Source organism: Rattus norvegicus, chromosome 10, assembly GCF_021556685.1.
Source record: "Rattus norvegicus strain SHRSP/BbbUtx chromosome 10, alternate assembly SHRSP_T2T, whole genome shotgun sequence".
Lineage (NCBI taxonomy): Eukaryota > Metazoa > Chordata > Mammalia > Rodentia > Muridae > Rattus > Rattus norvegicus.
In genome coordinates, this window is record NC_141543.1 from 49,632,471 (window position 1) to 49,894,147 (window position 261,677).

The 261,677-nt window shown below is 50.2% G+C and overlaps 10 protein-coding genes and 3 long non-coding RNA genes across 30 annotated transcripts; 8 read left to right on the forward strand and 5 right to left on the reverse strand.

The window, feature by feature from the left end:
- The first annotated feature begins 1,408 nt into the window (after window positions 1–1,408).
- Btnl10 (butyrophilin like 10) lies at window positions 1,409–10,678 on the forward strand. 2 transcript variants are annotated; one of them, NM_001430252.1, is given in 7 exon segments: window positions 1,409–1,712; window positions 2,142–2,228; window positions 2,394–2,747; window positions 3,493–3,771; window positions 5,641–5,823; window positions 6,763–6,917; window positions 8,413–10,678. In NM_001430252.1, coding segments are annotated over 6 exon segments (1,164 nt in total). In that variant the 5' UTR covers window positions 1,409–1,712; window positions 2,142–2,143; the 3' UTR covers window positions 8,521–10,678.
- A 6,251-nt stretch (window positions 10,679–16,929) lies between these two features.
- Rnf187 (ring finger protein 187) lies at window positions 16,930–22,863 on the reverse strand. Its single transcript, NM_001164264.2, is given in 4 exon segments — window positions 16,930–18,035; window positions 18,602–18,826; window positions 21,109–21,201; window positions 22,361–22,863. Coding segments are annotated over 4 exon segments (711 nt in total). The 5' UTR covers window positions 22,751–22,863; the 3' UTR covers window positions 16,930–18,032.
- A 10,419-nt stretch (window positions 22,864–33,282) lies between these two features.
- On the forward strand, window positions 33,283–33,912 carry Hist3h2ba (histone cluster 3, H2ba). The gene has a single exon (NM_001111127.1). It carries the CDS (start codon window positions 33,313–33,315, stop codon window positions 33,691–33,693), a length of 381 nt encoding a protein of 126 aa, NP_001104597.1. The 5' UTR covers window positions 33,283–33,312; the 3' UTR covers window positions 33,694–33,912.
- A 6,241-nt stretch (window positions 33,913–40,153) lies between these two features.
- Window positions 40,154–40,901, reverse strand: H2bc27 (H2B clustered histone 27). Its single transcript, NM_001109641.1, is given in 1 exon segment — window positions 40,154–40,901. A coding segment is annotated over 1 exon segment (381 nt). The 5' UTR covers window positions 40,818–40,901; the 3' UTR covers window positions 40,154–40,436.
- A 217-nt stretch (window positions 40,902–41,118) lies between these two features.
- Window positions 41,119–42,672, forward strand: H2ac25 (H2A clustered histone 25). Its single transcript, NM_021840.2, is given in 1 exon segment — window positions 41,119–42,672. A coding segment is annotated over 1 exon segment (393 nt). The 5' UTR covers window positions 41,119–41,123; the 3' UTR covers window positions 41,517–42,672.
- A 5,462-nt stretch (window positions 42,673–48,134) lies between these two features.
- Window positions 48,135–48,695, forward strand: H3f4 (H3.4 histone, cluster member). The gene is given in 1 exon segment (NM_001109642.2): window positions 48,135–48,695. A coding segment is annotated over 1 exon segment (411 nt). The 5' UTR covers window positions 48,135–48,229; the 3' UTR covers window positions 48,641–48,695.
- Window positions 48,696–50,533: 1,838 nt separating this feature from the next.
- Window positions 50,534–58,415, forward strand: Trim17 (tripartite motif-containing 17). Its single transcript, NM_022798.2, has 7 exons — window positions 50,534–50,585; window positions 51,913–52,346; window positions 53,587–53,682; window positions 55,266–55,496; window positions 57,078–57,100; window positions 57,201–57,304; window positions 57,681–58,415. Exons 2-7 carry the CDS (start codon window positions 51,918–51,920, stop codon window positions 58,229–58,231), a joined length of 1,434 nt encoding a protein of 477 aa, NP_073635.1. The 5' UTR covers window positions 50,534–50,585; window positions 51,913–51,917; the 3' UTR covers window positions 58,232–58,415.
- On the reverse strand, window positions 54,313–65,722 carry LOC102555997 (uncharacterized). Of its 3 annotated transcripts, XR_015631651.1 has the most exons (4): window positions 65,377–65,476; window positions 60,001–60,076; window positions 59,807–59,881; window positions 54,313–55,358 (listed from the first exon to the last, which is right to left on the reverse strand). It is a non-coding gene; the product is annotated as an uncharacterized LOC102555997 (long non-coding RNA). The 3 variants fall into 3 exon arrangements; XR_015631649.1 differs by lacking the exon at window positions 60,001–60,076 and having other exon boundaries at window positions 65,377–65,722; XR_015631650.1 differs by lacking the exon at window positions 60,001–60,076 and having other exon boundaries at window positions 65,021–65,476.
- Window positions 65,723–65,785: 63 nt separating this feature from the next.
- Trim11 (tripartite motif-containing 11) lies at window positions 65,786–78,624 on the forward strand. 3 transcript variants are annotated; one of them, NM_001399546.1, is made up of 6 exons: window positions 65,786–66,332; window positions 69,200–69,295; window positions 69,955–70,185; window positions 75,806–75,828; window positions 75,910–76,010; window positions 77,245–78,624. In NM_001399546.1, exons 1-6 carry the CDS (start codon window positions 65,928–65,930, stop codon window positions 77,790–77,792), a joined length of 1,404 nt encoding a protein of 467 aa, NP_001386475.1. In that variant the 5' UTR covers window positions 65,786–65,927; the 3' UTR covers window positions 77,793–78,624. The 3 variants fall into 3 exon arrangements, 2 of the variants coding, with proteins under 2 accessions (NP_001386475.1, XP_087429008.1); XR_015630775.1 differs by lacking the exon at window positions 75,806–75,828 and having other exon boundaries at window positions 65,802–66,332; window positions 69,955–70,189; window positions 75,892–76,010; XM_087572882.1 differs by lacking the exons at window positions 75,806–75,828; window positions 75,910–76,010; window positions 77,245–78,624 and adding an exon at window positions 70,274–72,152 and having other exon boundaries at window positions 65,802–66,332.
- Window positions 78,625–81,600: 2,976 nt separating this feature from the next.
- Obscn (obscurin, cytoskeletal calmodulin and titin-interacting RhoGEF) lies at window positions 81,601–232,147 on the reverse strand. Of its 11 annotated transcripts, XM_087574957.1 has the most exons (118): window positions 231,990–232,147; window positions 228,611–229,613; window positions 227,738–228,007; window positions 226,818–227,078; window positions 226,148–226,456; window positions 225,574–225,840; window positions 224,709–224,990; window positions 223,113–223,388; window positions 221,918–222,193; window positions 220,350–220,625; window positions 214,753–215,028; window positions 212,599–212,874; window positions 205,385–205,660; window positions 202,143–202,418; window positions 191,210–191,485; window positions 189,781–190,056; window positions 186,665–186,940; window positions 182,941–183,216; window positions 177,805–178,080; window positions 173,449–173,724; window positions 170,217–170,492; window positions 168,653–168,928; window positions 166,614–166,898; window positions 166,172–166,438; window positions 165,779–166,048; window positions 164,683–164,949; window positions 164,090–164,356; window positions 163,801–163,910; window positions 163,548–163,701; window positions 162,813–162,974; window positions 162,617–162,721; window positions 161,990–162,256; window positions 161,494–161,763; window positions 160,653–160,919; window positions 160,295–160,561; window positions 159,944–160,210; window positions 158,722–158,994; window positions 157,413–157,679; window positions 157,002–157,268; window positions 153,685–153,957; window positions 152,980–153,246; window positions 151,906–152,172; window positions 151,546–151,809; window positions 151,025–151,288; window positions 147,877–148,140; window positions 147,331–147,594; window positions 146,551–146,814; window positions 145,931–146,194; window positions 145,322–145,591; window positions 144,716–144,979; window positions 144,113–144,376; window positions 143,493–143,756; window positions 138,906–139,169; window positions 138,311–138,574; window positions 137,183–137,449; window positions 136,320–136,586; window positions 135,923–136,195; window positions 135,114–135,389; window positions 134,466–134,662; window positions 134,216–134,291; window positions 130,820–131,092; window positions 129,570–129,836; window positions 128,634–128,906; window positions 127,562–127,837; window positions 126,722–127,009; window positions 126,174–126,599; window positions 124,812–125,185; window positions 122,910–123,786; window positions 122,036–122,314; window positions 121,196–121,274; window positions 120,798–120,916; window positions 120,411–120,608; window positions 119,840–119,872; window positions 119,549–119,647; window positions 119,210–119,428; window positions 118,632–118,692; window positions 118,214–118,284; window positions 117,314–117,436; window positions 117,022–117,161; window positions 116,219–116,419; window positions 115,986–116,068; window positions 115,353–115,526; window positions 114,342–114,498; window positions 113,766–113,882; window positions 113,496–113,660; window positions 113,165–113,323; window positions 112,818–112,995; window positions 111,744–111,857; window positions 107,203–107,370; window positions 106,836–106,938; window positions 106,029–106,158; window positions 105,111–105,222; window positions 95,264–95,458; window positions 94,468–94,564; window positions 93,994–94,118; window positions 93,387–93,499; window positions 92,926–93,094; window positions 92,747–92,825; window positions 92,448–92,648; window positions 91,647–91,707; window positions 91,114–91,191; window positions 90,673–90,845; window positions 90,449–90,475; window positions 89,442–89,594; window positions 89,202–89,247; window positions 88,764–88,841; window positions 86,529–88,512; window positions 85,860–85,940; window positions 85,610–85,720; window positions 85,322–85,489; window positions 84,508–84,630; window positions 84,196–84,366; window positions 83,558–83,642; window positions 83,119–83,358; window positions 82,680–82,903; window positions 82,360–82,435; window positions 82,009–82,158; window positions 81,601–81,832 (listed from the first exon to the last, which is right to left on the reverse strand). In XM_087574957.1, the coding sequence occupies exons 2-118, from the start codon at window positions 229,590–229,592 to the stop codon at window positions 81,655–81,657; spliced, it is 27,402 nt and encodes a 9,133-aa protein (XP_087431083.1). In that variant the 5' UTR covers window positions 229,593–229,613; window positions 231,990–232,147; the 3' UTR covers window positions 81,601–81,654. The 11 variants fall into 11 exon arrangements, with proteins under 11 accessions (XP_087431083.1, XP_087431084.1, XP_087431085.1 ...); XM_087574958.1 differs by lacking the exon at window positions 143,493–143,756; XM_087574959.1 differs by lacking the exons at window positions 129,570–129,836; window positions 130,820–131,092; window positions 143,493–143,756.
- Window positions 90,389–99,590, forward strand: LOC100911111 (uncharacterized). 3 transcript variants are annotated; one of them, XR_015631647.1, is made up of 4 exons: window positions 90,389–90,733; window positions 92,988–93,227; window positions 96,984–97,084; window positions 97,378–99,590. It is a non-coding gene; the product is annotated as an uncharacterized LOC100911111 (long non-coding RNA). The 3 variants fall into 3 exon arrangements; XR_015631645.1 differs by lacking the exon at window positions 97,378–99,590 and having other exon boundaries at window positions 96,984–97,303; XR_015631646.1 differs by lacking the exons at window positions 92,988–93,227; window positions 97,378–99,590 and having other exon boundaries at window positions 96,984–97,303.
- On the forward strand, window positions 193,072–194,818 carry LOC148002888 (uncharacterized). The gene is made up of 2 exons (XR_015631653.1): window positions 193,072–193,268; window positions 193,895–194,818. It is a non-coding gene; the product is annotated as an uncharacterized LOC148002888 (long non-coding RNA).
- A 15,720-nt stretch (window positions 232,148–247,867) lies between the features above and the next one.
- Iba57 (iron-sulfur cluster assembly factor IBA57) lies at window positions 247,868–256,674 on the reverse strand. The gene is given in 3 exon segments (NM_001108827.1): window positions 247,868–249,487; window positions 249,690–250,030; window positions 256,286–256,674. Coding segments are annotated over 3 exon segments (1,077 nt in total). The 5' UTR covers window positions 256,627–256,674; the 3' UTR covers window positions 247,868–249,092.
- Between the last annotated feature and the right edge of the window lie 5,003 nt (window positions 256,675–261,677).

Below are 261,677 nucleotides of genomic sequence, written 5' to 3' on the forward strand. Positions count from 1 at the left end.
GCAGTGTTGGCACACACCTTTAATCCCAGCATTTGGGAGGCAGAGACAGGTGGATCTCTGTGAGTTCAAGACCAGCCTGATCTACAGAGTGAGTACCAGGACAGGTAGGACTGTTAGATAGAGAGACACTGTCTGAGGGTGGGGGGAATGAGGCTGCAGTGAATGTGGGAGGCACCCGCCTTTTTTACATACTGGTGACGGGAAGTTTCATAGGGCAGTGTTATTTCTAATTTTTTTTTTTGAGGAATCTCAGTGGTTATTTCTCTGTGGTCGAGATGAGTCAATTCAAAGCAGATTAGAGTATATTAAAGGCAGGTTTATTGGGAAGCTGGTCTCAGGTGGGCGAGTTCACTGGCCCCAAGGACTAAGGCCAGGGAAAGTCACCATGAGGAACAGGTGGAGAGAAGAGAGAGAAAGAGACCAAAATGTCTGGATTATATAGGGAAAAGCCTCTGGGGAACGGTCACTACGGCCTCTAGGCAGGAAAGTTGAAGGTGGGGGCAGGGTATGCCAGGTCGGGACTGGGGGATGCTGGGAGAACCTGGAGGCCAGATCTGCTTTGATGTGTAAAATATGCATCTCAGTCCCTTGTCCCCGGGTTCGAAACCAAGCACTTAGTACTCTATCATGGCTACTCGGGGCTTGCTCTAGATACAGTCTAAGTCCTCCGGTCTGACTCACAGGGACCAGGGAGATGAGTTGCAGCCGTACTGTTGCCTAGCTACCACAATTCATATTTCCATGAGCGCCCCCTGGTGTTTGTACATAAAATAACTTGTTCACCAGAAGGTGCACCCCAAGGAGGCAAGGAGAAAAGAACTTGGGGCTGAACTTTCATATTAGCTCCTGGCCTAGAGCCCCTAAGAGTCCTACACCATCTGCTGTGTTAAAGTGAGCACTCCACCCTGCCGAGCCGAATGGCTCCCCTGGGAGCTCCTTTCTTATCCAAAGCCCCCAGGAACACAAGTCCACAAGAAGGAAGATTAGGTCAAATATAGCCTGGCCAGTACCTCACTCAAGTGACAAGTGTAAGACTGGCTCAGGTGACGCTTCCAGGACCTTACAGTGATGGGGCAGAGGGAAGAGATGAGGAAGGGTTTGCCCTGGATTTCTGGACAGGAGTCCCTACAAGCCGATGCCAAAATCGGGCCACTTTTGATACCAGGTCACAACGTTCCCAAAGGGAGCGGCACCAACGTGGCTGCTCTGAAGGTCTCACTAACGAGAGTTTATCTGAACTCCCCAACTCCTACGGCTGGCAGGGATCCCAGCACGGATAATGTCTGTCCATCTTCTTTGGGCTCCTGATGTCCTCAAGTTGGCCCAGCTGCCACCCTCCTACAGGCCACCTCCTTCATGGCCATGCCATCCCTTATCCCTCTTACCAGCATCTTTATCTTCTATGCTCAGTACAACTGGCCACGCCCCTTGGGGGGGTTGAGAGGTTGGGTTGTTTTTTTTTTTTTTTCCTTTTTTCTTTTTTCTGTTGCCACTGCCCTAAAGGTAAGAGTTGGTTATTTTCTGATGGCAGTAGCTGGACTCAACAGAAGCTGGTGAGCTTGTCTGTTCTTCCATTTCTAAGCTACCCTCACCTATTGCCAGAAGACAGGCTTGATCATTTGGATCGTGCCCTGTCTATCTGAAGTTTTCAGGGAACCAAACCAATTCCCTCAAAGTCATCAGAACCTGGAAAGCAGGCAGCAAACTCAGAGGTAAGTGAGTGGGGTGTTTTTGTTTTGTTTTGTTTTTTCTCATCCCTGCCAAGGAGGGAGTTGTATCCTCTAACCCTAGCTGGAGAGTTCTTTCAGGGTAATTGAACAGTGAGAGGTGTTATAGGGTCTTGATGACCCAAGAATTGCTATTGGAGCTAGATTTTCTCCATGTAACTGCAAAGGGCAAGAGCTTGGCTAAAAAGTCACACAAGGGTGGGTGGCGAAGTGTGGTTCACTCACACACAGGGTCAGCCTCAAGACTCTGCAGGTGGAATCTGTGGGAAACGACCCTGTTTCTAGAACCAAGAATTCATGTGGTGGGTGAGTGAACAGCCATCTCTCCTAAGCGGTTTCTCCATTCTCCTATTAGATTCCTAGCTTCTCTCTCACCATAACTAACATGTATCTAATTCTGTGTGTCCCCCATAGATATGGCCAGGGCACACCATGGAGATGCTACTCTGCCAAGCATCTTGGTCAACTTCATCTTCCTGCAACTCCTGACTTCTGGATATGGTAGGACACCCCTCCCTTTCTGACCCTAGGGGTGCCCAGAGTCAGGCTGAGGCTTACAACGAAGCCCAGGACTAAGGGTAACTCACAAAGAGGAAAATGGGGCCCACGGGGAGCCCCTGCCTCCTGCATGTGCCCTAACCTAACCCTTCCGTTTGCTTCTCTAAGGAAAATCAGATTTCCGTGTCCTTGGACCTCCTGACCCACTTCTGGCCACAGTTGGGCAAGACAAAGAGTTGCCTTGCAAACTGTCACCCAACATCAGCGCTGAGGGCATGGAGCTGAGGTGGTACAGGGACAAGCCCTCGTCAGCTGTGCACGTGTACAAGAACGGGAAGGATGTGTACGACGAACAGATGACGGAATATAAGGGAAGGACCACGTTCAACGGCAACCGTGTGGCCAGGGGAGAGGCCGCCGTGAAGATACACAATGTCACCATGTTTGATAATGGGACGTATCACTGCGTCTTCAAGGAGCACACATCCTACGACCAGGCCACACTGTGGCTGAAGGTGGCAGGTGAGGGTTGGGGGGGGGGGGTCTTCTACTCCACTGAAGAGCTTCTCTCAGCATCAGCCAGGACCCCAGACATTGATCTCCAGAGTCCTGAGTCCTAAAGCTGGAGAGGCCTTGGTGACACCTGCTTCCAAGCAAAGCTATTTTTCCCACAGGCTCTGTGCATCTGTAGTTCCAAAGAGAAAGTGGTTTCCCATCTGCTATCTCTTCTTCTAGTATCAAAAAGAGAGCACAGATGTGGGGGGAGGGAGTCAAAGTGTGGAAACAGCTGGGAAGTGGAAAGAGAGAGACCACCTTGAGGAAGAGTCAGAAACAGAAGAGCAGTGAACAGGAGACAGAAACAAAGGGAGGAGGAGAACAGTGGGAAAGGCAGGGACACGGAGATAACAGCGAAACAGGGAGAAAGACAGAGAGCCTGAAACCACTAGGGATGGGGAAAGTGAGCGGGAGACAGGAGGGAGACTGGGGTTGTTTGTAGCTATGGAGAAGTTTTTCTAGATGACAGACCCTAGCTCTTTCCTCGTCTCATATTAGTAGGAAGCTTCGGGGTGTTTCCTTAACTCCCCACCCCCGTTTCTCTCAACTGTTTTATTTGGGATTGAAGGTGCTGCATTAGTGATGTCATCACACAGACAGGTGGTCCGTGAAAATTGTAGAACTTACTAAACCCCTGAAAAACCTCCCTCCCCGCCCCCACCCCCAGCATCAACTGTAGCTGCAGGATCTGAGCTGATGTCTCTTCCTTCAGGGCGGGGCTCATCCCCCAGAATCCGTGTGACTAACACCCAGGACAAAGGCATCCAGGCAGAGTGCACCTCAGCGGGCTGGTACCCAGAGCCCAAGGTGGAGTGGCTGGACCTCAAAGGACGACCAGTGCCTGCTGAAACTCACTTCTCAGTTTCAACCAGCACTGGCCTCCTGGCTGTGCTATCCATTGCGACTCCCCAGGACAGGGCTGTGGGGGGGCTGACTTGCTCCATCTCCAATCCCCTGCTCCCGGGGAAGGTGACTGAGACTTACCTGCTTGGTGAGTATCTGTTCAGTTCTACCATCAAAGACATCAGAACCAGGCCCTGGGTGCCAGGGATGTTAGAAGAAGGCTATGCAGGCAGAACCAGAGAAGTTCCTCCCTTCAGCCTGGCAAAGAGGGTCACAAGGATGTTGGTTTCCAAGACATTGTAGAGATAGGGATGCAGGGATATCCACTAGGGAAGCAAGAAAGATACACCCCGATACTGGGAAAGATACACCCCGATACTGGCTTTTTCGTTGCTCCTGTTGTTTTAATAGATCTTGGGGTTTTTTTAGAGAAGTTTTAATTGATGGCAAATTTAATCAGAAAGTGCATAGACTTTCTTACTTTAAAAAAATGTTTCTTTTTATTTTATGTGTGTGGATGTTTTACTGAGTGTGTGTACGTACAGTGTGTGTCTGCAGTGCCCCTGGAACTGGAGTTACAGATGGCTGCAGTGAGACGCCATGTGGGTGCTGGAAATGGGACCAGGGTCCTCAGGGAGGGCAGCAGAGCTCCTAACCACTGAAATGTCTCTCCAGCCCCTGGATTTTCTATATACCTCACCTCACGGTCATAACTCTCCCAGTTATGAACATCCAGAAAGGGAACATCACAGGAACGAACAGGCAAGACCCAGCAGGCTCACTCAGCAGGGTGAGGGCTCGCCAGTGCTGGGCGCTCTGGGGTGTGGACACAGGAGGGTATCTACTCACCGGTACTGCACACTGCCTGCAACTCCCCTACACTCCCTCCTCCTACTTAATTCCTGGAGAACCTGGACCTTCTTTTCTTTCTTCACATTTTCCTTTCCATGATTCACCTTTGCCTGGTGTCTTAGTTACTGTTCTGTTGCTGCGAGGAGACACCATGACCAAGGCAACTTAGATTGGGGGTAAGCATTTAATTGGGGGTTTGCTTACAGTTTCAGAGGGTTAGTCCTTTATCATCATGGCAGGAACCATGGTGGCAGGCAAGCAGGCAGAAATGGTGCTGGAGTAGTAGTTGAGAGACCAAGTTGCAGGCTGACAGACAGACACTGAACCTGGCATGGGATTTTGAAACCTCCGAGCCCAACCCCAGTGACACACCTCCTTCAACAAGGCCACACCTCCTAATCCTTCCCAAACAGTCCCACTAACTGGGACCAAGCACTCAAACATATAATCTTTTTTTTTAATATTTATTTATTATGTATACATCATACAGCTTTCTGCCTGCATGTATGCCTGCAGGCCAGAAGAGGGCATCAGCTCTCAATACGAATGGTTGTAAGCCACCATGTGGTTGCTGGGAATTGAACTTAGGACCTCTGAAAGAGCAGACAGTACTCTTAACCTCTGAGCCATCTCTCCAACCCCAAACATATAATCTTATAGAGGCCATTCTCATTCAAACCACCACACTTAATAAATCATTTCTGTGGGACTGAATAACTGTTCCACCACCGGGATAGATGACAGTTTACCTGTTTAGCTACTTAAGGATATATTTAGCTTGTCATTTAAAGTTTTATTTCTTTAAAATCCTTGTTTTGTTCTTTGACTTTTTGAAAAAGGTTATCACTTGTGTAACCCTGACTGGCCTGGAACTCACGATGACCATCCTAGTCACGGGGCTCTACCCTCAGGACTGTCCCATCTCCTGCCTGCATCACCATCCAAGAGGCTGGGGTTTCAATGTTTTGGGGTATACAAACATTCAGGCTGTAGCACTGTGTATTGGAAGACAATTCACTTTTTTCTGAACCCTTTTTAGAAAGGTCTATAAATATTGTGTTCCTTGACTTTGGAATGGTGTGTGTGTGTGTGTGTGTGTGTGTGTGTGTGTGTGTGTGTGTGTTTTCACGACCTGTTATTCCTGATGCCTTTGGAATCCCCTTAGCCCCCCTATCCAGAAGACTTCTGTCCACGGAAATCGGACCAGCTCTGCCTTTGATCCTCACGGCACTAGGGCTGGTCTCGGCAGCAATCGCCTGTGCCTTTGGGAAATGCCACACAGAAGAGCAAAAAACAAGTGAGGAGGAAGAAGAACCGGGAGCTGGGGATGAGGATGAGCTCTTTCATGGTGAGTGAGCCCTGACTCTCGCACCACAGACCTGCATGCCAAGCTCTGCTCTGGGGCTGTGTCTTTGTGGCACCCAAACCGGCAAGGACAGAATGAATGGCTAGTAGGGCTATCCCAGCTACAGCCCTCCCAGTGAAAACCCTTCACCACCAAGACAGTCCTTGGTCAGTTATTCTTCACACATAATTCTGGGCAGACTACAGGGCCTCCTTCTGGGAAATGGGTAGACAAGAGCTTAAAGCTTGGGTTTGCCCTTTTTCCACTACTGAAACAAAACACCCGAAGCTGGGTAGAGGAATGTTTATTTAGCTCACATTTTGGGACCTAAATTTCCAAGATCAGGTGGTTCGTGTGTCGAGGGCTCCCTGACTATGTCGTATCACGCTGGACAGCAAGACAGAAGAAACAAGGATTTGGGGGACATATGGGAACTAACCAGGGTCCTCAGAGAACTAAACGATCTTCCCATGAATTCATTACCTTGGATGAAGCTCTGAGTCTTAAAACTTCCCCACCCACTACTACTCACACTGAAGACCAGGCTTCTAACACACAAAGCCTGAAGACACATGCCAGTCACATGCAATCCACGGAAAAGCCCACATGTGGAGTGCTGGCTGTGGGGTGTGAGTGTGAATTCCAAGTGTTCTCTCTGCTGGAGATGGTCTCTGTGTCGATTCCTCTCTCTGTGTCTCTGTCTCTCCCACACAGAGCCTGGCCTCTGACCTGGCTTTAGTGCACACTGGGAGCTCTTCAAGTATCCCACATCCCTGCCTCCCTCACTGCTTGGGACATGGGGAGCAATTTAAATGGGGACAGTAAATGATTTCTAGAGAGGGATGGGGAAGCTTTCATGTAGGAGACAGAGCTTGGATCCACTCATCCACACAGGGCCAAGAGGGCAAAAGCCCCATGTCTAAGACTTTCTTTTCTCTACAGTGAGTCTGTCCCTGGACCCTGAAACCGCCAGTCCCAAACTCATGGTGTCCGAAGATCAGAAAAGCGTGAAGCGGCTGCTCTTTGACCTGGATGTGTCCCCCAATTCCAGGAGATTTGACCAGGACCCCTGCATCCTGGCTCAAGAGAGATTTGAGGCAGGGAGACATTACTGGGAAGTGGAGGTTGGGAATAGGAGGGCCTGGATTCTAGGTGTGTGTCTGGAGAGTTTGGTTCGGGAAGGAAGGATCCCCAAGTCACCCCAGCATGGCCTCTGGGCACTAGAGTTTTACAAGGAGAAACTCCAAGCCCTCTCTTACCCCAGGACTTGCCTGTCTCCTGCAGAGCCCCTCCGGCGGGTGGGCATCCTCTTAGACTTTGAAGCAGGGGAAATCTCCTTCCGTAATTCAACCAATGGCTCCCTGATCTATGTGTTCTCTGGGTTGTCCTTTTCTGGTCCTCTACAGCCATTCTTCTGTCTCTGGACCCATGACCCCAGACCCCTAACCATCTGCTCAGTGGTCAGGGAGACCAAAGAAGACACAGGAGTCTCTGGAGGTCCTGACCTCCCTGGGGACTCCTGAGATGTCCTTAAGAGAGAAAAGTGTCTGCCCTCTTGCGGCCCCTAGCTCCTGGTATTATTTATCCCATTCCTATATAAAGATATGATAAGACACCAGGGGCTGGATATGCTCCCTCTGCCAAACCCTGTGCCAGATGCTGACACCGCCTGCCAGGGTCAGAGATTTCTGAAGGTGTTGCAATTTGGAGATGAGGCACTGAAAAATATTGTGGTTACGGGGATTCATTGATGTACCTTAACCCCAGAGATCTGGTATTCTTATAAGAGGGGAGAGTAGGACTTGGAGAGATGTCAGTCACTAGTCAAGGAGACCAGCAATGCCCTGGTCCCATATTTGTAGCCCCTGGGACTTAGAAAGTGGTTCCTGCCAAGTGATAATCGTGTGAATCTCCTGTGTTGAGTTTGTTATGGCTGCCCTCTCTCAGTGAGGCAAACTATACAGTCAGCACACCAGGGGGCATTTTCGCCATGCTCTTAGAGTCATGTGTGCAGGTGTGTATGTATGTATGTATGTATGTATGTATGTATGTATGTATGTATGCATGCATGCATGCATGCATGTATGCACGTATGTATACATGTATGCATGAATGTATGTATGTATGCATGCATGCATGTATGCATGTATGTATGTATGCATGTATGTAGAACGGCCAGCCCGGTGGTGGCTGTGTTGTGGTTGCATAGCAAATGGTAGTCTTACCCTTCCTTCTCACTCTCCCTCCACCTTGTCCATCTCTCACGCACCCACTTCTTTTCTTTCCTCTCTCTCCTTCCCACCTTCTCTTTCCTTCTGTTCAATGACTTTCTTATTTTGAATTGCGTAGATGTGTGTATCTGTGCAAATGTGTGCAGTGCCCAGGAGGCCAGAGGGCAGCATCCGATCCCCTGGAACTGGAGTTAGAGAGGCTATGAGCTGACAGTGGGTGCTGGGCACCAAACTCAGGTCTGACTGCAGAAGCAGTCAGAACCCTTAATCCTAGAACCATCTCCCCAGCCCCTCCCCTTCTCTCTTTTCTCTCTCCTCCAATCTATTTCTACCTAAATCTCTCTCTCTTTCCCCATGGCAGACTAGTTCAAGCCACACAAAGGCAAAGGTGTCAAGATCCCTAAAGCTTTGGTCAGAGTCCACTGAGGACAGAAACCACATCCACATATTGACAGAGAAAACAAACTAGAAGTGGGCTTTAATGGGCACCTGAGAACACAGGAGCACAGACAGACACTGGAACCTCGGCTGCCTGAGAACCTTCCACTCCAAGACTGCAGCCGTAAGGAGAAAAGAACCCAGGCAGCGGGGTGCTGTTTCACAGTGCTCGTTCCATAGGGACTGAGAAAATGCTGTCTGGCTGTCTGGCTGTCTGTCTGTCTGTCTAGTGCTGTAAAGCTGGTGGCCCCAAGAGAAAGAGTCACACTATCCACCCAGACCCAACATTTCCTCTTGCTGCTTGTTGCAAGTTCAAGCAGGGTGATGGATCTGTGTGGTGGTCAGGACCGCACTCCAGGGGGCCTGGGCTTTAGGTTAGGAGCTCTGGACTAAAAGCCACTAATGACTCCTCCCTTAACATTCTGGAGACCAGAAGTCTGAACTGAAGTGTTGTCAGGGTTGCCTTCTCCTGAAAGCATGGGAAAAATCTAAACCAGGCCTCCCCCTTAGTGTCTGGTGGAGTCCAGGCCTCCTTAGCTAGCAGGCACGCCACTGCAAATGCTGCCCCTATCTGTCATGGGGCCAGCTCTTCCCTGTTTCTCCTCAACATTTTTCTCTTAGCAATCCAACTCACAGCCCATGTTAGCACAGGCTGGCTCCACCCAGAGGTTTGGAACTTGATTGCATCTGCAAGGACCTTTTTCTCCAAAGGATCCTGGTGTGAGAGGTCCTGACTCCCAGCTATCTGGGGGGGAGGGGGGGTGAGGGAGAACACTCAACCTACTCCATAGTGGGTTGGGGTTGACAGGCACTGGCCGAGTGGTGGGCACCCCATTTTGCATTGGAATGCCTCCTCATAATGAGGAGATCATGGTCCCTAAGGACTGTAGTAGTCTGTACATGTGTAAGAGAGACAAGGTCTTCAGACCTTGATCACCTAGTGTTTCAGGTTCACAGTCAAGAGCAGTTGTGGTGAGTCAGTGGATTAGCAAGGAAATGTCACAAGCACAGGTGGCCCCTGAGCTGGGCTTTGGAGAGAGGCTGGCATATATGGAAAGGGAGAAGAGATGGACTCAGTAAAAGACCCCTAGCCTCATCACCTGCATGTTACAGTTTTTCAACCTCGGGGTAATAATGTTTTAACTTTTCCCCTTATCAGTGAGATACTTATATGTAACAAATTTGCTAGATTTAAAAAATGTGTACATCAGAGAGTCACCTGCCTCTGCCTCCTGAGCTCTGGAACTAAAGGCATGGGCCACCACTGACTGGCTAGGGGATGTTTTGGTCTTTTTTTTTTTTTTTAAGATTTTTGTATTTTATTTATGTGGGTGTTTTGTCTGTGTGCATGTCTGTACACCAGGAGGCGACACATGCCTTTAATCTCAAAAGGCAGACAGATTTCTGAGTTTGATGCCAGCCTCGTTTGTAGAGTGAGTTCCAAGACAGGCAGGGCTACACAGGGAAACAAACAAAACCCAAAACTTTACGTGTCTGTCTCTCTCATGTGTGTGTGCATGTGTGTGCGCGTGTGTGTGCGTGTGCATGTGTGTGTGCATGTGCCTGTGGAAGCCAGCACACTGAAGCTTGCAGCTACAGGTAAGGCATTTATGAACGGCCCGCCATGGCTGCTGGAGTCAGCACTCCTGTGCTTACGATGGAGCAGTAGGTGCTCCTAATTGCTGAACCATCTCTCCAGCTCCAGGCGCTCTTGTTTGAAGGGTGTAGCATGGGGAACAGAATGTACAGTCACATGGTAGCACGATCAAGAGTTCGGAGTCTTTCTCCCTAAAAGTTCCCTTGGACCTGCTGGAACTTGATCCCCACGTACGACTCCACCCTAGCCTAGGCACTGACCCTGTAGATTGTGTGTTTGTTTTGATTTTTCCCTTTCTCCTCGTTGGACTTCATTTGAAGTCAGTCCTTTTAAGCTGTGGAGTATTACTGATACCACTGAGTTGAGAACGTTCATTTTCTCTTGTTCTACGTGATGCGGCTCCGAAATGATCCCTTTTCGCCTGTTCTGGAATTTAAAATAAGTGTAATCATACTATCATTAAAAAAATAAAAAAGTCGGGGCTGGGGATTTAGCTCAGTGGTAGAGCGCTTACCTAGGAAGCGCAAGGCCCTGGGTTCGGTCCCCAGCTCCGAAAAAAAAGAACCAAAAAAAATAAAAAAATAAAAAAGTCTGTGTTCATTTCCTGTTTTCATAACAAAATACCTGTAGCTGGGAGACATGAACGTTTCTTAGCTCACGTTTATGGGAAGCTCATAGGAAGACAACCGGAAGAACCCAAAGTGGCTGGCTGCCCCCTTTGCACCATCCAATCATCAAACAGCTTTTCTCGCTGCTCCCGCCCTAGTTAGGCTTTTGTTCTGTTGTCAACGTGACACAGGGTGGTTATGGGAAGAGACTCAACCGAGAACATGCATCCATCAGACTGCCTGCAGGCGAGACTGGAGAGCATTTTCTTGATGATTGACGTGGGCGGGCCCCGTGGATCCCTCCCACGTGGATGCTGCCACCTCCGAGCAGGTGGTCCTGGGTGCAGAGAAGGCAGGCTGAGCAGTCTAGCGAGCAGCGCTCATTCATGGCTTTTGCTTCAGTTTCTGCCCTACTTTTCTCTTCATGATGAATTATGCCTGTGAGTGTGAAATCCTTCACGTTGCTTTTGGTCGTGGTATTTTATCACTGCAATAGAAAAGCAAAGCATAACTTCTCAGTTCCCTTATGCCGGCTGGACCTGCCTGAGTGAGAAACGCCCCACAGGCTCATGTGTCTGAACACCGGGTCCCGGGTTGGCGATGCTGTTTGGGAAGAGTTAAGAGCTGGGGCCTTATAGAGGACTTCTGTTATTGGGGGCAGGTTTTGAGGGTTTATAGCTTTAATCCACATCCGGTTTGTCCTCTTTGTTTCCTATGTGTGGCCGAAAAGGGATCCTTTAGCTTCCTGATCCAGCTGCCTACTGCCATGTCTCTCCTGCCAATACGGACCCTCCCTCTGAAACTGTTAGCCTAAGGAAAACTTTCTTCAATTTCTTCTGGTCCTGACATTTTATCACAGGAACTGAAAAGTAGCTAACGCAGCAGCTGAACAGGGAGGCAGAGTCCAGCTTTCTCTTGTTTTCTTGTGAGTTGAGATAACTAAGCTAGACTGGACCTTGGGTTCTCCCGCTTCTACCTCTGGAGTGCCAGTACTGGTTTAGGACGGAGCTTTGCATCCAGGCTTTTCTGTTTGCCGACCCTAGCTCCAGCGAGGCTCCGACCACACTGGGTAATGGCCGACCACACTAGTGGGGTGGGCTCTTCACCTGCTTATCACTTCTTCAGTGCACTGTCATGGAGACACAGCGCAACAGTATGTCACCAAGTGACTGGGCATCACTGCTCAATTCTGCTGGCACCACCATGGCTGGCTCACCCAGACTTCATGGAAAGGTAGAAGGGTGGCATCTCTGTCTGTGAGCACACCCAGTGGATCCCATGGGACCTTTAGCCTTTTACAACGTTGCTCTATCCCGTTGCTATAAAGCCATTCCCCCCCATCCTATTCCCTGTCTTCCCTTAATTCCACTTTCTCTCTCTCTCTCTCTCTCTCTCTCTCTCTCTCTCTCTCTCTCTCTCTCTGGTGTGTGTGATGTGTGTGTGTGTGTGTGTGTGTGTGTGTGTGTGTGTGTGTGTGTGTGTTCTGCCTGCATGGCGTTTGTGTACCAGTGTACCATGTGCATGCAGTGCTCACAGAGCCTGGATCTCCCGGAGCTGAATACAGAATACATAAAGAACATTGTGATCATCTCATGTGAGTGCCACAAACCAAACCGTGGGCCTCGGAAGAGCAGCCGGAGTTCCTGACCACTGAGCCATCTCCTCTTGCCTAACTATGATCCACATTTATCAGTAAAATAGTCGGCCACAAATATTCTCAAAAATGATGACCACTTTAGGGGAGGGTGAAAAGCAGCGGGCTCTAAACACAGGGAGTGCTCGCTTCCACCTCTCACAATCTTAAAATTTACAAATTGATGGGAATGGGCTAAAAACTCAAATACTTTAATCAAGAGTAAGTATTAGTATGCACTAGTATGCATGTTTTATTTTTTATCCTAATGTGGATGTAATGAAATAGCAATGGGAGATACTGCAGTGTAAATTTTCTCCAAGGAGAGCACCAGATCAAAAGGGTGATGTTTAGATAAACACTTGAGGGGCCTAATTCCTTTGCTCTTTGGCAGAAGCTGGAATTAAATCAAGGAACTGGCACCTGCTGGTTTTGTTTTGGTTTTATTTTGTTTTTTTTAATTAATTTGAGATAGGATCTCACTTTTGTAGAGTTGGCTGACCTATCCTAAATTCTGAGGTCAAAGCTGGGAACAGTGCCTCCCGCCTGAATCAAGACAACTGAACCTGTTTAAGAGTCCAAGAACTGTTTGAAGGAACCAGAGTCCTTTATTTTGGACAAACCCGGCTGTCTAGCTTGCTGCACGGTACTATCTCGGCCAGGCCACCAGGGGGAGACTCCCCACTCGGTCTCAGCTATAGGAGTCCTTTAAGGCTGGTCCATTAAGCTACCCAGAGCCTCCGGTTCTCTGAACAGCCTTTGGTATTCACTGAAGGGCCCCGAGGGTGGACAAAAACTCAGTAGCTTGTCGCCTTGTGGCCATCTTTGCACTGCTGAGCACTGGATTAGACAGTCTTGTGCTGTGATCAGCTACGCAGTTCACAAACCTCCATGAAGGAGGCGACAGCTGCAACACCTAAGTCACCAGAGCCCTCAACCTGATGAGGGACCGAAGGGGAGAGGTGGGAGATCCAGGAAGGAAGCTGCCCACCAGGGATGAATAAACAGGTTACAGCACAACTGACTCTTTTAAACGGCCAGACCCTTGTGCACGAAAAGTGGCCCACAAAGGTTTTCATTGGCTGCTCTGTGGAGACTTGCCCAATCAGAAGAGCCCAGGAAATCACTTCATTTGCATACTAACGGGGAACCTACAAACTGTTCTCTGTATTTTTATTTCAAGGCACTGATCCCTCAGAAATCCTTGCTTCTCCAGGTTAAAGACAGGTGGTTTTCCTTCTTTGCCAGAACACAGAGCTATCCATAAGGATAGGGTGCCTCAGTCTCTTGACACCTACTAATGAGATCTAGGAGTGCATATATACTAGCTTCATAGGGCAGAGTGGGTAGACCAGTGTGTTTAGGAAAGAGCAGGCCTTTGCAAAGAATGGGAGGCATGACCCTTTATGATTGACCCAGCACAGTGTTGATCTCAAGTCTGTAATCAGAGGTCACCACTGGGGTCACCAGGCACCCATGGAACATCTTCCTCTGGGAGAAAGTATCTTCTGTTCTCATTCCTGTTCTCTCCCCCCCCTCCCCCTCCCTCCCTAACCTCTCCCTGCTTCTCGATTTCCAGGGATTACAAATTCAAGGTGAAACCAATCCAGGCCAGCATATCCTGAGGTTTGTTCATGTACCAAGACAAGCTGGCCTCTTAACTTACTCAAAGGAAACCATCCTTTTTACTGACTCACTTGACCAAGCAGTGAGCTGAGCACAGGTCATCAGACACCTGGTAGTAAGGCAGTGTGCTCAGTAGGTCTGGTGTAAGGGCAAGCAAAAGGCTTGACAGAGGGCTACATTGAGACCGTCTTACAGACCTGTTCAGTCTGAGGCCAAGGGATTGGATTCAGGAAACCCTGGCCATCAGAATACCACCTTCACACTTATAAAAGGAATCACAGGGACTCAGAAGCTGCCTGTCAAAAGAAACAAAAATTCCTCCTGTCCTGCCCCAAAATACAGTCTTGCTAAAAACCAGACTGTATGCGTCTTGTGAGAATTCAGTCCTGGCTGGCTTGTTTGCTCTATCAATGGTAGGGCTGCTTCTCTTCTAAAGTTGTATCAGAACTTAGCCTTGTTTGTTTCCTAAAAATTCCTTAACGGCACATTCCTCTTCATGAATGACAGTTTAACAGTGAATCTTTGTTTCAACTCAGCTATCAGTCTCCAAATTAAAATCCTTTTGGAAATAAGCCACTTCATGTGGGCAGCAAGTGGCACAAAACTTGTGGGAGCCAGCCTCTCTTTCCCAGGATTTTTAGCAGTCTTCCCATTGGCTGGGAGCCTTTACTTGAGACTAATAGGTGGGTGTGAGAAGGGCCTTTGAACTGACCTGCCTGGGCACAGCTGCCGCCAGTCCTCACTTAACCAGGAGGTCACTGGGGTGGAAGGAGACATTAGAGCCAAAGCCAGTTTTCACTGAGTCTCACAGTAAATCCCAAAAGGGAGTTAAGAACTTCATCTGCAGTCTTCAAGGGAGGTGCTGCCAGAGAGAGCCCTTGGATCCTCAAAGCCCAACTAAATTACTTTCATGTTGGAATTCAGTCTACAGTCAGCCTGCTCATAGGTTGGGTTCCACATCTATGGATTCAGTTAGAGATTAAAAAAATAATAATAATAATAATAATAATCAGGAAGGGGGACAACCAACCAAAACAACCCTCATCTAGAATGCATTTTATACTTTTGACATAATTTTCCCCCAAACCATATAAAACTAGTCTATAGTACTAGTTATATTAGACATTAGAAGTAACCTAGAGGATGTATAGAGTATGTTTGTCTGTGGGTTACAGACAAGGACTTATACACTTAAAGTTTTTGGTACCAGCCCCCAATGGGCAGGAACTGAATACATAGAATTCTTTATGAATCAGCTGTATTGACCTGTTACCTAGCATGCACAAGTCTCTCACAAACTTTGCCCAACATGACAGTACTGTTGCAGGAAACCCAAGCAAGGTCAGACTGAAATATGCCTTAAAACCAAGCTGGCTTCCATACAGGGAAGCCCACAGCAAAAAACAACAACAACAACAACAAAAAAAACCCTACTTGCTTTTCTCCCCATATCCCTTAAACATATGACCATACCCCTGCCTCAGCATCCTGGGTGTGGCCATGCCGAGCTCTTCCAACCTTTCCTAACCTTACTGTCCAGTGATTGTTTTTTAGCTTTTTTTATTTTATTTTATTTTATTTTTTGATATAGGGTTTCACTCTTGAGATCTGCCTGCCTGTGGACTAAAGGCATGCACCACCATGCTCAACTGTCTTTTCAAAGTTTGGAAGGCATCCCAATTGTCTCCATTCCCCACCCCACAAGCACCACCAGTGGCTGACATGTTCTCTCTCTTAGAAAATCCATCCGGCACCTTGTTAATCATGTGCAGGCAGAAGGTACTTATCAAATCAACACGGCCCACAGCCAAACTGTACGTCTTCTGTATACAGTGTCAAAAGGACAGACACATGTACAGGCCTATTTTTGACTTAACCATGGTACCCTGAAGTTCCACTCATGAAAACAAGTCCGGCGTATCTGTCTCATGGGCTCCGTTCTCCCTCCACCTTCCTTCCACCTCCCTAGCAAAGAAGCCCTGCTGGCCTGTCTTGTGATGGTGTGGTGAGGACCTGGGAATGACATCTTGGGTCACTGCGCCTCAAAACTCGTTAGGCTGAGCTGCCACTCACCGGCAAGAAGGGTGAGGAGCAGAGCACGCCATCTTGGGGAGTACGCCTTTAGGTTTCTGCTGTGTCCCTGTGAAATCTCTCACACAGGGTTAGTGTTCTCTATGTACCCTGGAGAGTCCATTCTTCCTTCCCCATGGGGCATGAGCAAGTGTCCTGTGCGGCAGCCACTTAGGTTGCTGTTGGTAGCATGTGTGAACCACAGGCTACTAACTGGTGAGCAGAGCTGTGGTGCAAACCTGAGGTTTTAACATAAGACTGAACTTTACACATCCAGTCTGCTGAGTCTTGGGGCCATGTCCATGGGGGTGGAGGTGTTTACTCAGACAAGGTCTGGACCAATCTAAGATCTGAGGGACACACCTACCACTTGTTTCTGAGCTACCACCAGGTGGCCAGTTCTCCACACCCACTAGCCTATTACTTAACTATCCATTTTGGTCCCCAACAGAGATCACATTCTGTCACTAAGGGCCACACTACTCAGGGCTGCTCTTGCTGCTACCTGCATCTGTTTCTGCTTTCCCCTTCTTCCTTGGCACCCACAGGGATGCCCCACCCTGGGCATCCAGTCACCCCGGATATGAATGTGACCAGTCTGTCACCTTCCACCCTGGGTGCATCTGCCCAGCTGGCCAGCCTTCTGCAGGGCCCTTCCAGTGGACTAAGCCAGAGTCCCCTCACCATGAAGTCTCCTCTTATCCTTCTAGCTATCCATGGATCTTGCTTCCCAGATACAATTCCCACAGCTAACGTTGGATTTGGGGTGACACCCACCCTCTAATCCTGATTGTCTTAGTGACAGTTTGCTTATCTTGCTTTCAAAAGTATCAAAGACCCTGGAACCTGGTCAGGAAAGGGGGAAGCAGCTGTGTGGACAAAGACTAGGACGTATGGACACAGAGAGGCTGGAGCAAACCACTTTATTCAGCACTGAAAACCCAGCCCACCTGGGAGTCAAGCTGGAGCCGGTCACCACATCCAAGGCTGGGGCCTTCTGAGGACAGAACACTGTTCCCCAAACCTAAATCCATCTATGTGTTTGGCCCTGGCCTGTGTCTGTCCACTCTGCTGGGTTTTGTCTCTTGGACTAGTTATCTACACACAAGATGCTGCAGGCAACCACGCTACCGCTACGTCACAAGTTCTGTGAGATTCACCTACTGGAGAAAATGAGGTGAGCAAAAGCCAAAAATACAGCGAAGTGAAGCACCCGGTGGCCTGGAGATGCCACCCTGCTGCTCTTCTGCAGGGAAGAAGGTCCTGTCCATGAGAGGTGGGGAGAAGTAGGGAGCACTCTGGGGACGCCAGTGACACCCAAGGGGCACAAGCTGGGAGGAAAAGAGGCTGGGGAAGCAAGGCAGAAGATGGCTCCCAGGACCTGGCACAGTGAGACCCAAAGAGAGAGAAGAGGTCCTCTGGAGGGTGGAGAATACTTTGTTAATACTCGGTTCCCAGCCATACCCCAGGGCCTCCTACATCCCTATTCCCTGGCACTGACACAGACTGACTGTAACTGCTATGCCTCAGAGCCTTGCTGAGGAATGTCTAGTGAGCCAACCCGGCACAGGCACCAATAGGGAAGGCGCAAGGTTTGGTTCCTAGATACTAGAGTGAACGCCACATAAGCCAAGCCATGGCAAAACAAGAAGCAGGGGCTTCAGAGCTGCCAAGTGGTCTCAGGCAGGGTTGGCACACACTGGGAAAGGAATCCCAGGACAGGTCGGTCTCTATGTGGAACAGGAACAGGCCCGAGCACATTCATGCCCCAAAGAAAACAAAAAACACTGCTGAACAATGGAACTATGTGCATGGCCAAAGCAGGGCACCTCTGAGGCTTCATCCCAGGCCAGCGCGCTGTCGGTGTTGATGGAGATAGGGGTCTGTCCAGGATGAAGAGATGCCAGGCAGAGGCCTAAGGGATGTAGGTAGGGGTGCTGCAGGCCAGCTGTGGAAGGTGGTTCCTTTTGCCTCGAGCTCCAGGGGGCCAGCCTGCTGCGCCAGCGTCATCACTGCAGGGAAGGGAGAAACAGACAGAGGGGAAAGACGGGGAGACAGAGAAAGTGAAGGGAGATACACAAGTAAAGACAGTGAGACAGACTGCTGCTCTCCCGAGTACAACGCACTCGGAGCCAAGGTGACTTGACAGCCCATCTAAGCTGTGTCTCTGAGGCCGTATAGCCCCAAACAGCTGATTGGTCTGTGGAAAGGGGATGATACCTCCGTTACAGGTGGCTGCTGATGCCACGTTACAAACCCAGGTTCTGACTGCAGCCTGGTTCCTGTGTTGGCCCAACCCTTGGGGCATGAGGTGAAGATGGGAGAAGACAGAGGGATGCCCTGGCTACTCTGCCCAGAGCCTTCCCTCGGGCATCTCCTATCTTCGTCAGTCCTAAGTTCCTTCCTACCACTTTTCCCAACCACCTACTCATTCTCTGATACTCAGACCTGAGCCACAACAGGGGAAAGGTGGGCGGTGGCTCCGAGCTTGCTCACCTCGGAGTGTCTCTCCCACTGAGGCTCTGAGCTGACCAGAGAGGTGCTGAGGAGAGAGGTGCTCACCCTACCCCAGTGGTACCTGCAGAAGCATGCTAAGGCCCAGGTTACGGTGCTTCTTCTCCAGCTCTGACACCGCCTGCAGCAGCGACCGGAAGCGATCTGCCGGGTCAGCCAGCTCATCGTCATCAGAAGCACCCTCATCCTTCTCAGCCTCTTGCAGAAAGTGTTCCTCCTCCTCCACGAAGAAGGCCCGAAGCTTCTTATAGTCAGTCAGGGCCTTCTTTCTTCGGTCCATAACATGCCCCTGCAGGGTGAGTGGGGGAAGGGACAGCAGTTCACATTGCCCATCCCCAGTGCTAACGAAGGTGTCTAAAGAACACTGCTCTAAACACCCACCAACTCTCAAAATAAGTTGGCTGGGTCTTTTGAATTAAATTCACTTAAAAAAAAAATCACAGGTAAGAGAGAGATGCTGTCACCCTCACGGCGTCTCAGCTTGGTTCTACTGTGGTGATGTGTAGCTGACAGGGCTTTGAAGAGGTGGGGATGAAGGGACAGTGGTTCCATCACTCGTGTGTGGGTACACCCTCTGAAAGGATTGATGCTGGTCTCACAGGATACCAATTGGTTGCCAAGACAACAACAGCTAGCTGTTACAGAGAGCAGTCTTGGGTCCACTCACTTCCACAAGGGACACACTAGACACCAGTAGAAAGAGCCTTCTGATCTTTGATGTTTAGCCTCTAGAACTCATGACTTCCCTTCTTTATACAATGCTCCAGTCTTGGCTGTCTTGTTAGAGAAGCAGAACAAAGGCTAACTCCTACAAAGCAATTCCATCAAGGACAAACGTGAGGGGGAGAAGACGCCACACAGACCTTGTTAAAATGCTTCCTTTATGCTTCCCGAATCACTTTTTTACAACCTGCTAATTTCTGTCCAATATTCTCAGTGTATTTGTAAGATGTGACATTCTTTGGGTCATTTCCTTGTGAGGCCTCCTGTAACATTAGAACTTCTATTAAGATAACATTTGTCTCCCCTGCACTGTCCTTCATGACTGATTCCAGGAAAGGCATCCCCAAGATACTAAAGTGTACAGATGCTCAAAACCCTTCTACAAAACAGCACAGCACTAATACATAAGCTATCTGAATCCTTCCGGTGCCTCAGATCATCTCCAGTGACACAATTTACCTCACACGACATACATTACTTTGTGAAGAGCTGACTAGAAAGGAGTCTACGCATGAAGTACAACACACGACAACCACAGGCCTGCTGTCTATCTGTGGTGCTTGCTTTGCACATTCAGAGCCTCTCACAAGCTGGGCAAGCATCCCACCAACCGTTACATTCTCACTTCTGACTGAAGTCTGGTAAGTCCTCAGACATACAACCCACATATACAATGCTCAGCTAATGAGAAGACCCCACTCACAGCTTCCCAAAGCTGGTCTCTGGGACTAAAGTCCTGTCAGAACACCTCGCTACCTTAAACCAGCCATTCTTCCTACTATAACCTGTGGTAAACCTGAGAGCAAAACTCCATTCTGCCTCCCTCAGCTACAATTCCAGCAGCCTAACCTAGATAGCAGGACTAGAAAAGGACACTCCTAACCGCACTCAGATCTTCCTCTGATCCTGGACCTCACAACATGTTCCTGAGGGAAGAATGCTTTTGCTGAAAGGATATAAATGCCAGCCAGATGACTGCTGTCTGGCCAAGCTCCTCCCTCTGACTACAGGATCCCCGTCTTCGTATTAAAAACCTCTATCTGCTAGAATCTGTCCTTGGAATTACTGTGGGCTCCTACAAAACTAGGTGTCCTCGATGCCTTCCTATTTTTTAAGGGGTAGGGCAGGTGCCTTTAGCCTTAAGGTGAGGGCCATCTGAGAGCTTTGGGGTTTTTGTAGTCCACAAAAACACTTTGGTTTTATGTTAAAAAAAAGAATGGGGGGAGGGGAACTATAATCAACTTTAATATATAAAAGGAAAAGTTGCCAGAGTTTAAACTGTGTGTTTTTATCGACAAGTAACCTTAAAAAACCAACTGTAACATGTCGTCCTCGTGTTCAATGCCATGGATGGCAGCCGATGTAGGCCAGCTGCTGAGCATCAGCCTTGTTTGTTCCCTAACGCTCTGTGCTAAAACCTCTAGGCCATGGTGCTAATGTGTGAAGTGGTCGGCCTTTGGGACGTGGTTAGTCCCACCAAAGTAGACGTGGATCAGTGCCCTAGTAAAGGGGACCCTCAAAGAGCTCCTGCCCCACTCTCCATGTGCTAATACACCGAGAAAGGCCACGGGAAACTAGCCCTGACTTGGACTTTCGATGGCTTGCCTGTGGTTTTGTGTGACAGCCAGAAAACTGCATGTTCTGCTGGTAACAGCTGGGGCTGGTCAGAATCTAGAGTTCGAGAACACGTCCTGTGTAGAACAGGAAGCTGACCCTTACAAATCATCCTTATGAAAAGCACACAGAAAAGAGGCTCCCTACTGTCACTCTGTCCAGCCAGCCAGGCAAACCCCAGCAGCTCAGTTTGGTTGCCCTGCTAGTTCCCAATACCCAGGAGAGCCCACTTACCTTCCACACAGCAGCAGCGGATTCTGCCTGACCATGCAGGTCCCGGGCATCATTTAAGTCCTTCCTCATGATTTCCACAGAGCCCTTGTTCTCCTGGGAGAGAGAAGCTGGTTGGAGGCTGGGAAGGATTTGGACACCCAGAACAGCAGTCTGGCCACCGGAACTACTCGCCCGCTCTCTGCTGGAAAATGGCTGCTTTCTAAAAAGGTCTCCTGTGCTTCCCGCCTCATCAGAACTAGGTGTGCAGCAGACAATTCAGGATTGCCTATATGCTTCCAGGTTTTCAGGTAGGTCCCCTTTGGGGTCGGCTTGATTTAAGACAGTGGCTTTCCTGACTTCTCTGTGTCCTTCTTGGACTCTGTGGAGATTGCTGTCTTAGTAAGGAGACAACAAACTGTTCTCCAGAGGACCTACCCCAGTCTGGGGCCGAGATTAACACTGGCCTCCATCTCAAAAGTGTTCTTCACAACCTATTCCATAGACTCATGGTGCATCATTCCAGAACATAGGGCTAACAGCACCCTCAGACACACTAAGCTACTAGTTCCTCCTGTCCGACAGGGACCACTGCTTTTCTACCTCGCTACTCAGAAAGGCTTTGGGTTTTTTTTGAGTTATCATCCCTCTCTGGATCAGTGATGATACTCCAGATCCCTGCGACCCAGCTTCAAACACATTCTAATGGCTGGTTTCTGCCCAGTGGCAGGTACCACATGCAATGACCAAGAGAGCACAGCAGAGAAGGTTCCAGAATGAGGTGGACCGACAGCCCCTCAAAGGGCTGCAAATAGTAACTAGCAGATAGAAGCCCACTCTCAGGTCTCCACAAGCAAGTGGATGGGCGGGGCTTGCCCCGATGAGGTCACACCCAGGTTGGATGAAGAGGCCTTGAGGAATGGGATTGGGACTTGAGAGGAATCGAAAGATCAAAGTCTAATGGTTGTATAGAGATAAGGCACAGCTAGCCCACAGACCTGGGATGAAAAGGGGATAGAAAAGCATGCTCTAGAGATAATAGATCGAGGAAAACAGCAGGGTCCGGGAGACCGATAATAGAGATGGAGGAAGGGAGAATTCACGGACTCCAGGATTCAAGAGTCCTAGGCATGGCAGCGTCCCCGGGGAACGGAGGGTGCTGAGCACCCGAGGGATGCGGGAGAGGAGAAAGGGAAGAGGAGGTCAGCACACTGATCAAGAGACTGACTCCAGGTAGGGCACAAAGATTGACAGTGTGCGGGGCCGCCTCGCGCACCTTGCCACGCAGCGCCTTCCTCCAACGCGGTTCCCACTCAGGCGGCTCCGGACCGGCGGCCATGCGGCAAGCAGAGCACAGCGGATCTCCGTCGGCACGGCATAGCAGCTGCAACGCGGCCTCGCTAGCAGGGCCATCGCGCGCCGGCGCCGCGGCCGCCTCCTCGAGCGCCAAGAGGCGGCGGCTCAGTGGTGGGCGGCTGGGCTCTACCGCGCGCTGCCAGCAGTCATCGGCACACTCGGGGCATGGGAAGGGCCCGTCCTCCTCGGCCCAGAAGCGCACCACGCACGCCCGGCAGAAACGATGGCCGCAGTCAGCGCGCACCGGTTCGCGGGGCGCGCGCTGACACAAGGCGCAGATGGCCTCAGCGGGGCCCGCGGGGAGCGCCAGGGCTGCGGGCGGCGGCGCCGACGAAGACGCGGGCAGAGAGGGCGCAGAAGGGCCGAGGACCGGCCAGAGAGCAAGGCCGACGAGCCTCAGCCGACGACTCAGCCCCAGACTGCGCCAACGCCGGGCACGCGCGCGCGGCGGGGCGGGGTCCTGGCTGCCGTGCGCTCTGACGTCCAGGTCCTGGCAGTTGCGCGTTCTTCCATCCAGGTCCTGGCAGCTGTGCTCTCTCCATTCAGATCCTGGTAGTCGCTCGTGGCCCTGCCCAAGTCTGAGCTGCTGCGCTGTCTTCCACCCTGGTTCTGGTAGCTGCTCACCTCTTTGTCCTGATGGTGTCAGTCGTGGACTCCAAACCCAGATCCTCACAAGCATACTCTCTTGTGTTCTGTGAGATTACTCATACTGCAGAGTACTGTCCCAACATCATAGATAATTGCCCATCTCCCACAGATAATTTGGGAGGTGGTCTGTTAGGAAAGGCTTTTCTAGGGTGATTGACTTATTCTATACCTTTAGCCCTGAAGCTAGATAAAACAGAAGTAGACCGATGCCTATGTAGTTTAAGCAAGAGTATGACCAAATTAAAGAACATAGCGAGCGACACAGAATGAAGGAAGGAATGCTCAATGTGCACACAGAATAGCAGCACATTTTGCAGGAAAGCACGCTAAAGCATATTGTATTAATGTAGGTGTAGTCAGCTATGCACAATTTATGACTCTTCAAATTGAGATGGAAAATATACTGTGAATGTGATTGCAATGGTTTGAATATGCTTGGCCCAGGGATTGGTACTATTAGGAGGTGTGGTCTTGTTGGAGGAAGTGTGGCACTGTGGGGATGGGGCTTTGAGACCTTCCTCCCAACTGCCTCGGAAACAGTCTTATGGCTGCCTTGGATCAAAGATGTAGAACTCTCAGCTCCTTCTCCAGCACCATGTCTGTCTAGATGCTGTCATGCTTCCTGCCTTGATGATAATGGACTGAACCTCTGAACATGTAAGCCAGCCCCGATATAATATCTTTTATAAGAGCTACATTGCCCATAGTGTCTCTTCACAGTAATGAAACCCTAAGCCAGTGACGTTGCCACTTATATGTTCCAAACACTGTGACAGCGGCCACATCTACACTGAAGCTATGCAGCACTTTTCTGGTCATTATTTCCTAAACAACAGGACGAAGATTTGCAGAGTATTCACATCCTGGTAAGCATCATAAGTCATCTAGAAAAATTAAATAAAAGGATGCATGTAAATATTATGTTTTAGCTGGGTATAATGGTACATGTTTTTAATCACAGCATTCAGGAAATAGAGCTGGCAAATCTCTGTGAGTTCCAGGCCAGCCAGAGCTATATAGCAAGACCCTGTCTCCAAAGAATGTGTGGGTTTGTGTGTCTCTGTGTGTGTGTGTGAAAGAGAGAATGTGTGTGTGTGTGTGTGTGCGTGTGTGTGTGTGTGTATGAGAATGTGTATGTGTGTATGTGTGAGAGAGAGAATGTTTATGTGTCTGTGTGATGTGGTGTGTGTATGAGAAACATTTTATCTGAGGGATTTGAGTGTTCTTAAATTGTAGTATCCTTGGGGGTTTAGAGCCAACCTCTTCAACAGATATGACATGTGTGCATATATTAATTAACTTAAATTAATTAAATTAAAAATCAGTTGTAATTAGTCACTTTCACACTCATCTAACTGACCGTGGCCATATCCAACATGGTTCTGAAATTGTTACTGAGGTCTAGTGCTCAAACCCAGGGCTTTATACACCCTCGACAATGACCGTACTTACAATCCCAGCAATTGGGAGGTGGAGGCAGGGAAACTGAGTCCTAGGCCAGTTTGAACTACATGGCCTACCTTGATGTAAAAAAAAAAAAAAAAAAAAAAAACCAAACCAAACAAAAATAACAGCAAAAGCATAGTGGGGATGGGAAGCAGACATACGTTGTGTCCCGGAAGCTGGCTCAGCACATGGGCATCCCAAACACTGCCTAAGTATCATGACCAAGGTGTACCTGAAAGTGCACTCTTCTAATGCCATGTTACATGGGAAGAAATACACGAACGGCTAAGCTTTAGGATTAATTGCCCTTACCAGAATTCCACTCTGGGGATCAAATGAAGGGCCTCGTATATACTGGGGAAAACCTTCCACCTCTGGGATACATCCGAGCCTATGAACTGCCTCTAATATTTGATTCTAAAGATAAACATTTTAAAAAAAAACATTTTATCTGTTTGACTTAAAAAATTCAGCAATTCCCTTGAGAATTCCACACCCACTTGACGGTGTGTGCTCTAACTGAGCCTCTCTCTTCTTTTTAAATTGTTTAAATTTTAAAACGTTTCTTTTTATGTTATGCGTATGAGCATTTGCCTGCAGGCATGCATACATACCGTATGAGTGCACAGTACCCAGGGGCCACTCGAAGGTGTCAGAATTGGACTTATAGACAGTTGTGGGTCACCATATGACAGCTGGGAACTGACCTAGGTCCTCTGTGGCAAAGTCAGGTGCTCTTACCACTGAGCCATCTGTTCAGCATCCTCTCTCCTCTTTACAGCCTGTGCTTAAATGTATACTACAGCCTTTTCTTTAAAAAAATATTTCATTTATGTTTATGTGTATGTGTGGTACCTGTGGAGACCAGAAGAGGGACATCAGATACCATGGAGCCTGAGTTATTGGATGTTGTGAACCACTCAACATGGGCACTGGAAATCCAGCACTAGTCTTCTGAAAGAGCAACTTAGGTACTGAGCCATCCCTACAGCCCCCAAACTGTGTAATAAAATATAGAGTCTGCTTCAAAGAAAATTGCATCAAGCCAGTTACCTAATAACTATTACCTTTTAAATATTTAAGATGTGGAAATAAATATTCAGATGTTCAAAATTCATGAAATTATTTAAGATCCTAAAAATCAAAAAGCCAGGCTGTAATGATGCTCCTCACCTTTGACCCTAGCACTTGGGAGGCAGAGCCAGGAGCTCTCTGAGAGTTTCAGGCCAGCCTGGTCTACAGGGTGAGTTCCAGGTCAGTCAGGGCTACAGAGAAACTCTGTCCTGAAAACCAAACCAATCCAAACAAATGAACAAAAATCCAAAAGTTCAACTATACCTATGGTGTTTACAAATATAAATCGCCAGCAGCAACAGTAACAATGTGAAGCGTTTGCATTGTTCTGTATCTCTCTGAAACAGTTCCCTCAAGCTGACCAAAGCACTCTGGGGTTTTGTTTGTAAGGGCCTGCACAGACGAACAACAGGAGACTAGAAATGAGTCAGTTATAGGACTCTGAAATAAATGAGCAGTTGACCATCAAGTGGATAGATAGAGAGCCCTCATTTTAATGATGAACGGGACAATGAAGTGCAGGGAGAAAGTCTCGCCTGGGTGAGAGACGGGATCCAAGTGTGTAGACAATACAGAAGCAGATGGATGACAGGGACCTATCCATGTACCTTACAATTAGAACAAAAGTATCTGGTCTGATACAATGTTCTATATTTGTGATGGCAAAAACCCAAGTAACAACCAAAAGGGAGATTTCCTGAAGAATAGTATTTGGAAAGGGCAGCTCATCAGGAAGGGAACACAAGCCGTTGTAAACAGGGGGGCTGAGGCAAGCACGTTTGAAAGGCAGGAGAGGAGCATCACATGAAATACCCCCAAACAGGACTCTGTGGCCACGAGAGAGTTGTGGGCAATCCCCCTGTAGTACTCTCTGTATGTGGTGGCAGCACCCTTTGAGCCTTTTGAGCTACTCTTCATTGGGCGCACTGCTTTAGAATTACATGGTTTGGGTTAGAGCTGGACAAAACATTGTGTGGCTTCCTGGGAAGATGTGAGGGCATGTCTGTTTGTCCAGATAGGGCACTGCTATGTCAAAGAAATAATTCCACCAAGCGCAATATGTTTATTGGAATTACTGACAGGACACGGGAAAAGGTAACTTATCGACCGTAAGTGAATTAAGAGTTATATTCTTAAAAAGTCCCACGTCACCAGGGTGATAACTCAGGGAGGCTTCATCCCCACGGTTCCCACCTCCAGCCAGCCTTCTACTCTATATACTCCAGTTGGAACCCCCAAGACCATTGCAGCACAGATGCAGATGCCCCCTCGTACTATGAGTGACTATTAGCATCCCTACTACCTTTATTATAAACCCAGATGTCATTTAGTCTTCAGGTCTCTGCTCCGTAATGGCCGATGATCTTGTCAGGCCCAGAGGAAGTCACTTCGCTACAACGAAGAGAGGCTCCATTTTTGTTTCTGACAGCTTTCACAGTGTCATTGATTGGTCTCCTGCTCTGTTGCTATCACCATACCTGAATTTAAATGTGTGTGTGTGTGTGTGTGTGTGTGTGTGTGTGTGTGTGTGTGTGTATGTATGTATGTGTATATATATAATTATGATTAGGAAATACATGTGTATACATATATATGTATGTGTATATATGTAATTATGATTAAGGTGTGTGTGTATGTGTATATATAATTATGATTAGGAAATACGTGTGTATACATATATATGTATGTGTATATATGTAATTATGATTAAGGTGTGTGTGTGTGTGTGTGTGTGTGTGTGTGTGTGTTCTTTAAGAAAAGGAACAAGGGTTGGGGATTTAGCTCAGTGGTAGAGTGCTTGCCTAGCAAGCGCAAGGACCTGGGTTCGGTCCCCAGCTCCGAAAAAAAGAAAAAAGAAGAAGAAAAAAAAGAAAAGGAACAAAGCCCAAGTGAGAAGCAGCAAAGTCTCTTGTCTGCAGGATTAGGACAAAGAACACTTGGTGCCCTGTGCACAGCAGGGCCCTACCAGGTGGAGAGAAGCCGGTCGAGCAGCTGTACCTGGGGCTGCAAGGAGACTACCAGAAAGATGGAGACTCCAGGGCAGGCAGGGCCTTATCAGGTGTTTTCTGCAGCTGTGACCGAATACCACAGACTGCAGTTTACACATATGGAGAAGCTCCTAATGCTACTAAATTCAAAGCTGAGGGCTGCATCTGGCTGTGGGGATTCTGCAGAGCACTCCGAGCATCCTGCAGCGAGACTGACCCAGCAGTAGCTGGTTATAGCAAAAAAGACTCCAGTGGTAACCCATAAATCCATGCTTCCAAAAGTGGCTTAATCCAGGTCTGAGATGATTCCAGTGTGTCGCTCTCAGCCTCAGAGCTGCTCCGGCACTTCCCAGGGCTGTCTCTCATCCCACCGCCTGGCAGAGGCCTTCAGTTTTGTTCCCTGGTGAGGAATTAGTTGTATTTCCTGAGCATTCGTACCTTCGTATTCTCTCTTGTTCATAGACACCACAGTGATTTCCTCAGATATGTGTGCTCTGTGGAGTGGGGAAAGAAGACCCGGGGCAGGGCAGGCTCTGGTAAGGCCTGAGATGTGATCTCATCGTGCTTAAGGCTGCAGTCATTCCTGACTGTCTCCCTTCCCACCATCCCCAGCCTTCCTCCCTCTAGAGCCACTGGGACCCCTCTGCTCCTCCTCCCATCCCCCCATCCCCACCCCACCCCCACAAACACTATGTCTCTTGAAAAGGTACATGCTCTCACAAGTTCTGAGACTGCTCAAAAGCCACTGGATCACTTTCAGCAGTTCCTAAGACATTTTATTACTGTTCTTAGGGGGAGAAGCATGAATTACCTAAGGGCTAGAGGAGGAAGTGATCACTTGCACGGAAGAAAATGTCACCAGAGTCTGTGGGGCTGGAGAAGCGAGGCTGGTGCACAGAGACACCAAACTGGCTGCATGCGGTTTGCAGGGCTAGGGATGTAGCCGTGCTTTCCCGGGCTGCTGCATCCATTGTGACAATTGACCTTAACTGCTCATTGCCTTTTATAACATTTGCTGATGTAAAAGAGAAATGGTCACACAGTCCAGAGGAAGAGGCCAGCTCCCCTCCTCACATCCCTATTCCTCGCTGCTGTCAGCTAAAGCCCTTGGATGCACAGTCAGAGAAAACAGCATTCTTAACTGAGGGACTTTCCAGCAGCCCAGAATCACACCACACCATAGATGTCCCCGGAAGAAAGGCTTCAGTGTAGTGGTGAGCAGGCCTTTGTCCAAAGGATGCCAGCTGGGAACTGCAGAGGACGGAGGACCAGGAAATCTTGTTCCTACTTTTAGGAGAGGAGAGGACTCAAGCTCACCACCAATGCCTGCCTCTCACTCCTGCAGCTCCAAAGTCAAAGGCTCAGCCATGCAGCGAAGCCGGTAACATGCCCTCTGCATCCTGCAACCCCTTTCTCCCCCAGGGTGCCAAGTGTTACTGCTCCTCCAACTATCAGCCTCTTTCAGGGACCCCCCTCCCAAATGTACATCTCATCTATTGACCATGACAGTGTGTGACCTATAATTAATTGTGGAAATTTATAAAGAGTCCAGCCTCGTGGTTGGGTGAGATCTTGCTCATAGTAGAAAAAAATGTATGCAGAGCAGAACCAAAGAAATCCAGGATGTCAAGGTGCTTATTGATGCCAAAGAAAGTCATTCTGCATGGGACCGCCAGCCGCCAGTGCCAGACACTAGGCTTTAGAACCAGTAAAGAAAAAAAAAAGAGGTGCAAACAAAACAAAGGGTTTCAGCATCCCCTTCTAAAGCTACCACCAAACCCAAATGTATCTGCCTTTAGTGGCTGAAACAGAAGTCATTGCTTCCCAGACTTTCCTTTTTCATTTTCTTCTCTTAATTTTTCAGAGCTACATTTTGATTCACATTGTGTGCCTTTATGGGTGGTCAGAGGACAACCTGTAGGAAACCCTTCTCTCCTTCTGCCCTGTGGACACTAGCTCTGGACTCTAGCCTTTAGGACTTGACACTTGATGTCTTTACACCCATTGAGCCACCTCTGGTGGCCTTCCGTTCTCACTTTCTTGTCTTCCTTTCTCCTGGGTTCTCCTTCCTTTCCTTTCCTCTCCTTTCCTTTCCTCTCCTTTCCTTTCCTTTACCAACCCTTTCTCCTCTCCTCTCTTCTTTCTCACAAACAAAACCCTCCAGTTTGCCAATGTTTTGCCTATAACCCAACAGGTTGGTCGAGTAACAGCAGGAGTTCTCCAGACCAACAATATTGCTTTATGAAGAATGGGATCCTCCATGGGAGAGCCAAGTGCTGAAGTGGGAACCCATGTCCTAAAGTGAGCAATGAATAGAACATTCAAAGAAGCTGGAGCAAGGGAACAGTTTGTTGTTACTCTTGTTTGTTTGCTTGCTTGCTTGCTTTTAAAGACATAAATGAGGAGGAATGTGCAGGATTATTAAGTTTTGGTTAAACAATAATCTTTGGCCAAAATTGCCAACAGCAAAAGAGAGAGAGAGAGAGAGAGAGAGAGAGAGAGAGAGAGAGAGAGAGAGAGAGAGATATGCATATTAATATTAGGCTCAAACTGTAACTAACTGACCTGTGGCACTTAGTCCCTTAGATGCATTCTTTAAGGTTTCTGTGGGTTCTGTGGAAACTCATGGTTCTAGAGTCTTTTTGACTGAATTTTATTTGGTGTGTGAGTAAGTTAACTCTTCCTTCACAACCTGTCTGCTCCACACCTCCACACCTCCACACCTCCCTCCACACCTCCCTCCACACCTCCACACCTGTTAAGAATGACAGGAAGTTACTGTTACTTTGACAACTTTTATACTTTATACAATTCCAGATCCATTAGGTATGGATTTGGGGCTTTTTGGGTTTTTTTTTTTTTTTTTTTTGTCTTTTTAAGATTTACTGCCTTCAGACACACCAGAAGAGGGCATCGGATCCCATTACAGATGGTTGTGAGCCACCATGTGGCTGGTGGGAATTGAACTCAGGATCTCTGGAAGAACAGTCAGTGCTCCTAACCACTGAGCCATCTCTCCAGCCCTGTTTTTTGTTTTTTTTTTTTTTTTTGTCGTTTGTTTTTTTTTTTTTTTTAACCACATTAAATGAACAGTAAAATAGAACATTTTTATTCAGGATCAACCCCTCCCCCATAGAGGAGTGGCCACTGCAATGTGGCCTTGGAGTGAGGGAGAGAGGTTTTTGTCCACTCTGAACACAGTGTAGACACACAACAACACACTGCCAAGATGGATAGAAAGTGACTTAGATGTTGACATCAATGCAAGGGATACTTCATGCAGTCGTGCTTATTATTAAGTTTTGATGAATATTATTCTCCCTTGTTAAATAGCCTCTAAAACAACATTTAATGAGCCAGGTTTAGCTGTCAACTCAGCCCACTGGAGAAGGAAGCAAGACCATCAGAAATGCAAGGCTAGACGAGCTACAAGAGCTAAGATGTCCTTTTTTGTTCTTTTGTTTGTTTTGATTTGGTTTTTTTGTTTTTTGGTTTTTTGGGGTTTTTTTTTTGTTTTGGGGTTTTTTGTTTTTGGGGTTTTTTTGTTTTTGTTTATATTTTGGTTTTTTTGTTTGTTTGTTTTTGTTTTTGTTTTTTTTGAGGCAGGGTTTCTCAGTGTAGCGCCAGCTGTCCTGGAACTGGCTCTGTAGACCAGGCTGGCCTCAAACTCTGATCTGCCTGCCTCTGCCTCCCGAGTGCTGGAATTAAAAGCATGTACCACCACCGCCCAGATGAGACTTTAACAGTAAGAATAGCAAGCTCCAGGGTAAAAGTGAGCAGTAATTGATTCTACTTTGTATCTTCATACGCATGGTTGAGCCTCATCTCTTTTATATATTTTTTTACACACACTGTTTATGAAACTGTCCCCTTTTGCTTGCAAACACAGTCGTTACTTTGGGAGACTACAATTGACAGTGGGGTTTCTGGCTTAGTGTAGAGAATCTTGATATTTACTAATTTCCTCAGTTTGTTTGTTTGGTTTTTTTTTTTTTTTTTCAGTGTAGGGCAGTAATTTCGCATGCACTAGGCAGCTCCGGCCACTACCACTTTAGTAGGTGAAACATCTACCGTTGTTTGAAGGAGCATCTCTTTTATGTTAGTTTGATAGTAGTGTTATTTTTCAAATTTCTCTTTCCTATTCATATTCTTAAACAATTGGTAATTTTTTCTCTGATGTATAGAGGTCTGTAACATTAACCTTCCCACTCTCAGTACTTGCAAATTTAACCCAAGATCTGTTTACGTTAAGTGTTATAGGAGGGTTGACACCCAAAATGTTTTTTTTTTCCTTAAGTGATTTTTCTCTGTTTGGTTGTTTGCTTGCTTTTATTTTTCAAGACAGGGTTTTTTTGTGTAGCCCTGGCTGTCCTGGAACTCCGTCTACAGACCAGGCTGGCCTCAAACTCTGACATCTGCCTGCATCTGCTCCCCCTCCCCACCCCGCCCCACGCCGCACCACCCCTCCCCGCTTCCTCCCCGTGCTGGGATTAAAGGAGTGTGCCACCATTGCCTGGCTCTAATTTTTTTTTCTTACAATATTGCTTTGAAAGCAATATTTCTCTTCTTGATAACCAAGAATATGTTGTTGACAAACGACAGCATCAAGATAGCCAAGGCACCAGCAGCCAGCTGAATAGGCTCCCAGGTTTGTTCTTTTACCAAGCATTGGCTGGGCATCTGCCAAGTGCAAAATTATCTTTCACCCCGCAGACACCGGAACGACAGCCGCCTCTCTGTGTGGGAGATTATAATTCTCTCTGTATTTCGGTGGGATATTAAAAAAAAAAAAAAGACTGTGTGTTGACGTGAAAGGAGCTCATAGAAATTATGCACAAGTGTGTGCAGGGCACCTTGCCTGCTTCTTCATCCACATGAACTGACAGCATCTAACAGGCATTAAGTCATCACATGAAGAAATAGAGACGCAAAGGAAGTAGATTGTCTGCCCCAGGTATGGAAGCTAACTGGCCTCCAGACCAGGATTTGTCAGTTTATAAAAGCCAGCTCTCCAAGTGATGCTGAAATGTGAGCCATGAGAATATTCAGCCTTTTTATTTTCTCTCAGTACCATGCAGAGGGGGGGCGGGGCGGGGGATGGTACGCGAGAGCGCGCGCTGGGTAGAGTGTGTCAACCTGCTGTGTCCTGTAATTAATACCCTTCTCCAAATGAAAGTCTACCCAGCCACACACACTTCCAGTGAAACATCCTTTGTTTGTTTTCAGATTTCCCAATGAACTGTTGGAATTTGGTCATAGAAATGTCTTTGCTTTTGTTTCCCCTGGATGGAGAGTGACTAGAAACAAATGGAAGTCAGAAGCTGTCACCTCCTCTATCTAAGCAGGCAACAAGCTTCTCCTTCATTAGCTGAGGGTGAGAACGAAATGGCTAGCGATTTAGCTTAACAAGGATCAGACCCGGGCTGCCTAGTTCCCTCACAGCCAGGTCCACAGTCAGGGGAGACGCTAAACCATCTATGTTAAAACAAAGGGTTCAGACAAAGATAAGATACCTGAGCTTGCTCAGTCAATGCACTTTCGGATTGGTTGGGATAGAAAACCAATAGAAAAGAAGAAGCGTGGTCACCTAGTTACAACATTTTATGCTTGTCCAATCAGACGCGAGTACTTTGGAGCCTTCATTTAAATATAAAGATGACAAATATCCCTGCCTTCCCCGTATCCCTGTTCGTCTGGGTGCAGCCAGTGCAGCAGGATGCCGGAACCTTCCCGCTCCACTCCCGCGCCGAAGAAGGGTTCCAAGAAAGCCATCACCAAGGCACAGAAAAAGGATGGCAAGAAACGCAAACGGGGCCGCAAGGAGAGCTACTCCATCTACGTGTACAAGGTGCTGAAGCAGGTGCACCCGGACACCGGCATCTCGTCCAAGGCCATGGGCATCATGAACTCGTTCGTCAACGACATCTTCGAGCGCATCGCCAGCGAGGCCTCCCGCCTGGCTCATTACAACAAGCGCTCGACCATCACGTCCCGCGAGGTGCAGACGGCCGTGCGCCTGCTGCTGCCTGGGGAGCTGGCCAAGCATGCCGTGTCGGAAGGCACCAAGGCAGTCACCAAGTACACCAGTTCCAAGTGAGGCGCGGCGAGAGCGCCCCCAACCCAAAGGCTCTTTTCAGAGCCACCTTCCAGGCTCAAAAAAGGAGCGTTCTGCCTAAGATTGTCATTCACCTGATGAACATTGGGATGGGGTGGAAGAGAGGGAGGGAGGGGTTGTACTGGACCGCGGGACCCTGAGATATAATACCTCTTGTTCATAATGGTACATTAATAAATTTGTCTGGTTCAATTTTGGCCAAATCGAATGTAGTTTAATAGATGGCTCCTGGAGAAATTTGACATGGGTTGCGCGGTTGGGGGGGGGGGGGCTGTGTCAGCAACAAGATTTCTCTCCATTCCCCTCCCCCTGCAGAGTACTGTGTGAGGCTCAGGGTGCTGCGCTGTCAGAGCTGATGCTCTCGGAGCCATCTTGCTCCATCACCTTGCCAGGATTAAAACATTCTGGCCAAAAACAGTTTAAGCAGGTCTTCTATTGTATTCTACTAGAAATGCCTAACAGTGGGATGTACAGCCCCTGCTCTCCAACCTTACCTAATTAGGCAACAATCTTTCCGGTGAAGACTGGTATATTATCCATAGACGTATTTAAACAATGAAAGGTCCTTTTGTTTCATCTCAATGTATGCGTATGTGTGAGAGTATATATTATATAAATGTGTATTTACATTGACAGAACTCTAGTAAATGGTGAAGCATCCTTTAGAATAGAACCTTTAAAATAACAAAAAGCTACGCACGTTGTATTCAGTGTAGGTTGCATAAATGAGTAAGGCTTGCAAGAATAGTCCAGGGGCTGGGGATTTAGCTCAGTGGTAGAGTGCTTACCTAGGAAGCGCAAGGCCCTGGGTTCAGTCCCCAGCTCCGAAAAAAAGAACCAAAAAAAAAAAAAAAAAAAAAAAAAAGAATAGTCCAAACTATCCTTCCTCTAAAATTCAAATATCGGTGGTTCTTCACTATATGTCAGAGAAGCCCATCTTTCTTGAACTCCTAGTTGCCCCGGGTTCCGATTTCATGTTGGTTTCACTGGTGAACAATGGCAGTCTTCCTCCTCACATTGCCTCCACTCGTTTGTCAACATTTAACCTCTTCCTGTCTCATACAAGAAAGACCAGAGTCTTTCTATTGGCAATTTCTTCTTAAAGAGACAGGTTTTTTTTTTTCACTCGCTCAAAATTCTTGGTTGGTTCCCTACTAATTAGTAAATTGGTTTTGAACATCCAGTAAAGAGCAGGGAACAGCCATCTTATTGTTTCAGACTACGTGCCTGCAAATCCTCACCCCCACTCCCAACCTCACTAAAATTAAGTTTTTCAGGTCCAGAGAACTAGCCATTTGCATTGTCCTAATTCTTACGATTGCAGATTCTCATATATGTGTTGTACACTCCTAGCATTCTCCAATTTTCAATTTCACCTCTTAAAACATGAAACTAGAGACATTAATTTTGTATACAGTCGCTCTCAGTTTTCTATATTATAAAATCTCAACAGCAGAGACAAATTTCTTCATTAATTTCTCTACTCCTTAATGTTCACATTCTACGAAAGGACAGATCTTCCCCCATTCTGAGCTGTGGCTGCCGATATAATATACCTGGGCAGCTTATTCTGAACTTCCAGCTTTTGTTAAACACACACACACACACACACACACACACACACACACAATCCATTGCATTAACGACAACTATAAATGTGCTGTTAGAGAATTAATTATACTTGGAAATTGTGTGCTAGATTTGCTCATTGCTTTTCCCCCCTCCCCTTGGTAGTAAACAATGTTTAGGTTCATCTTTCTTCTAGAGGGAAAGGTTTCATTTTATTAAAATCGTGTGTTGTACTGTACTGGATCTAGAAGAACAACTGTAAATACTCCTCTAAAATTGGATACTTGGGTCTGGAGAAATGGCTCCGGGGTCAAGAATATATATTGCTATTGCAAAGGACCTTGGTTCAGTTCCTGGTATCCATATGATGGCTTTACAACCATCAGTGACACTAGTTTCAAGGGATCTGGCTCCTTCCTGTGACCTCCTCTTCTAACTTCTGCACAAATCCTGTGCATATAAATGCAGGAAAAAAAAACACTCATAGTTAAAATTTAAAAATGAATAGTTGGCACCAGAGGCCAGCCATGCAGCTCTGTAGTAGCTTGACTGTCATTTGGCATCAGCTCACAGAAGATCACATTCTATCTTTTTTTGAATCCCATTTGCATTTTATTTGGTGACAGGGTCTCTCTATGTAGCTCTGGATAGCCTGGCCTTGAGCACACAAAGATCCACCTGCCTCTGTTCCTCCCAGCTGCTGTGGTTACAGGTCTATGCCACCATGTCTGGCTTTCAAATCCTCTATTTTTTTGAGACCATTAAGAATACTGACAGAGGGGTTGGGGATTTAGCTCAGTGGTAAAGCACTTGCCTAGCAAGCACAAGGCCCTGGGTTTGGTCCTCAGCTCCGAAAAAAAAAAAAAAAAGAATACTGACAGAGTGGTGGTGCATGCCTTTAATAACAGCACTCAGGAGGCAGAGAAAGGAGGTCTCTGAATTCCACACCGGTCTGGTCTACACAGTGCAGTCTAGACCAGCAAATCTTACAGGAGTAATTGACAACTCCTCTCTCTCTCCCTCTCTCTCTCTCTCTCTCTCTCTCTCTCTCTCTCTCTCTCTCTGTGTGTGTGTGTGTGTGTGTGTGTGTGTGTGTCAGAGAGAGACAGAGACACAGAAAGAGATGGAGACAATGTTTCTGAAGATGGATCACGGCTTGTGTTTTCCACCATAACAGAGGAGGAAACGGATTGGCTGAGTCAGTTATGACAAGGCTTCCTTTACTATGTGCTTATTTCTATCTTTCCTAAAGATGTCAAGTGAAAGTAATGCTGTATACCACACACTGACTGCTTGTACCCAGGAGTGAACTTGAAATAATAATCTGGGCAGGCAGACAGAAGAGGACTGAGCTGCATCTCAATGGAGAACTTTGACTAATGCTTGAGGTCTAGGGTTCAAATCTTCAGCCAACCCCTCCTCCCATCAAACCTCCGTGAAAGACTAGCTTCACAAATTACCGAAACTTAATGATTTATGTCTTAAATGATTCTGTGCTGCTCCTGTGTCCTTTTTTCCAAAATACTGAGATAACTAGGTTGGCATGTTAAAATTTCAATAGACAATCTGGAAGCAGCAGTGAATTAAATGCAATATACATACAACTGCTGTTGGCAGAATTTGAAGCAGAAGGAATATAAGAGAGACATTCTCAGTGACAATAACCTGAAATACCTTTTTAAGAACCGGGAAGGGGAATAACAATCGAAATGTAAAAAAGAAATACTCAAGTTAATACAGATTAAGAAAATAAAAATAGGGGTTGGGGATTTAGCTCAGTGGTAGAGCGCTTGCCTAGGAAGCGCAAGGCCCTGGGTTCGGTCCCCAGCTCCGAAAAAAAGAACCAAAAAAATAAATACATAAATACATAAAAATAATAAAGAATTATTTTGACCTGACTCTGGTGTTAAATTGATAAAGCAATGGGTGTTTTAAAGACTGATTTTAAAAAATGATTAAAAAAAAAAAAGAAAACCTCTTGCTTTGTCATTTGCATCTTTGCAGTTACTTGAACTTAGGATAAAAAATACTTCAGATGCTAACTTTTAAAACACAGGACGGTATCAAAACCCCTTTTATGTGAACCAAGCTGGAAAGCAGAAGGTGGCACAGCTACTGTAGAAATTCCAGCAGAGATATCCTTCCCCCAAATGCCTATTGACATGAGCCCAGATGAGAGGGGCTCCCTTTGACAACTTGGTTAAAAAAAAAAATCAAATTTACATAGTATTCCCTGTTGGAGACGAAAGGATTTTTCGACATGTCTCATAACAGCTCAAATAATTACCATGAGTCCTCTTTTCATAAACAGAAGCCAAACCAAACATCCCCGATAAAAAATGACATTCCCATCTGGAACACATGGGCACTGCAAAAAATTTCCTGAACAAAACACCAATGGCTTACGCTCTAAGATCAAGAATTGACAAATGGGATCTCATAAAACTGCAAAGCTTCTGTAAGGCAAAGGACACTGTGGTTAGGACAAAACGGCAACCAACAGATTGGGAAAAGATCTTTACCAATCCTACAACAGATAGAGGCCTTATATCCAAAATATACAAAGAACTCAAGACGTTAGACCACAGGGAAACAAATAACCCTATTAAAAAATGGGGCTCAGAGCTAAACAAAGAATTCACAGCTGAGGAATGCCGAATGGCTGAGAAACACCTAAAGAAATGTTCAACATCTTTAGTCATAAGGGAAATGCAAATCAAAACAACCCTGAGATTTCACCTCACACCAGTGAGAATGGCTAAGATCAAAAACTCAGGGGACAACAGATGTTGGCGAGGATGTGGAGAAAGAGGAACACTCCTCCATTGTTGGTGGGATTGCAAACTGGTACAACCATTCTGGAAATCAGTCTGGAGGATCCTCAGAAAATTGGACATTGAACTGCCTGAGGATCCAGCTATACCTCTCTTGGGCATATACCCAAAAGATGCCCCAACATATAAAAAAGACACGTGCTCCACTATGTTCATTGCAGCCTTATTTATAATAGCCAGAAGCTGGAAAGAACCCAGATGCCCTTCAACAGAGGAATGGATACAGAAAATGTGGTACATCTACACAATGGAATATTACTCAGCTATCAAAAACAACGACTTTATGAAATTCGTAGGCAAATGGTTGGAACTGGAAAATATCATCCTGAGTGAGCTAACCCAAACACAGAAAGACATACATGGTATGCACTCACTGATAAGTGGCTATTAGCCCAAATGCTTGAATTACCCTAAATGCCTAGAACAAATGAAACTCAAGACAGATGATCAAAATGTGAATGGTTCACTCCTTCTTTAAAAGGGGAACAAGAATACCCTTGGCAGGGAAGATAGAGGCAAAGATTAAAACAGAGACTGAAGGAACACCCATTCAGAGTCTGCCCCACCTGTGGCCCATGCATATACAGCCATCCAATTAGACAAGATGGATGAAGCAAAGAAGTGCAGACCGACAGGAGCCGGATGTAGATCGCTCCTGAGAGACACAGCCAGAATACAGCAAATACAGAGGCGAATACCAGCAGCAAACCACTGAACTGAGAATAGGACCCCCGTTGAAGGAATCAGAGAAAGAACTGGAAGAGCTTGAAGGGGCTCGAGACCCCATATGTACAACAATGCCAAGCAACCAGAGCTTCCAGGGACTAAGCCACTACCTAAAGACTATACATGGACTGACCCTGGACTCTGACCTCATAGGTAGCAATGAATATCCTAGTAAGAGCACCAGTGGAAGGGGAAGCCCTGGGTCCTGCTAAGACTGAACCCCCAGTGAACTAGACTGTTGGGGGGAGGGGGACAATGGGGGGAGGGTGGGGAGGGGAACACCGATAAGAAAGGGGAGGGGGGAGGGGGATGTTTGCCCGGAAACTGGGAAAGGGAATAACACTCGAAATGTATATAAGAAATACTCAAGTTAATAATAAAAAATAAATAAATAAATAAATAAAATAAATAAATAAATAAATAAAAAAAATAAAAAAAAAAGAAAGGACCTATCATGCTTCCCTCCAAAAGACCCAACAAGGAGCTGAAAGAGTCAGATGCAGATATGTGCACCCAACCAATGGGCAGAAGCTGCTGACCCCTCTGGTTGAATTAGGGAGAAGCTGGAGGAAGCTGAGGAGGAGGGAAACCCTGTAGGAGGACCAGCAGTGTTAATTAACCTGGACCCCCGAGATCTCTCAGACACTGGATCAGGCAGCATACACCAGCTGAGATGAGGCCTCCAACACAGATACAGCAGAGGACTCCTGGGTCTGGGTTCAGTCAGAGAAGGATGCACCAAACCCCTCAAGAGACTGGAGGCCCCAGGAAGTTTAGAGGTCTGGTGGGGTGGGTGGGGTGGGAACATCCTTGTGGAGCCTGGGGTGGGGGCAGGTATGGGATGTGGAACAGTTAGGGGTGGACCTGGAGGGGAATAAAATCTGGAGTGTAAAAATAAATAAATATTTTTTAAAAGAAAAAAAATGGCATTCCCCAAATAAATGCTGAGTGTGGACTATTCTTCTACTAATGCTTCACACAAAACAACGCAGCTTTAGGGGAGCAACTCTTGCTCAAAACAAACAAACAAACAAACAAAAAACCCACAGAATTCTTTCCCATCACCCATCCCCTAATCACTGAAACTGCTGCTGGCAGTTCAGGCAGAATACATCATAGCTCCTGCACACAGGCATTGTGGTGTGCCGCACCTTCCCCCGCCCCCTTTCCAACATACAGCCAGTGCAGATTTGTTGACATGATATGTCAGAATGGTCGTTTTCAGGGAATCAAGACGCTCTCTATACCAGAAGAGGATGGGAAACGTACTAAAGGGATTGCAGGTTCGGGGACCACGAAGGGGTCGCACGCCCAGAATACCACTGCACTGTGACCTCGCCCACCGAAGCTCCAGGCGTGGGGAGGGGACTTACGCCCCTTGCTACTCGCGCGGCTATCGTTCACTACGCTTAGGAAGAGCAAAGCAGCCACATCATATTCCCTCGCTCAAAAATCTGACTTGGCCACACCCAGTGTCAGGGAACGTCTCAGGCGAGGGACCATTATCAGTGACCCACACTGTGTTCAAGACCCTTTTAACGACTGTATGGGTGGCTCTGAAAAGAGCCTTTGAATTGAGGGCACCCTCGCCGCGCCTCACTTGGAACTGGTGTACTTGGTGACTGCCTTGGTGCCTTCCGACACGGCATGCTTGGCCAGCTCCCCAGGCAGCAGCAGGCGCACGGCCGTCTGCACCTCGCGGGACGTGATGGTCGAGCGCTTGTTGTAATGAGCCAGGCGGGAGGCCTCGCTGGCGATGCGCTCGAAGATGTCGTTGACGAACGAGTTCATGATGCCCATGGCCTTGGACGAGATGCCGGTGTCCGGGTGCACCTGCTTCAGCACCTTGTACACGTAGATGGAGTAGCTCTCCTTGCGGCCCCGTTTGCGTTTCTTGCCATCCTTTTTTTGCGCCTTGGTGACCGCCTTTTTGGACCCTTTTTTGGGGGCTGGAGCCGATTTGGATGGATCGGGCATAATGTCTAGTTGCACTGGAGAAACCGGCGCAGCCCTCTACTAAGTGTATTTGTATGTCTTGTATTCAAATGAAGGATCAGGCATCACTCCTTTTGATTGAATACAATTTCACATTACGTCATCTCGGGGTAAGGCATATGCAAATTAGGAGGGCTCGGGCGTCCCTTCTGATTGGCTTATATTGGCATCCAATAGGAAGGCTCAGTCTAGCCTCCCTCCTGATCATATATAAGAGCTTGCTGGCGCTTACAGATTCGTTTTTTGCCAGCTTTCTTCTGTTTCTGTACTTTTGGTCGTTAGGGGAAGATGTCTGGTCGTGGCAAGCAGGGCGGCAAAGCTCGTGCAAAAGCGAAGTCTCGCTCATCCCGCGCTGGCCTGCAGTTTCCAGTGGGCCGTGTGCACCGCCTTCTCCGTAAGGGCAACTACTCGGAGCGGGTGGGCGCCGGCGCTCCGGTGTACCTAGCGGCTGTGCTGGAATACCTGACTGCTGAGATCCTGGAGCTGGCTGGGAATGCGGCCCGCGATAATAAGAAGACGCGGATTATCCCGCGCCACCTGCAGTTGGCCATCCGCAACGACGAGGAGCTCAACAAGCTGCTGGGCCGCGTGACCATCGCGCAGGGCGGCGTCCTGCCCAACATCCAGGCGGTGTTGCTGCCCAAGAAGACGGAGAGCCACCACAAGGCCAAGGGCAAGTGAGGCCCTGCTGGTCGTTAGAGCAACTTTTACGGACACCAAAGGCTCTTTTCAGAGCCACCCCCAACCTCATTAGGAAGTGCTGTACACTGAGCCTGTCGCCAGTTACTGGCCGGCCAGGATCTCCCGACTCCTTTCCATGCGTTCCGGCATCCCAGTGCGACGCCTGGGGAGCTCATGGGAGGCTAACGGCTTCGCCTGCGGTCAGTTGGAGACGTTCGAGTTTCAACCCCGCCACTTCAGTGTCAGACACAAGGTTTCAGTTAACGTTCGTGTTTGGACTTTATTCTGTAGGAATTCGCATAAGGTTCTGGTTGGTAGACACTATAGTGTTTGCTTCTACTGAAACAGTAAATTGAGATGCTCAAATCAAACATGAAGTCCACTTGAATTAGGATCAGTTTAACGCCTTGGGGCTTCCAAAGGTTTCTGAGGAGAGGCTTGGGTATTTCAAAGCTACTTGTTTATATAAACGTTTTGTTATAAGGCGATTTACAACTTTGGAGTTTGCTGGTTTCTTTTGTGGGGGTGGGGAGCAGGTACTTAGAAGTAGGATTACAGGTGAGCATGGTGGTCCAGCAGGCATTTGGAATTAGTTAATTGGATCACTTAAGTAGCTTAATCTTGGGAAACAATAATTTGTATGATTTTGGTAAAACTAGGTTTGAGAGTACAGCAGTGTCCTTTGTTATATATAAGGAGAACGGCATCACACTAAATGTTTAGAGAGGACTGTGACTTCTACAGCATGAAGAATGGTTGGAGTTCCAGGTAAATCAACAGGAGCATGTAAGTGAGAAAGGGAGAAGAGGGTTAAATGAGTTGCCTTTAAATCCTTTAAAATGTCACAGAATCGGGCCTCTTTTCCCTGTTAACTGCTGCACGCTATTTAAATTTTAGCAATACAGGTCATCAAGACAATTATATAATATTATATAATTTATATTCTACCAAAACTGGATCTGTTCAAGCCTGGCTCCTCAGACACCATCTATAACTACAAGTCTGCTTATAAACTACCAACGTCTCAACCCATTTGCCTAAGGATAGGCAATTTCCTTAACAGTGAGTCTCAACACAACAGTGAAAACTGCACATAGATTATACATTTGCAAATCCTGGTCTCAGTAAAATAAAGCCAGAGGGTTCGACCCCCAGAGATCTTTTCCTTATGTTTTTTTGTTAGAATCTCTGGTTCTGGTTTTAGTTTGTGTTCATAGGTCATTGTGGTTGCTTAAACGCTTGAGTGGTGGTTAAACTTCTTAGGAATTGGGTAATGTTACCATTTCATGAGGATAGAGACATTGTGGAGGGAGGTGTACTCGGGCAGTTTCTCATCTAGTCTAAGGCTGCTGTCAGATGCACAACCACCTCCCAAAAGGAGTATTTAATTTCCCATTAGGTAAAATGTAATGCAAAGATGCAGCTCATAAATTGCCCAGGCATACGTGGCTACTAAATAATTAACACAGATTGTGAATGTGTCCAAAATTATAGAAAGTTGCAATTGAAGCAGCTGTGATCTAAGATCTGATCATCTGGATAACCATTTCCAGAGATGTAATGTACCAACAGCAGCTACCTTGAAAAGAGAATGTTCACTGGATTCAGGCACCCTGTGATCCATTCCTAGGTATATGCCCAATAAAATAAGAGTATGCATATAACATAAGCTATACAGATGGGAGAAACAGTATCATTCCTAAAACCTAAAAGGTAGAGGAAACCCAAATACTCATCAGCCAATGAATAGATTAACACACTGCTCTCATAAGGGACTGGACAAGATGAATGTCCGGAATCAGACAATAGATACAGGAGCTGAAGGAGGGAAAGAGTCCATACAGACCTTCCTGGTGTGGTCATGGAAGAAGGCATAAGAAATGTGCTAAATGTCCCTCAGCTGTTCACATGAAAAGGGTCACCGTATCTTGTGAATTTCACCCAAGTTTGTAAGAAACTCAGTGACTAAAGACAGGGGCTGCAGAGGTGACACAGTGCCTAAAGAGCTTGCTGTGCAAGCATGAAGACCTGAGCAAGTCCAGGACCCATGTAACGCAGGGCCAGGTTAGCACTTGACTAGTTCTAGTGCTTCCAGGGAAGAGAGGAGAATCCCCGGAAACTCACAGGCCAGCTGCTGTGGTCTAGACAGCAGCTAACAAGAGACTCTGGCTCAAGGTGGAGGTTGAGATTGTCCTCATGAGGACCTTCATACATGAAGACACGCATGCATGCCTGCACTCACACATTCATACATTCATACATGCACACACGTGGGGGTGGGGGCATGGGAGGACTAAGGAAACCTGGAAGAGCTAAGGACAGAAAGAAGACTGAGATGTAGTGCAGCGCTTCCTTTATAGAATAAAACCGGCCTGCCTCAGGTAAAAGGTGAAACTCATGTACCACAGCTGCCTTCATCGGAGACCATGCGGAAGGCCGGTGTGGACCCGATCCTCACACGGCTGTAGGTCTGAGCAAGCCTTAGCAGATAAGCTTGCCAGGTTCATCCTGTGTGAATGTCGTGTGGAGGTCTTTCCTTGGCCCACTGTGTCTCTGAATACAGGCCTGTATTAGAATTATTTCAGCCACTCTCCATATGTCCCTATGCACTGCTGTTTATTGAAGGCAAGAAAGAAGGTTCCAGAAGAATGTAGCTTGGAACAACCTCGGAAATAACTCTGGACATTTGTTGCAGCGTGTGGGAGCTCTCTCCGTAGCATCCTGTGTTCCTCTTCTGGGTGTGTGGGTGTGGGTCTTTCCTCCAGCCCTCGCTTCCCACATTTAGTCTCTACTTGTGGGGCCATTTCTTGCAGGTTCACCCACATATCCAATAATCTCCCACCTCAACAAAATTAAAAATAGACCTAATAATATGTCCCAGCTCCCCTGCTCCTGGGCATCTATCCAGACAAAATGAAATCCGTATGTGGGAGAGACATATGTACGGACATCTCATTGTGGCACTGCCGACAGCTAAGATAGCTAAACATGGTACTAACCTGAATGTCTATGAAGGAGCAGATAGAGATCTCCAAAATGTGGTATATACACAGATAAATACGACATAGGCTTTAAAAAAAACCAAAATTTCATTTGTTGTCACATGGAAAAGCCTAGAGGATGTTTCAGTGTCTTTTGGCATCACAGGATTGGTTCCAGGATCATCTTCCTGCCCAACCCCCAGCCGGGCAGGCACCGAAATCTATAGGTACCCAGTATCCTTATATACAAAGTCATAATATCTGCTTATAGCCTACACATGTCCTGAGTGTCTTAAAGTATGCCACCATGACTCCTTGTAAATAATGCAATGTAACTATAGGGTAAATAGTTGTACTAGGTTGATCAAAAATCATTTTCATAAAGCTCTGTGCATATTCAGATAACTCAGGAGAAGAAAGCTGAAGAGCCAGGAAAGGTCACTGGAGACTCCGCAGGGATCAGCTGGAAAATGACAAAAGCTTCTCTGGTAGGTTAATGAGGTAGTTCAAGGACCACCGAGGCTGCACTTTGCCATATTGTCCCTCAAACTAAGCTCTGGGGCTCATAACAAGCTCCAGGCCAGTTGGACTCAGGCTGTGTAGACAGCTCCTTTCCTAATATGGTGAGTGGCAAAGCTGGATGGGTGTCTAGGAGGCAGGGGCCTCAGGCCTCCTTGCTGCACATCACAGGTCTGGCTGCTGACCTTGAGGGACCCTCCCCAAACTGCATGTTTATAGTACCTACTGGATATTCCCACCTGCTAAGGGCAGCCTGTCGTCCTCACTGGCATCATGATGGCACAAAGTTTTCTTCCTCCTCTAAACAGTTCCAACACATACACATGATTCAATTCAAAAACGGACAAAATATACCTGTCTTAAGTATTATTGAGTTGCTACAACAAAAATTTACATACAGAAGTAAGATAGGAACATTAAAATGCAACCCACAGAATAGGGAACAGCATTTTGAAGCCATACATTTGATCAGACAATATCCAAAACAGCAAAGCCCTATAATTTAATAGCAAACAGCTCGAATTTTAAAGAGGCAAAAAGGACCCACATAGGAATTTCCGTAAAGACTCACATGATCTCTGAAATCGCTACAGTTGCTGACCAATCAGACCATCCTGATTAGGATGACTGTCAAAAACAAAACAAGAAACAAAAGGCATGCCTCCTCTCTTTTCCAGTACCCTGCGTTTCTGCTTTGTCCCCATTCCTGCCTTGGGATAAACTACAATTTTGTGGCCAGCTCACAACTAGCTGACATCGACGTCGAAGAGTGCAGAGGCACATTTATGTCTACTGTCACTCTCACGTGTTAGTACGCCTTGCACATAGTGCTAAATATGTATTTGCTAAGTTAATTTTAAAAAGGATTTCTTCCCTGTCTAGCCAGTGATGAAAAGAAATTGACCCCCCCCCCACCAGCAAGCAACACGGAGCTAAGAGGGCAACGCTGTTCTACTGCTGAGCTCCCCGCCCCCATCTTCCACCCCAACACTAAACCTTCATCTGATCCCTTCCCATAAGGCATAGATATGGATCGGATAATGAAATAGGGAAAAGAAACTACAGGCTCCAGAAAGAAAAGCTCCTTCCCAGATTCTGAGACGCTGCTCTGCAGTTGCATGCAGTCTTGTATGGCGCGACTTTTCTCTGAGAAGCTCAGCGCAGTCTAATTGGAATGAAACAAAAATCAAAACTCAAACCAAACCAAAATAAAAACAGATTTAAGATTATAGCACTGGCGCCCGTGGGTGCAGCGCACAGCTCGGGAACCACCGCGGTGACGGCTGCAATTTGGCCTTCCGGAGGTTTGGGGTGCGGGAGTGTGGGAGCGTGCTCGCCGCGGGGTAGGGAAGGTTTTTCCCGCATCCTCTGGTGGGCGCCTCGGCCTTGGGAGAAGCAACGTGCTTTGCCCTCTCGAGCTTCGGAACCTGGGCTTGCTCAAGGGCGTTTTCCGATTGGTCGGTGTGAAAGCTCTGGCTGATCCCATTGGCTGCGTGAGATGCGGGGAGCGGGGGGGGGGGGGCGGGGAGGATGAAGGACTCCTTTCTCCCTGGCTCCGTCAGGATATCAAACACTGTGTGTCGCTGAAGTCTCACAGGGTCGTGCATTCCGGTTAGTTCTTTCTGAAAGTGAAGCCATTTTCCCTGTCACTGTGTCCATAGCTGGCACTAGTGCCAGGATGCCCCGGTTCCCGGGCACCACCAATGGACTACCCATGTCCTCCGGTTGATGTAGCGCCTCCCCGCGACCGCACCCCTGGGCTCTGTTTAAACTACACGTATATGTTTAGAAGCAAAACACCATGATTGTCAGTGCATTCTGTTTTGTTTTGTTTTTTAAACCAAGTCCGTAAGGATGCACCGCAGTTTGATTTCTTTCCTTTACTGGACTCACGTTTTTGAAATTATGTGGATGACCTCTGAATTATGTGGATGACCTCTGACGTGGTCTAAGTAACTAACCATTATTACTATTGTTTGATGTCCAGATTGTGACCTTTGGGAGATCCTTGAATACAACCCATGCCATCCTTAAAATCTTTGCTTCAGAAATCTTTTATGATTTTTTTCAGATCTAAAGGTGCTTTATTTTGTTTGATAAAGTGTACACTAAGCCTCAAAATTGTTGTCTTTCTGTTCAGCCACCGAGTGCTGAGGTTATACGCATGGGCCACTGTCCTTTGAGTCATTTCTTTCTTTCAGATTTTTTTTATTAATGCATGTTAACTGTGCTTAGTAATGGCTTTCATTTTGATAACTTTACACACACAATCTTTGTTCATATCTGCACACACATCAGCTCTCCCCTTTTCCCTCTTCCCTCTGGTCACCTTTCTCTCCATAAGTACCCATCCCCATTTTTATGATTAAAAAAAAAAAAATCTAGCTTCCACATGCTAGAGAACCCATGCCATGCATTTCTTCCTGGATCCGGCTTACTTAACTCTGTGATCTTGAGTTCTTCCCATTTTTCCGGCAAATAACATTTTATTTTTTCATTTTTCTTTTATTGAACTTTTCTAATTCTACCCCCCCATTTAAAAAAAAAGTGCTTTAATATGTAACCCCAGTTAGCCTCAAACACACAGATATACACCGTTCTCTGCCTCCCAAGTCCTAGAATTAAGCTTAACTTCCGAGCTACCTCCCTCCAGCCCTCACCCATGTCCACGCCACCCCAGGGGTGTCCTTAAACCAGGTGGGGTTTTTTTGTTTGGTTGGTTGGTTGTTTGTTTGGTTGTTTGTTTGGTTGGTTGATTGGGGGTTTTGGGGGGGGTGTTCTTGTTTTAGTATTCCAGAACTCAGGAAAACTATGCCTTGCTGCAGAAAGGTTCTAGAATGTTCTTTGTGTCTTGGGGTCGAGGCAATGTTGGGTTTTTTTTGTTTGTTTGTTTGGTTTTTTGTTTTTTTGTCTGTTTGGGTTTTATTTCTTTAAACAACAACAACAACAAAAGGCTCTGAGAAAACAACTTGAGTTTTTCTACAGTCCCCACTGCATTCCTACCGAGCCTCAACTAACGGCTCTGGAAGCCACACCGCTCAGAGAGAATGTAAGAGGCAGGGTGTAAAGTAGAGACCCCAGTAGACCAATCAGAGTGCAGCATCCCATAATGCCACCTGGCGGGCAACCAATAGGAATGCAGCTGGGTCTATAAAAGCTGCGGTGCTCGCCATCCTCTGCACCTGAGGAGAGGAGGGAATACGGCCCAGGAAGATGGCACGCACCAAGCAGACAGCACGGAAGTCGACGGGAGGCAAGGCTCCACGCAAGCAGCTAGCCACGAAGGTGGCACGCAAGAGCGCTCCAGCCACCGGCGGCGTGAAGAAGCCGCACCGCTACCACCCTGGTACTGTGGCATTGCGAGAGATCCGGCGCTACCAGAAATCCACCGAGCTGTTGATCCGCAAGCTACCGTTCCAGCGCTTGGTCCGTGAAATCGCCCAGGACTTCAAGACCGACTTGCGCTTCCAGAGCTCGGCTGTAATGGCGCTGCAGGAGGCCTGCGAGTCGTACCTCGTGGGGCTCTTCGAGGACACGAACCTGTGCGCTATCCATGCCAAGCGGGTTACCATCATGCCCAAAGACATCCAGTTGGCTCGGCGCATACGCGGAGAACGGGCTTAGACCTCCACAGGCACTGCTCATCAACCAACCCAACGGCTCTTTTCAGAGCCACCCACAGATTCGGAAAACAGTGTTGTAACCAAGATTTCTTTGATCTCCTTCACCTCTGGAGATCAAGACACAGTGGCTGGGGATCCAAGTGGCTTCCCAGGGATAGGGTTAGCGAGGTCAGCAGCTGATCCTTGCCCTGTGGGCTGTTCAGCTTAAAGTACATCCCATTCTAACCTGCCTTCTCTTAACAGGTATCGTGGCCTGAGCCTTTGTAGTGCAACGTTAATAGCTGTATTGGTGACTGTCCTTGTCCAATGAAGGCAGGAGCCCAGCTCCTACGGGTAGTAAACATACTGTCACAACTATAGTGTTCGCATGGTGGATAGTACCCAAATGCGTCCACAACAGTTATCAATCAAGTAAGTTTTGTTAATTGCCTAGTGTTTTGAGTCAGATTTGGCCTGAAGTTAAAAAGGCTAGCTGTTCCTGTGCCTTAAAAGTTAACTTTGCCCGTCTGTTACAGCGGTGGCAGAAGTCAGGGAAATGCTAACTTACATAATTCCAGGGGACACATCCAGAAAATTCTGTATTAGAGGATTCCTGTAGGGTAGGAAAGCCCAGCTATTGTATTGACTCAACCTGATTGGTAAGCAATAGGAACCTCTTATCAAGAGGATGTTTTGCCCTGGAGTTTAATTCTCTGGGTGTTAGTATATTGTCCCTACAAAGAGCTGGTGGTGTTCTGAGATGACAGGCATGGAGACTAACCTGCTTGCTTACTCAGAAATCAAACTGAGAGGAGCCTGGTTAGCTGAACTGTATAGTAGAGGGCTGAGGGGGAATAGCCTGAATGTGGCTGTGAAGTTAATACAGAAAACTTTACTTCTGCTACATAGTGGAATCACTTATTAATGGCTTTGTTAAATACATAGCCAAGTACTGCCTAACGTTGAGAATACTAAGTTGTCCCATGCTTGATTTGAAGGTGCTCAATGTTAACTGTGGCATGCTTTGGTATCAGTGGTATAAATTACTCCCAGGGTGTGCAGATAATGTAAATATGCAACTGGAAAGTTCTGAAGCCCATTGTGTCTCCAACACCCCCCCCCCAGGCTCCAGCCCCAACTTCTTTTCTTTCTCTCTCTTTCTCTTTTTCCCTTTCTCTTTCTCCCTCTCCCTCTCTCCCCCTCTCCCTCTCTTCCTCCTCCCCCCTCCCCCTCTCTCCCTCTCCACCTCTCCCTCTCCCCCTTTCTCTCTCTCCCTCTCCCTCTTCCCGGTGTGTGTGTGTGTGTGTGTGTGTGTGTGTGTGCGCACACGCGCGTGTGTACCGGCACGTGCGCTGGAGGTTGGGGTGGGGGGAGTCTAAAGGCAGTTTCTTTGTAGACCTAGCTGATCTAGCTATCCTGAAACTCCCTCTGGCCTCAAACTCAGAGATGAGCCTACCTCTGCCCCTCTGCCTGTCAAGTGCTGGAATTAAAAGCATGGATCACCACTTCCCAACTTTCAATCCCTAATTTCTAAATTTCCCCCTTTCCTTTCCTGGTCTCAATCCATGCAAATCCGACCACACTTTCCCTGCAGTCCCCACCTGAATCACCAAGTCCCCACCTAATCTCTTTCCCCTGTCGATCTATTGGTCCCACAACTCTAGGGAAGCCATATTTCTGTCACTTCCCCTGACCCCACCCTAACCAGCGAGGTCCCGCCTCCATCACCGCCCCCCACCTCCCTTACCCCACTCTAACCAGTGAGGCCCCGCCTCCACCCTTCGGTGTACCAGCCTCAACCCCGCCCCTGCGGCACCTCCACCAAGCAACCAGCCTGCGTGCGTTGACGCCACAATGCCGGTTTGCCCCAGCTCCTGGTCTCTCTCAGTGCTGTAACACAAACCCAGCCTTTCCCCCACGCTGCGCACTTGGCCCTGGCACCCAGCGCAGTGCAAGGCTCCTTCCTTGTGAGTACTCGCCAGACGCTAGGGGCCCCTTCTCTCCTAGGTCGCCTAGCCTTCTTGTCTTAGCCAGCCATCCTTTCCCCAAAAGAAGTCACATTTCATAAGCTTCAAACCGTGGACCACTCTGACTACATGGGTCTCCTAGATGAGCCCTCATTGACAAAAGACCTTAGGTGACCAAAGCCCTGATGTCTCTCTCTGCCCTAGGGGAAGCCAGGTGACCTCGCCCTTTTGGCCCTGGTGGGCAGTGGTGAGGCTCTTGAGCTTCGTTCGGGAGGAGCTGATGCCCTGTACTCTGCTCATAGAAAGTTCAGATGAAATTAACATGGCAGCCACTCCGGAATATCCAAAGATGCCTTGGCTTTCAGGATTCAGAACAGAGAACAAAAGGGGGGACACTGAGAGTGGACCTCATTCCCAAACTCTCAAAAACAACCTTGGGAAGCAGGATAGGGACAGTTCAGGGTCTCCAACGCCTGGTTTAGCAGGACTCAGACTTGAAGGGTACATGTATATGTGTACCTGTGCACATGTGTGTTGTATTTGCCTTCAGAGTGCATCCGTGTTCATATGCCTGTGCTTGTATGGTGTGTAAGTGTGCTTACACATGTTTTCTGTGTGGTCGTGTTCATGTGTAGTTACAAACATTTACCCGTGTGCAAGCTTGTATATGTACATGTGCCTGCATATCTACATGTAGGCCCTGTATTTGTGTGTGCATGTGCTGGTGTGTCCATGTGTAACCCCTGCATCTGTGGGTTGTGCTGTGTCTTTTCTGCACGGCACCTTAACTGGAAGAGTCTGTATTCCTTTCTAAGTTTCTTCGTTTTACCAGGGGTGAGTTAAAGACATTATTCTGACACTTGACTATTGTACTCTTTTGGGGTGGGGATGTGGCTCCAGGGCATTCAAAGGGCTGGACTAAAACACCGAACAGGAGGTTGGGGGATTTAGCTCAGTGGTAGAGCGCTTGCCTAGGAAGCGCAAGGTCCTGGGTTCGGTCCCCAGCTCCGAAAAAAAAGAACCAAAAAAAAAAAAAAAAAAAACCACCGAACAGCTGGGCACAAAGGCACTGGAGGGAGCGTGTAGCTAAGCTGACCTAGACACCAACTCCAAGCTCGACAGCTGAGGTTCAGCGGTCTGTCTGTCTATCACTTGGTCAGTGTATTTGCTCCCACATTTGGACACCAGCTTTTGTCCCCATCTGTGAAGGATCAACAGAGCAGACACGCATGCTATACAGGAGCCCAGGAGAGTTGAGCAGGCTGCCATTCTGTGATCCTGCTTGCTGTGGGGTTACAGTGAAAACTTTCCCCCTGTTTCTCCCCAGGAGCCATGGATGCTGTGGAACTTGCCAGACGGTTGCAAGAAGAGGCCACATGTTCCATCTGCCTCGACTACTTTACTGACCCTGTGATGACTGCCTGTGGCCACAACTTCTGCAGAGAGTGCATCCAGATGAGCTGGGAGAAGGGGAAGGGCAAGAAAGGGAAGAAGAAGCAGAAGGGCTCCTTCCCCTGCCCTGAGTGCAGGGAGATGTCCCCTCAGAGGAACCTGAGGCCCAACCGCCTACTGACGAAGGTGGCTGAGATGGCCCGCCAGCACCCTGGGCTGCATAAGCGAGACCTGTGCCAAATACACCAAGAACCCCTTAAGCTGTTCTGTCAGGATGACCAGACCCCCATTTGTGTGGTCTGCAGGGAGGCCCAGGAGCACCGTATGCACAGGGTGTTGCCTCTAGATGAGGCTGCAAGAGAGTATAAGGTGAGTGCAGCACCAGGGGTTGCAAGTCCAAGATAGGGAGTGTGAGTTCAGTCAAGTTGGCCTCAATGGGAACCTTCGCTTCATAATAAGATTCCTGGCACTAACAGAGTGGGTGGGGGAGGGGGAGCCTCGTGGGAAGAAAACTGTCTAGGGACAGCCACAACAGGAGGAAGTATCCTTTGCCTCCAGAACAAAATAGGTGTGTGACTCATCCACATGTTCCCAAGACGGTCTATAGTACCATGTTTTTACCATGTTTATTAATGAGCGGCAAGCAAGAGTGAGAACACACAGTGAGTAGCAGCTACAAGCAGTAGATAGATGGTCATCCAATGAGTTTACAACGTCCAGCAGAAGCAATTGAGGGAGGAGCCTGATTGAGAAAGAAAAGGTAACATTGTCAAATGGGGGGTCTTACACACAGGGGTCAGCAGAATTGACAAGGGAAGTTGAGGCTGCAAAGGTAACCACTGGTTAACTGAGCTCTCCATGGATGTGCTTCTGCTGACTGAAATTCGGGCTTCTTTTTTTTTCCTACTGGATGCATTTTTACATCACAGGATAAAAGATAGTAACCTCTGTTGGGAGTGGCTTGTCTTATAGTTTTTAAGCACATAGCATTTTTAATCTTGGGCTATTTTGCTGTTTGTTTTTTTACTCCTACTTGTAACATCAGAGTTTGCCTGGGTGTAAAATAGATATGTGTGTGTGTGTGTGTGTGTTTGTGTGTGTGTGTGTGTGTGTTGTATGTGTGTTGTTTGTGTGTGTGTGTTGTGTGTGTGTTGTTTGTACTGTGTGTGTGTTGTTTTTGTGTGTGTGTCTGTGTTGTGTGTGTGTTGTTTGTGTGTGTGTTGTGTGTGTGTTGTGTGCGTGTTGTTTTTTTGTGTGTGTGTGGGTGTGGGTGTGGGTGTGGGTGGGTGGGTGGGTGGGTGGGTGGTGGTGGTGGTGGGGTGGTGGGGTGGATGCTGCTTCCAAAGCCAGCTTCTCAGTGAGTTCAGGCAGCATAAACAGTTTACCAGTACAGTGTATATTACTGTGAGCTAACCTCCAAAACCCAGGTCAAGAAAGGTCATCTCAAGGGCTCCAGCTTGGGGCCCTTGGCATGGCATAGCCACTGGAATGGGAAGCTGGACCATCCTGTCTAGGAGGATCTCTGGGGTCTGTACACCCTCAGACACTACAATCCAGACGTAGGCAGAGATGGGATCTGCTGATTGGAGGCCTGTGTTTGTGTGTCCAGCTCAGATTGGAGGAGGACATAAAATATCTTCGGGAAGAGATGATGAAGACAGAGACACTGCAAGCCAAGGAGGAGCAGACCTTAACGGAGTGGCAGGTGGGTGCCCAATGGCTGCTGTCCCGCCCTGTGTGCCCATACCCATCCTCATCCATGACAGGAAGTGCCACACAGGGCTTCCAGTGTCTCCTGGCGGGGGTGGGGTGGGGTGGGGGGCTTCAAAGAGAAATAGGTTTGGTTTCCGACCTGCAAACTGAGCCTACACAAGATGACAGGTAAGCAGAATTTTAAAAGTGAGTCTCAGGTGAAGCCTGGTGGGACACTTGAAGCTTGTCAGAACAAAATAACATATCTAAAAAAATTTTTGACAGGTTATTCATAAATTCAGGTTAGTCTTGAACTCATAGGCTTAAGAAATTCTCCTGCCTCAGCCTCCCCAATAGCTATGTCTATAGGCAGGCACTGCACCTGGCTAGTTCAAATCTTTCTTAAAAATTATCCTAGTTTTATGTGTATTGGTATTTGCCTGTTTATATTTATGAACTGTGTGTGCAATGCTCAGCAAGGCCATGAGAGGGTGTCAGGTCACCTGGAACTATGGAAGGATGTGAGGCATATGTGGGTGCTGGGAATCAAACCCTGGTCCTCTGGAAGAGCAGGTGCCACCCTCAACTGCTAAGCCATCTCTCCAGCCCCCTTTTAAAAGAATCTTTTTATTCAGATCTTAAATAGCTCTATTTCTTTATTCTAAAATCCAGACAATGCTTTCATAAAATAAATGTGGGCTGTACATTTGACTTTAAAGACTGAGAAAGGCTACAGATTGGTCCTTTCATTTCAAAGTTATCTTCCTTGTAAAGTGGGATCACGGAGACATTAGTTAGTTGGTTGACTGCAGATCATCTTGTGGTACTGCTGGGCAAGGATTGACTTCCTCCTGTTCACTGGAAATGGGCTGTTTGGGTCAAGGGGTGGCTTGTTGGTGCTTTTTTGTGATCCCAGAACTCAGAGGCAAAAGCAAGATCTGTGTTAGTTTGAGGTAAGCCTGGACTACATAACCAGTTCCAAGCTACCCAGAGCTATATGGGAAAAGCCTATCTCAGAAGAAAAGGAAGACAGACAAGTACATCACACACACACACACACACACACACACACACACACACACACACACACACACGGGAGGAAACACGAGGGAGGGGGGAGGGAGGGAGGGGGAGAAGGAGGGAGGGAGGGAGAGAGGGAGGGAGGGAGGGAGGGAGGGAAAGCAGGGATGGAGGGGCCTATTTGGGAAGTTTGTTGTCTCTGAAACTCTGATTTCTTACTAATTTTGATCAACAGCTTTAGGGACATGGGTAACTCCAATCTCATGTTTAGCCTGGTTATTAGGAGGCCCCTGTCCTTTTTACGAATCATGCCTGTGTCTTCCTTTGAGTTTGCATGTTCTAAAGCCACTGACAGCAGGACACATGGACATTAGAATGCATGGGTGATATTACCCAGGGCCTGTTTGTGTAACAGGGCTGGTGTGGGGAATCTCTGTCAAAAGTCCTGATTCCCAACTTTGCCCAAGAGTTGTAGGTCACCAGGCGTCCAGAATTGCTGTGTGTCAACACTGAAGGATTCCATCCTTCCTGGGCACATCTCATAGCCAGTTTGGGGTCCCCATCCCATGTCCACAGGAGAGAGTGAAAGAGCGGAGAGAACGCATCCTGGAGGAGTTCCAGAAGGTGGTCTTGTTTCTGGTGGAAGAAGAACGGAGGCTCCTCCAGATCCTGAAGAAAGAGGAGGACGACACCTTAGGGAAGCTGCAGGATAGCAAGGCCTCCCTGGACCACCAAAGTCGCTCCCTGGACCTGATCCTGTTGCAGCTGGAGGAGCAGACCCAGCAGGAGCCCCTCCAGATGCTGCAGGTAAGGCCAGAGCATGCTGAGGCATTCACATCCTTGGGATTTTCCATGTTGCCACCAACCCAAGGGTGCACCATGAGGTGAGGTGTGGCCTGAAGGTGTGCACTCAGCTCGGAGCTTGCTGAATACAGCCAGACAGACAGCGTGAGGCCGGGCTGACGTTTGAAAGTCACTGACCCATCCTGTCCCAGCACCTTCACAGCAAATGGCTCACACCGTACACAGTACGCACACTCTGAGAGAGAGACAACAAATACATTCTCAAAAGGGGTTTTAGCCCAAAGTTCTGGAAGTCTGAGATGAGAGCATGCTTCTGCCAACTGTTGATTCTGCTGAAGGCCTCACATGACAGACAGCCCCTGCCGGAGTGGGTGAGGGCAGGCTGACTTCAATATCCTTTCTCATCTCCCGTCACCATGGTGGACCTGTGACTAATCACCTCTTAAGCACCCTCCCACATTCTGACTGCTCCATACCGTGACACCAGGAATTAAATTCCAACCTGGTGTTGCTGGGAATGTAACATAGCTAGCCAAGGCAGGTGGACCCTTGAAGTGTTCTAGGCCACGATGTTAATGGTGCTTGAGAAGTCTGCAGATTCTGGGCTTCTAGAAAATCTCCAGGGGCCCTAGGCTGTCATACACACATACACCCCAACCCTTCTCCCTCCTCAAACCATGTCCACTGTACTCTTTTCTTTGCCCCTTTGTTCTGTGCACCCTAACTGGATCTGCAAGCTGCCAGAGTTCAGAGGAAACTGCTCTCTCCTTATCCAAACAGCTTAACTCCCCGGATGGCTTCATTTATGCTCAACCTGAAAATACCAAAGGGGAAAATCCAGAAGTAAACAATCCTTAAGTATTAAGCTACTCTGAGGGATACGATAAAATCCACCTCGGGTGTGAATCGCCCTTTGTTGGATATATCTATGTGTTATCACCAGTAACTGTCCTGGCTATCAAAGCTCCTGTGAGGTGACCTGTGGGTGTGCACAAGTAACACTCCTAGGAGCACTGGCAATTTATATTGCCTCAGAGAAGCCTGAGCAGCCTCAGGTGAAGCTCTGTGAAACTCAAGTGCTGGGGCTGCTTAGGTGGATGGAAGCACAGGCTCACTGTAGTCCACTGTTAGGGATGGCTGTGCTATGTTAGCATTCTCTGTGCCAGCCTCGTAGACAGCATCATACACACATACACAAAAGCGTGATATGTGAAGGACTTCCAATTCGGGGTTTACTGTTGCAAGAGAAGAGGCACTGGGTAAGGAGCAGGGAGGTGTGGCTCGCTCGCTGGTAGAGTGCTTGCTCAGCAAGGGGCCCTGCTGTCTGTCCCCACTACTGTAAGTGCTGATCAGGTTTCTCAGGACTCCTCTCTGCTGACCAGACCTCAGGCTTGTGACCATGGACTGAGCAAATGCTTAAGGTCTGCCGAGTAGGAGTGGAAGATTCCAGGGTGAGCACGACTTTGCTATCTGGGAAGGGACTGCTCTCCAGCTGAGGACATGTCCCAGAGTAGTGGACAACAGAGGTAGCTTTGACACCAACAAGCAGGACCAGCTCTGAGTGCTCCTCCCTGTTGCTTGCAGGATGTGAAGGACACCTTGACCAGGTACTGTCTCTCACTCTCAATAGAGATAGTGGTGGAGGTGGGTGAGGGCAGAGCACATGGAGAGAGAGCCAGAGGGGACATGAGCCCGTGTTCCCTGGAGGAAGGAGAGCCTCAGCATGCAGTATCCAGAGGTGGTCCTCCCCGTGGCTATCAAGACTGTGTGCAGAGTTCCAGGACAGATAGAGGTGCTCAAAAGTTTCCAAGGTAAGTGGAGACCCAGGTTTCCAATGACCCCAGTTCCCTGGGCACTGCTCTGCCTTACCCAGATGCCACCCGGGACCAGGGCTACCAACTAGAAATTAGTGTCTTAACCTGGGTTTACCATCTTTCCAAACCTGATTGCTGAATTAAGTTTGCCCCATTCAGCCCTGGTGACTCACCATCATCAGTATCCACAGGGATTTGTCGAGTAGAACCCTTCGATAACCCCAACCAGCTGGGACTGGTGGAGGGGAGGCTTTTGGGTGGATACGGAAAAGAGCCATTTGGCCACCGTGCCCCACCCTGCCCATCTTGAGGGTTCTGACCCCTCCACCTTGAATGACCCCTACTTTTCTCTGTCCACCTGGACCCTCTGCAGAGGATGTGGTGCCGGACCCCAGCACAGCATATCCCTATCTCCTCCTGTACGAGAGCCGCCAGAGGCGGTACCTGAGCCCGCCGCCAGAGGGCAGCGCCCCCTACAGCAAGGACCGGTTCTTGGCCTACCCCTGCGCTGTGGGGCAGAAGAGCTTTTCCTCTGGAAGGCACTACTGGGAAGTGGGCATGAATCTCACCGGGGATGCACTCTGGGCCTTGGGGGTGTGCAGGGACAATGTGAGCCGAAAGGACAGGGTGCTTAAGTCCCCAGAAAATGGCTTCTGGGTAGTGCAGCTGTCCAAGGGGAAGAAACATCTGCCCCTGCTACCCAATTCCATTCCAGTCACACTCACGGAGCCTCCCAGCCACATGGGTATCTTCCTGGACTTCCAGGCCGGAGAGGTGTCCTTCTACAGTGTGAACGACGGGTCCCATTTGCACAGCTTCTCCCAGGTTGCCTTCCCTGGGCCGCTGCTGCCGTTCTTCTGCTTGGGGTCTCCAAAGTCGGGCCAAATGGTCATCTCCACAGTGACCATGTGGGTGAAGGGATAGAGGCTTGGAGAAGGGCACAGACACTGGGTGTGCTATGGTTCCCCAGAAGGCAGGGCGCTTCACCACCGTGGCCACCTACCTAGGATTCTCTGGATTCTCTGGGGTGCTAAGAGTTAATACCTGTGCTGGCAGGGCAACTAAGCAAAATACAATCAAGATTAAAATGCTCAAGTGAGAAAGACGACTACAGATAAAATGCTAAATGGGGGGGGCTTTGGAAAGAGTCTTGATGATCAACTCATTTCTAAATATATACGTGCTCACCAGGCAAGTCAGTCTTCTGTTTTGCTAGCCTTCACCTCCCCCAAAGCTTAATATCTTGGTTCCTGGTGCCCTTCTCTGGCTACCGGTCCTTTACAGAGAAAGTGGGGTCCTACCCACTCCAGCCCTCTTAAGATAATTGAGGGTTCCTCTCCCCTTCTAACACATATCCTTTCCTAACATGCACCCCCAAGACCCCCTCACTTCCCATTCCTGTTAGAAGTTACCAGCACCCCAGGACTCAGGCAAGGTGGTATACTGGCGTAGCACACATTTCCACTGTGACCCTCATGGGTCCACGGTGTGACACGTATCTTGTTCCCCACTGGGGTCACTCAGGTCTACCACAGACATGAGGGTGGTGCTGCAGGCTCTGAGCTGTCCAGGGGTGCTGTGGGCTATAGACACAGGGTAAACATGCAAAGAGAAACCACCAACTCCTTTGGCTACCACTCTCAGGGGTTTCTATGTCCTTGAGGTCGTCTTGTGCATCAGTACTACTCCGCATCCCTTTCTCGTGTTTTTCCTCATGGCCCCTGCTCCCAGGATAACTCTGAGAGTCAAATATATTTACAGATACCTAGGCCATAAACTTTGGCTACTCCCTAACTAGCTCATAAGTTAATCATCCCACTATTTCAAGTTCTGCCCCGGGGCCAATTACCTGGTCCTCAGTTTTTGCTGCTGTATAACATCAGTGTTCAGGGGTCAATCTTCTACTGTCTCTATCCCAGCATCCACCACCTCCTGCTGTCTGATGTCCCACCTAATTTTCCGCCTCAGCTCATTAACCGATCAGCCTTTTATTGACAGGCAAATGCTTTTACACAGTGATTCTCTCTACGTTTCCCCTTTTAGTCCAATAAAAGCCTCCTTTTCTTACAGAATAAACTATATACAATAACAATTATGAAAACTACTGGGTAAGATTTACATTCATAATGTTCAGTCCATATGTTTTGGCAACCTTGGACAAAGTATTCTATTATCTATCCTATGTTGGTGAGTTCAGAGTTCTGTACCTAAATCAATTTCTATTACAACTTGCATTACCAACTTAAAATCCTAAACAATTTAGGCTTAATTGTGAAGACTGTAACTATCTAGTCTTCAACCCCAGAGAACTGAGAAGGAATACATATTACCCGAATGTATAGGGAGCGCAGCCAGGCAGCTTCCAAAACCAGAAATGACAGGCTGACTGCTTGGAGTCCCCCCATTCCTGTATGAGGTGTGAGCATCAATCTTCAGATTTCTGCTCAGTATATCTGACAGACTTGTCTGTGAATCAGGAATTACGAAGGACTTGCCTACCTTGTTCTTGCAAAGCTCAGCAGCTGAGTTCCCTGCATCCCAGTTTATCCATTTTAGACAGCATTCTGTCAGCAGCTGAAGCATGGACAGGAAAATAAAAAGGGCTGGAGAGATGGCTCGGTGGTTAAGAGCACTCACTGACTCCTCTTCCAGAGGTCCTGAGTTCAAATCCCAGCAACCACATGGTGACTCACAAACATCAGTAATGAGATCTGATGCCCTCTTCTGGTGTGTCTGAAGACAGCTACAGTGAACTCATATATAATAAATCTTAAAAAAAAAAACAAAAAAACAAAAAAAAACAGTTTGTTGCCCAGTGGCAGCTGGCCACATTTGAAGCAAACTCCATAGGGAGGCTCTTTGATGCTCATATTTCTTTGAAGTAGAAAAACGACTCCTGTCAGGAGCAGATCTACTTCACTGCCAAAAAGCCTTTTAATAATAAAACATCTTTAAATGTCATATTCTGTATATGACATTTATATCTCTGATGTTTCTGAAAACCATTTATAACTGAATTGTCTGTTTCTAGCTATTCACTATCTGATAAACCTTGAAAACACCTACAGGGGACTAAATAAAACTTATTTTGAAAATAACTAAGCTAGTACCTATAAGACCATATGTTTGATTACTATTAACTTGTATTAATTATACTAATAGCAGCTTTTAAAAACAGGAACTTAATATTGCATTTTAAAGATTCACCTAGGTATAATACCACAAATAAGATTTGAAAACATAGTATGTTGTAGCAAAATATTAACCTCAATTTTGCATCAACGTACAAAGATATATACCTTTGTACAACAAAATGTAACCTCAATTTTTGTTATGGTTTGTATATGCTTAGCCCAAGGAGTAGCACTATTTGGAGGTGTGGCCTTGTTGGAGTAGGTGTGTCACAATGGGCTTGGGCTTTAAGACCCTTGTCCTAGCTGCCTGGGAGTATTCTGCTTGCAGCCTTCAGATGAAGATGTAGAACTCTCAGTTCCTCCTGCACCATGCCTGCCTGGATGCTGCCATGCTCCCACCTTGATGATAATGAACTGAACCTCTGAACCTGTAAGCCAGCCCCAATAAAATGTTGTCCTTATAAGAGTTACCTTGGTTATGGTATCTGTTCATAGCAGTAAAACCCTAAGACAATTTTGTATCAATATACAAAGATCTATACCAATGTAAGATTTTTGGCTTGTTAATATTCTTTGGTCTAAAAGTAGATTTAATAATATACCATTATTCCTATACCCTCCACCCCACTTTCCCCTCAACACTAGATTAGAAAGATAGAGGAAAGAAAAAGAGAAATCCCTGAGTCTAACTGTTGTTTCCTCCCTGATCTAAGACCATAGCAACTTGTAACCACTCCCCTTAAATGACAAACATCCATAAGCCATCCAACTACCAAAACAATCACCCACCCCTGCCTTTGGGGAATGGGGCACACTCTCTTAAAATTGTCTGCTGATTTGGGGTATAGTTTCCTTTTAGGGGGCCCAAGAAAACTGGGAAAATGGTTAAATCCTAAGAGAGCTAGCTGTAGCAGTTGTCCTTTTCTATGTATAGAGGAAGTTCAGGGCTTAGCTGAAGTCCTGACTACAACAGAACAGTTTGATGTGACCAACTGCGGTCAAGTAGCTTTCTTTGATGCTATCCTGGATGCAGAATTTTGAAGAAACATCGTTGAGGCAGTCTGAGGTAGGATCAGGCGAGGTGCTGGAATAGATACTGTAAGGGTCCATGACTCGCCAAAGAATGACACCCCGAACTCAGAGTACACAAAAGCACGAGCTTTATTCTGCACAAGCACGTTAGGGCCCACTGCTTGCCAAGATGGAGATGCCCGGGTGAGCTCACAGCACTAAAAGCACATTAGGGGGAATTCCAGGGAGGGGTGGGTAACCTTATCTTAATTAGTTGCCTCTATCTCTAGGGACATTCCAGAACCATTGTGGAGGTTGGGAGAGCTGGAAACTGTTGCTGGGGAAGCCTAGAAACTGTTTCTGACCATTGCCCTTGCCTCAGGCTAGGTGATGGACAGCTACTGATGTTGGGTTAGTTTCTGATTGGCTGCCCCAGGCCTGGAGCTTTTCCAGTAACTGGCTTGCCTGGATGTGCCCAGTTCTTGGAAATAGAGATCTAGACCTAGTCTCCTGAACTCCCAATTTGAAGCCTGTCGTGGAGTCAGTCTGTCTCAGTCCTCTCACTACACCTCACCATCTCAGCATCCTCAAGGTGAATCTTGTCAGGGCTGCTTTTCTGGTGGTTTCTGTGAGCACACAAACTGTCAAAGGTGTGAAAGGAAAATTATACAGATTTAAGGTTTAAAAATATGAAGTTAAAAGAGTATGTTTCAACTCAGGACTAAACACTGTGAAAAGCAAGTCCAGGCAGCCCCGCCCTGCCGCTAGAACTAACAGACCATAAAAGGAAAGGAATGCAGAACAGACCAGGAGTACCTGATCTGACTCACAGGCCACCTGGCAGGAAGAGATAAGCCCCCAGCCCCCGACATCCAGGACGCCCCAAACCTGCCAATGTGTGTAGCTATACCTTATTACCTCATCATGTGAAATAGCCAATCATATGTGAACATGTCTATGTGCCTCGTTTGAATCCACCAATCCCCGTAACTATACATCTGCTTCTGTACGCCCGCTTCTGCTTCCCCACTCCCTATAAAAGCCCCATGCTGGAGCTGCTGGGCGTGCAAGTCTTCCGAAGAGACTGTGTGCCCGCAGGTACCTGTGTTTTCCAATAAACCCTCTTGCTGATTGCATCCGAGTGGACTCGGCTCGGTCATTGGGCGCTTGAGACTCCTCCTGAGGGAAAGGTCCTCTCCGGGGGTCTTTCAGGTGTTATACATTTCCACATTAACATAATGAGTATTCCCCAACAATGTTACCCTGTCTCTGCTGATCTACGGTCACTAGTCCTGTGTCAGCCTTTGCCACTTTTTTTTTGGCATGTTTTAGAAGGCTGGGGCTTCTTTTTTGATTATCTCTAGGAAAACATTGTTTCTGGGAACACCTTGCCTATAATCCCTTTTGAAATGACCTTATTTACCATAATTAAAAATATCCGACATTTTGATTTTTCTTAAAACCTTTCAAGATTTTTTTTTTCTATTTTAAAGTGACATCTGTTTTTGTGTCCATTAATCCTTTGATCTCAAGTCCATCCGACTGTAATTTTAACTTTGGTCTCTCACCATTTATCATAGTTTGCCGCAATATCTGGCTTTTGGTATCTTCAGAATCCCTCTGATCCGTAAGAGCAGCTCTATCTATTAAATGGCTTGCTTGAGTTTTGGGCAGTCTGTTGTATCAGGCTTAGAGTTTTATTCTAAATGTTTTTCGGAAGGAAAACAAATGGCTCAGGTTTTTGGTTGAGCCCAGAGCAGAGCCTGTTTTCAGGTGTTAAGGAGTTGCTCTGCATTTCTTTGGATGACCTGCATTCCCAACCCTTACATCCAGTCGGTTCCTGCCAAGCCTTCCACATTTCAAGGGAAAGTTCCTCCCAGAATCGTGATGACTGAAGAAGGTATCCTTTAGGAACCGTTTGCTTCCAGTCCTTAGGGAACGACAGGCTGGTTCACAGGCTTTTTGTGCTGTGTCTGTGCCAGCATAACTGGACTGTCAGTATTAAACTCTATATCCACAGCAGCTCTTATCCATGTATAAAGTACAGATCTGGACCTTAAATGCCTTTTTGCATTCAGCATTCGCATTTTTAAAAGAGTTAACAATTCAATTAAAATCCCTCTAGTAGTTGGATCTGACCTTGCTTTACTTAGAGCCACAGTTAATCTTTGTAAAAAGCCAGTGGAAGGCATTTGAACCCTGGGTTATCTTTATAAGTGACTGAACTCTACCCTGTTGTTCAACCTCATCCCATGCATGTAAGGTTATTATAAGGCACTGTTTTGGGACAGCATCATCAAGGGAAATCTGTACTCTCAATTCCCAATACGGGGACCTCCCCTTAGTAACTGATCCTTGACAATATCAATGCCTCTTGTCCTATTTTGTGGATTCATGATTGAAGCCTCATCTTTCCATCATGTCAGCCATTGTCACTGAAGGCCAGGCCCTAAGATGGCTGGCATCAAATCTCCAGTGGTTTGGATTACATGATGTTGTGTGGCCCAGTTATTACATAAGGTGAATGTAAGCCACAGATCATTACTGCTTCCTTAAACTTTAAAATCCTGTGCCTCTGTAAGTTCCGACTCAAATTCTTGATAACCCTGTGGATTTCAGGTTTTTTTGTTTTTTTGTTTTTAACAGATAGAGACTGCCCTTTTCAGTCTTGTTACATGCTGGTGCTTGTTACATTCTGGCCTTCCTCTGTCTATCTCACTACCTCTCTCAATTCTAATTTTTTCTAATTTTTTTCCTAAGGCCCATCTCCATTTTTTTTTTTATATTTTTCTACTTGTAGCTCTGCTATCTTAGTATTTTCTTCATTTTATTTATAAATCTTTCCAATTTCTCTTCTATGGCTTGTCTCCATTTCTCATATCTCCTCTTGTATCTCTACTACTATAAAAATTTCCTCATTTTCATTTATATTTTTTCTAATTTTCTAAGGCCTATAACCTACCTACAATTCTATCTTCCAGTCTTATCTAAGTCTGTTTTCTTTTGATCTCTTTTTAAAAGGATATATAAAATTTTAACCGTTATTAAAAAAAATAATTTCTATGCTGATGTGTATTGTGAAATTATACGCACTCCAGATGCCCTGTGCCATTTTGTCTCTTTCCACTTTTAACATGGAAAATATTTTTCCCTTTAATCTCTAACTCCGTAAGGACTTCGACTTCCCAATTTTAAATAATCTATCATGTTTTATATTTAGTCTCTTTCCTCTTTTATTTTCAAACTTAATTCCTTACCAGTTCAGAAGTTTGGGGCTTTTTAGTTCCACAGCAGCTGTGGGAAAAAAATGTCTCTTTTGCCCTTTAGTTTGCAGGCTCCACAGACCAGCAAGTGTCTATGGCATTTAACTTCACCCACTCAGCTCAGTTCAGGAGGCTGCCCATTGGTTCCACCTTCTGCTGGCCCTACCCAGGTCTTCCCCAACTGCAGCCTACGGTCTAAAGGCTTTAGGTCTTTATTTGCAGCCACCGGCCGGAAGCCAAGCCTACTTCCCCAGCTCTGGGTCGCAAACTGCGTTTGGCTAGTGCAGCTCTGAGAAGTTGCTCACCTGCGGGACACACCAGAGGCTCGTAGCAAGCCGCTGCCTGACTCTGCAGCCGCGGTAGGACCGCCCGGGCCGCCGCACTACACAGGCTGGGGTGCGTTCCGGCTTGCTACCCGCAGTTGCTCAAGTGCTCAGCCAGCCGCTGCGGGAAATCTTAAAGGAGCCCTGCCTGGCTTTCTAGTTCCCTGCCGCTGTCCAGAACTTTTCTAAATTGCTGACCCCCGCAATGTCGGATGCACTCGCGGCAGAAGTTGTGGCCGGAGTCGGTCATCACCATAAACTTTGGCTGTTTCCTGACTATGGCATAAATTAATCATTCTGTTATTCTATTCTAAGTTCTGTCACATGTAACTGATTACCTGGTCGTCAGTTTTTGCTGCTATCTCCATCGGCTCTTCTGGGGCCTGTGTGGATCCCAGCATCCACCCCGCACCCTCTTTTCCAGCTATCCCACCTTCTAATTGCCTGCCTAAGCTCATTGGCCAATCAGCTTTTTATTGCCAGGCAAATGTTTTTTACACAATGCCCAAGATCACCTACAGAACCCACGGCCAAATTTGGCAGGACCCGGGTCTGGGGGAGCGGGGACACCACCTGCGGAAAACTGTCACCATGAAAATGCGATCTCTTGCACTATAATTCGATCCCATTCCCGAGCCGTGTGGTAAACAGCGACTAATCCAAGACAAAAGCGGGTTCTAAAAGAATAATAAAAGCCAGTTTTCTGCTTCCGCCGCGGTTCCTATTCCGGCGGAAGTCTGCGAGCCCAGTGCCGGAAGTACCCACTACCCAGGAGGCTAAGAGTGCCGCTATCTGCTCCGGGCCCGCTCCTCCTGCGCTCTCTCTGCGGAATAGCTTGATTGCCCCCCGGCACCACGAAGAGCCTGATCCAGGCGCAGCCGCTAGCACCATGGCCGCTCCAGACTTGTCCACCAACCTCCAAGAGGAGGCCACCTGCGCCATCTGCCTTGATTACTTCACCGACCCAGTGATGACTGACTGCGGCCACAACTTCTGCCGGGAGTGCATCCGACGTTGCTGGGGCCAGCCGGAGGGCCCGTACGCGTGCCCCGAGTGCCGCGAGGTGTCGGCGCAGAGGAACCTACGGCCCAACCGCCCGCTCGCCAAAATGGCAGAAATGGCACGGCGCTTGCACCCGCCTTCGCCCGTCCCCCAGGGCGTCTGCGCGGCGCACCGGGAGCCGCTAACCACCTTCTGCGGCGACGACCTCAGCCTGCTGTGCCCCACCTGCGAGCGCTCGGAGCACTGGGCTCACCGGGTGCGACCGCTGCAGGAGGCGGCGGACGACCTCAAGGTGCGTTCCATCGGGTGCAACCGGCCCATGCCTGGTGCGAAGGGATGTCCGGTTATTGCCCTGCCCAGAGTTGAGGGAGTGTGAGTTACAGTTAACTTGATCCTGTAAGGGGGTCAGGATTTAGCCTGTCTTCCAGGATGAGATGCACCGGCATTCTGGGAAAACCAGGTGTTGGTAGTCAGTCCTGACTGAGCTGGGAAAACTTGTGAAGGGGCCTACTGGCAGATCAACAGTTTGGCCTATGTCAGAGTTGATACTTGACCAGTGTGTTACCATCACAGCATGAACTCGGGTAACCAGAATAAACCAGGCACCAAGTCAACTTTGCTTTGGGTTTTAGCACAAAGGTTTGGAGCTTCTAGAGATCGTCCCTGTAATTTTTCCTGTTGTTTGGTCCATACCCGTTTAACAATTGTTGTAGCAGGTTTACCTTCCTGCCACCACAGGCCCCTTGATGGTGCCACAAGTGACATGATAAGCCCCGAAGGGACAACACTAAAGCTACTCTGTTGCCAAAGAAGGAAACCTTTGTCCTCTACCCTGTCAGGTTCACTGAACTTAACAAACTGACTAGACAGATCAGCAGGAAAAGCCACAGCTTAAGTAACACATTAAATTTCTCTTGCATAGGTCTTCACACAAGAAAAGAGAAAGAAAACCAAAGAGGAACAGTTACCCTAGGCCTTTTATCCCAAAAGGTGTGGATCCCAGAAAGAGACCTTGTGAACTGACTAGGAGATAGGCCAAGGGCAGAGAGAATCTCCCTCCTGTAGAGTTGATCTCTGTCTTCTGCATGTTAGGCATCGGTGGCTGTTCAGTGGCCTCACCTCCATAGCCTCACAGGAGCAGATGTGGGTGTGGCGACACCACCTGCTTTCTGGTGACACCCGGAAATCAGCAGATAGCTTTTACCTGTGACCAGTGAGGTCTACAGTGAGCCATTCCTCCACCCACTAGAGCTTGGGATGGGAGTTCTTTAGGCCAGGCTGGCCTACATGGTTTTGGTGACAGGTTCATTCTTGGCCTCTGGCCCCAGGGCCATGAGTGAGTATCCAGAGGGGAACCTTCCATCCTCCAGCAGAACCAAAGAGATGGGAGGAAGGTTCACATAGGCAGGAACTGGCAGCTGAGGGGAGAGCCCAGGCCTATCCCAGGGCCTCCTGGAAGGAAGTCTGCACCCTACCCTAACCAATGGTAGGGTTGCATGCAACTAGTGCTTGAGGCCTTTGCGGACACGTACGCATGCTGCTTCTGCTGCCCAGCCATTTAAACTACCGTTCCTGACTTCAGCATTGAGATAGGGGCTGGCAAGATGGCTCAGGCAGTTAAAAGCTCTTACTGCTTTTCCGGATTGCCTGAGTTCAGTTCCCAGCACTTGTGCTGAGCAGTTCCCAGCTGCCTGTGACTTCAGCTCTAAGGGGATCTGACCTGTCTGGCCTCTGCAGGCATGCACACTTAAGTGCACATGCCACTTGCTGACATACATGAGCAAAATAATGAAAATATTAAAAAAAAAAAAAAGAGAAAATGGCTGGATGTGGTTGCTTCTGTCTGATATCCCAGCTACTATAGAGGCTGAAGCAGGAAAATCAAAGTTCAGGGCCTATATAAATTCAAAGCCAGTGTAAGACCCTATTGCAAACTTAAAAAGGGCTAGATGAAACTCCGCGATAAGGCACTTCTTCGAGTACACAAGGTCCAGGGCTCCAGGAGCAAACACTGGAAAGACTCAGGCAGAGCTTGGGGCACAACCAGTAGGTGTACGTGATGATGGGGGTGGATGGATGGGATAGGCCTGAATTTTCAAAAGTAAGGCAGCCTCTGGGATAGGCCTGTGGCTTCTACCACAGCCCCGATGAGGGCTGAGCCCCCATAGCAGCTAGATTTCACCCCTTCTTCCTGAGCTGACTTCAGGATCTCCCCAGCACCTCGCCCAGGCCTGGAGGTGATGAGGATTGGATTGATATCACAGACCCTAGAGGAGACAAGCATGTATAGAGGTGTTTACTATTCCGAGATGCACAAACCTGCAGGAGAGTGGAAAAGGAAACAGGACTGGGTCCTGCCTGGGAAGATACAGCCCGACCCTGAGGGGCTCTGAGGAAAGGCACTGTGGGAAGCCATATCTAGTTTGAACTCCCATGGTACATTCCCCACTCCCATCTTACAGACAGCTATGAACACACGCTCCTGCATGCTGTCCAGGGTCAAGACGTGTCTCCTAAGGGCCGTTTCCTGGCTCACAGGCGACTGCCTTCTTGGTGTGTTCTCTTGTTTCCAGAAGAAGGAGCAGGAACGCTCTAATCCCATCCAGAGGACCTTACTCTCATGTCCCAGTCAGTCACCTTCTAAAAGTCTAGCCCACCACCTGGTGGTGGAATTGGGGGTGGGGGGAACACTCAAGCCTTAGCCTTGGGTGACCCTTGTGACCACAGATGGAAAGAGGAGGGGACAGTGTCTTGAAGGGAGAAAAGCTGGGTCTTCAGTGCCAGCTTGGTAGTTGTGTCCTATTGAGAGAGCCTGGACACTCCTACCGAGCACAGAACAAGCTATCTGCAGAGGTGAGCAGGGCTGGCTCAGGGTCATGGGGCTGAGAACTAATAATAAGGAGAAACCTCAACTGTGACGTTCAATGAATTTGGGAAAGGGGAGGGGTCCTAGAGGGGATCCCGCCAAATCAGGAGGATGCCTGCTAGTTAGAGGGCATTGTATCTACCATTGTCAGGGCAGATTTCATTGGGTCCAATGGGGAAGAGGGTGGGATAGGAGGTTGGGAGGGGAAAGACAGACTTCTATGTCTGGGCCCTACCTATAGGCCTGATGCCTCTTGGGATTCTCATGGCACCGCCTGGTCTCCATCCCACCAGGGGAGGCTGGAGAAGTCACTGGAGCACCTGCGGAAACAAATGGAGGATGCGATGCTGTTCCAAGCCCAGGCTGAGGAAACCTGTGCCTTGTGGCAGGCAGGTGCTGGGTCTGGGTTGAGGGAGGGATCATTGAATCAGTAGCCAGTTGCCAGACTAGCCTCACTGAGACACGCCAGCTGGAATGTGTGCGTACATGTAAGTAATATAGGATACCTGCATTGAGTACCTCTCTGGGGCCCTGGCGTGCTTGAGTTCGGGGTTACAGAGGGAACAGACAGGAGGATTCCCAAGGGTAGATTTGGTTGGTGTCAGGGACAGGCTAGGTACAGGGAGGTCTCCAGCAGTAGATTTAGGAGTCAGGGAGATATTTGGCATTGGGGTAGATTTAGTCTGTTTGGCTGTGGGATAGCATCTTTGGCTGGCTGACACCTGGAGCTAGGCTTGGAGCCTATGTAACTGATGCTGAGTGTGGTTGGTCCCAGAAGTGGATCTTGGTCTGGGTAGCCAAGGGTGGTAGATTGAGGTCTGAGGGCTTGAGGGGTGGTGGGTTCGGGTTGTAAATGGCCCCAAGTGGTGTCTGGGCAACTCTAGTTGACAGATGGGATGTGCTGTCAGATACTGGGGTCTAGGCAGCTTCTGGTGGTATATTCTGTAATCAGCCTAGAGTGGTGGATTTGGGGTGTGAGCATTCGAAGGGATCAGTCCCTGGTCTAGCATCAGGTGTCTCCCTCAGCTGTCCCTCTTGTGCCCTGCAGAAGATGGTGGAGAGCCAGCGGCAGAATGTGCTGGGCGAGTTTGAGAGGCTGCGCCGCCTACTGGCAGAGGAGGAGCAGCAGCTGCTGCAGAAGCTGGAGGAGGAGGAGCTGGAGGTTCTGCCCCGCCTGCGGGAAGGAGCTGCACGGCTAGGCCAGCAAAGCACGCAGCTCGCGGCCCTCGTCTCAGAGCTTGAGAGCCGCTGCCAGCTGCCAGCACTGGGTTTATTGCAGGTGAGTGGGCTGGATGGAGTGTCCCGGAAGTCCCTAAGGGGAACATCAAGTGTACACCCGACCTCCAACCCCACTGCTTCCTATCCAGGCACGCAGCAGGCCCTGTACCTGCCTGCCACTGGGCTGCCACTCGACTTGCAGTACGTCCCCAAGTCCCAGCCACTTGCAAACCTTCTGCCTCTCCCACTGACCATGACCATGCTGCCGCCTAATGAGCCACACTGTGCTCTATGGAGGGAGGGTGGCGAACAGACAGACATACGGAGAGACAGAGAGACAGAAGGTTCAGAATGAGAAAGCATTTGTTCACAACAGACTCAAGTCTGCAGAGAGCATGCCCTCCCCATCTCTCCTGTACACTCCACAGCAGCTAAGGCAGGCACCCCAGAAAAGTGCTCTTGGGTCTCCATGGAGATGGGCACAGCGGGGATGCTCCAGTTCCTTGAATAAAAGGGTGTAGTGTTGGGTATCAGCCATGCACGCCTTCCTTCATGACTGCTGACCTGAAATTCTGAATGTTCTGATCGTGCTGCTGAGTAGCTGCTGTGAGGTTGGGATAAGGAGAAGGGCAAGCGCCACGTGTTCCGCCCCCGTGGGCTTTTACTTTCAGTCTACAGTTGGTTGAGTCTGCAGGTGTGAAGCCAGGGCATTCACTGAGGTGGGCCACGTAAGAAGTCCCCCTCACTCAGCTTCTCCTTTTCTTAAGCTGACCACAGTTGCAGGCCCCAGTGTACACAGCCACGTGGACGTGGCTCAGCCTGTGTGCTTTCAAGGGAGGGGCAAGATAGAACTTGTTTCACTGGAGGAGTCTTGACATCTTCATCCTTGTTCTCGACCCCTGAGAGCTCTCAGTAGGGACTTCTGGCCTACCCCTTTCAGCTTGAGACCTACACTCTTAGACTCTCCACTCACCCCTGGATGTTCAAGTATCTTTGTAGGGTGCTGCCTCCCTTTCTGTTACAACGATGTGAGACAGGGGAGTCGAGGTCAAACAACAGCCTCTGAGAGGGGCTCTCAGAACCCTCAGGACAAATCACCTCAGGAAAATGCTCCTCATAATCCCGCATGGTAGGGAGTACGTTGTGATGTGCATCTGGAGAGAGATATTCAAACTGTAGCTGGTCCCTTAGCCCTCAGCATATCTCTCGCTCTCGCTCTCGCTCTCCCTCTCGCTCCCCCTCCCTCCCTCCCTCCCTCCCTCTTCTGCTCCCTCCCAACCCTTGACCCATTAGAATTATTCCCAAGATGTGAGCTCCAACCCTGCTCTTCTCTAGATCTTGGCTTCTCTTCATGTTCCCTAAACCAGACCACTTGGTCCCCCTACACTGTCTCAGAGTACTCTAGATGACCATGAAACATGACTCTTAGTTCTAGGGCCTTTTAGCAGACTCAGGGCTTCAGTCTCCCCGTTTGTCCAGTAAACATTGATGAGATTCAGGGGATGACTGCTGAGAGGTCACTCAGAGGCTGTGGGGTTCACCGTCCCTTCCTTAGGGGCTCAGCTTTGCTTTGTCCTCCCCCACGCCCCAGTGCCATCTACCTGGTGTATGGATCCAGGCATCTGAGACTGACTCTTGGCCTTCCATGCAGGACAGAGGCAGTGTGTTCCCTCTAGGGCCCAGATGTCCAGGTACACAGCAGGGACTTCCTCATTGGGAAGAGACACCTAGGGACTTCAACCTTTACCAAGCTGTCATGGTTAGAGCCTGACAGACAAAAGGCTCTGCGCTCCTGGAGGGAGAACTAGGGAAGCGGAGAGGACTGAAGACAGAGGCCTGTGTCCGTAAAGCTCAGTCTCTGACAGCCAGAAGTGAGGAGAAGCCCTGGGGTGGAGTGCTGAGTGCCGAGAGAGTTTTGTGTGTGTAACTGACTGCTAATGTGCACAGGTATTTTATTTCTGGGGTACAGTGTGATGTTTCCCCATGTGTGTACAGACTCTGCACTGATTAAATCAGGGGTGCCTCTCACCTGGTCTTTTTGTCTTTTTTTGAGTGCTGAACTCATTCAAATCTTAGTTCTGGGAGAAGGTCTCACAAGGCCCTACCCCTCCTTGAAGATGTCTATACTTTGCTGTATGTTGGGTTTTTGAGTGACATACCCACTGATAAGGTGCCCATACTCTTGTACGCAGCCAGGAAGGCTCACTGGTACAGACAGTCAATAGGAAAGACCAAACTTGTTCTGTGGTGCATCGGATGTGATAGGTGCATATAATGTTAACCACAGTCAGCCTCCTGGGCTCTCTTAGGAAGACGGGGAGGCTTGGAAATGGGGGTCTATGTGAGCACCAGGTTTAGACTTGTTGCTGTGTATGTGGTTTCAGCCATCCACTCATGTCTCACTACCAGGCTAGCTGCCACCTGTGTCCCCATACGTAAAGTACTTTACACACGGAACTTTATTTCCTTATGATTCTAGGCGCCAGAAGTAGAAGACCAGGGTGTCAGTGGGGTTAGTGTGTTAACTTATTTTGTTGCTGTGAAACGCCCAAGGCTGGAGACTGAAAGTCCAAACAGCATGCTGGCAGCTTGGCAGGGTGGCACCTTGGTGTGTCATGTTATGGCAATGACATCATACTTTAAGGACATGAACGAGGGAGATTGCTTAGTGAGACAGGAGGCTAGAGGAGAAGAAAAGGCCAATGTGCTCTTAACTCTTATAAGAGCTAACCAGGCTCCTTGTGAACTGTATTATATTAATTCCTTCCAACGGTAAGCCCCCACACCTTCTTTTAAATTGTATCTCTTAAACGCCACACCACTTCTTAACATCTTCACAGGGACCAAATGCCTATGCATATCTAGGACAGTTACCACAAACGACTCATAGAGGTTGGTGTCTCTCAAGGCCTCCGTCTTCTCCCATGTTCTCACCTGTCACTCCTCTGCATGTCTGTCCTTGTGCAAGTCACCAATCACAGTTGTCAGTCACAGATACTGCTCTAGAGAGACAGATTCTGGGGTGGCAGGAGCTTTTATGTCCCTTCGTGTTTGGCAGGGGCGAGCAGTAGCGGCAGGCAGGAGGAGGCAGCAGCACATGGCCCTCTGGTGTCCTTGATGGATAGGTCCTGGACCTACGAGCGTTCTGGTGGGCCTAGGGAGTGGAGACCCCTCTGCTGTCCTTGTTGCAGGCAGTGCTGCGGCTGCTGGGCAGGCCTGGGTATCAGGATTCCGTGACCCTCAACACCAGCCAGTGTTGAGCTCTTGTCCCAACGCCACTTGGCCCAAGGGTCACTCAGACCCTTGACCGTAAGGATTTGACATCTCCCTGGATCTCTTGGCCAGGACCTGAGGTTTCTGGTATCTTTTTTTTTTTTTTTTTTTTTTTTTTTTTTTTTTTTTTTTTCGGAGCTGGGGACCGAACCCAGGGCCTTGCGCTTCCTAGGCAAGCGCTCTACCACTGAGCTAAATCCCCAACCCCTGGTTCTTTTTTTTTTTTTTTTTTGGTTCTTTTTTTTTTTTTTTTTTTTCGGAGCTGGATGGTATCTTAAACCCATTTGTTTTTTAGCTGAGTCTCATTGCCCTCTCTCTGTCCCTCTGCGTATTGTATTGCCACCCATCCTCCTCCTCAGCCACCTGACTGGGCAGCATCTGCTGTCTCTGTTGCTGCCTTTCAAATATCACCAGCTCAGCCGGTGTCGCTGAATGAGGTGAGAAGAGACCACTAGAAGAGAGTCTTGTTGGCCTGTTGGAGTCCTGGAGAAGCAGACAGGAGGGTGCCTCTGAAGCTGGCACGCCACGGGAGCAATACAGCCTATTTCTGAAGTAGAGACAGGATTTCTCTATCACTAACAGCTTTGCCTCCAAGCACCAGTCGCAGCGTCCTGTGAGGCCACCAGGGGGCGTGCTACCCCAGGTTCCTGAAGGAGAGTCTCAGAGGCTGTTCTTGCCTCAGGAGCAGGAGGGTCTGTTGCAGTGTTTGCATAGCTGGGGACTATGGAGGGCTGAGATGACATGGGTGGTTAGGGCAGCAAGGGGGAGTCCAACAGCTGCAGTTAGGGAGTAAACGGCCCATCCTTCAGCATCTTTTCGAGTCTTCAGGAAAATGAATGTTAGAAGTGCTTAACAGTAAGACTTGGAACGATTAATGCTAATAGTGATTTTTTTTTTAAAGAGATTTTATTGGTTCAATACACCCATGCAGTAGATCTTGAGCTTGTCCACTCTGACTCCCCTCACACCCCGGCATCCCCTTCCCCTCCCTCCCCCCAGCACATACTCTTGCCACCTTCTTGTCTTCTTCTCTCCCTCACTGTCTTTATTTAACCTACTGAGTCCAGTTCGTGTTGCCCATATATGATGGGCAACCTACCAGCAGCCTAGTGCGCCCCTCCCCCACTGGTGCCGGACTTCCCGACTGGCTTGGTCTCGTGCAGGTCACCCCAGCTGCTGTGAGATCCTAAGTGGCATGTCCAGAAGCAGCATTTCCCAGCCCTCCTCTCCGTCCTCCAGCTCCGGCACCTTCCCCTCCCCATGGCCTGTGACGGGGAGCTGGGTGGGGATGTGCATGCAGACGTGAATGACTCACTTAGGGTTGAACACTCAGTGGTCACTTACTCTCGGCACTCTAACTAGTGTTGAGGCTCTGCATTGACTGCTGCGCACTGGAGAGAGGCTTCTCTAGCCGAGGCGAGAGCAGCAGTTATCTGTGGATATAAATGTAAATATTTGAAGGTAGTCGACAAAGCAACAGTAGTAATTTGTATCCCTCTAGGGCCTGTGGCCTCCCCAGCCTTACCAGGCATGAATCCCTTCCTCCTGTGGAACAGGCCTCACACTCAAGAAAGCAGTTAGCTACCCCGTGGCCTCCATGCTGTCTTGCCTTGGCATTGTACCATGGTCAGCCTCTGAGTGAGGTCGTTGATTTCGGTGCTGTGGAAGCTTGCCCCTAGGAGAGGAATTTCTAGGGCAGCTCAACTTGGTTTTCTGTGACCCACAACCAATGTGTGTTGACTCTCCAGCAGTAGGGGCTTACCTTCTAGTTATGATGGCTAACCAAGAGCAAATGGTGAGCCTGTGTTTGGGGGGCATATGGGGCTTCTCTGTATAGGGATGTATAGAAAAGTAATTTTTGACAGACTGGCTCTGTCTTGAAATGCAAGGTTTGAGGGAGAGAGGGACAGAGCTTGGTCACTGACTGTGAAGTACTGTTGTGGACTAGATAAATAGACACAGAAGGAAGAATATCAAGGAATGGGGCCAAGCTGGGGCACCTGTGGGACATTGGAGAGGGCACTGGGGCAAGGGGCAAAAAGACACAGTAGGGCCACAGGCTGGACTCCTGGTGAAAAGCCTGACCTTACACAGCACACCCCATCTAGGAGGCAAGTACACAGGCCTGTCCTATCCTAAGAGTGACAGGGAATCTGCTTGGGATTCTGTAGACAGAGTAGACAGTGACCCATTGTTTGCTGTAGGTGAGAGGAAGAGGCCGAACTTGATGTAGGCCTGGCCTCTCCTTTCAGGAGATATTGACACAGGTCTCTAGGTCCCCTACAGTGTTCCTATGTCTGAGGCGTTGTTAGACCCACTGTGTGTGTCTGTCCCATGGGGCTGGAGTGACCTGGGGAGGACCAGGTAACAAGCCTTTGTACTGAGTGTACACTTTCTTCCCCCTACAGGACATTAAGGACGCCCTGTGCAGGTATGAGCCTGGGCATCTGGGCAGGATGTGGGTGGGGCCCGGCTGCTGGCCCCAAGCGTGAAGCTGAGCTGTCCCCTGTAGGGTGCAGGATGTGAAGCTGCAGCCTCCAGCAGTGGTGCCCATGGAGCTGAGGACTGTGTGCCGGGTCCCAGGGCTGGTGGAGACCCTGCGGAGGTTCCGAGGTGGGTGTACAGTCCTGGGAGCAGAGCTGCCGAGCCCCAGGACGTAACATGGACCCAGTATCTTAGAACACCAGTCGTAGAAACTTCCCTCTGCTTTAGACACTATACCATGTATGAGTGTGTTCCGACCGAGCATTCTCCACAGGACTGACCGGCTTCAGATTCTACCTGTAAGACCCAGGAAAGGCCCATATTTCCATTTCCCTGCTCTTACTCCAGAGTCCTCACAACCCCTGTCTAATGTTAGGTGATTTGCGAGGTGGCTCACAAAATCCAGGAGACATTTTGCTCAGTGTTAACAGTTTGCTAAAGAATCTGCAGCTAAGGAAGAGGTGGTGGGTGAGGCTGGAGGGCAGCGTGAAGCCTTCCTGCGCTCACTGCACACTACCCTCCTGCACTTTGAGGACTGGCCCCTTGGACCCAACCTTTGAGGAGCTTTAGGGATGTTCTGTTCTGTGGGCATAGTATGCCACACCATGGTGAGCAAGCTTGACCCCTGACTCCTGTCTTCACTCTGAAGTCAATGAATGAGGCTGAACTTTCTTCTGTCGCACAGCTGGCTTGTGGTGGCCAGCACCATCCTGAAGTGATCAACAGACCCCACCTGAGCCACCTTAGCAACCTAAGTTCAAGTGATGATGTAAGGAGACTCTTAGGATTGGCAAAGCAGATTTCAGGTCTTCTCTGGAGCCAGGGGTGGACTCTGCTGTTAAGTCCTGGTTGTCCGGGGGACTGCTGCCTTTGGTTCTAGCCAAAGGTCGACTGTCTGTGGGCCATGCCAGGCCTAGAGGTAGGTAGACCAGAACCAGCTGGGCTGTGGTCTGGGAGGAAACCCTCCTCCTGAGCAGCTCTGTGTTACCCTGGGAGCCACCAGAATGCTGTGGGCGTAGGGTACGGCTGCAACCCAAACCCACAGTCTTCTGATGGAGATTGAAAGAAGGAACAAATGTAGACAGTGTTCAGGACATATGGGGGCAGATCATCCTGGGCTACATGAACCCTCTCTCACATAGGAAATAGGAATGCAGTCAGAATGCCGATACCAGAAGCAGATGCAGGGCTGCTTTCTAGAGTATAGAGCTGGGTCTTTTTCCCAGAGGAGGGAGGCTCTCCATTGGGGCGGAGACCTATGGCTCCAGCAAATGGCCACGTGGGCTGCCAGGAAAACTTTGGCTGATTGCTAGAGCAATGGGGGTTGACTCGGGAGTCTGGTTGACCTCAGGCCTTTACACAGGTGACATAACCTTGGACCCAGACACCGCCAACCCGGAGCTGGTCTTATCTGAGGACCGGAGGAGTGTGCAGCGTGGTGAACAGCGGCAGGCCCTGCCTGACAGCCCAGAGCGGTTCGACCCAGGCCCCTGTGTGCTGGGCCAGGAGCGCATTACCTCTGGCCGCCACTACTGGGAGGTAGAAGTTGGGGACCAAACCAGCTGGGCACTTGGCGTGTGCAAAGAAACTGTCAACAGGAAGGAAAAGGGGGAGCTGTCCGCTGGCAATGGGTTCTGGATCCTGGTGTTCCTGGGGAGCTTCTATAACTCCAATGAGCGGGCCTTCTCCCCACTACGGGACCCTCCCAAGCGTGTGGGGATTTTTCTGGACTATGAAGCTGGTCATCTCTCATTCTACAGTGCCACAGATGGGTCGCTGTTGTTTATCTTCCCTGAGACCCCCTTCTCAGGTACACTGCGGCCTCTCTTCTCACCTCTGTCCAGCAGCCCAACCCCTATGACCATCTGCAGACTGATAGGTGTTTCTGGGGACACCCTTGGTCCCCAGTGACCCAAACCTTCTAGGAGAGTCCCTTCACCTCTCCTGGTCCTTTGTCCTGGCCATGCAGAGACCCAGGAGCCAGCTGGCACCCTGTGAAGATTAGGAGGAGCACACAGTGCCTTTCTGACCACATGTGGGAAACCACAAGTTCTCAGTCTCAGGCAGTCTGATTGAGAGTATATTGGGCTGGGCTCTGCCCTCATGCTGGGGATCATTCCCACCCCTGATGCCTCTTAGTGCCCAAAGCTCTCACCAAAGCACTAAGTCCCATGTGTCACCAGCACCTCAGATTCTAGGTTCCTGTAATGCCATAGACTTTTCCAGAAGTAGTCAAGGCTTGTCCATGCTGCTGTGAGCAGTCTGGTCTGCCTGCCAAGCACACCACACAGTCCCTGAAGTGATACTGGGTAAGGTTAGGTAGAGCCAGCTTCAAGCTCACCAGCATCTCAGGACTTGGTCTAATACATGGAAGACTGCTCAGAGCTGCTGGGTGTGGCTACAAAGAGAAATTAGAAGATAACAGCCTGATCCCAGAGATGAGACAGTCTGGTGGGGGCTAATCCTAAAGGAGTATTCAACGTTTGTATTCAGCACATAAGGGGCCCAGAAGTAGAACTCAGAAGTGACACTTGAACACACCCTTCTATTCTGAGACTTGTCTGGTTTTGCCCTCAAAAGGGCTCCCCTGGTGGCTGTGGTACACTGCCCCTGCTTTGCAGACTGAGCTGCACAGTCCGGAGTGCACAGGAGCCAGTAGTGACTGCTTTTGTATACACTTCCGGGAGTTTTATAGTCTATTTATTGAAAGGGAAACATTTAAATAAACTCATCTGAAATAGTGTCCTCTGCTTGTCCTTGGGTAAATAACTGAGACCTTGGGCGGGTAAAAACACTGTTTATTGCAAAGTTTGAACTGACTGGTTCCAACTTCCACTGAAGGGAATTACAACCCAGCTTCTGAGGGCATCTTCAGTCATGCTGTATAAATCCCTCTCTTCAACACACTACTAAAAATATATTTGAAAGAAAACGTAAAGGAAAAAGCTGACATGCCAGGCAGATAGGTGGTTACTGAAGAAGCAAGAGGGTCATAGGCCACCAGACCTAAGACACAGCTCTTTCACACACAGGCACAATAAATTGGGGGTTCCATCCATGTGTTCTTTATCACGTGTGTTGGATGTGTATGACACACCTAAAGGACTTGGCTCCCAGGAGTTAGTGGGGACTTTGTCATACAGCTCAACTAGCCCTTTTCCTGTTACCAGCTTTATTTTGAGAACACCCTATGATATTTCCATGTGTTTGTCCCAGGCAGGGGAAGCGTCACCGGTGAGTACAACACCTGGGTTATGCAGCCGCACTGGCTGTGACTTGTAGACAGTGCTGCGTTTGTGATGTCTGGGGCAGGAAACCCTGGCAAACAGATGAGACAGCTGTGTGGTTGAGACCAATGTGTGCTCCTAGCCATGGCTTTGGAGAAGAGCAGGACACAGGTCCTGAGGAAAGTTCATGACCAAAGCCAAACCTTGGCTTCTGTACGTCTGCTGAGATGGGCCTTGTCCAGGGAATAGACTTACAGCCAGGATCTCCCATGTCCTGAGCAGGAGCAGATGCCATACAGTGAGTGAGATGAAGGACAGATTAATTGAGTGGGTGAGCTCTGCTGGAGCAGGGTCCAAGTCCTTTCCCAGCAGTGAGGGAACTCTAAAATGAGACACTGCCAGAGAACCAGATGTTGGTTGGGAACAATCACACGAAAGCAGTGAAACCCTCCGAGCACAGAGAGACTCCTTAAGGTTCCTGGGAGCTGCTCTCCAGTCGTACTCATTCTTGGTTCCTCAGACCTAAGTCAAAGTCTTGTCACACAGATTCCCAACCACACAATTTAGCCAACCTAAGTGAATTAAAATATTAGAATTAGGGGTTGGGGATTTAGCTCAGTGGTAGAGCGCTTGCCTAGCAAACGCAGGGCCCTGGGTTCGGTCCCCAGCTCCGGAAAAAAGAAAAATATTAGAATTAAAAGACTTCTGTAAGGACAGCACGTGCTTTTAACCTCTAAGGCATTGGTTCTCAACCTTTCTAATGTCATTTAATTCAGCTCCTCCTGTTGTGGTGACCTCCAACCATAAAATTGTTGCTACTTAATAACTAGCTTTGCTTCTGTTACGAATAGTGATGTAAATATCTGATATGCAACTCAGGCTGAGAACCATAGCTCTAGGCCATCTCCAGCTTGTTTGTTTCCTTAACAAGATAGAACTTCAGTGTAGTTGCTATTTTGAGGCTGAGTTTCACTATGCAGACCAGGTTGGCCTTGAACTCACAGAGCTACAGGACTCTGCCTCCAGAGCCACCACAGCTAGCCCCTCGATGGTTTGCATTTCCTTAGTAGCTAAGGATATTGAATATTTTCATGTGTTTATTGGTTGTTTGCATGTCTTTTGACAGTTGTCTGTTTAATATTTTCATTGATATTTATAGTTCTTCAGTCAGTCTGGCTGCTGACCCTTTGTCAGATGACTAGCTGGCAAAGATGGCTCTCCTGTCCTGTCAGGTCTTTTTTCTGGCCATTACTTCCTTTGCTGGCCAGAGCTATTTGATTTTATGTTGTCCATTTATATTTCAGAAGGTTCCTATCTTGCCATGTACCCAGAGGCAAGGAGAATCTGACAGGAAAGTGAGCTCTGAGAGAAATGCTTGATGTTCCTGGAAAGCTTGTGGCTGACTGTTGAGAGAGCTCATACATCAGAGCAAGTGCGCTTGAAGTCAGGGTTTCCACAGTATTTTTGCTTGTGTTGCTTTAGCTGTAGAGGGACTGATTTCTCTTAGCCCGTTCTCCTCCCACCCTCTAGTTTTCATAATTAACTTAAGGACATTTCAATTTGTCCTCTTATCAGAGCTGTCCACTAAGAAGTGACACAGTCTGGGGTCCTCACCAGAGGCAGTATCAGGGGGCACAGACTTCGACTTAAAGCTCCCACACTAAGAGGGTGCATCATCCTTTTCACATATTCAGCAGCCCCGGGTGCTACATTATAACAACTAAGAACAAACTAGGGGTGTGTCTGTGTGCATGGATCCTGGTGAAATCACAGGACTGCAGGAGGGGCCGTGGGAAGACTGAAGGGTGGCCTAGTTTTTACAATGGCCTTGAACCAGCAGTCCCAAGACAACCTGGGTAAAGACTCCAGGAGGTTCATAGCCATCTTGGCATTTTTTATCCAAGAACTAAAGACCAAGAGATTCGGGCACACACTACACACAAGGGCAGGAGAGAGGCCAGGAGGTTCTGAAGAGCAATAGTGGAGGCCCCAGAGGTCAACAGATGCATGGGCAGCTGGGAGGGGTATGAGAGAGGAGCCAAAGGTCCTGCTGATCTCCAGTTATCAGTCTCTGGCAGCAGGGGCGCTCTAAAGAGACACCGGGGTCTCTTAAATTTATCACTTGACCCCAAAGAAATGGGAGTCCTCCACTATCTAGAGGGGACTCTTGTCTCTCAGATTTCAAACAGTTCTAACACTGTCAGAGCATTTTACAAGATGAACCTGAAACCCAGATGACTGTGGTGGATGAGGCTGCTTCTTGACCAGCGTAGATGTGCATATCCTTAGCCCTCTATTTAAACTTTAATCCTTCAGACTCTGAAGAGTATCTCAATGTCCCTCTTCCCAATGGAGCCACATTTTAATTGGTTTATTGAGGATAGGTGGCTGGACTCGACTTGGTGCACAAGTCGCGATTCCCCAAGTTCCATACATAACGCTGTGAAGATCCCAAACACCAGGGAGGTGACTCAATGAAGCAGAACACTCTCTGGCTGTTTTGCATCTTTTATTGGCGGGCACATCTTGCTCTGTAGGGCTGGGCCTCAGCGCACCTGAGCCAGGTTGTGCTTCTTGTAGAGTAGCGCCCGGCGCTTCTCGCGCTCGCGCACAAAGGCACGCAATCGCGCGGTGGGGAAGGTCACGGGCGTGGGCCGGGAACCGGTGGGGCCCTCCTCCGTCAGCCACCCGCACTGCAAGCAGGTGGAAGCGCACGGGCGACCCCTGAAGCAGAGAGTGGGTCAGCGGGATCTGAGGATTAGGCTGAATGGGGCAGGGGTTGGGGGGTGAGAAAAGCCAAGAGGGGAGGGCTGTACGGGGGCGGGGCTGGTGATGTGGGTTCGACAGGCCAGAGCAGTGAAGGGGGCGGGACGGAGCGGAGCGCTGGTTGAGCTACTTACCAGGGCCGAGCGCACAATGAACTCTGCAGGAAGGCTACCGCACCCCCTGATAATCCTGCATAGCAGCGACTCAATTGAATGAGTCCCTTGCGCAGGCCTTTCTGCAGGTCGCGAGTCCCCTCGCTGCTCACTGGGTACTCGCCACTCAGCCTGAGTGAGTGAGAGGCACAGGAGACTCAGTTACCCTTGGATGGACAGGAGATACTGAGACATCGAGCCCCCATAGAGGATGGTGGAGTATAGGAACTAAATTCACCTCTGGATCTATTTGTGGGGGTGCACAGGGCTTGGTGTTTGTGGCTTGACCCGCCCACCTAGCACAGATTCCCGGGACACTCCGGAAGGACTCACATAATGAAAGCTGTTACACCAATAGCCCAGATGTCTGTCTGTGGAACCGCCCCTTGGCCTTCCAGAAGTTCTGGAGCTGCAGAGAAGCATGAGTGGACACGAGGTTGGGCACAGTTGTGTAGGTCAGGTGGTAGATGTCAGTGGAGGAGCCAGGTGGCATGCAAGGGTATCTGGCCCAAGTGAATAGTCACCAGCATGTGGCTCTAGTGAGAGCCTGGTGGATGGGATGTCAGTGGAGCTGGGCGTGAGAGGGACAAGTAGGGAAGAACTTCCTCTCTGCCCCAACAGATCAGGAGACAGATCAGGAGTCTTATATGTACCCATGGTCTCTAGGTAGTCTTTGAAGTTTTCAGGAGGTGGGACCTTCTCTTGGCTGAGACTCTGGGCGTTACCCAGGTCTATAACCTTAAGCAGGTTGTACTCGGTGACCATCATGTTCTCCGACCTCAGGTCCAGGTGCAGGATGTGTTGGGCATGCAGGTACTGGGTGGCACTGAGCATCTGCCACAGGTAGTCCTTCACATCAGACTCTGAGTACGAGTCCCTAGGGGCACAGATGGCTCAGAACAGGCCCAAGGTAGAACATATCCTAGCAGGGCTTGACACACATGGGAAGGCTGAGAGCACTGCCCTGACAGACCAGAAGGGCCATCAGGCTCTGCTGAGTCTCAGCTAGATGGGGTCAGACAGTTCCCACAGTCCCTCCCAGAGATCTCTGCTTACATGACTGTCTCCCTGGCAGACCATGCTACCCCTCACCTCTCCGCCAGAGAGGGTAGCAGCTCAGGGCCAGAGCACAGCTCTAGGATGAGCACCAGGTGCCGGGGACTGAGGTAGGCAGCATGGAGTTGGGCCAGATGTGGGTGGTGCAGTCTCTTTAGTGCCTCATATTCTCTTAGTACAGTTGTCTTGTCCTCAGGCTGGTAGGGAACGATCTTAGCAGCCAGGGCCCGCCCACTTGCTTTCTCCCTACACTGCCTCACCACACTGAAGCGGCCCCTGCAGGAAGGAAACATGGGGAACTTGTGAGTAGTCCCCACACACTTAGAGCAGTAAGGACCAAGCTCGGGAAGCAGATAAGGTAAGGGGCCAATGACAGACACGCTGGGCAGTTGCACTGGAGTGTGGGTCATAGAAAGCCCCCAGGAAGAGTCGGGGGGCAGTCTCTACCTTCCCACCCTCCACAAACACCCCGCACCTCCGGATCTGTGTCTGGAAGGCAAAAGTCTTTGTGCTGGGAAGAAGCTGGGCTGGTCTCCCCCGGCTGCTTTCCTCCTCAGAAGCTGTGAGAAGTGAGACAGGGGATCTAGTCATAGAGGGACATCCAGGCAGCCCTATCCCTCCCACCATCTCTCAGTCCCTTCCCAAGCTCTACAAAAATGGCCGTTTAGGCTCCCGTGCATTCTGACCTCCCGTTCCTTGAACAACTAACTTTGTGCGTGTTGGAGGAGAAACTTGGATAGGGAGGGGCCATGGCGGAATCTGTTCACTAACCGCAAACGTGGTAATGGCAGAGAGCATTCCAGGATGGGACGGGATAGCAAGCAAACATCACCTACCGTCCGTGAGTCTACACCATCCATTTCTAATCTACCAGAGCAGCACTCTTCCATCAGATGCAAACACAACACCCCGTAAAGTCAAAACTGACCATGGTCAACTGCAGCCAGGGCAACATGAGGAGGGGTGGTGAGGGGAGGACAGGAGGAGGATGGGGTCCCCCAGGGAGTGTAGGTTCTGAATGCTGAATGCAGGCATGTAGATCATTCATGGACAAGAGGGTGTCTGTGCCTGATCTGATGGCCCCTTATCTGCCCCATCCGCCCCAAAGCTCACCCAGGTGGTTGGGTCCTCCAAGGAGGACCTGTTCTGAGGGGCTACTGTAGGGGCCCATCCCTGCTTTGCTGACACATGCTGTCCGGAAGGTATACATGCCACCCCGGGGCAGCTTGCCAGTGAGGTAGCAGCAGTCGGAGATGTCAGAGGCCAGGGTTGTCCAGCTGCCTCCTGACCACATGGGAGAGAGTAAGAAGCCGTTGTGGAGGACCAAGGGAACCCCTCTCCTGAGGGCACCCACAGACAGAGAGCAGACACACCCACTTAGAACCTTTCCATGCCAACCCTTCCCACGCCTCAGGAAACCTATACCTTCTATACAGCACTGCACAATGTAGGTCACTGGGCCATAGGATTCCACAGGCTTCCAGACCAGCAACACTGCATCCGTGTATAGTTCCCCCACCTCCGGGCGTGGAGAAGATGAAGGGCGCTCTGCAAGGGCAACTCTGTGGTCAGCACGGATACTCAAGGAAAACCCTCTGGCCACACCCATCTCACTCGCAGCACCTGCCAGGCCTACCTTCCACTTTCTCTGTCATTTGATAGAGAGGGGCCTCAAGCTAGGATGAATAGAAGAGGCTGGTGCTTCTCCTAGTGGGGGTAGGAGGTTCAGGGATACCTGCCTGGCAATCTCTGTCTAGATCCCTATTGGCTGGCCACCTCACCAGGGCACACTCGAGACCCTATGGAGTGGCCCTGCTTAGTGCCTCATCTCTGCTGAGTGTCCTAGCCCAAGGCTAGCAGGCCAATCAGTGATGGACTGGTCCCACAGCTAGCCCAATAGTCCCTGTCTTCATCACCCTAGATGCATCGTCGGATGCTGTGTGGACCAGAAAGCAATACAGGAAGATAGGTGGTACAGTCAGGAGAGGAAGTTTATATCTCAGGCATGTATGTGTAAGGCTTTCTGTCCAGCAGTGGAGCACAGAAATAGACTCTTCGGCACTAGGTGTGGCATTAGTAGCTTTACTTACTTCTTTGATTTTCTTGACTTCCCTATAAGCCCCAAGTTCCATGGACCCTCAGATAAGAAACCAGTATTGTCCTGCTCACTAAGCAAAATCAGATGCCCTGGAACTCCCAGCCTAGCCCTCGTGGCCTGGTTCCAGTGTGGACCACACACCTGCTTTCCGGAGGACACCTGTGGTGACTGCTGTCCCTAGTGGGTTGCTCACACAGCAGGTATATGTGCCCAGATCCTCCTCCGTCACCACCAGAATGGTCAGCAGCTGGAAGTTCTTCAGGGTGGAAGAGATGAGGAGGTGGCCGCTGCTCTCCAGAAGGGCCCCATCTGTGACAAGACAAAACCAGCCTTGACTTTGCCCCAGGAGAGCCACAGCATGCCACTAGGCCTGCGACTGCTGCTCGGCCACACCAATCCAGCACCCAGACTCTAGGACAGCTCCTTTACCTTTGCTCCAGGTAGCCTGGGCAGTTGGCTGGGCCAACACCTGGCAGGCCAGTGTCACTGATTGGCCCAGGACCACAGCCTCATCAGAGAGTTCTCTTAGGAAGGATGGCGCTGAGAGGGGGCAAAAGAAGAGCTGTGAGAGGAAACTGCCTGACCAGACAGCCAGGTCTGGACCCTGGTCAGATTTCCAAGCTTAGAGCTCTGTACCAGAACCCCACCGTGCTCTCACACTGTTGTGATGCCTGCTTACCTTGGTCCCTGCCCTTCAGGCCTGATAGCCGGAAAGAAGCTAGGCCTGCCTTCTTTCTGGGAGGCCCTTCCTTCTCAGGACCTGTGGAAGAAAGAGGCCCAGGAGCTCAGGGGGAAGCAGGAATATGTAGCGAACCAGAACCACGCTTGCTGAAGTCATCCCCAACATCCTTTGCAGCAGGCCACCAGGACACTGAGGCCTGCAGCATAAGGCAAATACAGATGCCTGAGGGGTGGCTAGGAGGCTGGCCCTGGGCTTAGGAAAGTCAGAGGTCATGGAGGCTCTGAAGATGAAGGAGATCTGGGGTCACCGAGAGCTGTCAGAAGATCTGGGTTTGGGTGGCTCCTGGGCCGGAGATCTGGGTTCTGGTTAATTGACCCATGGACCCTCTCTCTCATCAGAGGCCTGCCCGTGCTGTTAGCCCCAGGCCTCTGTAGCCGTTATGTATCAGTGATGGTCTCAGATACCCAGTAAGGAGGGGTGTCACGGCTGCAGAGGGGAAATCCTAGGATTTGAGCCAAGACATATGGGGTCAGGCTGGGAGGTGTGGGTCATATAGAAGAGGAAGAGGAGGCCAATGGGGAACTCGAGGGGGCACAGGAGACCTTGGTAGCCCCATGGAAGCAGAAGAAGGGACATGTGGACATGCCAAAGGATGGGGGAGGTCACCTTCCGGCTTGCCCTTCAGGATCCTGGAGATGTGAGCCATGGAAGCCTTCACCCTCTGGCGCAGCCCAAGCTCCACGGGCTCCTCCCCTGACAGGCACCTCCCAGGGAATTGGAAGAGGCCACGGGAGGGGGACCACTTGCGCTTCCTGCCCACAGCAGCCTCGCCCAGCAGTGCTTCCAGGTCCCCTGGCTCCTGTGGCTCCTCTGTAATCTCCAGACCAGCACGCAGTCCCAGCTCGCCTGGCCAGGGCCACACAGCCTCCTCCGGGAACTCCGCCAGCCCTTGCCCCTCTTCAGTTTCAGAGCCAGGTGACTCTGGCTGCTCTACAGGTTTGGGGACCCTCCTGAAGATCATGAACTCAAACGGGAGATACTTGATGTCATATAGATCGGAGAGGTTGAGGTAGGCAGGATCTACCTCTGAAATGTCCAAGGAGATGGTGTCGGCTGCTTCTGCATCACCAGACAGATCCCGGATCTGTACCAGGGAAACCTGCTCAACTTCCTCCCAGGGGGTGAGGCTTGGCGAGGTCCTTAGGGGAACCCCACTGGCCTCAGCAATGGGCCCTGAGCTGTCCAGAGGTTGAGGGCTCTCAGTCGCTGCTTCATCTTGCTCTTCTGAGGACTGGGACACAGCCCAGGCCATCCTGGCCCAAAGGGGACCCTGCCCTAACATCCCCCCTGCATCCCCACCAAAGGCGAAGGTGCCATATCCTGCCACCCCTGCATAGCCCCCACGGGATTCCAGAGAGAACTTCCGGGTGGTGGCCTGCTCCTGAGGCCGCTGGAGAGGAGGCGTGAAGTCACATGTGTCCCCAGCTTCCGACAAGCCTTCGGTATCCAGGGATGCATCTACTTGGGAGGCTGACCCTGGAGAACTGGAGGGAACTGGACATGGCTTTTCAGGTAGATAGCTATCCTGAGGTTCCTTCTGAGAACCCAGAAGGGGGCTTGCTTGCGCTGGGAATGGGGCTGCCTGAGGCTGTTCTGAAAAGAGTGGGCCACAGGGTTTTGAGAGCTCTTTCTTCGATGACTGTGGAGGTAAGGAGCCACACAATTGTGATGATGGAGAGCCACAGCCCTCCTGCGGACCAGAACCCAGTTCAGAGTGACAGGAAGAGGCTGGTTTCCCTCTACAGCTATCCTGGGATGACCCCTCTTGCTTAACAGGCCTCAGGTCACCACTGGTAGGTGAAAAGGGGACAGACTCCTGCAAGAACCCTTCTTTGTGTCCCATGCCCTTGGCGGTGGTTTCATGAGTCAACCCCGAGGAGGGTGGGGACAGGTATTGTTCCTTGTATGCCCCAGGAGAGGGGCTGGCTGTGCCTGGTGGGTTGTCCAGGGAGCGGCTTCGGCCTGGGACCTCTCTGACATTGGAACTAGGTAGTCGCAGAGCGGTCTCAAAGGAGGGTGTCTTGGTCATCAGAGAGGCCTGCTCCTCATTAGCAGCCTCTTCCTCCAACACACTAAACTCCATCAGCGGCTCTCGTAGCCCGGGCAGGGCCCTTGCAATGTACCCGCCCTTTAGCAGGTGGCGTCTCCGAGCTGGGTGCCTCTTGGCGCCCAACGCTTTGCTCCCACGCTCTGCACCCTCACCAGCTTGCTGGTAGAACAAGCTGCTGATGACGCTGTGCCGGGGCACACAACCTGGGCTTGCTGGAGGCCCAGCACTCTGGGGGGGTGCCGGCATGGCTGCATCAGCAGTGGACATGCTGGCCTCTGTCTCCTCCGGGAGGCTGGCTGAAGGCCGCAGAAAGCCCCGAGGGTGCAGCAGTGGCGAGTGAGTGACAGGGGAAGGTGGCAGTGACTTAGCCCTGGCAAATGGGGCAAGCTCATTGTCCGAGGAAGACGATGAGCTAGAGGATCCGCTGGCTTCCCCTCGTAGGTGCCGGGCCACTCCTAGAGATGGACTGTCTGGAGGACCCTGGAGCAGCTCAGGGATGGAGCGCATCACCAGGATAGACTTGTAGCTCATCAAGGAACGCTGGAAATGGGGACAGGGGGACATCCATTGGGCATGTCTAGGCATGGCAGGATGCTCATTGCCTCTTTGATCCCGTAGGGCCCAGAGGGGACATCCGGGTCTTCTGCACCTACTATTGCTCTGCCCCACCACCTGATGTACTTAAGGAAACCCAGAATCATAGAGCAGGCCAGCCCTACGTGGGGCACACAGCTAGGTTCAGGTTCCCTTCCCTGGCCTCAGCACCTCTTTCCTGGGAAAGGGGGACTCACCTGCCAGCGACTGCGAGCAAGAAGGAACTTGAGCTGTTTGGTGTTGATGAAGTGGGCCTCCTCAGCAGGCATGGACTTCTGCAGGGGGAGGGGAGAGGCTGTGGTAACAGGAAACGAAATGGACCCTGGTGCCCTGGTGGGTGCCTTCCAGGCATGCAGGCCCAGCAGGGTGGAGGCAAAAACTCAGAGTCTCTCCTCTCAGACACTTTGGGGTCGGGACACTGCAAACCCCTCTCTCAGATGCCCAGCAAGGCAGAAGGAACCCCTTGTTGTTAACTGTGTAGCGACTTTGTCCTGACCCCCTTGCCAATATGAAGGCACGAGTGTGCCTTCTGAATTGGGGGGGCCACAGGCCAGAATAATCCAAACTGATGAGAACTCTTGGCCTGTTTCCCTCTCTGCAGAGCAGCGAATTGAGCTCTAGTTGGGCCTACTTACCAGGAACCAGGGGTGAGCAAGGCACTGGGAAGCACTAGGCCGGGCCCTGGAGGAAGAAAAAAGCCAGGTGGGCTAGTCAGTCTCTAGTCAGTCACTAGTCAGTCACTAGTCAGTCACTAGTCAGTTGCTAGTCAGTCGCTAGTCAGTTGCTAGTCAGTCACTAGTCAGTCGCTAGTCAGTCAGGACCCTGGGACAGGGCTGACTGGAGCTTGGGCAGGTGAAGGACAGTTGTGCACTCACCTGGGGGTCTTTTGCAGTGTGGCCTTGATGAAGTCCTTGGCATCCTCACTCAGATGGGCAGCCATGGGACTGCTCCAAGAGACCCGCCCCTCCAAAACATTGAGCAGGGTGGCACGGTCACTCTCTCCAGCGAATGGGGATGAACAGGTGAGGCTGAAAGCAGAGAAGTACAGAAGCTGACTCTTGGAGAAGATTCCCTGACCGAAAAGGCACCACGCTCATCCAGACCCGAGGGTTCTAGGAAATGTCCCAGGCTGGACCAGAACAATCCAGGAATAGCTTGGAGCAGGGATCCAGGCTTGGTTATGAGGGCTCAGACTGCGATGAGAATCCAGGGTTCAGGCTGAGGTGGGGATTAGAACTTGTCCAATAGCAGAGACGGAGGCTCAGCTTGAGAGGGAGACGTGAGGTAAGCCTGAGGTGGTTATCTTGGCTCTGGTTTAGGTAAAAATGAAGGCTCATCCTGAGGTGGTCACTTGCCCTTGTCCTGACATGGAGACTCATATCCAAAACAGGACAGAGATATAGATTCAGCTTGCAAGATGGACATAGCCTTAATTTGAGGTAGGAGTTTGGGTTCAAGCAAGGTATCCAAGGTCAGTTTGAGGTGACGCCTAGCCATAAGCTGTGGCAGAGCCTCAGGTTCAGGATGGGAAGAAACTCAAGGTCTGCTTAGGGTAGGAACCAGCATTTGCCAAGGAAGAAATCAAGAGTTCAGCCTGCACAGGAGATCCAAACTTGAGCTATACAGCCCTTCAGGAGATCAGTGGTCACCGAGTGCCCCACAGTCAAGCCCCGAGACCTGCAGGGAAGTGGCTAAGCTCTGCCTCGTGACAGTGAGGTGTTAGTAAGAAGTATTAAGCAACACCTTTTTTATCAGGGTTGGCCTACTGCCTGTTCTCAAAATAGCCGCCTGCTATGTTTCGGGGCTGATCTGGGGAGCAGCCAGCCGTGTACTTACACTGAAGGGTCAGCTAGGAAGAGGTGATGGGGCAGGGTCTGCTTACCTGAGGTAGGAGATGACGCCCATGGCCCTGCAAGAATGAAAACACCACGTTTGTGAGTCACACCAGGCCTGTCCCACAGGCAAGGGGTACGCATGTGGGGGTTGGAGAAGCCTGGGGCTGGAAGAGGAGGCAGAGGCTCAGAGGCTCCTCAGCTGCCAGGCAGACACACATGGAGGACAGAGAGGTTCCAGATCAACAGCCCTCCTGGTGGGCCATCCACTCACCAGATGTCTGAGCCCTCACTCACAGGACTCTGCTCGATGATCTCTGGGGACACGAATTCAGGTGAGCCATACTTGCTGTACTGTGGCTCTGACGGGGTGATCTTTTGGGCAAAGCCAAAGTCACAGATCTTAATGTCTTCCCGAGCTGGGTGGACCATCAGGATGTTGGGGGGCTGTCAGGAAGAGTTGGGAAGTTGCTGAGGGCTACTTCATGAGAGAGGTAACTCTTAGCCTCTGGGCCTAGGAGAGCACTGGAGTCCTTGCAGCTAGTAAAGGGCAGTGGGGAGTCCCCGGGTCTGACAAGGCATCACATCTACTCCATCAGAGCCAAACCCTTCCGGCAGGCTGGGAAGCAGTGAGTTCCCTATCCTTAGAACCCAAGCACAGGCTGGCTCCCACCTGTCCCCACCCTCAGTTCTGGAGGTACCATGAGGTCAATACCTTTATGTCCAGATGGAGGATATCATGGCTGTGCAGGTAGTGTAGGCCTTCCACCAGCTGCTGGATATAGACCTTGACCTGTGGTAAAGGCCTGGTTCAGTTTGGAACCAGCCCCCAAGAGGCCGGCTCAGGTACCTCCTGAAGGCCTGGCCCAGTAAGGGGCCAGCCTTTGCCCCCTTCTCTATTCCATTCCAGCTTGCTCCCATAGTCAAGCCTTCTTCCTCTTAATTCAGGCCTCCCAGGTCAGGTGACCATCAAAGTCACAGGTCAGAAACCCGTGAGCCCCAGGGTTGGGGGTTTCCCAAAGGCGAGCTGAGCCTGAACAGTCAGGAAGCAGTGGTCTGTTCCGATCAGAGAGGGGCAGACGTCACTAGCACAGCTGGGCACGTATGTTCAGGAGGGGTAAGAGAGGCTGGTTATACCTGGGTAGCTTGGAAGCTACAAGGTACTCAAGTCAAAAGAGTGTGTCCAGGGATTGGGATGTGGGCTCTGACTCTAGGGGGTCACTCAGGCCAGGAGAAGGTAGCGATTACCTCAGCTTCGGTCACTACAGCCTTCTTGAAGAGGCGATCCAGCAGCTCCTCGGATGAGCACCTGGGTTTAGTCAAGGAAAAGCTGCACCTGGTTGGAACCCACCTGACTTGAGGGCCTGAGCTCACAGAGAGATACCCGGGACCCGAGGTTCCTGTGACCCAGATCTAGAGGTGCTGGTATTCCGATGAAGGAGAGTGGAATGGAGACCCCTGGGGTCCCAGATGGTTCCCGTGCCTGAGAAAGGGGCCTTCAGAAAGATCCTCTGCTGACTGAGGCTGTTAAGCAGCGGCCTAATGAACTGGGGCACCCATTCACCTCTGCACAGAGCCCACTCCAAGCACCCCTTCCTCAGGATCCTAAGACACAGCTTCAGGAGCACTAGAGCAGCCGGGCTGTGAAATACATAACAGCCCCCAAACACATCCCCATGGGTGTGCCAGAGACCGAGAAGAGCTGGAATGGGAGCCCCCTCTCCACTATCCAAGAGGTCACCTCTGAGAGGGATCCCAGGCTGTTTTTGCTGAGAACCTGCAAGATCAGCGCACAGCTGTGGTGGCTCCCATCTGTGACCCACAGAAAGGAAAGATCTCATGTCCAAAACCCCAACCGTGCCACTTCAGGTTGTAGGCTCAGGAGCTACCGTCACACACAGTCACAGCATCAGGAATGGGGTGCTCAAATGTGAGGCTAGTACTTGCCACTATAGAGCCCAGGTCCAGGGACCCTGCACTCAGCAACCCCAGCCCCAGTCTGGGTCCTGATGCCTTTTGAACTCTCTCAGAGGTTCAGGTGCAGGATACAGTTCCAAGATAAGGATGAGAGTCTTCCGGGTCTCAAATTGATCCAGGAGCCCAGTGACCAGTGGGTGGCTGAGGGTAGCCAAGATGTCTCGTTCCTGGTATGCCTGGGCCCGAGTTTTGCTCCGCAGGGGGATGAACTTGGCAGCACAGGACATCTTGTTTCCTTTATGCTGAACTCTTTTCACAAAACCAAACACACCCCTGGGGGTGAAGAAGGAGAGAGGGGACCCTTGGTAGGTACCATGCTGAGGGTGTCCTGGGAAGGACTGGAGATTGTAGGGCAGGCGAGGAAGAGGTACCTCCCAATCTCTTCTTGAACCTCATAGAAGGAATGCAGTTTCCTCCGATAGGCTTGCTTTTCAGCATCTGACTTGTCCCCTAGTCAAAGCACAGGACATGTACAGTATAGGCAGCCATGAATGGACCCCACTGCTCTCCCAGTGCAATGACAGGGCCAGGGAGGAGTCAGTCAGCTCACCCCCATAGACCAGCAGCTCTGCCTTGCACAGCACCTGTCCACCTGCATTCTGGGCAACACAGGTGTAGACACCGGCATCGTGTGGAGTCACGTCCATCAACACCAAGGAATATGTAGTTCCACCTTGCTGCTGCCTCAGCCGGGTACCGTTCACCAGCTGGTTGTTGTCCTGGACAAACAGGGCTACCATCAGCCTATCCTGGGATGTGCCAGCCCCCGACTCACACACGCTTCCTGGAGCAGCACTTCCAATACCTGCTGTGTGCCCAGCCCCAGGGGCAGGCCAGAAGTGGGATAGGAAGGTACTGAATTGGGCTGCAGGGGGGGCTTTGGAGTGGGGGGTTGCAGGTTGCATGATGGGGTGCATGAGCCCCATTCCACACGTCCACTTAATCTCACCCATGCCCTCCAGCTCCTGAAGCCTGTCCCCTCCCCCTGCTGCCTGGGCCTACTCCTCCTACCTTGTACCAGGTCACTGTTGGCGGTGGGTTGCCTTCAATGACAGCATCAAACTGTGCCATGTCACCCACTTGTACTTGTAGGTCCTCGATAGTGACCTGCATGGATGGGGCCCCTGGGAGAGGTGGGAAGAGAGCCTGTGTGGAGGGACCCTCGGGAATTCATAGCCCTGGGTGCACAGCCCACTTAGGTGTACATCTGTGGTCAGTAAAGCCTTGACTTATGTCCCTTCAGCCAGAAAGTCCACCTCCTTCCCTGGTGACAGTGACCCCAGCCTCACTGTCTAGGCCCCTAGCAGTTGTGAAGTGCTTCCCACAGTACAGCCCCTGTTCTTCCTGCTCTAACTTGAGCTAGCCAAGCAATCACACAGACATCCAGCCAAAGAAGGCAGAGCGCTCATCTCCACTCTCTAGTACAGAGCCTGCAGCTACCACATCTGCTGCTGTTTGACTCTTCCCAGAGGGGTCTAGAACCTCCAAGGGGACACAGGGAGAATAAAGGGGGAGACATGGACTGAGGCATCGTGCCTTGTGACTTAATCAGGTGCTCACAAAGTGCCCCCAGTGCCCGGCATGGGTGTACCCCCGTCAGGCTGGCCCACTTCCATACTTGTGACACCTGTGTCAGGAGCTTGGCACACATAGGTCCTCTGTGTGGTCTCCATGATGACTTGGCTGTGCACATCCAAGAGCAGCTGCCCAGTGCCTCCGCCTGGCCAGGCCGTGCCCTCCACCCTGGAGTCAAGACAGGGTGGTCTCTGCTCACGGAAGCACCTTGGACCTCTCTGGGACCTGAGCCCCAGGATAGGATGAGGACCCTACCATCTCTACTTGTGGGGTTAGATGTGTGCATAGAGGACCCCGGCTTCTCCCCAGAACCTTGTGCTCTAGGGCGAGTCCCTCTTCCCTCCCCTGCCCACCAGCTTGGGCTGGGGCCTGTAAGAAGTGTGCTGAAGAGCTTTTAAGTCTATCCCGCTAATCTTCAAGCCCATGAGGCCAGAGCAAGTGGGTTCTGCACTGCCCGCCCTGGGGGTGTCCCTTGGAGGGCAGTTTTGCACATGACCCATCTGGCTCAGGAGGTTACCGAATGGGTACATTCCGTTCCTGGGATCCAGAAGTTGTTGTCATCCCCTGCTCCAGGCCTTTGTATGTGCCGGGCCGTGAAGCCTCTGGGAGTTTGCCTGATAGAAAATAGGGAACCTAGTGAGTTAAGTCCTGACTGGGGTGGGGAGGACATTCAGACATTCTTTAACAAGCATGGGTTCCCCATATGACCAGTGTGGGGTAGATTGCAAAATCGAGCAGCTCCAGGGCCAGGATGAAAACCCGGAGTGAGAACCAGGCAGTCCTGGGCCACCACAACCTAGTACCATATGCTGGCAGCCTTGCTAAAGCCAGATACGAGACCTCTCCAGTTTCCCTCCACGGCAACAAGCCTGGTACCCCAGCCCACCAGCCAGGCTGTCATTGAGATGTAGAAGTTCTGCCCCCTAGGACCTGTATATCCAGCCAAGCTGAAGTTACGGTGACATGATAGCAGGACACGGGTGGCAGTGTGGGATTTAGCTGAGTGGACAGATGACACATCTGGGGAAACTGAAACTCCGAATGGAAGCGAGCATCTCTGGGTCCTTGTACATGCACAGTGGGCCCAGTTCACAGATTGGGAAACCGAGGTCAAGTTAAAGGCGAGCCACAGCCAGGCAAAGTACATGATGACACATAAAGCCACAAAGACACCAAGGTGCCCCAGAGCTCTGCAAGCTTGTAATCATGGCATGGGCAATCAAGGTGACCCTTTGGATCACATGGCCTGGGATGGGGTGGGGTTAGCAAAGGAGAGGAGGAATCTTTGTGGTCAGCTCCCTACCAGGCCTTACCAGGTGTTCCTGAAGTTGTGCCTGGGATCTGGGGAGCAGCCTCTTCTGATGTGGGTGGCTCACTTTGTCTGGTGTTGGGGAAACCCCCTGGGGAGGGGCTGAGGGCTTCTGAGCCCAGCAGCCTCCAAAGGACAGAAGCGGCTTGTTGGTCAGCTCCCTCCTGAGTGGGGTGGGCAGAGTCCTCCATGGAGGCGTCTGTGGACAGGAGGGTGGGAATACAAAGTAAGTCTGGACGGGGCATCGGAATCCCTGGCACAGGCTCAGAGTGCCCACCCCAGTTCTCAGAGATTGCCTTCTTGCACCTGACTTGCTGCTACCCACTGTTTCTTGCTTGGGAAGCCACCTGGACGGGGAGGTTCAGGAGGATATGAAACGTTGAGGAGCACCTAAATGGTCTAAGTTCAGACAAAGCCAGTGTCCTTACCCAGTTCCTAGTGAGCAGCCCCCAGCACTCCTCTAAACCTCTCCTGGGTGGCTGTGGAGCCTGTACTTCCCCTGTGCCTCTTTTCAGACCTGGATACCTACGTGGGGGCCCAACACACATGCCCCAGCACTGCTGACCACCCCTTTGCCAATAAACCCCCTCCTTGCCCAGATCCTCCCCAATATGTGGGGATGAGGCATTTCTGACATCCCCAGACACAACCTGGACAGCTGTCCTCTACCCTACCAGGCCAGAAGCCCCCTTAGAACAGGCCCCACGGCTAGAGGTTTCCTGGGGCCCCACTCCCTCGCAGACAAGTGCTAGTGTCCTGGGCCGCCACCTCTGCAGATGGTGAGATTGACCCCTATACACCAAGAGCTTAGGAAATGAGGGTCACCCACTCTCACTCCCGACTCCCATTTGTCCTACAATGACCTCAGCTATCCAGGGATTAGGAAGGCCTGCTCGGATCCTAACAGGCCAAAAGTGATTGTCATGGCTGCTCTGGTTACATTGTGAATCCCAAAGACCAGCTCTAAAGACGGTCAAGGACCAATTCAAATCCTGTCCTTCATCTACCTGTTATGGTCTGTATATGCTCAGCCAAGGGAGTGGCACTATTTGAAGGTGTGGCCTTGTTGGAGTAGGTGTGTCACTGTGGGTAGGGGCTTTGAGACCTTCATCCTAACTGCCTGGAAGCCAGTCTTCTGATAGCAGCCTTCAGACGAAGACGTGGAACTCTCAGCTCCTCCTGTACCATGCCTGCCTGGATGCTGCCATGTTCCCACCTTGATGAGAATGGACTGAATCTGAGAACCTGTAAGCCAGGCCCAATGAAATGTTGTCCTTATAAGAGTTGCCTTGGTCATGGTGTCTGTTCACAGCAGTAAAACCCTAACTAAGACACTACCCATGAACCTCAAGGTAGGCTGGGATCTGCATGCACTTCATCAGGGCACACAGGTAATCAACAACCCTAGAAGCCTATGTGACCTGAGATGTAACCTTGAAGAAGTGAGAGTAGGTCTAGCAGGTAGCTACCAGAGGAGGGGACCCTGAGCTTCTGGGTAAACAAGCAAGAAAGAGCAGAGAGGAGGGTATGGGACTTGATTTATTGTTCTCATCAGGGCAATGGCCAGGGATTTCCCCCCACCCTACAGCCGTGTCCACCACAGAGGTGGCCCTGAAGAGCTGCAGAGCTGGTGAGTCAATGCATGTCTTGGGAGTAGCACTAAAGAAGACCCTCAATGGGGCTATGTCTCAGGGCAAACACCCAAGTCCACATCTTGTTTCTAGAGCCCCGCAGGGCCTGAGAGGTGGAGTCCAGAGTCAGAGTCTTGGGACTGCTCCTGGCGGGGGCTCTTCTGAAGTGACATCGGCATATGCCAACTCTGCAGGTACTTCCTCCATCCTCCCGGCAGAGATCAGGTCCAGTGAGGTAGACGGGACCGGGCAGGAAAGCAAGGAAGGCTCAATCCCAGGCTGGAGAAGAAGAGGGGGTGGGAGGTCCCCGAGGTAAGCTGTGGGTTCCAGGGTTGATGCTGGTACCTGCAGGGTCCAAGGCTCTGGGCCACTTGCCTTACCTTGTTGTCCCCATGCTGTGTCCCCAGTGTGTGGCATCAGCCCTGGGAGGGGCCTGGAGCCTCTCCACCATCTGGGTCAATATGCAGAGTGACTGTCTCTCCTACAGCCCCGAAACTGACTGTCTGGGTGGAGACCTCTGTCTTGAAGCTCCCATGGCCACCGTCTACAGAACTCTGGACATGGGTATGGAAGGAGCTTGTCCAAGGGGCGGCACTCGCTGGACCTGTCCAGGCCTCACGTAAAAGGAAGGAGACGCTCTCAGGGCTGTGAACCTGGGAACTTGGCCTGAAGAAGCTGGGAGTGGCACTGGGGCCTGGAGGACGCCCTACATTGAGCAGGACAGGTTGCCCCACGGTGAGCTCGCCAATCTCTCTCTGGAGCACTGAGACTTCACAGGGAGGTTCATCGGGGGCGCTGGGGGTGGGGTCCCCACAGCCAAAAGTCTCTCCTTCCTGGGGTACATAATCTTCCAGGTCAGCCAATGTCAGCACCCGGCCATTGTGTGTGAGGATTTTGGGGTCACGGCCCTGAAGGCTGTCTGTGTCTTGCGGCTCTTCCATCAGGAAGGTATTCTCATCTCCATCACTGCCTCCTTCCTCCTTCTCAACGTTCTCTTCCTCCTGGGAGGCTCTGACCTCCTCAGACTCAGGGCCAGCAGCTGCCCAGTCCACATTGCCCACTGAGTCCACTTGGAAGACGAAAGGCTCACCAACATGGACCACAGCGGGACCCCAGGTCCGAGCTCCCTGGTACACACTTTTGTTGTTGGAGTTATTGGCATTTGGGTCCCTAGCAGGGATCCCACCAGGCAGTGTGAAGAGGATTCCCTCTCCATGGCTGGTCATCTCTCGGACAGGAGATGCACCCCGTGACCCTGTCTTCTTTACCCGGACTTCAATGGTTTCCTCCACCTCTAACCACTTGGGCTGGGGCTGTGAGGCTGGAGTGTGGGCCTCAGCTTCTGTCACATACAATGCAGGCACTGGGGCCTTCCTGCCTTGTTCTACTTCAAGCCTCCGGGATGGGCTGGTCCCTGGTGGGTACAGCATCTCAGGGGCCAACAGCCCTGGCCTCCTCGGACTGGCAGACCGGCGGGAGGGTGAACGGGAGGGAGACTTGCTGGGGGACTGTCGTCGGCCACGAGGACTCTTCACTACGGTGGTGATGGTCTCCTCTCTGGTAGGGGGAGAGGGCCCAAGAAGAGATGGCCAAGAGACCCACAACCTCACCCAGCATAGTGCCATCCACATGTGTCAGAGCCCAAGTTAGTGCATGTGTCAGTGAGCAGAGGATAAGACAGCACAAACTCCTGCCCATGCACTTGAGGTCAACCTGCACTACCCTAGCTAAGAAAATAAACCAGAAAAACCAAAGAAACAAAGCACAAAGTTCCAGTGGCCAACCGCAGGCTTGGGTATATGATCTTAAACAGGAGTTCTAGGTGCTTCCTGACACAAAGCGAGTTTCTCCTTGTGCTGGTCTGCATCCTTTCCACCCCCTGAGCAGGCTTTGTGCTTTGTCCATAGGGATAGTACCAGGCTAGCTCTCAGTGCTGGGAGCCCCTCAGTTAATAGGGACTGATGGCTAGCGGATGCAGGGACCACATGCACAGTATGAAGCTCAGGATGCAGCTGTCTCTGGCCTGCAGTCCATGCTCCTGGTTTCCGGGTTTGAGGGGATGAGAATAGTAACACCTTACCAGGCCAAGGAGTACACCTGAATTGGCTTAGCTGTCACAGGTCTTCTGACTTCTCCCATGCCCTGTCCCCTGTCTGAGTTCTACCCTTCCAAAATGGGAGTCAGAGCAACAGGGGGAGGCAGAACTTGGGCACCAAGGTGAGTGGCAGGCATTGGCTAGGACTTTGCGAGATTTGAGTCTGAGATTTGCTCAGTCGCATCTTGCTCCCAGCAGAGACATGGATAGAAAAATGGAAAGACCAAGAATTTTCCCAGAGCTATGTCACAAACACTGGTTCTCTGGGGTCTCCTCTGGCACCAGGGACCCTGGTCTTGATGCCTCAAAGTGTTTTATAATACTGGTCCCCACGTGGCAGGTATGGATAACCGTCTATGCCAAACTCCAGCATGGGGCCTTTCTAAGACTAGGCTGGTGGCACAGGCTGGGTGGCACCATGGGAGCAGCCCACCTTAGAAGGAGAGAGGTAGATGAGATGGCCTTCCTGCTTCCCAGAGCTGCTGCTTTCCCATTTTCCAAATGCAAGGTCTAGGCTTGGGGACACAAAGCCACAGGGCTATGGCACCCACCACTGTAGCATTATTTAGTTTAGATCCAACGAATAAAAACTGGATCACATTCAAGATTTGCTTCCCGTTGCAGTAAACATATCTAAATACTGCGTCGGGCAGGGCAGGTTATAAACTGGAAATCTATTGCTTCAGGAACCCTATCACCAAAATTCCCTAAATTCCCTGTCACTAAAGGGCAGAAGTCTGTCTCGAGCCCATTAAAGGGAAATGGCTTTCGTTGCCAGCTCTCTCCAACTGCTGGAATGCCACCACCCTGGTGAATCACCATGGGGTGTGTAGAATCTTGCCATCCTGTGCCACCAGTGTTCTCTGGAGCCAAGAAGGGAGCTGTGGTGTGTGGAGGTTCCACAGACAGTGGAACGAGGCTGAGAGTGCCTGTAAGAACTGGCAAAGTGCTGATGACCCATGGGGGGTGTGAGGTTGTATGCACAGGCAAGCAGGCAGGCAGGCAGGCAGGCAGCAAGGGCACCAGGCTGGCAAGGTGAGGGGGGTAGTAGCATGCGTGGGCACGACAGTCAGAGGAAGGTTAGAGTCACATCTGCACTTACATGATGACGGTTTTCTTGGGGACTTTTGTCTCCTGCTCAGTGACTACAAAGAAAACAGTCGGAACAGCAACCGTTACAGACTAGCAGCGCCTGGGGGCCAAGCTAGCTGAGTGGTGTTGGCAACATAGCAACCTGCTTGGTGTAGGTAGGAGCATGGTCTAGTTCTGCCTGTCTGTGTGTTCCTGGGGAGACATTTGCTTATCTGTGAAATGGGAGCAATACCTGTGCTATGGGTGGGGTCACCCTCACAGGTCACATGAAGAAAGTACCTAGTGTCCTTAGGGTACCACATGTCCTTAGGAGCTGGGAGGCAGGTGAAGTCTACCTCTGCCCAGAACTCTCACTCTTTGCTCAGTTCATAGGCCACAACGTCCTGTGAAGGTGTCATACAAATGGTTCCATCTCTCAGATACAGAATCTGGGCCCAGAGAAGGGAAGGGAAGGCCTGGAGCTGCACAGGGAGCCAGCAGCCACACTAAGGCTAGACTAGGATGGCTGATCCTCTTTTTAAAAAAATCACAAAGACTAAGAAGGAGGGTGGACCCTGGATTTCCAAAGATGGCATTCACAGTGGGGGACCCCCACACATATCTTTCTAGGAACAGTCCTAGACAGTGCCACAGCATTGGAAGGGAACCTGTCTCTCCCAACATAGACAACCCCGTATGTCCCTCACAGTCAGTAAATGGGACCTGCAGTTCCCATCTAGTATATGGAGCTCTAGGTTCAGAAACAAGCTGTGTCTGTCTCCATCCAGCCCAGCAAGAGGGCTCTTCCCCTTTGGTACCCTCAGCTGGTGTCTCAAATGCACCCCACCCAAAGGCTTGGCAGCTGGGCAGTAGGCAGACTGTAGGCCACTTGCACCCTCACATCTGAGTAGCCTTCTTTACAATCTTGGGGGCAAGGAACTGCCTATGAGTGTAGCCTGGGACATTGACTCATGACTCCTGGTTTGCTGCAAGGCCACACGGAGGAAGGCAACAGAGAAGCTGAAGAGAACATGAGTTCAAGTACCATCAGTGTTTGTGTGTGGAAGATAATTTGCTATGTTTATATATAGGCGCATACATGCATATGTCTTGCACACAGGCACATATATGCTTATAGATGTATATAGATGTACTTCTACACACATACATACATTGTGCATATGTACATGTATGCATTGTGTGCATGGATACACACATGTCACACATATGTGCATGCACATGTGTGTAGGTGTGTGTGTGTGTGTTTGTGTGTGTGTGTGGGCGCGTGTGTGTGTGTGGGCGCGTGCGCGTGCGTACGCATGTAGATATCCTCTATTGGGGAGGGATTCCACAGAGAGAGTCTGGGACCCAGCCACAGAGCTCGGTGTTCCCCACCAGCTAGAGCACCTTCACCTTCCATAATGGATCCCACTTTACTACTCTTAAGGATAGTGGGCACAACACCTCTGAGAACATTTCTGGTTCTTTTGCTCACAGCCCAGCATTGAGCCTTGGTGTAACTGGCAGTCACAGGCAGGCTGCAACTGTGCAAAGCAGGGCTCCCAGCCTGATGCAGGACAAAGCAAGAGGGCAGCCAACACCCACAGAGTTCTGTCAGGACATTCTGGCTGCAGAGCCGCGGAGTTAACAGGAAGCAGGATGGGAGTTAGGAAGCAGGTTGGCAGGACTCCGGCTCCAGGGTCTTCCGGGACCAGCCTTCTTGTCTCCCCAAGGCATTGATACACATCCAGACCCAGTGAGTCCCGAAGGCCTACTCTTCCATACTGTCACCCCCTCTTCCGTCCCAGAAAAAGATTTATCATGGCAACAAATACATGAGTAGATAGGCTGTTCTTGTGCACAGTAGGAAGCACACAACACAGTAGGTGCACGGGAAGTGGATGTTCCGGTGACAGCAGACGCAAGTACACAAGGTGCTTCGGTTGTGAGGTTGTGGGAAATCACAGAAAAGGGTTCATCCACTTGCTCATTATGGAAGGGACCTCTAAGAGGACAATGGAGGACATCACAGGTCCCAAGGCTGAGCTGCTGAGCTCTGACTAGCTCAGTTCTGAGAGGGACTAAAATAACAGGGCCACAAAATGCCAGGAACTGGTCCCAGTGGCCGAGGGACCATGAGTCAGCGTTCGGTACTTGAAGATACATATTGCACCTCTTCTACTGTGGAAATTGTGACTCACTTGGTGTTGGTCTGGTCTCTGTTTGCATTCCTCCTGGTTGTGAGGTTCTCTAATATCTGGGAGCACCTTCCAGATGGGAGAGTATTAGATGGTCCCTCCCCATCCTGACTGTTCATGCAAGTATCTTAACTCTCCTTTTATAGCCATTTTCTCCAAATCAAAACACTTCCCCTTGGAAGGAGGTTCATTTAAGGCTGAAGAATTCAACAAGATTCCCAAGACACCATTCTGCTCCCAGGTTACCTAAGCAATACCAACTGCTGGGGAGGGGAGACTTTGACTGGCAGACCTGCCATCAGGTTCTTCTGAGAGTTCCTAGGACTTCCTGCTCTTGCTGAAGCAAGCTCCCAGTGACACCTGCATCTGTGTCCTGAGGTTTGACTTCACTAATCTCGCTAAGCTAGACTTGGGTAGAACTGTGTCTGTCATCAGTGCCACTTCTGGGACAAACATGTCTCCTTTCACTAGTTAAAAGCCTCACAACATTAGTGGTGCTTGCACAGGGGCCAGGAGAGCCAAGATACTAAGTGGCCACATGGATCTTGTGATGGGTGAAGACATACGCAACTCAGGCTCCATCCCGGTAAGGTCACCAAAGGCAGGGTGATGCATAGGGGTCCTGTAGTGACAACAGCACCTCAGGATGGAGGGATCAGATGGCTCATGGAAAATGCCTGTGAATTACGTAAGACTAGATACTGTAGCACCAGATGAAGCTATGATGTATCTGTGATGAAGTGGGACATAGAAGTGATGTGGTCTTTTTCTACCATATTGATGACCATTTACTGTGTTCCTCTTTCAGTACACCCCTGGTTGACCAAGACCACTTGGCACTTACTTGGAAGGGATGATGGTCAGCCTTCAGACCCACCCGCCCTCTGTAAAGAAAAGGTTTCATCATATAATGCTGACCCCTGAGGAGAGTCTTACAGATTTGTTAAAGCATCCGGAAGGGCAGTGACAGAGTTCAAACGAAAGCACCTGCGAGCACGGGAAGACACTAGTGGAAGCACACGGTTGTTGGCTAAAAATCCCAGTGTCGGGCGTGGGCTGCCTCTCTACAAGTTGTGATCTCTGGAGGCTCCCCTGGGCCTTACAAACCACAGAGGCTGCTGTGACTGCTGTGTATCAAGGCTAAATAAAGGTCCTGTTCCTGAAACTGTCCCTCTTTGCTGGCTGGTCCCTCTTGGACCACTGGTAAGAAGTGTCAGGGACAGTTCTCCTCAGCTCCGAATGGCTCTGTGTGCTACAATACTAATATGCCCAGTAGATGTGCTTGCTAGTATAAGCATGGCGTGACCGTTATGGGGACAGCCACCTACTTCCTTATTAGATTTAAAGTCTGCTCCAGGGGAGGGATTCACACATGGCGGAGCAAGGAAGAGCAAAAGCCTGTGGTCCCAGAGGGGAGGCAATGCTATTATTTTGCTCTCTGGCTAGATGTTCTTGTCAAATTCCCTTCTAAACGTTTGCATTTATACCCACCAGTTACTGCTGCTGCCAGCTTTGCTCAGTCAAAGAGGAAAACTAAGTTTTTCCAATGAGGGGTGTGCTCTAGAGACCCACATTCCATTAGCTCCTGAAGCCAAGTAACTGTTTCCCTGCTACGCTCAGCCATGGATGGGAGAAAATAATCCTATACCATCCCTTCCAAGACCCAGGGAGCATCCAAAAGGGGGGTCAAAATGGATCTAAGAGCCCGAGGAAAGTGTAGGGATACTATATGGCTGTGTCTTCCAAACTGAAATGTGCCTTTAACGAGGGAAACCCATGGAGTCACAGGAAGTGAGCGAAATTTACAAAGCTCAGAAAATAAGGTCATATAAGTAGTAGTCATTACTAAGTCAACCCACGGAGGTACCTGCCAAGTGTGTGGCACGGGTGACATGTTCCAGGGATGTAGCTTTCAAGATTTGTACACCTTGCTGGGATGAACCGTAGAGTGAAACAGCCGCCTTTGAATTATCCATGCGTCTGTAAGTAACCCCTCACTTACACTTCTCACCCCAACAAACTCGTCAGTTTACCAAGACTTGCGTAGAATTCCTTCTATTACTGACGCCCTATTGTCTACCACTGATGGTCTATCTGAAATGAACAGACATTTGCTCGCACCTTCCGGAATAAGCAACAAAACTCAACGTCTGTCCGTGATCAGGCTTGTTTATTTTGCTTTAAACATTTGTTTTGCTTCTGGGTCTGTACATGTGAGCACTGACGCTCACCGAGACAAGACGGTGTCAGATACCCAGAGCTAGATTTGTAGGCAGCTGTGAGCTGCCTGAATGGGTTCTGGGAACTGAACTCGGGTCCCCTGCTAGAGCTCATAACCACATGCTCCAGCTCCTAGTGAGGTTTATCTTATAGCTTACTCCTACCCCCACACTGGTACCCCAGGAACATCCCTGAGCCAAGACAAGGACTTCACTGTGTATGTGCCTCTCATGGGGATTCCTTCCCCGTCTTCTGCATCGGTGTGGATTCGTCACCCCCTCCTGCTGCCACTTACACAGAGCCTCCATGAGCACTACCAGTCAAGCCATGCTATGTCCTTTCTGCAGACACAGTAGGACGGTGGGATCCCCATTATCCAGGGCAACTTCCAGCTCTCATTCTGGGTTCATGACCTTCCAGCACTTGCAACTGCATACATGACCCTGCAGCCCCCCACCCCCAACCTCATGGACAGCCTCCCCAACTTTCAACCTCCTTCTTTCTCCACCCTGAGATGCTAACCCCCTCCTTCTAGAAACAGAGATGACCGTTTCAATCCACCAGGCTCTTTCCAGACCAGTGGAGGTTCCAGCCTAGGGCTAAGAGTCACTGAGACAGCAGAGACACAGAACCTACCTTCCACAGCAGCCACAAGCTGTTCCCGGTGGTGCTGGTCCCAGGCACGCAGTGCGGGACTCTGCATGTATAATTCTCCGCCACAACGTGTTGAGCCCAACCGGTTCACCAACTGCCAAAGGGACAGCAGAGGCTCACTAGAATGCAGGCTCCTCAAGGAATATGAACCCTCAAAGGAGTCTATACCACTTTGTTGGTCTAACACGGGGTCACTACCTTGCTTTGTAGTACCCAGTCAGGGGTTCCCCTGGCCAGGATGTGGCTGTCCTATCCAGGCTGAAGAGAGGGAGGGTGAGAATACCTGAAGTAGTAGAAGCCTAGAATTGGAGTTTGCTACAACTGATTTAAGTCACTACATGGCCCCTGGCATCTGTGCTATCAAAACCAGAGTTAACTCTGAGTACCCTTGCTTCAAGGACATCTTAGGGAAGTCAAGTGCTCTAAGACCACAGTCAAAGCCACACAGAGGAGACTGACTTCTGGACAAGGGCTCTAGCAGGAGCTGGACACAGGATTCAGACTGCACTCTACCTCAGATCTGAGGACAAGGAGCACAGAAACGGATGTCAGCTTGCATGGGCAAGGCTGAGCTCTGTCCTGTGCAATGCCAGGACACCAGGTAAATAGCACTATGTTTTACATCAGTGACTGACAGCTGAGGTCAGCACCGGGTCCCCTCCAACTGGCCAATGCTCAGCATCATCTTGAAATGGTAAGGACAGCGGCAAGGGGACAAGATAACAGGACCCAGACTAATGTGAAAGGAGAGGCTACAAGGCGGAGGACAGGTGGCTGGTGACGGTGGGTGACAGCAGTCTGATGTCCTCTGGTCAGCCTAGAGCACCCACACCTATACAGTGGAGCCTGGGCTCCATCAGACCCTGGAGGATGGCTATTGTCCTTTCCACAGTGCCTCACCTCACATTCATAGTGTCCCAGGTCCTCCTTGCTGGCTGCCTGGATCACCAGCACCAGCATACCACTGCGGGGCTCATTCACCATCCGGTACCTGTTGCCCAGGGTTAGCAGGGCACCGTCCTTGTACCACCTGGAACCAGCCAGAAAGTCCTGTAAGCCAGTATTCTGCCAGGGCCATCTCCATGGTACCCTCAGGGTGCTCAGAGAAACCCCAGACAAAGCTACCCAAGCTTAGAACCCCTGCCAGGCTGCCCCAGATCCTTAGCAAGTTCCCTTTGTGAAAACCACAGTTGAGCCACATCTTCCGAGCGACAGAAGGCCCTATGTCCAGCAGGCATCACAAACCCATGATACCCACTTTTCAGTAGGATGGCGTCAGACATGGTAGGAGGAGGAGGAAGAAGAGGAAAAGGAGGAGGAGGAGGAAGAGGAGAGGAGGAAGAGGAAGAAGAGGAAGAGGAGGAAGAGGAAGAGGAGGAAGAGGAAGAGAGGAGGAAGAAGAGGAGGAAGAGGAAGAGGAGAGGAAGAGGAAAGGAGGAGGAGGAAGGGGAGGAGGAAGAAGAGGAGGAAGAGGGTTATTAGGGAACTGCTCCTGAAGGATCTAGATTTGGGGGTAGAGGAGATTGAGGGAAGAGGAGTTCACATCAAGTATGCGGGACATTTGTCACCATGTAAGATCCCTGAGGGGTGCAGTCATCCGATTCCACATCTCCCACATCTGACTCCATCACACACAACCTTCCCAGCTCAGGAGACCACGCTGCTCAGCCCTCCCACCAGTGGCAGGAGCTGCAGCCCAGGCCTCACCTGATCTGAGGGTACGGAGCTCCTTCCACTGTGCAGGTGATCTGCGCGTCCTCTCCCTCCACAAAGGGTGTGGCTCGGACCTTGTTCACAAATCGTGGGGGCACTGTGGGCAGAGGCAGGCAAGGGCAGGAAGGACAGCAAGACGTCTGTGATGGAGCTGATGGAGCCCCTTGGGCGGGAACTGGCTGCCCTCACTTCCAGCAGTGACTGTCGTCTGGAGTCTCAGGGAGGCCCTGAGTCACCCCACCCGCTCCACACCCACAGGCTCACCCCATGTACCAGCCCTACTACAGCCTGTACTCTGAGCAGGGTCCATACCACTGACTGTGGACTGTGACCAACACACTAGACAAGCCCCTCTGCTCACCTTGTACTAGAATCTTCCCCAAGGTGCTGGCATTGCCAGCAGCACTGGCCGCAAAACACATGTACTGGCCAGAGTCTATGCCAGTAAGGTTGTCCAAGATGAGGGTACAGGAGCCATCAGGGTCTTCAATGAGGATGTGGTGTGGGTCCACCTCCACGGGTTTCCCATCTGGAGAGCAGGGGAAAGCTTTCATGGAATAAGGTCCCAAAGGCTGATGCCCAGGACTCAAAGGCTGGTTGCAAACTGTCTCCATGTTGGTTCCCCCTCCCCCTCCTGCTCTCTCTCTCCTTCCCCTTCCCTCCCTTCTTCTCCCCCCCCCCGCCCCCATCTCTCAGTGTCTCCCCACAAGGGCCCTGACTCAGATAATCTGTCTCTGGCCAACTTCGACATTCTAGCAACAGAGGCTGGTGGGCGGACCTGAACTGTAGAAAACACTCATAGAGAATCCACTGCCCTTAATATTCAAAACAAGTAAAACTAAACAGATCCACATATCCCGATGGGTCTGGCTGTATCTCTCTGGAGCAAGAGGGTTGGAACCCATCATAGATAGCGTGTGGGGATCTTGAGAAAGAGTGTCGGCTTCCCAGCTCTGCTGGACACAGATTCCACATTCCAGTCCTGCCCAATCTGACACCCAGAGGCTCCCTTGGAGGGCCAAGGCCTTGCCTTCTACCTCTGGATGCTCAGAATGTTTGTGTCTCTCCTCTATGGACAGATACACTACTCAGGGGGACAGACACCATGTAGAAAGGTGGCAGCACAGGAGGTCACTGCTACCCAGCCCAGCCTCCTTGTCCCTTCCAACAGAGACAACACAGAACCTAGGAAGAAAAAGTGTCCAAGGATTCATGGAGGTCATCATGCTCTGTGCCCTTGTACGACATCAGGGAGTCAGCTACAGGAGATGGATTAGCTCAGTTAGGCCAGACTCTGTCTGTGTTACTCCAGTTGATGTGGACTTCCTGGTCGGGACTGGCAGCTGCTGACGGCCATGTTAGGGATGCCAGTTGTGGCTCCTTTTTTGTCTTGGATAATAAAGACCAAAATTCCTTTGAGATCATGGGACAAGGTATGTAACGTACATCCAAGGCACCTCTAAGTCTGGACGTAGTGCTCTGAATTTCACGGTTTTTGATCACCTATTTCTGCTGAATTATCGCTCTTCTGGTTGGTAAGTTAGAAACATCTGTCTCAAATACCCAGACTTGCAGAGGGGTAGGCTGAGAGACCTAAGATTCAGCATTCTGTTCCCATGCCATGGAGTGCCTCAGAACTACACCAGCATTCACAATAACAAATCTTTGTCTTCTGGATCCTCTGACTTCCACAGGAGGACCAACACCTTATAGGATAATAGGAAGATAATGTGTGCCCCACCCATGTCTTCTCTATGATCCCAGCCAGTTTGGAGTTGGCCTGAGGAATTCCCAGAGGCCTGCAGCTTGCAGTAGATTTTCTGAACCCCTTTGGGGAGGGCGCCTTTGAACTCTGCTATGGTTTCAGGGTTGGTTCCTTGAAGGCTCCTGTGGTGGAAGCTTGGTCTCCAGTGTTAATGATCCTGAGGTGGTAAAACCTCTCAGGTGGAGGGCTCAAGGTGAAGTGATTAGGCCACTGGAGAAGGGGGCTTGAGAAGGGATTGATTCTGGTTTCTAGGAGTAACTCGATTTTTCAAGAGTTATTCTGAGAGCAGGCCCAGCCCAAGTCCCTCTTGCTTCCTGTCTGCCATGATGGCTCCCTCCATCAGCCATATATTCCCATCATGATGCCACATTGCACTGCAGCCAGACAACTGGAGCCTCACTAGGTGACACTGTGCTTTTAGGACTCTCACCCTCGAAACCTTCATATCTAAAGAAATCTCTTTCTTCTCTAAATGCAGACTCCAGTAAAGAGTAACAGCAAGTGAAAGCTCTGGTGTTAGCAGGCTTTTGCATGGTCAGGGACAAGCTCTAAGTTTCTGAGTCACCCCTTTGCCAGCTGAAGTCCCCAGCATGGGAACCATAGCTTGGGGCTTGGATCTGACCTCTTTCCAACATGGCCGCTAGGCACATCGCTCTTGAAAATCAACTCTTTGTGTGTGGGGGGCTCTGATGGAAACAGGATGTTCATTCAATTCAGTGATGTCCTAAGGGTTTCTTCTGAGATGAGGCAGTTTGGACTCCAGGACAAGCACGTCAAGCAGTGCATATCCAGCCTTCCTCTTCAAATAAAAGAGATGATTTCCCAACTTTGATTCCCAACTTGAGCAGGTGGCTACCTCCCAGAGTGGGGTGCTCTGTCCCTCTTGTTCTACCCCAATGTCAAAATGCACTGGTCCCCTGAGGGTCGGATCCACGAGTCACTCATCCAGATGAGCAGGAAGTCGGCAGCACACACAGCTCTGCAGCTGGGTGGAGAGAGGTCAGGCTCTCCTTATAGCTTTGCGCCTGTTACTGCCTTAGTGAAGGCCGTTATGTTCTTACTGATCCAGCTGTTGGCTCTGCCACATAGACAACTAGAGTGGCAGGTTACAGGAGTCCCTCTTTGGGGCCACAAAGCATGGATTAAATAAAGATGAACACATGAAAAACTGAGGATACCTCACTAGACCACCAGGACTCTTGTATGGAGTCACCACAACACCACATCACTGGGACCCAACCCCAACTAGATACAACGCTATGCTGCACACTAGAAAGAAAGCTATGGAGAGATACTCTCAAGTCTACAGAGAGTGTGGCTGCCTCATGTGGGATATCCACACCCCTACCATGGCAGATGATCTCAGAAAACCAGTCATTCTTCTTAACATACAGCTTTTGATCGATGAATGTGGCCTTGTGGCCAACAGGAGCCACATGGTACATGTAGTATACATATGCAAACATGTATGTATCTGTGTATGTGTGTACATGCTAGTATGTATCCATGTATGTATGTATATCTAGTGTGTACTTGTGAGCTATATTTATGCATTTGACGTGGTTCAGTATGCACTGGTATAATGTTCATGTTACATGTGTGCTATGCACATTCAAGTATGTGCAGTGTGTGTGTGTGATCTGTGATGGGGTGGTCCACAGCTGTTGGGCATGGAGGCACATTTTCATTCTCAGGACTGGCTCTAGGTGCTCTCAGTCACTGCCAAGCTGGTCATCTGACCTCATCCTTACTGAGGGCCCTTCTCTCTCTTCTTCTCACTGTTCTTAATCTCTCCAGATTCTGGACGTCAGAGGACCCATGGAATCACTGATGCCAGTGATACATGGTACAAGCCATGCTCTAAGCCACAAAGACACCTCACATCAATAGTGTCTGTGGTGGGCACTCAGCCTTTTGATGGTGTCAATGTGACTTCAGACTGAGGTTGGCTGTGTGAGAAGTTGGGCATGGGCACTGATCCAGACCCAGTCAATACCCTGAACTGGAAAGCTCAGCTGATCATCCTTGCTACAACACTGTTCCTCTCTGTATCGTGCACTGATGCTGGGCGACAAGGGAGCTGACCACAGGACTCCACTGGGAAGGATAAATCAAAGCTTACACATGGAGACTCACGGACTCTGCCCAGCTGACTTCAGGCTGGCCCCTTCTGCTGCAGTAAAACACAACCTGAACAGAACCACTCTACTGAATTTCCGTCCATGGAGTGAATGATTAAACTGGAAGAAACTCCTGGGACTTGGAGCCTGCAGCAGGTGTCAGAAAAGAGAGGACTCTGGGGGTTCCCAAACTTGGCACCAGAATCGTGAGTGTTCTTGGGGACCTCTCAACCCACAGCTGATAACAGGAACACAGGTTCTAGGGAACCCAAACTTGCAAGTGGTGTCAGCAGTAAGATTGATTGGAGACTCACACCTTCACCACTCCTGTCACAGCTGAGCATTACAGCTGGGCATCACAGCTGAGCATTACAGCTGGACATCACAGCTGAGCATTACAGCTGGGCATCACAGCTGAGCATTACAGCTGGGCATCACAGCTGAGCATTACAGCTGGGCATCACAGCTGAGCATTACAGTTGGACATCACAGCTGGGCATCACAGCTGATCATCACAGCTGAGCATCACACTGGGCATCATAGCTGGGCTTCATAGCTGGACATCATTGCTGGGCGAGGCGTGTGCACCATGACCCTCAATCCCTGCACTGTCAGCCAACCACCTCCACCCTCATAGCTCTACTTCCCCATGAGACTGCTTGTTGTGCCATGTGACATGTTGACCAGAGCTGCTCCTCAGTTTCATGACTATTGCTTACCCAGACTCTCGTAGTCTACCTCTCAGTCCTGCAGAGACATTCAGACCTCTTATCTCAGAGGGCTATCCCGGTTTTCATCACTGCCCCAAGCCACTAGTCCTCTGGGTGGCCACAGCACTACCTAGCCTTTGGTTTATTTGTCTATCACCCGTGCCCCACCCTACGTCATGCTCTTGATCAGATCCTGTCTCCTGCCCCTCGTGGACCACTGGCTAGATCCCACATCCTTCAAAGATTCACCATGTTGCAGAGCCAGTGCCCCACAGTAAGGCTGGCCGTCCTCATCCCTGGGGTATACCTTTGTACCAGCTGACAATAGGCTTAGGTGTGCCAGTCACTCGGCATGCTAGCTTGACCGTTTCACCCAGCTCGGCTGTGCAGTCAGCTAGTTCTTCTTCAAACTCAGGGGGACCTGAGGATACACAAGGGGGTCCTCAATGTTATGTGTGTAGCAGGCCAGGCTTACAGTCTGAATTGCACATACCCTGGCAGGTTCCCCCTACCCGATGTTAGTACCCCATGTCCAACAGTGTGGCTGCTACCATCTGGGCTCTGAACTTAGAGGTGAGTGGGGCAAGCGGGATGCACAGTAGGAAGGGATGGGAACCATGGTGAAAAAGGAGGAGTTTGGGGGAGATCATTCAGTAGGTAAAAGCATTTGTTATGCAAGCATGACGATCTGAGTTTGAATTGCTATCATCTGCATAGCCTCATGTGCCTATATCCATAACTCTGTAGAGGCAGAGACAGGCAGGTCACCAGAGCTCCCTGGCTGGCCAACATCCTCAAAAAGGTAAGCTTCAGGTTCACTGAGAGACCCCGTCTCAAAGAAATAGGCAGAGTGAGTGATTGAGCAGGTCACCTGATGTCTTCCTCTAGCTTCAGCACATGTGCACAGGCCCACATAACAACACACACAGGAACATACATGTGCACATACATGCATATACCACCAAAAATTAATTAATAAATTAAAATCCGTATGGTTTGGATGATTCTGTTCTGACCGAGGAAGCTGGTCTAGGGTGCAAGCTTCCCTGATACCATCCAGATGGATGCCCTGAGCTCCCGGTTCCTGTGTAGGATCTTCCCACCATGCCCCTAAGTGCCCTCTCCCTGGTCATAGGTAACTGGATACTCTTCCTAGACTTCCCCATGAGGATGTAGTTATTATATCCCACCGAGATCTGACAGAGGAGAGAGTAGAGCCCTTTGTCCCCCCAAAACACCCCCTTCCACGTACAGTAGTCAAGGCCCAAGGCAGTGCTACCCAACTACCAACAAACAGGGTGCAGCCCAGCCGGACGAGTAGGGTAAAAAGGTCATGTCCCCACCCTGTCACGACCACTAGGGCCCACAAAAGGACACTCACGCCACACAGGCTGGGCAAGGCGCTGCTGGATGCCACAGATCTCCTTCACCCATGAGTTTTTGATGATCACTGTCCGCGCCTGCAGCAGGTACTTGCGGACAGAGTCTTCCCGCTCGTGCCACACCTCAAAGGCACGGTCATCCCCCTCTACCTGGTCATTCAGGTCGATGCTATTCAGCTGTGAGGAGAATGTGACCACCCTCAGATGATGTGCGATCCAGGCGAGACACACGTAGGCTACCCCGCAACAGTGGCCAAGAGATTGGCCACCAGTACCCACCCTAAGGCTTGAGAGGCAAATTGGCCTCCACCCACTGCACATCACGGCAGCCCCTGCACCTGCAGACCTTCATCATGTTCCGGAACACGTAGCTGAAGGTGTCCGTTCGAGAGTCTCTCCGGGGCTTGCAGATCACCAGGTGGTTTCGGAAGAGGAAGACATGCCGGTTGTGGCCCTTCCAAGGCATCCGGGCTCCTGGAGCCCCCTCCCACACTATGAAGTGACCCTGGAAGTGTGAATGGGCTCTGGTTAGCCACGCTTCCCCCATGGACGCGGGCTCCACTGACAGCCATGTATCCAGCTCCCTGTCAAAGCCATGTAGTCATCCACATGCTACCACCTCCAAAGGCCTCACACGGTGCCCCTCCCTCGGGTCCCCTCCAACCCAACAGCCCCACCTGGCGGATAGGTTCTCCCAGGGCCTCCAGGGTTCCCGGGTAGTTCTCCATGAGAGAAACGTGCAGCTTGTTCTCAGCACGCTGAGGCAGGGCAGACACCACAGCGTAGGCCTGCTCCAGCAGCGCACAGTTCTGCCGGTTGCGAGCCTTGTTGCGGATTAGCTCCTGAGGTAAGGACCAAGAGTCATGGATCCAGAGAGTGCTCTGAACCCAGGAATCCCCTCTCCCCCAAGCAGGTGCAGCCTGCACTTCGAGGCCGGAGCATGTCACCTTCAGCAAGGCCTGGTATTTCTGCACCCGTTCCACTGGCTGCTCCAAGTAGTGCTGAAGAGGAGGTGGGGGTGGCTGTGTGGGGTCCTTGGCTGACAGCATCTCTTCTGCATATTTCTGTAGGAACCAAAAAATTGGTTTTGTGCATGAATGCATGGTCCCTTGATGGCTGGAGTCACCTCGATCTGGAGGCTAGGCTCCAGGAGCGTCCCTCTCCTCAGTTCCTGCACAGCCCTGAACCCCTCCAAGCATGGCTATGTCCTCTGAGAACTAAAGGATGATACCAAGGGTGCTGATGCACAGCCCTGCACCAAGTGGCACTGGGTCACCATGTCACTGGTGGTGGCATAGGGCTTGGGCAGCTTAAATAGCAGCTGAGGTGTACTGAGCTGTGGGAACTCCTGTTGCATTTCCCACTAAGCCAGGACACAGGAAGGCCGTGGGTATGCAGTGACGTGGGTTGAGGAAGATGAACTTGGACTGACCACATAGACCAGTGGACCTTAGAGAACATCCAGCAAGAACTGGGGCCTGGGAGTGAGCAGGGTGTGTGGGCTTGAGACAGATAGGAAGCACCTTGTAGAACTCCTGGACTGGGGTGCTGACGACCACTGATTCCGCTTGCACCCGGCCCACCAGGAACTCAAGGTACTTCTCAAAGGCCTCCTGGTTCTTGATGAAGCACATGGCTACATCATCGTCGGTGCCACAGCTCTGCAGCTCCTTCAAGAAGCTGCCACAAAGAGGACAGTGTCAGCACCTCCCACTATCAACCAGCTCCAGACCCTCTTCTTGAGAAGAAGACCAGGATCCTAATGAGGGACCGAGTCCCAGGAAGGAGAGTATGTTGAGTCATGTGTGCAAGAAGTGTGTGGTTGTGTGCCCATTTGCCTGTGCATGAGTATGAACATACATTATATGTGCACATGTACAAAAGCAGTCACGTGTGGGTGCATACTTATGCAGGTTTTCTAATAGCATTCTTGCATATACACATAAACATGCACAGATATGGACACATGTATGTGTAGACATTTTGTGTGTGCAACGTAGTGTGCACATTTGTGGTGTGCATGCATCTTGGTATGGGTGTGTACATGTGTATTTTCATGTACACTTGTATGCCTAGGTGACAGTGCACATGTATAGAAACATGTAAATATGTATACATGTTGGCATGTATGCTGTGAGGTATGTACAGGTACAGGTTGTGAAATGTTCTGCATATCTATGAGCAGGCATGTTAGTATGAGTGTGCATATGTGTATACAAGTATTCACATACACGTCAAGAACATGGGCATGCTGTGTGGTAGCTATGCATCTAAACATGTATGCACTTGCATATGTGTGCCTACACATGGAGTCTACATGCATATGGGCTGTGTACACATGACTCAGAGGCAGGAATACTGCCGGATTTACCCTGCATAACCAAGATACCCAGTAAGGGAAGTTCTGCCTTGTGACATATTAGCACAGGCTGTCCTCTCCTCATTTCCTGCCCACCCTCCATGAGACCTGGCTTGCAAAGTAGGGGCTGTGTGCTCATATTCACATGTGCATGCACACGGCCCCACCCTCCCACCTGCTGTGGAAATGGCTGATGTCCTGCACATTACGAAAGATGACCGTCTTCTGGCTGGCCACAGCTGCGGGTACACGGGGAGATCGGTCCAGGTGCTTGATGTGGTGGCTCTCCAAGAACTGTAACTCACCCACAAAAGCCTGCTCTGAACTCAGCAACTCCTGGATGACAGAGCTGGCAGAAGGAGAAGCCATTAGGGGACTCAGTGACCACAGGCTCCTGTCCCTTTCAAGGCCCTGAGAACAGCATTGTCATAGGACGGCTTACTTTCGTATAGCCCCCATCCCCTCAGCAGCTAAATTCGGGTACTTTTTGCCTCCTGAAGCCCACGGTCAACTTAAAGGGGGTGAGAAGGGTCTGGGAGGAACCACTCACTCTCTGCATATCTGCCCCTCCCCCCAACCCCGACCAGGGAAGTGAGCTGGCATAGCCCATGTGAGGACAGCTGTAGGATTCAGTGTCAAACTAGTACCGACTCTGTTCTCTACCCCAACCCATCCCTGACACAGAGTAGGCATTCACAGGCCCCATAAAAGCAGCAGATCAGCACTCCATATGGACCCGGAAAGAGGGCAGGCAAAGGGTCCCTGTGAGCAGTGGGCCAGACAGGAAAAAGCTCTACCAGAAACTCACCTCAGCCTCGTTCTATACTCATCCTCAGACACAGCCTCGCCAGGGAACTCAGGGGCCTCAGTGGGCCCCCACTCAGGAGATAGCTGGAGAGGAATAGGTGTCAGTTAGAGGTCTGAGCTCTGGCTCTGCCCCTGTGGAGGCTGGGGGCTCCTGTCCTCCTAATGAGGACAATGCCAGGGTCCTCTAGGTTGGTGACCTAAAGACCCTCTCCCATGAGTCCCCCAGCCAAGTACCTTGAGCCTCTTGTCCAGGTAGGCAGGTGACACCCAGCCCTGCCTGGAAGGGCTGGATTTGGTGGGCTTGGTGCGTACAAGCCAGCGCAGGGGATGGGCTGAGTCCAGGACCTCCACATACTGGCCTTCTCTCAGGATGATGGCATCCTGCTCAGCTCCCAGGGGCAGATAATCAGCTGTGACCACGTAGATGTCAAAGATCTTATTGGGTAGGGAGAGAAATGAGTTGGGGGTGGGGAGGATAGAGTTGCCAGTTATGCCTCTCAGGAGCTCGCAGCAACCACCAGGGAGGGGAAGGTGGGAAGCCTCCCAGAGCCCTGGGTATCAGCCAACCCTGTCAAGTCCCAGAATACAGGGCAGAAGTCTTGGGGATATTCAGTGCAGGTACTGGCCCCAAACCCACCCAAATGGCAGGAAGCTGAACATTCTCCCTTGGCTTCACACACTCAGGAACTCTAGTTGGGGATACCTGTACTATTCATTGACATCTTATTACCTGGAACCTAAGAGGATGCCTGCTACACCACAGGGAGATGGGGAAAGGAGGAGGAAAGGAAGAAGGGCGGGTGAAAGGAGGAGGGAGGAGGACTCAGAAGAAGCAACCGGGTAGGACGGCCTCCAATGTATCTTCGGAACAGAAAGCAGACCCTGCTTCCCTCAAGCCAGGAGCTCATCTCCTGACGCCCAGTAACACACTCACGTTCCAAGACTTCTCTGGGGTCCTTCCCTGCACCTCTCATCTCTATACCATCTTCCAGGAGCCTCTTTCCCACCATGTTCCCCAAGAGCCCAGGCCCACCTACCTCACCACGGGAGTCTCCATCCTCTGACTCTGAGGAAGACTCTTGAACACTGGAGGAAGGACGTGACCGGCCATGCCGAGGAGAAGCAGATGGTGTCTTAGACTCCTCATCACTGTCACCTCCAGGCACCTGGAGTTTGGCTGGATGGGCACAAGAGTTGTGATGTCCCCCCAATACCCAGACAGTTTCCAGATCTCAGAGGCAAGGGAGCCCATGCCTCTGCTCAAGGGCACTTGACTCCAGCACCCCCTTGAGACACACACTACCGCCTCACCCTGCGAGACCGCCTCACCCTGCGAGATCTTGGCTGATACCATCTCGGTGATCTGTGAGGTGAGTTTCTGCAGGAACTCTTCTGTGCCCACCTCAGAAAGGGACAGGTGACTGTGGGCCTCCTCAGCCACCAGGGACTCACCTGGGGTGATAAAAGTGAGCCTCAACCAACCATCCTCCCCCAGGTATCTACGGAATATTTCCTACACCACAGGTCCAATTCTGGCCCTAAGGGATGGCAGACACACAAGGCCAGGCTTCCTGATGGTGCTGGGGTTGGAAGAGGAGAGCAGCCTCTAGAGTGGGGGTGGTGAGGCTAGCCATATGAAGTCATAGAAGGCTTGCTGTGGTCTGAGCCAGTGTGGCCTAACGACAATAACAGAGCAAGCCTGGGCCGAGGGGACATAGTAGATGCAGCTGAGGAACCGTGTAGGTGGCTAAGGATCAACAGGGCAGACGAGGGACAGCAGCCAACTGGGGAGTAGATGACACAGCTGGGATCTGGGTTATGACTTGGGCACAGTAGGCACAGTTGAACAGCAGGTAGCTTGTGGACAGCGGACACACCACCAGCAGGTGGCCATCATAGTTATGAGGTAGAGGGTGAAAAGAGGACAGCTGCATAGGGGTCAGATCTTGATTATTAGGCTGTGGGGGACCCAGAATATGGTTCATGCGACCTCTATTCTTGATCCAGGCTTGCTGGCCTCCACTGGGAGTGAGCTCTGAGTCTAGTCTAGGATTCCCTTGGGACCCCACGGGTTCCTAGATCCACTGAGGTCACAAATGGCTCTGACTCCAACTGACACTCAGCACAGGAGTATGAGGACCCCTGACCCAGCACTGTTGCCAGGCAACTTCTTTTTGCCCTGGCCTGGCTTGGGGCAAAGGGCTCAAGGTGTGCCCACCCTGCCTGTACCTTTCCTTTGCCCGACAAGATCAGCAAAACTTGCAGATTCTGACATCTGGGCTGAGACAGCTTGGCTCGTCCTGTGGAAACAGGGGCATCGTGAGAGGCCTGAGGTAGGAGCTACCACCTTCCACCTACCACCTTTCACCCTTGGACAGAGGCTCCTGACAGGAAAAGGGTCTGGAGGCAATGGTCTAGGACCCCAGTCATCATCCCCACACCAGAAGGATCCTGAGAAACCCTCATTTTACACTGGAGAAACTGAGGCATGGGAGGGAAGGGATGAGCCCAGGTACATAGCCTGTGCAAGCCACAGCTGGTCTGTACTGCGGGACACGCCGGTCACCAGCAGCATAGTTGTGCTGTTCCCAGTTTCCAGGCCTGGACTGTGATCTTGGCCCTGCAGCCTTCGGAGAGCCTCACTCACCCTTGCAGGAAGGAGGAAATGAGAGCCTCCTTCACTCTCTCCTGCTCCTCTTCTTTGGCCACTGTCAAGAGAGTAAGGAGCAATCAGCATGAATTCCTGGACCCTGAGGCTTCTAATCCCAGGTCCAGATATCCTCAGGACATTTGAGCTGCCCTGGGATTCTGCACTGTATTCTCTGAACCCTGAACGGGGACTGTTCTCAAATGGTCCTGCGCCACTCCTGACCGTGGTAACCAAGAACATGAACCTACCCTCAGAGTGCCAGCCCACAGAGGGTGGGGTGAGCCTCTGAAGCTGAGAGCTCAGCTCACTCTGGAGACCCCCTCTCCAGAGCAGGTGTGAGTGCTGGACCTGAGAGACCCTGAAACCCCACACCAAACTCTCCTGTACCATGAGACCTGACATGCTCTGGGGGTGTCCTGATGGGAGAATGAGAGGGGATAAGAGAAGTCTGGTCCCGGTACAGATGCTTAAGGTCAACGTGCCCACCCCCCAAAGGCCCCTGAGTCTGTACACTGTCCAGCTTTGGCGCCCCTCCCATGGACATGATCCTGCCTACCCCCTGACCCTTCACTCACAGCCAGAGATGTGCAGACTGGCAGAGCAGAGCGCCTGGCCAGCAGCATTGGTGGCAATGCACGTGTAGGTGCCCTGGTGCTGTCGGCCTACGTCCAGCAGGACCAGGCTATGTTGCTTGGAAGAACTGGCCATCGTGTAGCCAGGGGTATCAGGGCCAATCCACAGGACTCCCTTCTCTGCCTCCTCCTTGAGCCAATGCACACTGGGGGCCGGGTGTCCTAAGGGACACAGGGCAGTAAATCCATTCCTGATCGAGACAGAACCCCACCAGGAGCCAGGCCCTCCCCTGGGGACAGAGCATCATGGGTAGCTGTCATCCTGTGTGTGAGTTAACTCACCTTCCACCTTCACTGAAAAGGTGATGCTGGAGCCCCTCTTCACTTTCTTGGGGGTGAACTTCTCCAGGATTCGGGGTGGCACCAGCCTCTCATGAACATCTGGAAAGACATAGCCAACCCATAGGGATCAAAACAAAAGACCTTACCTCTGGTGTTCTAATCCCAGAGGATCCCCTGAAACCTGTGCCCACTGGTTATCCACACTTCTGTGGCAGCCAGCCCCAGGTTCATGCCCTCTGGCTTCCTGTGCATGGTCTACTACCCTCTCATGCCCCTCTGGAGCTATCTCACCTGGTTGTGGCTTCTCTTCTGGTTCACTGGGACCTGAAAACAGAGAGTCAGACTCTCAGCACACATGGGTGCTCTCACCCCTAACCATGCATGGTGCTGCACTGGTCCTGGTAGGCCATTCCCAGGGCAAAGATACCCAAACCTCTTGAAACCTCAGCCGGAGAGCATGAGGATGGCCACAGGCCACAGGGACCTGATGGGTGGCTTACTGTTACCCATTCCTGTTACCCGCAGCCTCCCCAGACCTGTAGCCTTTCTCCTCGCCCAAAAGCATGGACATGTGCACAACCCAGCAGCTTAAGAGCCACATGTTCCCAAGCTCTGGCAAAAGAAACCACAAGAAGAAGCACTGAGTCACTCATAGCAAGATAGATCTGGGGCAACTTTGGAATTCACTTTCCATGTTCAGGAAGAGGTGGGGGCTCAAGGCCACCGTGGTCACCAGTTCCCTGCAGGGCTGAATCCTGCACATCTGAGTCCCTCTGCTCACTGGAGCAATGACTGCAGAACACACGCCCTGAGGCTGATAGGGCTTGCAGCTCACCTCTGCTTAGTCCTTCAGGACACCCACCTCGGACCAGCAGCCGGGCTGACGAATAGGCGGCACCCACAGCATTGCTGATGTAGGCCGCGTACTGGCCGCTGTCCTCTCGGGTGACGGAGACAATCTCCAGGGTGTGCAGGGTCTTTTTGTCAGTCATGCGGATGTGGTCAGATGTGGTCAGGGGCTGGCCATCTTTGAACCAGTACAGTTTGGGGGCTGGATAACCTGAGGAAAACAAAGGCAGATGGTCATCCCAAGGCCATCTCCCAGTGATAACAGAAGACGCAGAACACAGGTCCCTCAGAGACCAAAGAGACGGGACACACATGACCACCCCAACACTGCTGGCTGGGACCCCCTCCCAACTGTGGCCTCTGTTCAGTGGGACAGTGCCAATCCTCACCAACTCCTCACCTTTCACCTTGAGCTGGAACTTGGCCAGGCGTGTGCCAGGGGCCACCTGGAGGTCTTTCAGTTCCTCCAGCACCTGGGGAAGCTGCCCCTCATCTGACTCCGTCCCCTCTTGCTCCCGGCTGGCAGGAAGGACAAACAAAGAGACATTCATAAAGCAGTAAGTAAGAAGGCTCAAGGCAGGAGGGCCACCAGGGTGATGTCAGACATGCAGGGATAGTGATGGTCCCCAAACCGAGAGATGGAGGTTGGAAACAGAGCTGCCATGGCTTACTGGAAGTCACCAAGATTTGGCTTGCCAATTCAAACGCCCTGACTCCCACCCCCGGACAGCAAGATTGCCTCTTCAGAGGCCCTGGGAGAGTCAGCCACTGGACTATTTCATCTCTGAGGGATCCTACCTGGACAGGTATCCCTGGGCGCTGAAGTAGGATGAGGTCTCGGTAGCATCAGCAGCAGTGTCATAGTCTGTGCTGGTCACTGGAGAAGGAAGGGAGACTCTGGTCAAAGTCTATAACACATGTGCACCAGGTCCACCTTGTCCCTATGAGGCTCTGACCATGCTGTCTTGAGGCATGCTACCTGCACTCAACATGGACAAGGGCAACGGCTTCATACAGCTGCCCTGCCCCAGCCTGTGACTGGGCCCACACTTGCAGGCTGTTACTAACTGCAAGCCTCTCCGGCCCAGTGATCTATAGCTGTCAATTTGCAGTCTTCATCGATTACAATGGCACATGTAGAACCTTCTGGTTCCGTGAGATAATGGCCTCAAAACCAACTGCTGGGGACTTTCTACAGGAGATAGTAAGAGGGACAAGCTTTCTCTATGGTTACACTGTTACACACAGAAGGTTCATGCCTCAAGACATTAATCTTGGGCTGGCCAGGTGGATGGTGCAGTGGGTAAAGGTGCTTGCCAGCAAACCTAGTGACCTGAGTTCAATCCCTGGAACCCAGTTGGTTGGAGGAGAGAACCAACTCTCACAAACTGTGCTCTGACAACCATACAAGTGCCATACATTCACACACACACACACACACACACACACACACACACACACACACACACATACACACACACACGTGTGCACACATGCATGCATGTACGCACGTACACCCACACAATGTATAAAAAAAAAACCAATCAGTGTGGTATTGGCATTAGGAGTTGGGTCTTTGGGAGCTGATCAGACAGTGGCCAAGCCACCCTAGAGACACCAGCTGAGTCCAGCACGCACATTCCACACGAAGCTCAGCCTTGGTGGAGGAGACGCCCATGCTGTTCTCCGCCAGGCAGCGGTACACTCCCATGTCTGCCGGCACCACGGCTGTGATGATGAGCTGGTGACCCCCCTGTTGGTCCTCATTGATCATGTAGTGGTCATCCTCTTCTAGCAACTTCCCGTCCTTGAACCAGCGCACACTGGGCACAGGCTGGCCTGTTACCACGCAGTCGAAGCTCATGGGGTATCCGTCCTGCACGTCTTGGTTCTGCAGCTCCGTCAGGAACACTGGGGCTGGCACAGGCAGAGAGAGGGCGCTGAGAATCAGCCATGGGGTGCCCATCATACCCAGATACATGCAGGTTGCCACCAGACGGTGGTGTGAAACAGCAGCCTTTCCTATAAGGGGTTTCCCAAACTCCACAACTAGACACCCCAAGCTTTTCTCCCTTCCTCGCTCTCTAAACATTTGTTCTTGGTTCCCAACTATCATGAGTCTGAGAAGCGGATAACTAGAAAAGGCAGACAGAAGAGGGCTACAGGCTAGAGCTTCAGTGGGGCCTTAAACCCAGAACCCCCAACCTGGGAAGAAGTCCCAAGACCCAGCACTGAGGGTCATTCATTATAAGCTCCACAGTGCACACCGATGTTGTCTTACTTTCAGTAACTGACATGGAAACTACCATAAGGAACGGTACCCCTAGTAAAAGACAGAACTGAGGTTCAAATTCAGCTATTTAACCTCAAAGTCAGAGCTTTGCCACCGCCATAGGCTGGGAGACAACCAGTCAGAGCTCCCTTCTGCCTCAGTCAGCCTCCACCCTCTTCTCTACCCTCCCTCAGGCCAAGCTCCCCACCCCAGGCCGCTGCAGCCCACAGACTCACTCACCAGCATCTGAAGTCTGCAGGCCAGGTGTCTTTGCAAGTGGCACCGCAGGGATGACAGTGGGGGCCACCTTGCCAATGCGCATCTCCACTCCCCGGGGCCCCTGCTCCCCTAGGCTGATCTCCACCCCGATGCCCATGGTGGCAAACATGTCACGGAAGCAGGTGACTGCCCGGTGGGCCTCTGCAAGTGACTCAAAACGGATGCACACAAAGTTTTCATCCTCTCGGTATGTTTGCCAGTCTGCAGGCTCCTCTGGCTCCATGGGGCCTTCGTCAGCACTGAGGAAGAGCTCCTCTTCTGAAAGCTCAGCTGGGCTCTTGGTTCGGAAGAGACGATGCAGGCGTCGTGCTGCCCGGCGGAAGGCATCGTCCAGCTCACCTCCTGAGGAGCTCTCAGCCTCACTTTCTGTCCCACTGACCATTACGCAGGCACTGTGGCTCACGCTTCCAAACTTGGTGCTCACCTGACAGGTGTAGCGACCAGAGTCAGTGGGGCCCAGGCCAGTGACCAGCAGAGAGCAGGTACCGTCCTTGAGCTGGTCTATGTGGTAATGGCGCCCATCTGTTAACTCTACGCCATCCTTCAACCAGCAGGCCCGCACGTCAGCCTTGGTGGACACCACACACTCCAGCCGCAGCACATCCCCAACCTGTGCCTCTGTGTCCCCAAATGTCCGTGAGAACACGGGGCCTCCCTGCTGCTTCATCTCCTTCCTCACTTTGTAGCCCTTAAAGGCAGCCTGGATCTTCACAGCGGCCTTGTCCAGGGATGGATCCTTCAAATCTGCTGCGTTCAAATCTCCCGGCAGTGGGCATGTGGGCACAACCCGCTCCTGCTGCTTTTGTGGCTTCACAGACGTGGCCACCTGGGCCTCATGCTACAGACACAGGATGTGAGGTCAGAGCAAGACAGGGACATGAAGACCAGAACACTCCAGGCCCAGGACCCCTCCAGCACACCATGTCTCCAGCTCAGTGGTCGCCCAGGCGCTTGCTGGAGCCCTGCTACTTCTGCTCTGCAAAGCAAATGCTCTTCCTAGAAATCAAGGGATGGGGTGACCCAGAGGGGGACCAGCAACCTTATGGGGGATATCAGAAAGGCCATTCTCATCTCTTCAGGGAAATGTAACTGTTTAGTAGGTGTGGGGGTGGGTATATGGGAAATGCAAAAAAAAAAAAAAGATAGTCACGCAGCTGGTTGTGTGGGTGGATGGGTGGTGGGAGGGTAGCTGATGGTGGACGGATGGAAGGATAGTTGGGTAGATGGGTGGGTGCACACGTCAGCAGAAACATAAATGAACAGGCGAGCAAATACAGGAATAACTAGCAGGTGAGTGGTGAGTGGAGGACAATGCACAAATGTCTGAATGAAGGGAGGGACAAGCAGATGATGGATGGGGGGATAATGGATAGATGGATGACTGAGCAAACAGACAGCATAAATGGATAAAGGGATGATCCAAAAAATAAGTACAGGAGGTATGGATAGAAGATTGTTGGACAGGCGGGGGGAGTTGGGTTGACAGATAAGTGGCCCAACAGTTCAGCATGTTCAGAAGTGATGGAGAGTGGGCAGATGGGTGGACGAATTGGAAATAATGAACAAATGGGCAGATGGACGGACAGGGCTAGAGAAGGATGTGTGGATTAGTGGACAGACCGATGTACAGATGAAAGGAGAGACGGTGAGCAGATCATGTGGACAGACGGATAGATGCAGATGGAGGAGTGGACGGTAAATGGATGGATGGATGTTAAGATGAGAAGGTTATGAGCTATGGGTAGATGGCATTGAGCCTGATAAATGGATAGGCGAGTCACGGGATTTGAGATGGGCACAGAAAGGGATGGTGAAGATCTGAGACCTCCCGGCCCCCTTCTTGCCGCCAACTAGGAGGCTCACCTTGCTGGCCAAGGGTGAGATCCCAGGACCCCCGGCCTTCTTGAGGTAGGTAATTAGGGAAGGGGTGCCAGCCCGAGACTCGTCATCAGAGCTGGTGTGTGAGAGGTCAGCTTCTCCTGTGCGTGCGAGCTCATCGGCTGTGGAGTAGCCCTCAGAGAGGTCAGGAGCCGCCTCTTCTGCCTCCTGCCGCAGATGCTGCACACGGCTGTCTTCCTCGGGCAGCTCACTGATGGAGTCCAGCGTGGGCTCCCGGCTCATGCGACGCTTCCGAGCAAGGGCCTCCCAAAGCAGATGCAGGTCACCCTCCTGGGCTGCCTCGGGAGGCAGGCTGGGCTGTGCAGGGACCTCATCCTCCGAGCCCGAGGTCACGACCACTGAGGAGGGCAACAGAATAACCACCAGGTGAGGTCAGACAGAGCCACCAGCCCAAGCCTGCCTATGCTGCTGCGTGGGGTCTGACCTGGCTGTGGTCACCCGGGCCCCTGTTCTCCATCACGCACCAGGTACCTTTACCTATTCTGAGGTGCTCCAAGCCTCAGATCCTTACCCCCATTCCTTCTCTGCCTCAGTCTACCTCCTGCAAGGGGCCTACAGTAAACTCAACCAGGACAGGAAATATCTCAGCAAAAATAAATTAGATCTCTTTCCACCTATTCAGTCCTACTGCTGGTACAGGAGCCCAGGTTCACAGGGACATTGGCACTACATAGAGAGGACACTCGTACACCGGAGCAGGCTCAGTGCAGTGGGGAAGGCAAGAGGGGGAGACCCTAATGCAGCATGTGGTTCAGAGTGCAATGGGTGAAGGAGGTACCCAGAACACAGAGGGCTCTGATCAGGAGGGCTGAGCTAAGGAATGGAACAATTGGGAGAGCATGGGGTGAGGGGCAATAGATTCTTGGTGTAGGTAGGACCTCAGGCACAGGGGAGCAGGAGAAGGTTAAGAGAAAGGGAGGGTCATAGTGGGGACGTGCTAGAGTGCAGAGGGAGCTTCTCAGGGTGATGCTCAGAGTTGGGTGGGTGACAGTGCTGACAGTGTGCAGTGTTGGAGCGCCTCAGAATGCAGAGTACACTGAAAGGAAGCCATGATCCAAGTAGAAACAGCTTTAGAAAAGGTCTCCAAACTCTTGTGGGCAGGGGTCCCAGAACTTAAGAAATCCACCACCAACCTTACTCAGGGACATGGGGCTGAATAATTCAGTCCCATGAGACCTGGCTCATCTGGCCAAGCCTTGGTTTCTCCGCATCTCAAGTGGAGTTGTGGAAAGGAATCTCAGCTTTACCTCCAGAACACATCAAAAAGAAAGGCCAAATCAATGCTTCCCCACTCCCAGAGCATCCAGCTCCAGAGCCCAGACGCACCATTGAAAGTAGAAGCTCCTGAGGAGGGCAGGCCCTGGATGGGACCACAGCGGTACTCCCCCTGGTCTTCGGTCCTAAAGCCCTTGATCACCAGCATCTGCCGCTGACCCTGAGAGAGGACCTCAAAGTGCCCACTGGGATGGATGCGCTCTGTTCCCTTGTGCCAGACGACCTCGCCAGCATCAGCTGCCACTTCCAGCTCCAGACACACATCTTCACCAACCACTGCTCGCCGTGTTGCTGGGGCTGGGGCAGGGGCTGGGGCTGGGGCTGGGGTTGGGGTTGGGGCTGGGGTTGGGGCTGGGGCTGGGGCTGGGGCTGGGGCTGGGGCTGGGGCTGGGGCTGGGGCTGGGGTTGGGATTGGAGCTGGGGTTGGGGCTAGGGCAGGGGCTGGGGCTGGGGCTGGTTTAGGTTCCATTGGCTCTGCTAAAGAACGGTGTCCACAGAGAATAGGCCACATCAGCCAGTGTCACCGGCCCACCCTATAAGGCTCCCTCTGTCCACCTTGCAGAGCTGAGCATTCTTGTGGACTGGAAGCCATAACTCACCTATCTTGACCATCTGGGGCAGATGTACAGGCTCCCCAGCTCCTGCCGGACCCACGGCTGCCACTCGGAAGCGGTAGGTCTTCCCAGAGACCAGGCCGTCCACCACACACTCTGGGCCAGGTACCAACTCATGGCACAACTGCCACTGGCCTGTGGATGCCTCCTTCATCTCCACACGATAACCACATAGACCGCCGCCGCCGTCACTCACGGGAGCCACCCAGGATAGGGTCACAGAGTGGTCACTTCGACCCACTACTTCAGCATCTTCAGGGGGATCAGGGAGAGCTGCACGGAAGAGGACAGGTTAGCATACACACTGGGGCCTGCAGCCCTGCCAGCGGTTGCTGGGCTCCAGGACTAGACTTGGCATACACTTTGGGGGAGACTCCTGGATGCGTTCTGTAGGAGCCTGAGCCCAGTGGCACAGACTGATCTGGGAAGCAAAGGCTTCTGAAGCCTCCAAGGGTTGGTGTGTGCAGCGTGGCATCCACCACTAAGGGCAGCCATGGGGACTGGAAGACCTCCTTTTTCTTGACCCTTCCCCCCAAGAGCAGGGCTTGGATCTGCACTAGACAAAGAAGAAGGGGACAGAGTAAGATCTCAAGGGACTCTGGATTCAGGCAGTGCTCAAGGTTGAGCACAAGCACCTCTAGTCAGTCACCCTACTGGCCCTGCAGGAGACACTACCCTCAGGCTCTGAGGGTCTAATGGGACCGCACAGAATCCAGCTCTAGATGGTCACCCATCTGAGGCAAAGAGGTTTGGGGGTTAGGGAGGTGGGGCTTGGGTGTGCCTCAGACACAGACTATAGGGAAGGGATCGCTGCCAACCACTCACCCAACACAGAGAGGCGTGCAGAGGCCACGGCGTCACGTGCTGCAAATGTGACCTCTCCTGCGTGCTGGGGCTGGGCGTTGCTCAGCGTCAGGGCATGGTGGCTGCCATCTGCGGTGACTATCCAGTCAGCGTCATCAGGTTGGATGGCAGCCCCGTTGATGTACCAAGTAGCCTCGCCCACAGGCAAGGCCTCACTTAGTATGCAAGTGAAGCAGACCTGCGTACCAGCTTTCACAGATGCGTCTTGTGGGGGCTCCAGGACCTCCAAGCGCCAGCCTGCGGGGAGCAGGATGGATGAGCACTTGCAGATGTGCATTTGCAGAGGGTGGGGGTGCTCCAGATAAGGAGTGCAAGGCCCCTGGCCCTTACAAAGCCTCCTTCCACCCAACCTCAGGTTGGCGGTGTCTCAGACTGACAATTCACGTAATTCTCCTGGACCAGGAAGGCCTCATGTTGGGAAGTCTAGAAGGTCAACAACCCTCACCCACAGGTCCCACTGTCACTGCTCTGATGGCCCCCAGAGCCTCTGAGGGGGGAAGTCCTGAGAGATCTCAGGTAGGTCCATCAGGAAGGTGTCTTAGAGACTTCCTTTGCCTCTCCATTTCCTTCCCCACTCTCCAGCCCACTGTCTCTAAATCCCTGTAGACTAAGGAGGTCCAGCCACCTATGGGAAGAGTCTGAAGACAGCCACCAACTCTCCCAGCCAGGTAGAGCCTTTGTTGGAAGGGATCCTAGAGACATCGCTCTTCTCACTGGGGTCCCCACCCCTGAAGAGTGGCAGTTCCCAGCTGTCAACTGAAAATCACTCTGGAAAGGACTGCCTCACATGTGGCTCTCATCTCTGACGTCAGTCCTTCCATCCTATTCAGTTCTGCTGGGCTAACAGGACAGTTTGGGAGGCAGGAAGAACGCAAATCCAACACTCTTCCCTTCCTGCACAGATCTGAGGGATCTCAGAGGACAGCTTCCCATCCGACCCCCTTCACTACCGCCTCTGCTCACAGCTCAGCCTCCAGTGGAAGAGTCTCATCCCATCCCATCGACCCAACAGAATCCTCCCTCAGTCTGGCACCTCTCACAGTGAGGAAGGCAGACGTGACCACATCCCCTGCCAGGAAGGTCACTCGGCAGCTGTCCTGTGGCTTCAGGTTTTTGAGCAAAAGCAAGTGGCGCAGTCCGTTCTCAAAGTAGACCACCTCCACGTTTGCTGATGTGTGCACAGGCTCATCGTCTAGTAACCAGGTGTGGGCAGCCACTTCCGGCTGGGACAGCTGACACTCGAACAGAGCTTCGCCGCCCTCCAGTGCATCCACATTCTCCAGGCCACGCACCACTGTGTTCTTGGCTGCAGAGGAAGTCGGGCTTGGAGTTTTGTGCTTCCAGCAATTCTTCACTACTGTCTCTTGCAAGAACTCCCCCCGCCTCCCAAACTATCAAGAGCCAAACAGAACAGGACCCCAGCAGCCACCATGGAGGGTGGCATTCAGGGTCCCCAGGAGGAGGTGTGGTTGTCCAGCCCACCCATCCCATCACCCTCTCCACATTAGCGTTGGGCTCCACATCACTGAGGGCATCCCGTGCCTCACAGATGGGAAACCACATAGGTGTTCACAAGCCAGAACTTCATGAACCCAGACTCAGGCCCTCTGGGGATGCAGGGCTGTGTTCTTTCCCACAATGGGGTCTGCAGCTTCAAGATGGGGGCCACACCCTTTCCTCAGGTCCCTAACAAGCACCGCTAGGCCTGTCCTGATGCCTGGGATGCTTTCCTCAAATTTGTGTCGGCCGGAGACCTCCCAAGTTCATACCCCTCCCCTCTTGCCAGCTTTGTTAGCCACTTTCTCATAGCAGCCGCAAGCTCACGAGACTGTGCCCTAACTTGATATAGCTCCATGTCACCACCCATATAGATGTTCTCAGGGTAGAGCTCATCTGCATCACGAGGCTGTCGGCCATTGCCTGCCTTCCTACCACGATTCTGTCAAGCCTGCCTGCCAGGTGGCCTCACCTTGCACTTGGAGCAGTGCCACAACTCGAGTGCCCGCAGCCTCACAAGAATAGATGCCACTGTCACAGGGCAGGGCCGGCCTGAGGGTCAGCCTGGCTACGGTCCAGTCCTGCTCTATGATGACACGGTGCCCATCCGCGCACACCTCCCGCTCGTTCATCTTCCACATGGCCTGCACGGGCCGCGAGTACTGGCAGAGGAGCTCGGCCGAGCCACCCTCCTCCACCACCAGGTCCTGCATGGCACTCACCACCTCCACTGTGGGATCTGTCGGCCAACATGCCACACGTGCATCAGCCCCTGGGACAGTGCCACCATGGCCCACCCGCCTTCTGCTGCCCGTGTTAGTGGCTTCAGCCGCTGTAAGCATGGCATTTTGGTGGGCAATGGCTTAGCAACAGGTGCCTGGCAGGTGGCCAGGAAGGGGGAATCCATCATGGCTGCCCAAGAGCCCTGTACACCAGACATGCCTCATTCTGCCCATGACAGATGACAGTGCCAGGCTGTCTGTCCAGGCTGGGCCCCTTTTGCCCAAGGTGAACCCATACGTCCCATTTTAAACACACCTGGACCCCAAGTCCTGGCAGTCTGAAGCTACAGACCATCTTGTCCCTCTCCAAGAGTGTAAAGCCACTTGCTGATACCCTTGGGTCCCCTCCCATCCCCACCTGTCGAAATCCTACTCAACCAATGGCTATTCATCCTGGCTCTTTCTACGAGGGCTTACAGGAGGCCTTAGGCTGAGGCACTGGATGAAAGATTTGGATGAGCTGTTTGGAGTCCCTGGCAGCTGGAGTCTTCTGCCTTCCCTGCCCAGCCAACTCCTCCCCAGAAGGGTGCCCACAGGAAGAAAAGCAGTGTGCACAGGGGCAAACCAAAACCAGAAGCAATGGTTTCTCCATCAGGAGCCCAGGAAACACCACCCTGCACACCGCCTTTTCTGGCTGGGATGTCTAGCCGGTACGGTGGTAAACAAGGTCAGTGTGCGCAGGTCCCACATGGGGAGTGTACAGGCCGGTCTCCAACTAAACAATTCATGGAGACTAAACTTCCCACTCGGGAAGTGAATGGAAGCTCCTCTTCTGCCCACATGGAGCTATTCTGGGTAATGGTAGGCACGGAGCAATGCCCAGTCTATGACCCTTGGGGTCAGTACTTGACACTCCTCAATTCCCTGGAACTCTGCAGAAGGCATGCGGGGACAGCAAGAGCAGAAGCACCAGCGTGGGGAGGTCCCCATTGGCCAATACCTTTGACCAATAACTTGGCTGTGGAGACCAGGGGCCCCGTGCGGAAGGTGATGGTGCCTGAGTCAGCCACCCCCAGGCCCGAGAGCGTGAGGGAGTGAACAGTACCCTCTCGTACAGTCATGGCACTCTCAGGGCTGTTCTGAAGCAGGGTGCCATCCAGCCACCAGCGGGCCTCTGGCCCACCTGCTCGAGATACCTCACAGGAGAACGTGGCCACCTCCCCCGCGAAGACATCCACATTCTGCAAGCCTCGTACCAGGCACAGTGCTGCCTCTGTGCAAGAAGGTGAGAAGGAAGTCTGGGCTGGGGCTCCCTGGGGCCTATGGGGTGGGGGACACCCTCAGGGGCACTGGTGTGGGAAAGTGATCCAACAGCCAGATTGTTCTCTGTCCCAGTTCTTAACACAGAACCTTCCGAATGTCGCAAGTGTTCTTATACATAGCCAACACCTACTGATCACATCAGAGGCTATGCTAATGAGGTGCGAGCTTCAGGAAGGGGCTGGTCACCAGAAAGACCCAGTGACAAGAGGCTTCAAATCTCTAACCCTAACCACCAGTCTCGGGGAGAGCAACAAGGCTGGAGGTAAATGTAAGCGAATCTGATGAACTTCAAGATTTGGGGTACCAAAGAATGGAGCATGACCAATGGACAATGGAAGGGTCACCTGTCGACCGCCCCCCACACCAGCTGGTCTTGGTTGCTAGGTGGTGTCCTGTGTGATGAACCAGTAACCATAACCGTTTCATGACTCTCGGCTGTCCTAATTGGCAAACCTAAACTGGGCAAACCCAGGTGGAGAGTGCCCGCCTCACTCACACTCACGTAGTCCGAAAGCTTAGGTTTGCAACTGACTTTGCTGGTGGAGGCGTCCTGGTGGGACTGAGCCTGTAACCAGCGAGTCTGTGCTCACTTAGGGTGGTGCCAGAATTTAATCAAGTTGGTATCTGTTGGAGAATGGCTTGGTGTGTGGGGAACCCACTGTTCTAGTCAGGTGTCCTGCGTTGTACAAACTGTAGAGGGAGAACTGCAGTAAGAACGTCGTTCCCAGCAACTGGGGTCCCAAGTGGCTTTACTAGGACAATCTTGAGATTGACTGATAAGAGCCACCAGGGATCTTCTGGGATCAGGTACTACCCAGACCAGAACAACTTGGACCAGAGCTCCAGAAATCCATCCCAACCAGTTGGCTGGGAGAAAAACAGATGATCCACACCCAGCCCGCCAAAAACCGTGAGGTAATGAACACCCACACACAGTCAGAGCACTCCTGCCTTCATCCTCAGGAGGCCAACCGCACCTATCTGGCATCTTTTCTGAAAGAACAAAGGATAAACGCTACATTTGGGGCTCTTTCTGACAACACGTGTCTCTTCTAACCTAGTATGGGCAAGAAGGGGGTGTCCCAGGACCTGTTGCTCCGTGAGTATGGGGCTGAATCAGTCCCAGGACCTGTTGCTCCCTGAGTATGGGGCTGAATCCCAGGAAGTAGCTTTGCATTCCGGGGGCGGGGGAGGGTAGAGGCAGAGGGGAACGCTATCTGGATGTCCTCCAAGACTCTGCCAACCTTAGGACTCAGGGGCCTTATTTGCTGGGTACACTGCACCCCAGCACACAGCAGGCTCCAAGCTCAGGAGCCTCACTGGGGTAAATGCCCTCCACCTGGTTCCCTTGCATCCCATCCTCTTGAATGGGCATTTGGAGCAATCACAGCAGGTGGATGGCCAAAGCACTCCAGGGCATTAACGATTTCATTGCTGACTTTCCCATGCCCCAGGCCAGACAGGAAAAAACCAGCAGTCTCTTTCAACACTTGCTACCTGGAGGCAGGCAAGGAGGATGCCACCACCTCCCTCTGTTTCTCTCTGAACGTTTACCAGATGCCTTCTCAGTAATTGAAAATTGGCAAAGTCCAGATCCCTCTGTTTCATTTGCTACCATAGCACGAATGAGGCTGAGAAGAGTCATCCAGGATCCATTTAGAAGGGCATCAGTACCCAGGAAGACAGGATAGCCCCCAGGATCACCCCAGAATGCTCCCTTAGAAGTCTCTGCATGCAGTCTCCCAACGACTGTCCTCTAACACCAATTCCCAAGCCCGGCCATCACAAAGCCACCTGTATGCTCACTTCCCCTTAGGCCCCACAAAGCTACAGACGGGGCAGCTCTCTCAGAATGGGAACATCTAGCTTAGAGAAGGGCTGAAGCACATCCTGCAGTTCCATGTCGCCCCCCGAGTAAACACAGGTCCTTTCTGCCCTGCCCCTACACAAGACAACCATGAAATTCTTCACCAGTCAACTTAAAGGCATTGGCACTTGGTAGCCTTTCTCGGCCCCTCAGGCCATGTTGTTGACTGTGTCGGGCAATCTCTAAAGTTCCAGGGGAATGGGATTCAGAATATGCTCTGTTCTCCACCTCCAGCTCCCCTCAGCAGCTGAGGGTTCCATTATAGCAAAGCTACATCCATCCCGAGATCCTAGACATGAAGGGTAGGAGATCAGAGGTTTCATCCAATGGTGAATAGATAGTTTGGATGCAAATAAGGGTTTGAATAGATGTGGAGATGAGTGGATGGATGGTGGGAAGGTAGATGGATGAACGGTTGAGTATTAGGCAAGTTAATGGGTGTATAGATGGTAGATGGGTGAATGGTTGAATGATAAGTAAATTAATGGATTATAGATGGTGGAAGGGTGAATGGTTATATGTGTGAATGATATGAATGGAAGGTAGATGGATGGACAAACATGAGTAGCTAGATAAATAGGTAGCATGATGTGGAAGATGGATAATAGATGAATGGAATATTGACGAAGGGTAGGCTTCGGTGGGAGACAAATGGTGACTGTAAATGGATGGATGCATGGGAGATGGGTAGAGGATAAATCAGTGAGACGTTGATGGAGGCACCGGTGGGATCACACTGAGAACAGGGCTAGGGCAGCATGGGAAGGTTGCTCAAAGCCAAGCTCTACTGGATGGACATATTCTGGGGACAAGGTGTACTTTACACTGAAGGTTCCTGAAGTCCTGCCTGCCAGGCACAGGCCACATTTACAATGGTCACAACCACACGTGTGTCATGAGTGATCTCTAAGCGTTTTGAGAGAGTAAATGGACATCAACATGGACATATATGCATGTAAAAGGACCCGAACCACACAGTTGACCCTTGCCTCCATGTGAGGCCCAAGCCCAGGTTAGCCAAACTCTCTAACACTTCCAGGAGGCAGTGGCAGTTCTGGCCTGAGATAGCATATACTGAAAAATTGCCAGCCCTACTGTAAAACTCACAGCTGGGAGTCTTGGGCTTCTAAGCCCTCTGCAGCAGCTGCAGTGCTAGGAGACAAAGGACGTCCACTGGGAGGGGCTGAGGTAGGATAGGGTGCCCACCTGTGACCTTCAGCTGGGCCTCTGAGGAGCATGAGCCCACTTGGAGAGTGATGGTTCCGGCATCCTCGAGGGTCACCTGAGGAGGCAAGAGGAAGATGCTTGGCTTACACCCAATCCTGACCAAAAGGGGTCAATCCATCTTCCCAGGCCCCAGTGAAAAGGACTTGTCACCTCCCCAACCCTATACCCTGGAAGAAGATCTTCCCTAATGAACTCAGAACTTTCTATGCAGGCAGGAGCAGAACCCCACCTTGTGCAGAGTGAGCGAGTAGAGTGTGCCCTGCTCCACAGTGATGTCATTCATCTCATTGCACTGCAAGGGAACTCCTCCCAAAGCCCAGCGAGCCTCCTGGCCCGAAGCCCTGGACAGCCGGCACTGGAAATGGGCATCCTGGCCCTCGCTGAGCTGCACATCCTTCAGGGGCTCCAGAACGGTCACCTCGGGGACTAGACATGGAAGCATAGTCATCAGTCTTTGCATCCAGAATGTTCCCTCAAATGATAGAGCTCCCACACCCCTGGAGTCACAAGCTACCTCAACCCAATCCCCGAGAATAATCCCATAGGAGCATGCTACCAACCCCCTCTCTAGATCCATGTCAAGAACACACCCCGGGCTCAGGCCCACAGAGAATCTAGATGTAGCCTAGGGCTTGGACAGTCTGAAGAATCTCTGAGGGATAGTAGGTAGGTTCTAAGCACCAAGACTATATGAGCTTCTGGGAAGCCCACTGTACCTGCCTACCGGCCAGATCCGCCTGTGAAATTACCACACAGGTCCTCCTCACAACCAGAGCCTCAGCCTCCAAAGAGTGTTTATCTGTATTTTCCAAATTTGCCTAGGCCTGGACATTCTCCTCCCAGGAGAGGGAAGGCCAGACCCCCCAGAGCCAGGTACCTCGGACTGTGAGCTGAGCAGAAGATGAATGGCTGCCCACGTGGAAGGAGACAGTACCAGCATCATCCAGTGTCACACCCTTCAACTGGAGCACATGGGTACAGCCGTCTCCAAGAACAGCCACCTCTGTCACTTCATTGCTCTGCAGTGGCAGACCTTGGAGATGCCACTGCACATCTGTGGCTCCTGCCTGTGACACCTTGCAAGTGAACTCCACATCCTCATCAGCCTGCACCTCCATGTCCACCAGTCCCTGCACAATGGTCACCTCAGGCTCTAGGGGAGGGGCAAAAGAGGAGAGAGGGTCTTTATCAGTCTGAGCCAAATCCCAGTGGCCTCCTTTCCCAAAAGCCTTCCTTGACATCCAGAGCTCTTCTGCTACCCAGCACAACAGGTCACTTGCTGGGCTTGCAAGCATGGGAGCTGAGATGGGACACTTGTTTTCCCATTGTCCAAGAGGGAAACTGGTTACACAAGGCTGTGGTTGATATTGCTGCCAGCCCTATCTTGGCTAGGTCACCATGAAGCAAAACCTTCCATAGGAATAAATAAGGGCTCAGAAATGCCCCAAAACAATGCTGAATTTCTTGCTGGCTGAGAAGAGGAGGCAGGGCCACTGTTGGGGCCTCAGGTCTGCCCTGGCTGCTAAGGCCCATCAGAGAGTTAGAACTGGATGTAGCATAGGAACGAGGTAGAGAAGGCTATGGTGTGTAGGTCCTGGCCCCAGTGTAAGCTGCACCCAAGAGATCCCCAAGGAGTGGGCATGGTAGGAGGGGCTCAAACTTCCCACCCAAAATCTAGCTACTCACCTTTGACTCTGAGGGAGGCCAAGGTCTTCTGGCCACCCACCACGCAGGCATATTCACCAGTGTCCTTGGCCTCCAGCTTGTGGATCAGCAACTCACACATAGCCCCTTGGCACCGCATCTCGTACTTGGAGCTGACATGCAGCTCCACCCCCTCTTTGAGCCATTGTACTGGAGTCCCCGACTCAGCTTCGCTCAGTTGACAACACAGCCGTGCTGTGCCACCTGCTTCTTGCTCTTTGCTCTGTAGGCCGGTCTTGAACTTGGGCTTGGGGGCTGAGGACCATCAAAGAATACTTAGAGCCATGGGTTCCAACTCACTGACTCTGACTGAATAAGGCCCCCTACTCTTCAAGGAGCGGAAGAGGGCTGGGGCATACACCAACCACAGACAGCTCACCTCGGATGGAGAGCCTGGCAATGCTCTGCATGTGTCCTGCATCGCAGGTGTATTCCCCTGCATCCTCCTGCTCCACCCCATGGACTAGCAGCTCTGCAGTTGTGCCCTCCTGCACCATCTGATACTTAGCACAAGGAAAAAGCTGCAAGGAGCCCTTGCGCCATTCCACACTCGCAGCCTCCCGGCTCAGCTCACAGCGCAGGCGTGCGGTGGTCCCTTCATCTACGTCCTGGGCCTGTAGCTCCTGGAGGAACCTCACAGGAGCAGCTGCAAGGTAAGAGACAGCATGAGAGCAGGTCCCTGAATCAATAAGGCTATTACAATCAGGGAACCACACACAGTAGATCCGTGGTCAGGATTCACAGGGCACCACTGCGGGGAGGAACTGGGGAACTGCATATGACAGTGAAAGGGGTTTCTGCACCTGCTCAAGAAGCTACCAGGGAGAGGAGAACATATGGAGGGATATCCCTGAGGAGCTACAGAGAACAGGAGCAGACAAGGTCACAGGGACCTGAAGTGAAACTATAATATAATCCAATATGTGACAGAAAGAACAATGGGACAGATATGGAGAATGACAGAGGACACAGAAGACTTGGGTCACCTGGAAAGACAGTGGAGAAGCTACCATAGTAAAGCAGGCATGAACAATGTCCCTGAACAATGACAGGATGAAGGACTTGCTCAGGAGACCCTCAGAGGTCCAGCTACTGGTGAGGGAGGCAGACCTCAGGGTCACCCATTTGAGTGAGTTCTGGCTGAGATCCATGAAACAGAACTGCGACTGTGAGGGTCTGCATGAAAACTGTACCCACACAGCCAGCCCCCAAGACTGCAGTCAACCAGCCTCAAACACCCACCTGTGACCATGAGTGTGGCACTTGTGGTCTGGGAACCACAGGTACAGCTGTACTCGCCCGCGTCCTCACGGCGCACGTCCCTAAACAGCAGTTCTGCAACGCAGCCCTGCTGCCGTGTCTCTCGGCATGTGTCAGCCTGCAGCTCCAGGCCGCCCTTGCTCCAGACCACAGCAGTGTTGGGGACTGACAGCTCACACCGCAGGCTGGCTGTGGAGCCTTCTTCTGCTTGCAGATTCTCCAGTAACTTCTGGAACACCACCTGTGGAGCTATGAGAAGATGAGAGGCTAGCAGACTCAACTCAGCCTTGCCTCTGAATAACCTAAAGGTAGCCAGACAGGGTGACACTGAGCTCCTCTACAGTCCCAAGGCAGCCCTGGAGTGGATGCATGATGGGGACATGTGTCTAGATGGGCTTCGGGGTAAGGGAGCTGGTGAGGAGGTTAGAAAGTACTAAAGATCTAACCCTGGGTACTTGCCTCCCCACATAGACAATCCAGTTCCTGCAGGGCTATATACAAAGGACCCAGGAAGACACTAACATCAGACCACCCAGAATAGAATCGAGTCTAGTCAAGTCCCTACAGACCAGAACCCAGAAGACAGCTTTGTTCTCCAAGATCATGGCCTCAGACTGGACCCTGGAGCAGAGCCTTATCCTTCCCAGGCCGCTGAAATAGTCTTGTCCCTCTGATACTAGGGCACAGTGTGTCCCATAGACCCCAGGAAATAGCCAGACTTTGTGAGATCAGGTAGGGTTCTGGAGCAGCCACTGGCCACACAAGGAACATCTCTCCACTCTTCAGAGAATGGGACCCAGGGGTAACCCAACTGTCCTTTCTGCATATCCAACTTACCCCCCAGAAAAGAGAGTATCTGACTAAACATGACACATGGAAACTGGAATATGGATGGCAAGGGTAGAACATCTGAGGACATGGCAGGACTCTGCCCCAGCATGGTGGACTTGTAGTGTGAGGACATAAGGGTTGAGGTACAGGCACTAAGACCATGGAGAGTGCTGTGACCAAAACCAGTCATGAATGAGGCAATCCTAGGGTGACCCTAAGTGGACAAGGTAGATCTAGAGCAAGAATAGAACTCTAAGACCATCATGTGGAGACATTTACCCATAATGCTCAGTGTGGCTGAGGTCCTCTCCTTCCCACATGTGCATGAGTACTCTCCAGCATCTTCCACAGTCAGGTCACGGATCTCCAGCTCACACACAGCACCATCCTGTCTCAGGCTGTACCTGGCCCCATTTTTCAGGGTCTCAGACCCTTTCCTCCACACCACAGGGGCCTTCTTGCTTAGCTCACACCGCATTGTGACTGTTGAACTTTCCGGGACCTCTTGGCTTCTCAAATCTTCTATGAATCTGGCTGGAAGGGCTGGGAAGGACCAAGGAGTCACTGAGAACGTGACACTGGAGGACTTTGTACACAGAACATACACCCACAAAGAACTAGAAACACCACAGAAAAAAACAGATAAAGGAAGGTATAGAGGGTGGATGGAAGGAAACAGTCCACGAAGAATGGAAAGACAGTGAGATGGATTTGAACCTGAGAATATGTCTTCAGCAAGCAAAATGACCCAAGCTACAAGCCAGATGGCCACTGGGTCGCTACAATAGCTGTGTCACATATGAAGTCAAACATAGCAATGAGACAACATGGAGACACCAAGCCCCAGGTTCAGGTGGCCACAGGGGATCTTTACCCTTGACACTCAGTGTGGCTGAGGTCTTCTCCTGCCCACACACACATGAGTACTCCCCAGCATCTTCCAGAGCCAAGCCTCGGATCTGCAGCTCACACACGGCCCCATCCTGCCTCAGGCTGTATCTGTCCCCATCTCTCAGGGTCTCAGACCCCTTCCTCCACTCCACAGGGGCTGCCTTGCTCATCTGGCACCTTAAAGTCACCATGGTGCCTTCCGTGGCTTTTTGGCTTCTCAAGTCTTCTGTGAATCTGGGGGGCAGGGCTGAAAGGGCCAAGCAGACACTGAGAAGGTGAACTCAGAGGACACCACACACAAGACACACAACCCACAAAGAATAACACACTATAAAAGAACACAACATAGCTGGAGAGATGGCTCAGCAGTTAAGAGCACTGACTGCTCTTCCAGAGGTCCTGAGTTCAATTCCCAGCAACCACATGGTGGCTTATGACCATTTTCTAGAGAATACTGGAGTTCACGATATGACAGTTGAGACAAGACACACGGGATCCAACAACAGAAACCCCACAGCAGCACAAGGCCATGGGCAAGCTCCTGCAGACACTGTTGTCTTCTGGGTAACCCAACCCAGGAGGCAGGACAGGATCTTGCACAGTGATGGACAAGATGACCTTCATATTGGGGCACTGTCACACAGGTCTGCTTAGCCAGTTGTGGGCTTTACCCCTGATCGTCAGCATGGCCGTCGTCTTTTCTGCCCCACACACCCATGTGTATTCTCCAGCATCTAACATGGCCAGGCCGTGGATTTTCAGTTCACACGTGACTGCCTTTTGCTGCAGCTTGTATCTGTCTGTGTCTCTAAGGGTCCCTGTTCCCTTCTTCCCCTCCACAGAGGCCTTTCCGCCGAACTGACATTGCAGAGTGGCCGTGCACCCTTCCCTGACCTCCTTGGACTTCAGTTCTTCCATGAATCAAGTGGGCAGGGCTAGAAAGATCCAGATGGATAGAAGCTATGAAACTCCATGGAAGTTTTGACAGTCATTATCTGAGTATCCACGAAGGAAACAGAAGCAGAAGGGCTGAGGATCGTGGGAAGAGACAGATCCAAGTGTGTGAAGTGAGGCTCCTAGGCCGTGCCTGCTAAGACGCGGTTGAGTGGCAGATGGGTATCGCTCCAGACCCGTCTTCTCAATGGCACCTTGTTCTTCCTATGATCTCCCATCACTAGGAGACATGCCAAGCATGAGATCAAGCCATGCATGCAAAGACATCTCCCATCGGACCTTCACGGCAGGCATCTCACAACTGTGATGCCCTCCAGCCACATAGATGGGATGCCCTTTCACACAGAGCCTCCAACCCAGCATTGTCCATGCTTGGACCCACTCTTACGGGTCACCTAAGGCCATAATTCCTCTACATCACACTCTTGTCCTGACACTACTAGAGTCACACTCCAGCCAGTGCTGCCACCTCCCTGGCTCATATCGCCTGGTCCCTGACAGACTGCAGCTGAGACCTCCTAGGCATGCCTTTGAACCTTGGATCTGTCCTGCTGTCCTTCCCACTGATTGATCAGAACTGACCCTGGTTATATTTGAAATCGGCTGTACATCTCCAAATGCATACTAAATCAATACAATGTCAGAAAATGACTGTACTTGGCAATTGGCCTTTAAAGAGGTGGGAAACGTAAAATGAAGTCATGCAGATGAATGATTAATCCAATAATAATGTCCCCATAAAACATCTGGACACAAACAAGATGGTTGCATAAAGACTCAGGGATTCCAGCTGCCTGGGACCCAGTGAGAGGCCTTGGACAGAGCTAACCCTGTTGGCAATCAGATCACAGACCTTCATTAGAGGAAGGTAATTAATTTTTGTTGTCATCTACTGTTCTTTGTGACAATGACCCAAACAACACAAATCTGAGAATGCTATTGTAACAAATACCTAAGAATCCGTGGCTGTCTGGCAACAGGTAAAGGGTAGAGGCTGGATGACTTTTGAAGAAGAATATATTAGAGAAAATCGAGATGGTTGGGAAGAGTCTGTGGAAACATGGACACTAATGCTGCATCTGCCTCAGACAGAAATGGAAATGAAACTAGAAAGAGGAAGGTGATTCTTGTGACAGTGGCAGAGAACTAGTGCCTCGTGGAATGCAGAATTTGGAAACAGTAAAACTGGGGCCCCTGAGGAAGTTTATATGCAACATATTGGAGGTATAATATGGTTTCCTCTTTCTGCTTATAGTAAAAGGGGGAAAATAGAGAGATTAATCAAGGAACTACTAAATAAAATAGAAAAGGAACTGAAGATTAGAGGATTTACAGCCTATCCATGCTGCTGACAGAGCGAGAGCGAGAGCGAGAGCGAGAGCGAGAGAGAGAGAGAGAGAGAGAGAGAGAGAGAGAGAGAGAGTGTTGTGAAGAGAACTTCAGGATGTATCATTTCTGTGAACACCCCAGCTAAAGAGGAAAGGCCCCTTTTGTGACTCCACAGGAAATTGAGGACTTTGAGAGTATTTTACCAGTCGAAATATCACTTAGACTAGAAGTGACAGAGACCAGAGGGAAGAAGGTTGTCAAACTTCTGAGAGCTATAAGATGAATTAAACAATAGAAGCATCCAGCTGCTACATGTGAGATCTTTCAAGAAGATGGCCATGGCTGGGGAGTTGGTGACTCGTGCCTGTAATCTCTACACTTCAGATGCTAAGGCTGGAGATGTCCTACCAGAGTTCCAGCCCAGACCGTTCTACACTAAGACTTTCAGGCTAACCAGGGATGCACAGAAGGCCCTGTCTCAAAAAAGCAAACAAGTTTTTAAAATGGACTGACTGTGAGATGGATCCAAGATCAACAGGGATGTCATTGTCACCAGGCACCCCAAAAACCATAAGCCTGGAGGGTAGGTGCTTTCCTCCTTGACCCTTGGTCATCTCTCCACCCAGAGCAATGAGAACCAGTCTAGAGGACAGGAGATTGAGCCACAGAAAGTTCTTCTGCCTTAAAATCTAGTAGAGTTGCCCTGCCTTCCAGATTCATGAGACTCCTTGTCCCATCCTTTATCCCAATTTCTCCCTTCTTTGGTTAAGAACATCTAAAGAAAGCCCGTCCCACCACTGTCTAAAAACAGTACTTCTCAGTTTTCCTAATGCGGTGACCCTTTAATACAGTCCCTCACTTTGTGGTGACCCCCAACCATAACATTATATTCATTGCTACTCCATAACTGTAGCTTTGCTACTGTAATGGATCGTAATGTAAGTATCTGATATGCAGGATACCTAATCTCCCGTGGAATTATTGTTCCTGTGGAAGGATTGTTTAACCCACCCAGGTTGAGAACCACAGCTCCAGAAGCATCATTCCGCCTGGTTCTGACACTTTCTGGGTAGGAGGTAAATTTGACTCCGAGTGAATGATATCTAAAACTTCACACTTAGAAGAGACATTTAGACATTGGGCCGTGTGGACTGGAAGAATGAATTTTACATGTGAAAAGAACATACATTTGAGGAGGCCAGAGGTAGAGTGTTATAGGCTATGATGGTTTCAATGTCATGGTCCCCATAGCCTCTGACATTTAAAAACTTAGTTCCTAGTTGATGGCAATGTTTGAGTGGGTTTAAGGGATTTGGCCTGGATAGAGTTTGTCACTTAGAGACTGTAAAGACTCACGAGAATCTAGTTCACGTTCTTCCTCATGCTTGCAGTCCAAGATTTTAGTCCCTAGCTTCCAGTTCCAGCCGCCCTGCCTACTGCTTATTGTCCTGTCTCCCTCTCAAAATGGAATCTTATCTCTCTGGATAAGACCAAATGAGCTCCTTAAGTTGCCTTGGTCATGGCGTTCTCGGAGCCACAGTAAAGTAGCTAATTCATGAACTAGATTGCCACCTCCCAACTCACACATGTAAGCTCCAGCTTGCCCAATACCTCAGGAAGTCATTCTACTTCCAAGAAGACTACTTATATAAATAAGCTGAAATGAGGTCAGGCTAGGCTGACATCCAAAATGGGTTTACATAAAAAAAGATTAGGATACAGATATAAGGAATGACCTTGTGAAGACTAGGAGAAGAGAGTCACCTTCAGGAAAAACTACACTGCCTGTGCCTCGGTGAAGAAATCCCAGCCTCCAGACTTCTGAGGAGACTAAGGCAGGAATCCTTCCAAGTCTGGCATTATACCAAAGAAGCACTGAAATACTCTTGCTGAGTTCAGAAGTGTCTACCTGGCCACCTCGTGCCAGGACCACACATCGCTGTGCATGTCTGTCAAGGAACAGACATTGGTTGACTCTACCTGGAGCCAAAAGACCCAAGATCTCCCTGGACCTTAGCAAGATGCTAAGGGCTCCAGCAGATCTCTCATTGGACAGTGATGCAATCTGTTGGTACCTCCCTTAAAACTGAACACAATTCTTTCATGGGGTTCATATCTTAGAAGAGACATTAGACAAGACTTACACAGGATGTTTTGGGGAAACAAATCACACACACGGGTGACTGTGAACATGACATGCTGTCACTGAGGGGCATAGGAATGCTACAGGATACATGGAAGAGATAGGAGAAAGCAGATCAATCAGGGGACTACACAGAGACATTACCATCTACAGTCAGTGTGGCTGATGTCCTCTCCTGCCCACACACGCACGAGTACTCCCCACTGTCTTCTACAGCCAGGCCACAGATCTGCAGCTCACACATGGCCCCATCCTGCCTCAGGCTGTATCTGTCCCCATCTCTCAGGCTCTCAGACCCCTTCCTCCACTCCACAGGGGCCACCTTGCTCATCTGGCACCTCAGAGTCACCATGGTGCCTTCTGTGGCCTTTTGGCTTCTCAAGTCTTCTATGAATCTGGGAGGCAGGGCTGAGAGGGCCAAGTAGACACTGAGAAGGTGAACTCAGAGGACACCACACACAAGACACACAACCCACAAAGAATAACACACTATAAAAGAACATAAAATGAACATGTGAAGGAAGGTGCAGACAGTGACGGGGGCAACCTCATGGGGAACAGAGAGGGCAGTGGCAGGGTTGTGAACACAAGAACATCTCCTGGGCATGCAGAGAGCGTAGATGGAGATGCACAGATGACTGTTGTTGTAGAACAGACGGCCACTGGGTCACTACAGGAGCTTTGTCACATGGAGAACAGGCATAGCAATGAGACAACATGGAGACACCAAGCTTCAGGTTCAGGTGGCCACAGGTGATCTTTACCCTTGACACTCAGTGTGGCTGACGTCTTCTCCTGTCCACACAGGCATGAGTACTCCCCAGCATCATCCAGAGCCAAGCCTCGGATCTGCAGCTCACACACGGCCCCATCCTGCCTCAGGCTGTATCTGCCCCCATCTCTCAGGGTCTCTGACCCCTTCCTCCACTCCACAGGGGTCACCTTGCTCATCTGGCACCTTAGAGTTACCATGGTGCCTTCTGTGGCCTCTTGGCTTTTCAAGTCTTCTGTGAATCTGGGGGGCAGGGCTGAAAGGGCCAAGCAGAAACTGAGAATCGAGGACCCTTTGAAGGACACGCTACATAAGGAATACATAGAGACAACATTCTGAAGAGGAATTTGAGACAGGAACAGTGAACCAGGGAACAGATAGAAAGGAAGCAAGACGCCAGGGATTGGGGTGGACATGAACATGAGAACATTATGAAAGTTGAAAGTAGTGACGGAGATTTCCAGATGCCCCTAGTTACAGGACAGATGACCACAGGGTAACTACAATAACTGTGTCACATATGAAGTCAGACATAGCAATGAGACAACGTGGAGACACCAAGCTTCAGGTTCAGGTGGCCACAGGTGATCTTTACCCTTGACACTCAGTGTGGCTGACGTCTTCTCCTGCCCACACACGCATGAGTACTCCCCAGCATCTTCCAGAGCCAGGCGATGGATCTGCAGCTCACACAAGGCCCCATCCTGCCTCAGGCTGTATCTGCCCCCATCTCTCAGGGTCTCTGACCCCTTCCTCCACTCCACAGGGGCTGTCTTGCTCATCTGGCATCTCAGAGTCACCATGGTGCCTTCCATGGCCTCTTGGCTTCCCAAGTCTTCTATGAATCTGGGAGGCAGGGCTGAAAGGGCCAAGCAGACACTGAGAATGGAGGACCCGTTGAAGGACACGCTACACAAGGAATACACAAGGAGACAGCATTCTGAGGAAGGATTTGAGACAGGAACAGAGAGCCAGGGAATAGATGGAACGGAAGCAAGACACCAGGGATTGGGGTGGACATGAACATGAGAACATTCTGGAAAGTTGAAAGTAGTGGTGGAGATCTCCAGATGCCCCTAGTTACAGGACAGATGACCACAGGGTAACTACAATAACTGTGTCACATATGAAGTCAGACATAGCAATAAGACAACATGGAGACACCAAGCCTCAGGTTCAGGTGGCCACAGGTGATCTTTACCCTTGACACTCAGTGTGGCTGACGTTCTCTCCTGCCCACACACGCATGAGTACTCCCCAGCATCTTCTAGAGTCAGGCCTTGGATCTGCAGCTCACACACAGCCCCATCCTGCCTCAGGCTGTATCTGCCCCCATCTCTCAGACTCTCAGACCCCTTCCTCCACTCTACAGTGGAGGAAGGTGCCTTGTTCATCTGGCACCTCAGAGTCACCATGGTGCCTTCCGTAGCCTCTTGGCTTCTCAAGTCTTCTATGAATCTGGGGGGCAGGGCTGAAAGGGCCAAGTAGAAACTGAGAATCGAGGACCCTTTGAAGGACACGCTACATAAGGAATACATAGAGACAACATTCTGAAGAGGAATTTGAGACAGGAACAGTGAACCAGGGAACAGATAGAAAGGAAGCAAGACGCCAGGGATTGGGGTGGACATGAACATGAGAACATTATGAAAGTTGAAAGTAGTGATGGAGATTTCCAGATGCCCCTAGTTACAGGACAGATGACCACAGGGTAACTACAATAACTGTGTCACATATGAAGTCAGACATAGCAATGAGACAACGTGGAGACACCAAGCTTCAGGTTCAGGTGGCCACAGGTGATCTTTACCCTTGACACTCAGTGCGGCTGACGTCTTCTCCTGCCCACACACGCATGAGTACTCCCCAGCATCTTCCAGAGCCAGGCGATGGATCTGCAGCTCACACCCGGCCCCATCCTGCCTCAGGCTGTATCTGCCCCCATCTCTCAGGGTCTCTGACCCCTTCCTCCACTCCACAGGGGCTGCCTTGTTCATCTGGCACCTCAGAGTCACCATGGTGCCTTCCATGGCCTCTTGGCTTCTCAAGTCTTCTATGAATCTGGGGGGCAGGGCTGAAAGGGCCAAATAGACACTGAGAAGGTGAACTCTGAGAACACCACACACAAGACACACAACTCACAAAGAATAACACACTATAAAAGAACACAATGTGAACATGTGAAGGGAGGTGCAGACGGTGATGGGGGCAACCTCATGGGGAACAGAGAGGGCAGTGGCAGGGTTGTGAACACAAGAACATCTCCTGGGCATGCAGAGAGCGTAGATGGAGATGCACAGATGACTGTTGTTGTAGAACAGACGGCCACTGGGTCACTACAGGAGCTTTGTCACATGGAGAACAGGCATAGCAATGAGACAACATGGAGACACCAAGCCTCAGGTTCAGGTGGCCACAGGTGATCTTTACCCTTGACACTCAGTGTGGCTGACGTCTTCTCCTGCCCACACACGCATGAGTACTCCCCAGCGTCTTCCAGAGCCAGGCGATGGATCTGCAGCTCACACACGGCCCCATCCTGCCTCAGGCTGTATCTGCCCCCATCTCTCAGGGTCTCTGACCCCTTCCTCCACTCCACAGGGGTCACCTTGCTCATCTGGCACCTCAGAGTCACCATGGTGCCTTCCATGGACTCTTCATTCCTCAGACCCTCTGTGAACTTGGCAGGCAGGGCTAAGAGGTCAGAAGGCACAGGAATTATGCTCAGAGCATGCAAAGCAGACAGGGTATGATGCACACAAGACCTGAATAGCACAGAGAAGTCACAAACCTCACTAAGGGTGGATCCTGTGCTGCTATGCTGAGAACAGGCTATGAATCTTAAGTTCTCTTACTACCAAGCTCATGGCCCTTTCCATAGATCTGGTATGATGATTAGAGGTGGTTCTAGAAACACACAGGGGTGTCTCTTTCTCTGTAGAAGTTTAGCAGGCATGATTCAGCCTGGATGACAACAGGACATAGAATCTACCAGAAAAAGCACTTTACTCATGAAGGCCCAAGGTGGAGGGAAGGCAACTATGGGTGTGTTTTCTCCTATCTCCTAAAGCTTCCCAAAAGTCAGGACTCTGTCCAGTCATGAAAGGATGTGACACACAGACAAAGGGGCAGACTATGGGATGAGTGAGATAAACAGCCTGCCTGCCCATAGACACCAAGACACAAACCCAACTGGCCACACATCTTTACCATTAATATTCAGTGTGGCCGAGGTCTTCTCCTGCCCACACACACATGAGTACGTCCCAGTATCCACCACAGCCAGACCACGGATCTGCAGTTCACACACGGCCCCGTCCTGCCTCAGGGTGTATCTGTCCCCATCTTCCAGGATCTCGGACCCCTTCCTCCACTCCACAGGGGCCGCCTTGCTCAGCTCACATCTTAAGATTGCCGTGGCCCCTTCCATGGCCTCTTGGCTTCTCAGATCTTCTATAAACTTGGCAGGCAAGCCTGGGGAGGGCCAAGAAATCACTGAGAACACGGAACCCTCTGATGGTCTCTGCGTGAACATGGAACCCACAGAGGAGCTGCACACATTGATCAGGAGCCACAGTGTGAGTAACTGAACCATATACAGATGGGGAAGGAGGCAGGTAGCTGGGGAGGGACAGCAGCAGGAGGACCTGCTTGAGTAAATGGACAGACGGCCACAGGGTACTGCAGGGGCTGTGCCACACATGGAGGCAGGGGGAAGTGACAGGAGCTACACAAAGACAAACCATCCATCTTTACCCTTGACAGTCAGAGCAGCTGATGTCTTCTCCTGCCCACACACACATGAGTACTCCCCAGCATCGGCTGTGGTCAGGCCACGGATCTGCAGCTCACACACAGCTCCGTCCTGCCTCAGGCCATATTTGTCTCCGTCTCGCAAGGTCTTTGTTCCTCTCTTCCACGTCACCGGAGCCGCCTTGCTCAGTTTGCAGCTCAGCGTGGCTGTGGTTCCTTCTGTGGCCCCTTCATTCTTCAGACTTTCTATGAACTTAGCCGGAAGGGCTGGGGAGGTCAGAAAGACACAGACACAATCACACCCTCTGAGAACATGGACGCCCCTAGTTGAGGATGGTACAGGGAAGACAGGAAGCCCTGCTGCACACAGGCCACATGCTGGGCATGCTAGACACGGCTGACGGTGGGGCTTCCCTTCATCTAGACAATCCATTCCACGGTTTCCACAGGCCTCAGACTGTACATGAGTTTAGCTTGGAGGGCTGAGGACAACGCCAAGATCATCAAGCTCTTGGAGCGTGCTGGAGACAGGACATGACACTCAACAGTGAAATTCACTCTGGAGATCACAAGGAAACGAGTACGGAACAGCACAGGGGGTGCAGCACATAGACTGGTCAGCCTGACCTTGGTGAAGCAGCAAAGACAGAGGACCTCAATCCAGGAGGTCTAGACAGACCGCCCAGGACCTGCACAGCAGAAGCATTTACAATGGAAGCATCCCTGTCCCCAGGTCTTCTGTGCCTGCCAGCCCCTCACACAAACTCCAGGCTCAATGGCTGGCCTGTCTGCTAGGTCACAGTATGGCCCGGTTGTGAGTTCCTTCTGTGGTTCTTGTGCCATCATTTTGATTGCACTGAGAGAGCACATGGGGTGTCTGAGCCCCTCCCCCATACAGTCATAGCAAACCCCGCTTCTCAGAACAGAACGGACCAGGAAAAAGGGACAGCCTGGCTGGGTGGGAAGAAGTCACAAGCCTCTTCCTGGAGCTGTCAGCCTGGAGTAGGTGACCACGGGGCTCTGGCCCCATCTTCACAGTGCAGGCACACACTCCGATGTGTGAGTAGAGGCAGAGATCTACGATTGAACAAATGGGTTGAACACGTGTCCTCAGCTCCTATGTAGGAAGTGGTCACAGAGAAGAGGAGGTAAACTGGATCATGTTTATCAATTGCTGGTTTGCTTCCTCTGGCTACCAGGCCAAGACTGAAAACTCTTGAATACCCATCTCTGTGTGCTTGGAGGTCTTTAAGGACAGTGGCTCAGAGTATCCTCAGGACTTTATGGTCCAGGGTAGTTTTGAAAATGCAGCAGTCTTGAAAGATAAGGCACCCGTGTGCATCGCTCTTGTTGGGTGGGGGAACCTAGTTTTGAAAGCAGCTGGTTGCCAGGACCCTCCATACCTCAGGCATCAACAGCATGTCCCGGGGTTGGGTACAGGAAGTGTGTCTTCCTGTGACCTCTTTCTAACTCCGTAGCCATGGAGCAGGCCTCACTCAGGTCCACCCTTCTGCCATCCTTGGAACGTCTGAATACACGATGGCACCAGGCCCCTGCGTTTTGACCCCAGGCCTCTCCAGAGGGCAGCTGGTTTTCATTCAAGTGTCTCCAGTGTTTGTGCATGTAATAGGGGTCACCTGCCAGGCCTCACCATACCTGCCTCTCCAGTGCCCTCAGTAGTCGGTTCTTCATGAGAGAGCAGAGCCCATCAGGACACGGGCTTCTTGCACTTGCAGGAGATTCATTCCAGCCTCAGTCTCTGGGACGCCCAGGGCCCTCCAACAATGTCTGTACGTTCCCTGCCTCAATCTGTGAGTGCCTCCATCTCTGATCTCCGAAGCCTTCCTCTTCACTTCAAGGAGGCACCTTTCTCTGTTCACTCTCCAGGGAGGCACCTTCCTCAGTTCACACTCCAGGGAGGCACCTTGCTTTGTTCTCACTCCAGAGAGGAACTTCTTCTGTTCACTCTCCAGGGAGGAACCTTCTTCTGTTCACACTCCAGGGAGGCACCTTCCTCAGTTCACACTCCAGGGAGGCACCTTCCTCAGTTCACACTCCAGGGAGGAACCTTCTTCTGTTCACACTCCAGGGAGGCACCTTCCTCAGTTCACACTCCAGGGAGGCGCCTTCCTCAGTTCACACTCCAGGGAGGCACCTTCCTCAGTTCACACTCCAGGGAGGCGCCTTCCTCAGTTCACACTCCAGGGAGGCGCCTTCCTCGGTTCACACTCCAGGGAGGCACCTTCCTCAGTTCACACTCCAGGGAGGCACCTTGCTCTGTTCATACTCCTGGAGGGGCCTAGTTCTGTTCACACTCTAGGGAGGCACCTTGCTCTGTTCACACTCCACAGTATGACCTTACTCCCTGTAATGTCCTCCCCAGGTCATTTGTCCACAACTGGGAGGGATACACAGACACAAAGACCAATAAATTCTGTAGCCATAGACAAAAGTGGGCCACAGACACTACATTACATATATGACACAGGACATGTAGAGTGGTCAGAGTAGGATCAGCAAACCCTTCTCCAATGGAAGGATCTAGAACTGACCAGGGAAAGCCCAGGAAGGATGGGGTCAGGCTCACCCCTGCAGACTTGTCTTCACATCTCCTCACCACCACAAGACAGGCCCTTACCCCCACCCTGACTCCCATGGGTTCACCTTCATCTGATTCCTTTTACCTTTGCCTGACCCTTCATGATGAATCCTCACCTTCACAGTCAGGCACATGACAAGGCCGTCCTTCCTGTATTCCTGTTGTGTGCACCATTCCTCCATTTCCCACCTCCCTCGTTTCCTGGTGTGCCCTCAGGACTTGTAATTAAATCTTGGTAACTGCTCTCTCTTCTCTCTCTCTCTCTCTCTCTCTCTCTCTCTCTCTCTCTCTCTCACACACACACACACACACACACACACACACACACACACAGAGAGACCACTCATTCTAGCCAGGACACTCCTGAGGTTAAGAAACACCCAATTGTCCATTGTTTTCTGGCATCTAAAGTAGGTCCCATACAAGAATGAGAAATATCAGCTACTGGGATAAGATGTGGCAGAAAATCAGGAAAGGTGGGTGGAAAAGGTTCAGGCACAGTGCCACCCATACACAGGGACACCCGCACACAGGAACACACGTGGTCTTTACCCCTGATGGTCAGTGTGGCTGAGGTCTTTTCCTGTCCACACATGCACAAGTACTCTCCAGCATCTGCTACAGCCAGGCTGCGGATCTGCAGCTCACACACGGCCCCATCCTGCTTCAGGCTGTATCTGTCCCCATCTCTCAGGGTCTCTGTTCCCTTCCTCCACTCCACGGGGGCCGCCTTGCTCAGTTCACACTGCAGTGTGACCGTGTCCCCTTCTGTGGCCTCCTTGTTCCTGAGCCTTCTGATAAAGTGGACAGGAACGGCTAGGAGGGTAAGACAAAGGAACATCAGATCTGCTACAGAGCATGGTAAGACAGAATGTGACAAAGGACAGGATAGGGAACGTGACCGAACACAGCATAGCAACAGGAAAGAACCCATCAGCACTCAGGAGTGGGAAGCCAGCTGCAGATGCTGGTATTTTCTGGTTTATATATATAATGACCCAAGGAGTAAGGTAGGATGCATGCACAGTAGGTGCACAGGGATGGGGGTGGGGGAAGCCATGTGTGCTCCTTACCCTTGACAGTCAGCGTGGCTGAAGTCTTCTCCTGCCCGCATACACACAAGTACTCCCCCGCGTCTGCCACAAGCAGGTTACAGATCTGCAGTTCACACACAGCTCCATCCTGCTTCAGACTGTATTTGTCCCCATTTCTCAGGGTCTCTGTTCCCTTCTTCCATTCCACGGGGGCCTCTTTGGTCAGCTCACACCGAAGTGTGGCCATGGTCCCTTCTGTGGCCTCCTTGTTTCTCAGTTTTCCTATGAACTGGGCAGACGAGGCTGCAGCAGGCACAAATACAGAGCCCATCGTTATTCTCCTGCACTGGGCTGAGGTTCCCATGGGGCCCTAGCACAGTATGGACCCGGCACACTTACTTTTCACTGTGAGTGTGGCTGAAGTTGTCTGGTCCCCAAAGGAGCATGAGTACTGCCCGCTGTCCTGGGGCTTCAGGTCTCGGATGACCAGTTCCAGCACAGCACCCTCTTGGCGCAGGCTATACTTGTTGCTGGATTTCAGGACATCATCTCCGTGACGCCACTCCACAGGTGCAGCCACGGATGACAGCACACAGCGTAGTGTGGCAGCCTTGCCCTCTGGCACCTCCATGTCCTTCAGGGACTCCCTGAACCGCACTGGCCGAGCTATGAACAAGCGGAGTCAGTTCAGTCTCCCGGAGGAGGAGACTGGGGTCCAGAGGGAAGCAGCTACCGGGGGTGGGACAACTCCAATATTGGATGCCAGTGGCAAGGACCCAATAACCTCTGGGGAATATAGATCTGATGGTATGTAAATTAAAAATGTGGACCGTGGCCAGATGAACATAAAGGCAAAAGTATTACAGTGGGAACTGTGTCCCCCAAAAGTGCAGACATTGAAGCTCTAGCTTGGGGTCTCAGAATGTGACTGCTTGGCATTGTAGACTATAAGGAGATAAAATAGAATACGGTTGTTGGGATGAGCCCTTGCTTCACCGCTTTGGCATCCTTAACTAGAATACCAACAGAGAGGAATAGCCATCTAGAATCACAGAGATGATGGCATCTGAAAGCCAAGAAGACAGACCCCCGGAGGCCACCCAGTCAAGGACCTTGATCTCCTACTTTCATTCTACACAGCAATGGGGACAACGGGCTCCCATTGTACAAGCTGCCTATCTGTGCTGCTAGCTTAGGGAAGTCCAGACAGGCAAGCCAAAGGCAGGAAGAGGAGCTCCAGAGGGGTCCACCGAAGCCAGTGCAGGAATGGGCCACAAGCAAGGATCAGGAGACCAAGAGAGGGTAGAAGACTACTGGGGCAGTAGAGACCCTGAGACACCAGGAAGCCAAGTGCCCAACACAGCAGATGGGGATGGAGGAAAGGAACCAGGAGCTGCTCTGGGGACCCTGTGCCTCCTGCTGCATGAGTTCATATTTTTACTCTTGCCCCAAACATGGCCACCTGGCACTCACCGTGAACCCTGACAATGGAGCTGCTGGAGGCTCCGCCCACCTCACATTTGTACCGCCCGCCATCCTGTAGGGTAGTGCCAGTGATGACCAGCTGGGCCTGACAGCCTTCGAGGTTCAGCTGGCATCGTGCAGATGGCCTCAGTGTCTTCCCATCTTTGGTCCAGCGCACAGAGCTATCCGGGGTGGTGGTTTCACAGACGAGAGTCAGGTCCTCGCCTTCTGTGACTGTGACATCTGTGAGTGGCCGAGAGAAGATGCTCGGCTTCTCTGGAGGAGAGAGAAAAGGCAGAGGTAATCGGGACTGCGGGGCCTCTAGGAGAGGACTAACACAATGGGCCACGCAAGGCCTTAATCGGTATCTGCATGCTGCCCTCAGGATGGACCCAGACAGAAACTGAGGGCACGAGGCAGGCTCTGTACAGCTTCCATTTATTCTGGACACAATAGCATCCTCCACAATTTCCTAGTTTAGAAAGTAACCAACTCAGTCTCCCGAATCAACTCCCTGAGGTAGGAGACCCGCACCCACATGCCATCGGCTACCTCCCTCTTGCCACTGACTGCCAATCTTCCCTTTCCATGAGCCCCAGGACCACACTGTGTATTCGACAGAGCTCACGAAGGAGCTGTCACCTGCCCCTCTTCAAGGATCCTCTAGGCCACGTAGTGTCCCCATCATGGATGGCCCTTAGACACAAAACCCACCAGTCACCCGCAGGGCAGCTGAGGTCCGCTGGTCACCCGCCTCGAAGTAGACCGTGCCTGAATCCTTGAGCGTCAGCTGCCGCAGGGTGAGCACGTGGTAGCCTCCGGACTGGACAGTGATCTCGTTCAGCTCGTTGCTGTGCAAAGGGGTCTTATCCAGGAACCAGTGCACAGGGCCGTAGTCAGCAGGGGAGATGCGGCAGCAAAACTTGGCAGAGGAGCCCTCCTGGACAGCGGTGTCCTCTAGGTCCTCAATGACTCGTACTTTCTGGCCTGATAGGCAAACGGACAAGTCAGAGTTCCTGTAGCCTAGGGCCAGATTCAGAGAATTCTTGTCAGTGAAACTTAAAAGCAGACCTGAGCCGTGCAGTCAGCCTCTGAGCCGCAGACCTATATCCCTCTCTGAAGACCTTTTGCCAAGCTGGTGGAAGGCCCACAGCCTGCTAAAGCTTGTGCACTCTCTCCTGCCCTTTGTACTAAGCTGGACTTGCTAACAGATAGGTTGCCTGCTCCCAAAACTGCTTACACCGACTGAGCTCGCCACAGTACAGTATAATTCATGCTGCAGTCTACCTCACATTGACAGATCATAGATGGATGCAAAGAGGTCACAGGTACCCTACTGTGCCGCAAAGATTCAACTGACTCCAGCCTTCCTTTTCCTGATCCGTTTGGCCCCTTCCATTCTCCTCTCTGGTTCTGTGGGACAGAGTTTTCAGCATCCACAAACGAGAAGAATCTGTGGTACCTGCATCCCTGTGCCTGGCTTAGCTCATTTGCATTTCAAAGACCCAAGGGACAGCTTAAAGCCTCTCCCTGGACTGAAACGATGACTGCTCACGTATGGAAATGCCTGGTACCCTGATTGGGTCACTATAGGCTGGCTACACATACACAGTTATCATACTGTATCACAGGTAGATCCAAATATTACATATTAATTGAACATATTAAAATAAATGCAGAGTTCTGAATACATTAAAATGTAAATTGAAGGCTGGAGGGGTGTCTCAGTGGTAAAAGCAGGAGCTGCTCTTCCAGAAGACCCAAGTTCAAATTCCTAGCACCTACAGCAGAGGGCTCCCAACCACCTGCCACCCTAGCTACAGAGTATACACGGCCTCTAGCCTCCTCAGGTACCAACACTCACATGAGCATACTCACACCAAGACACACACACACACACACACACACACACACACACACACACACACACACACATCCCTAGGAATACTTTGTTGCTGTTGAATTAAGAATGGTAGATCCATATAGATCCTACAGACACACAATTGCACCCACAAATGTATTGAATGTAGGGCTCCACTTGGAAGACCCCAGTACTGGATGGGACAGATAGAAGGGGCTCGGATCAGTAGGCTGTCACCCAATGAATGACTCTACTCCACCCACAGGCCAGTCGGTCTACACTTAAGGTCTACACTTTACTGATTTTCTTTTTTGAGACAGGGTCTCTTGTATTCTAGGTTAAACCTGAACTCGCTAAGATCTTGAGCTTCTGCTCCTCTTACTTTCACCTTCCATAGTCTTGATGGAGAGTTGGCCTGGAATCCCAGAGATTTCAAACTCATACATTCCCTGGTAGGCTTTAAATAGCGAACACAATGGAGGTGCTCAGTGTAGTGTTACACTGTATCATACAGGAGTAGGAGGAGGAAAAATGGTCTGTATCCATCACAGCCATAGTTTCTTTTTTTTCTGTTTGCAGCAATGTGCCTGGGTGTGCATGCATGCATGTCTACATGGTGAAGGCACATATGTGGGCATGTGCACACACATGTAGAGGCTCGAGGTTGATGTCAGGAACCTTCCTAATAGTTCTTCCATCTAATTCAATGAAGCAGGGTCTCTCAGTCAAGCCCAGAGCTCACTCATATAGCCAGTCCTGAGATCCAGACTGCTGAGCTCTGCCGTCTCCACCTTTCCCAGCAGGAATTACATGTGGGTCCCAAACACCTGCATTTACTTGCATTAACTGCATTAACTTGCATAACTGCATTTACTGCATTAACAACTGGGACATCTCCCCAGCCACACAGTTTCTTTGTCCACACGTTTTTAATTAGCAAGGGGCTGGATTTGAAGATGCGGAACCTATAAATATGGAGTTACCCTCTTGTTACTTCTAATCACTGACACTGAGGCTTCTCACAAACATGAGTAATGTTATTCCCTGAAGACAGATCTCAGGAGAGGTTTCCAGCAAACCCCATCCTGGACTCTGAACTGAAGAGCTGGTTGGAGGCTTCGGTCATCTCTGAGCCACGGTCATCTCTGTTCTGATACTAAGACACATCCCTACAACCTAGACTGACCGCCACTTTCCTTCTCTACAAACCAGAGAGGACAAAAGTTCACCTTGCATTTTGGATGGGAATAGCGTTTCATAAGTGAGAACAAACAGACAGCAAAAAAAAAAAAAAATGAACAAACAGAACAACATCAATAATGAACTGTAAATTTTGCTGAAATCATTCTTATCAAACCTGACAGAGCTTCGCCTGGTTTATGCAAACACTTTCTTGAGGCCCTAGAGAAATCCCCTCCTGTTCCACTCACACCCACGTTCCACATCCTTGTCTCTTGGCACAGATCATACCGAAGTTTACCTTTGACCTTCTCAAACTCTGCAGCAGTTAAGAACAGAGGCCCTGGACAGACACCTGCCCAACAGGGACACCCCCAGCGACCACAGACACTAGGCCCCACCCCATGTCTGCAGAAATGCTGAGCTCCATGAGCTCCACAAGGCTCATGCCCGTCTTCTGTGCCTCCTTGCCCTGGGATGCACCCTGACCTTCTATCTCAGTGCCGTGCATTCCCAATGGAATGACTGTCCTTGAACAACACTGTCTCTAGTCTTTCTAAACTGACACTATCATATATTGACCACACTGACAGACAGACAGTTCTCCACTGGAGCCACCTAAAGCCCCTTAGTTGCCAACAAGCATGGTTGAGTTGTCCCAATAATGCACACAGCGTGTGTCCGAGCACACGTAGAGCACACGCCCTGGGACTCAGGACGGGCCTGGACGCTTTAGAATACACAGCAAGTGCCCACTGTATAAATGAAGACAAGCAATTGGTTGCCTTCCAGAAGGTCACACTGGGAAAGTCTGAGATGCCCAGGTAATCTGCTCTACCATTAGACATACAGAATCTGAGGCTGGGCTGGGCTAGGGCAAGCAGAGTCCTGATGACTAAGCACTTCAGAGCTTCCCTGGTCTACTTCAGACAAGCTGGACGGTACACCCATTAAGGAGCCAAAACCAGCATGCAAGCGAGGGCTGCCTCACCATGGACGAGGAGCCGGGCCTGGGTCCGGGCTTGGCCAATGTCACAGGTGTAAGTGTCACTGTCTGTCCTCTCCAGGGCATTGATAGTAAGCGTCAGGGTCAAACCCTCCTGGCTGGGGACATGCTTCCCTGAGGCGCGCAGCTCCAGGAGGCCTTTGCGCCAGGTCACAATAGATGCCGGTTGCTCTGTCTTGCATGTGAACACAGCTCTGCCCTTCTCTTCTACCTGCAGATCAGCCAGCTCCTCCGTGAACCGGTTTGTCTTTTCTGGGTACGAAAACAAGACAGGTGGGGACAGATGTGTGAAGCTCCTATGGCCATGCAGGTTCTGACACTTCTACTGGGGCTTTGGGGGTGGCCCCAGGCATGCTTCAGGGGAGATTGTGGCAGGGCAGTGTCCGGTGTGCTTACCTTCCACACACAGCCTGGCAGTGCTTCTGGAGGCTTCTGTCTCACAGGTGTATTCTCCAGAATCCTTGAGCGAGGCCTTGCGGACAACCAACACAGCCTGTGTGCCTTCAATGAGCAGGTCATACTTCTGACTCTTCCGGATGGCCTTCCCGTCTTTCAGCCAGCGCACGGAGGAGCCTGCCCTAGAGAGCTCGCAGCTTAGCATCACATCTTCCCCAGGCGTAGTGTGCTGGTCCTCCAGGGGCTTTGTGATGTCCACTGGCTTCTCTGGAATAAGCAGAGATGGTCCCCGTGAGGCACGCTCTTGGCCACAGAACCAGACATTAGCCACATAGTCACTGCAATGTTCTTTAGAAACAGCCCTTGGCATTGAAATGACAGTTGCCAAGCCTGCATGGGTCTGTGCTAGGCCGTCTGTTGTAGATGTTTAGCTTGGGGTTTTTGTGGGACTCCTAAGAGTGGGAATGGGGCTGTCTCTGACTCTTCTCCTGCTCTTGGGACCCTTCCTACCTTTATGTAAGAGTTCGCTCCTAGTCTTATTGCTTCTTGTTGTGCTATATTTGGTTGATATCCCTGGGAGACATGCTCTTTTCTGAAGGGACACAGAGAAACAGTGGGTCTGTAGGAAAGGGGAGGTTGAGGGGAGGCAGGGGACTGGAAAGAGTAGAAGGAAGGGAGGCTGTGGTTGGGATGGATGTGTTGCATGAGAAAAGAATAAATAAAAAGAAGAAGAAAGAAATGGCCTTAACCATGGCTAGGGTGAAGATAGACAGGCATTTGGGAGCATGCGCTCTCTAGAGATCAAAGCCACGTGACCTCTAATCGTTGATTCCACAGACTCCTAGAGGCTCAAGACTTCTGGAGCAAGCCCTCACTGTCATGGTGAGACCTACAACGCATGGGTTCTAAGGACGCCTCATTCAAGGCTCATCCCAGGGTCTGGCCACAGCTTGGCTGGTCCCTGTGCAGATCCACCCATGAGCACCAAGTGTTTGTCAGAAGCACAAGCTTTGAGACATCAGAGGCTACTTCCCAGCCTTCCCGGACTCTGCTTAAGTGTCAGCCTGACTGAGTGAGCTACATGCACTGAGAGTTGGACCATGAATGAGAGGTCAGAACTCTGGCTTGCTCTAGAAACTCAAAGATGCTCAGGCAGGAATATCACTCCCTTCAATAATCTAAATACCCACCCCCAGCACTCCTGATATTCTGAGTCCCCATTGTGATAGGGAAATGGTCCCTAGAAGCACCTCAGCTCAACTGTACCCCAGTTCAGTGTCAGGCTCCTGGCTTCAGCCACAGGACCTACCTCTGATGATGAGCGAGGCCTTGGATGTGAGGCCCAGCACTGAGAAGACCACCTCTCCTGCATCACTGAGGGCAGCATCTTTGACTGTCAGAGTGTATTTGCGGCCCTGCCGTACGGCCTGGAAGTGGTCAGAACTACGCACTATCTTCCCACCAACTGTCCACACTGCTGGGTCACTGGGACTCTCATGGGAGAGGACACACTCAAAGCTGCAGCTCTCTCCCTCCAGCACCTCCACCGTCTTTAACCTCTTGGTGATGCCCACATGAAGGTCTGTGGAACATAAGAAGCAGGTCACCAGTCAGTCCACAGATGTCAACCTGAGGGAACAGCCGTGTCCCACTGTCCCTAGATCCACACCTGATGACAATGCATGCCATCAGTGAACTGGCTCCAAAGGTCTTGCTTGAAGCCGCCCACGCCCTGGTGTTTGCATGATTGACAGCTGTGCAATCAAGGTGGTTGGGAGGAGGATCCTACACATCTCTAACCATCTTCTAACACCAGGAGGGAAGGGATAAGAGCCCCATAAGTAACCCCTTCCAGAGAGAGCAAGCCCAGTCCTATGAGAAGTTAGTTCGCTGTGCTCCCTTCCTGTAAGGCTGTCACGGAGCCTCTGGGAGATCATGAACGAACAGGATGCGAGCCGATCTCCTCCAAGCTAGGATACCAGACCTGAGCCAGAGCAGTGTGTGGCTTCCCAAGCTGAAAGACGCAGGCTCACAGGGACTAAACTCTTGAAAACAATAGTGCTGCGTGGGGCAGCAGCTGTGAGCGTAGGGACATTCTGTAAGGAATGGGAACACAGACTGTTCGCCTGCAGGAAAAGACATCTGCCCTTGGCCTGGGAGCCCTCTTAAGGCTGTCTGCTGGTCACACCTCTTACTGCCCCCACACATGCCTAGCTGATTTCCTTTCAACCCCATCACATGGTATAGAGCAAATGTCAGGGCTCTGAACAAATCCGTACCAGCCCCACACTGTGAGGCTCTGTAGACAATTGTCCCTTGACCCATCTGCCTGTTCCCAGGACCTCACTGTGACAACTGCCCCTTGGCCCTTCTGCCTGATCCCAGGACCTCAAAGGGCCACATTAAGCCCTATGTGCTACAATTTCTTTGGTGCCTGCTTGAAACACTGAACAGCCTTTCAGGCTTAAAAAGCAGCCTGGAGCCTCTAGATGGAAAAAGACCTATCCTGGCCAAAAGCCCTGGCCACTCACCATGCACGCTGACCCTGGACTGGGTCTCCTTACTGCCCACCTGGCAGGTGTACAGTCCAGCATCCTCGTGGCTCATGTCATGGACCGTAAGGCTCCGAACACCTGCCTTGTGTAGGAAGTCATACTTGTCGCTGGGACCCAACTCCACACCATCTTTGCGCCAAACCACACGCGCCTCCGGGTCGGAGACCTCGCACTGCAGGGTCAGCGTGCCCCGCTCTTCTGCAGATACGTCATCCAGTGCTTTTAGGAACACCACTGGCTTTGCTGGAGGAATGGCACAGGCCGGTGAGGGGAGCTGTGCCCACCCAGGGAGAGGGCACCCCACAGATTCCCCACAGCTCTTCTCACCTTTAACCACCAGCCGGGCAGAAACTGACACCTTGGGAGAGGTGGCACACACGGTGCCCGTGTCAGCCTGCCGGACACTCTTCAGCACCAGCGTGTGGAGACAGCCCTCATGGCTGATCTCGTGGAAGCTGTCCGAGTACAGGGGTGTACCATTGAGTGACCATTCGATATCCTCGTCCTTATGAGATAGCTCACAGGAGAAGCAGACCCGGCCTTCCTCCATGGCTTCCACATCCTGCAGTGGCTGGATCACTGTCACCTCCCGAGCTACACGGTACACATCAGCACCTCAGCGCCGTATTACCAGCCACCCCCTGCCCTGCAGTGGGGTCCACTGCCCCCCTTCCCAGCTCTCTACCTTCCACAGTAACCTCGGCACTGCTCTGGGCACTACCCGCCTGGCACCGGTAGACCCCAGCATCAGCTGGAGTAAGCCGGAGTATACGCAGCTCTGCCATCTGGCCCTCCAGCACCATCTTGAACTTTTCTGACGGGGACAGAGGTGTATCCTCCTTGTACCACTGCACAGCCTTGGGGGCTGGCCTGAAGTCACAGGACAGGACGACCGACTGCAGCTCGCGCCCTGCTTTGGGCTCCAGAGGCCTTGTCAATACCACAGGAATGTCTGGAGAGAGGGATGCAAAGGCAGGGCTGGGAGCCACGAGAAACCAGACCACCCTGCCTCTCCTAGGTTCTAAGCCGTTTGCATCCACAGCCCATACAATGTGCCTGACCCTCTCTCTCGGAAATGCTCTCCACATGCCCCTCACTGCCAGCACACAGCTCTGTCCCAGCCAACATATGCTATCCCATGCTTTCCTGGACCACAGTCTTGCTGTGCCTTAAAGCCCAGATCCTGCTTGTCAGGCCTCTGCCACAGCCCTGACCCCCATGCCAGCTCTCACTAAGCCCACCCAGGTGCCGCCCTGTGCCCATGTCCTGCTACACATTCTGTAAAGCCACTGAGTAGTGTCCACCCACAGCCTTGAGCCCAAGTATTGCTGCTTTGGTATGGGCCACCTAAGCCTGGTCACTTTTCCTACGTCCTGCTGTGCGTGCCTTGGTCACTTCTAACCTACAAGCCCCTGAGGCATAGCAAACCACAACCCCAAACCATGTCCACCCATGGCCCTAAACTATGGCCACCCACACCCCTGAGCTGTGCCCGCCCTCAGTTTTGCCCCACACTGTGTTCTAACCTGAGACAACAAGCTGGGCAGTGGAGCGGGACTTGCCGATGGTGAAGTGCACAGGCCCGGTCATGGTAGAGCAGGTCTTGTGAAGTGTCAGTCGGTGCACAGTACCGTCTTGCTCCAGCCCCACGTTCCCCCCTGCCTGTAGCACAGTCTTACCAAGGAGCCACTTGGGTGGCCTCACAGAAGGAATGGAGGTCTCACATTCAAACCAGGCAGGGGCAGGCTCCATAACTGTCATGTCCTTCAGCCCCCGCACAATAGTGATGGATTGCTCTGTGGATAGAGGGCTGGCTGGTCACCAGTAGAACCCTACAGGAGGGATCGGTCTCCCCCTCGTACATGCTGTATATTCCTTCTTATCTCTTCCTCCCACAGCTGCCTGGGTATCCCCAGGCAAACTCCTTTCAGAGGTGGCAGCCTCCAGAACCTCCAGAGCAAGCCACAGAAACCACACACACCCCTCAAACCCAGGAGCACTAGCCACCCCTTTTTTCCATACCTTCCACGAAGAACTGGGCACTGGTCTTCACATCGCCAGCATCACAGGTGTAAGTATCTTCGTCCTCGGGCTGCACATCATTGATGACCAGTTTGCGGTAAAGGCCGTCGCTGACCACCTCATACTTGGGCCCAGGCTGCAGCTCGACTTTGCCCTTGAACCACCGCACCTGGGCACTAGCCCGGGACACCTGGCACTCAAGCACGCCACGGTGTTTTTCCATGGCAATCTTGTCCCGTAGTGGGCGCAGGAGGGTCACAGGCAGTTCTGTGGACACAGTTGGATGGTGTCAGGATGGTGACCTGGAAGATTTGCCTTGGCAAGCTCCTAGGAGCCAAGAGACTGACCCTTACTCTAGACCAGCAGTCCTTGCTTCCAACTGAGCCAGCAGGTGGCCAAGTCAAGTGTCCCACCCAGGGCTCATCTAGAATCCACTGGGTACAACTGACCCCTGGCAAAGTGGAGCCTGCACTCCTTCACCTCCTCTTCCTGAGAAGACCATACTCCCTACCTTCTTGGTGAGTCATTGCTGCCCTGTTTGAGGGGTCCCAAGGTACCCAAGGCCTGTGGCAGGCCAGCTGTCTGTAAGGCAGCTCACCACATCCAGCCCTATCTCCCCTTCCTCACCTTTCACTCGGAGGTGAGCCCTTGATTCTGCATTTTCAGCTACAAACTTGATCTCCCCCGCATCTTCTGCCAGTACCCTCCGGAAGATGAGAGTATATGTCCTCCCTGGGGACAAAGGACACTCAGTACTGCTGAAAGAGAGGGAGGCAGCCTGGGGACCCCACCCACTCTGCTCTGCTGCCCTCGGCCCTATTACCTTCCTGCCGGATGCGCACATTGTCACTGGGCCGTAGCTTAGTGGCTTCTCGGAACCATATGCCAGGAACCTCATCATGGGACACCTCACAGGAGAATGTGGCACCCTCCTTCTCCATCACCTCCACATCCTCTAGGGGCTTCATAATCTGAACACTGCGTCCTAGGGGAGGGGAGAGAGGGCCATTGTGGTGGTGGTTTGAATCAAAAAGGGCCCCCAAAGGCTTATATATTTGAATGCCTAGGGAGTGGCATTAGGAGGTATGGCCTTGTTGGAGGAAGTGTGTCACTCAGGGTGGGCTTTGTGATTTCAAATGCTCATGCTAGGCCCTGTCTGTCTCTCTCTCTCTCTCTCTCTCTCTCTCTCTCTCTCTCTCTCTCTCTCTCTCTCTCTCTCTCTCCTGCCTGTGGATCCTGATATAGAGCTCTCAGTTACTTCTCCATCACCATCTGCCTGGACTCTGCCATGCTTCCCGCCATAATGACAATGGGCGAAACCTCTAAACTGGAAGCCAGCCCCAATTAAATGCTTTCCTTTATAAGAGTTGCTGAGGTCCTGGCATCTCTTCACAGCCATAGAACAGTGACTAAGACAGCTGGCATGCCCAGAAGCATAAAGGACTCCCAGCATATTACCAGCCTGCAGCCAGGCTGGTGGAAGCAAAGGCACAAGAAAGCACTCTCTCGTGCCTGCCAGCTTTCCCTGCCCACCCTCCCCACTCTGTCCAGAACTCACCCTGCACCCTCAGAGAGGCAGAGGTCTGAGCATCCAGAGCATCACATACATAGACGCCCTGGTCCCCAGTCTCACACCGGTAGATAACGAGACTCCTGCAGGTTCCCTGAGCCACTATGCCTATGGCCTTGCCTGCCCGCAGCTCCACACCATCCTGTAGGGCAGAGAGGACTGGTCAAGACTAGCGTGGCTCAGGACAAGGGGTTCACCTCCTGGATGCCCACAGGGGAAAGCAGAGAGGAGGGAGAAATACCTTCAGCCAGCGCACATCGACGGGCCGTGACAACTCACACTCCAGGGTCACCTTCTCCTTCTGAGTGGCCACCACATCCTGTAGCAGTCTGGTGAAGCTCACGGGCAACTCTGAGACAGGAGGTAGGGAAGGAACGCATGGAGTGAGAGGTGCTTTCTGATCAGGTGGGCTGGAGATAATCCCACAAAGGGGTTTCCACTTCCCTCCTGGTCCCATCTGCCTCCCTGGAGCGCTTATGGAAATGAAATGGTGTGCGCTGGAGTGGGGCTGCCAGCCCTCACCTACTCACCAGTGACTATGAGCCGTGCAGACGTGTGCACGCCCTCAGCCCTGAAGGCCACCAACCCGCTGTCCTGTGGCTGCAGCGCTGAGAGTGTGAGGATGTGGACAGGGCCTTGTACGGCCAGGTGGCATTTGGGCCCCGGCTGAAGTCGCAGGCCATCTCGAGTCCAGCTGCCTTCCACGTCAGCATGGGACAATTCCACATCCATCGAGGCTGTGCCCTGTTCCTTAGCCTCCACCTCCTGCAAACCTCGAACCAGCCGGACCTGCCGCACTGTCAGGGAGCGGGGGCTCTAGTGAGCTAGTGAAGTGAGACCCTCCAACCAGACAGGACTCAGATGCTGGTGTGAGTTTAGCCAGAGGAAGGGTCTGGACAGTAGCTTCCAGTGAGCACCTTTACCCGGCTCAACCCAGTCGATCCCCAGGGCCTGACCCTTCCACCCTCCATCTATTCCTTCCTTAGAGTCACCTGACAGAACCAAGGTGACTACCTGCCTCTACAAGAGGAAACCCTGCTCCACCTCACAGCCAACACAAGGCCACATCTTCCACTCCTAAAGGAGCCCCTCTCTCCCTCTTAAGTCCCAAGGGCAGCCTTACTTTCTACGTTGAGCTTGGCCTGAGTCTTGTCATCTGGTGTCTCACAGCCAAAGAAGCCACGGTCAGCGAAGCCCACGCTTCGCAGCACCAGACGGTGCCAGGCACCCTCAGCGTGGATTTCCACGTTCTCGCTGGGTACCAGGACGGCAGCATTCCGCGTCCACTTCACCTCGGGCCAGGGGCGAGTCAGCTCTACTTCCAGGGTCACAGGGGTCCTCTCCTCCACCGTCTGTGGCTCAAGCTTCTTTTTGAAGAGGACTGGTGCCTCTGAGACACAGAAGGGCAGAGGTCATCCCGGACACTTTGGGCCTGCCCAAGCCCCACCCCTGCACCCAGCCTCAATCTAGGCCCAGAGAGCCCCACCACATGACCAGGGCCACTTTAAGCAGAGCCCCAACTGCACTCCTTACATAAGTTTATTTTATGAGGGGAAGAAGCTAAGGCCATTTCTTCTTCAGCCCCCCTCCCAAGTCCTGCTGCCTTGCTCCGGTCATCTGTGCTGAACTCCCAACTGTGGCCAGATACCATCAACAGTCAGTGGGTAGGGCCGCTTCACAACCCCCTCAGCCACTGTCCCATTGTCTGCCCTTTAACAAGGCCCAAGGAAACTCATTAAAATATATGGGGAGGACAAAGGCTCCAGTGTGGGTCTAGCTGTCCCACCCTTCCCCATCCCTGGAGAGGTACACCCAAGCCTCATCACTCCCTCCCTCAAGAGCTAGCCATCCTCAAGCATCCTCAAGCAAAGTCCTGGCTCTCAAGCACTTCCCTACCTCTCGCTTTTGAGAGCACTGACTGCTAGCGCCCCTCCCGCTTTGCCATTGCAGACTCATCCAGAGACAACTTCCTCCAGAAGGAGGTCTCTCTGGGTTGTCCCAATCTTACCCCTGCCCCTGCTAAGTACTCATAAAGAGAAGGTACCTAGTCCTCCCACGAAATCACCTCTGTGGACAGCTGAGAGAGCTCATGTCCCCCTGACGTCAACCAGATCAGCCCGACACAGCATGGGACTCGCTCACCAGCTCATGAGGAGGGAAAGACACCTATTGTAAGGAGCCACTGGACATTCTGGAAGTCTGGGCAGCGCCCAGCTTACCTCGGACCCGGAGGGCAGCAGATGATGAAGCACCCTCAGCCTCCACAGTGACATGGCCAGCATCCTCCAGGGTCAGGCCCAAGATAGTCAAGCTTCGGCTGGCCCCACTCTGCACCATAACAAACTTCTCGCTAGGCTGCAGCTGCGTGCCGTCCTTGTACCACATGACTGCTGCATCGCTGGGGGACACGACACACTGAAAGGTGGCCTCTTGGCCCTCCTCTGCCGCCATGGCACTCAATCCGGATGTAAACTTGACCACTCGGGGAACTACAGAGGAAAGGTGTGCATGAGAGTCCAAAGGAGAGGCTCCACAGAGACCGCCCCCGCCCCCAGACAGACACATGGAAGGATGTCTCCCCCAGGAAACCACCTTAGCTCACCCACGGGTACCTTTGACAGTGAGCCGTGCACTGGTGCGGTCATCCCGGCTCTCACACACATACTCCTCTGCGTCGTCCTCTCGAAGGCCAGACACGGTCAGTGTGCGCCTAGACCCCTCAGCTGTCATCTGGAAGCGCTTGCCCGCCCGCAGCTGTGTGCTCCCACAGCGCCACACAACCTCAGCCTGTTCCGGGCTCAGCTCACAGACCAGCGTCACAGTGCCACCCAATTCCCCTTCCACAGGCTCCAGGGGTTTGGAGAACTTGGTGGCCACCTCTGAGGGGAGAAGAAGGTGTCAGCGAGTGATTGATGCAGATGGCCCTGTGTCCTGAGCCCCACTCTGGGCCTGCTGTGGAACACTGCCTGCTAATCTTTGGAGCAGACTTAGAGATATGGGGCGGGGAGGCGGGGTGGGGAGATCCAGACGCCTGGCCTCCCAGCCTCTGCTTACCTTCTACCTGCACCGGGAAGTCCTGACCTTCCTTGCCGACACGGCAGCTGTAGATGGCACTGTCCAGAACCTGTGCACCTCTCACAGTCAGGGTATGAGTATCACCCACACTGGTGGTCTCATGCCGCTTGCTGCGGCGGATCTCCACGCCGTCTTTGAGCCAGGTCACAGCAGCCACAGAGGGTGCAGCTATCGTGGCACTCAGGACAATGGTCTCATGTTCCTTGATAACCAGAGGCTCCCTGCGGCTAGGCCTCTGTGGAGTTTGGGACTCAGGCTCTGGTTCTGAAGAGAAGTAAGTAGTAGGCATGAATTAAGGACCAGCATGCACCACTCTCCAACAACAGTGAGAGCTAGTTGCTGTCACTCTGTTGAGCCAGCAAGGACATGTCTCTCCTAAAGACCATCCTAACCAAGAGCCCAGCCATCCTAGCCTCCAGGAACTTCAACCCACAGGCCAGCATGGCATAGGAGAGAAGCACTCCAGAGCATGACAGACAGGGCATGGGATGAGATTGGAAGGCCATAGAGGAAGCCCGAGAAGGTAGCCTAGGGACAAAAACACTATTGGCAAAAGGTAGGGTGGGTGTCAGAGGAGACCGAGGTGGTTCAGGAGCGCCTCACCCAGCAGCTGTCCTTAAAAGACCCCGTGCTTCAGCTGTAGGGGGTGTCAAAGGCTGTAGTCAGAGACAAGGACAGCTAGGTGGACGTGGTTGTAACCAATTCCCAGCCATCACCATGGCAGCATGCTGCGCCAATCTCTGTGAGCCTTACAAGGCAGTGCCAGGCCTGCAAACACATCCCCGTGAGCCTTCCTGGAAGTGGGAACATATGGGGCGATAGATCCTGAGATAGTTAATTTCAAACGTCTGCCTGTTTGACTCAAGAAACATCTAGAGCATCACAAAGCAATCCTTTCTGAAAAGATTAATTTTATGCATGCGTTTTGTGTGTTATTGAGAAATATGTATGTAGTGTGTGTGTGGTGTGTGTGTATTTGAGGTGTCTGTGTGATGTGTATGTATGTATATCTGTATGATATGCGGTGTGTGTGTATGTATGGGGTGTAGGTAGTGTGTGTGTCTGTGTGTGTGGTGTGATATGTGGTGTGTGTGCGTCTGTGTGTGGTATGTGTGTATGTCTGGTGTGTATGTACATATATGTGTGCTATGTGTATATGGGGGGGAAGGGAAGGAGAGAAGGAGGGAGAGCGTGTTCCCTGAGAGGTTTAGGTGGAGGGAGACCTACCCTGCATGTGAGCTGGGAGCCCTGAATGTAAACAGAAAAGGGGGAAGAGAGCTAAACACCAGCATCCTCCATCTTTGTCTGCTTCCTGGCTATGGGTGACAAGCTACCTCATGCTTCTGACACCATAGCTCCCCCTCCCATAATAGACTGAATGCCCTCAAAGAAGAACCAAGAGAAACCCTTTCTTCTTCAACTGTTCGTCAGGTAGATGATCACAGTTACCAGGAGACAATAATAGTCCAGGCCCCACATTCAACAGGAAGGAGTGTAGAGGGGAGGGAAGTAGGTGTGTGGTGGACAGTAAGGGCTGGAAGAGCAGGAGAAAAGGGGACAAGGCAGAGGCAGGTCATCCTGGCCCAGCAGCAGGCCAAAACAGGCTTCTAAGCTGGGACCATCACACAAGACCAACCTACACTGAGCTTCCAGGACTCCAGGGCCATGATAGGGCCCATAGAGCTGCCACAGGAAGAGCAGGCCCTGAGCCTCAGGCTAGGACACTCACAGCCACAGGGACTCAGAACTGGGCCTTTCCCCCAGAACTTGAGGGCTAACAGCTCTTGAAGCTGAAGAAGCTGCAACAGAACTGGTGATGAGGAAGGCAGTGGAGGTGGACATGGGAAGGAGCTGTTGGGAGACACCGGAGGGATGTGACAAAGAGGCTCTGTCCTCAGAGTACAGTGGACGGTAGAAAAATAAAAGGGACAGAGCCTGGGCTGTAAAAACCAGACAAGGAAGTCTTTGCACCCCTGAGTGGTCAGCTGCATCTCTGCCCTAAACACAGTGACACCCACCTGCCACGTCCAGGCGGAAGGAGACCTTCTGTCCCCCGGCCTCGCAGCTGTACTCCCCAGCATCCGCCTTGCCCGCCTGCTGCACCACCAGCCTCCTGGAGCAGCCCGAGGCCTCCACGCGCACCTTCGAGCTGGAGCTCAGCTTCTTCCCATCCTTGAACCATGTCACCTCAGTCTGGGCCTGGGCCACCTCACAGCTCAGTGTGGCACTGGCCCCGGCCTCTGCCTTCACCTCGCTGCATGCCTGCTGCTCCTTGGCAAACATAAGTTTGGTGTCTAGAGATAAGTGGGGACACACAAGGATCAGAGAACTGTTTAGGTCAGAAAGGCCACACGGGGGGGGGGGAGGACTGGATGTGGTGGTGGTCGTGGGACAGAGCACCCTCCAGGCTCTGCACTTGATGTGCTTAAGAAGTCCCAGCATCCCTCAGCACACAGCCACAGTTCAGCCACACATCCCACCATGGTAAGATTCTGCTACATTTCTGTAAAAGGCAAGGGACACATCTGCCCTACAGTGACAAGGGTATGTGTCCCCCGGACTGTGCAAGGTCCATCCTCACCAGTGCAACAGTTCCTGACGCTCCATACCCTTGCCTGCTCTAAGAAGACTGAGCCGCGGTGTTAAGGACGTAGCCTCCACTCTCTATGGTTCTACCTGGTGTTCTGCCTCACCCGGTGGAGGACCACTCCTGGCTCTGGCCACTAGTGCTCGATCTTCTGGGGTGTGACGTTTACTCTATGGCTAATAGTGCTTCTCTGCCCCATTCACAGTTTTAGATTTTTTTATATATCCACATACTATGGCTGTGCCTGCGACATTCCAAGTGTCTTCCCCATCCGACATGAGTCAGGTGGAAGGGACGCTAATGCAAAGCTTCATCCACGATGAAAGTGTTGACCTTTCCATTTGTGTTGCGTGGATTTATACCATATTTAATCTTATTGTGAGATTTTTCTTCCTCTCTTTTTTGGTTTTTTGAGACAGGATTTCTCTGTGTATCCTTAGATGTCCTAGAAACCGCTCTGTAGACCAGGCTGTCCACGAACTCATAGAAATCCACCTGCCTCTGCCTCCCAAGGGCTGAGATTAAAGGCATGGGACACCATCACCCAGTTTATTCTGAGACCTTGAAGAATCCATTGTGTGCTCAGAGCTTTGCGCCTGATACGGCCAGGTGAAGTGCCCACTGGTCTTTGGCAAACATCGCTAAGGTGGAGACAGGAGCATTAGGAAGGCGCTGGGCAGAAGCAAACCATGACAAAGATGAAACTCCCCGACCTAGAACATCACTCCAGACACACGGGAAGCAAAGGACCTTCCAGGACACCCTTCCCTTTCAATGTCCAGCTCCACACTGGATTAAACATGGGGTGGGAATGGGGTGATATGACGAGATAATGTGTAATAGAAAGACCACAGGGTCAGCCATGGTCGGTCATGGCTCACCATGGCCCTAAAGTACAGAGGATTAAAGAGACCAAACTTAACAGAGGCACAGACTCAGTCACAGACATGAGCCAGTCATCACGTTCACACAAGACTTAGTATCTTGACACCCACCTGGCACATCCAGACGGAAGGAGACCTTCTGTCCCCCGGCCTCGCAGCTGTACTCCCCAGCATCCGCCTTGCCCACCTGCTGCACCACCAGCCTCCTGGAGCAGCCTGAGGCCTCCACGCGCACCTTCGAGCTGGAGCTCAGCTTCTTCCCATCCTTGAACCATATCACCTCAGTCTGGGCCTGGGCCACCTCGCAGCTCAGTGTGGCACTGGCCCCTGCCTCTGCCTTCACCTCGCTGCATGCCTGCTGCTCCTTGGCAAACACCACCTTGGGCTCTGGGGACAAGAAGATGCACAGAATCAGAGACACTGTCTAGGTCAAGAAGGCCACATGGGGAAGCAATTTGAATGGGTCGGCTGGAGGACAGACATAGGCTTTGCCCAGGAGAAGCCCCAAGGCCTCACAGTATAAAATCAGATCATCCACACAGGACACTGCAGAAGGGCATGTGACAGGTTCCCTTTTCCATTTCTGAAGCTGTTGCCCTCACCTATATTGAGAAGTTCGCCTGTCTCAATGGCAGAACAACCCTGGGCATCTAGCAGATGAAATATCCTTTCATTATGACTCCTATGACTCCACTTGGAATTAACTTATCAATTTTCACACCACCCAAAGATCTTCTCTTTGACAGTCATCAAGACCAAATACCTCTCTTGGTCTGGAGAGATGGCTCAGGCGTTAGGAGCACTGGCTGTTCTTCCTGAGGATCCAGGTTCGATTCCCAGCACCTACGTGGTAGCTCATAACTATCTGTAACTCCATTCCAGAGACTACAATGCCAACTTCGGATTCATCTGACATTGAACACACATAGCGCCCAAAGCATTCATTCAGGCAAAACACTCATGCACATAAAATAAAAATAAACCATTTTAAAAAGAAAAGAATAAATGTAACTAGTTCATCACACCGCTGCTCTGTTCTCACTTCTCCCGAAAAGAAGTTCCCCTCAAAGGGCTAAGCATGCCTCAGTGGACTCGGAATCAGAACCAGAACAGACAGTGCTCCTGCAGTTCTGAGCTGTGCTTTCCACTGTATCGCCCATCGCCTGTGACATCTTCCTTTAAGACAAACGCATTTCTTAATGTGTGCTCTTCCTTGGTGCTCCATGTTGGATATGCATTGTTACAATAAGGCTCTTCTTCACTGGAGAGAAGCCTTACGTGACTGCAGCTCTCGTGGTGTCTGCTACTCTGAGTAGCACCCTTCAGGCAATGTAGGAGTCTCCTTTATCCCTACTTTAACAGGATTTTGCTTCGTTTTATTTTGTTTTGGGGGGGGGGTTGTTTGGTTTGGTTTGGTTTTTGGTTTTTGGTTGGTTTTGTTTGTTTTTGTTTTTGAGGAGCAAAGGTCTGAGGACTGCTAGGCCAGGCTCTATCACAGAGCCGCGCCGCCACCAAAAGAATGTTTTATGTGAATGCACACTAAACTTTGTCTATGATATACGATGTAAAATTTTACCAAACATTTTGTTCTGCATTTATTAAGTGCACAAGATCTTTTTCTTTAAAAAAAAAAAAATAACGTCACATTCATGTTCACATTCTAATGTGAAACCAAACCTTGCTGTCCTGGATTAGAGCCCTTATCCCTGCATACTAGGCTCCTAGCATAACTTCCTGTTCGCCTTGTCAAGGCTGCGTCTGCTTGCTGTCCTCAGTGTGCGTGAGAGAATGCTGGTCTCAGTTTTTAACAATGTTGTTTTACACATGAACGCTCTATTGTCAGCATAAAGTGAGCTGGCCGTGCACGTTGCCTTTGTGTTCTCTAAAGAACCACTGTGACCACGCACTTACTTTCTTTCTAGAATATCTCATACTATTTACTCATAGTTCACTGAACTTGACTATTTTCCTATGCCCTTTTTTTAAAAAAAGGTTTAATTTCTTTAAAAGTTACAGAAGTGGGCTGGAGAGATGGCTCAGCGGTTAAGAGCACTGACTGCTCTTCCAGAGGTCCTGAGTTCAAATCCCAGCAACCACATGGTGGCTCACAACCATCTATAATGGGATCTGATGCCCTCTTCTGGTGTGTCTGAAGACAGCTACAGTGTACTCATACATAATATGAGCTATTTATAAATTTAAAAATAATAAATAATTTTTAGAAGTTAAATAATAAGCATTTTAAAGATTATAGGAGTGCACTGGGTCAGGTGACTCTGTAGATAGACCTCTGTGTTCCTACATCAAGATGGGAGAAAGAGACAGGAGGATCCCAGGGAGCCCGTGGGTCAGCCTTGCCTACACAATAGTGAGCTACAAAAGGATCTGCCTCAAAGACCTGAACCTGAGGTCGCCCTCTGACCTCCACACATGCACTATGGCACACGCACACACACACACTCACGCATGAACATGCACACACAAGCCATACATACATACACACAACCCACAACACACCACATAACATTAAAATCACAATAGATGTAAAGTAAACGGTTACAGAGCTGGTTGGGTTCCCAGGGCCTTTTTCTCTAAGATTTATGGTCATTTTTCAGGAATTGGCCAATTTTGTAGAACTCTTGGAACTTACCTACATAAAATGACATCCTAGTCCTTTCAAATCATTTGTCAAAAAGATTCTCAGTGGGTCTTTCATTTGGCCCTTTTACACAATACAGTTGCAGACTCACCTCAGAGGGTGGGGAACCACACCCCAGCCTGCCATACTTAAAGTCTCTGAACTTTGAATGGGAGAGCAGTGTCGCTCCCGGACCATGCAGCAGCCTGGGCAGGGAATGACACATTCCTGAACTGACAGAAGGGGACTGTGGGTGTAGTTTGCTCTCCCGACAGTGCTGCCTGCCGTAGAGCATGTCCTCTCTCAGTTCACAGATGTGGCATGAGCCTCATAGTTATTCTCGAATCTAAGTGTACTCATTAAAATCTTAAGAGGTGTTAAAAAGGATGCTCTGGCTGACGAAAATAAAAAAGATTTGCTTCAAAGAGAGACCTCCACAGCTCACAGATCTGTGTCACTGGACCGGATCCACTATTAGCCTTACATTCTTGGCTCCTCTACACAGACACTGCTACAAGATACACTTGTGGACAGTTCCACACAGGATAACAGCTCCCAGTCACTGACAGGCTCACCGCAGGGGATGAGAGGGGAAGCATGAAGAGACAATGTATAACAAAGCCAACAAGACGGAACACGAGGTCAGTCGTAGGCATGAGCCAGTCATGAACCACCACAAGGACAACATAGTGCCTTAATACCAACCTGCCACGTCCAGGCGGAAGGAGACCTTCTGTCCCCCGGCCTCGCAGCTGTACTCCCCAGCATCCGCCTTGCCCGCCTGCTGCACCACCAGCCTCCTGGAGCAGCCTGAGGCCTCCACGCGCACCTTCGAGCTGGAGCTCAGCTTCTTCCCGTCCTTGAACCACGACACCTCAGTCTGGGCCTGGGCCACCTCGCAGCTCAGTGTGGCACTGGCCCCTGCCTCTGCCTTCACCTCACTGCGTGCCTGCTGCTCCTTGGCAAACACCACCTTGGGCTCTGGGGACAAATGGGGATTATAGAGTTAGAGACTCCACCTAGCTCAGGAAGATAACATGGGGAGAGAAGCTCTGAATGGGGCAGTTGGAGAGCAAACCACCCTCCAGACAGTGCTCCTCACTGTGCCCAAAGCCTGAGCACCTCTCAGCATAAAAGCACAGCACAGCCCACTATGGTGGGGGGGTGGGGGGCGCCATGACAAGAGTCTCCTGCAAAAGGGGACTGTACGTCAGGTTACAGGGACACTGGCCCTAAGTGACAACGAAGGATCCCCTGGAGCTGTACAGAGCCTCCTTGGAGTATCATCTGCTGCTATGCTAAAGAGGTGGCCTGGGCCATCAATAAAGATAGAATAAAATTAAATCTTAATATCTAGTTGATGAAATGTTTTTAGATTCTTTCTTTAGAAGGTTTTGGCTCCCACATTCAAAAGATTATCTCTTAGACAGTTACCAGCAATGGACCTCTGGATTTCCCATCCCTGGCTCACCACCAACGTACACTGTCACCATTGCTCTCCCCTGTCCCCCTGAAGTAGGTCGCCCGCCCCTCTGAAGCCTAAATATGTTTCCTTAGACACTGAATGAAAAGCTTCACATTTGCGATCTATGACAGTTCTTCTTTTGTTTTTTTTTGTTTTTTTGTTTTTGGTCTTATTGTTTTATTTTGTTTTTTGTTTGGGGGTTTGTTTGGGGGTTTAGGTTTAGAAGTGGTTGTTTTGTTTTGTTTTGTTTTGTTTTGTTTTGTTTTGTTTTGTTTTTGAGACAGCTGGCTGTCCTGAACTCCCTCTGTAGACCAGGCTGGCCTTGAACTCACAGAGATTCACTTGTCTCCGCCTTCTGACTTCTGGGATTAAAGGCGTGTGCTCCCATGCCCAGTTCGGCTGTAACAATTCTTTTATGATATCTTCTTCAACCTTTCCCCTAGTCTATCAATACAGAAATGGTAATCATGCAATCTGTGACATCTACCTTCTGTACACTAAGCTGCTCTGCACTCTTTGTTGAAAGAGAAAGGTCATGGCTTTGTGGTCAGCTCACATCTGCTGCTGTCCATGTGAGATTTAGGGAGCCCTTGAGTTTTTTTCTAGTACCAGGGTTTTAGGGCTGCCGTGTAAAGGGCTGTATCATAGAGCCACATCCCCAACACAAGAATTTGTTTGTAATGTAAGTAGATGTTATATCTTCTAGATATAAATGTTAAAAAAAAAATATTTGAGACGAGGTTTCACTATGTAGACCTGCCTGCCCTAGAACTTGATTTTTAGATCAGGCTAGTTTCAAACTCACAGAGACCCATCTAACTCTGCTCCCTACCCACAAGTGCTAGGATTAATATGTGTGTCCTCTCACACCTAGCTGCTTTTTACACGTTTTTAAACTATATTTATTTTATTTATTTTATTTTTAATTGTGTGTGTGTGTGTGTGTGTGTGTGTGTGTGTGTGTGTGTGTGTGAGGGCCAGTCCTATGGAGCCCACTTAGAGTGGAGTTGCAGGAGGTTGTGAACTGACTGGTGTGGGTGCTGGGAACTGAACTCAGGTCCTCTGCAAGAGCAGGTGGCACTCATTCTCCTAACATCATAGATTTTACAGACTTTTGCATTCTAATATTAAATCAACCTTGTATTCCTGGATTAATAAATCCCAGTACACTCCACCCTTAGCATATTGCTCCAGTTTGTCAAAATTTTGTATGGATTATTCCAGCATCCACAAGGCATTGGCTTGTGCTTTCGGTTTTTAATACTGTATGTCATTTTGGTATCAATATTGTACTATTTACATAACTGAATTAGAACGTATATATGTCCCTTTGAACTCTAGAGGAATAAGAATTACACAAAATTATTTGTTTCCAATGCAGTTTTAACAATTTATCTACAGGCTACTGAACTTAGCTCTTCTTCTATACTATATTTTTTAAATCTATGTGCACATGTACGTGTGTGCATATATGTGAGTGTGCATATTTGTGTGTAAGTGTATTTATGTGTGTACATATGTGAATGTGGGGGGCTGTATTTGTGTGTGCCTGGGGAGAGGGTGGGTATGTATGTATGAGTGTGTTGTGTGGGTGTGTATGTGTGTGCATGTGTATGTGTATGTGATATGTATGAGTGTGTGTAAATGTGTATATGCATGAGTGTGTAAATGTATATGTATGTGTGTGCATGTGTGAGTGTGTATGCATGTGTGTGTGTATGTGTGTACGAGGGGGGTACACACAGGCACATGTCTGTCTGTCTGTCTGTCTGTCTGACTGACTGACTGACTGCAGGTGCTCAGAGTCAGAGAAGTCAGAACTAGAGCTTGAGTTCCGGACAGTTGTGACCTGATGTAGGTGTTGGGAATTGAACTCAGATCCACCACAAGAGTAGTGTGTGCTCCTAACAGATGAACAATATCCCCAGCCCCCCTCCTAGAACATTAAACTCGTGTTATCAATATAAAGGGCTATGTGGCTATTTGGAGTCCCAGTTTTTTCTTGTATCTATTCTGATAACATCTCTAAGGAATTGCCTGGTTTAAAGAAACTCTTCAAAATGTGTCTGCATAGATGGTGTCATACTCCCTCACACCATTGATCAACCAGGACCCTTCACTGGGTCCTCCCAGCAACGAGGCATCTCATGGAGAGCAATGCCAGTCTGCCATGTGCTTGTGCCTCAGAGTTGAGAGGAACTTCAAGCCACCCTCTGCAGGCTAAACTCTTCTTTTGCAACATTATTAATATGGGACATGCTACAGTGTGTGTGTGTGCGTGTGTGTGTGTGTCTGTGTATCTGTGTGTGAGTGTGTGTTTGTATGTGTCTGTGTGTGAGTGTATGTGTCTGTATGTGTCTTTGTGTGAGCGTATGTGTCTGTATGTATCTGTGTGTGAGTGTGTGTGTTTGTATGTGTCTGTGTGTGAGTGTGTGTGTCTGTATGTGTCTGTGTGTGTGTTTGTATGTGTCTGTGTGTGTGAGTGTGTGTCTGTATGTGTCTATGTGTGAGCGTGTGTGTGAGTGTGTGTGTCTGTATGTGTCTGTGTGTGAGTGTGTGTGTGTGTGTGTGTGTGTGTGTGTGTAGGTCAGAGGATGGATTGTAGGAACCCCTTCTTGCCTTCCACTAGGTGGGCTGGGGAATTGAACTACAGTGAACTTGGTGGCAAGGTCCTTAATCTGCTGAGCCACCTCACTAGCTCTCAGGCCTGAATTTTCTCGCAAAGGAAAGCAATGTCAGCTCACATATCTCTCTGTGCCCCAGCAGGGAGAGACAGGTGCCTGAATTTCCAGACAATTTGGGGGATATTGTAGAATATTTTGGAACAAGATTACGTTCCTGATAGGGGCTGTCATATGTGGAATGAGATACATAATCTTTAAATTTTCTGAATGTATAAAACACATGCTTAACAGATACAATCCATGCATAGGGCTCTGGCTGAGGGAAAAGTAAAACAAGGTTAGCTGTGCGGAGAGAGCCAAAGCTCAGAAGTATGTAACACGGGGGCCTTGCGGTTGGTCCTCCGCACAGGCACTGCCATAAAACACAGATGCTGGCACTACCACACTGTCATGCACAGAGGACTCCGTGAGAAAGGTAAAGGAGTGCCCAGACACCAAACTTTGGGTGACTGAAGCCCAAGATGGAGATGACTGAGTATGATTAGAAGGTAAAACTTCCCCTCATCGCGTTCAGAGACACTGAGGGAGCTCTGAAGAGAGAGCTTGCTCTCAGGTGCACGTGGGAGCCCAGCACAGTCCAGAGCAGCCTGGATACAGACAACTAAGGACACCTGGCCTCACCAGGTCAAAGGGATGGACCCAAGGAGCAGTGGGAAGGTTCTGGGGAGGAACAAAACATGACAAAGAAGGAACTCCCCAACACGAGAGTATCTCTCCAGGCACACAGGAAGGAAAGGGCCTTCCTGGAACACTCTTACCATACCTTGTCCTGTTGATGCTGGACTAAAAATGGAGTTAGAAAAAAGGAGAGACTTGAAGAGGTGCTGTGCAACAGAAGGCATGAACAGTCGGCCCTGGGCATGAGCCAGTCACTGAACCCCCACAAGGACAACATAGTGCCTCAACACACACCTGTGACGTCCAGGCGGAAGGAGACCTTCTGTCCCCCGGCCTCACAGCTGTACTCCCCAGCATCCGCCTTGCCCGCCTGCTGCACCACCAGCCTCCTGGAGCAGCCTGAGGCCTCCACGCGCACCTTCGAGCTGGAGCTCAGCTTCTTCCCATCCTTGAACCATGTCACCTCAGTCTGGGCCTGGGCCACCTCGCAGCTCAGTGTGGCACTGGCCCCAGCCTCTGCCTTCACCTCGCTGCGTGCCTGCTGCTCCTTGGCAAATACCAGCTTGGGCTCTGAGGACAGATAGATGCACAAAGTTAGGTATATCATTGATCGGGAAGGCCACGCCAGTGAGAGAGAGCATTGGATGGTGCGGTGGGAGGCAGGACATTGTCTAGGTTTTTCACTGGCTGATCCCAGGAGAAGCCACCATCCCTCTCAGCACAAAACCACAATATGTCTTTGAGTTTTCAAAAACCCCACCATTTCTAGTGAGCCCTCTGCCCTGTGCTTGCAGATCAGATGTAAGATCTCAGCTACTGCTCCAGCACCGTGACTGTCTGTCTGCCGCTGTGCTCCCTCCATGGCGACCACAGACTAATCCTCTGGGATTGTGAGCCCCAAAATTAAATGCTCTCTTTTACCAGTTGCCTTGGTCATGGTGTCTTTTCGCAGCAACAGTAACTAAGACACTCTCCTTCTGAACGCCTATGTACTCTTAGTACCTGCTAACCATTCTTGCATTGAGAAACTGTTGTCTTACTGTATTAAACTGGATTAGATTTGGTCTAGAGTGGTTTTTTTTAATCCACTCTAATGTATCTTGAAGTGATCAGACTATAAATTACTCTTGTGACAAGTCCCCAGGTTCCTTAATAGGGTCAGACAAGAGAAACCCCAGCTAAGCAGACAGACTGTCTCTACCTCACTTCCCTTTTCTGTAGGCCACTGCCTCTTCTCTGGCTGTAAACACAGCCTGCCCATGTTCTGGGGCAGAGACATCCCTGAACTAAATTCTAGAATCACAAATAAGATTCGCAAAACTAGATTGGCTGTGATCCTTCCCCACCACCCTACCACCACCTCCCTTGTTTTTATATGCGTAAGGGTGTTTTGCCTGCGTGTATATCTGGGCACCACATGCATGCAGTGCACACAGAGGCCACAAGAGGGCACCATATACCACTTCCAGATAATTGTGAGCTGCCCTGTGGGTGCTAGGAACTGAACGTGGGTCCTTGGAAGAGCAGCCAGTGCTCCCAACCATCTCTCCCACCCTTGCTATCATGTCTTACTAAAGGCGTACAATACCCCCATGGTGGTCTTGTATAACTGCTTACCACCAGCTCTCCTCCCAGCAGTGCTGGCTGTAGCTGGCCTGAGAAACTCGATGTCATTTTCAACCTGTCCCACAGCAATTGTCCCATCCTGAAGACAACTAGACACCTTAAACCCCATTTCATTTCTATCCATCCCTGTAGAGATTGACATCTCTCAAGAACGTTTAGTGATCTACCACACGGAGTCTCTCCCCGCCTGAGGCTGGCATTATAAACATGGTACTTCTGAAGACACTTTAAAGCTTTTAAACTCACTTTGCAAGATGCTCACTGCCGGCATACAGTGAAGAATGGCCTTTTCATTGGTCTTCATATGTGGGCCTTTCTCTATCCATGTGTCTTTTGAAGAAATCTCATCATCTGTGAATCCGTTGGGGTGGGTTTTCCCCCTAACCTTTGTGTGTTTTTTTTGGATGTCCTTCCTGGTTGCTAAAGGATGTGGGGACAGCTGGTGACAGCTGGTCTCTTTATGCTGTGTCTGACCTTGGAGCAAAGTAAGCCAGTCCTCAATTTGCATACCGTGCTGCTTACCAAGCCATGAACGAATTTATTTAATGACGTTTGTTACACATTTTATGACATGGCTGGTGGTAAATTTTGTCAAATACTTCTTTTTAATTTACATCGCTGACGCTTATCCTTTTTTTTTTTTTTCTTTTGAGATAATTTCAGTTCTCGGTCAATCGGATAAGGTCAGGCTGAATACTCACTATCTACTCTTCAGGATCGCTGGTCCTGAGTGGTGATTTTCCTCACAGGGGATGATCTCGTGCATATGCCCCTGAGTTCATCTCATTAGTATTGTGTTTCACAGACTGTCCTTGATACCCAGAATAGGTTGACCAAAAATATGAATTCTTACATGAGTTCTTTAGTGTGCTATGCTACCTACATACACAGAACTGAAGGCTTGCCTCCTTTTCAGTCTCCAAAGGGATAGTTTTTTGTGTTGTTGTAAGTCTTTTAAAATTTCACCTTCCACCAGTGTTGTCGATACAATAGACAGCTAAAAATGTTCTCTACATGTTGACTTCGGGGTTTGTTTATATATATGTATATATATGTGTGTATATATATGTATATATATATTATCTATGCTTTAACTGAAAGTCGGAGCTGTGTATTATGTTAATGCTGTATTAGAATCCAGCTGCCACTCAGGCCATTGTGCCCACAGCAGCAGCCTTCCCCTCCCAGAGACACTGGCAGGCTCCCGACCGAGATGCTGCCATGAGCCTCTAGCCAAGAGACTCCCAGGCAGGCTTTCCCTGCCTGGGGAAGTGAGTTTACATCACAGTGGCTGTTGGTGGCCATGCCCTCTGCCCCCCAGCCCCTTTCCTGACTCACCCGACTGCAGAGTCCTGCTCTAAAACCTCTTGTCCTCAGAGAACTGAAAGCAGAGACTCCCGGTCAGCCATGTGGACCCTGATTCCTCCTCTGAGCACCCGCCATGCTGTCTCTGGTAGTATAGTCTGAACTCTCTTCAGAGCACCTGCCATGCTGTTTTCTGTTTGTCCATCTGTCCACAGTGTTAAAGTAAGTCCTAATGCCTCAGAGAACAGTTTCTGTCTCGGTGTCCTCTAGTGTACCTGACACCTTCCAGACTCGTGTATAGAGCATGATGTGACATCCTGATGTGTGCTACAGCAAGGAACAATTGAGTTGTTTAACAATTAACATTTTTGTGTAAACGTTTCAGCTGTTTTCAAGCACAAGGCGCATTACTATTGCTAGAGTCACATGACTCGTTTCTCCTGTCCTGTGCTGGGAGGTGGAGTGGTGGCTCATGTGATGAAAGTTTGATCCTTGGTGTGCAGATACTGAGGTCCAAGGGCCTCAAAGAGGTGAGCCTGGCTCACTGGGTCCTGGGGATCAGATTAACACCATCGGACTTGGTGTCGAGAAACTTTGCCCTCTGGTTCATCTCACTGGTTCCTTTTCTTTTCTTTTTTCTTTTTTCTTTCTCTTTTTCTTTTTTTTTTTTTGACCAACAAATAATAATTCATAGGGCACAATGTAATCTTTCAATAACCTGCTTCCACCATAATCAAAACATGTTGATCAATATATCTACTGCACCAACTATTTATCATGTCTTGTGGTGAGAACATTTTAAAGACTCTCAGCTGTTTGGAATTATTAATTATTAATATTATCATATTATTGTCAGGTAGAATCATCTTACTGTGCAATAAAGCACCAGAACTAATAATTACCTTCTAGAATCTTTGGTATGATCTATCCACAGCCCTTGTACTAACGCCCTCTTCTGTAGTAAATTACCTTTGGGGTTTTGTCTGTCTTTAGATCGGTTTATTATGTGCATGTACGCCTGCGTGCCAGAAGAGGGCGCCAGATCTCACTGCAGAAGGTCATGAGCCACCCGTGGTTGCTTGGATTTGAACTCAGGACCTCTGGAAGAGCAGTCAGTGTTCTTAACCACTGAGCCATCTCTCCAGCCCTGATAAACTATTTTTTATAATTATAAGAATATTATAATTATATAATTATCATTATATAATTTTATAATTATTATAAAATATTATAATTATATTTCAAAAAAACGCTATAACCTTTCAAAGTCTCTGCTCCTTTTTGTGTCACTTATGCAACTTCTAGAAAATAGCTGGATATTTTTATTTTTTTTAATTTTTCATATTTTCTGAAAATAAAATTTAAAGCTCATTCTTTCCTTTTTTTTTTTTTTTGTCTTGTTTTGTTTTGTTTTGTGGGCATGTTTATTCAGAAACCATTTCCTGTTGACGAGATACTGGACATGTTATCTAGAAACACCCAGAGGTCACCGTAAGAGGAGACTCCTCAGTGAAGGGAGACAAACGCACATCTCAGATTTCTAATGAGTTGGGGAGGTGCAGACAGGTGAACTCCTAAGGACCCTGTGGACAGAGAACCCCACGGCAGGAACTCACCTTGTCTCTCAAGGGCAGAAAAAAAAAAACCCAAATGCTGCATCTCCCTCTTTTTCCAAATGATGCTCCAAGGAGAACACTCTTACTGACCAGTTTCCTAACCGGCCTTTAGAATATAAGACTCGGGGTTGGGGATTTAGCTCAGTGGTAGAGCGCTTGCCTAGGAAGCGCAAGACCCTGGGTTCGATCCCCAGCTCCGAAAAAATGAACCAAAAAAAAAAAACATAGAATATAAGACTCTGCCCACGGAAAGCTGTCTACAGCAGGACACCCACAAGCCCTCTGCTCTTCCGTTACCCACACAGATGCCGCAATACGATGTGTGTACACTTAAGTACACACAGAGACCTTTACATCTCAGAAATCAGGAAAGAGGAATCAGGTACTGGCACCTGAAACTATATAAGCCAGCTTTTGCTGCAAGAAAGTCCAATTATGATTAGGGGATAAAACTTTCCCTAGTTGTCTTTAAATTGAACAGAAATTTTCCTGTGAACAAGAATATTCATTCTGGATTAGGGCATACAGGACCTGCAGACACTTGGGCATCCACAGAGTTCCAAGAGACGGATCTCGTTTACCCCCATCCTAAACACCAGGAAAAGCCAGAAATATCCCTGAGCACCAGACGGCAAAGCAGAGGGTGCCCTAGATGTTTTTGGATGGTAAATGCTACCACATAAGAACTAGGACTCAGCTCTCCTGACTTATTCATATCGGCTTCTGCTCACTCAGCCCAAGCCATGGATGAGAAAACAGAATATGAAAGATTTAAGGCTCTCAGAGGGCAAGTCCCCTGCAGTAGTGCCAGGGTCCCTCAGATTATTAGTCAGTATAAGCATCTCATCCAGATGAGTAACATTAGTGCCCTCAAACAACTGACCTGTGACGTCCAGACGGAAGGAGACCTTCTGTCCCCCGGCCTCGCAGCTGTACTCCCCAGCATCAGCCTTGCCCGCCTGCTGCACCACCAGCCTCCTGGAGCAGCCCGAGGCCTCCACTCGCACCTTGGAGCTGGAGCTCAGCTTCTTCCCGTCCTTGAACCATGTCACCTCAGTCTGGGCCTGGGCCACCTCGCAGCTCAGTGTGGCACTGGCCCCAGCCTCTGCCTTCACCTCGCTGCGTGCCTGCTGCTCCTTGGCAAACACCACCTTGGGCTCTGGGGACAGACAAGGACACACAGGATCAGGAAGGCCACACAGAGAAAGGATCTGGATTGGTGGCTGGGTGGTAAAATATCCCCCATGCTCTGTAGTGGCTGTGCCCAGGAAAAGCCCCAGTATCTCTTGGGACAAAACCAGTTCATCCACAAATTCAGGGGCAGCCCCAGCATGTTAGTTCCACTGCAGGCGACGACACCCATATGGCTAATGTGCTCATGACCTACTCAGGAAACTGCTATGACCCTGGAGCCATAAGAAAGCTGTAACCATCGCCACAGTCCTGCTTTACCCTCACTTTGACATCTCTAACCACCTGCACTTGGCTCTTCAGGTAGGAAGAGGACAGCCAATATGATTTTATTGTCCTGGGTTCCATGTACCTCACAAGTCACTGGCTCTGGGGAGACTGAGGGCAGATCTGCTTATACACTGTTCTGAGCTCACGCGCTAACTATTTAGATCTCATTGTTGCTTTAGGTCTCACTTTAGATTTTGAAGCATCTTGGTATCTGGTATAGCAAGCGACCCCACATAGACCTTTGACTGACTTGACTCAATATTTTCCCACTTGGACAAAAGCCTCCCTTGCTACATCTGAACCAAGAGTGATCACCTGCAGGTCTTCCCGACGGTGTGCACTTAGTTTGTCTTGTTCACGGTCACTTCAGAATGTTTAATTTTCACAAAGCATGCCGGCCTACCTTGTAGGACTCGGGACTGGTAAGGCGATGCTTTTGATGTAAGTGTAAATCTAAAATCGTCACCTCCTGTGCCAACCTGTGCACTGCCTGTGGTCTAGAAATCGTTCTCAAGTCCTGCACTAGTAATGATTTTGGCATAAAAGGGCAGCACAAAACAGCACCACCAAAGGACCATAACTCCTCAATTACTGAGTTCGAAGACACCAAAACGGCTGAAATGCTAGACAAATAATTTAATCTACCCGTAAAGATAGTCGATGAGTTCAGGGAGGAAACAAACAAGCAAATGGATAAGGCAAGGAAATCGGTTCAGGATACAAATAAATATGCAACACAGAAGAGATGGCCAGCAACGTGCCTGAGGAACTGAGCAAGGGCATCGAGATCTTGAAATACGTACATATATACATTCATACAAGCTTACATGCATACATAATGTGTGTGATAGAAATGAAAAATTCAATTAATAAAATCTGAAGTGCACAGGGAAGCACCACGAGTAGGCTAATCAAGCACACGAACGTCTATCACGGGTGGAGGAAACCAGGGAAGGCCACAACCAGACAGCAGTAAAGAGAAGAAAAGCAGCATGCTCACAACGTCCAAGAGCTCTGTGATGTGGTCAAGAGACCAAGCCTATGAGTCTATGTGGCAGGAAAAGATGAGATACAAACTAACGGTGTAGAAAATGAAGTCAATGAAATTATAGGTTAAAAAAAAAAGCCTCCCCAACTAAAAAGACATGAACATCAGAACATGGGCATTTACAGCCCCAAATGGACGTGACCGGAGAGCCTTCCCTGTGATGTATGATAAGGAACGTGCTAAAACTCAACAAAGGCACCATGGTAAAGGCTGTAAGGGAAGCAGTGAGATGGCTCAGCAGATAAAGGGCTTCCTGCCAAGCTTGGCAGCCTGAGTTCAAGACCCAGAACCTGCTTGGAGGAGAAAACTGACTCTTGCAAGATGACTCTGACCTCCTCGACACGTCTGTACCGTGCGCTTGCACACACAGCTTTAAAATGTAATAACTTCTGGAAAGGCAAAGCCACTCGAATAACCTCAGACATCTCGGGGGAAAGCCCCATCCCTAGGAAAACAGGGGGTTGTATATTCCATGCTCTGGAGGAAAACTGAGCCATAAGAGTTATTACAGCAACGTTATCTCTTAAAATCAACAGAAATAAAGACAGCTCAAGAGAAACCAAGTAAGATAACTCATGACATCCAAGACAACACTCTCTTAAGACTCTCATAGGAGTCCTAAATACTGAGGAAAAGAGTCTTTCAGTAGAGTGAGGAGTAATACATCCCATGAGAAGAGTGGATGAACAAAGGAGACTTAGAAGGGATTCAGTCAGGGTTGGGGATTTAGCTCAGTGGTAGAGCGCTTGCCTAGCAAACACAAGGCCCTGGGTTCAGTCCCCAGCTCAAAAAAAAAAAAAAAAAAAAAAAAAGAAGGAATTCAGACATGACCAATCCTGTAAATGAGTAAACCTCAGTAACAAAAACAGGGAAGGGGGAAGAGAGCCAAGAGTCAGGCGAGAAGACTCAGAAGTTAAGAGCAGAAGACCGGGGCTCAATTTCCAGCACCCCATGTGGCAGCTCACAACTATCTGTCACTCCAGTTCCAGGGGATCTGATGCCCACTTCAGGCCTCTGTGAGCGCTGCATACATGCAATGTGCACACGTGCGTGCAAACACTCGTACACATAATATGAAAATAAATCTTAAGGGCTGGAGAGCTGGCTCAGCGGTTAAGAGCACTGACTGCTCTGCCAGAGGTTCTGAGTTCAATTCCCAGCAACCACATGGTGGCTCACAACCATCTGTAATGGGATCTGACGCCCTCTTCTGGTGTTCATGAAGACAGCTACAGTGTACACATAAAATAAATAAACCTTTAAAAAGACAACTGACTTGCATTTTACAAAAAAAAAAAAAAACTTAAAAAAAATGAATACTAATCCAAATAAAAGAGCCAACCAGGAAAACAATCAATAAAAATGAAAGAAACAGAAAACACCTCTCAATGATAATCCTATGTGTAACTGATCTTCACTCCCTGACAGAGTAGCCTATTGGATTAAAAGATAAGATCCAGGGACTAGAGAGATGGCTCAGTGGTTAGAAGCACCAGATGCTCTTACAGAAGAACCAGGTCCAGCTCCCAGCACATACACGGTGGCGAACAACCATCTATAATTCCAGTAATGGAGAATCTGACACCTTCCTACCTCCACTGGCACCCAGAGCACACCTGGTACACACATTCAATCAAAATGCTCATACGCGTAAAACAAAATAAATTAAATCTAAAATGATTTTAAATATGCTACTAGTTGTTTTAATACTGAGCTCTTGTAGTTTAGTTTAAACACACACACACACACACACCCAAGACACACACACAATCACTGGTAAATTGAGATTTGAGAACAGATGGATCAAAAACAAACAAATGAACAATGGGAGCCCAAAGCACAGGGCTCATTAAGGAGAGATCATGGCAAAATTAGTCAGAAAATACAAAGACGTCCACTATGCATTAATAGGAAAGCAATTCATTACATCAAAAAGATGTGATAGGGGCTGGGGATTTAGCTCAGTGGTAGAGCGCTTGCCTAGAAAGCGCAAGGCCCTGGGTTCGGTCCCCAGCTCCGGAAAAAAAAAAAAGAACAAAAAAAAAAAAAAAGATGTGATAATTATGAATACATACTCGGATTGTTCCAAAGAACTGACCTGGCACATCCAGGCGGAAGGAGACCTTCTGTCCCCCGGCCTCACAGCTGTACTCCCCAGCATCCGCCTTGCCCGCTTGCTGCACCACCAGCCTCCTGGAGCAGCCCGAGGCCTCCATGCGCACCTTGGAGCTGGAGCTCAGCTTCTTCCCATCCTTGAACCACGTCACCTCAGTCTGGGCCTGGGCCACCTCGCAGCTCAGTGTGGCACTGGCCCCGGCCTCTGCCTTCACCTCGCTGCGTGCCTGCTGCTCCTTGGCAAACACCAGCTTGGGCTCTGAGGACAGAAAAAGACACACATAGAGGGTCAGAGACACTGTCTAGATCAGGAAAGCCACTGACGGAAAGATTGGATGGGGCAGCTCCAGGCAGAACATCACCCAGGCTCTACACTGTGTCCAGGAAAAGCCCCTGGTGCCTTTCAACACAAAACATCAGGTGACTATCCTGTCACCACTGCTGGACCACTCAAGGGGAGACATGGTTATTATAGTCCTCCATGGAGAGGCTGCCGGTCATGACACATGGACCAGTCCCACCGTGGAGATGGAGAGTCTCCCTAACACTTGGTAGGACATGCCTCACGGAGCTAAGAATCCTGACCCTCCATACCTTTTCCTTCTCTGAGTAAATGTCATCTGTGGCACCTTTAGGGAGCTCCTGGGCCATCTATGACCCTCTGCTGTGTATCTCACTGATGTCTTCCACCATGAATGTTTGCCTTCCTCTGTACAGCCCGCTTTTGAAGGGGACCTACTGTTGGTAGTACTGTTTACTCTTCATATTTATTTCAGGAGTCTGTTTACATATTACAGCACTTATCCTCTCTTGTATGTATGGCCTGCGGGTCTGATCCGAGTTACAGATGCCTAGATGTGGCTTGTATCCTGACGTTTACGTGTCGCAAGCTTGATCCTCACATCCTGGTGCTGTGGTGAAAAGCGTTTTACAAGGCAGAAAATTAGGGGACCTTCTGGACCACGCAGACTCCACTCTCATCAGTTAACGCTGATCTGGAGAAACCGGAGGAGTCTTACAGCAACAGAGTATCTCTCACAAGGGCTGAGTGTCCTCACGCCTGTGTGTTTGACCCTTTCTGTCCATAACAAAGCTCCCTCTATTTCTCTGATGTGCTGTGGAGCTCCTGCACCGGGACTCCAGAACCTTCTCTCTGAACCTTCCACGCAGCAGAGCCATTCGTCCCTAAGTTGTAAGTTACATGGCCTCTGTTGTTTTGCAATAGCTGTTCACAGCCACTACATGTTCTAACGGGTCTGTGTCCCTGTGTAATGTGGCCAAGTGTATCATTTTCCCTCCACTGTGGTTCACTTTCTGCTTTCCTGAAAACTCTTTCCTTATCCTGAGGACTTTAAGCAACATTCACCATAAACCATGTGACTATGGCTTAACTGGGACCTTCTTTTTGTGTGTTTTAACCTCCCAAAAGCTCTCATGAAAAGTCCTTTCTCCCTTTCTCCAGTGAGAAAGACCAGGGGGAAAGGGAGGATTGGGTTTACACACAAGTGTGTTTCAGAACTCAACGCGCTGACCTTGTCTTCTACGTCTATCTGTGCAGCGAGGGCCCAGGATCTAATCACTATGTTGTGTAACAAAGCTAGAGAAGATGTCCATGCTTTCTTTAAGGGCCTGGGATGCTAGGCTGGCAAGGCGGCTCAGCAGGTCAAGCCCTTGCTCTACGAACCAGACAAACGAATTTACCCCTAGAACCTGCAGAAAGCTAAAGGGAGAGGACAGATGGCCACGGAGTTGACCTCTGACACGCAGCATGGCATGCCCGCCCACACAGGCAGTAGTAATAACTAATTAAAATACTCTCATGTGGAACTTTCCCCCTACACAGCTCTCAATCAGACCATAAAATGCAGGTGATCTGACTAAGCCTGGAAAATCATCTGAACTGACACAGGCCACAGGCCAGACATAATGTATACAGAGTCTTGAGCACCACACCCCATCAGGGGCCCTGGACAGGTATGTGTTCTGACATAAATAGCTAAGCACAGCTATGTAGAGGCAAAGAAACAGAGGTTGTTAAGGTCTCTCAGTTGACTGGCTCTGAGAGACAAGCCAGGAATTCCTGGCTGACAATCGGAATTCTGACGTAACTCAGCATTTGCGCGTGCATGCGTGTGTGTGTGTGTGTGTGTGTGCGCGCGCGCGCGCGCGCGCGCGCGCACGCGCGTGTATGAAACATGGTGAACAAGATCCTGAAAGCATCCAGTGAACTGTGCCTCAAGTCCACCTCCACGTGACCAGTGTGTCCCAAGAAGCCCTTTGTCTGAACAATTGTGTTTGTGTTTAACCAGCATTCCTCCCAGACACAAGCCTGCACAGTACACTGAGGACAGCCTCCTGTGTCAAGAACAAAATTCTATGGGTTTAAAAAAAAGGGTCGGAATACACCAACACCTACTTTGGCTAATTTTTAAACTCACTTGCAGATTAAGTAAATCCAAGGGCCCCAAATCACAGACACAGCCACAGGCAATGTGCTCCTCCACTGGTGCCAGCACGGGACTCTCAAGTGCCTCTTGGCTTACTGTTCCCTCTGCTTCATCAGTAAACTGGCTAATTCTATAAAGGACCTTTTGACATCTCTGCAGGGCCACTCCCCTCTCCCACATCCCCAGGGATCAGACCTCACTGCTCACAGCATGAAGTGCATTTCCTGATGCAGTTGTAGAGACAGCACTAAACTGCTGTCCCTCCTGCTAGATCCCCTGAGCTCAGCCATAAGTAGCAGAACTAGAAGCAAGAAGGGCTAAAGGGTCAAGTGGAAAGAGGGGAGAGCAATGGCCGGGAAGATGCTTGTCAATAGAGTACATCACACTCTTGCAGAGGGCCCAAGTGTGGTTTCCAGCACCCAAATTGAGCTACTACTCCTGGCTGCCTATAACTCAAGCTCCAGGGGATCCAATGCCCTCTTCTGGACTCCTTGAATACCTGCACTCATGTGCACACATCCACACACATATACACATGGTTTAACAGTAATAATAAAGTCACTCTCTAAAGGGAACAGGACCAGGAGCTGTCTAAGCCATAGCCAGCCTCCAATGTCTCCACACAAGGCTAACTTAGTTCTCTAACACCCACCTGCTACGTCCAGACGGAAGGAGACCTTCTGTCCCCCGGCCTCGCAGCTGTACTCCCCAGCATCTGCCTTGCCCGCCTGCTGCACCACCAGCCTCCTGGAGCAGCCCGAGGCCTCCACGCGCACCTTCGAGCTAGAGCTCAGCTTCTTCCCGTCCTTGAACCATGTCACCTCAGTCTGGGCCTGGGCCACCTCGCAGTTCAGTGTGGCACTGGCCCCGGCCTCTGCCTTCACCTCGCTGCGTGCCTGCTGCTCCTTGGCAAACACCACCTTGGGCTCTGGGGGCAGACAGTGATACACAGGGTTAGAGACATTCTCTAGGTCAAGAAGGACACGAGGAAAAGAGGTGGCTTGGGCAGGGAAGGACTACTTTCTCAGTCTTAATGGAACACTAAGACCCTAAGGTTTCCTGCCTCTGCTCAGTTGACCCTGTCAATACTGAGCTGTAGATTTTACCTGTGAGAGACAGCAGATGGCTCTTTGGTTCCTGCATTCATCCCACACTCCTTGTCAGATCTCCATGTCAGTGCTTTGCCAACTGCATGAAACGACCTACAAGCTCACTCCCTTGTGCAGTCTCCACGAAGGTCCCCATGAGCATGGAACAACTGCTCTCAGTACTATTTGATACGTTTTCTCCAGGAAATTATTTGAAGATTTGGTTGCTATTCCATTTATTCAAGACGCATGAGAATTATTTTCACGCAGTTTACCAGTAACCAGCCTGATTTATCACCATAAAATGTCCTGTTGGATTCTTTTAAAAATAGCATTTCCACGGAGACCTGATAGCATGTTTCTCAATATCTAAACACGGACAGCAGTTCTCTGTGTGTGTTGGGGGGAGACGGGAGTTCTGACAGAGCACGGCTGTCTGAGAGCACTACAGGTCAGTCAGGATTGCAGGCCATTCTGTAAGTCCTCAAGGGCAGTGGCTGGCTGGCTGGCTGGCCAAGGCTTCTCCCTCTGAGGACATGGAGCCCGGCACTAACATTGACAGGAATGTGGGCTGACTGTGCAGGAAACAGGGACACTCACTCCTCAATGTTCCTGAGTTCAGAGTAGGAACTCTATGGGGATCTCTGATACACCTACCCAAACTGAAAGCAACGAGTCTGGTATTTGCTGTAAACTCTGTTGTGTGGGAGGGGAAGGAGGACTGAGACCATGCACAAGGTCCAGCCTGAGTCCCAGATCTCACACAACAGCAAGATGGTTCTGGGAATGTGCGACTACAGATTACCTCATAGTAACCCCACTCAAGGCTTACAAAACAGACCCCTCCTCCACCTTACGTATTCATCCCCAGCCTGGTTGCAGGGGAGGAGGAAGGCTGGGAGTGTGAGAGATGAAGGCTGGGAGTTAGGGCAACTCATCTGTCAAAGGAATTAGTCAGGCCCGCTCCACTGTGTCATGAGGACAAATAGGTACCTGTGACGTCCAGGCGGAAGGAGACCTTCTGTCCCCCGGCCTCACAGCTGTACTCCCCAGCATCCGCCTTGCCCGCCTGCTGCACCACCAGCCTCCTGGAGCAGCCCGAGGCCTCCACGCGCACCTTGGAGCTGGAGCTCAGCTTCTTCCCATCCTTGAACCACGTCACCTCAGTCTGGGCCTGGGCCACCCCGCAGCTCAGTGTGGCGCTGGCCCCGGCCTCTGCCTTCACCTCACTGCGTGCCTGCTGCTCCTTGGCAAACACCAGCTTGGGCTCTGGGGACAGACAAGGACACGGCGAGTCAGAGACACTGCCCAGGCCAGGAAGACCAAATTGGGGGGAAATTCTGATGGTACAGGCACCACTGAAGGGCAGAACATCACCCAGACTCCACACCCACTGTGCCCTGAAGCCAGTGCCCCTCAGTACAGAACCAGATTCACACGTCCTGCCTCTGCTGTGGGGCTGGTCTGGAGAGCATCTCTTCAAAGGCTATGTGCGGTGTCTCCGTGGTGGAGCCCTGACGTTCTTGGGCCCCTTCATTTGCCCTTCAGTGGTATTGGTGTCACAGGCTGACCTGGTTTATACTCCCATTGTACATCTTCAGATTTTTGGAGCTTTTTGTGTATTTGAGTCCTGGCGTCCTACCAGGTCTGTGTATTGTAAATATATTGTCCACATTCTCCCGGTCTGTGTGCCTCAGCTTCTCACTTTGTGTGTGTGTGTGTGTGTGTGTGTGTGTGTGTGTGTGTGTGTGTGTGTTCTGGTTGAACCAATTATTTTCACAATGCAGCACATCTACTGGTTCCTCGTAGCCATGTGCTGGCTACGAAATCATTCACATGGTAACGCCCCAGCACCCTCAGCTGTGAACCGTGTTATCTTTCTCTGAGGCCGCCACTCCACACACTGCTGGCTGCAGTCTGTGCTTTGGAGGAGACTTCCAGGGCTAATGCACTTTCCCAGTGTGGAATGCCCTTAGCACCGCATGGGGAAGGTGGGCCTGTCTCTACACCTCACACTTGTACCACAGGAAAGGAGGGACTGTGATGGTGGTCAGCCAAGAGCTGGGAGAGAGGCCACTCTTGCTCTGCTTCTCTCAGTTGTTCACCTGAGAACACACAAGGCTTTTCAATCTGCTTGTCTGTCAGCGTCACGCTCAAACACAGACACATCTTTTTATCTATATTTGGGTTCTGACTAGGAATGCAAGTAAGTCTTCTGTGGTTTCTAGTAGTTTCTTCCGATCTTTGTCACAATCCTTCAGAAACATTTGACCGTTTCTTCACTGGGCTTTAAATATTATTTTGGGAAGGTTATCAGATTAGAAAACAGATGCTTCTGAAGTTTCTGTAAATACTGTAGAAGTTCATTTCCCAAGCCTCCGCTGCAGGGTGCAGATGGAGCAGTGTCCCTCGCAAGCTTGATCTCTGGCAAGGCGATCCTCCCCAAGCTGTCGCTGCACCCTTTACCTCGGGGACTTTCTTAACTGATGACTGTAATACTGAAGGGTTAAAATTTCTAAAAGTTAGTCATGAACAAAGTCCAGACATGCCTGAGAGAATTTGAGATAGGGCTCACTGGCCCGACTATCAACTCCCAAGGACACTGGCCATCTGGAGCCACCCCCTCCCCTTCCTTCACTCCCTGAGGATGGGTCATCCCCCTGCTGCAGTGAGATGAGTTGCCCTGCCCACATTGCTGAGATGCTAGATTACACGTATGCTTTGTTGATGTAACTCCGTGCCAAAAGTAACTGTGCACCCTTTGTATTAGCCAATTATGTGTATTCACACGAAACCCCTGGTTTTCCCTATATAAGCTCCTGCCTAGAGAGGCTCGGGGCTTGACTCAATCTCCTGTGTGAGATACGTGTCAGCCCGAGATCTCGTAAATAAAACTGCCTCTTGTTGATTACATCAAGACCGGCTTCTCGTGTTTCCTGGGGGTACCTCAACCCGTGACTGGAGCGAGAGTCTCCCCAAGTCTGGGGGTCTTTCATTGGGGGCTCGTCCGGGATAGGAGCGTAACCCCCGGAGATCCGAATGCCTCTTGGAGGTACGTTAGTGTGAGTGCTGGAAAGCGGCCGCTGTGTGAGTGTGAGAGTAGTGTGTGTGTGAATTAAGTCCTGTAGTCTGTGTTTTTCAGTACCGGTTTAAGGTCTTGGTGCACTGTCTGGGCAGAAGAAGACTCCCCACTCCGTTGTTTTTGAGTGCACTCGAGTGGATGGGCTTCCCACTCTGTTGTTTTTGAGTGTACTCGGGTGGATGGGCTTCCCACCCCGTTGTTGTTGAGTGCACTCGGGTGGATGGGCTTCCCACCCCGTTGTTTTTGAGTGCACTCGAGTGGATGGGCTTCCCACTCTGTGTTGTTTTTGAGTGCACTCGAGTGGATGGGCTTCCCACTCTGTGTTGTTTTTGAGCGCACTCGGGTGGATGGGCTTCCCACCCCGTTGTTTTTGAGTACACTCGGGTGGATGGGCTTCCCACCCCGTTGTTTTTGAGTTCACTCGGGTGGATGGGCTTCCCACCCCGTTGTTTTTAAGTACACTTGGGTAGATGGGCTTCCTACCCCGTATTTAAGTGTGCTTGGATGGAAGGGCTTCCCATCCCGGACAGACGCCTGTGAGTAGGTACTGGGTTTCTACTTCGAATAGCTGTTTTCTTTTTGTTCTTTTTTTTTAGATAGCGGAAGTGAGGACGCCCCAGCTCTGGGAGACGTCCCACAAGCCGACTTTTGTCGGGAGGACCCGGCAGGTGACAGTCAAAGAGATCTGACTGTGACTTGACTTCGGAGGTCGTGTTCGGCTGCCTATTTAAGTATAGGCATGGACAAGTGTGCTTAGATGTGTTAGTGTCTGTTGTCTGTATTCTGTTTCTGTGTTTGGTATCCCAGAAGCAGCTAAGGTTAAGCTGCAGTTTGGGCCAGGTACTGAAGGTACCAGGCATCTGTGGAAATTGGTTATAGGATGCTTTGTCTTGGGTCTTGTTTGTCTGGTTTGTTTTCTGTGGTATTGTCCAGTGTCTTTTTGGCTTTTGTTTCATTTTTGGACTTGGACTGACAACTGTGTTTGAAATCTTGGACTGACGACTGTGTTTGAAATCATGAAACTGTTTGCTTTGTTTGTCAAGGAGTTTTACTTGGTCCTCTTGGTGCTTAACTTAAAAGTTAAAAATAATTTGCTTGAGAGAAATTGTTTTCTGCCGGGGAGTTTTATCTTTCTCTCTTGAGCCTCCTCCCCAAGGAGAGCTGCCCCTCTCTTTACTCCCATTGTCCAGCCCAGCTGCTGTTAACCGTTGTGTATGAAGGACTCCAGGTTAGCGAGTGATCCGTCTGAAGCAGGCATTAACAAGAACCTGAAAGCTTTACCTTAGATCCTGAAGAAAAATTCTCCCTATTGCTTAAACATTCACAGCTTCTAAGGAAGGGACAACACAGAGTAGGAAAATGTAGGGGCTGAGGGTGGTGAGCATACAGGCCTGCTAGCAAGCTACAGGCTGCGCGTGGGCAACAGCGCAGCTCTGGCCAAGTTAGCGAAAGAGGAGTTTCAAGGTAAGGAGGCTGGCTGGGGTTGGCGCTTTGACAACAAAGATAGCGTAGAGTTAGTGGTTGTATTTTGGCCCTGAAAAAAAAAATTCCAGTTGCTGCCTTCAGTGGCCAGACCTTCAACACTTGCTCACAAAAGGAGAGTGTTCATTAAGAGAAGTTCTTTAAGGGAGCCTGCCTTATCTGCTGGCCCTATTCCAAGAGAGGAGTTGATCTCCAACATTAAGTAACCTTCCCTGTTAGTCATCATTGACATGGAGAGTGCCTTTGATCCTATCCCCACAGCAGCCAGTTCCTGCCCCTGTGGTCAAAATGCCCCAGGTTGGGGGGCAGAGAAGCCCCTAAAATAGTTTCAAAGAATCTGCAACAAACTGTAAAGAACTTTGTTTTGCCAGTCAAAATTTAGAATTCAGTCTTTGGCTGTGGCCAAGGTCAGGATTAATGTTTTCTTTTCCATGGGCCTTTAACCCAGTGAGACAACTTGGTAAAGGACTACTACTACTACAGTCCTGATAGCCCCAGGTGAACTGGTTACAATTCTTTTGTCAGCCACTTGGCATCTAACACCCAGGTCCTAACCCTCTCTCCATCCTTTTGTTATTAGTTCTTACTAGAAGCCTAGTGTCCTTCAGAGGCTGGGTTTATTGAGAGACAGAGCCACTGAGCTGACACTGAAGGGAGGTACTTCTTAAGTAAAATCTAAGTCCAGAGAGATAGTCGATAACAGATCAGCTCCCTCTCTGCTTGCCGTTCTGTTTCATAGGCACAAAGCTTGTGCTTATTTCTACAACGGCCTTTTTGTCCCAAGAAGGCCTCCTGGTTTAGCTGTGTGACTAAATGCTATTTGTCCTCTTCAGTGGACCTCTATTCTCAAGATTCCCTTGTTTTCTCACCATCCCATTTGAGATGCTTGTTAGTAACTGTTACAGGTCTTCTTTACCACTGAGGAAAGACGGAATCCTACTAGAGGACAGAAAGAATGTTCCAGACACGGATGGAAGGCCCTCACTTCTGCCTGTTGACTTCAAAACGCCTAAAGGTAGGGAGTGCCAGGTCTGCCGCCAGGCTCCAAGGGTGGGTCTCAGAGGGGCTAGAAAATGCCCCACCAATTTGGCTAAAGTAAGAAAAAAATATAAAGAAAAAGTTACAGAAACTTGAAGGGTTAAGCTAAGTCACTGAGAGAGTTGTTGTAAGTTGCAGAGAAAATAAGGTTGATATATGGTTCAGGGTCGGTGCACAAAAGTAGACAGCAACTAATAGCTGTAGAAGAAGATACAGACAGAGAGACTGAGGAAGAGAAAGAGACAAGAGAGGAACATATACTGGCCACAGTAGTTAGGGAACCTAGGAAGATAGTACCTGGCAACAGAAGAGAATTCCTGGCTAAAGATCGGTGTGCCTAATACGAAGAAAAAGGACACTGGGTCAGGGACTGCCCAAGAAAGAACAAGAGGGGCCACTGGAGAGCTTCTTGGTCCTAGAGTGCTGGCTATGTACAGAGATAAAAGGGAAGTGTGGATACAGGGACCCAATGCTCTGTGCTCCTATGCCCCCCCCCAGTGGGTCAATATCCAAAGACCTTGAGTGCAAGGGGCTACTGGCAACGAACAATACTTATGGACTGCCCGAAGAACAGTGGACCTTGGCGTGGGCCGGGTAACCCACCCACTAGTTCATGGTCATCCCTGACTGCCCCTATCCCTTGCTCATGAGAAAATTGCTCTCCAAAATGGCTTGTGTGGGCTAACATGGCTGGGTGAGGCCATGTGTATGCATATCTACAGACTGTGTATGTGGAGCTTAAGACCTGTCTCAGTGCACCAGTACCTGATGCTGGGAGATGTGTGTGTGTGGCTTAGTGCCGTTCTGCCTGGAACACATCATTCCTGCTAGCCAGGCTCTGACAATTATCACCCAATCCAGGACTTAAACTGCGGTAGAGTGGCTGATGTTTTGCCTTTAAATGAAATGTCCCAGAGGATGGGATCACTGATCAGCTGACATGGACTAGATTCTCCACCTGTTGGGGGCAATCTGGTCACCTTGCTGCCCAATCCTGACCTGGAGCCACCACACCACAAGTGTCAAGCACTGGCAGAAGCCCATGGGTGGAGGAAAGACCTCTGTGACTGGCTGATTGACCCCTGCTGAAAGCCGAAGACCTTGTCCACAGACGGGAACAGTTCTCTTCGTGAAGGTCAGAGATAAGTGGGTGCTGCCATGGTGGACAACACAATGTCATCTGGGATGGCTGAACTTCTACCCCCCAGCACATCAGCGCTGCAGATGCCTTTACCATCTCTTGGATGCCCTGGTGAAGCCAACAACTGCCTACAAGAGACAGTCACTGGGAACTGGGATTGGACTAAGAGACGGCCTCTATAATCATCAAGAAGATACTGGAAGAAATCTTTCCCCCGATTTGGAATGCCCAAGGTAATCTGGTCAGACAATGGCCCTACTTTCGTTGCCAAGGTAAGCCAGGGTGTGGCCAAGTATTTAGAGGTTGATTGAAAATTACATTATATTTACAGACCTCAAAGTTCAGGACAAGTAGAGTAAATAAATAAAACTCTAAAAGAGACCCTGACCAAATTAAATTGACCATGGAGACTGGCGCAGACTGGGTGACACTCCTTCCCTCTCGCTCTCTTCAGAGCAAGAAATATCCCTTCCAGATTCAGCTTTACCCCCTTTGAGATCTTATATGGGGCCTCAGATCCTCTGACTGTATTAGATGATGTTACTGAACCAACATGTCATAGTAATAATGATTTATGTGTCAGGCTAAAAGACCTACAGGTGATACAGAAAGAAATCTGCTCACAGCTGGCAGCAGCCTATGCCCCAGGGACCTCCGAGACATCTCATCCGTTCCAGGTCGGAGACTGTAGGTACATACAATGACACGGAGCCCAGACACTCGAGCCTCACTGGAAAGGACCGTACCTGATGCTGCTGACCACCCTGACAGCTGTCAATTCTCAGCCCTCACCAGCCGCATACTAGCCGTTGGGGCTGAGAGCTGGGACCTAGAGGGACACTCAGATCTTCAAAAAGCTCCCTAGACTTACACATCAGATAAGTGGATACATCAGAGACGTGACTGGGATGTTGCTATAATGCTCACTTGAGGAGTGTGCTTTAGAAACAAGAATTTAATGTTTGCCCTGGGTTCCATCGAAAAAAATATAGAGATAGGCTTGATTTCTATTACAAATGATGTAACATTACATATGTTAATACTCCTAACACTTCTTGGGACTGTGCCTCAGGGACCATAAGTTTAAAAGTTCTAAGATAGTCATGACCTTGGTGTATAGGTTTAGATAGTGTTCAGATTGGAATCCTAAAGACTTTTTAGCTGACCTCCAAGAATACGTAACCTCCCTCTCAGAGGTAGTCCTTCAAAATAGAAGATTAGACCTGATATTCCTTAAAGAAAGAATGTGCTGCTTTGAGAGAAGAATGTTGTTTTTACCTCGATCACTCCGGGACCATTAAAGATTCTATGGCTAAACTTAGGGAGAGGTTGGACAAGAGATGACGAGAACGAGAAACCACTAATAACTGGTTTCAAAGCTGGTTCGATAGGTCCCCATGGCTTACCACCCTGCTGTCAGCCTTAGCTGGTCCCTTGATTATCCTCCTCCTTTTGCTCACTGTTGGGCCCTACATCATTAACCGCCTTTTTGCTTTTATTAGGGAACGGATTAGTGCTATACAAGTCCTTATGTTGAGACAACAGTATCGGGCTGTACGGAGTGAAGAGCCACTAGACGCTAGATTCATCATGGAGTCCTAAGATTAGGACTATTCACAAGGAGTAGAGGGGAATGAAGGGTTAAAATTTCTAAAAGTTAGTCATGAACAAAGTCCAGACATGCCTGAGAGAATTTGAGATAGGGCTCACTGGCCCGACTATCAACTCCCAAGGACACTGGCCATCTGGAGCCACCCCCTCCCCTTCCTTCACTCCCTGAGGATGGGTCATCCCCCTGCTGCAGTGAGATGAGTTGCCCTGCCCACATTGCTGAGATGCTAGATTACACGTATGCTTTGTTGATGTAACTCCGTGCCAAAAGTAACTGTGCACCCTTTGTATTAGCCAATTATGTGTATTCACACGAAACCCCTGGTTTTCCCTATATAAGCTCCTGCCTAGAGAGGCTCGGGGCTTGACTCAATCTCCTGTGTGAGATACGTGTCAGCCCGAGATCTCGTAAATAAAACTGCCTCTTGTTGATTACATCAAGACCGGCTTCTCGTGTTTCCTGGGGGTACCTCAACCCGTGACTGGAGCGAGAGTCTCCCCAAGTCTGGGGGTCTTTCAATACCCACTCCTGCTCTCCTACACTTGTCCTGTTGCCGTTTCAACAATGAATCTTTCTCCTGAAGTTGCCATGTTAGCTGCTGCTTCCTGTCGTTCTGTTTTTCACCATAAGGGAGACCTATTGGTTGCGAATAGAATTCATGATAAATTGTATTGGATATTTTTCAGGATATAAAATGGTAATTGGTTTTTAGTTTGTGTGTGTGTGTGTGTGGGTGTGTGTGTGTATGTGTGTGTGTGAGTGTGTGTGTGTGTGTGTGTGCATGTGTGTGTGCGTGCGTGCGTGCGTGCATGCGTGCGTGCGTGCGTGCGTGCGTGCGTGCGTGCGTGCGTGCGTGTGTGTGTGTGTGTGTGTGTGTGATCTCTCTGGGTGCCAGGAATCAGATCCTCAGACTTGGCAACAAGTGCCCTGTGCACTCAGCCATCTCACTGGCTCAGAGAGTGAACATCACAAAATGCTTTCATTCTGTGCTGACTGAGACCTCAGTGGTCTCCCTGTCATCCTGCTCTTCTGTGCCTACCACTGAGCCGACTCCTCACGGTCCTTAAATCCTGCACAGCAGCTTTCTACCAGGCATTCCCTACCCTGGCCTCCAAGTGGCTGTGGCCTTTTAGTTTTGCATATTTTCCTGGTAAGGTATGGTTCCCAGTGTTACATTGTTTTCATGAAATGTCACATTGTTTCCGTTACATGGTCCATCCTTCCTCTTCTTGTTGCCAGGAGAACAAAGTAAAGAATGATTTGTTTCTAGAACTTCTGGGATGATGATCTGCTGCCCCCCCACCCCACCCCATTAAACCAGCTCTAAAAATACTGTCTCCATTTGGTTCAAGTCACAGAGTTGTTTGAACTTTTCAATTTCTTCTTTTGTCAAATTTTGACATAATTTTCTAGGAATTAGCAAACTGTCACAACTTGCAAATTTTTTAAACCATAAAGTTAGCTCCCATACTCTCCTCAACTAATATCTCACAAAGAAACAGCAGGCTTTTTTGACAGTTGTCCGTGCTCATAATTGACTGTCTAGCTGGCTGTCTTTGCCATGGATACAACAGCAAGTAGAAAATGCATGGGCAGAGCAGAACTTCGTCTGTGGGAATCACAGGCTTCCTTCCTGTCGTCAGTCCCCGGATAACACAGAAGAGCAGCTGGCAGTGCTAACCCTGTACTGGGTACAGTCTACCAGGAGACAAGTGGAGATGTAGAGAGGGGAAGGGCTGTGGTGACTCCACAGTGAAGAGTGCTGTCTGCTCTTGCAGAAGACTCAGGTGCAGATCGAGAACCCACATGGTGGCTCACAACCACCAGGTCCAGGTGATCAGATTCTCTCTTCTGAACAACATGGGCAGCAGGCAGGTACATGGTACACAGAGATACATGCCGGCAAAATGTTTATAATCATGAAATAAATGAATGTGTGTTGGTTTGGGGTTTGGGGTATTGCTTGGTTTTGTTTTTGAGTGAATAGATAGAAGAGGTGGCTCGACAGTTAAGTGCTTAATACTCTACTGAGTTCGAGCAGCTCAAAACTACCTACACCTCCAGCTCCAGGGGATCTGCACGAGCGCACACACGTGCACACACATACACACACATACACACACACACACACACACTTTTTTAAAATAAAATAAGGGACTGAAGAAATGTCTCAGTGGTTATATCCCTTCCTGCTCTTCCTGAGGACCTGAGCTCCCAGCACCCACACTGGATGATGACAATAGCTGTTATGTCCAGTTCTGGGGGGTCTGAAGACCAGTGACTGTATTCACATGCTTCCACACATAACTAAAAATTAACAATAAAAATAATTTTAAAAACAAATAAAATAGATCTTAAAAGAAGAAATTGTAGGGGTTGGGGATTTAGCTCAGTGGTAGAGCGCTTGCCTAGGAAGCGCAAGGCCCTGGGTTCGGTCCCCAGCTCCGAAAAAAAGAACCAAAAAAAAAAAAAAGAAGAAGAAGAAATTGTAGAGAGCTTGCGTGCTGCTTTCGTGGAAATGTGGCATCATCCCACATATAGGACTGGCACGCCTAAGGATTTCACATCTGCAGTGGCGACCTGGAACTAACTCTCAGAGACACCAAGGACCCAACACAAATCCAGAGGCCAAAAGCAGGAGTGCAGCCTCTAGTGACTTAGCACTAAGTCTCCTAATAAAAGGAAATGCATGTGCTCCTCAGCGATCTCTATGCACCAGCCAGAGGACCGGTGACACCATTCACCGGGGACATACTGAACGTTTGTTCAGCACTCCAGTCGCTAGGAGATGCCACAGCAAAATGGGGGCACATCGCATCAACACTTCCTCACACTAGCTTGGACATCTGCTTCCAAGGGCTAATGATGGGAATTCTCCGGTTAAAAAAATAAAAACCGGGGGCGGGGCCCCAGGGCATGATTGACAGGCTCATTCCACCCTGACGAGTGGAGGTCAAAGCATGTGATTGGTCTCTACTCTGTATGCATCACCATAGCTGTGCGCCCATCTACTAACAGGCATTTTCCTACAGGCAGTGTGTAGGAGGGCATCTTCTAACTCCCCCGAAAAGGAGGGAAAGGGACCACAGAAAGCCAAAGCTGAGAATACAAGGAAGTCCTGAGACAGTAACAGTTGTAACAAGTATCTGGACTGTGGCTTCTCCTCACCCTGAGTCAGTGGGATGCAAACAGCTCAGGCCGTGGAGAACAACATGTGGCTCTGGAAGAGAACCTACAAGTTTCCAGTTCCTCCGATCCAAGCATGATCACTCTCCCAGGTGACGGTTGCATCGTCCCCTTACAACCAAGAACCAACTGACTCAAACAGAACCAATCAAAGGGCTCTGAGCAGGCTCTCGAACAAGCAGTGAAGTACTACTGTGTGGACACCACTCGAGGTGTCCAAGAAAGGCCTGCCCCTGCCTGTTTTGACTCACTGAGCCCACGGAGGTAAGATGGCAGGACACAGGATGGAAATACACAAGGTTTAACAGAAAGAACACAGTGGTCAGCCATGCAAACGATCCACCCATCCCCTCAACACAAGACAAACTGGTATCTCAACTCTAACCTGTGACGTCCAGGCGGAAGGAGACCTTCTGTCCCCCGGCCTCACAGCTGTACTCCCCAGCATCCGCCTTGCCCGCCTGCTGCACCACCAGCCTCCTGGAGCAGCCCGAGGCCTCCACGCGCACCTTAGAGCTGGAGCTCAGCTTCTTCCCGTCCTTGAACCACATCACTTCAGTCTGGGCCTGGGCCACCTCGCAGCTCAGTGTGGCACTGGCCCCTGCCTCTGCCTTCACCTCGCTGCGAGCCTGCTGCTCCTTGGCAAACACCACCTTGGGCTCTGGGGACAAATGGAGACACTCAGAGTTAGAGGCACTGTCTAGATGAGCAAACTTGCAACCAGAAAGACCCTGGAGGGCAGAATGTCAGCAGTCTCTGCACTATGCTCAGGAGAAGCCCTGGGCCTCTCAGCACAGGGAAGGTCATTCTCCCTATCCACCCAGAGAACATCCCAAGTCCTGCAGGGGGTGCCTCAAATGCAGATATCACCAAATACAATGCATATGCTTCTCCTGAAGTGCCCCTGATAACGTCTACTTGATAAACCAGGCAAAGGAAGAAATTCATAAGGCAGCTATGGTGGTGCATGGCTTTAATACCAGCACTCAGGAAGCAGAAAACAGCAGAGGCTAGCCTGGTCTACATAGCTGGTCCAGGCAAGACCAGCCAAGGATACATAGTGAGACACTATCTCAAAAAAGAAAAAGTTGACGTGGCTATGCACACCCTTGAATCCCAGCACTTGGGTGGCAGAGGCAAGTGGACTCTATGAGTTCTTGGCCAGCCTGGTCTACAGAGTGTGTTCCAGGGCAGCCAAGGATATGTAGAAAGACCGTCTCAAAATAAACAAACAAAAAAATCACAACAATTAATGATAAAATAGAAAAATTAAAGCAACACAGTATAACAAAAACCCACACTCTGGGCCACTATTAATTAAAATACAGACCATCTGAACAGAGGTGATGTGAAGCCCTGACAGCCCACCTGATGAATTATATCTGGAATTTTCCCTGTATTGTAGAGCAGTAGAGGGCAGTGGGGAAATAAATCCATGGTGTGTTACTCAGGATAAAAAGAATGACCGTCACAGTCAGACACATGCCACACCGCTCCTTTCTGGTGTCACTAGACAGAATGTTAGCCCAATTTTTAAAAATAATTCTTTATTTTTATTTTATGTGTTTTGCCTGCGTGTATGTTTGTATGTCTGTATGTCTGTATGAGTGTGTCGGGTCCCTGGAACTGGAGTTAGAGAGTTGTGAGCTACCACATGGTTGCTGGGAATCGAACCTGGGTCCTCTGGAAGAGCAGTCAGTGCCTTAACCACTGAGCCATCTCTCCAGCCCCGGTACAACTTTCACCAGTAATGTCTTTTAGGCACGAAGTTTAGGATCTCTGTACATATCTTCACAGTAGAGAACTGACAGCCACAGGCAGGCCAGACGCTTCCCGTGTTTCATTGCTTGTCTTTCTCATCATGTATGGAAGTCTCTGCTGAATCCCTGGGTTTTTAATTTTTATTAAGCTTTATCGTTGTATGTGATATGGGTAGGAGGTATTCCACTGCTCACACGTGGAGGCCAGAGGACAACTTTGTGTCGTTAGTTCTCTCCTTCCGTATTTACATGAACTCCAGGGACTGAACTCAGGTCGTAAGGTTTGTTCAACAAGTGCTTTTCCCCGCTGAACCATCTCACCAGTCCTAAACCACAGTTCTAGATTTCACTGTATTTGGATGTGTTTTATGGTGGTCACTGTGTTTATTCTATGAAAGAACTTGTTCCTGGGTTCTGGGTGGCTCAGCAGTAAGGCTGTGCTTAGAATATGCAGAGCTCTGTAGCTCTGTATTTCATTCTTAGCATGAGAGAGAGAGAGAGAGAGAGAGAGAGAGAGAGAGAGAGAGAGAGAGAGAGAGGCAGAGACAGAGAGAGAGAGAGAGAGAGAGAGAGAGAGAGGCAGAGGCAGAGGCAGAGGCAGAGGCAGAGACAGAGAGAGGTCTGTATTTCATTCTTAGCATGAGAGAGAGAGAGAGAGAGAGAGGCAGAGGCAGAGACAGGTCTGTATTTCATTCTTAGAGAGAGAGAGAGAGAGAGAGAGAGAGAGAGAGAGAGAAACAGAGCTAGAGACAGAGACAGACAGAGAGAGAGAGACAGAGCTAGAGACAGAGACAGACAGAGAGAGAGAGAGACAGAAACAGAGCTAGAGACAGAGACAGAGAGAGACAGAGAGACAGAGACAGAGACAGAGACAGAGAGAGGTCTGTATTTCATTCCCAGCACAGTACAGTGTGTGTGTGTGTGTGTGTGTGTGTGTGTGTGTGTGTGTGTGTGTCTGTTCCATTGGCATTCTATAAGTTCTGGTATTCCCTTAGACCCTAGAGTAACTACTTAAGTACTTCATGATAACTACATGGGAGGATCTTTGAATGTCTCCAAAACATAAACACAAGAGGAAGTGAAAACATTGACAGCCAGAGTGCGATCAGTGCACATCAGTGCACATCACAAACTATCCGATTCCACACTGCACCTCGCCGAGTACCACTCTACATTGGCTAAAGATGATGAATTCAACCCTGAAGTAGAATCATGGAAACATCTGCATGCCACCTTGAGGGTTTGTGTTTCTCCTTTTACTCCGAGTCTGGGACTCAACTAGAGTTGGCTTTGTACGTGCTGATTCCTGCACTGTTTTTTCAAGAGGGTCGAATGGTCCAAAATCTTCCACAAAGCACAATCACACTGTCTGCAGGCCTTCCTTGAGTCCCAGAGGAGAGAGGAGAAGTGTAGTGGGGTGGGGGAATCACTGCCGTGAGGGGACATTTCTGCTCCTTCAGTCTGGCTGCCTGTCCCTGCACTAAGATGTCTGTGTCTTCAGTTATTGATTTTACTATATTCTAACACATGGCACAGCAAAGGCCCCTACCTTTACTTCAGGTGTGCTGTTTGGATCTGAAATCCTCCCCAAAGACCCACATGTTGGAGTCTTGGTCCCCAGAGTGGTGCCCCAGGTAGCTGTACTATTTAGGGGTCTAGTCGAATATTATTGGTCTCTGGGTGCATGCACTCCAGGAAGACTGGGGACCCAGCCCGCTTCCTCTCCCCTGAACATTCCAGCATGAAGAAAGTAGTTTGACAGAGAAGAGGGCAGACGTGTGCATCGACAGGATCACCTAGACTAGACCACCAGCCCATCTCCCACCACATGCCAACAAGCAGCCTTGATACCTGAACACCCACCCACCTGCCACGTCCAGGCGGAAGGAGACCTTCTGTCCCCCGGCCTCACAGCTGTACTCCCCAGCATCCGCCTTGCCCGCCTGCTGCACCACCAGGCTCCTGGAGCAGCCGGAGGCCTCCACGCGCACCTTGGAGCTAGAGCTCAACTTCTTCCCGTCCTTGAACCACGTCACCTCAGTCTGGGCCTGGGCCACCTCGCAGCTCAGTGTGGCACTGGCCCCGGCCTCTGCCTTCACCTCACTGCGTGCCTGCTGCTCCTTGGCAAACACCACCTTGGGTTCTGGGGACAGTTAGGGACACACAATGAGAGATTCAATATAGTACCTATTTCTCAGACACTAATTCTCCTGGGTTCCATGAACTGTGTGCTTGAGGACATCAGGTGTCCAGTGGGATTAGACATGTCTTCACAAACTGTGACTTTTGTCTCCGTGACTCAAGGGAACATTTGGAAGTTAACCTCACTCACGGGCAACTTCAAGGCCAGGGGAAAGGAGCTGGGCTACTTCGGCGCCTTTACCTATGGTTTACCGTCTCTGCCGAGCTCATGGCAGACTGTTGCTCCCAGAGCTGGCCTACTGTGCGCTCTGCAGCCTCCATTCCCTGATGGTTTTATCCACACATAAAGTAAGCACAGGCACTTGTTCATCTCCGTGAACTTCAAATGTGCCTCTCCCCATAGAACCCATACCTAGGAACAAAGCATCCCAGCTCCCCATCCACACAGACTGCCTCTACACTGGCACATACACACACACACACACACACACACATACACACACACACATACACATACACACACACACATACACACACACACATACACATACACACACACATACACACACACACATACACACACACATACACACACATACACACACACACATACACACACATACACATACACACACACATACACACACACACATACACACACACATACACATACACACACATACACACACACATACACACACACACATACACACACACATACACACACACACATACACACACATACACACACATACACACACACATACACACACACATACACACACATACACACACACATACACACACACACACATACACACACACATACACACACACATACACACACACATACACACACACATACACATACACACACACATACACACATACACACACATACACACACACATACACACACACATACACACACACATACACACACACATACACACATACACACACATACACACACACACATACACACACACACACATACACACACACACACACACACGCACACTGTTCACACACAGCCACGACTCTGACTTCTGTCACCGTCAGTTACTCCGACCTGGGCTTTGAGTTCACACCAGTCAGGCCAGTTACGTGCTCTGTGCTGATGCTCCTCCTGCTCAGTGACTGACCCCAAGCTAACCACGATGGTCCCCTAAGGCAGTGTGGCTCAGCAACATGATAGCTGCCTCAGTCTGTGTGACCCACACAGTGGGGGAGTCAGCCGACCACCAAGCCTTCACCACATGTATCATATTATATCTGGGGTGTCTGTGTGCTTCAGTTTGACTCACCAACCAACCACATTACATAGTACTTGTTCATCTAATCCAAGCATTGTAGTGCACTGCTTTAACTTGAGAGGCAGAGACAGGCAGACCTCTGTGAGTTCCAGGCCAGCCAGGGGCACACAGTAAAAAGAAGGAGGAGGAGGAAAAAGAGGGGGAGAGAAAGGGCAGAAGTTTGCTCCTTCGAGCTGCTGCATAAACACCACGACTGAACGACTTTCCCTTCTCATTCTTACAGCTCATTTGGGCTGTTTACCTGGAGATGTAATCGGGAAAGTGTACTTGGGTGGCTGGGGAGATGGCGCCATGGTTAGGAACTCAAAACTGTTCTTCCAGAGGATTAGAGTTCAGTTCCTAGCACCCCTTGTGGTGGTTTAAGAATAACTTCCACAAGATTGAATATTTGGACCCCAGTTGGGGGAGCCGTTTGGGAAGGCTGGGATGTTTGGCCTTGCTGTAGGAAATGTGTCACTAGCAGGCTTTGAGGTTGCAAAACACTCCCACCGTTCCCACTGTGCCTCTCTCACTCGGCCTCCTGATTAAGATCAAGATGTGAGCTCTCAGCTACTCTGGCCAGCATACTTGCTACCACACCACCCTACCCTGATGGACCAATCAAATGCTTTCTTTTACAAGTTGTCTTAGTCATGGTGTTCTGTCATAGCAGTAGAAAAGTAACTAAGACACCCATGCTGAATGGCTAACAACTGCCTGTAACTCCAGCCCCAGGGGATCCAAAACATTCTTCTGGCCTCCTAGCCCATCCACACTATGTGCACAGACCTATATGTAGGCAAATATACATATGCATCATATACATATACACATACACATATATAATACATCATATGCATATGCATCATATGTTAAAAATATCCTTGGATACTATCTTGGGTGATGGGAATGTCAGCACAAAGGGCTTTGTGTGGCTTTAAGAGATTGCTTAAACTGTTAACAAGTTCTCCATAATCATTTCTACATCTGTCGTCATCCATGTCCTTAACTGTGCATGCTTCATCCATCCCTAACTGTGATGGTTTATATATGCTCGGACCACGGAGTGGCACTATTAGAAGGCGTAGCCCTGTTGGAGTAGGTGTGTCAGTGTGGATGTGGGCTCATCCTAGCTGCCTGGAAGCCAGTCTTCTAGCAGCCTTCAGATGAAGATGTAGAACTCTCAGTTCCTCCTGTGTCATGCCTGTCTGGATGCTGCCCTGGTCCCACCCTGATGAGAATGGACTGAACCTGTGAACCTGTAGGCCAGCCCCAATTAAATGTCTGAATATTTGCCTTGGTCATGGTGTCTGTTCACAGCAGTAAAACCCTAAGACACTAATGAATTCCTATGTCATATAACTCCAGCTTCCATGATCCTGTTCATGTCCACATCTGTAAGAGACCTTCATTTAAAATTAAAATGGTTTGTCCTTAATTTGGAAAGGTAATTTAATTACACTAAAATTAAAATGAATATTTTATTAAGACAACTGACTTAGGAAACTAATTATCCCACTAGAATAAAATCTTCAAAGGCCCGTGTGACACGGGAAAGAGCAGGAGAAGGTCGTAGGGCCTCGTGATTCCAGATGAACTCGAGTTCATTCAATGGCCACCACTGCCGAGGTGAGCAGAGACCTCCTGGGGGCGGAGCTGGAAGGTCTGCAGTGAACAACAGAGGCTCACACTCCACCTTCTCATGGGCAGGGCACAAATACAGACCATATGTAGCACATTGGTCCGTGAATTAGAGATGTCATCTGTGTTGGTGTGGTAGAAGAAACAGATGACCTAGACTCTGTGGTGCAGGAAGACCTCAGTGTGCTGTGGTACTTAAGAGACTCACAGCCAGACAAGTAGGACATGGAGGGATAACTACCAGAGATCTGCACTCATGACCGAGAGCGTGGGTACCTGGGCTGTGGCACAGAGAGTGCTGGGGAAGGTGTCTGTCACCTCTGGCTCCCCAACCCCTGCTTTTCCATACTGGATAGAGTGTGACAATGAAACCCAAGCCTGGGACTAGGCTCAGGGCTTCTCCAAGAGAAAAGAGCTGTGAGGGTTCAAAGCCAGCCTGGGATACAATAAGACCCAAAAAGTAAATATGCGAAGAGTAAATAAACAAACAAGAGGAAGGACCAATGAGATGGCGGATATCTCCTTTACATAGACTCCAAATTTATGATGCTAACCTCCAGTGAACCAAGATAGCTGAGGCCCATAAGCTAGCACTTTCCCTTCTGTGACTGAAGGGTTGTGGAAGACCTGTGGTAAATGGCTACACAGCCAGCTGAGTCTGCTGATGTTGCCAGAGCAAAATGCCTGAGGCTGGTACTTCCCTAAAACAAAAAGGTTTGTTCAGCTCACAGTTCCAAAAGTTGAAGGAAACGCCTTGACAGCAGCTAGGTTCTAACGAGGACCCATAGAAGGTGGCACCACAGTGACAGGAGAGGAAGGAGACTTGAGAGGTCCCAGGCTCACTCCGGAGTGCCCATTCTCACAGGAACCTGGCGCACTGCACTGAGCTACTTAGAAGCCCCACAAACCCTATTCCCATTGGGGCCTGCCCTGTAAATGTTTCCCCATCTCAACACAGTAGGAATCAAACACCAGCACATGAGCTTCTGTGAGAACCCACACATCCAGACCAGAGCAGAGACCAGCAGAGACACTCTGAAGGCTGGGGTGGACACTTCAGCTGGAGGGTGGCTGCAGGACTCCTTGGAGGACTGTGGCCAGGGCTTGAATAAATGAGGGTTAGGCAAGGCCGATCAAACTGCAGCAGGCCCGGAATGGCTCTGATACTGAGTGTTCCCCACTGCCCAGCAAATAGAGGGTGCTCCTTGCTCTGGAACTAGGGAATATCATCACAATCAAATCAAGCATAAAGTGTGTAGAAGTTACTAAAAAAGAAATTCTAGGGTGCCGGAGAGATGGCTCAGTGGTCGAGAGCACTGACTGCTGTTCAAAGGTCCTGAGTTCAATTCCCAACAACCACGTGGTGGCTCACAACCATCTGTAATGGGATCTGATGCCCTCTTCTGGTGTGTCTGAAGACAGCTACAGTGTACTTATATATAATAAATAAATAAATCTTAAAGAAAAGAAAAATTCTCTGTCACAACAGGACAGGAATGGATATGAGGAAAGCCCCCAACTGCAAAAATGGCAGGGCCAAGTGGGAGGTGGTGATGTCATGGGGGTCCACCTTCGGGAACAGCCCCACCATTAGAGCTATTGGACAAGGGTGCAGCCATAGGGAGATGAAAAGACACAAGTGTGGGCAGGTTACTAAGGATAGAGCTCGATTGCAGAGGATATAATTAGGATGGGAAAGGCCCTGGATTCAACACCAAAATGTGTGTGTGTCTGTCTGTCTGTCTGTCTGTCTGTGTGTGTGTGCGCGTGTGTGGGTGTGGGTGTCTCTGTGTCTGTGTCTGTGTGTGTGTGTATGTGTGTGTTTGTGTGTGTGTGTATCTGTGTGTGTTTGTATGTGTGTCTGTGTATGTATGGTGTGTCTGTATGTGTGACTGTGTGTAAATGTCTCTGTGACTGTGTATATATGTGTGTTTCTGTATGTGTGTCTGTGTGTCTATGTGACTGTGTGTTTCTTTGTATATTTATGTGTCTGTGTGTTTGTATATCTAGATGTCTGTGTGTATCTGTGTGTGTGTGTTTATCTGTGTGACTCTCTGTGTCTATGTGTGTCTTGTGTGTCTGTGTGTCTTGTGTGTCTGTGTGTTTGTGTATCTGTGTGTCCGTGTGTGTATGTGTGTCTGTCTGTGTGTCTATGTATGACTGTGTGTGTCTATGTATGTCCGTATGTGTGTGTCTGTGTATTTGTGTGACTGTGTTTGTGTCTACATGTGTCTATTTGTGTGTCTGTGTGTTTGTGCATGTTTATGTGTCTCTGTGTCTCTGTGTGTTTGTGTATCTGTGTGTCTGTCTGTGTGTGACTGTGTGTGTCTCTGTGTGTCTGTGTGTGTCTCTACGTGTGTCTGTATGTCCATGTGTCTGTGTGCCTCATTGCATTGTGTTTTCTAGAACAGACGACTAGTGAATGGGAAGATGGGCCAAGAGGAAATATGTACACTAAAGCGAAGAGAGAAACATGTCTTCACAAGGAGAAGACATGTGTCCTCATCACCGTCTGTCATGAAGGAAAGTTGGGCAAAAACTCAGGGCAGGAAGCTGAGGTAGGAGCTGACATGGAGGCCATGGAGAAGTGCTCCTCGTGGCTTGCTCAATCAGTTTGTTTCTTTCTTTCACCTATGTAAAGGGTTTTCATGTCGTTTTTAATGTACAGAACTAACCCGAATTTTTAATTGGGATTTTACATGTGATTCCTTCATTGTCCAAGTTCGAGATTTCTGAAGATAGCCCTTTCTCAAAGAAAGATCTTAAATCCAGTTGTGCTATCGACCCACGATTCCTTTATTCTTTCATCTCTCTTTAAATTGAAGACATGTACTCAGGACAACTTCCAACTTCTCCACCAGAGGCTCTCTGGCAATTTTTTTCAACAATTTACTTCAGGAGTCATTTCAAAGTAAACCTGCCTTTTGCTTGCTGACCCCCACCCTCTACTTCTCTTAAGAATGATTTCAGATCATATTCATTCCTGACACTCTCAGAATACTAATCTGTATGCAGGATATGCCAGTGCCACTTAAATAGGCATCCACTCACAGGTAACTCCAGCTCCAACCTCACGGTCAAGACAAGCCTTGTGGGCTGGAGAGATGGCTCAGTGGTTAAGAGCACTGACTGCTCTTCCAGAGGTCCTGAGTTCAAATCCCAGCAACCACATAGTGGCTCACAACCATCTGTAAAGAGATCTGATGCCTTCTTCTGCTGTGTCTGAAGACAGCTACAGTGTACTTATATATAAAATAAATAAATCTTTAAAAAGAAAAAGAAAAAGATAAGCCTCATTAGTAACAACTAGCATTCTTTGAGCTGTCTTGTGTGTCAAAACTCACACTGAACAGTCAGTCCTGGGTTGCAAAAGATTTATTTATACAACTGTTTTCTATATCTACCTGCTTTTGTAAATACCCCAGGAGCACTACCCGGGGTAGGCACTCCACCTGGTGAGCTGAGGTCTCCACATCAATCACTAATTCAGAAGATGCCCCACAGGCCTGCCTACACCCCAATCCTACAGAGACATTTCACAACTGAGTGTCCTTCTTCCCAAGTGACTCTGGCTTGTGTCAAATTGACATGATATTACCAACACAACTGCCAAAAATCAGTGTTTTCAAACAAAAAGAAATTTCAAAAACTCACACCCCCAGAGACCTGCTACAGCAGACACCAGTGGAGCCAAGGTCTTCAGGGGGAACCTAACATCCACCCAAATCATGGCTCTGACGAAGCAAGTCAGAGCCCATCTGTGCCTTGTCTTAAAATGGCAATGGTCAGGACTCTCCCTCGTAGAGTTGCTGAGAAGTTTGAAGTCTTTTAAAAATAAGAAGCATCTCACAAAATCAAGGCACCTGAATATGTTCGGCAATCTCTAGCAGTGATTATAGGTCAAGCTCAGAGAGCAAACAGGTCACAAGGCAGCAGTGTCTCACATTAATGTCTAATATGCACACTACAGAACATTAAAAATAAAGAAAAAAGAAAGACCCACCTGCCACATCCAGACGGAAGGAGACCTTCTGTTCCCCGGCCTCGCAGCTGTACTCCCCAGCATCTGCCTTGCCCGCCTGCTGCACCACCAGCCTCCTGGAGCAGCCCGAGGCCTCCACGCGCACCTTGGAGCTGGAGCTCAGCTTCTTCCCATCCTTGAACCATGTCACCTCAGTCTGGGCCTGGGCCACCTCGCAGCTCAGTGTGGCACTGGCCCCGGCCTCTGCCTTCACCTCGCTGCGTGCCTGCTGCTCCTTGGCAAACACCACCTTGGGTTCTGGGGACAGATAGTGACACAGAATCAGAAACCATTTGAGTCATGAAAGTCACACAGAGAAAGACCTGGATGTGGCTGCTGTGAGTGGTGAACACCCTCCAGGCTCTGTACTCACTGAATCCAAAAATAGCCCTGGGCCTGTTAGCACAAAACCACAGTTCGTCCACACATCCCACCACTGCCTCAGGGGCAGTTCAGGAAGAGCAGAGACACTGGGGAAAGACTATGAATAAACACTACTTGATAACGGAAAGTCAGGGCTGCCAAGTGAGCTGCAGCCCCTTGGGCTGCTCTGTCCTTTTCACCTGCAACCATAAATCAGACTCAAAGGGGAATTCTCATACAGAAGACTTCAGTTTGGATGTGGTGAAGCAGAGAGGCAAAGCACTTACCTAGCATGCACCAGCAGGAAGTGCAGGCATGCATGCTGTATGCTCTTTCTCTCTCCCTCTCTCTCTCCCTCTCTCTCTTTCTCCCCGCTCTCCCTTTCCCTCTCCCCCTCCTCCTCCCTCCTCTCCACCTCTCCCTTTCTTTCTTCCTTCCTCTTCCCCTCCCCCTCCCTCCTCTCTCTCTCCTTCTCTCTCTCTCCCTCTCTCTCTCTTTCCCTCTCTTCCTCCTTCTCCCCCTTCCCCCCCCTCACACACACAGCACTGCACAGACTAGGGCCTAGATGATGTCATAGACTAGGGCAGCCTGCTTGAACTGCCGAAGCTAACTTATGTGGGTTATAAGGGAGAAGGGTCCTTGGTGACTAGTTAAGTCACTAGTCACTCCTGACCATCCCATAGACTGGGAACTAACTAAGAACAACTTATAGCTACTTCTTGGTAGCTGTGAGTTTAGCATGAATAACATCACTTGAGACACCTGCAAGGTCAGAGGACAACATCACCAACCGGCAGGTGGCAGGCCATCAGGGTCAGTAAGTATGAGCTGCAGTCAGAGGTAGCAGAGGAGGCATTTTGACCTCTAAGCGGGCAGGCAATGCAGGCGATCTCTTTGGTTGGACTAGGAGTTCAGTAATAGGCTATGGGGCTCTAATTGGTTAACTAAAACGTAATTGCCTCAGTCTGTGCCCAGTTTCTGCCATAAGTCCTATAGAAACTTCCAGACAAAGATCAATGCCTTTTCCCCTCTGAGAACCCATCCCACTCTGGGGACTTTTACTTTTGCCTAATGTCTCTTAGCGAAACCTGCTTCTACTTTGTTTTCTCCCACAAGTGTCCAATCTCTTATTTTCATTGGCATGAATCAACAAACCAAGAGCCATTGTCTCACGTTGACTTTTGGTGGTTACTGAGTTTCCGTTGCCTTAAGTCTCAGCTCAGCATGACTGGGCTGAGAAAGGTCTTGATGGTCTCAATTCTGCTTTAGTATCCAGGAGAAGGGCAGAGAGTATTTCAGAACACCTAACTGAACCCCCACAGCCCGTGGCTCAGAGTTGATACAGTTTCAAATATGATTATGTGATTAAAAGTCCTCCTTACCCTGGCTGAACATGAATTAAAATTTCCCTTTAATAGATGCCTCATGTGGGACTGGATGAGACCATAGAGAGCTGTGAGTGAGAGAGACCTCAGACAGAGAGACATTGGTCAGCTGAGCCCTGCACACAGGTAAGACCAGAGCCCATGGCACTAAGGTACAGTGGTAGACCTGAGCAGGCACTGAGAACATGAAATGGGACATTACAGCATGAAGACACATCATGAGGCACACGGAGGCCCTGGCCAAGAGGAACACATCCGCCAAATGGGCCAGGATCAGGCACAGGGATGCGACTGGCAGGGGATATGAGATAGGAAAAGATGGTGCTCAGTGGAGAAACCAGTGGGCTGCCTGGCCATAACCAGGCTCCTAACATTTGTAAACACCCACCTGTGACGTCCAGGCGGAAGGAGACCTTCTGTCCCCCGGCCTCACAGCTGTACTCCCCAGCATCTGCCTTGCCCGCCTGCTGCACCACCAGCCTCCTGGAGCAGCCCGAGGCCTCCACACGCAGCTTGGAGCTGGAGCTCAGCTTCTTCCCGTCCTTGAACCATGACACCTCAGTCTGGGCCTGGGCCACCTCGCAGCTCAGTGTGGCATTGGCCCCGGCCTCTGCCTTCACCTCGCTGCGTGCCTGCTGCTCCTTGGCAAACACCACCTTGGGTTCTACAAATAAACAGAGACATACAGTTGTTATAACTAAATTAGAGTCCACCTTGGATCCCAAAATCTGTTGACTCTAAGACAACATTCTGTTAGTCCTGATTAAGGTTTTCACTCTGAGCAGTATATCTGTTGACAATTCTCTCGGTGAATGTTTTTTGTGAGTACTAAACTCTCTGAAGGTACCTTTTGAAACAGTGTTATTTTGCCTTCACTTCTTAAAGACAGTTTAGCTGGGTATGGAATCTGAAGTTGACCTTTGTTTGCCTCAATACTTTGGATACTGTGTCATCACTGTTCCTCTGTTTCTTGTTGCCCAAGTCTACACTGTACCTCACAGCTCCCTCTTCCTTACTCTCCATGCCCCTTGGTGTTTGTTCCACTCTGCAAGAGCTCCCAAACCCCTGCCTCTTCTCTCTGTCACTGTCTCTCCCCAGACCTCATCATCTCCTATCTGGAGTAAGGAAAAGCCTCACACTTGGTCTCCTCACCTTCGGTCTCCCCTTGTCCAAATCAGTTCTCCATTTAGTCTCCTAAAAGCCAAATGTGTCACCTCCATGTCCCTATCTCCAGGGATCTAAAGGACAAAGGACAACTCCCTTTGGTGGACATGTCTGGCTGTCTCCAAATGCTCCCAGATGTGTAGGATGGCCCGACAGAATGAGCATGAGCTTTTGAATGCACTTCCAATTACAGATTTGTAGCTCCTTTTCCATTTTTATCATAAAAGCAATTGAAGCAGTAGCTCCTCCCCTCCTGCTATAAAAAACTTAAATTTAAAAAGTAGGAGGGACTCTGAAAATGGCAAAGGTTTACAGTGATCTAAGGAACAATAGATGTACGGTCCAGAAAAACAACTGAGTACAGGTCACAACTGCCAGATGTGAGGAACTTAATATCACTGGTCCTCAGCCCCTCCACTTCAAGGGGTCCTTAAACCCAGCAGTGCCTCAGCAGCCCCAGACAGAGCAGGGCAGGCCAGGTCCCCAGACAACTGGAATTGTCTGGCATGTGTGGTGACCCCTGCATGGCATGCACAGACTGTCTCCACTGAGTTTTCAGTGCAGAGCACTGTCCCCAGCAAGGACCATGGAGCAAGAGGAGGTCTTTACTGAGTTCCAGGCTTCCCTGGATGGTGGAAGACAGGTTTTAGCAAACAAGTTAGGGAATGAAATTCTACCACGGGCTTGGAAATGTGTCAGCATCTCTTAGCACAGCCACCATGCAGAGAAAGGCATGCACACCTGGGCTACCTCAGGGCTCTGAGGAAATATTGTATCCATGGTTACTGACTAGCACTACCATCCTGTGATGAGGAATATGTACTGTACAGCCCAGCTCAGAGAGGCCACTAACACTCAAACACTACCAGCAAACAATGTTGGTGACAATTTTAAATAAACTTTCTTTTATAAAGAGAGCGGTGCAGAGATTCAAGGAAATAAAAAGTTGATTCTTTGGAAAAGATCAATAGAGCTGACTAACAATCAGCTAAACTAGGAAAAAAACAAATAAGAAATAACTCAATTTATCAAAATCCAAAATAAAAGCAAAATATCAAAACACTCTCTACAAGTACAAAGGTTTTCAAAAAATCATCATGAATGACTGTGTGTCAGCAAATAAGCCTGGTGCACACCTTTGATCCCAGCCCTCAGAAGGCAGAGGCAGGCAGATCTCTGTGAGTTCAAAGCCAGCCTGATCTTCAGAGTGTATTACAAGGACAGTCGAGGCTACACAGAGAAACCCTGTCTTGAAAACCAGAACGGAGAGATAGATAGATAGATAGATAGATAGATAGATAGATAGATAGATAGATAGATAGATAGATAGATAGATAGATAGCATACATACATACATACACACACATACACAAACACACACACACACACACACACACACACACAAAACAAATAAGATAACCTAGAAAGTTTCCCGGAAAACTCCACATTGAGAGGAGAAAGAGAAGACAGAAATCCTGGAGAGCCCACAGTCAGTAGGACTGAGTCTGTAACCTAAACACAAGAGCATCCAGACCAGAAGTAAGTTGTACAGCCCTCTCTACCATCAGGAACAATGGCCTACCTACTACCTAGAAATCCTCAGGGATTCACAAGAGAATTTAGCACTAAGAAGCAGCTTCGGCCCAGTTGCAAGTACAAGATGAACACGCAGAAATCAGGCTTCTTCCTGTGCATCAGCCGGGTGGCCATGGTATCTGATGGCTATTGAGAGCTTAGGAGTCATTGTTCTTTGAGAGCGTCACCGGTGCTAAGTTACCCCTGCCCCAGCCGACGATGGTGAATGCACATGCACACGAGGACAGCACTAACTGAACTTAATGGGGGGAGAAAAGAAGGAAATGGAAGATCTGTTGGGTGGGGTCAGGAGGAGCTGGGGGAGGGAGTGCAGTGGATATGATCATGATATGTACAGGTAGGAAGTTTTCAAAAGAATAAGGGGCTGGGTGGGGTTGGGGATTTAGCTCAGTGGTAGAGCGCTTGCCTAGCAAGCGCAAGGCCCTGGGTTCGGTCCCCAGCTCCGAAAAAAAGAAAAAAGAAAAAAAAAAAAGAATAAGGGGCTGGAGAGATGCCTCAGTGGTTAAGAGCACTGACTGCTCTTCCAGAGGTCCTGAGTTCAATTCCCAACAACCACATGGTGGCTCATACCCCATTTGTAATGTAATGGGATCCGATGTCTGATGCCCTCTTCTGGTGTGTCTGAAGACAGCTACAATGTACTCATATGTAATAAATAAATAAATAAATAAATAAATAAATAAATAAATAAATAAATAAATAAATCTTTTTTTAAAAAAATAAGGTAGAATTAAGGAAGAATTCCATCATCGTGGTGACACTAATTAGTAATAAGTTCATGAACAACTGAAAGTCTGGAACTATCCAGATAAATAAATGGATGGAGAGAGGCATTACCACAATCACAGATTTAAGTCTTCATCTTAAAATGGCAACATTCCCAAGCCTGACTAGTGCGGTCATATAAACCATATACCCTTACTTTGTACAGTTTGAGAAGTGACATTCGAGTTAACAGGGAAAGTCAGGGTACCTTGGATGGCCTATGCTATCTTTTTAAAAAGAAAGAGAGAGCTGGGTGGCGAAGAGTACTAGCTGCTCTTCCAGACGCCCTGAGTTCTGCTCTCAGCAGCCACATGGTAGCTCACAGGCATCCTTAACTCCCATCCCTGGGGATCTGATGCCCTCTTCTGGTCTTCATGGGCACCGGGTAGGCATGTGCTGCACAGACATATAGTCAGGTACAACACCCATACAGATAAAATAATGTCTAAGAAAATAGACAAATCCATTTTCAAAAGAGAAGGGAATAAAACTGGAGGAATTCCACTCCCCGATTTCCAAATCCACTATAAAATTACAGTTGTCCCGGGCTAGAGGCATGGCTCAGCAGTTGGGAGCGTGTGCTGCTCTTGGTAAGGACTGGAGTTTGGTACCCAGTGCTCATAAGACAGCTCACCACAAGCTGTCCCTCCAGTTCCAGGGGCTTCCTTCCCTGTCTGTACCCCCGCGCTACACATACATGGTAGGCATACATATGTGCAGGCAATATTTAATCACTGTGGTTTTCCAAGCATGGTAACACATGCCTTTAATCCCATCACTTCAGAGACAGAGCTGGGCACATCGCTATAAGTTTGAGGCCAGACTGCCCTACATTAGAAGTTCCAGGGGGCTGGAGAGATGGCTCAGTGGTTTAGAGCACTGACTGCTCTTCCAGAGGTCATGAGTTCAATTCCCAGCAACCACATGGTGGCTCACAACCATCTGTAATGGGATCTGATGCCCTCTTCTGGTATATCTGAGGACATCTATAGTGTACCCTATATATGAAATAAATAATTCTTTAAAAAATCATCTACCAAGGAGTCTTCATCTTAAAGATGCAGCGATGGTTCAACATGTATAAATCTGCAAATGTAATCTGCCATATACACAACTGAAAGACAAAACTGTGTGGTCATCTCACAGATGAAGAAGAAGAAGAAGAGGAAGAGGAAGAGGAAGAAGAAGAAGAAGAAGAAGAAGAAGAAGAAGAAGAAGAAGAAGAAGAAGAAGAAGAAGAAGAAGAAGAAGAAGAAGAGAAGAAGCAGTAGTAGTAGTTGTTGTTGTTGTTGTTGTTTCAGGCCAGCCAAGACTACATAGTGAGAACTTCCCCCCACAAAAAAAAATTTTCTAAAAAGAAAAGAAACAAAAAATTGACAGTGATTGATCAAACAAAAATGTTTCAAAGACCTAAGCAAAAGGTCAGAAGCCATGAGGCAACTGGAAGGAAGCATGGGAGACATTTTAGTCAGTGTATTGATACAGGACCCCGAAAGCAAAGGAAAAAACGACTAATTTTAGCTTATGCATGTGCATGTGCGCACGCGCGCGCACGCACACACACACACACACACACACACACAGAGAGAGAGAGTGAGAGAGAGAGAGAGAGAGTGAGAGAGAGAGAGAGAGTGAGAGAGAGAGAGAGAGAGAGAGAGAGAGAGAGAGAGAGAGAGAGAGAGCTCTAATTCCCAATCCTTCCACTTTTAGATGTTGAATGTGATGTGTGATGGCTGGGGGCACAAAAGCCATGTGTGACCCTCAGGCAGAGATAAGAGGAAGACAGAGAGTAGAAGGAAGCCTTGACTCTGTGATAAAAGGTTAAAAAGACCCTCCATGATTAGACCTACCACCCCATTACCCACAGCAGGGTCTGCTTCTCTATGCTCTTGAGACCAGGCAAGCCTTTTGCTCAGCTCTGAATAAGCCACAAGCAGAGGTAACATTGGGTGCTCCTGTACCCTAAGGAAGAAGATCTGGTTACCTCAACAAGAGGCCCAAGTGACCCTCATGGAGACCACCACCCTGGCTACAAGCTGTTGTGAAGCAAGAGAGACCGCAAAAGGAGACTAAGGTCTCCAAACACAGCTCTGAGGTCAGCCCCATTGCTACAAAAGGGTCTCCTCCTCCCACACGACTACTTCCATCATGGATGTCTCAGTGGCGACATCAGACGCAAGCACAAGTCCAGCGTGGATTCCCAGCCCTGGTGACAGCACGCTGGATAGGTGAGCCATCAGTATACACCATAGTACCTCATGCCCATGGATAGGGGAGACAACAGCATACTGATCCTTTCTGCCTCTGAGTTTGAAGTTACTTGTCACTTAAGGAGAACTAGCTAATACATGCCCTCCAGAATCCTCCAGAATCCTCTACGACACACCCAGCACCTGGCCCGCACTGAAACACTTCCCCCAGGCTTGTCCCATGACATAGTCAAATGTCTAACCAACTGACCTGTGACGTCCAGGCGGAAGGAGACCTTCTGTCCCCCGGCCTCGCAGCTGTACTCCCCAGCATCCGCCTTGCCCACCTGCTGCACCACCAGCCTCCTGGAGCAGCCCGAGGCCTCCACGCGCACCTTCGAGCTAGAGCTCAGCTTCTTCCCGTCCTTGAACCATGTCACCTCAGTCTGGGCCTGGGCCACCTCGCAGCTCAGTGTGGCATTGGTCCCTGCCTCTGCCTTCACCTCACTGCGTGCCTGCTGCTCCTTGGCAAACACCACCTTGGGCTCTGGGGACAAATAGAGACACTCAGAGTTAGAGGAACTGTCTAGATGAGCAAACTTGCAACCAGAAAGACCCTGGATGGGTCGCTGGAGGGCAGAATGTCAGCAGTCTCTGCACTATGCTCAGGAGAAGCCCTGGGCCTCTAAGCACAGGGAAGGTCATTCTCCCTATCCACCCAGAGAACATTCCAAGTCCTGCAGGGGGTGCCTCAAATGCAGATAACACCAAATACAATGCATATGCTTCTCCTGAAGTGTCCCTGATAACGTTTACTTGATAAATCAGGCAAAGTAAGAAATTCATAAGCCACCTGGGCATGGCAGCATATGACTTTAATCCCAGTACTCAGGAGGCAGGGGCAGGCAGATCTCTGTGAGTTTAACGACAGCCTGGTCTACAACATGAGTTCCAAGAGAGCCAGGGCTACACAGAGAAACTCTGTCTCAAAAATACAAAAAAAAAAAGAGGAGGAGGAGGAGGAAGAGAAAGAATAAAAATGAAGAGAGGGGAGGAAGGAAGGAAAGAAAGAAAGAGAAGAAAGAAAAAAGAGAGGGAGAGAGGGAAGGACAGAGGGAGGGGGGAGGCAGGAAGGAAGGGGGCTGGAGAGATGGCTCAAGGGTCAAAAGCACTGACTGTTCTTCAGAGGTCCTGAGTTCATCACTTCTCAGCCTTTTGGCTAAGATCAAGTGCAGAGGTCCTGATTTCAATTCCCAGCAGACACATGGTGGCTCACAACCATCTGATGTGAGCTCTGGTGCTCTCTTCTTGTACTCTGGGCATTCAGGTGTACATGCAAGAAGAATGCTGTGTCCATAACATATAAAATAAATCTTAAAAACCTTTAAGAAAGAAAGGAAGCAAGGAAAGAAGGGAGGAAGAAAGGAAAAAGGAAGGAAGGAAGGAAGGAAGGAGAAGGGAAGGGAAGGGAAGGGAAGGAAGGAAGGAAGGAAAGAAAGAGGAAGGGAGAAAGAAAGAAAGAGAGAAAGAAAGAAAGAAAGGAAAGAAGGAAGGAAGGAAGAAAGAAAGGAAGGAAGGAAGAAAGAAATTCACAAGCCACGTATGCTGGCACATGGCTTTAATCTTACCATTTGAAAGGCAAAGAAAAGCAGATCTCTAAGTTTGAGACCAGCCTGGTCTACATAGCAAGTTCCAGGCAAGGCTGGCCAAGGTTACAGAGTGAGACCCTGTCTCAAAAACAAAAACAAACCCACAAACCATAAAACAAAAACAAAACAAAAAGCTCCAGGAAGATATAAAAATTATAAATACATACGTGGATTGTCCCAAAGGACTGACCTGCCACGTCCAGGCAGAAGGAGACCTTCTGTCCCCCGGCCTCGCAGCTGTACTCCCCAGCATCCGCCTTGCCCGCCTGCTGCACCACCAGCCTCCTGGAGCAGCCCGAGGCCTCCACACACACCTTGGAGCTGGAGCTCAGCTTCTTCCCGTCCTTGAACCATGTCACCTCAGTCTGGGCCTGGGCCACCTCGCAGCTCAGTGTGGCATTGGCCCCTGCCTCTGCCTTCACCTTGCTGTGTGACTGCTGCCCCTTGGCAAACACCACCTTGGGCTCTGGGAACAGATAGAGATACAGTAGGTCAGAGACTCTAGACTAAACATAACCCTTCTCCAGGGCCCAGGGTTCATCAAAGTCTAGCGATTGCCAAGGCAGCACTGCCCATAATTGACATGACAGCATGTGATCATAAACAAGTTCTGTACCACATGTGACCCAAGCCATGTGCTGTCAAGCTTCATCTGTGGAAAACTTGGATACGCAGTTTTGTCACTGCCCTAAGAACCTCCAGACCCGCTCTGATGTTTGCTGGCAGGTGAGCTACTATAGCCTCTGAGGCCATCACAGTCAGTTGCCTTTAAAATATTCCCTGCCTTGGGTTCCCAGAAACTGCAGGCCATCATAGCTTCCCAACTCTCCTACATGCAGAGACCATAGACAGCAGGAGGGAGGGATAGCTACCTCATCCCCAAGCCAGCAACCCACATCTTTCTGGACCACAGCGAAAGCAAGTACAAGAGAATGGAATGCAGTTGAGTCAAGCAAGACAGAGTGGCTACAAAGTCAAAGTCAGAGTGGAAGAGATCAGATGCACATCTATGGTCACATGGGAATTATGACAGAGCCAAGTAAGGACTCCCGAAGCCCTGGGGCCCAGCAAATAGGAGTTGACAGACAGAAGGATCACCCGCCATCTGCAGGACTTGCTCTACAACCAGAGGACTCCGTCCATAGTAAACAGACTAGAGCCACCACATCTGTTTGCTGTGCAAGCTCACCACCCCAGGTTGCTGTCAGCAGGGAAACTCCCAAAGATTGGCTCAGCCATCATTCTGTTTTGATCTTATGGTGGCCAAGTTACTGGACAGAGCTGAAGACTCACCAACACTGAGGTCTAAGGGCAGAACAAATACCAGCCCACGATACCTAGACATGTCCTCCAATAATCCCACTGGGCGCAACCCCAGCACCCACCTGTGACGTCCAGGCGGAAGGAGACCTTCTGTCCCCCGGCCTCACAGCTGTACTCCCCAGCATCTGCCTTGCCCACCTGCTGCACCACCAGCCTCCTGGAGCAGCCCGAGGCCTCCATGCGCACCTTCGAGCTGGAGCTCAGCTTCTTCCCGTCCTTGAACCATGTCACCTCAGTCTGGGCCTGGGCCACCTCGCAGCTCAGTGTGGCACTGGCCCCAACCTCTGCCTTCACCTCGCTGCGTGCCTGCTGCTTCTTGGCAAACATCAAATTGGCCTCTGGGGACAGTTGGACAAGGATAGAGAATCAGATTCAGAGAATCCTAACAAATTCCTCAGTTCCGGATTCTGATTAACAAACTCTGGGCTCTGCACAGCTCCAATTCCTACCACGAAGATCCTCCATGGCCTGTGGCTTGACTACGGTTTTTCTTATACCTGAATGTGTGATGGCCTGCTCTTCACTGGCCAGAACAGATCAGCAGGGAAGGGCCACAAGAAATGACTGGGCCAATCCTTACAGGCAGAGACAGTGTCCTCTCATTCCCTAATCTGCCCAGCTTCAGAAACACTTTCCACAGCGCAGAGGAAAGTCCCATTCATGAACACATCCCCGGTTTTCTCTACTAACCAGAGGCTGACCGTGGCATGACTTTTGCTTCTGGGTACGGCCAAGCTTACAGCCATGCACATTACTAAGAATTCTGATGCACGGAATGTATGCATTTGTAGGTTTTTAGAGCCTGGGTGAGACATGGCCGCACATGCCTCTGGAAGAGAGCAAAGAGTTTTCATCTATGGAGATATGTGTGGACCCCGCCCATGCAGTGATCCAGTTTGAGGAACCCCACTGCCCTGAAGGCTGTCGTTATCTCTGCCAGACCTGGCAGTCTGCAGCATCTTCTTGCAGGGAGCAATAGGAGGTCCCCTTGCCCTGCCTGGTGTCCAAAGCTGCTCCCAGACAGTGCCACAGTCCCATGTCATACTGCAAGAAGCAGTAGCAAGAGGGACCCAAGCATCTTGCTGTCTTTGCCCCAGCACACTTGCGCATGCCCCTGAGGTCCAGCTGGGCACCCAGTCACAGTATCCACATAGCCGTCTGCTATGTCTGTGAAGCCTACATGGTATAGATGTAGGTGACCAGACTTAGACCACACAGGACCCTGACTCTTGCCCAGACCAGGGAGGTTCCAGCCACAGCTAGCAAGTCCTTCTTCCTATAGAACTGAGCTACCCACCATCACTAACACACACACACACACACACACACAGACGCACACACAAACCCAAGCACAAGTACAAACCAACAGAGGCACACACATGCTCACACATATCACGCAGGTGCACATGCATGCACACACAGACAGGCACATCCACACAGATGTGTGCACCCACATATGCACACACACAGACACACACACATGTGCACACATATGCACATGTGTGCACGAGCGCGCACACACACACACACCAGAAAACAGCTACCCCACTGCCCTGAACCCCTCAGAGCATGCCTGGAACTACAGACAGAGAATAAACATCCAGAACCACAGTGCGGCACAAGGACAGATCTCAGCCCTACTGCCCACCTGTGCTCACCTTGCACCAACAGCTGGTAGGTGATGCGGCTCCCACGACTAACACACTCATAGAGCCCAGCGTCATCCTGTGCCACATCCCGCACCAGCAGTGCTTGCTTCCCAGCCGACACCTGCATCTCATACTTGGGTCCTAGGGACAGCTCACGACCATCCTTTAGCCAAGTCACAGCCGCAGCCTGGTCTGACAGCTCAGCCAGCAGCTGTGCCTCCTCATGCAGCTGGGCCAGCACCTCCCGGGCAGCCACGGCAGGAAGCTTGTTGCTGGGCAGCCCCAGAGCCCCTACACATCAGAGATGGTTTAACAAAAGGACAAAGAGACCACAAGAAGGTGGGCAAAAGGAGTCACAGACAGTGGAGGAGAGGAAAGGGGATGTGAGGGTAGAGAAAGAGAGATAAAAGGGAAGAGACCCAGGAAAGGGGGTGGGTTGGAAGCAAAGAAGCAGGTGTGGAAATCAAGTCAGTGGGAGGCAAGAGAAGAGAGGGGGATAAGGAGGAGTGGGGAGAAGGGACCGGTGAGTGCAGGATACCAGTAAAAAGACAGAGAGCATGGGGAAAACCAGTGTGGGGGGAGAGGAGCGGGGAGAGAGAAATAGGCAGAGAGGAGATAGACAGAAGAGAGAATGAGAGAAGAGGCAGTCAGAGATATGGTCCAACCTCAGGGACACGCACACACACACACACACACACACACACACACACACACACACACACCCAGCCTCAACTGCCAGCCTAGGCTGAACAGCCTCAAGCTACCTTGCCCCCTTTATCACATTGCCTCCAGACAAACCTTCTCTAAAGACGATCCCTCCTGCCCACCACCACACTGCAGAAGTAAAAAATGGCACTCTGGGACTCGGGCCTACCTCGGACCACCATTTGGATGCTGGTTTCAATGCCATTAGCCACAAACTTCAGCTGTGCCCCGTGCAAGCTGGCAGGCACCTCTCTGATGGTGAGCATGTGCCGGGTACGGTCACAACGGATCACGTATGTACTGCTCTCTTTCAAGGCCTTCCCGTCCAGGAACCACTCACCCGAAGACGCCACCGTGAGGTCCACGGAGAAAGTGACCTCACCACCCTCCATGGCCTCCACCGCCTTCAGAGGTGTCTTTACAGCCAGCGTGGGGACTGCAGAGCGAGCAGCATTAAGGGAAGAGTTGGGGACTGAAGAGAGCACAGTCTATCTTTCCTCCTCTTCCCTGTCCCCACACAGACAGAGTAGCTAAAGAGTCCCTGAGACTGGTGGGACCTGGGTCCTGTCTTAGGATACCCAACATCTTAGGGGGCTCCAACTTCTCCCAACCCATATCGAGAGTCCCCTTAAGATCATCCAGGCTCTCCTGGAGTCAGAATCATGCTTTGGGGTCAAGTAACTCAAGGGCAGGTGGCAGCCCCACCCCCACCCCCGTGATGTTACTAAATGGTCTTTACTCACCCAAGTGCATGGTCCCTGGAAACTCAAGGTAAGGACTGTGGCCAAAGTGATTGATGGCTGACACTCGGAACTGGAAGTCCCCTTCCTCAGCCACGCCAGCAATAGTAAACTCAGTTGTGGCCAGCCATTCTGCTTCATGACACCTGCTCCAGGCATAGGCACCCAGCTTCCTCTTCTCCACCACATAACCATCAATAGTGACAGGGCGGTCCCCATGGGGTGGTGGGGACCAGCTAAGGGTCACAGAACTCTCTGTCTTGGCCTTCACAACAGGGTCAGCAGGAGGGTACAGGGGTGGCCTCCTGGGTGCTGTGTGGAAAACAGGTTGAGCTCGCCAACTGAGAGCTCCCTCTCCCAGTCTGGGGTCACCAGAAAGCGAATGAATGGTGGAACTTGAGTCTCCCCCTGGGCACTGCTCCAGTGGATGGGATGGTAGCACACCCCATCAGTGGGCTCAGAAGCCTTTCCCCAGACCTGCTGCCACCCAGTTGAAGTGGGAAGTCCCTTCCTCAAGAGAGGAATTAACTTGGAGTGGAGGACACACGACCACCCTTTTCTGCCACCCTTGGACCTCCACTGGTAAAGGACGCCTACAGCATGGAGGGAAGACAGGAGTGTGGGTGTGTCCCTGCAGGCAGGGCCACGCAAAGACCATCCTTCCAGCCCTTACCTGATACACAGAACTGGGTAGTCGTTCTGCAGCCACCAGCCACGAAGGCCACCTCACCCATGTCCTCCAAGGTGCACTGGAAGATGGTCAGTGTGTGGCAAGTGCCTTCTGCAGTGATGGCAATCCTGCCCCCTGCCACCATCTCCTCCTGGTTCCGTAGCCACTGGACAGGGCCTTCGGGGACAGCCAGCTCCACCCAAAAGATGGCTGTGTCTCCAGTCCTCACTGCTGTTTTCCGAGGCAGCTTTCTGGTCAAGTTTCCTAGAGTAGGAAGATTGTCAAGATTGTAAGACAAGCCTCCTGTGGACCCCACTCTCCTTTTGCACACCCCCTACTCTTGGGACCTCCATCCCACCTTCCTATGTATCCAGCCCCATCCTCCCACCTGCTTCTCATGCACACGAGCTCTCTCTCTCTCTCTCTCTCTCTCTCTCTCTCTCTCTCTCTCTCTCTCTCTCTCTCTCTCTCTCTCTCTCATACACACCTGCCCAACCTCCCTCTATGCACTGCCAGGCTCAACTCTCCCCAGCCCCATACCACTACAAACCTCCTCCACGCCCTAGAACCTCCCCACCTACTGACTCACTGCTTGTACCCTCTTACCTCTCTGCCCGCCCCCTACACCCCAACCTTTCTTTGCCCCAATTCTTGTGAACACCCTCTTGTCAATCTCACCCATCACACATTCACTCAACCCCACCCCCAGCCCAGATCCTAGATCCCCTCTGCCCTGCCCGCTGTCTGCCCCTCATCCTGGCTCCTCTGCTCTGTCCCTCTCAACTTAGCCCCAGTCACCTGCCTTCTTGCCCACACTCAACTGGCCCCATCAGTACCCCTTGGTTGAGAGTCCTGCCACCTCTACTCCCAGGTTTGTTTGCATTCCTGGCCCCGCCCAGCCCAGCCCAGCCCCACCCGCCTGCCTTTAACTGAGAGCTCTGCCACCGTGCGGCTGCCCTCTGTGGTCTCGCAGATGTACACCGCGTCGTCGTCTGCCGAGACGTTGCGCACAGTCAGCCGGCGCTCGGTGCCCTCCTCCTCGATGTCGTACTTGGCGCTGGCCCATAGCCGGGTCTCCTCCTTGAACCACGCCGCCTCGGTGGCTGGCTGAGCCACCTCACACTGGAATGTGGCAGACTCTTTCTCTCGCACCTCCAGGTCCTGCAGCCGCTTCTTGAAGGGCACCGCAGGCTCTGCGGGAGGGGGACAGTGTGAGAAAGAGGGGCCAATGGCGGGGCTCCGACAGGAGTAGGACAGGGCAAGCGAGCAGAACGGGTGAGGAGGAATAAGAGTAGGGAACCTGAAGCTAACGGATAGAAGGAGGCAAGGGAGGAGTCCAGCACATAAGCGTGGACCATCGGAGTTGGCGGGCGGGGTGAAGGGGAGGAAATGTCCTCAACGGACCAAGGGACCAAAAGTGAAGAAGGGGCATGGTCGAGTAAGTGAGCTGACGGGACAGAGTGGAGAGTAAGAGGAGAAAGTGGAACACGGAAGAAACAAGCAATAGCTATGTGAGGTAGGGGTGTGCAGGGAGGGATGTAGGGATAGTGACTGGGACTACGAAGGTTCAGGCCAGAGGCCATCTTCGCCCGTGTGTTTTGGGGAGAGTCACCCAGACCTCCACCTCAGGATGTAGACACCCGACCTTAGCAGATCTTTGCACCAGGTTATCTCCTGGAAACGAAGCTGGTGCTCAAGTGAAAGGATGAGGTGCCGGGAGATAGGGGGAGTGGTGGTGGGGGAGATCGGGAAAGAGCTTCAGCCTTGCGCATGTGCAGGGCTACAAGTTTGCTCACCTCTCACGACCACCAGCACCGAGCTGTAGGTCTGGCCCACGAGGTTGGATGCTGTGCAAGTGTAGAGGCCGCGATCAGACTGCTTGCAAAAAAGAATCTTAAGGACGAAGTTCTCTTGCTCATCCTCATATACTACGTGTCTCCGGCCCTCGTTCACCAGCTGCCCGTCCTTCTTCCACACTGTCTCGGGCTTGGGCTCGCCGGTCACAAAGCAGCTGAGGCGCGCGTGTTTGCCTTCGGTCACCGTGCAGGTGCGCGTGCCAGCACCAGGTGGAGAAGGAGGGACGCCCTCTGCGCGCATGGCCTCGCGCCGCTGCTGCAGGTGCGCCAGGAGCGTGGCAACGGAGGTTCCGGGTGGTCCGGCAGCCTCGGCATCCGAGTCCACCACGAGAGCGGCGGCAGCGCTGGCGGAGCCCAGTGGGTTCTCTGCTCGAACTTCGTAGGTGCCACCATCGCGAGGCCTTGCCGACCGGATGCGAAGCGCGCTCGCCTCTCCGCGATCTTCCACGCGCACGTGGGGGGCATCTGGTGCACCTAGGCGCCGCCCATCTTTGGACCAGCTCACAGCAGGTTGCGGTGAGCCGCCGACGCGACATCGGAAGGTGGCGTCTGCGCCCTCGCGCACACGAATGGAGGTGGGCCGCAGCAGAAAGTGGGGCGCCTGCTCGGCACACGTGCCCTCCGAGTCCACTCGCAAACCTACAGCGGCGAAGGCCTCCCCTATGGCGTTCCTCGCTCGACACACGTACTGCCCGCTGTCACCTAGAGCCAGATCGAGGATGGTGAGGCGGTACACATCCCCGTCCTGGGCCAGGCGGAAGCGTGCTCCTGCCTCCACTGGCTGCCGGTCCTTCTCCCAGCTCACGTGTGGCGTGGGGTTGCCCACGATCTGGCAGCTCAGCGTGGCATCCTTGCCAACAGATACCACAAAAGCCTTTGGCCGCGTCAGGAAGCGGGGTGCTCCGCTGAAGGAGTGGTCCATGATGTTAGCAGGGTTGGGGGACTGCAAAAGGCAGAGATGAAGGTCGTGATGGAGTTGAGATGAGCCAGTTGCCTGCACCTCTTCCTCATCCAGTGTTACCAGGAGAGGACAATTTAACCGAATGGACACCTCCACATGGGCTACCTCTCCATTCCTCCTCCACTCCCAACCCACTCTAACAGCTCCAAAGTCCAGCAGTTCAGATTGGCCTTTTTCTGTGACTTGAAAAATCTAGTGTCTTCAATTACTTTGGTGTGCCTCTACTCTATGCCCAACTCCAGTCTCACAACCCAAAGTGATGTCCCTTAAGTTCCAAACCAGGAAGTCCTCTTGACTCCCAAGGGGACATGTTCTTCAACCAATAGGAAAGGAGAGAAGCCATCACCCTCACCGGAAGTGGTGCTCATGCCAAGAGAGGTGTCCTCGCTAACTGGGCGGAGATAACCCACTGGCACCTGTCTGTCCTCAAACTGCCAATCCTGCGGAAAACCTGGCCCCAGGTAAGAGCAGGATGTAGGAGCAGTGTAGCCAATGGCTGCAAAGGGCAACAGGAGGGTCCCTATAGTCTAGGACCAGTACAACCGGCTTCTCTCTACAAGAGCTGGGGACCAGCTGGACCTAGCTAGCCCAGGGCCTGATGATGGCCTTGTCACTATTCAGTCCTTAGCATGGTTCTGTCAAATTGGACCCCCCCCCCTGCAAGAACACGATTGCGTGCCTCAGTCCTCCTAGGAATCATCAGCACCCAAATAAGGCTGGCCTCTGCCCACTCAAGGCTTAGCCCCAGCCAAGCTGCCACTGGTCCAGTGAGTGGGTGAAATTACCTGCTTGCACCAGGCCTTATATAGGAACAATGGGCACTGCAGCTGGTTCAACAAGCTACCCTCCTCCACCCCTGGCAGACATGGGTACTCTAGAACAGAGACCTCAGCCTCTGCATCTGCTGTGCTTGGACACAGCCTCCAGTCTCTCAGCCTGGTCTGCCTGATACGGGACTGGCCAGTTGATGGCTTTGTGCTCCCTGACCCTCCAGCTCCCAGTCCTGTGAATCAGGTAGCTAATCCCCTAATCCTCTTCCAGGAGACTGATCCTGAACCAGGCTGGGCAGCACTGGCCGGTTTGCTGACTCACTGTCCAGTCAGCACATCTGTCCCCCACCCACAAACAGGTTAGGATAGTGCTGTCAGGCAGCACCAACTGGGGCCAGCCCCTGGAGCTGCCCTTTAGCATCCGTTCCACAGGTCTGCCCCCCAGCTCAGTCTGTAGGTCCCCAGAAGAAGGCAGGGCACCTTATGCCTCTACCCACCATCCTATGCATAGCCTGGAGTGGCCCAGCCAGAGACGCATGAACAAGAGCGTGCAAACAGCCTGTCACACACATATTTAAAGGGAGCTGGGTCCAGCCTCAGCAGGTCCACAGACCCTGGATTGGAGATTCCAGAGTCTTCCTAGGCCTCAAAGGGGCTGGAGGTTGCATCTCCTAAGCAGAGGGGTCCAGGTGGTCATCCCCAACCTCTCAGAGGAGCTTCTTCTTCCTAGGAAGTCAGCTCTTCCTCACCCCTTCCTCACCCCAGCCAGTGACTTGGACTCCTCTACTGCCTAAGGTGGTTTTCAGGAGCCCCTGCCACTCGCTCTTGCAACTGGGCCAGGCCATAACCCACACCCTCCACAGCTTTAACAGAACTTGGCTATTCTGCTTCTTGCAGGGTGGGCCAGTTTTCTGAATGAACCAAGTGGGAGGTGACACACAGACTGGGCCTAGCAAGCCTGGGGCCTGATGGCCTTCTCACCATTCAGTCCTTAGCAGAGGACTACCTCCCTCCCTGGAACTCCATCTTGCTGGCCTCCCTCTCCTCCACACCACTCCAAGAGAGCAAGCCTGTGGCCCCCATGCCCTTCTAGAAAGAATTTCCAAGGGCAACCCCTGAGCTACCTCAGCCTCACCTTAGACCCCGGCCTGTGACTTCCCCCACTCCCCGGGAAATTCTTTCCTGGAGTCAAGTGTCAGTGCCCCTCTGGCTGTCCCCTCCACTGAGCCAACAGGCCCAAAATAGCCCCAGCTGTCAGCAGGCATCCATCTCGGAAGAGCTGGGGGCAGGGACACCAGACCCCCAGGCAGTAGGGAGACTAAGGGGTAACCCAGCCAGGCAGTGGTTTGCATAGTGCCAGACGCAGCCCTCCCAGACCCCTCAGGGCAAACTACCCCTTCCCTTCCTGAGATCTCAACTCAGAGTCACAGAAGGGCCCAGATCTGGCATCCAGCCCACTCTCTTCTCAGGGAGGGGCCCAGGATGACTGGACCCCTAAAGTCCCCAAGTTCCACGGGACACCATGACCTTCAGCCCATCTGACCTCCAGGAACGAAAGATGGCCCTCCCGGCAGCTCTGCTTCCTCACCTGTGTCTACCAGGGGTTGGGGCAGCACCCAGGCAAGGGGCACAGATGGTGAGTTGGGGGGCTGCTGGGTCTGCCTCCTTCCTGGGGCCCAGGACGACGTGGTTCCCACCCAGCAGCCCACACTCCAGCCGGTCCTCAGACTGGACAGGGACGAAAGGACAGGCAAACGCTGTCAGCTGAAGAAGGCTGGGCCCGCCCCTGCCCCACCCCCATTTCTGGTCAGCCCAGCCCAGCCTAGCTCCAAAATAGCCCTGGTGTCACTGTCCAGGATTCAGTTTCACCCTCACCCCCAAGGAGGCAAAGGGCAGGTGGTCAGGAGCAGGAAGACGCCTGTGTCCTCCCGGTGTGATGAGGGTAGCGGGCAGAAGGGTAGCTTGTCCAGCCTTCCGTGGGGAAAGAGCTTTGGGTCCCAGAATGGTGCCAAGAGGGTCCAATCAGCAGTCATAAAGACTTGGCACTGACTAGAGAGGGGACCCAGGACTACATCTAAAGGATCACGGGACCACGTGGAAATCTAGAATCAGCCTAGCACAACCAACCAAAAGACTCAGGAGCACTTTAAAGGAATTCATGGACACACAAGAAAACCATACAAAGACTAGGATGAACTCTGGGACCCAAGTCTGCCCTAAGAAGGATTGAAAATCGAGTTTACTCCGAGGGACTAGGGCAACCCGCTCTGCTCCCCACCTGGCCCTCCCAGGTCCCAGCAGTATAAGGGGACAGTCAGAGGCTCTATACACTGATCCCTGACTCATACCTACTTTGCCCTGTCCACACCTATGACCCAGGCAACCTTGGTCCTTGTGCCATGTTCAGGTTATCTGGATCTGTGGGGGCTTTAAATGAGACTGGAACCCTAATGAGACCCAACCTAGTGAGGACCAAGGGGGCTAACACCTGGGTAGAGCTCAGGACTGACACTGCCAGCTGCTTCGTGCCCTGGGCAGGCTTCTTCATCCTTCCTTTGTGGACTTTGGCAGTGCCTGCTACTTTGTGTCCAAAGCAGGACTAACTGCACATTCCCTCAAACCCGGGAACAGATGCGGACATTGTGTAGACCCTGCCTAGGGAGAAGATGAGCTGGCATCAGGGAAGCCTGGGGTCAGGGGTGGGGATAGCTGGTGAGATCCTTGGTCTTTCCTAACCGTCTGGGAGCCAGGAGTGAGGGAGGTGTACAGCTCTCTCCTCAGGCATCTAAAGACACGGGGAATCAGGGCAGGAGGAATGTCAAAGCTCGTCCCTTGTGGCCCACATTCTCTCAACTAGTTGCCAGTGCCGTGGGATCCAGAGGAAGAATCAGCTGGAAGCAGTTGGCTGCTTCTTACCTCCTGCCCTCCCCCTACTCTGGGGACAAGGCCAGGGTTCCGGGTCCCTGCCAGCACTCTGAGCCTGAGCTAAGGACCCTCTTCTAACTTCCCTAAAAGTCCCATCCCCTAATATCAGTACTACAGGGGAGGGGGCAAGCATGTGCATTTAAAGGAGATAGTGCCTGATCTCAAAAAGGAAAGAAAGAAATGGAAGATACCAGGCCCAGGAACAAGATCCTGAAGAGGCATAGTTGTTGCACAAATATGAGCTCTTCTGGGTATGGGTGTGTGGTGTGTGCACGTCAGTGTCTGCACCGGTGTTAGTCCACATGTGTGTGCATGGGTATGGAGACACCAGCTTATGTGGAGGCAGGCATGCCTCACGCCCTCCCAGGGCATGCATGGCAAGACAGGGGAAACAGCCAGGCTCCCTGGCTGCCTCCAGGGCCTCTTGGGAAAAACAGGATCCTCTTTTGTTTGGCGCCTTGTTTTGTAGCCTGGACTGGTCTTAAACTCACTCATAATCCCCCTGCCTCAGTCTCCTGAGGGATGGGATTTCAAACACATGCTATCAGGCCCCGGTCCTCTTACGTCCAGAGCAGCCCTGGTCTCTTGGTGGTCCTCACTATTATTGCACTGGCTCATTCATGAAGTACCACCGTGGCTGGGTTTTCTGTCCCGCAGCCTGAGTCTGAGTCTGATTCCTAACACTACCATGGCCCACGCAGCCGTGTGTACCGTCCATTTATCCGAGGCCAGGGGAGTCAGTGCTCAGCCCAGGACCTGTTCCCATTCCTTGCTTGAGTCTTTTGACAAAAGGGCTGTTCCCCGAGTCTCTCTAGTTGTATGCAATAGAAAAGCAAGATTCTGACTCCAAACCCACGCCGACCGATTCCCATACACTTCCAGGGATTCTCACCACTGGGATGGTTCTCAGGAGAGAGGCTCATTGATGGAACTGAAGGGAACATGGCCACCAGGAAGCTGGAGCACTACTTCTATGCCACAGATGGCAGGCGTGGGAAAGGCCACGAGAGTGAGACTCTTCGCTTGGTGGGCATACCCAGACTGAGAGGCAGCATTCGGACCCTGAAGGAGGAGTTACAAACACAGGGCTATAGGATACTCATCCTATGGGACAAAAGCAGAGAGGCTACAGACACGCAGGACCGTGCTGTCACAGCCCCAACGGGAACCAACCATTTCCACAAGGCCTAGAATCTCCTGTCCTTCACAGCTTTCTCCCTCAACTCTGTCTTCCCACTCAATGCACCCCTCTCTGTGTAACGCCTCCCCTTCTGCAGCCCTGGCCCCCTCTCTTACGTCCTCTCCTCCAAACTGGATGAGCTTCCAGACAGTCTTTCCCTTCTCCTGCCTGGAAGCTAGCACTTGTAGTGGCTTGTACCACTCCTGTGTCCTCAGGATTGGGGTCACCTCTCTTGCTGTGTATATCTGTGTTTCTGTCTGTCTGCTCAGGAGCCTGGCCGCTTCTCTACCCCAGCAAGGACACAGTCACACACACTGCAAAACCACAAGCAAAACATGAACCCATGCCCCCTTGCCAGCTCTCACCAGCCCCCTTTGCTGGCCCCAGCACCTAGGCTGCCTCTTTGGATTTTTTTTTATTTCACATTTGAGGGATAAATCAGCACCTGTCACTCTGTATCCTCCATACACTTGATAATAACCGGGAATTTTGTCTTAGGTTGAATAGGATTCCACCCTGTGAATGTGTTTAACCCCAATTTAACATTTGGACTCCTCATCCTCAGATTTGATTTGATACACTCAGATTTAAAATATTAAAAAGAGCTAGCTATGACCACACACATCTTTAACCCCAGCACACACATGGCAGAGGTGGTTGAACTTCTATGTGTTTGTGGTCACCCTGGTCTACACAGCGAGTTCCAGGTCTGCCAAGGCTGCATAGTAAAACTCTGTCTCAAAGACAAATAAGAAAAGCATTGTCTGTCTTGGGCATGTATGAACTGTTCTTGTTATTAATTCCTCTGGCGGGGAGCAGACAGCTATGTAAATGTCTCTTACATTGCATTAGGTATTACCAGCCAACTAGAGATGAGTTAAAGTATTAAAGAATTAGAGAAGAAGTATTAAAGCTGGATACGGTGACACAGAACTATTATCCCAGCACTGGGAGGCTGAAGCAGGAGGACTGTGCATGTGAGGCTCTATGGACATTCTCTGCAATCCCTAAGCCGTTTTGAATCCGGGACTTGAACGTTTGTGGACTTTGGCATCAGCAGGCCGGGGGCAGGGGATCCTGAAGCAAAGAGCCTGAGGATATCAGATGACAACAGGACAGCCTACAGTTTTTACCCGCTGGTCAGTGGATGAGCACTTGGGCTGTTTCTGTTCCTTGGCTACTAAGTGCTGCAGCCCACACAGTTGTGCAGAAGCCTCTCAGACTAATCTGTTTGGCTATGTCCTCAGGAAAGCCACTGCTGGCCTAAAAATGGATCTATTTCTAACGTTTAAAGAAAATGAGGAGATACAGACCAAAGGGTACAAAAGATAGAAGGATAAGTTAATTCTGTGCTCACCTCTACAGGCCAGTGTCCACGTTAGTGAGACTGTACCGCGTGCCTGCTTCAGCTCCCAGAGAACCTGCCTGAAGTCACACAGAGTGGGGAAGGTGGTGGGTGCACTCACTAGCCTGACCAGGAATTCTTCCCTGGTGTATATATACACTGACTAGCCCCATGCCACCCCTAAAAGGCATGTGATCTTTATGAGTTACACGTCAGCAAAGTAAAAGTGGGGTTACAGAAAATAAATTTAGAAGAAACAAACCAAATTGACCTCCAGGGTTTCTGGGACTCGTTCATTATATGTCTTTTCTCTTGATCTGGTCTGGTTTGGTCTGGTCTGATCTGGTCTGGTCCGGTTTGGTTTTTTTTAAGATTTATTTATTATATATAAGTACACATTCACTGTCTTCAGACACACCAGAAGAGGGGATCAGATCCCATTACAGATGGTTGTGAGCCACCATGATGTGGTTGCTAGGATTTGAACTCAGGACCTCTGGAAGAGCAGTCAGTGCTCTTAACTGCTGAGCCATCTCTCCAGCCCCTGGTTTGGTTTTGAGACAAGGTTTCTCTTGTGTCCCAGCCTTGGCTGTACTGGTACTTGATTTGTCAGTCAAGCTGACCTCGAACTCACAGAGATCCTCCTGCCTCTGCCTCCTGAGTGCTGGGATGAAAGGCATGTGCCCCCACACATGGCTCTATATGAACACCTAGAGAGGGTCGACGTCTGTGAAGAAGTTGCATGCTCTGGAGGGGCTCGTGTTTAATTCCATTCTGGATGCTTTATTTGGGAACTTTCCAGTGCCACGCTGCCTCATGGATGTCAGGCACCTGACAAACGTAGATGATCCCAACACAAAGCAAATTCCCACAATCACATATTCACTTCCAGTGCCCTTTCAGATCAGACTCTTACCATACATTCCCAAGGAACGGTATATATATGCATGCTTGCTAGACAAGTCTCAATACCACCAATCTACATTCCCAGCTGATGGGTATATAAAATGTTGTTTTGAGAATAGTGACCAGAGTCAATCAAATGACCTTGTCTGCCCTTCACAGACATGCACGTGGTGGAAACATCTTGTTTGTTTCTTTCTTTTTTTTTTTTTCAGAGCTGGGGACCAAACCCAGAGCCTTGGGCTTGCTAGGCAAGCGCTCTACCACTGAGCTAAATCCCCAACCCCGGAAACATCTTGTATCTGTACTCTTATCCAACTTTAAGGAAAAACACACCATAGTCACACTGTGCTGCAAGACCACATGCACCTAACTAAAGCCACATGCACCGCTGCAGAAACAGCAATGCAGAGTGCAAAGGTTTCACACCACGCATCTCCTCAGTGGCTAAGGACTTCCAGTCAATAGTGATAAGGTAAGGCCTTCCAATAGCACTGCTGTTCACGTAAGCAACTGGACCTTGCATATCCTCACCACACACAAAAGTAACTGTGAGGTATGGATGGCCTTAGCCAGTAATTAATTCACAATATCTCCCACATCGTTACACACCTTAAACATGTACGGGTTGTTTTTTTCTTTTGATTGATTGGTTAGATGGTAGGTCTGCCAGTCGGTTGGTTGGTTGGTTGGATGGTTGGTTAGTTGGTGGGTTGGTGGGTTGGTTGGTTGGATGGTTGCTTAGTTGGTGGGTTGGTTAGTTGGTGGGTTGGTGGGTTGGTTGGTTGGATGGTTGGTTAGTTGGTGGGTTGGTTAGTTGGTGGGTTGGTTAGTTGGTGGGTTGGTGGGTTGGTTGGTTGGATGGTTGGTTAGTTGGTGGGTTGGTTAGTTGGTGGGTTGGTGGGTTGGTGGGTTGGTGGTTTGATGGGTTGGTTGGTTGGATGGTTGTATGGTTGGTTAGTTGGATGGTTGGTTAGTTGGTGGGTTTGTTAGTTGGTGGGTTGGTGGGTTGGTTGGTTGATTGGTTGGTTGGTTTTTCAAGGCAGGGACTCTCAGTGTAGCCCTGGCTGTCCTGGAACTCACTCTGTAGACCAGGCTGGCCTTGAACTCACAGAGATTCACCTGCCTCTGCCTCCTTAGTGCTTCCATTAAAGGCATGGGCCACCACCACCTTGCAAACATGTATGGTTTTTAAATGGACAGGGACCTGAATGGCTGTAGGTACCAGGAAGCATGTTCAACATTACTCATCATCATGGAAATGTGATCAGAATCTTAAGGAGCTAACATATGCACTAGCACACAGAGACATGATTAAAAATAATAAAAGCAAGTCAGGAGGGGCAGTGCAGGTTCCTAATCCCAGCACCTAGGAGACAAAGGCAGACACCTCTCTACATTTGAAGCCAGCTTGGTCTACATCTCAAGTGTCAGACCATCCAAGATTACATGGTGAAACCCTGTCTTTAAAACAGAAAGAGAAAAAAAAAAACTAGGCACAATGTTACACACATTTAAGCAGGAGGATCTGTGAGTTTGAGGACAGCCTGGTCTACAAAGCAAGTTCCAGAACAGTCCAGAACAGTTGGGGCTACACAGAGAAGCCCTCTCTCAAAAGAACAGAGAAAGAGAACGAGAGCGAGAGAGAGAGAGAACAGGTGGCGATTCTGTGGAGGTAAAATATCCAACAACTGAAGTGACACATGTACATTTTATTTTATTTTATTTTATTTTATTTTATGTTGTTATGTGCATTGGTATTTTGCTTGCGTATCTGTGTGAGGGTATCGGATCTCCTAGAACTGGAGTTACAGACAGTTGTGGGCTGCCAAGTGGGTGCTGGGAATTGAGCCAGGGTCCTCTGGAAGAGCAGTCAGTGCTCTTAACCTCTGAGCCATCTCCCCAGCCCCCACATTTACATTTTCAGTGGGAGCTCTTACATAGTAAAAGAATCAGTGAAGTTGTAGATAGACTGAAAATCTGTAGCCTAAAGAAGCAAAGCATAGGGGTTGGGGATTTAGCTCAGTGGTAGAGCGCTTGCCTAGGAAGCGCAAGGCCCTGGGTTCGGTCCCCAGCTCCGAAAAAAACAAAAACAAAAAAAAGAACCAAAAGAAGCAAAGCATATAATGAACAGAAAAAGTAAACTGAGGGGCTGGAGAGATGGCTCAGCTGTTAAGAGCACCGACTGCTCTTCCCAAGGTCCTGAGTTCAAATCCCAGCAACCACATGGTGGCTCACAACCATCTGTAATGGGATCTGCTGCCCTCTTCTGGTGTGTCTGAAGACAGTTATAGTGTACTTACAAATAAAATAAATAAATAAATATTAAAAAAAAAAAGAAAGTAAACTGAGACTCAGTACCATCTAAGACACCGCCAAGCACATCAGCTCATGTGCGATAAAACAAGTCTGCACATACAAGGAAAGCTGCACGGGGTTAGCAGTCAAAAGGTACACGAGTTAAACATGGAAATGGTACCGGCCAAGTTTGGTCACTACACACTGTCTTCATGAGTCAAATCATCACACTGGACCACATACATTTGTGTGATTAAAATACTAATTAGATTTAGAAAAGAATAGTGAATTTTTTTCCCTTGGGCTGGCAAACAGCTTTTGAAGTAAAAGCACCTGCTGCCAAGGCGAAAAAAATCGAGTTTGATTCCCAAGCCCACATGGTGCAAAGAAGAGCATGAACTCCAGAACACTGTCCTCTGGCCTCCACGTTAACACACGCACACGCACACAGAGAGACGGAGAGGGAGAGGGAGATTTGGTTTTGTTTTTAGTTCTTAAGCTTTTTTTTTAAAACCCACACTAAATTAAATATGATAGATTTTCTAATGTCCCTTTACTTCTGCATGTGTAACTGCCCAACCTGTTGTAATGTAAACTGGGCATGGATAGTGAGTTATGGACTTTATAGGGAAAGGATAAATCATTCTCTCCGTATAAGCAGCAACCTGCTGTGTGACCGTTCCAGGAAGACGTGAACAAACCCATGACAGATCAAAGAACCATTCACCCGATTGTGTCTCAATGAAACAATGAGTTCACTGGGGTTATTCATAGGAGCATGAATGACTCCAGAAGGCTGCATCACTGAGATGCCCATTGCACTATGGGTAACTAGTCTTAAAGCTGCAACCCTGAAGCTCCCTACCACCTTCACCCTCACAACAGTACATAGAAGTTTATACCCTGTATCTAACCTTGGGAGGGTGTAGCTGGACTTGGCTACTTTGTGGGTTCTTCTTTCTTCCACCCTTTCAACCTCCTAACACTGGATTGGGGGGTGGAAGAGTGGTATAGAGAGGAAAGGAAAGACCCCTGAATAAGGGTAGGGGGTCTGTAAGGTGGCAATGCTATCCTTAGGCTGCTTCCTGCTGATTGGGCATGTCCAGTTCACTGGGGCAAGTTTGATCTTCTATATCTGGACATCTAATTTCTTCTTGTGGTTTCTTATTTGTGCACGACTGCGTAACAAACCAACACCCAACAACACCCAACGACCTACACACAACTCCTCACCTCTCAGGCCCTGGCACCCTCTGAAAAGTCCCCAAAATTCCAAAGACACGCAATCTCAAGAAACTCTCTGCAACTGGAAAAACCATGCCCCTGCTAGAGCGCGAGGCAAATCACAGTCAGCTGCTGTGGACAATCTGAAGCAGCCCCGTATCCCACACCTGGGGTTAAAACAAAAACATATTCTTATAGTATTTCTGAACCGTTGTTGTTGTTGTTGTTGTTGTTTGTTTGTTTGTTTTTAAGAAACCAAAATTCCAGAATTCTCACTGGATGGTGGGGGGTTTGAGAGCCTTCTAAGTTATCTAACTTCCTGGCATGGAGATCGTCACCCTCCTTCCAGGAGAAAACCTTCCAATGAGATGGAAATACCCACACAACAGAACAAAAAGCTGAACCTTCGAAAAATGCTAAATCACAGCAAAAAATAAATACAACATGCACAAAGTGCTGGTCCTGGGAGTCACTCAGCATCCCACTGGTGGGATTCCGGCCTCCTCCTGAGGATTCTGGGAAATTTTCTCCTGGATCTCTGTTCTCTCATGATGTCCTCGGGGAATTCTGCCATGAAGACTAAGTGCAAAACTCTGACAATGGCCACCCAACTTGGTAAAGTGTTCCATGAGGAAAAGCTTGTCCACGAATGTAAACGATTTTAAGTAAACTCAGAACGTTAATAATCCATCTTATGCTGGTTAAAACAAATGTCAAGAAAAAAATCTTTTGGCCCAAAGGATCTGCCAAGGCTTTGAAGGGGTTTGTGGGAAACCTTTGTGATGTTCAAGGGAGACAAACGACAGGAGGCCTTGTATCAGCGTAGGCTGTGTCATCGTCAGCCATTGCTCCCTCAGTCATGATTTAAAATTAGTCGTTGAACCAGGAGCCGTCATGGAAGAGAGTGCCACCTTCCACCCCAACAGCTGCCTTCTCTCCTTGGAAATGCTAAGATTAGGGCTGCACAGATTCCTGGGAGAGACATTGACAGCCACAATTAACTGAGTGACTTAATTTGGCAACCTTTCAATTCCATCATGATAACGCTTCCTTCTCCCACATCCTACAAAGTGACTCAGAAGGGCCTGGGTCTTTGGTCTCTCAGGAGAGCTTCGAATACCAAAAGTGTGTTCTGGACATTGGGTTCTAGCCGTCATCAGGCCATGTAGCATCCTGTGCTTGTCTTCTTGTCCCATGGTTGAGCTGACAGGTGCCTTCGACAAAATCACTTGTAGGGCTTTCCTGGGGTGATCACTCACTACTAGCTCACTCTCCAGCAGCTGCAGAGTGGAGAGCAGAGAGTGGAAGGAAAGCTGCCTGTACACACGCGCTCTCGCTCTCTCTCTCTCTCTCTCTCTCTCTCTCTCTGTATGTGTGCATACATATTGTGTATGTATATACATTGTGTCTGTATGTATTGTGTGTGTGCATACATGCATACATATTGGTGCACACAAGTCACATGCACCTGTTTGAGCAAGTATAAGGAAGTCAAAGGTCAACATGGAGTGTGCTTCTCTAACACTTTCTAACTTATTTTTTGAGACAATGTCTCTCATTAAACCTGGAGATGACCAATTTGGCTAGATCAGCTGGCCAGCAATCCCCGAGAGTTATCCTGTCTTTACGTCCCCAGTCCTGGGATTACAGGTGTGGGTAGCCATATCCATCCATCTATATAGATGTGTGGGATCTGAACTCAGGCCCTCATGTTTCCACCACAAGCACCTTCCTGGCTAAGCCACCTCCATAGCCCCTAGCATCTGCCTTCTCACCATTACCAACCTAACAACCACAGAGACATAGAGGGCTTCTGAGGAATTAGCTTGCTGGGGAGTGGAGAACACAGTGTGGGAGCGTGGATGTCATGGTGAAAGGGCAGATCCAGGAGACAAAGGAGAGAGGTTGTTCTGAAAGGGGAAGTGAGGAGGATCCTGTCATTCTGAACAAGGACCCTGGGCCATGAGGATCAGGAACTAAGGTGGGCTCCACTGAGGTTGAACCATCATTGTGGAAGGCGTCGTTGCAGAATTCCCTGTCAGGTGTCAGTGGCCTGAAAGCAGGGCTGTGGCCCTGGCAGAGACATTTGAGACAGTCCTTGTCAGACGCACCTGCTTGACAGCCTCCTGGCTTTATGCATTTGAGTTACGTGGCTGGGACAGACAGAAGCCACTCTGCATTGATTCTGATGGCTCTCATTCTGTTCATCCTGGTGTTGGAGGGCAGATAAACACAATGACTGTATGGAGCTTGGAAGCTGTCCCTCACATGTTCAGACCCTGTGAAGGAATGGGAGGGATACTCTTAACCGCCAGCTCTCTCGGAAAAGCAGCAGATGGGCTGCCGCTTCCAACATATTATGGGATGGAGGGCCTCCCCACAAAAAGCTATGCCAAAGTCTTTCTCCAGATCCTGGGATGGAAGCTTATTTAGAAAGTGTTTTAGCAGCAGCAACTCAGAATAAGGACAGTAGGGTGGTCTGGTCCAGTAAACCATGTTTACATAAGAAGTGGAAATACGGGCTTGGGGATTTAGCTCAGTGGTAGAATGCTTGCCTAGCAAGTGCAAGGCCCTGGGTTCAGTCCTCGGCTCTGGGGGTGGGGGGGTGTTAAAAAAAAAGGAAGTGGAAATACAGACACAGAAGCAGTTACAGACATATGCAGAGGCCACGTGAGAGGAAATCACTTAGAAGATGTCTAAGGAAGGCAGAAGCTGGAGTGACACAGCAGCAGTGGAGAGCCACCAGTGGTGCCACCAGGAACTAAGAGAGCTGGGGCCTCTCAGGGAGCACAGGCCCTGCCCACACCTTGCCATCTCTGAGAGGAAGCTTCGCCTGATTTGTGATCATTTTTTTAAAGATTTTTTTTTTTAATAAGTACACTGTAGCTGTCTTCAGACACACCAGAAGAGGGTGCCAGATGGTTGCGAGCAACCATGTGGTTGCTGGGAAATGAACTCAGAACATCTGGAAGAGCAGTCAGTGCTCTTAACCTCTGAGCCATCTCTCCAACTCCATAAGCATTTATTTTAAAAGTCATGAGACACTAATTTAATATCATACACAAAACTCAAGCTGACTAAACAGAGCAGAAGAGCTGTACAGATGGCTCGTCAGCTAAGAGCACTTACTACTCTTGCGAAGGACCCCGGTTCGATTCCCACCACCCACAAAGTAGCTCACACTCATCTGTAGCTCCTGTTCCAGGGAATCTGACGCCCTCTTCTGGCCTTCATGGGCAATGCATGATGTAGTACACAGACAAACATGGAGCCACATCTAGACACATGAAATAAAATTAAATCTTGAAAAAGAAAATTATGCCACAGTTCTGAGACATCAATTCAACTGCTTGATATAAGTTCAACAGCAAAAACTAGCAATACCCATGCAAAAATCAGTTCATGCCCATTCGTGGTAACATTATTTATAACAGGAAAAAGGCTGAGGGAGGTGGCTCAGTGGGTAAAGGCAATGGCTGCCAAGCCTGAGAACCTGAGTTTGAACCCTAGGACTCACATTAGAAGGAAAGAATCAAACCTAAAAGTTGTCCTCTGACATATGGGTGTCATGGCACTGCCTTAGACACATATATTCTCTGCAAGTTCCAAAATATGCAACTTGAGACCCTTTGACTTCTCTTGGCATGGCCTTGAAGAACCATCAGCTGCATGCTCAAGAGGGCTAGACTGTCACCGCCCTAGTAGCATCTTGAGGTGATGGTCTGAGCAGGCCAAGACCACAAACCCCCTGACTCAGGACCAGCTGGGGGCTATGGTGGAGACTTGGAGCCGTAGCCACAAATAACCAGACAAAAAGCCCATCACATACTGCTTGGAGATTGAGGATTCTGAACTCGGGGTTCACTGTGAGCTGCATGCACCCTGTGGCCATGGCTGTCTGTCCTGGTCTGGGTGTTGTGCTGTCCACCAGGGCCACATCAGAAGCTGATGAGTGCTTGCCTAGCATTGAAGAAAGCACCTCAGAAACTGGGTGCAGTGGTGCACACCTGTGACCAAGCACTCAGGAGTGGATTCTGGAGTGTCAGACATTCAAGGTCATCTTCAGCTAGATATTGACTTCAAGGCCAGTATTAGATATGTAAGACCCTGTTTTGTTGTGGTGGCGGTTGTTGTTGTTGTTTGCTTGATTGCTCTTTATGGCAAGCAATAAAGAAGAGGAAGGAAGGAACAGAGCCCCTTGTGGAAGGCGGTCACCTATGGCACAATTGCTCCATGGGCTTCCTACCTCTCAGTGTCCTACATGCTTTACTTGCTTCCTCCTTGTCAGTGAGGAATGTGGCCTCTCCCTGTGACATGTGAGAAAGCAGCTGACAGGACAGAGTCCTCACAGTACCCACATGGTGCCACCTTGGTTCCCACACAGGATGTCCTAACCCTGATGTAAACCAGGCCATTGAGGCGCAAGGGACTGAGCCTGGACACTGTGGCCAGACAGAACTAGACAGACCCAAGGGACAGCTCTAGAGCTGTGCCCATGTGATGCAGCCTGGTTGGCTCTCCCCACTGCTCCATTCACAGGGTCATCTTCCCCATGCAAGAGTTTGGCAAAGAACCCATGGGGAGGCTGCTTATCCCATAGTTCTTTGTGAATAGGAGCTGGGGTAACAACAGCAGGGAATCCTGGGGAGGAGTGTGAGGACCTCCCACCTCTCAGAGCAACAGCAGTGACTCTGTTGGAAAGAGTTAGCCTAGTTTTTCTGCAAGTTGATGTTTTTAATACCCTTAGCTGTTTCTATTTTCCTTTCTCTCCATTTTGGGGACTCCAAACAACTGGACCCAGGACAAGGGTTTGGGAATAGGGGTCAAAAATACTAGAGTCTAGGATAAGTGGACTCTTCTGACTCCCAGAACCCACTTTCAACAAACTCCACTAGCACATGACAATTTACCAATATAATTCATTGCACCCTGCCCATGCTCTCCCTCATGTCCTTTAGAATTGCCCTAGAGTCACTGGATGCTGTCTGCATCACACTTGTGTTCCTGTCTCTTACCCTAGCTCACCTCCTGTCTCATCCTTGAGCCTCAGTGATTCTCAGTTCCCAATTCTCCAGAACACGCGCCCACAGATTTCCTTCTAGGGGGAGCATTTTTTCCAGTCAGGGCCTTGAGTCCTCATCCTCTTGCCTGTCCCATGTGCCGGGGTCACTGGCATGTGCTTGGCACATCCCACTTTCACCTTGGAACTTCTCTCTTTACAGATGTGCTTGATCTATCCGTTCAGCAGCCCCCACCTCCTCATGCCTTACTTTTAACCTGGCAGCCAGTCCCCAGGTCTTTCAGAGCCCAGTGTGATGGCTGGAGCATGTGTACGTTGTACGATGACCAACTCAAGGTTGTGGGGTTACGCCATCACACGGCTGCCATTCCTTTGTGATGAGAACATTCGGCGTGCTCTTCCAGCTATTTTGAATGACGTGACCAATGTCATTGTCTGCTCACCCTTCTGTTACTGGAAGAGAATGTGTTTGCCCCAACTGCTGTGACCTTGTACCTGTTACCCCGTCTCTCCTCCCTCCTGCTCCAGCCTCTGCTAACTACTAGTCCCTCTCCCGCTTACTCAAATGTCAACCCTTTACCTCTAATACATCCCACATATTTATCTTATATGATGTGCCTGGTTAGTCTATCTGTGGGCCCGTCTTTCTGCTGGCCCTTTCTCATGGGATTCTACTGAGCATGTGTGGACTGTGTCCAGTATACTGTGAGGTTCTGGCATATAACCTGTGGCAAGAGGCAAATTTATCCCTGCTCCTTCCTGCCTTCTGGCCTCGCAGGTTCTAGGGGCCTTTCCCAAGGCCACTCCTGACCTACCACCTCGGCAGAGAGCAGAACAGTCAGCTGTGGTGTCAGAGGTTTTGAGATCCTATATCTTAGAAGTGCATTCCCTAAAACCTAGTTTAGAGGTAGTTAAAAAAAAAAAAAAAACTCCAGAATAAGAGCCACACCTTTTTCCCCCTTAATTGGTTTATTTTTCACAGCTTTTTACTCTTTACAAAACACACTGAAAAGCAGTCAGGGGTTTTCAAGTGTCTACACTGGGGTCTACGCGGATCCCTGTGAGAGTGTGAACGAGTGTGCCTGCATCACTAAGAATGGCCCTGAGGTCCCTGTGGATGGGCCCAGTGCCAGTTGGCTCCCCTCACTAGCAATTTTACTGTGCAGTGCTGCCTTTCTGAACTGCGGAGACACACCATGGCAACTGTGGATCTGTTCAAGCCCCCAACACTGGAAGAGCCCAACAGCAGGCAATGGGGTGACTCACAAGGCAGGGCCTTGGCTTTGGACTTACTCTTTCTTTACCCACTGGGCCTGCCTTAGAACCTGTCTGGCCTCCTTCTGAAGGCTAGAATGTATGCGAGTAGGCCCAGAAGCCTCTGTGGACACTTCCCCATCAGGTTTGAGAGGGTAAAAGCCAGTCACATGACTGCAACCCAAAAGGAAGCTGCCTGGAATCCTTAGAAGTCCTCTGTCAGTTCAAAAAGCTGCCAGGTTGGGTCAGCAGGAGCCCATGAGTTGCAAGCTTCCGGAAGCCCAGCATTCAACACAACTGCAGTATTACTCCTGAGTGGACAGGCAGCCAGAGGCAAAGCAGCCACAGGGACAAGGCTGTCCTAGGTCAGGCCAGGCAACTCACCCAAGCAGGACAGGCAGGATCTATCCACCATGCTAGAACCTGCACAGCCTATGCATGTGCTTCAAGTATTGTGCTTCAGATGTGAGCTGTCCTCCACGGCCTCACTTGGACCTCACTGTGGTCCCCAGCTGCTGGCACTGCTTAGAAGGCTGTGGAACCTGTAGAATGTGAAGTCTATCCTCCTGGTTTGAGGGATGTACCTGCCTTTGGATGCTCCTTCTCTGCTTCCTGGTGCCTTACCATGTGAGGGGCTCAGCCACACTCCCACTGCCATGAACTTCACTATAACTGCAACCCTCTGAAATCGTGAGCCAGGGTAATACGTCCTTCAAGTTGTCTCTGCCAGGTCCCCGTGCCCAGCACTGACCACTCATTCAGTACCATAGTGAGGTCATTCAGGGGGCCCAGCACATCCTGCCTAGGAGGGAGGCCACCCCCAAACCCCACACCTCATTTGAAACTGCTGTACACTGCACTTCAGTTCAGGGTGCACTCAAAGCCCTAGCCTAAGTAGCCTCCAAAGTCACAGTTCTTAGATGTCCTCGCTGCCCCTGGCTCCAGAATGACTGCCTAGGCTACCTGCAGCCAGCCCTCTGTGGATTGACCTTGGGGTCACTGTAGAAAACAGTTTCAGAGATGTCCCCTGAACCATGAGGACCCATTGCCTGTGCCTAGGCTCAGGGGCCTCCCCACTTCCTGCCAACCCAGTATGGACCATAGAACTCTGCTGAAATAAACCTTTTGGATCTAGCCAGGCATAGTGGTGCATGCCTTTAACCTCAGCACTTGGAAGGCAGAGACAGGCAAATCCATGTGAGTTCAAGGCCAGCCTGGTCTAAAGAGTGAGTTCCAGGATAGCCAAGGCTATACAGAGAAACCCTGCCTCAAACAAACAAACAAAAAACCAAAAAACAAAGAATACTTGTCGATCTTGCAGGGGACACAAGTTTGTTTCCCATTGTGCATATCCAGCAGCTCAGAGCCACCTGTAAGTCCAACTCCAGGGTACGTGATACCCTCCTTTTGTTCTTTATAGGCACCCAGACATACACACACACACACACACACACACACACACACACACACACACACACACACACACACACACATAAACATAAAACAAAACACATCTTCTGTGAACACAGTGGTGCATGCCTATCAACCTAGCACTCATGAAGCTGAGGCAGGAGAATTTCAAGCTCAAGACCAACCAGGGATACACAGCTGCAGTAGTGGAATGCTTCCATCTGGTGGTTGGCTCCAGGGACAGCTGTCTCATGGTCTGCTCTACCAGACCTGCCCGAAATGAAACAAGAGTTCCAAGAGGGCTGTTTGCACACCACACTTTACTAGTCCTTGGGTTTTGTGGAGAGACCCCCACTTCACATTACAAAGGTTAGAAAGTGGTTCAGAGGGAGGCCACCCCACCAGTGGCCAGCAAGTCACTCCCTACTAAAAGCATCGTGATATCCCAACCCAGCAAAAAGGTTAGCTGAGTAGAAGCCACTCCCAGATGGACCTGAGCCCTGGGCTCCAACCCTCCTAGAGCTTCCAGGGGAATACCAAAAGACAGCAGCTCACTTTGAGGAACGAAAGAGCTCTTGGGACAGTAAACATGTAGTCCCTGCAGCTCACAGAACACATCTCCCAATCCAAGGGATCCAACCTCCCAACCCTGCACAGAACTTATACAATCTATGCCCTGAGATGAATTTCAAGAGAACACAAGCCCGGCCCAGGAACCTTGCAGGCACACAGAGTCCCTTCCTCCAAGGGGAAACAAGGTTAGGGACCTGGCGCCCAACATAGGCCTCATCCTCGAGGCCACGACCTTGGCGTGTGGACTGTATCAAGTCTCGTTCTGAAATCTGGTCCAAACAGGAGCTCAGCCCCGTCCCTCTCCCAGCATCAGGTGGTCACTCTGCTCTCAGTTAGACTTCTCGAGAGAGGACGGCCCACAAGAGTGGGACCCTCTAGGAAGCATCGGCCAATCCCTAGCCTGGAACACACGGAACTTTCCTCGTGGGTGTGCTCCAGGAGGCCACCACAGGAGGAGGAACTCACACCCAACATGGCGCAGCACACAGAGAAGATGACCTTGGGCAGGGCTCGAAGGCATCTGGTAACTCTAAGGCCAGTGGAGCTCCAGAGCATCCAGCTACTTGGCAGCTGTGGGCCACCAGTCTGGCACCATGGCAGTCACAGCCACCAGTTGGCTCTCCGAGGTCTTGATGTGGAGAGGACCCTTGATTGTCTCTGACCGCAGCAAAGCCAGTCCTATGTGTCCCTGGCCAGCCCTGAACTTGCCCGCTGCCTGGCCTGTTGCAGTCACCGTCACTAAGGTGCCAGGACTGATGCCACTGGCAGGAAGGGGGCCTTCAAGCTTCACAGGGAAGAGGCGCTTTCGAATGACACCTGTGTGGTGGGTTCGGGCCGTCAGCTCCTGCCCAATGTAGCAGCCCTTAGTGAAGCTCACGCCATTCATGAAGACCAGGTTGGACTCCAGGGGTAGGGCCATCCCTGGGGGAAGATCACAGACTCCCTCAGGGATGCCTGTGGGGTTCAAAAACCAAGAGAATAAGCACAGCATGTCCAGAGAGAAGTACAGGCTGCAATTTATGAAGCCCAGCCCTGCAGGCCAACTCCACCAACCCCTCTGCCCATTCTATGGTCCACCTTCCCCTCCATGAGCCTCCCCACCCACCCCTCCCCAACACCAGCCTGGCATAGCTGTCCCTCTCTGCCCTACTCATACCTTGCTGGTACCGGTATATGTGATAATCTTGGAGGTCCCCAAGCTGTCCCCTGGGCACCACAGCTGGGCCACCATCCTGAGTGAGAAGCCGCCACCCCATACGTGCAGTCCGGGGGTCACGGATAAGCATGGTGGTGGCTTCTACCCTCTCTTCTAGAGGTGCAGCCTCAGAGGTTTGGGGGGCACAAGGTAGCACAGCCCACACGTGGAGCTCCGGGTGTGGCTCCACGGCGACCTTCCGCCGGATCTTGTACATGGTGAGGTACTTCTGTAGGGTGCCCAGCACAGAGCTGTCACACTCGAGGAGGAAGCCTGGTGCCTCCTCGGTACACTCTGGGAGTCTGCAGGAGATAGAATTAGGCTTAGAACTGGCAGGAGTTCCTACGAGCCACATGGGGCTGCCCCTCCAGTGTGTGGTCTGTGACCCTGAGCTATATCCAGGCTCATGGCAGAAGAAAAGTCATACCCACAGTGACATGAGACTGTGCCTCTGGAGCTGCCTCCACACGGGCAGACACACAAATGGAGATGGCCAAAGTACAGCGCCATGACCTCGGATGTACGGGTATGCTCTGTCACACTAGGGGCAAACCTCAGTCTCGTCACAAAGCAGACAGGTGCATAAAACCCTGTCCTCGGCCACACGAGACGCCTCGGGAGGAATGTCCCCACAGGCAGCTAAGTGAACTGTGGGAACCAACACAACAATGCCTGTCCACACAGAGCTGAGCTTATAGCATGTACTAATGGGACTATGCACACCTACGGTGTAATGGGAGAGTCCACCCAGATCCACATAGGGCTGTGCCTGCATAACTCATATGGAGACAGAACCATGCACCACAGCTGAGAACCACAAAGCACTGTGGTTGTGCCAGCAAGGCAGGCGGCCCCAAGCAGCCATGGACAGAGGAGCTGTGACAGCTGTAAAAAGGGTAGGATAGCTGAGTGGCTGCTGAGCCCAGCGGCCCTACAGTGGCTGATGTAGACCCAGCCTCCCCTCCTACCACCTAGGCTCTATAATGGAGAATCTCAGCCACTGGATTGAGAGAGGGCAGAGGGCAGAGCCCCAGTTTCTCAGAGGCCATGGGGGTAAAGGAACAAGTAGGAGGTAAGGCCTGGGCATCACACATCCTGCCAAGGTGGCTGAATATAGCAGGAGGTACCACAACTATCCAACATGGCCTCAGTCAGACCAAGAGTGTATAGTTACCACCTGGGAAACAGATCCTGTGAAGGTGACTGGATACCCAGGCACCTGCCTCGGCCTCCTCCTCTGATCTTCCTGTTCCTCAGTGCTAATCATAGGATGTCTGGAACACAGTTGTAGCCTGAGATCTCATAGACCCGACCTGACCTGTACACAGGCAGATGCAACAAAGTTTTGATGCTTGTAGGAATTGGAGAGACGAGACAGGCTCAAGTCCTCTCCACCAGAGTAAAGCAGACATAGCAAGAGGGCATACTGCCCAGACAAGAGACTGAGGCTGCACAAAGGCAGCTCTCCTGTCCACAGTCCTACCCAGAAGAGGACCTCACAGCCTCTCTAGCTCCATGGTAAAGACAATGCTACCCTCGCCAGTAAAAAGGACACCAGCAGGGCAGGTGAGAAGCCTCCCCGAGTCAAGACACTTGCCAAGACTGATAACCTGAGTTTGATTGCTGGGAACGGCACAGTGAAAGGAACTCCCAAACTCCCAGAAGATATCTTCTGACCTCTGCAAGTACACCATGACATGTGGACACAACATAAAATAAGTAAAAAATAAATATAAAAATAAATTAACAATGTACAGTGTTAGCAGCACCACGACATATGACTGGCTTTCACAAACAGGCATGCATTTTCTTTTTAATTCCCGATATCAGAGCCAGTAAGATGGCTCGGTGGATTAAGGAGTTTGCTTAATTCAGCCTGAGGCATGATCTGACTGAAGAGGACTCTACAAAGTTGTCCTCTGGTCTCCATGCATATCATGACATGCACACATACCCACACATACAACATTACATACACATGTAACAACAGTAATAAATTAGGAGCTGGAAATATGGCTGATCAGGTAATAGCATTTGCTATACCATAATAGTATAGCATGTGGATTTGGTTCCCAGTACCCACATGGTGCAGCTTACGACTGACTGTAACTCTAGTTACAGAGTTTCTGATACCTTCTAGCTTCCACAGGCACTATGTGCACACAGTGTACACACCCATAAGCAGGTGCATACATATATACAAGTAAATAAATACTTTAATGAACTTTAAATGCTATTTAATTTCAGAAATGAAAAGGCATTAATAGAGACAAAGGTGGGGGAAGAGACAAAGACAGAAAACGAAGGGGAAAAAAAGCAGAGAAAGTACCTGTCAAAGAATGACCACAGCCAAGCAAACAACCTGGGACCCATATGTGGCTGTTCTCCTAAGTGCTGAAGAGAGATGGGATCCTGAACTGGATGAGAATCAAGGGTTCCAGCCGCTCAGGGAAAGAGTGGCTTTCTAGTAAAAGTTTGTGGTACAACTCTGCCAGGTAGGAAAACATGAAAAGGAGTAAGAGTCCCTAAGAAATCAAATCCAAGTCCTTCATAGGGCAGCTGATTCCCTGAGGGGAGAGGATTCTGGGAAATACAAAACAGAACAGCAGCCTCAAGGAAGGGGATAGGGTCCAAGACAACATCACGGGCAGTAGCTCCACAGCTACGATCAGAAAAGACACCGGAATGAGTCCTCGACTTCTAATGGAGTTTCACCCTACCAACGCCATCGGACCTTAAATATGCCTACCTGCTGAACACTGTAACTTAGCATTATAGCTTTTGTACCATCAGAGTAAAAATAAAAACCCCTAAATCCATGATAGGGATACAGCTCTCTGGTAGAGTGTCTGCACACAGCCCTGGGTTCAACCCCTGGAACCACAAGAGGGGGAGGGGATCCTATATCCAACCACGGAAGGTCAGGGAACACCTATATCAAAAATTACTGAATCAGAAAGCCCTAGATAAATAGGAAAATAGATATGAAAGTCTTAGGAGGAAAGAAATAAACACATGCGGCAGAGGAGAGGAACTCACCTATCCCTGAGGTGGGAGCAGTATTGAGCACTGTAAAACTCTGGAGTTTTGTTTTTGTTTTTTTTTTTAAATCATTATTAGCTGAGCATGGTGGCACACACCTAGTCCAGTATTTGGAGGATCATGAGTTCAGGGTTGCTACACATGGAACTCAAGATCAAACTGAGCTACACAAGATCCTTTAAAAAACAACAAGCAAAAACTCACTAGTGTTTGTATTAGTCCCTTTTCTCACTTCTGTAACCAAGTTCTGAAAAGAAGCCACAATGAGTGGTTTTTGGAGGTCAGTTGGAGGGCCCAGTCCATTATCTGGGGAAAGGCGTAGGGGCAGGAACTAGAGGCTGCCCATCACCTTGCATCTGCATCAGGAAGCAGAGATAGTTAGATGCTGGAGCTCAGCTTGCATTCTCCTTTTTACTCAGTGCAGGACCCCAGGCCATGGGATGGTGCCACCCACACTCAGGACAAGTCTTCTCTCTCACCTCAGTTAGCCAAACCTCCCTCCCTCACAGACATGCCTAAAGATTTGTTCCCCAGATAGCTCTGGGTCCTACCATTTATTTAGCATTCTACTTGCATGCAGCCCAATGTTTATTTTCTTATGAATAAGCAAAGATGTTGGGGATGGGCATTTTAATAGTTGGCAGGTGTTGGACTCTCCCTTGCTGCCCTGAGCAAAAGGACTGTCAAATAGGGAGTCAGATGACCCTATATCAGCACTTTCACTGCAGCAGAGCACCCCTGCTAACAGCAGTTTCCACCACGGTTGTTAAAATAATTTGTTTTTTAATACTTATTTATTTCATATATATCAGTACACTGTAGCTATCTCCAGACACACCAGAAGAGGGCACTGGATCCCATTACAGATGGTTGTGAGCCACCATGTGGTTGCTGGAAAATTGAACTCAGGACCTCTGGAAGAGCAGTCAGTGCTCTTAACCACTGAGCCATCTCTCTAGCCCTAAAATAGTTTTTATCAGACATTTTGCCATTACAAGGCTCAGCGAATCTAGACGATCTTGCAACCACTGCCAATTGGGCCAGATGGACAGCATCTCCCTGGTAGCCTAGAAGAGGGATTATTGTAACTACTGCTAAAGACACAGGGTTACAACTGTCCAAAACACAATCCTCAGTTATTATGAAGGTTGCCAACAGGCAAGTCTGTGATTGGCTCAAACGTTCTTTTGGCTGTGAAGGCTCCCTTAGTGAGGCTGTGGGGAGACTCTCCTGAGCTTCGCCCCAGTGTGGGAGCAGCAGGCCCAAGAAAAGGCTTCTCTCCGTTTTCTTGCTTTTAGTAGTGTGGGCTGGGCTGGTAACAGAGAAAGTAGCAGTGGAGACAGCAGAGGTCAGCAGAGGCAGTGGAACCCCAGTGGCAGTGGCAGCAGCAGCTGAGCAGTGGACAAGCCAAGTTGCAGAGAAGACAAGACTGCCAGTCGTCTGACAGCTGAGGCAACAGCTGAGCAGTTCGGCAACAGCCTGGGCAGTAAGAAAGATGGCAGATAAAGAGAGACAGCAAGCTGAGACTGAAGAAGGATAAAAGATTGCAAAGGGCCAGAGAAGAGAAACTGCAGGCCCAGGTCACTGAAGACTTCCAGAGAGCTGTCAATCAAAACTTTAGAGCCAAGGGTCTGAGACCCTGTGTGGAGGAGCAGTGATGATGGTTGGTATCAATGGCTAAAAAATCTCAACTTCCTTAGCCCTACAAGAGCTGTAACACTGGCTGCTGCCAAGAGTGGAGGAATCCCAATAGAAGGTCCACAAGAGCTGTAAACATTGTAGGACCAAGGCTGCAAACACTTAGGGTCTTCAACACTAGGGGCAACTGCTACTAGACTGGCAGCTACTGCTCATCATGAGGAATGGAAGTCACCAAAGGCTAGCACCTGGCAACACCCAGCTGCCTATTGGCAGCACACACAGAGATGATGGCATCCTGGAAATGCAGTCAGATCCAAGCCTCCAGTACAGAGTCCATCCATGTTTTCTACAAAGGGCAGTGACTGGTTAGGCTTGAGGTCCTGAGTCACTGCAGCCCTAACTAACACTGCCTGGAAGACACAGCCCCGGGGTTCTCACAGAACTCTATATACCAAAGCATCCTACTGGGTCTGGCCCGTGGGTTGTCATTTGCCAACTTAGTTCTCTAGATTCAGAGATTCACTAAGTAAAGTAATGGGAAGAAGAAAGAAAGAAAGAAAGAAAGAAAGAAAGAAAGAAAGAAAGAAAGAAAGAAAGAAAGAAAGAAAGAAAGAAAGAAAGAAAGAAAGGAAGGAAGAAAGGAAGAAAGGAAGGAAGGAAGGAAGGAAGGAAGGAAGCAAGCAAGCCTCTAGCTAGCTGGAGAGATGGCTCAGCAGTTAAGAGCACTGACTGCTCTTCCAGAGGTCCTGAGTTCAATTCCCAGCAACCACATGGTGGCTCACAGCCATCTGCAATGGGATCCGATGCCCTCTTCTGGTGTGTCTGAAGACAGCAACAGTGTACTCACATACATGAAATAAATAAATCTTTTAAAAAAAAGAAAGAAAGCACATCACATCGCTTCTTGGCCTTTTGGCAAAGATCAAGTGTAGAAAGCACATCACCATGGCCTTTTAGCACCTGGAGACAGACACTCTAGATTTTGCCTACAGCATGCTGACAGCTACTGGATAATGCTATCATGGCTGCCAATTCTCACTTTCATCCTGGAACAGCCACCCTCAGGGGTTCAGGAATTATTCTCCAATTATGAGGATTCTCCATATACTCCCACTCTGAGCATCTAGGGGGTTACTGAAGAGGCTCACCAAAACCCATGTTAGAAAGACACTGAGTAGCTCAGACTAGTAGGAGTCAAGGAGGAACAGCCCAGGGACAGGCTAGGGAGGGTGGGTCTTCACATGCCTGCTAGATGGTGCTGAGATTTCAGGACTTACGTCCTGTAAAAGTGAGCAACTGAAGACTCAATGCTATGGAAACAGGCCCTGCCCAGGCTGGCCAGCAAACGCTATTTACAGTCACAGTCAGGTCTGCATAGATGAGATCATACAGGCAAACAGCTGGCACGGCAATGAGGAACCGGAAGTAAGGGGGAAACTGGATTCTCAGAACACTAGTACAATCTGTAACTGTGAACAGAGTGGCTCTTTAAATAAAGCCCCAAGGACCAATGAAATCTTTCCAAGAAGTGAGGAGGGAGGGACAAGACTGAAGCCCCTATCTTGAAAATGCTTAACTCCAGAAGCCACTGTATAGCAGTTTCTGACTTGACTGGCTGGGGATCCGTGCAAGTAACTAGCCCAACCTGGATGCCTTTCATGGGAGATCCGCCTCTAGGTGACCCTTTCCCTAAGTCTACAATGTCCTCCTCAGAAAGTCATTTTCAGAGTCTTCTAATTAAACCTCTTCCCAAAGGTGTCTGGCCAGCATTCCCTAGAAATCTTATCCTGGACATCCTTCATGGGATTCCTGATTAATCTTCTCCCACAACACTTTAACGTTCCTATTACCCCGCCCTGCAGCCCAAAGCTCACCCATACACAATGACGTCATAGAGCGTGCGCCCCTGCACATTTAGGAAATGGGCATAGGCCGCACGCGCAGAGGGCTGAGTCGCGCCGGCCGGAGGCCCCGAAAGCGGCAGCTCATTGGTCAATAGTCCCAACAGGAAGGGTGAAGCGTCCGGGCCGCGCACGCGCATTAAGGCGCGCCCATCCAGCCGGAAGCAAGTCCAGGCTACACTATCCGTGGAGTTGCCGCGGAAAAGGCCGGAACCACGGACTGGGCAGTGTCTCGTGGTCCCGCTCGGCCGCCACTGCCATGCCGGGCTTTTGCGCCCCGCAGCCGCTCCCCGAAGCAGCGCCACCGCTGCCATCTTGGGCGCTAGTGAAGGCGGGCACCACAGCTGCCCCCGGCGGCGGCGGGCTACGCGCGTGCGTGGGGGGAAGTAGGCGGGGCCTCAGCTAGCCGATGGGTGCGCAAGCCCAGATAGAGCCACCCGACGACCTTTTCCTTAGTTGGCTCCCGTTCAAACCCTTTGTGGTTGTGGTTAAATACATAAACATAAAATTTGCCATTTTATGTTGGTCCTAGTGTGTAATCCCAGCCAGCCTCTCAGGAGGCAGAGGCGGGAGGATGCGTGTTCAAGACCTGCCTGGGCAAATTAAAATCCTGTCTCCAAATAAAAAGCGAGGGTTGGGGATTTAGCTCAGCCAGCGGTAGAGCCTGGGTTCGGCCCCCAGCTCCGAAAAAAGAAAAAAAAAAAAAAAAAAAAAAAAAGCGGCCTGGGGATTTAGCTCAGTGGTAGAGCGCTTACCTAGGAAGCGCAAGGCCCTGGGTTCGGTCCCCAGCTCCGAAAAGAAGAACCAAAAAAAAAAAAAAAAAAAAAAAAAGCGAGAGTGCTGGAGATAGCTCAATGGAAGAGCATTTCCTAACAGGCAGAAAGCCATGGTTCCCATCACCAGTACTGCCCAGAGAAAAGGAGGGGGAAAAATTGGACATTTGTTCATGGTCAAATACGGACAGTATAAAATTTACCATCTTTACCACTGTTACTTTGTTATTGCTGTAATAAAGAGCAACTTGGGGAGAAAAGGGGTTCACGTCATCTGAAAACACTCAAGTCACACCCACTTACTGAGAGAACTCAGGGCAGGAACTGAAGCAGAAGCCCTGGAAGAAGCTTCTTACTGTCCTGATTCTTAGGACTTTTTCAGCCGGCTTTCTGATACAAATCAGGAACACCTGTCCACAGTGAGCCGGGCCCTCTCACATCAGTCCAAACTTATGGAGACATTTTCTGAAGAGTCACTCTTCCCAGATAGCTCTAGGTTTGTGACAAGTTGAAAACAGACCAGCGAGACCACTTTTAGTGCATTCAGATCAGCTTTGGTCAAATGGCTGCACAGCCCTCGCTAATCATCCAGCTCCAGAACTTTTCTCATGTCTGTATTGACTCCTCCCAGAACACACCAGTCCCTGGTGCCTACAGTTCTCTTTCTGCCCTCGTGTGTTGGAAGCCTCTGAGGACCTTCGGTGCCTGCCTCTTGTACCTGGCTCTCTTCATGGAGCATCCATCCTCACTGTAACACGTATCAGAATTTCCTTCCCTTTTTAAGAATTGTAATTCATTATGTGAATTCCTACCTTTCCCTTATGCACTGGGCTGGCAGTGGGCACTTGGGAGGTCTCCGATTCTTGGAGCAGGAATAATGCTGCTATGAAAATGACTATATGAATGTCTCTTTGAAACCCTGTTCTTGTTTTTTGGGCATACTGGATCATATTACTACCAAGGAAACTGGACTTCCCTTTTGTGTGTTCTTAATCTTGTTAACAATAGAATTTAGAGGGGGCTGGAGAGATGGCTCAGTAGTCGTTAAGAGCACTGACTGCTCTTACAGAGGTCCTGAGTTCAAATCCCAGCAACCACATGTTGACTCATAACCGTTTGTAATGAGTTCTGATGCCCTCTTCTGGTGTGTCTGAAGACAGCTACAGTGTATATAACAAATAAATCTTTAAAAAATAGAATTTAGAAATGAACTTGGAGCTTGGCGATAGTGGTGCATACTTTTAACACCACCACTGAGTGGGCAGAGGCAGGATGATCTCTGAGAGACCTGGCTAGTCTACAGAGCTAGTTCCAGAACAGCCAGGGCTGTACAAATAAACCCCGTCTTGTGGGTAGGGGAGAAGAAAATGAGCAATTGAGAGAAAACCAACTAAGAGAATAGATGTATTGGATAGTTTTTTATGTCAACTTGACATAGGCTAAAGTTATCTGAGAGGAAGGAACCTTAAGAAAATGCCTCCATAAGATCTGGCTTCAGGCAAGCCTGGGTGGCATTTTCTTAATTAGTGATTGATGAGGAAGTCCCGGCTCATGGTGGGTGGGGCCATCCCTGGGCTGGTGGTCCTGGATTCTATAAGGAAGCAGGCTGAACAAACCAAGCTTTTGAGCAAGCCAGTGAGCAGGACTCCCCTCCACGGCTTCTGCATCGGCCCTGCCCGTGTTTGAGTCCCTCCCTGACTTCCTTGAATGATGGATTACAAGGTGGAAGTAGAAGCCCAGTGACCCTTTCCTCTGCAACTTGTGTTTTCAGTCGTAATATTTTGTCATAGCAACAGGAACCCTGATAGAAATAAAAAGTCAATAGGCGAGCTGCACGTTCCTTGAGCTGCTTAGGGAACAGAGTCGTGCCTTTTGTTTAAACGAAGGTCACAGACACAGAAAGCCAGCCCAGAGTCTCGGGAGAAACATGTTTATCAGGCTTTGGCCGGAATCCAGACAGATTAAAAGAAGGAAAGGGAGAAAACATGCTTAGTGCTGGACCCCAGTCTAAGTTCAAAATGTTAACAGCTCAGGCCTGACTTCAAAGCACACTTGATTCCAGTCTCTTGGATCCCAGTGTTGTGGGATTCTGAACAAAGAGACAGGATACCGAGACTTTTCAAAAATAGTTTTTTGATTATTCCAGCAGCCTCAGTGAAAATCTTGGGTTGTTTTTTTGTGGGTTTTTTTTGGGGGGTTGGCTTTTCGAGGGGGGGGTTGTTGTTTTTTTTAAGTGACAAGAGGACTTTTTAAATGGCTTTTGCTTCTTTGTCTTCCACATATGGTAACTTATAATTTTACTGGTTATTTTAAAACCTTAAGGTGGATTTCTAACGATGGCTTAGATATGGAGGAAAGGAAGGCCACTCAAATGTAGCAAGATCTCCCAGAAGCTTGGCAAAAGATCAGCCACAAGGTGGCCTTCCTGCCTTTCCTTCAAGGTCTCTAGAAATGCTAACGAAATGGGGGAGAGGGATGTAGTCAGGTTTGTATATATGCAAGGGCATTGCTTACCCTGTGGCAATGTTCTGTATTTCTTTTCCACAGTCCTCAGAGGCTCCTACTGTTAAGTCTCAAACCTGGGACAAATGGCTTACTGAGATGCTCACTGATGGATCAAAGCAGACCTGAGCTTTTCCTTGTATCCCTCGGTCCCTACCTGTTACAGGGTATGGCTGACATCTCCTGCCCCACTACTCTTTCCCCAAAGGCCCTTCCCTATGTAATCCAGCCATTTTGCTTACCTGGACCTTTTCTATCACCTTCCTGGTCTCTTGGTCTGGCTCTCCCATCTCCCTTGCACTCTCTCCTCACAAGGCCCTGCTCGTCTGGACTCTCCCAGATGTCCCTGCCTCTGGCTATGCTCTCTTTTATGTACAATAAACCATACCTAGGAGCAGTCACACCCTTCCTTTTGTCTTTCATCCATCTAGGGCTGAAACCCAGACCACTTCATGACCTTTTCTTTTTACTTTCTTTTTTTTCCTTCACCTAACACACCAGGGCAAAAGGTTGCACCAGCACTGCATGATGAGAAGTAGAAACGGTTTACACAACCCTTTTTAGATGTATTTATTATTTTGTTTGTATGTTTGCACACCATGCCCATGCCTAGTGCCCACTGAAGTCAGAAAATGGTGACTCTTATGATTGGCACTGAGGGGTGGTTGCGAGCCCCCACCTAGGTGCTAGGAACAGAACTCTGATCCTTTGCAAGAGTAATGGGTGCTCTTAACTTCTGAGTCAACTCTCCATCTCTCAAGGAAGGAGTGGTGGTGCACACCTTTAATCCGCACACAGGAGGCAGAGGCAGAGGCAAGGGGATCACTGTAATTTTGAAGCTAGCCTGCTTGCTAAACAGCAAGTTCCAGGCAGGTCAGGGCTACACAGTGAGACCCTTGTCTTTAAATAAACAAACAAACAAACAAGCCAGGCAGTGGTGGTACACGCCTTTAATCCCAGCACTTGGGAGGCAAAGGCAGGGGGATCTCTGTGAGTCCGAGGCTAGCCTGCTCTACAGAGGGGTTTCCAGGACAGCCAGGGCTACACAGAAACCCTGTCTTGAAAATAACAGTAAATTTAAAAAAAACAATTAAATAACTATGGATCTATGGTGCTATGTGAGCAATTGTGCCATCAGCAGCCTCCATTTAAGATGAATATCAATTTCGTGGAAAGCATACGTACAGCAAAACTTGGCTGTCCTGTATCAGCCGAGATTTACATCAAAGGTCCGGCCGTTCACCTCAAGCCTCTGAACACCAAGGGCACTTAGGCTGCTAGTCCAGCTGGGGTAGGAACATTCAGCCTATGTCGTGTATGTCCCGTCTCCACATTTCAGCCTGTAGGACTGTGATCGGATGGTAAATAAGCCTATGATCACTTCCATTTGCACGGCCGCCCACAGGCCGTACCCTGCCTTATTCAGCCAGCTCTGCCAACTCTTACTACCGCTGCTGATCTTTCCGGGAACATCAGCTGCTCAAGTGTCTCCTGGGGACAAGGGCAGGCCTCACAATTCTGTCCATATTTGTGACAAGCCTAGACATGACTGAATCCTCCTGAGAGTTGTTGTGTTGTTTCCTCCTGACTGAACCCAAGGGGAATGTGGTGGGAACTGCAGTACACGAAGCTGTAGCCACTGCCTATAGACACTTCTTCAAAGAGAAACAACCCTGACCCCTGGTCAGATGCTGCACCCCAAACAAGTGGCCTCTCTACTAGGCCCATTTCCCCTGCTATGGGTCACCTAGCTAGCTTCAGGGTGGCTCCAGCAATCTTCTGTAAGAAACCTGCTCAAGTCAGTCCCACCGTGTCAGTCTCTGGGAGTGTAACTTGTTTCTCTTAAGTACTCCACTCCTCACACAACGAATCAAAGACTTGAAAATGTCCTCATTTATAGAACTCCAGGCAGGTGTGACTTTCATGTAGATAATAAAGGAATATTTTTTGGAACGGGTTTCACTGTGTAACTCTGGGTGGCCTGAAACTCCATACGTAGAACAGGCTTGCCCCCAAGTCACAAATATCTGCCTATGTCTGCCTTCCGAGTGCTGTGATTAAAGGCAAGCGCCATCCGGTCCAGCCTAAAG

Bases quoted from the DNA above. Each gene is read 5' to 3' on its own strand.
- Hist3h2ba (NM_001111127.1), top strand. From the start codon at position 33,313: ATGCCGGAACCTTCCCGCTCCACTCCCGCGCCGAAGAAGGGTTCCAAG.
- Trim17 (NM_022798.2), top strand. From the start codon at position 51,918: ATGGATGCTGTGGAACTTGCCAGACGGTTGCAAGAAGAGGCCACATGT. The intron at 52,347-53,586 runs GTGAGTGCAGCA...TTGTGTGTCCAG, and splicing joins AGGCTGCAAGAGAGTATAAG to CTCAGATTGGAGGAGGACAT. The intron at 57,101-57,200 runs GTACTGTCTCTC...TGTTCCCTGGAG, and splicing joins GTGAAGGACACCTTGACCAG to GAAGGAGAGCCTCAGCATGC.
- Trim11 (NM_001399546.1), top strand. From the start codon at position 65,928: ATGGCCGCTCCAGACTTGTCCACCAACCTCCAAGAGGAGGCCACCTGC. The intron at 66,333-69,199 runs GTGCGTTCCATC...CCATCCCACCAG, and splicing joins AGGCGGCGGACGACCTCAAG to GGGAGGCTGGAGAAGTCACT. The intron at 69,296-69,954 runs GCAGGTGCTGGG...TGTGCCCTGCAG, and splicing joins AAACCTGTGCCTTGTGGCAG to AAGATGGTGGAGAGCCAGCG.
- Obscn (XM_087574957.1), bottom strand. From the start codon at position 229,592: ATGGACCACTCCTTCAGCGGAGCACCCCGCTTCCTGACGCGGCCAAAG. The intron at 160,211-160,294 runs GTGAGAAGAGCT...CCATTCCTCCAG, and splicing joins TGCCCGGCTGGTGGTTAAAG to CAAAGCCAGTGGTGTTCCTA. The intron at 120,917-121,195 runs GTAGGATCCCTC...CCTTCCTGCCAG, and splicing joins GCCCAGGGATACCTGTCCAG to CCGGGAGCAAGAGGGGACGG.